General features: G+C 42.6%; 2 protein-coding genes across 3 annotated transcripts; one reads left to right on the top strand and one right to left on the bottom strand.

The window, feature by feature from the left end:
- The first annotated feature begins 37307 nt into the window (after positions 1 to 37307).
- On the top strand, positions 37308 to 210629 carry BRF1 (BRF1 RNA polymerase III transcription initiation factor subunit). Its single transcript, XM_066552916.1, has 18 exons — positions 37308 to 37494; positions 51087 to 51167; positions 80036 to 80209; positions 106492 to 106523; positions 115246 to 115318; positions 124338 to 124487; positions 126017 to 126110; positions 135915 to 136041; positions 137019 to 137058; positions 137148 to 137240; positions 137927 to 138205; positions 162222 to 162283; positions 164416 to 164497; positions 164596 to 164651; positions 166450 to 166706; positions 201506 to 201557; positions 204617 to 204785; positions 206957 to 210629. The coding sequence occupies exons 1-18, from the start codon at positions 37308 to 37310 to the stop codon at positions 206992 to 206994; spliced, it is 2046 nt and encodes a 681-aa protein (XP_066409013.1). The 3' UTR covers positions 206995 to 210629.
- On the bottom strand, positions 117182 to 120171 carry BTBD6 (BTB domain containing 6). Of its 2 annotated transcripts, XM_066552918.1 has the most exons (5): positions 120036 to 120168; positions 119489 to 119786; positions 119201 to 119291; positions 118804 to 118922; positions 117182 to 118572 (listed from the first exon to the last, which is right to left on the bottom strand). In XM_066552918.1, exons 2-5 carry the CDS (start codon positions 119695 to 119697, stop codon positions 117540 to 117542), a joined length of 1452 nt encoding a protein of 483 aa, XP_066409015.1. In that variant the 5' UTR covers positions 119698 to 119786; positions 120036 to 120168; the 3' UTR covers positions 117182 to 117539. The 2 variants fall into 2 exon arrangements, with proteins under 2 accessions (XP_066409015.1, XP_066409014.1); XM_066552917.1 differs by having other exon boundaries at positions 119489 to 120171.
- Positions 210630 to 248541: the final 37912 nt, after the last annotated feature.

Raw genomic sequence — 248541 nt, 5'->3', positions numbered from 1 at the left:
ACACAACTTCTGGTTCCCCTCCAGAAGTTACACTGCAGCTACCAAACTGCCCTTTGCTTTGTGTTATCCACTGTTCAAATTGCTGAAAACAGGGAATTAGGAGCTTCCATGTTGCACAAAACTGAAGTGAAAACCTGCACCAATGTTCCTGGTATCTTGCCCAAGGGACAGTATTTATTCCATTCACACAGCATGATCCTGTTTTTAATGAGCAGGCAGAGCACTTGGCAGGTAAATGGTGTAGTCATGGACAGTATTAGCTACTGTGAAATTGAAATCTGTGCTTGTGTGTCCAATACAAACAGTAATGCACACATGGAGTCCAGTGTTCCCAGAGAAACCAGGGCTGACATTTAACAGCCCCTGGGAAAAGAGGAGGAAATTAATACAGTGGGTATGGGAGACAGAGGCTTGACACAGCAAGAATAAAGAGGCAGAAAAGAGGTGGATGACTGGATGGTGAGTCAGTGATATTTTTGTTGAGTTTATGCATTTGTTTACTTTCTGGGTGTGATATCCAAATTAAACATTAGATATACCTAAAGAATGGGTACATATACATATTGTTGAGTGTTCTCAGCTACTGGGATGCTCATGGACACACAAACACCACAAGAAACACTAAAAGAAGCCTATTAAGGGTTCAAGGTCAGTTGTTCAGAATTATGACAATTGGAGCAAGCCTGTTGCTTGCTTTCTTTGGGCTTATGCCTCATAACCCAGTTTTTAATTATGCACTAACAGGTTTTTAAATTTTTTTTTCTTCTGCAGGGCACCTGCCTCAGCCAGTGCACACAATGGGCAGTGTAAGCTCTAAGAAGGTAGTAGTTTCTGATTCAACATACACCTTATTTAGCTCTGAAGAAGAATTGTTGCTTAGGACGCTGCCTGTGGAACTCATCACCATCACATCTTGATTGCTTCACATTATCTATTTAGTTTTTAACCCTCAGATGTGTATAATTCCCACAAGAAAGAAGGTGATAAATCAGCAAAATCCAAATGCCATGTGTCTATTATGGCATCTTCCACTGGAAATGCCAAGTTTTTTCAGCAAGCTTAGTGTTATGCTTTTTGTGGACTGTTCAAAGCAGATTTCCATTACAGAGGAAGGTTTCTCTCCCCTTCCTCCTGCACTTCAGACACTAACACAGGTAGCCCTGGGTCTCTGCAACACATCCTTTACTTTTGACAATGCTTTTAGCACAGCTTTTACTGAAGTCAAGATGAGCCAGTGGTCTCCTGAGGCTGATGACAGCCCTGCTCTCTAAAAATGAGCCAATGACCATCAGTTCCATCCATTCTCTTTTCCACTGAATGCTGCCTGGCCACCATGGATGAGATCTGAGGCTGTTCCCAAACCTGCTTCTCTCATCCTCTTAAATACGTAACTTGGCTGCCAAGTCATAGATATGCACTTGGCAGCCAGCAATAGCAACTGGAAACACAACATACACAATGCAATTAAATAAAAAACTGGAAAGAGATGGCTGCAGAGAGCAGAGCCAGAGAGCAATTTTCATTTTCAGGCTGTTTTGAGATCTTTGCTTACCTATCCATGGACTCATTCTGTTTGCATGGATATGCCTCCAAATAGTACCCACAAGAGAAAAGATGCAGTGTTTGGAAGGCTTTGGAAATAAGGAAGTTAGGGACAGGTTGCTTTATGGAAATTTTCTTTCCCCACATTGTGTTGTCCATTTGTTCTTCCACGTGGTTATGAACACCTGTGATACTTTCAGGACTATCTTCCCTAATTAGCAACTACTGCAAAAATTGTTGATGCCATTTTTAAGAGATGGAAGCACAGGAAATGTTCCTTCTGTCTTACTGACTTGACCTGTCCTAGGTTAAGTATTTTAGTCCTTCAAAGTATACAGTAGTGCAGCAAGGTTGTTTCTTAGGTTGTAGCTGACCTGGTCTGCTGCAAGGTGTGATCCTTCCCTTGTCCCCTTGTGTTTATCTGTATCTCCACTGGCCCCTGTCTGACTCCACCATGAACTGATAGAAAATGCTAACTAAACAGAAAGCTTCTCATTTATTTTTGCTGGATGACTACTTTTGACAGTTTAGGGAGCCGCCTTGCTGTGGGGTCAAAGATAAAGAATCATCACACAGGTAAATGATGGGAAAATTTTGATGGGATCAAGAATGCTTCTTCCATTAACAACTGGCTCTTAGGCTGATTTAGCTGTAATGTGAAACCTCACCCTTGATGGAGACTTGACTTCTATTGGCAAAAAGTGCTTTTGTCAGCATAACTTGTACCAATTTTGGGTGTGAACTAAGCAATACCAGTTATACACAACACTGACCCGCTGTGAATGATGTGTGAGAGATTCTCTGCTTGAAAAACCAAATGTTTCACAATATCCCAAAGATTCTAAACCTCAAAATCATGCCCTAAAGTGACCTGCCTTAGTATATGGGAATTATTTCCAGGTGCAGCTTCCAAATCTTGAGCTTATTGCTCACATAAGGACCTAGGTTGGGCCTCATATTTGTGACCTGATATAGTTTGAAATCTTGTAAAGCCCAAAGCTGAAGTGTGCTTAACATTTAGGACACTGTCACTACCCATAACAGAAGGACCAGGACCAGCTGCCCTCACTGCTGCCAGTCCTGGGAAAACCAGGAAAATCTCTGCAGCTCCTGACCAACAATGCCATAGTGAGCATAAATAAATGGCTATGGAGATGTTATCAAATGAAAAAAACTCCTTTCCCTGTTTGGACTAAAATGTTACCCAGGGAAGCTGCTTAGCAGAGCTGGGAGGAGCAAAGCATGTTGGCCATGAGTCCTGGTGGCCAGAGCAGGCTGCAGGGGAGGGTCTGTGCTGGGATCTGCAGTTCCTAGGGGACAGCAGATGGTCACCCCTTCTCTCCTGACAGTGTCCTGGCAGCACTGTGCCATCTGTGAGCCCTCCCAGCTCCATCCTGTTGGTGCTGTTTGTGTTTGCCTCTGCAGCAGATCCCAGGGGCCACAGGAGGCCCCACGGGTGGGCAGGACCTGTCCTGCTGCCCCAGCACAGTGGCTGGGACAGTCATTCAGCCATTTGCATCAGTGAGAAGTGGCTGGGATGCATTTTGAAGACACAGGGGTGGAATTTTCTCCTTCCTGTGGTGTGCTGGTAGGTCTTGCTGTACTGGATTACCACCTTTTCTATTTTTCTTTCATGGCTCATAATCTCTTCTGTGTAACATAAAGGTGCAGCGTTTGCGTGGGCCTTTTCATCCAAGAGTGGCAAAACACTATTAGAAAGCTGGAACTGAAGACTAGAAGAGGCAAGCTGAAATAACCACTTTTTGTCAAAGGATTAGAGCCATGATTTCCTCATATTCCTCTCTGTGGTCTAACCACCACATGGGCTGTGGGCTGCTGACTTGAAATTATTCTGTTGTCCCAGATCCAGCCTCTACTACCAAATTAGATTGAGTAAGAATCTCTGAGAGCCTTGTGGCTGCCTGGCTGAATAGTACCTGGCAAAAAGTCACAGGAAAGCATAAAGTTTCACTCAGTGTAAATTTGTAGGCAGAGGGATTTCAGCAATAAGAGTCATTTTGCTTTAAAGGTGACCTGCAAATAATAGTTAAGGGTTTGCAAGTCTCTTTTGTTAATTAAGAAAGGAGTAATAGACCTCATTTATTTCCAGGGGATATTTTTGTTTGGAATTCTTAGAAATACATAGATGCTGTAAAATGCTGTTACTAGTAGTTTTGTCCAGTGTTCCCTGAACAGTCTGTCTGGTGTTTATTTAAAGTTCTCAGAATATCAGGAGTATGCATAATATATTCCATCTTTTAGCAAAGTTTTCTTTTCTCCTGATACTTAGATTCTACAATTACATGAATATTATTAAAAACCCCCAAAGCAATGTGCTATTTAAAGTCTGGTGTCATTCGATTTCTCAGTCTTTTCAGATTCATTGGCAAAGAACAGATTCCTTCAGCAAATTTCCCATTAGTTATTCATAATCTGAAAGACAAAAGAACAAATACACATTTTTCTTTCTTACACTGGCAGCCTTTGAGATCTTCTATTGAAATAACTCACACACAAACAATATCTGGGGGAAAAGCAGGCTTAAGACTGATGGAAAGTGCCCAGTATGCACAGAATTTACATTACAGATACTTTGTTGGTCTGAGAACTTGAACATAGATTTATGACATGCACTCTATACACTGCTTCCTTGCAGAGGATAAAATTGTCTTGAGGTGTGTGGTACTGAAAGGCTGATACTAACACCCTTGAATCTGGAAGGTAAAATAATTGATGTTTGGTTTCAAATTATGCAGCTTTAGGTCTTGATAAATACAGAAGTTCCAAGTAAATTCAGTCCAGTATTTTTTTTTACCCAAGCATCAACTGCAGGACAAATTCTTACATCATGTTAATGGAGTAAAGGAGAAATACACATTTACTCCATATTTCTTTCAAGCTGAACTGCAGAGGGACAGCTAAAATTGTGTGTTGTGTGTCAGAAATGTGCCCCACACCCTGGGGCAGCCATGCTGGATGCGAGGGCCAAATGCCACCCCAGGTGTCCCCAGGTGGGGTCCATGGAGTGATGTCCCTGTGGTGTGTGTGACTCTGCCATGGTGGGCAGTGGAACACTGCAGACCTTTAGGGAAACCACAACTCTGCAGGGGAAAAAGTGCACCTGAATCTGCTTTGAATGTCTGTGGCAGGTGTGGATTAGGGCATTATTAGGCCATTTAAACCATTAGGGGGAAAAAAACCCCAAACCTAAGAGCACCCAAACCATCCCCCCCTGCTCTTTTCTCAGGGGCAAGGAGCCAGTGGAGTGTGGCAGCAGTGGGTCAGCCACGCTGCCTGCTGCTGCCTCCTGCCCTGCTGGGCATTTTCCAAGCTTTTGTCTGGCTGGAGCCAGGCTGCTCCCCTCTGTCCTGGTCACACAGCCATAGCAGACACCTTTCATGGCCTGTGCCTCAGCAGCTTCAGCCAACTTCTCCACTGGGGTTGGGATGCTGCTGACTCTGCCTGGCAGCTCTGCAGGGAGAGGTGCGGGTTCTGTGGTGACCTCTGCCCAACCTTCCCTCAGTGATCCCAAAGAAGAGCTCTAGAATGGGACAATTGGCATCTGAAATCTTCCTAAAGCCACTTGAGACACTGCTGAAAGGGTTTACCTGTCACAGGGCATATGGGGCAGGAGACAGAGCAAGAGAGCCTCAGAAGCCCCTTTGTTTTTTGGTTCTGTATTCTTGAAAATAACATCTCACAATGGCCTCACCACAACCCAAATATTTTCTTAGTGTCAGCTAGAGGTCGAAATAGATATATCTTCATGTTCTGGGATGTTGACCTCTCCCAGTACTGCTGCTAGTAATTTAAAATCATACTGCTGCATGCTCATACTCTGTACTTCAGCTCCAATCCAGCAGCTAAGGAAAACCTCAAGGAAGGAAAAAATTGCTCTCTTTCAGGAAATGCATGTTAAGACATTAAGGAGGTATTTCAATTCGACTAGCCTAGCTCAAAAAGAAACAAGATCATCTGGGTGGGAATATTTTCACCCATTGTCTGAGGATCATGTCTCAACAAAGCACATGAAGCAGGAAGCCAGCTGTCATTTCAACAGGGTGGATGAGTGGTCTGAACACAAAAACAGAGCCAGACATGCCTGGTGTTGAATGCTAGCTCAGGCTCAGCCTGGTCTGACTTTGGTAAAGTCATTCAGCATCTTTGTTGCTGTTTCCAAATCGCTCACAATGAGGTAATAATTCTCATCTACTCCAAAGAGTATTGTGAGGTAATTAATTCATCTGTGTAAGGCACTTCAAAGATTAAATTATTATTATTGTTATTAATTTTATAAATTCACAGCATGGTATAGCTGACTTTCATCCATTACTTAAAACCTCTTTGATCTATATAATACAGTTGCAACTTATTATATTAGCAACTAAAGGAGCAACTTCAGATGCAACCTTAGAGGTGAAATGTCCTGTTTCTCTCAACATCCCCAGCCTGATTTGTAGTTCTAACAGTTGAAAGTTGGTTCAGGATACCTGCCAAGCACATTTCACTGCTTGTCCCTTTGAAACTGAGTGCAATGAAGAGAACATGTGCCAGGCAGACAATATTCTCAGACTGGAATGAGCACTGTGTCCTTGAATGTTATATATTGGTCAACCACCAGCATCTTCCAAGAGGATTGCAGTGCCATGCTCCTTGAGAGAAGGCTGGCTGACAAAGGAGGAAAATTGCATAGGCTGTCCAAGTGGTACAACATGAATAGGTGACGTTGGATGATGTAAAATGTGAGTAATTGCTGGTATTTCACATCAGCAAGGCATTGCCTCTACAACTTAGAAAGCTGTTTCTGCTGACACTGGTAATTTTTTGAGGAAATACTGTTTTTCTCCTCTGTATGCTTTCAGATGCTGCTCTGTTTTTGAAAGAAGTGAATGACTCACATCAAATTGCCTTTTGTAGCTGGTGTGAGGTATGTCATGTAGAGTTCATTTTGAGAATTTTGTGTGTAGCTGGATGTGGAGGGACTGCTCTTCTGATTGAGAGAAATATCAGAGGTTAAAATCTCTCAGCTGTGCAGTTCAGTGGGAAACAATACTGAATTCATGTTGTGTTGAACACATGCAAAGAAATAATTCTATCACCTGTTTGACAGCTTTCTATCTTGCTACCTAAAGGAAGGTGAAGTCCAGAAAATAAATATGTTTCTTGGAAATAGCTCTGGTAATACCTAGTTCAATCCACTCTTCAGCATGTTAATTGAACTGTCAGTAGTTCTCTTAAAACCTTCAAAGTCCTAGTGTGGGGTGGAGTGCTTGCTACAAATAGGTCTCAGCCATTTTGCTCATATCTGGTATAATGCAGGCCTTGAGCAGAGACTTTGTTATTTCTCATAATGGGCTGGTGGTGTCTCTATCTGCAGATCTGGAAATTTCACAGTGACCATTCCACCTTCTACTTAGGAATGAGAAACTAGATGAGTTCCTCATGGCCCTGCTCTTCTGCCTACCTTTTCACCTGGGAAAAAATGCCCTGGAATTACCTGGAAAAGGAATGCAGATCCTTGATTTTGTGAGTACATTAGGGGTATAAGTACACAGAGCTTGCCTCAGCAAATCTGGAATCACAGATCAGCCTTTTGGGTCAGAATCTGTGGGACTCTGCTTGTGAGGAGCTGCTGGCTGTGTTGGGATATATGGGATACTACAGAAACCCCTTGTTCTCACCATTTATGTCTCCCATCTCCCTGTTCCCTGCTCTCCAGGACACAGGCTCTTCTGGCTGGGGAGAGCAGATTTTCTGGCAGGGTTTGAACCCTGCTTTGCCTCAGCCCTTCCCTGAGTGGTGAGCTCTGTTGTCCACGTGCCACAGCATCACCACAGTCTCCTGCTCAGGGTGGTGGCAGGGTCCAGTCCTGCTGCAATGGGGCCACCAAATAATCTGGGTCCACAAGGTGATTTGAATGAATAATTTCTACTACCACTGATGTTAAATCTGTGTCAGTCCTCTGGACCAAATGACCATCCCTTAATGCCCTTTCCCAGTATTAACATTAGCATCCAGACATATCTGCCTGCAAAACAGAGCAGCAAATAGTCACAACTGAGTCTGCTGTGAGTTAATTTGTGCTGTGGGTGACACTGCTTTAAGACTTCATTTCTAAATACTTTGCAAAGCAGGTTCTGATGACTCTTGGGTGCTAGAAACATGTTCCAGCATGAGGAATAAGTGCTAGGAAAGCAGTTCCCAAGTTAGGGTGTGTGACCACATTTGCTGCCTTGCAGAGTGGAAGTGGGGATGCCAGGGGAACAGATCAGGAGCTGCTGTGTTGGAGGGTTCTGTGCCTTGGGAGAAAGCACTGCACAATTACAAGCTGTGATTGTAACAAACTTCTGTGATTTTCTGGACTCTAATAGTTTCTGTAATTGGTTCAGCATTCTCCTAAATCACTTAATGATTACCTGCTTCACAGTTCATGAAGCCTTGATATAAAGACAGGCAGATTTATCTGGATTGAAGAATAGAGTGTGGGAGGATTGGTGTCCCTAAGGAATGGCTTTGTTCTACATCCATAGATTTATAGATGTTTCTTTCATTGCTCAAGGAACAATTTATAAATAAAGAAAACCATCAGCACAGTTCAGTACACAAAGGTCATAGACTCAGCTGAGGTGCTCTGGGCTGCAGTTCACAAAAAGATTTCCTTGCTCTTGGCTGGTAAAGGACAAGGAGGCCATGCCATGGGTCAGGACACCTCACTCTGTCATTGACTGGTGTGGCAAATGCAGCAAGAGACTGAAACAAAGGGGAGTTCAGACCTACTGCAATATATAGGGTTGTGTTTCCTGGATCAAGGGATCTCTGGTTAGCAGGGATCAGCTATAAGCTGCTGGATAAACCCTGTCAGATGAGACTTTTCAGTGCATTGTGCCATGCAGTGCTCTCAAAGTGAGTCCTGCATATTGGTGGGAAACATACTGAGTACTGTCCTTTTCTACAACAGGGCTTTATTTAGATTCACTACCATCCCTGAAGGGAAGTGCTTGCTTGTCAGGATTATCTGAATGGAGAGTTAAGAGAAGATTAAAGAACAGGCACTTACCATGCAGAAACAGGAATTCAGGATATTGATCTACTGAAGTATAAATACCAGTAAGGAAAATAAAATTACAAAAGGCAATTTTAGGTCCTATTTAATGTTGAAGTTCAACCTTAATTGTTTTAGTGTCCTAGCTGAATTGGAGAAGCAGGGGCATGTTAGTCATGCTGTGAAGAGCTTTCTGGTACTACATCTTCTTTCCCTATTCAAGACCTCCCATTTCTTCTTGTCCACACGGTCCAATTACAAACTTATATGTGCTGTATTTCAAATCAAATGTATCAAAGACTGTCTTTCCCCTCCTGTGGAGTAAAATTCCGGAATGATCTTCCACTGGAAAGTAGTGGAGGCAAGCAAGAAAACTACTGTGTAGTTCTGAAGGTGGAGTTCTGAGAGCTTGTGAAAGGGATTTCGTAACTACAGAATAGAACTGGAATGACATAAAATTACTCTTGTGATAAGAATCCTGGGGTTTGTGATATGCTGATGTATTTGGGCAAACGTGAACGAAGATTGCACAGTCATTTGTTTTCCTGTGTCTATCCCACATAAATCCCATGCTCAGGGCTGCTGCTAGTGACCTGCTCAGGGAGAAAACTCCTCCCCCTTCCTCCAAGATATAATTTAATTTCAGAGGCTCTTTTGCTTCCCTGCATAGTGCTGGCAATGTGCCACAAGGAGAGACAGGCTGGAGGCAAGACATGCCAGTGCCACTTCAAGTTTCTCCTTCGTGGTGCCTGTAATTTGCTCCCAGTTAAACCAACAGACAGATTACTTGGAGACAGGGCTTGGTGACCCACCCAGCCCTTTATCAGCCTCATGCTCACCCATGACAGGCACATCCAACGCTGTGCACTCCTCCAGCAGCTCTTCTTGCAGGCCCAGTGAGATAACCTAACAAGACAGAAAACAGAGCTGGCTATTCCTGCTCCTCCTTGGTGTGTTTGGGGGTTCCTGCCATCTGGGCTGCCTATTTGAGAGGCTTAACTCATCTGTTGGGTCTAATTTTGACCATAATGAGCCAGACTTGATGGTCTGAATAGCTCCTCAGCTGTCTTGAACCTAAACCACTGATACTTGTAGAAGTATCAGAGTCCACAGTCCCTCAAGGGAGCACCTAAGACCATCCAGGCTTCAGAATTCATTCCTTCTGTGCATTAAACTGTCTTTGGAAAATAAACTATTGGAAGGTGGTGCTGTCAGAGAAAGTCAGGATGAATCTGGACATCTTTTGCTTCTTGTGACTTTGTCCTTTGTTGATGCCCTGCTGATTCTTTGGAAATCCAAGCCTGAGGCTTTCACGATGTTTTTCTAGATTCAGGAAGATCTTATAAAATAACAATAAAAACAACTAACCAGTTTTCCAAAGCAGTGAGCATGAGGCATTTCCCCACTGGAGACAGCTTGGGAGGATTCATCTCTGAAATATGTGACTCTAAGAACAAAAACTCACCAGCAGTGGATGAGACATGAATGGAACAAGGGCTATTATTTCTGTCCTGCATTTTCTTTCTCCTTTAGTTTCTGGTTCTGCTTCCAACCCTTTCATGTATTTTGGGGGAAATCTGCTGAATTTTATTAGCAATTATCTTTGAGAAGCCCAGAGTAATTGTTTCAATTTATTAAGGAAGGGTTGGGTAGGAAGCTTTAGAGCTGGAGCCCATCAAGGAAGGGCAGATAAAACCAATTCTCCCGTGTGAGAAGAGGCTGGAAGCTTCTAGGCCAGCAGCACTCCCAAGAGCTGGCAGACAGTCGGGTGGATTACAGGGGAAGCAGAGGAAACAGAAAGCTCTTTGGTTTGGAATTTCCTTAGTGTTTGATGTGAATTGGTTTAAAATACAGGCTTGCAGTGTCAGCCTGTCCTGTTTGGAGGCGCTCCCGAGGGCTTCCTGGGCCTTTTTGAAGAGCAGTAAGTGGTGACTCCGGGAGAGCCAGACCCACAGCTCCGGGCTGACCGAGTGACAAAGGCAGCCCTGGGGATCCCTGCCCCAGGCTGCCTTCAGGAAGGGCTCACGGGCTGTGCAGGATCAAAGCAGCAGCCTGGCTGCACCTTGTGTGCTGTGTGGGTAAGAAAGGCAGTCTGGGCCCAGGCCCCAGCCCCTGTGGCCCCACCATCTGAACCATGCTTCAGAGGGATCCCTCATGGTGGTGTCAGCCAGAATGCTGGTTTGGGTGCCTAAAATCCACACCAACTTCTCAGGAACAGTCCCTCTTTCTGCCTCCCTATTGTCCAGAGCCCCTTCCCTGAAAACATTGTTGCCTTTTGTTTTAAAAAGGACTGTGATGTTTTAGAGAAGATGTGTTGGTGAAGTGAGGGGTGTCCAGGCCTACCTTGCCAAGGTGTACTGTATGTTCATCCCCAAGGAATGGCACAGCAGCACCACATGCCCAGTGCAAAGCAAGCCAGTCCCTTCTGAGGACTCTGTCAGGGGCCTCAGTAGCCCAGGGTCAAGGTCTCTGTTGCATGACACAAGTGAATGCCCAGGACAATAAATATCTTGTAAGCCAAGGGGTAACAGAGACCTATGGGATCACGAGACAGAGAAGTGTCCTGATCTTCCTGCAGCTCTGTCTCATCTCATAACCAATTCCAAAAGTGTTTCTGGTGAGCTGCTGACAACTGATTTGGCCACAATGAATTGCAGCAGAGCTCTGGATACCAGACTGGAGAGCTGTAGCCCTGGTATGCAGAAGTGTTGCTGAAGACATGGAGCAGAAAACTTTAATGGACTCAACATGAAAGTCAGCAGGGCAAAAATCAGTGCAGCCCTGAATCTTACCCCTGCCTCTTCCACTTAATCTTGAAAGCAAATCATTGGGTGCCTGTTGGTTGCCATTCATGCCTGCATAAATTTTCTCTTCCGCCAAGTCGAGATAGCATAAAGAGAAGTCTAGCAAGGGAGGGAGACAATGTACCTGAAGGGTAGCAAGTGCAGGGAGGAGAGGTAAGAAGGGGCTGTGCTTGGGCATTGGAAGTGTAGGATCCCCCCTCTGAGTGGGGGAGGTGGTGCTTGGCTATTTCAGAGTGTGGAGACCAACCAGGCTTCAGCAGTGATGGTCCCAGCCATGGGCTGAAAGGGAGACAAACTGATGGGGGATCTGAGAAAGAACCAGAAGGCAGGAGAGGATGAGAGGGTGTTTGAAAAGGGAGAGAAACTAAGGGAATGCTGAGGACAAGAAAAAGGGGATTTTTAACTGGTTATGAGGATGGTGTGGTTTAACCCTGACCAGCAAATAACAGCAGAAAAAAAAATCATTAATGGAAGGAAAATGACAGAGAGATCAAACACAGTACTAGTGTTAGGGACTCTTTCCTCAGCCATGCATATCCTCACACAATATTTCCTTTCCCTGGCAATACAAAGGAGCAGTCCCCACACAGCACTCCAGTCCCCTGGGATCCTCTCAGAGCAGCTTCATGAAAACTTTCAGTCAGCTGGTGTGAAACTGCTGCCAGTCCCCCAGAGGAGCCACAAACATGCACCTGTCTTCCTGCAGCACTGCTCCAGGCAGCCTTGCTCCTGGCTGGCTGGGGGAACCTGGGGTGCTTTGTAATCAAGAGGAGAAGGTAACCCACAAAATTATGGAGTCAAAGGGGGCTGAAATTGCTGTCCCAACAGGGCTCCCATCATAGCGTGTCCCATACCAAAAGGTGCTGGACACAGGATAAGAATGTGTTTCCCCTGGATCCTGACACATCAGCTCTTCACCAGGCACTGGGGGAGCAGCCTTCTCTGCCAAATTCTTGCTCCCAAAGCCTGATGAGCAGAGTCAACCTTCTCTCTGGTTGCACAGGGAGGGTCATGGCAGCATTTCATTGTCTGTGCGTGCTAATGTCTGTGCTTATCAGAATCAGTTGGAGGAACTTATTGCAATAACTTGGATTTAAGAGCTGGATGCAGCTGGATAAAACAGGGAGTTAGCTCTGCTGCCTTCTCAGCCACTCCTGCTGCCTGCTGAAAGGGAGGGATTGAGACAAGCAAGAGTTCTAGTGGTGAAAAACCACCAGCACGGGAGTGAAACCATGTTCTTGAGTATTTCCATCCCAGTGGGGGTTGGAGGCTGGGTTGGGATGTTGGTGTCCAGGCTGTGGAAAGAGCTGTGTTTTAAAGCCCTCATGATGTAAGGCAGGTGCTGTGTGAGGAGAGGGCTCACTGAGTTACTCATACAGGGTGGCTGACTACAGCTGCCTTCAGAGTTAGGCTAATGCTGAGCCTGTTATAATATAGGGCACTTCCCATACCATGCTGCAATTAAATAAACATAATCTTTTCCAGGCTGACTCATTCCAGTCTTAAATGTTATCTGGATCCTCCCAGACCATTATATGAACAGCCAAGTACAAGAGCTGAAGGACAGAACTGGTTAACACTCTTAATTATAAGATGGTTCGGAATTTTTTGAGCACACATGGGTTTGGATGAAATGGAAACTGTGGGGAAGTTTACTTTTGATGAGTTATTTTTTTTAGCATGAAAAATGTTTAGATTAAAAAGCTGAGACACTCTTGATGGTGTATCAGCCCCAGTTTTGCTGTATTTCCTTATAACCCAGCTGTGGGTTCATGGTGGTGTTGAAGCTGTTGCTTTTCATTCCAATACACCATAGCAACATTTTAATGAAATCTTATACTATGTTGGTAAAGTGCATTCTCTGCCAGATCTGCCAAATGTCTGTGTATTTACATGAAATTATTGATGTTTCACAGAAGTGTTTTCCCTGAAATTGTAAAAAGGGATGTTTAGGTGGAGATCAGCTTAAACACTTACATGATTTGTAAAATGCAGCATTAAAATCCTGTCTTGACACTATTCCAGACTGGAATTTGAGAGTTCCTGCAGATCTGTTATTTGTATATGCTAGCATTAGTCCTTTTGTGCCTCCAATGCTAAGGAAGGAATAGGTGTGTCTGGCTTTCTCCTTTTAAGTGATGAGGATTGTGCAACCTTTCTGTAGTGCCAGTTTCCTTATGGGCATTTGTCACGATGGGAACAATACAGAGTGTTCCCAAAGCTGCAGCAATGGGGCAAACAGGGCTGTGCTCCTCTTTCTTTTATGCATGAACTCACCTCATCCCCTTCACAGCTCTGAGAAATCAATATTGCTGTGTCAATTCTAGAATAAATATTGTTATGTTACTAGAAGCCAGGATGCTTTTTGCTCACTCTTTCAAACTTCTTACAAGTCCTGTGCTGAAGCTTGTTGCTCCAGGATGTTTTCTTGACCCCTTTTTTGAATTTTCCTAATTAGCAACTGTGCCCTAGACATGGGAGGTGCCTTCTAGTTCAATACTTATTTTAGGAAACTTTACTTCACTCAGGTCTTTTGGCTTAGTGCTTCACCTCAGGGAAGAAAGAACTGGGTAAAGAAGGGTGAAGACCCCTGGCCTTCTTTGTCTCTAATTATTAGTGTTATTTTGTGTTCCTGACTTTTACATAGGTTTCTCTGCTAAAATAGGATCTTAGCTCCCAGACACCACAAGAGCTGTATAATGTTAAAAGGAGAATCTGAGTTTCATTGTTAGGTTTAAGTACCTGGGGTCACTTTAGGTGTCTCTTCTCTGGTACTCTGAAGACAGAATGCTGTTCTTTACCAGAATCCATAAGGAACCCAAATCATTGGAGCTGTTTTGGGAGTTTTCTTTGGCAAAGGGCCATGCTGTACATGCACAATCAAGCCACTTTTCCCTTGTATATATGTGAAACATCAGCAGGATTGTGGCTGGTGGGAACTAGGTATAGAGATAAGTGGTTTTCTTGATCAAAAAATCAGTAAATATAAGTCCAGGGATAGTAAATAGAGCTAAAGGGCTGAAAGGTACAATCTTCATGGGCTGCTCTGCACTGATATTCTGGGGTGATGGCACCTGGAAATCAAGGTCTTGATGTTATCAGGAAGGTAAGGGACACATGAGGAGCTGGTGAGCTGATGTGGAGGCAGGCTTTCCTGTGCATTGGCAGGACCTGTGGGGATCCGTAGGTTAGCAGGGAAAATGTGCTTGCATTCCCATGAGGGTGAGTTGTGCCACCTCCAGGAGAGCAGAGTGGCTGCTGGGGTGTGTGTATCACCCTCTGCTGAATGGCCACTTCCATGAGGGATGGTCACTTGGCCCTGTGTGACCATCTTGGGCTCAAGAGGGCAGCGACAGCATCTCTTTGGCTCCACTGGGCAAATTGCTGCTTCTTTAACAAAGGCCCTTTGCTGTTCTTGGGCATGTTTTACATTTCTTCTTGGAGATGCATCAGGCACCTCCTTCCTGGTTTTCAAGGTTATTGTCTCAGTGTTGTCCTGGCTTTTTGCCCCCAATAACTCTGCTTGTTGCTCTTCCAGTGATGTCAGGAAGAGTTTTTTATTGACTTCAGTGGGAACTGGGTTAGATCAGTGCTGACCACTTTTGAGGGGCCCGTGCAGAGAGCTCAGTCTAGAGAGAATAGCAGGGGAGCCTTGCCTGCTCATCACAACCAGCTTTCTTCTCTGTCAGATTTCATTAACTCAGCCATACAATATTTTGCATTTTCTTCTTCAGAGGCAAGGCAGAAGTCCTGTCTTTCTCCTGGCCAGTGGGTCTCTGCGTGCTGCTAATGAGGATCTACCAGCAACAACTTTATTGCCCTGGTGGAATGCCAGCTTGGCATAGCCCCATGAGTCATATTCAATGCTCTGTTCTGAGAACTGAAAGGACGACTGCTGCTATTAATTTTGTGCTCTTGTTTGCTGCCTTAGGAGAAAAACATCATTGCACAAAGATTGGAGCTTCTTTGAGGTAAAGAAGTCACAAAGATAAACAGAGAGCGTGCCTGAGTGTCAGCCCAGAGCATGTCCCTGCCTTGCACATACACTCAAATGCTCCTTTCCTTTTTTATTCCCCCAGTAGTTTATTTGTAGGACAGTGTGCATAGAATAAAATTTGACCTCCAGGGCCTGGGTGTCCCTGTAAAATACCATCCCTTTGTCCTTCAGCCCAAACCTTTTCCCCTTGGAGCCCTAAGCTGGGGAGTTTCAGTCCCTTGGTGGCTCTTGGACTCCAGACAGTTCCCACCACAGCCTGAGGTCCCTCTGGGAAGTCTGCTCTACAGATTTCTTCTCATCATTGGCCTCGTTGTTTCATCTCTGTAGGTAAGAAATTTTCTTACCTACAGAGTCTTTCATTTCCATTGCCCTTGGTGACATTTCTAGATGCCAATAAGCTCCTCTGGCCTGCCACATACAACTCCAGCAGCCATTTGTGAGACTTGCCAGGTAGCAGGGCTTCAGCAGAATCAATACAGAATATCTGGGCCCAAATTATACTTTGTACTTCCTAAACTGGGAAGCTTTTCCTTGAAAGAGTGGAACTGTGGATTTAGTTCTAAGGATACCCAGCAGTCCCAGTGATGCCATCTTTTCAAGAACAGACTTGGTAGAGATCAGATTCATAGGGAGCTGATTCAGTTTATGCCAGGGATGACAAATGTTACATAGGAGTGAAAAGCCAGATTTTGTTTTTTTTAATCAGCAAGCAGACACTTGGAGGTGAGATGCAATGAGCTGGTATTTGGTAGTGATATTTTCTCTGATAATAATGCTGTCATTCAGGGTGGGGATCATCTTGTCTGCCTGCAGCTGCCTAAACACTCTCTGTCCAGTCAGACCATGCCTTCAGCTGCCTCAACAGCCACTGTGGAATAAAGAAGCTCAGCCAAAGGGTGAATTGTTGTCTCTTGAGAGAGATGTGTGTGATAGGAACCCCCACAGAGTGACTCATCTCATCAGTCTCTTTCCATTGATTATTGAGGGAAACTGGGTGGTGATCCCAGGTTAGACTAGTCAAGACTATGCCAAACTGGTCAGAGTTGAGCAAGGTGGAATCCATCTGAGCTCACTCTGTTTCTAGCTTCATCTGTCTGCACACCTTTAAAAAACCAGTGCTTTCAAATCTTCACTGGTCCATGCATGGATTTGGTAGTGCTTTAAGGAAGGATGAAACCTAAATCTTTCTCACTGGGAGAGGGGCCACTGGACTGAGGATTTGGTCTGCACAGGAGGAACAGGAGGGTGGGTTCTGAGAGGCCTGAGAGAGCCTGAAGCTTGCAGAGATAGTTCTCTTGGTTATCCCATGGCAAAGCACCTACCACCAATCATAGTGCTTGCTTAAAAATCATATGTTTTCTGTGGAAAGGAAATATGCCTTAATATAAGCTTAAGCAGAAATTAATCAAAACTTCTGAAAATCAAAATGGGGTTTGTTTCCTTGCTCATGATTCATTCCAACTTCTTCAGTCTTCTTAACTTTTAGTTTTTAATAATGTTCTGATTGGAAATTACTGATATACTTTATTCCAAAAAAGTAATTTTGTTACTACATTGTACTTTAGACCTACAATTTTGATGGTAATAGAAACAGAACCTTTTCTCCTGATTCATGATAAACACAAAATCTTTCAAGCCTGGATATGCCACAGGAGAGGAATTCCATTTCCCATCCATCTGTGGTTAACAGCAGTATCACTGCAGTACTTTTAAATGCAGTAAAACTCAGGACTACTGAGTTATCAGTAAATCAGTTTTGCTCTGTTGAAGTGTATGGAAAGCTCCCTTTAAGACTTAACTCTTCTTTTGCCTGAAATGAGAAATTAAGAATTGTCTTCATGAATGCTACAGCACTGCACATACAAAACCTTTGGACATGTCTCCAGCACATGACCAGTGAGTCTGGTATTTCTTGAGAGTGTGAAATTTGCTGCACACACTCCTGTAATTGTTCTGTGCATCCTCTGGGATCATCAGGTGCATCCTGAGCATCTTGGCTTTATACTTTACACACAGTCATTTAATTGGTATGCAGAGGAACCAAACTCTCAGGGAGCTTCAGTGGGATGTCTGCAATCCATGCTGTGTGCATGCTCACTCCAGACATGAACACAAGGGGTTTTCAAGGTGCTGAGGGTACAAGCATGGTTATTTGCTTTCCCCTGGGGCACAGCAGGCATTCTTTGCTAAAAAGGCAAGATTCTTTGCTGGTTTTCCTAGGAAACATTACAGACCTGTCCCACTCTCTCCTGTTTTTCTTTTCTTCATTGTATCAAGCAGATTAACATGATGTTTTCTAACAGGGCACACCACTGGAGCTCATTGTAGTGAGTTAAAATCCTGGATGCACACACCCCATGGGACAGTGGAGGAGAAGAAGAAGAGGAAGAACAAGAACAAAGATGAGTGGTTCCTCTACCCTGACAGATGACTTCAGTTTGCCCCCCTGAGAAGGCCCAGAGAAAGGCTGAGCAGTGGCAGCGCTGTGCTCCAGAGAGCAATGGCAGAAGGTGGCTGCAGTCAGAGCAGCTGGCAGCAGTGGTGTCTGTGGGACAGCACGGTTTCACTTTGCTCAGTAAATCACTTTGAAATTGCAGCTTAAGATGCCCAACTCATTTGTCAGAGCTGGGGAAGTCTGACACACAAGAGACTGGGCTGGGTGTCTGGAGATCTAGGCTGTAATTCCTGGTCCTTCATCTTAATGCCTTCATTGGGGCCATTTTTGAGAAGATTATGTTCCTGGCTGATTTTGACAACTGCTTTGACACCTGCAGATGAATATGATTATTGATTTCAATGTCAGCCCTGTTTTTCTAAAGAGTTAGCAAAACAACCAGAATACATAACTTAGTAGAGCCAAAAAGTTGGTGAAATTTTTCTTCTGAAGGAAGCTATTCTATTCCAGAATCTCTAATATATTGTGTTCACTTGTTGTTTTTTTTAAATTTTCTTTCCTATCTTTCTTTTTATTCCTTGGATAGAATTAACCTTAATTATGACTATTTTATCTATAAAACTATCTGTACATGCCAAATATTAAAATGTTAGCATGGAAATTTTAGCAAGGATGAAATCCTGACTTGGTAATAGCTGATGAAAATAAATGGAAAAATAATGGATTTTTAAACAGTCAAAAAAACCACAGGTGTAATATTTCATCATTGCTAAGAAGAGAAATTTGACACATTAGTGCCAGTTTGGAAGTTTTTCAGTAAAATATATGAATGCAGAATAAGAAGAATACAATTATTTTACCCTTGCAATATGTGGTTCAGTTTTTAAAAGGATGAAAATTTGCAGCACAATTATGATGACAAATGTACTTCTTCTGGAGTAACCAATAGCCCAGGGACTGGATCACTTCTGTGGGATGGCCCTGCACTGCCTGATTGAGACAGACACCTGGAGTGCAGGTTCACAGCTAATATTTAGTCTTCTCACTTAGACTGGCACATGTGGTATTAAATGCCTAGGTAGCATTGTGGCCTAGGCTTGTTTTCCATGTGTCAGGTGAGTCCTTTTACCATTGGAGGAGGCTGCTGTGGCCTGCAGCTTCTCTTTAAACTTTTCATTAGACATCCATTGTGGTACACAGCAAAAATATTTAAATATGACCTCCTAGAAATTTTAGGGGATGGAAACCTTCTTCCAGAGAAGAATAAGTATAAAAGATATATTTAGAACTGTGTGTGGCTTCTATATCTTCCTCAAATAAATGATGGTTCACTCTTTATTCTCCGAGCAACCTGGTGTAGTGCAAGGTGTCCTTGCCCTTGGCAGGGGAGTTGGAACTAGATGATCTTTAAGGTCCCTTCCAACCCAAACCATTCTGTGATTCTATTCCAAACCAACATTTCTAGGTTACACCTTCATTCCAGGCAGACAGGTTAGCAATCATATGATCTGAAAAATGGTGGTGAGATGCTGGTTTTTGGCTTCTTTTTTCTTCCTCTGTCAAGTCAGGATTGAAGCTCTTGAGACAATATTTCACATTCAGGCTTAGGTGTTTACTATTTCTTATCTATATTACAAGTGGTGAGTTTTACAGCATTCTACTAACAAGCTACAAAATGGCTAACAATCTCTTGTTACAAGGTCTTTTAAGGCTAAACTATCCAATTGAGAAATGACACCGAAATTATTTTCACTTTTAACCCAATAACTAATTACTCCAAGTCTGCAATGGGGACTTTTCTGTCCAATTACAAAATACCACCCATGAAGAAGGAAGAAGAAGGGAAAGAAGAACAACCAGCCACTGCCCTAAAACCTCCATCTTGCCCCATGTATATTGCTATATTCTAAAACCTTAAACTCTAAATCTTCCACCCAGTGATATTACACACTTCCAATCAAACTACACACCCATAATCCCAGTGCTGTTAATCAATTTTGGAAGCCTTCTCCACAGCCTCAGGTCAAATACAGTATTTTCTGGCGGGTCTGTTCCCTTCAGCACAGAAAGTTTAAAATTCTCAGCATCCAGGACTCCAACAGTGAGACCTTAAGATGGGGCTTCAGCTGCAGTTTTTCTGGGCCAAAGCACGGGTGAGTGGCTTTCCCAGCTGCATGGGTGACTCCTGGATGGTGCACACCTGGTGGGACACGCAGGAGGCAGCTGTGCTGTCACTGCCCTGTGGCAGCATGGTTTCCCTATGTGATGCAGAAAGATGTTGGCCAATACCTGGAGCTGAGAAAGGCTAGAGAACATCTTCCCCTCTTAGTCCTGGGAGAAACCTGTCAGCTCCTGCATTAGGGAGTCCTCTGTGTGCCACAGGACAGGTGCAGCTGTGTCCCTCTAGCTGCAGCACAGGGCCCTCTGGGACCTGCGGTCTGACATCCCAGCAGGCTTGTCCTTGCAGAAGCACCTTGCTGTGTCACAGCACGGCAACAGACAGTGCATGGAGCCTTCCAAAGGTTCAAGGGCAAGGTGTCCTTTGCCACCTGTCTGCAGGGCAATGCAGACTGTGGTATGTGCTAATAACTGGGATTTGTTATTAGTGCCTGGGGCAGAGATTTCACAGAGTTGCGCACTTGGCCGGTGGTGGGCCCGGGATGACAGGAGGAGACCAAAGGGTGGAGCACACACTCACGTAGGCAGCATAGCTCCTGGGTGCAAACAAGCTTTTTGTGCACTTACCTGCAAGGTCCTTGTCAGTGCAGAGAGGAGGGAGCGCTGAGCAGCTGCTGGTGCTGCTCAGGAACACTCAGTGAGTACTCACACCCAGAGACGATGTTCAACGTGCTTTGGTTGCCCCTCTGCAGATTCAAGGCAGGCTCCTCACAAGCTCCTTGAGGGAGTAGCCCCATGAAATAGTGAACAACAATGGACTGCTTTTTTCATGCCATTTTCCTTGGACAAAAGGCAGCTCTAGACCAGGCAGGGTCTCAGTTACTTCTGTCTGCACCTAGAACGTGCTGGCTGCCTCACTGCATAGGAGTTACCTGGGAAACCTTCATGGTCCTAGTAAGCCATGTTTTAAACACTGCTCTCACCAGCCAAGTCCTCAGCCATGGCTTTGCATCTAAGTTTTCTCTGGTAATCTAACAACAACCTTGAACTTTTCAGAAAGGGTTGAGAAATACCTTGAAGTTCAGGTCCTTTAGTCAGCAGAGTCCTTTCCAGGGCTGCCTTCTCAGCAGCAAGTGTCTGCTTTTTCTGAGGTTATGTGTGTCTAACACAGAACCCATGCTTGTTTCAGCATGTAAGGAGGACCTGGCAGCCTTTCACACATGACAGTGAGTCACCCTTGAGCAGGAGAGAGTGAGTCAGAAAGGGCACTTGACAAGCTTTATTTATCACTCTCCTGTTATTTGGCCCAGGAGAATTTTATCCTGAAAAACCCACCCTTGCTAATGATAGGCAGAGCTCAGACATATCATATGACTCCTGGCTTCTTTCCCCCATAGGTTTTACACGCAGTTTCATATCAGGAAATCACGACAGTTGGCTGCTTCTGAGAATTTTTATTTTTCAAGGAGTTCTGAACGTACCAGCTGTATTGGAATAACTCTCCTGAGTTAGGGTCACCCTAAAGAGAACGAACTGAAATGCCTCTGCGTGATGAAAAGAGCCTGGGGGCGTTTACAGAGTTCCCATTTACTTTCTTCTCTTAGGGCTGCCTTGCTCAGAGCCTAATTGAATGCTGCTAGCACGACCTGGTGTCTTGACTATCTTTTGATTATGGTTCTGCCACTCACAGGCTCCATGTAGGGTGTGTCAGGCTTTCCAGTGTAAGTATCTATTTTCAGAAGTTATATGGCTCTGTTGTAGAAATTCATTCCAAGCTGAACATTGGCAGGAGATGTTGCAACTCAGAAATGGAAAAAGAGACAGAGAAAAGAAAAAAAAAATCTGCCTGATGATTAATTACGGAAACTCTGTCCTTGGGAGTTTCAGACTTGCAGCTGTGAGAAAGGGGGCAGTGTAGCAAGGGAGGTCAGCTGGATTTGGGGTGGCCATCATGTGTAGTTGGGTGTCTTGAGGTATGAAAAAAAGTGAAGTGAGCTCACATCCATTTTACCTGTACTGCAGGTGGGTTTGGAGCAGCAGCCTATGAAGGCAGCACCCACTGTGCTCAGCAGGTTCTCTGTGAGCCAGCATGGCAAGACCTGGAAGTCCTGCAGGTTCCCTGTCTCCAGTCTGTCTGGTTCAGACTGTTCTTCTTGTCCTGTTAGGGGCCACTACCTAATATACATGGAATACCAAGGTAGTCTGAACAGCACATTTTTCTGTGCAAGCCAAAACCAGCATTTCATCAGCAAAATAACAGTATTTGTCTATTTTTGCTTGTAATCACAGAGACATTTTAGTAGTGCTAAGCTCTTGTGAGATCACTGAACTAACACTTCTATATGTGTTAAGGAATGTGGCTTTTGTCCCTAAAAATGGGGACTCACTGGGTGCTGCAGCAGTTAAAGATGCCATCGTGTTTCCTGATCCTGCCAGTGTTTCCTCTCTGCCTGGGGGAAAAATATTTTTTAGCTCATGCATTTAGTTCCCCTCACAGATAAGACAAAGCACTCTTTGACAGAGCTCTAAAGATGCTTCTTACTGCTCCTGTTTATTCTGTGGTTTGTCTCCCTTACCCTCTCAAAGCCAGAACTGCACCAACCAACCAACCAACCAGCCATCCTCCACTCAAGGAGGACCATTAGCAGCTCCTTTGTACAGACACAGCTGCACCATCACTTCACTTGCTCCTTACCTGGGAATGGGTGTGTTGCTTGTATTGCTTTTTTTCCAGCAGTCAAACTGGAAACTGGATCAGGCAGTGATTTGCTGCAGGAAGAGAGGTTGTCAGTCTGGATTTCCTTAAAATCTGGATTTCCTTTCTAGATTTTCCTGCTTCCAAATATTGGTGATATATGCTCCTGCGCTGGCTGGGACTAAGACCTTCATCCTTTAAAGAAACTGCACTGGAAGGATAAAACACAAACTAGTTACAGCTCCTGTGGCTCAAACTGAATTGTAAATATCTGCAGTGAGATTTTTACAGCTTGAAGGAAAGAAACCAAACTGCAATTTGAAGAATTTCAAGATGTTCTTTCCCTAATTGTTCTCCCATGTGAAAGAGATCATGCTATGGGTCAAGAAACAGGCTGTAAGTATGCTGTCACCTGTCACAGCCTTTCTATTTGTAAGAGACATTGATCATGTAAATGTAGTGTATTTCTCCCTGTGATTTTGTTATTTACAGAAGAATAAACAGTCTTTTCCCCTTTCCTTGAATACAGCAGAAACAAACACAAACAAGACACTTCTGGACACAAATTCCCAAGTCTGCTGGTCTCTGATGAGGTCTGACCTCAAATGGGCTCCCTTCTGTTGGCTCCTTCCTTTTTTCTCTCCTATCTGAAGCCAACAAAAGCACATAAACCATGACTGTATCTGGGCAAGCAGGGAAGTCCTTGACTTTGTGAAGGAAATGGAAACTGGATCTTTGAGAGGGCTTCCATTGTTCATCTACCTTGGAAAAGAATAATTATTCTTTCTACTGAACCTGACTGGGTATGCATGATGTGTTTGTAACTATAATGGGATGTGTGGGGAACGTGGATTAAAGCCTTGCCCCAAGGCTATTATTATCATTTTTCAGAGCAATAATCAAGAGATGAAGGTACACCATCTAATTTAGGTGTTCCAGCAAGTCACATTGAGGCAATGCCTGGATCTCCATATTGACTGCATTGGGAGACAGAGTATTCCCAGTGTTTCAGACCTGGGTAGGCAGGGTACTGACCCACTCATTGCTCCTTTGTACTTAGACACTGTGAGAGCTGAAGTGCTGTGATGGGATATGTGCATTTTAGGAGGAGGAGGGCTTCTACAGGTACATTAGTAATGAAAAGAAGACCAAGAAAATTCCACTGCTGAATTCCCTGGAAATGTGCCTTAAATTGTGCAATGTTGAATGCAGCATGTCCTAAATGCCACAGAGCCCCCAAATCACCATGTGACATGGGAATCTAAATGAGAGGGTGGTGGTAGTAGTGGTCCAGGAACCAGAGCAGCCAGGAAGGTCTCTAACCTGTGGTTGTGAGGATTACAGGGTTTAGCAGCACTCTCTGCTGCTCCACTCTAATCTGCCACCCTTCAGGTGTGCTGTAGGAGCTGCAGGACTTCCTGGCCTCAATATCCCAGTGCTCACTCAAGGTCCTGGTGAAGGACTTCATGAGTCCTGGGTGGGCTGAGACCTCTCTGAAACTGAATTTACATCAACATGATCAACTGTGGCTGCTGACAGTGGATCTGTTCTTGTCTCACTGAGCTGGCAGAGGTTACAATGGCAGCAGAGTGCACTGAAGGACTTGCTATTTAGGAGTTAGCAGCAGACAAGCTCTCTGAAACACACCCCAAGCAGATCTAGGATTTCTTGTTATGCTTTTACTTTGTCCATGAATGGCTGCTGCTTCAGATGTTGCACAGTTGCTGGTTCAGCAGGTTCATATGCACAGAAGGGCTGCCATAACAGCTTCAGGATTAATTTGGGTTTAATCAGTGTTTTGGACATGTTAACATTTTTTATTTCAACACTATTGCAGAAGAGTTTTGCTGGAGGCTACTTAATCCTCTGGAGACTTCTGGCTGGAAGCACGAACAGATTTTCCAGGCCTGAAGCAGCAGATGTGTATCTGGACAAGCAAGACACTGCATCCCCTGCTGACTAAGTACATGGAGCCATGAATGTCCTGGAGCAAAACTCACAGTATTTCTGACCCATCTCTGTGGATGATGAAATCTGGTGGAGCAAAACCCAATAAGAACTGAGCTTAATGTTGTAGTGAGGATGTAACTTTAAGCAAAGTTGCATGTGCCTATTAGAAATTAAATAGACAATTTAGATCATCTCTTTGAAGAGTAGTATTTCTTCTTAATGTTGAGTCTGAACTATTGGTTAATGACAGCCCAAATGTCCAGGTATAATTTTTCAGCAGAAGTTTTGTGACTACAGAAAGGTGAGAAACCTAGCTGAGAGCATATCTCCATTAAAATAATTGCTTTCTGTGCTATTCTAATTTCATTTCCAAACAGGGCTTGATTGCTGTGTTACTATCCTCTTGGCATGAGTAGAACTATATTATTTTTTGATTTTTGACCTTCCCTTCACAGTCTGTAATACCTGACTGTTGTGACTAGAATACCACTAAAGAGGGAACATTCTCTTCAAAGGGAAAGCTGATGTACTACACTGAGCAGAAGGTTGGTAGCAAAGCAGAGAAGTCAGGTAAAAATCCAGGAATCTAGCTTTAATATAATGAAGAATTTACTGCTTAAAAGGGCTTACATGTAATACAATAACTAATGCAGGATAAGAATTGTCTTTCATTATTTTGTAATTGGAAAAGATCATTAACAGATTCCTTTCAAAATAAACATCGCTGTACCAGGGTGAGCAAAACAGATGAATTGGCTTTGAGTTCTGGTTTTCTCCAGAATGTTCTACTTTAAAATAGAACAAACAAAGAAAAAATGAATCAGTGGAATAGTAACTACGTAGAGTAAAATAACATAATTCAAGTGCTAAGAAGACATTTACAATCACCAATATAAATGCCAAAACATTGTTTTAGCTTTCCAATGAGTTCTAAATATGAATCTTTGTCAGTTCCATTGTCCATGTATTGTATTTTGACAAAATACTTCTCTGTGGTTCTCATCCAAGCCAAGCTCATCCTTGATGAATTAATATCAATGGTGTCACATGCCAGGAGTGTGGCTCTTTCAACATCCATTAGTGTAGGATCAAATTGGTATTTAATTGGTCCAGTTTGCAGAACAGACCCCTGGCTCTCACTCAAGCCCCCCACTGCATCATAACATGGACATTGTGGACCTGTTGCATCCTTCTCTCTCCTCACAGCCTCAAGCACCCACCCTTCTCACTCAGATTGGTGAGATACATTGAGGGAACATACACAATTGACTTAGCCCAAATCTTTCTGTGATGCTTCTGCCTCTCAATGAGATCATTTGTATGTTTTAGCTCCCTTGTGCCATCCATAAGCCTCCTCTGGGGGTACAGAGCATGGGTGAAAGCCCCAGTCTGGACCCTGCCAGAGGGAGCTACTGAAGGGACCCTGTGAGTGCAAGGGAGGGAGAGAGAGAAGAGTCCATACAGGTGCCGGTAATTTACCTGGGATCTTCACAGCCCTCAGAATGTGGCAGAAGTTGGATATGCAGCACTGCTACTGGCAGTGTACTCATAAGTGGGTCCCAGGCTCTCAGTGTCACCATCTTGGAGGGACAGAGAGGAGCCCCATGGCTTCTGAAGCCACACATGCTTTTTGCCTTTCAGGAGAAGACAAGGGCCCTGGCTGGAAATAGCCAGTACATGACAGCCAGGGGAAGGTACTGTCAGTGAACAGCACGGAGTTATTTTGGTCTCACACAATGCACTACCTTTGCTATTTATCCTTGAGTGTCTTTTCCTAGCACTGTGTTTATTTATACTCACATAGCTAGAGCCCCCCTGGTGGCAATGTCAATAATTCTCAATGCAATGGCAATTGCAGAGGTGAGCAAAATGCAGGAACTGGTGCCTGTCAGTGGCAAAGTGTCCAGGGATGACATCAGAGAACCAGAGAACTCTGAATTCTTGACTTGCTCTTACCTGGAAAAGAAACAGAAGGAGCTCAAAAAGGCAAGCCACCAAGACATCCCCATAAAGGCTTAGTGGTTTTTCCAAGAGAATTAAAATGTTTTACAAGGAATCAGGTAAGTTTATAGGAAATTTGGAGATCTGTGTATGTTAAGGGCTCCTCACCCTTACAAGGCAAAGCTTGTTGATACTGCACTTTTTAAAGGTACTTCCTGAGCTATCCCAGATCAATTCACTCAGTGCTTTAGTGATGGTATTCCAGTTTGGCAAAAGGGAAATTCATTGTGTCTGACAACATATCATTTTACTCTCTTTGGGAAAGAATTGATTCTGTGAGAGAGCAGATTCAACAGCCTCAGTTAATATTTACGTCAAAGAAATGAGCTGGTCCTTTCACTGACCTCTGAAAAATGAAGCTGGATTTCTTTGAGCAGGGCATTTTAAAGATTTTAAAAAATCCCATTTGGTAATATTATACAATAATCAAGGCACACACAGCATCTGGACCTGTATGCTCTGCTGGTAAATGTGCCTGCCTGTTTAGAGTGGCAGAAATTTCCTGGCACCAGTGAGAGTGATACCTCAGGGCTTTTTGAGGATTAAGCCTTGGTTCCCTCTGCTGACATTCTCCATAAAGGTCAGTTAGCTTTTCCCATGTTCCCTGTCAAACTCTCTGACACTGAGCCCCTCTCCTTTGCTAAAGATGATTCAAGCCCTGGAATATGCCCTTGACTAAGGAGCTATTTTGGTTTCAGAACCAGCTGTTTTTCTAGTACAAATCATTGTAGCTCTGTTTAAGTAAAATGAGATTATTTTGGCTTTGATAGTAAAACCTACACCCTCCTCCCAGGTGGATCTGTCATCCCTACAGTGCTAATGTCCCTCAGCTCCAATTCCATGCCACCTGCATGGATGAAACCTCTCCTTCAGCCCCCAGGCTTGCCAGAGCTGTGATTTGCTTGTTTCTTGGATCAAATCACATTAAACTCTGAGAGGATTCTTACACCTCATCCCTTCCTTCCTTCATGGTCAAAGAAATCTCCCTCTTGGTCCATGTCGTCTGTGTAACAATATAGGAGAACCAACCAACATGGAGTGGGGGTCTTGAACTAAACATATCTTCAGTGTATAGCTGGGTAACCTGGGGTTGGCAGCATCTGGTGAGCAGCCCGAGGTCATAAAGAAAGTCTGTGTCAGAGCCTGCAATTTTATTCAGCTTTCCTGAATCTTAGACCCTTATCTTAGTCATTAGAGCCGCTCTAACAGCTCTTTTCTACACTTCTCCCTGCATGTACTAATGAATAGTGCATATTTAACAGTTTCAGTCATGAACTCTTTATTTTGTACTCAGATGCTGCCAGAAAAATTCATGTTTCCCCTTTTCTAGGGCAATGGAATCATATACATCTGATGAAATTTGGCTTCTTCAGCCAATGGATCAGCCAAGCTTTTTCAGTTGCTGCATTTTCCTTAGTTCTTCAAATCAGTGCTGAGACAAATCCATTTGTGTGACATTCACTTATAAACTGGGATCATGAATATAAAATCCAGACTTCTTAGATCAGTCTGAACATACCAGACATTCTCTAGGTCAGTATTTGGGAAAAGCTGTCATAGGCAGCTTATAGCACAGGAGTGGATTTCATACATATGACTTGTAATCTAGTTTTAGTGTAGGAATATCTCAAGCATGTATCAGTGACTCATTTGTTCAAATATTGAGACTTGAAGCAAGAAAGTGGTCTTGCTGATTGTGCTTCTGTGCTTTCTAGTGTGTGTCATGGAAAAATTTGATTGTTATGCCAAACTTTGCCTCCAAAAGGTCGTATTCCTTTAGCACCTGTTGATTAACAAAATAGCTGAAACACCCTTCCTTACTGTTAATTATTAAGCATGATTTAAACCTATCTGTTTATTTCTAATAGTTGCTGGAATGCTGAGATAGTAGATATTTACCTGTTCTGGCCTGCTGGGCTGGAAGAATCCAGAAGTAGTCATTTGTTTACATTAAGATTCCCATTCTGATGAAGTTTTCCCAGAAGACTCAACAGTGTTATATTGGTGAATGTCCTGATCAGGACTTTGCTGCTCTCTCAGACCTCCCCAGGGCTGGTTAGTTTTTGTCATTTTGGTCTCTCAGGACCTTTTCTAGTAGAAAACCTCTTACACCCAGGAGGAAATGTCACCTAGAGGGGATTATGTGGCAGTGACAGGCTGAAGTGGCAGCGTTGTGGATGGTGGAAAACTCTGATGGGTCATGATCCTGTGGCAAATTAGAGGCTGAAAACCATGCATGAGCTACCCAATGGAATTGCATGGAGTGAGATGGCGCCCTGGCTTTCCCTCCAAGACCCTGTAGTGCAGAGGTAGCTGTCCATGGATCGTGGGGCAGGAGGCCAGAGGTACAGAAGGAGAGAGGCCATGGCCTGGTACCTCAGAACGTGTGCTATGAGCTCATCTGCAGAGGAGTTTGGCTGGAAAAGTCTCACCTTCAATCCCAGAAGTTGCTGGATTGGATTGGGTCAATGAAGACATGCAGGGGACCCAGGGCAAGCTGTGCCCCATGGCAGCACAGCAGAGTAAAGCTCTGTTGATGTGGAGAATACATGTCTGGAGCCAGTTACATCAGCTCTGTCCAGGCTGCCAGGCCTGTTATGGCAGAAATGCAGGATTTCAGCAATGCTGCTCAAGGTTCATGGGCTTTTCAAGAGAATTCTCAATGCAGGCCAGTGCTGTTTTCACTGAGTGAAAAATGGTGTGGAGGGAACATAAATCAGCAGGTTAGGATTTATTTCCAGATGGGAAAATGAATATTTGCCTTGTGATTTCCAAGTTTATACTTTATGTGCACATAGCTCAATTTTTTTTTTTCATGATTGCTATAATTTTATTGTGGGATTTGCTTTTAGTCTTTGGAAAAAATCAAACCAAACCAAAATCAAAACACCACATCAACCTTTCTGTTCTGTTATTCAAAAGAAAATTTGTTAGCAGGATATGTGCACTTATTAAATTAGAATGTTTATTAGTTGCTAATTTACCCCTTAAATTATGAGAGGAAGTTTTCTTTCTCTCTTCTTTCCCAATCTGGTTCTGTCTGAGAGAGCTGATAAAATCTCACTTTTAAACTGCAATTTCTCCTCTTGTTTTTAGCAGACTTGGTGATTGCAAATGAAAGGTGACCACAGAGGGAGTGGCTAAAGTGTCATTGTTGTAGAGGCTGATGATCATTAGTCATGGTATATGTTGGGAAAGGCTCCTCATAATTTTATATGCCATAAAAATAATTTGGTTTTGCTCTGAGTCCACTAAATTGCTGTTTCAGCTGGATATTTGTTGCAGCTTGCTGCATTACAAAATCTTTGGTCATCTGGATAGTATTTCTGCAGCATGGGTGAGAAGTCATGGTAGTAGCTCTAAAGCTTTATTAGGAAGAAAGTTCCACAGTTACTGTTTAGAATGGGATAAACTAGGAAGGGAAGATAGTTTATTTGTTAGAAATGCCAGCACTATAATTTTATTCTTTTTTTGGACATCCTTTCTACTGACATCACATATAAAGGCCCTTTCAGTAGGGGCTTTCCATATGTAAAATATCATGAGTAGAAAATGTATGGGAATGTTCTTTTCTAGCTTTCCCTTCCAAAGGAAAACATATCGTAGTTAAGCTCTACATTTTCTGAAATGTTGCATGCATGTGGATGTGGAATTAAACATTCTAAGAGCTCTCTGAAATACTTCTCATGCTGCTATAGACACTTTACTAACAACTTGCATTATTGACAACATTGTTGTCTACTGTACTCGTTTCAAAAATAATGGTTTTGTGTAATTCTCAGCAATATGATACAAACATAACCCCTGCAATGAAAACTGGTGCAAAAAGGGACTGAAGATCTCATTGTCCGCTCGAATACATAATCGGCTGACTGCTCTGTTCAATTTGGGCTCCAGACTGTAAACTCCTGGGTCAGGTTTTTTATAATCTTGGTGTGAGCTGACTGATTGAAGCACAGACAATGGAAGGGCAAACCAAAGGCTCCAGATCTTACTGGCATATTGTTATATCAGATTCCCACTTTTAATTTACAGAAAAAAATACATTTTTAACTCATGAGATGGGGAAGAAGAACACAAAACTGTGATTTTAATGGGGACAGGTGGCAGTGTGAATCTGCAGCACCTGGAAACAGAGAGCCAAGAGATGTGAACCAACAGACCTGTCTCTCACTCACACTATCAGTTCTATGGCTCCCAATTCCCAACTAGTTAAGGTGAACTGTAAAATACAGAGGAGAGAGATGATTGCAGCTCTTTTTGAGATTGAGATTGGCATGGCTGTGGTGACAGCATTCCCCCTTTGTGCTACTGATGTGGTCTTTTTTTTCTGAAGAAATGGCAAGATTGCCTCTTTGGGGATGGATCCTGTTTAAGAAACTTCCCACCCTGGGGTAAGATTGAGGAAGGAAAAATGTGCTTGCACAGTACTAAAATTTTGCTCTTCAACTATTTTATAACTTAAACAAAATACACTCATGGAGACCTAAGCTGATGATAAATGTCTCATTTTGAAAATTGACTCAGATTTTCCCTTTGATAACTCCACACTTAAAGAAAATATAAGTGATTTTCTTTTCTTCTTTTTTTTTTTTTAATTTAAGCTGACTCAATTTACTGGTATGGAACAACTTGATTTACTCAAGACATTTTTATGTCTGCCCTCTGAAAAATGTTACTTGTCTAATTTATTCAACTAATTCAAACCAGGAAATCTGCCAAATTCTTGAAAATTCTCCAGTGACAGGAAATTATTACACTGTGACTTCTCTAAGTTGAATGGTGTTTTTATTTTGCCTGCTGATAGTTTTAGACAGTAGACAGCAACTTGCAGTTTTGACTGATGGTTTCTTTGGCACTTGGATAACTTTGGCATATTTGAGGCACTGGGATTCTCCTGTCAGAAAAGCAGGCAATGACACATGGCTCATTCAAAGGACAATTCTTTGATGCCCTCTATGACCCAAAGGGGCAAGAAGTGGCCTCACCCACAGGCCAGCCTGTACTCACCCAAGCTCCTTGCTCCACCATAACTTTCCCCAGTGCTAAGGGGTTGTGGGAAGGAGGACACTGTGACCTTATCCTGCTTCCAGCCTCTCCTCCATGCTGGCAGGAGAGGAGGCTTGAGTGTGGCTGCAGCAATGTTCTCTTATCACTGCAGATTTCAGTCTGAAGGGAGCCCCTGATGGCCAAAGGGCTCATGACATTAAAAAATACACACTTTTGAGACTATGTTGACACACAGGCATTTCATGGTCTTCCATAACACTTGACTGGCATGCTCTCCTTCGATGCCAGCACACTCATTCTGATCATGGCAGACTTCTGCCTAAGAAATGCCAATAAAGAGAGTTTAATTATTAATACTCCCTGGTGACAGCAGGGTTTATAATGTTCTGACTCAATGCTAGTGAGCTTCTGTTTAAGTGGCTGTCTTTTCTCCTAATCCTATTTGCAACTTGCCAGGTATAATTTAGAAATGGTCAGCACTATCTTAGGTACTTTACAGAGTTTATAGTATATATACTTTTTAATTGCACTGAATTTACTGCATTGAATTTACCTCAATGCTAAAGCAGATAATCAACCACCACACAGCTATTTTTTCAAACTTATTCTTCAGAACTAAAGGAGGCTCATATTTAGGTTTTGATGCTTCCAGATCATTTAGTCTGAATTTCTGGCTTTCTGTTCCAAATTTGGGAAAACAATAGGAACACTCTGTGAGATCTGTGGTTTGCTTCTGTGTTTGAGCATGCAGCACCATTCAGTGTCAAGTCTCTGTTTTTTGCCCTTGCACATGAATATCAATATTTAGTGAAGGCCTCATTTTAGCCTGTACAGAAGACATATCTGCATCGAAGTATCAAGTGTGCACACAAAAATGAGACCTGTAACCTGGAATTTCCTCATTTCAGTACCATTTCCTTATGCAGACAGTTGCTTAAACAGGCAGTTGGCTGACTGGAATGGTTCTCTGATGGTGAGTGATGAATCCCTTAGTGTTATAATAAATAATATTTTTCTTCAGAATACAAGAGCTGCAGACAATCAGAATTGCATTTTTACAAGACTATTTGCCTGTGTTTATAACCCCCAGTGATGGAGGCCTGCAGTTATTCAGTGCAGCATATAACCAATGTTTCACTAAAAGGGCTTCCTGTTAAATCACTCCTTGAACAGATTATTTTGTGTTAGGACTGTCTGATCAGCATCACATTATTTATCTGGAGAAAGAGATGCTCTTGTGAAGTGATCATGATTGAGGGAAGCTATAAACAGGAGTAAAAAGTCCCACGTGATGTGAAAGAAGTGTGATGGGAGCAACTTTTCACCACTGACTGTAGCACAAGAACAGGATTGCCAAGTAAAATGTTTTGGCCATTTTTAAACTTTTTCCCTTGCTACCCAGCTATATTGTGATACACCTCAAAGCACCAGATGTTGTAGTTCTTGAAAACATACACAGACAAAAAAATTGATTAAAGAGATAAAAAGTCTGCTAGTGTGTATAAGTCTTCAGCTGGTGAATCCTTAAGTTGCAGATTGCTAGAAACCAGGAGGACACATCTATTTTTACTTTGCTTACATCCTTCTTAAAAGCACCCACTGACAAGTCATGCATCTTCAAGTGGTGTGTTGGCAGGGGCAGATGTTCAGAGCAAAATAGCTGCTCACAGCTTCCAGCTTATGAGAGACTTCCTCAAGTGGTGGTAGCTGCTGGATCTTTGTGCTCAATACCTTTGGACTTTTCCTCTGCTAATTTCTCAGCAGATTTTCTAAGTGACAGAATTTGTGCTTTCTGCTATCCTCATGTACTATGAGTTGTACCAGGCACAGAACCTGGGAAAGAAACTGGGAAAGCCAGGGGGTCTCTGCAACACACTCAGGAATAAAGCTGAGCCATCAAGTGCTAGATCTGGTCAGCAGTGATGTGATTTAGTAGATGTCAAAATCTTTTCTTCTTGGAATGTTCCCCTCAAAGCTTTTTCAGTTATCATTCATTGATGAGTGTCATGAAAACAATGTGAGGAAATAATTACAAAATACACAAACCCAAAAAAAAAAAAAAAAAAAAGGAAAACAGATGGAAAACCAGCCTGAAACTTTGGGAGAACTGCAGCTCCTCGACGATTTCATTTCCTTGGGTGCCCCCTCGTGTCCATCAGCAGTGTAGCCGAATGCTACAGTTTGAACTGACACGGACAAAAAACCCCAAGTATCCACTTGCTATCACCATATAAGGTTAATTCATTTCAAAATCCTTTTTTCCACCCCTCTGTCTAGTAATCCTATGACTTCATCACCAAAGTGTAAACTTTCAGGTTGAGTGTGTAGCTTATGCCTTATCTTGGACTGTCCAAAACCAAAAAAGGCTTTCTCTGCTTGTCTTTTGCCTCAAATTTTGTGCATTTTCAAACTTCTTGAGTGACTTCATCAACACTCTTAGGCATGATTTTAAGAGGAACAATTCCAGCTGAAATGCCAGAAAGCTGAGGATGCTCACAGAAGCTGATCAAGTCAAGGGATTAAGTTTTGTACACATCAAATATGAAAATATTTCCGATGCAGGCTGGTGTGTTGGGAAACTCAGTGCCCAGAAAGGTGAGTTACAACCAAAAAGCCAGAAAGGCTTTTCTGTTTTCTCTGGCTTTTCTGTCATATGGCACTGAAGTATCTGCTTCCAATCTTAATGTTCACAGAGGAGGATCTGTCTCTTGAGGAAGTTCATCAGCTTGTCCTGGTGTATTTCCTGATGTGCTGCACAGCATTTGCAGGAGCGGAGCAGGATTCCCTCACACTCCAGGCTGGATTTGTACAGCCTATTTGCATTCTTCCTGATGCTGTAAGAGCAGATGGGGAAAATATATATATATAATTTTCAAGCAAATGAGAACAGTTCTTCTCTTTGAAACCTCAACAAGTGGATGTCAAAACCATACACCTACAGGTGGATTGTATTTGATGTTTTTGGAGGCACAGCAGAAAGGAAATTGGTTGGTCTTGGCTAACAGACATCCTGATCACCACTTTTTGGCACACTTAGGAGCCAAAATAAGAGATATCAAACATGAGTAGGTGAAATGGAAAACAGGTCCTTTCCTCCTCTTATCTAAAAGGACAAAATAAGGCAGGGAAAGGAGCTTTGTCAATACAAATTTTTAAATGACCAGCTCTTACTCTCAGGCTTAGGACAATTTACTAAAAGGTTATTTTTTTAGCCTACATAAACTGACCTAGGGGTTATTAATTCAGCAGGCTCAATGCTATAAGTCAAAAGAAGTTTAGTTAATCCTCTAACAAGCAGAACAGAAAAAGACCTTAAAGAGGTGAAAAATTACTTCTGTTTTGGCTGGTAGAAAACAGTCCTATGGAAATGTTTGAAATATTTAAGGGTATTGTACATGAAAGCTTTCATGAGTGGGAGGCAAAGACTGAAGTCTCCTGGACTGGGAACCCATTTTATTTCATCATCATTAACCTCACCTTATAAGATAAAAATTAGAACAGACATCCTTCTTCAGTATGACATTAAATGAGATTCTTTCTTTGGACAGCAGCTGTATCTTAGGCTTTCACAAGGGCCCTCTGCTGCCCACATTCAAAGTGAAACACTCTGAACTTGTTTGGGATTTAAAAAAAAAAAAAGTCTTGCAACACTTAATTGAAGCACCAGCAATTTTCAAAGGGATGTAAAACCTAAGTCCTCATGAGACAGGACTACATTAGTCTCTACCTAAGTGAGGTAAAAAGAAATTTTTAAATGGAAAGATATTTCAAAACTGCTCACTGCAGGATTTCTTGTGTTCGTGCTGGCCTTTGTCAGAGCCTATCAGGGATTACTTATCAGGAATATAATTTTCCCCTGATATTATCTACACAGTGTATAATTTTGTGAGATCATGCTTGGCTACTGTGGCACTCATTATCTCATCATCAGCAGGAGGAACTTCAGGAAGGAAATAACCTCCAGAAGCAGAAGGAATTTGGAGATACCCAACATTCTTATTTTAAAAAATACACCTCTGTGAATAGAATAAAAAGAAAGACCAGCTGTGTACATAGTGGCACAATCGGCATTATGATATTGCTGTTTTTCTTTTCCAAAGCACAGAACCTTAAGATTTTTAGGCAAATGACATAATTTGAGGACTATAAGATGCTCAGCTTTCTGGATGGAAAGATGTTGCTTTAGTGTGTGCCTCTAAATGAACAAGTAATTTTGTACTGGGTACAAATGGAGTTCATGGAGGTGCTGATTCTGATCCCTGGCTGCATCTGAGTCATTTGGTGGAAGACAGATACTGACAGTATTGAATTTTACAAGGTGAACATTTCTGCTTCTGCATTAATTGTTAATTAATTCTGCATTTCAAAAGCCGACAGATGGAAGTCTATACAAACATCCAGCTACAGCAGCTATTCTGCTCAGCTTCCTTCCCATCTGTGTTATGGTGCTGATTTGCTACATGTGGGCTGAGTGCTAAAGTGAGCAATAACTTGGATGAAAACTGAGTTCTTTGATTCAGTGATTCTGTGAATCATTGAGGACATCGACCCCTTGGAGCAAGTCCAGAGGAGGCCACCAAGACAATTAGAGGGGTAGAGTACTTCTACGTGGAAAGCCTGGGAGAATGGGGATTGTTCAGCCTGGAAAAGAGAAAGCTTTGGGGTGATCTAATTGTGGCCTTACAGTACCTGAAAGGACTCTACAAGAAAGATGGAGAGAGACTATTTACAAGGGCATGTAGTGACAGGACAAGGGGGAATGGATTCAAAGTGAGACACAGTAGGTTTAGATTAAATACTAGCAAAAATTCCTTTACTGTGGCCATGCTGAGGCCCTGACACAGGTTGCCCAGAGCAGCTGTGGCTGCTCCATTCCTGGGAGTGTTCAAGGCCAGGCTGGATGGGGCTCTGAGCAACCTGGGATAGTGGAAAGTGTCCAAGACAGACAGATTGGAACTTGATGATCTCTAAGGTTCCTTCTAACCCAAACCATTCTGTAATTCTACAATAATAAACAAGAGTTCCAAAACACCACACTTCAACTTTATGCTGCCTTTGTCAGGCAGGGCTCAAAGTGCTGTAACGAAATAAATTCATTAGGCCTCAGCAACTTTCATCTCAGCATTACATAACGATTGAATAGATTTAAGTGATGAATTTGATTGATGAATTTGACTGATGCCCAGAGGGTGCTGAGGCCCTGGCACAGGTTGCCCAGAGAAGCTGCGGATGCCGCATCCCTGGGAGTGTTCAGGGCCAGGTTGGATGGGGCTCTGAGCAGCCTGGCCCTGTGGAAGGCATCCCTGCCCGCGGCAGAGAGCTGGAACCAGGAGCCGGGGGCGAGCAGGAACCGATCCCCGAGGGACGGGCACCGCGCGGGCCGTGAGGGAGGAGCGCCGCGGAGGGGCGGGAGCGCCGCGGAGGGGCGGGAGCGCCGCGGAGGGGCGGGAGCGCCGCGGAGGGGCGGGAGCGCCGCGGAGGGGCGGGAGCGCCGCGGAGGGGCGGGAGCGCCGCGGAGGGGCGGGAGCGCCGCGGAGGGGCGGGAGCGCCGCGGAGGGGCGGGAGCGCCGCGGAGGGGCGGGAGCGGCGGGCGAAGCCTCGCGAGAGCGGGCGGGGTGGCGGCGGCTGCCGCGCTCCTCCCCGTGCCGGTGCCGGCGAGCGAGGCCTGCGCGGGCCCGGGCCGGGCTGTGCCGTGCCGGGCGGTGCCGAGCGGCGGGGGCGGCGGCCGGGCCCGTCCCGGTGCGGCGGGCAGGATGCCGGGCGGGCGGGTGTGCGGCGCCTGCGGGTGCGCGGAGATCGAGGTGGACGCGGCGCGCGGGGACGCGGTGTGCACGGGCTGCGGCTCCGTGCTGGAGGACAACATCATCGTGTCCGAGGTGCAGTTCGTGGAGAACAGCGGCGGCGGCTCCTCCGCCGTGGGGCAGTTCGTGTCGCTGGACGGTGAGTGCGGCCGGGCCGGGGCAGGGCGGGGCGGGGGCCCGGGGGCACAGGGAGCGGCGTGCGGGGAATAGCGGGCGGTGTATGAAGAGAGGGTGCTGCGGGGATGGGGCACATGGCAGGAGGGAAAGGGCGCTGGAAGAAGCGTGGGCAGGGACAGGGCGAAGGGGCTGCGGTGTGGGATCAGGGACCCAGCGGAAAAGGACCTGGAGGTGCTGATCGACAGCGGCGGAACATGAGCCCAAGGCGTGCCCAGGTGGGTAGGAAGGGCAGTGGCATCCTGGCCTCTGTCGGGAATAGTGTGGCCAGCAGGACCAGGGCAGTGATCGAACCCCTGTGCTGGGCACTGCTGAGACCGCACTTTGAGTGATGTGCCCAGTTCTGAGCCCCTCGATTCGGGAAGGACATTGAGGGGCTGGAGCACATCCAGGGAAGGGCAGCGGAGCTGGGGAAGGGTCCGGAGCACAAGTCTGCGGCTGTTTAGCCTGGAGGAGGAGAGGCTCAGGGGGGACCTTACCACTCCACAATCCTTGACAGGAGGGTGGAACCAGGTGGGGGTCGGGCTCTGCTCCCAGGGAATAAGTGACAGGACGAGGGGACATAGTCTTCTGCTGCACCAGGGGAGGTTTAGGTTGGACATAAGAAAGAATTTCCTTGTGGAACGGGTGATTAGACATTGGAATGGACTGGCCAGGGCAGCGGTGGAGTCGCTGTCCCTGGAGGTGTGTAAGGAAAGGCTGGCCGAGTGCTCAGTGCCATGGTCTGGGTGACAAGGTGATGTTCAGTCATAGGTTGCACTCAGCAATCTTAGAGGTCTTTTCCAACCTCATTGATTGTGAGATTCTGTGAGTTCAGAGACAGGGCATGGGAACACTGGGCAATGTGGGGAAAGGGATGGGGAGATGCTGTGCCAGAGGTTGGGGTTATGGCCATGCTACAGGGGAGTGAGAACAATGTATAGGGGAGATAAGGACACTGTGCTTATAGGGAGATGATAAGGACAATGTAGAGGGAAAAGGGTGTGAGGACAGACTGTGGAAAACCATGTGGTGCAAAGAAGGGATATGGATGGTGCATGTGGGAGCTGGTGCTGCACAGGGTGGAAATGGGAGAGGCAATGCATGGCGAGAAGGAGAGCGTGCTGTGCAGGGTGAGGCAGAAAGGGGTGGGGAGGCTACAATGAATAGAAAAGAGCTGTGCAGGATGAGAGAGATGCTCTGAGTGTGATGGAGTACATGTGTGAGGGACTGGGGCAGATGTGTGAGAAAGTTTGGGGCTCTGTGGAAGGGTTGGGTGCACAGGAAATGGGGAGGTAGATGAAATTACTTGGGATAGAGGACAGGAAAGGTTGAGTTGGGTGTTTAATTGAGAGAGGGAACACATAGGGGCACAAGGAGGAGAAACAGGCTGGACATGAAGGGTCAAGAGTCTCCTGTCTGTAGAAGGGTTGGGGTGATGGTGTGAGTGTTCTGGAGGATAAAACATGGAAAAAGGCCACATCAAGAAGACAACAGTGTTTAGAAAGGGAGAGAAGGAAAATGGATGTGGGGAGGATGTAGTGTTTGAAAGGGGAGAGATGGAAAATCTGTACGGGGAAGGTGGATAAGGAGAAAGAAACATCAGCAAAAGCATGGGAAAGAGCTTAGCAATGAAACAAGTGGCTCTGATGGATTGTATAGCTGTGGGGAAGAAAGAGGAATTCTTTCTGTGGTGGAGAATGCAGCTCTGCAAATTGGAGTTTGGGAGTTTACTGTAGGCTAGGAGTTGTCTGATGCCATTCCTGTCTTCCAACTCAGGCTGCTGGCATTACTTTTTTTACAGCTTATAAGCAGCTCTTGCATCCTTCACTTTTTCCTGTTTTGATGTGGAGACTACATTTTTAAGGGCTTGTTCTCCTTTTTCCCTCCCACCCAAAATTATGCAGGACAGATGGCATGCAAGCTAGAGCTCATTTTGGGATGCCTTTATCCTTAAAAAATAAATCTAAGGAAAAGAAAGAAATGCACCATACTGAGGCTTTTTAGTGGATGAATTGCACAGTACTTAATAAAATTTCTTTAAGGTATAGCCTTTCTTTTTGTCTAAATCTTGAGATGTGATTGTAAGTCTTGAGTCTGTGATTTTGTGAGTGCAGGCCCTGTTTCACACCAGAAATATTTTAAGGAAATTAGGATATGGATGACTTATGCTGGTGCAGTTCTTTACATTCCAAAACAGATGCTTCTGTTGTGAATTTTTTTTCCTCAACATAAACTGATTGATGTAAGCTAATCTGAAAAGATATATTTGTGCTGCAATAACAGTGTCTTCATCATGTGTGCTTGTCTATTAATGTGTTTATGACTGATTAAAATCCTCTGGAATGGGGAGAAAAGCAATTTACTGTGTAAGAAGGACTTTGTATCTTCCCCAAAGAGTGGCGAATTTACAAAGGAATATATATTTCTTTTAAGTCAGAAATCACGTACTTTCTGAAAGCAACATTTTCTGGTAAGTTACACCTTTCAGTGACTTCTGATTATGTTAGTAAATTTACACTAAATTGAATGAAATGCCTTAGTCTGAGGCTCCTTGGACTGTGGTCTGATGATCTCAGAGAGTGTTGCTTTGTGGAGCATTTGCAGTGTCAGAGGTGCCTGGGGTGCTGTTTTTGAGTCCCTGGCTCATGGTTAGTAGGGCTGGGTGTCTTGGAGAATGTTATCTGAGGTTTGCAAACGATGAGGGATGTCAGGTTCTTTATTGCAGGGCTGGGAATTGAATGAGGCTTTTGGTATTTGTGGAGTTCAGAGCTACTGGTTGTGCAAAAATAGTCCTCAAATCCTTTCAAGATCCACAGCAGCTTCTGTTGGTGAGTTATTACATCTTGCATACAGATGCATTTATTAATCATTTATTTTCACCTTCATCATAAAAAAGCAAAAGGGAGTGGAAAATCCTGAGACACTGATTTTTTCTTTTTTACATGTAGAAAAACCTTTTATTCAGCCAAGCTACATGTTAATATTTCAGAATCTTGAATCTGTTTACTGAAGGAGTGAGTCCTCTACTTCTCTATATTAAAATGAAATGGCCAAGTCGTTGCTAATAAGTCATGTAGAATCCCTATAAAACATTGGAAATCCCTTCTTTTTACTCTCTCAGGGTTGGAGGAAGGTGTGAGATCACAGTTAAGTTTTCTCTGGCAGTATTTACATTGATCTAATTATGTGCCTGGTGTAGGAAGCCTCAACACTGATGCCTTCCAAAGAGAAGTTTGGTGTAGCCAGTGTTTTCCAGTGCAGATGTGTGAGTCCTTTGGAAAGTTTCTTTCCATTTTTTTTTTTTTTTTAATGTTTTAGCAGCTGAGATTTTGGTGTGCTGAGAAAGCCTGGGCTTGTGCTTGGCTGTGAATGAGGGGGTTTGCTTTGCTCTCCATGAAGTGTTGGGAAAATGCAGCATAGTTAAGTGTGTTGGACAAGAGGGTAGAATCACAGAATCATTTAGGTTGTAGGAGAAGATTTTCTTAGGGTTTTTTTTAGATTTTTAAGTTTATCAAGTCCAACTGTTAACCCAACACTGCCAAGTCCACCACTGAGCCATGTTCCTGAGTGCCACATCTACATGCACAGGATGAGCCAAGAAGGTAGAAGTAGTGAAAGACAAAAATTATGTGTTCTGCACAGGTAAATATAGGGTGACAGTGCTTTTTGGCAGTGTCTTGCCTTGAAAATCCTTTGGAGCTTTCTGAGGAAGTTGCTAAGAGGGCAAAGCAGATGGTTGGATTTTCAAAGGAAGGTCAGCAAGTTCTTTCACCAAAAATCTTTTTGGTAAGTGGAAAAAGCAGAAAGTTGGATTTTCAAAGGAAAGTCAGCAGGATCCTTCACCAGAAGCTTTATAGAATCTGAGCTGTCATTGATAAGGAAAATTCTTTGCAGAGCGGAGTAGCTCTTCAAATGATAACAAATATACTGAAATTCCACAGAATCTGGACTGATGATCTGGAAAACAGGTGACTGGTGAGTTAATGGGGTTTGTGGGCAGTACTGAATTATTTGGGGTAGTAAAGACTGCAGAAGGACCTGTTGCTTTTAGTGGATGGGTGGTAGGATAGCAGATGGGATGAAGAGTTGCTGTTAGAGTTAGCATTTTTCCTTTTTTGCACATTTGGGATGGTTTCTTCTTCTACATCCAGACTGACTAGGATGACTTTAGAAGGAAATCCCTAGGTCATAATGGATAGCTTTATAAAAACAAATTGCTCAATGTTCATTCATGGTGCAAAAGACCCTGGGTGGGGAGGGGAATGTTAGAAGTTAAAAGAGCACATGCAGCATGTCTGTACACTGCATTACCTCCAACTGCTGTGTGCAGTTCTGGTGGGTTTCTCTTTTCTTGCCCCTCCCCAGGAAAAGCTCTAATAGAACTAGAAAAGATACAGAGAGGAATATGGAGTGATTAAGAGGAGAGCTTCCTGAAGAGCTTCTCAGACTGACTGAATAGACTCAGCCTCTTCAGACTGGAAAAGAGATGATTGAATGGGGCCATAGTAGAGATTTGTAAATGCAGTAAAATAACACAGCAAGGATGAGCAGCTGCTCAGGGTCACATAATGCAAAAGCTGGGGAATGCTAAGAAATCAAGCAGCTAACTGTTTGCAAAGGTAGTGGGTAGGAGGTTCAGAAGCATTAGGAGGTTTTGTCTGGTTGGTTTTGGTTTTTACAGAAACTCCATGTGAATCTGAAGTTGTGGATGTTAAAAGTTTACATGAGCTTAAAATGATTGGGCAGACAGAATAAAAACATATCATGGCCATTAATAAAATGCATTATTTCTGCTTCAGGAAATCCTTGTGCCACAGATCTCTAGAAACTGGGAGACTATATGAGAGAACTATCACAACAAACTTTCCTCCTGTATTTTGTGCTACCCTTGCAGGCATGTATATTGATGGGCTTTCTCATTCAGAGGTAGGATACTGGACTAGTCTTTCAGTCTGATTTGGCACAGGTGTTCTTTTGAGACTTCACAGGAAGATGATGTTCTTGGAGCTTTCCAGAGCTAATCCCACCATTCCTTTCAATGCTGTCTGTCTGAAACACTGGCAAGTCAGCTCTTCTTGCAAGGTACCTGTCACTTCCTGGGTTGTGAACTGGTAAGTTATTTCACTAGCAAGGGAATAACCCCTTCTAGAAGGAGCTGCTATGTATTGTTTTGTTGATCTTTTGAGAGGAAAGTCCTCTGAAAGCTTTGATATGCCCCATACTGGTCTAGCTGGTCGTAATTCTTAATTCTGTTGTGAGTGCTCAGTCAGGAATGAAGCCAGCTTCAACACTGCACCCTACCTGTGCTACTGTCTTGAAGCTTGTGAAGGCTGCCTTGAAATTTGGTTTCTGAGCTTGACTGATTTGACCCTGGATAAGTCAGCAATTAGTGGAAAAGCGTTACCATGCTTATTTTAGCTCCAAGGAACTCTGTTGCTTGCACAGAAAGTGTTTGAGGCATGAGCTTTTCCTAGCTGAGTCTAGTTTTGAACAATAACTATTCACTTTATAATTGATAGCCAGTTCAGACTAGCCAAATAGATTGCTTGCTCTGATTTCTTAACTTAAATTTGGAGAGCTTTTGAATCCTGCTAATTGGAATGAATGTGTCTTGCTTTTTATTTTTCTTCATACCCAAGTTCTTAACAGCCTATCAGTTGCTACATTTGAACACATCCCAGCAGGAAGTGCAGCAATACAGGGTCTGAGAGTGAGCTACATTTCTCCCTCTCCATTATGCTATAATTGCATTCTGGAGGATGGATTTACACCAGGCTCTTTGCCAGTTTGCACTGGTTTGATGGCTGCTGCTTTTGTAGAAAGGCAAGTTAAGAGTTGTGTGCCATGTCTGAAGGTCTGGAGTTCTCTGCTCTTTCACTGGGTCTGGGTGGGAGTCCCCTGTCCTGTGGTAATTGTTGGGAGGAACTGTTTTCACAAGTGGTTTTTTTTTTTAAGCTGACAGGATTAAAACTGAAGCTGAAGAGAGTGAGAGAAAGCTGAGCATGGAGCAAACCTGGCAGCCCAGATCTCTCTTCAGGTTTTTGTTTAAAGAAGCTGAGAAAGGTGAAGGCTGGGACTTCTGACGTTAATCAAGGGAGAAGAAAAGTCCCAGCTGGGAAGGTTGATGTGCAGGTAGCATAGCAGCAAGCTGGAAGATGTAACTGAGAAATACAGCACAAAGAAACAATGCTGCAAGGTGTACTGGGCTTGTGATCCCCAAGCTTACTGTCTGGGGAAACTCAGCTTCTTTTGTTCCAGAAATTCCCTTTAAATGCTTGGCAGTAAGTAGAGAAAAACAGATCTGATCAGCATCTTGGTCACAAACCAGGTACTGCTGGTTCTTGCTGTTCCTGACCACCTTCTCTCTGGGGTTCCCCCAAGGCTGCCCATGGCCCAGGAGCCCATCCCAGTCCTCAGGGATGTCAGCCCCTGTCCCAGGGACTGCACAGCAGGGCCAGTCTCCAGCTCCCCACTGCCTTGCCCTGCCCACCCATGGACCCTGTAGAGCCAGGCCCATGTGCTGTGTGGCCTCAGCCCATCCTTGTGGCCCCGTTTGGACATTCTGGGGCTGTGTCTGGCCTTGTTCCCCTTGCTGGGCCTGACCCTGACCCCCCTGTGCAGTCTGATGTCCTGCCTGGCCTCAGCCCATCCCTGGACCCATGGAGGTGCCTGATGCCCTCAGCTCTGCCTGTCCCTGCCCTGCTATAGAATTCAGAGTCACATCTCTAGTACAAATTTAAATAAGAATTATTAACAGATCTTTTAACTTACGTAATAACTAAGCCTGGAGGTTTTAGTCAGGCACAGTCACAGAAACAGGATTCTGCAGTGGGCACTGACAGCATCAGTTCTCCAGCACTGAGTCAGGCTCTCTGGCTCTGGTACAGCAAACATGCATTAACACTCTGCATCTCCAAATGTACATGAGTTTGCAGTGCACTAATTTGAGGCTGGTGGGAGGTTATCTTCTTGCTTTTGCTCATAGTGGGAAAGGGAAGTTGTGAACTTAACACACCAACAAGTGTTTGGTAAAGTTTTTGGTGTAGGAGGTTCTACAACATTTGTAAGTAGCCTGGTTCAAATTTTAGAACATCAAGGAAGAGTTTATTTCTATTATTACAGGGGTTTTTTTTGCAAGTGGTTTATAAGGAAGTTACTACAGAGACCCATTAGCACAGCCACAAATCCTGAATGTGTACTCACACTCTTCAGTATCCCATGACAGATTTACTGTATCTTTGGCTCTTTAGTAAAGCTGTGGTTTGCTCAGTGTTTTAGGTATACCTGTGGAAGCTTACTGAAGTATTTTCTGTACTATTTTATCCTTAAAATCTTTGTTTTTACATCAAGGCATGTGAGCTACATTGACCTCGTGTGCAGAACTTGACAAGAGTTTGCCTTGATCTAAATATTTGTCTTTTGGGGATTGTGGACATGAAGTGTTATGGTCAGCAAACTGGAAAGAAGAGATGGACTGACTAACAGAGAAAAAAACCTATGTAAAATTTAAGCTGAACTTACTAGTCATTCATCTTCTCTACCTTTTTTTCCTGTAGAACTTTTTAAGATGATCAATTCCTGTCACAGTGATGGCTAGTGAGACAGTTGGGAAAGGGGATGAACTCTGTATTTGTGTAGGATTCTGTGCTTTTGTCTACTTGGTTCTTATGTACAATAAAGGATTCTTGTGTATTTTCAAATATTATCAAATATTAAAAAAGTGAAAGGAGTAAGGATTTTGTTTTTAATTTGTAGTTGTTAATCGGTTTCCCTGTAAGGTATTGATAGACCAAGTCCTGATATTAAATGTTTCCTACAGTGCAGCCTCAAAGAGTCCTGAACTGGGCTCTGCCAATAATACACATGCTAAACTTGAAATGGAAACACTTGGAACTGAAAAGTTAAAATAATATTAATACCAACAAGTTTCCTTGTATTTGTGGCCCAGCTTTTTAGAGATGACACTAATTCATGGTTCATTTTAAGTTATGCACAGTGGTCAGGATCTCAATTGCAATACAGAGAAAGAAAATATAAGTATGCTGGATTTTCAGACCCTTTGATGGAAATCCTGGAGAGTATTTACCTGATTTATCCTGTGCCAGATTACAAAACTAATTCATAATCATGCTGTGTTGGGAAGGAAGAGGGGGAAAATCATCTGCTATATGTAGGAATCAAATCAGTTTTGCTTCTCTCCCCAATTCCTCCAGGTGGCAATCGTGCACCAGAGTTAATGTGAAGCTTTTTCTGGTATTGAGTCTTTTCCATACTGTCCCTGGGATGGCAGCAACAGAGGGTGCTGCTGTCAGCTGTGGCAGTGCAGAGTAGTGCACATAACTCGGATGCAGACTGATTTTGTAGATTCTGGCAGTCCTAAGTTGGGTTGTGGTGGATGCAGATATATTTAGCTCTACAGTTGGTAGTTAGGAAAATAAGCTATGGTGGAACAGATTTAAAGTTTGTAAGTTTGAGTGGCAATACTGTTTCAGCAAGCTCTGGTGCCTGCAGACCTGTTCATTTTCCTGGAAAATTAGTGAGAAAAGAACTGTTTCAGTTACAAACTTCAGAACTTGAGTCACATAATTTGACTTTTATAGGTAAGATTTGTAGTGGGAGGTTTACTTACCCTCCTTTTTACTTCTATGGTCTAACTTCAGTAGGAAGCTCATTAGTTTTTTTTTTATTAGGTTACCTTGTCTTCCCCAATTATGAAGCCATTGGTGTGATGCAGTTTGCATTCTTTACTAAACTTTACCAGATTTTATGCTGGATCTGTAAATGCATATATTTGAAATAAAAGGTTTGCCCCTACCTTGTCCTGAAGAAAAGACTGGTGGCTTTTGGGATTAATTTTACAGGGAAGGATTTTGGTAGGATTGGTCCTATCAGATAGCAGGCACACTTCAGTTCAGGTTACAAGCAGCTTCATTCCCTGTCTTCACTTGCTCATTTACGTAGAGGAAGCAAAATCTGTAATGCTGGGACTGAATCTGGAATCTGAAACTCATCATGTCACTACCTGACAGAAAAGTGCCCTTTAAGCTGCAGATGTCAGAGTGGCTGCTCTTTGCCTCCACTGTGTGGAGTGATTTGATAGGTGCTGTTCCTGTTACCTGTGGGGTTTTGTTGCTGTTCAAGATTACCCCAGACTGCAAGCTTTGCTTGCACCTTTTACAGCTTGAGGAGCATGTTTAGGGAGAAGCAGAGTGATGTGACTTAGTTGGGGAGTTGGTGGAGCAAAACAGAAGCTGCTGAGGTGCTTGTGCTGTGAACAGCAGTGGGAATGGCTGCTTTTGGCTGATGGAGGGATATTCACTGTAGAACCATGTAATTGTTTAGGTGGAAAAGACCTTTAAGATTGTAGAGTCCAGATGTTAACCCAGCTCTGACAAGTAGTTTAACACTTGAATGATGCAGGGTTATGGTCTGGGTCTGGACCTGTGTGAGCTTAGACTGAGTACCATCAAGTTTCCAGGCATGATCTCCTGCATCTTCAGGTCTGTTGTGTTAGGGCAGTGTAGCCCACTGAGAGGACCACACAAAAACTGGAGTAGCTGTGTTTCTGAGCTGCCTAACACCTCTCTCCACACCTTCTGTTGTCCAAAATTTCATGTAAATGTCCGAAGCAAACTTGAAAAGGAAGCTTCAGTTATGTGAAGCTGCAAATCTGAGTGAGTTTCTAAAAGTAATCATAGAGTCATAGAATATCCTGTGTTGGAAGGGGACCCACAAGGATCATGAAAATCCTGCACAGGACACCCTAAGAATCACAGCAAATGTCTGAGAGCATTGTCCAAATGCCCCTTAAATTCTGCCACTCTTGGTGCTGTGACCACTTCCTAGGGAGCCTGTTCCTGTTCCCCACCATCCTCTGGGTGAAAACCTTTTACCTGAAAGCCAACCTAAACCTCCCCTGACAGGCCTTCATGCCATTCCCTCAGGTCCTGGGCAGGTCAGCAGGGGGAACAGCTCAATGTGTGCCCCTCCTGTTCCCCCAGGAGGAAGCTGTACCTGCAGTGAGCTCTCCCCTCAATCTCCTCCAGGCTGAACAGACCAAGTGCCCTCAGCTGCTGCTTCACCTCCAGGCCCTTCACTGTCTTCATGGCCCTCCTTTGGACACTCTCATGGCTTTTTAACATTGTGGTGCCCAAAACTGCCCCCAGGACTGGAGGTGAGGCTGTCCCAGTGCAGAGCAGAGTGGGACAGTCCTGTCCCTCACCCGGCTGGTGATGTTGGACACAGCTGTCCCAGATGCTCTGGTGATGTCCCCAGGACACAGCTGGCCTTCCTCAGCAGGTGGCACGAGCAAGTAGATGACGATGGACCTTGGGAGGCAGCACCTCCTGAAGGAGTGCACTTGAGTTGCCTTAGGGAAATGGTAGTGTTAATGTTGAAGTTTTGGCAGGCAGTACTTGGAGACACCAAATACTTCTCAGATATATTTTTGTATGTCTTGAAAGCTGAATGTGAAAAACCAAAAGCCTGCTTAATTCACTTTTGAAGTTGTGGGGGAAGAATGGAAAAGGTCAAGAAATGTAAAAATTGCAGTTAAGCTGGGATGTTAATTTGGTTGTGCCTAGCAATTGCTGTTCCTTTCCTTTGTACTTTTTAAATTGCTAGCTTTGTAGGGATTTTTGTCTTTAAATGAATTTGATGATTTCAGTTTTCTTTTTTTAAGAGTTTATCTTTTTATTACCCAGCTGAACAGTTATGATAATGAGTTTGGTTTGCATTTTGGTTGTAAGATTAAAGCTGATGGTGAGACTTCATAGTCAATGGCAACATTAGTTTGCAGTTCTGAGAGTGTAAGTGCTCAACAGACTAGTTCTCTGTCAGTTTTCAAAGACAAATGCTAAGTAGAGCTGTTCAGCCTTTCCAGTTAACTTGCTGAAAAATGGGTACATCAATTCTGATAGCAGAATCTGTCTTTCAGAGAGCTCTGCTGATATCTGCTGCAGTCTCTATAGCTTGGAAAGAAATTACTTTATGTATGATGTTATAGCTTGATAGCTAATGAAAAAGAGTCTTAAAGAACAAAATCATTGAAATCTTGACTTAATTCCATTTTGTTTATGTTATTTTGGATTTTAACTCCCGAGTCAGTTAAATTATTTAGTTATTAGTATTGTTTATCACCACTGTAAGATTGCTTTGTGCAAGATTTTTAGTAGTAACAGGGAAACATATTAAAGTACTGTTTTGCCAATGATAGTCCAAAGCAGTTCAGTATTTTGGTATATTCAAGAATAGAGGGAACTGAGAAGTGGAGCTTTTGTGTTCAGGATGGGCCAACAGTGCCTTTGACACAGGTCCTGGGTGAGCCCTCTGCCTCCAGCTGCTTGCTCCTCCTGCTCCTGCCTTGTGGTTGGTGCCCTCCTCCCATCTACTGATGCTCTAGTGTGGGCTCTCCTGCTGCAAATCAGGCTAGTGAGGAAGCTTGTAGAAAAGCAAACCTTAAAACAATAAAAAAAAGGAAAATGGGAGGTGGAATTTCTGTTTAGATTTGCTACTGAAGAAAAGGAATGTAAAACTGTTTCCATAATTGATATATTTTCTGCCAGGTAAACCATTCTCACTAAATGTACACAAAAAATGTTATGCCTTCTTTTGTAGTGTGGTAACCTCTCTCTGGTTTGCTGCTTTAGCTTTTTTTAGTGTTTCAAGTGTTTGTGGAAATACAAGGCTGTACCTGTAAGAATGGCAAGAAGGTGTTGCTGCCTCTGGCAGTCAAACACAGAGTTGGGAGAGTTACCTCTGTACCCAGTGAGGAGATCACTATTGAATGTTTTTCACTTTTTATTAGGATTATTATTAGATTAAGATCACTTAATCTGTGGGGCATTTAGGTGAGAGCTTGTTACATGAGGGATGACACAAACTCACTGAGTGTCTTGGACAATGTGTTTTATTGTTCAAATCTTCTTTTTATAGGGAGTTTGAATTTCCCAGGCTCAGATAGCTGGGATCTCTCTCTGCCCAGATCTCTGGCCAGGGGTGTTTCTGTACCTAGGCTTGAACAGGGTTGGCTGAGGGTCTCCTGTATAGGTTTGAATCCAGCCTATCTGGGGACCATTATCTGTTTTTCTGGAAAGAACCAGGCTAGCCAAATTGGATTTGTGTTATGGCTAGATTTACCTTGTCCAGCTGCAGACCAGCTACAGTGTGACAGCACTGCCACAAGAGCTGATTATTGTTTGTTAAAGGATCTGTTAATGAAGTGAAGTTGGTTTCTGTTGTGGATAGCACTGGAAACCTAATTTAAAAGTTATATGGAAAAATAAGCTTTGAGGGCTGATAGTAATTCTGCAGGAATATTAGCTTATTAGCTTTTCTGGCTTTTGGTTTTGTTTTGTTTGTTTGTTTTTCTCAGTATTGATGTACATTAAGTGCAACTGAGAGGAGACTAGAGCTTAAAATGTCTAGTAAGAGTGAACAGTTTAGGTTACAGTTTTTCATCAGTTGTACCTGCCATGGAAATATCTTATTCAGGTTTGTACCAGAAATGCCCTGAACTGCTTTAAAGAGCGACTTCATTGCCCTCTCTGTGTCTATCCCAAAGCCTTTCTAGTTTGTTCTGAAGAGCTAGTCTGAGAGGAGGAAACAGCCACAAGAACTTGAGGAAAAGCTGTAGGCATCATAGACAACAAGATGGCTTTTTCCCTATCCTGAAGACTTGAATTAAGTAGAACTCCAAATTGAACTAACAAATTGCTTGTTTTCAATCCTGTGCAATTTAGCTTTTTGGTCTCACTTGCTGTTAAGCTGATAGATTCAGATATCCTGCTTGGGGTACCCTCATTGTTTTAAAAAAACCCTTCCTGCTCTAGTGGGAGACTATTTTTGTCCTTGGTAGTTTAATTCCCTGTTCTGCAAGATTGGTTTCCATGAGTAGCTCCACTGACTCCCAGCAATCTCTGCATTCAGGCTGCTTAGCATTGGCATGGATGGCCAAACCAGCCTCTAGTTTATGCTGATTTACAGCTCAGACTTCTTTTAAGTCTCCAGCCTTTCTGGGTGTGAAAGTAGCAGTTCCAGACTTGCAGTTTTTTGTAGCCTGAGTGTTGCTGTGTTTACCTAATGAAAAACTGAAGTTACTTTAAAATAAGTGTTAGGTCTGTAGTAGCCAACACAGTCATTATTGAATGCTAAACATGTTTTATATTCTGTAAAGCCAATAATTACCTATTAAAATTCTGTAAATTATTCATTGAATATTCTTCAGACAAAAATACTAACTAAGCAACTTTTTCCTCCGTTATTTTGAGAAATGTTTTACAGTACTGATTTTCATGTTCTGCTTAAAATAGACATTGGGAGATTTTTGTAGTTTCTTTGGAACTGAGATTGGGAGGGCTTATGGAGCCATGTAATTCTTATGGTATCTCAAGGAAGAAATAATTTGCACAGTATTGGTACTTGATGTCTTAAGTACTTTAAGGCCTTCTTAATGTAGTTTGGCATGTTGTAGATGATACAGATACTGACTATATTGGCAAAATAAGTTTTATTTTAATATTTTAATTAAATTATTCTCTTTGACATGTCTGGTGTTTGGTTTTTTTCCCCTAATAGGTGCAGGGAAAACACCGACTTTAGGAGGAGGATTCCACGCCAACCTGGGAAAGGAGTCACGAGCAAAAACTCTACAGAATGGTACTAGCAAATTTTAGTCTTGCTGATATGAATTCTTTTTATTAATATGGCTGATGCAATTAATTTTTAGTTTTGAATGTGACCTCAAAACCTTGGCAGGCCCCTCATTATTCAGTGGACAAGTCTGCTTAGTGCTGATTTTTCATTGTGCTCTCATTTGGCTGCTGCACCTGATTTATGAGTTCATGCAGCTGACTGACAAAGGGTAATGGCACCTGACAATATTACTGTGGTTTAAAAGGGCTTTTTCAAGCTTGACACGTCCATTGCACCTTTTTATTATCTGTTAAACCTATTGTGGCTTTTTATTTAGTCCATTTTCAGGGTTCTTGGAATACTTTATTCATGTTTATTTAAAAGTATAATTCTTCAAATATTTTTGGTCTTAAGCAATGCAAGTGTGAGATAATGCATATAAGTAATCATGTGCTTAATATGGGATCATTGAATAGAGAGAGGAAAAATGGAAAAAAGGTTTTAGCGTACAGATGACATTAAAATAAATATTCTCATTACATGCTTTACATTTTAATTGAGATCTTCATATTCTACACTCTTTAAAGAGGATGAATAAAACCAGCTTTTATTCCAGGAGCAGAATGGTCTTCCAGTTTGCTGTTGCTCATATCAAGGGACAGGAGTTGTCATTTTTTGGTTAATTAATACTCCTGTCTCATGACTCTTGGAGATGACAGCTGATGGACTGTCATAGCAAAGTCTCAGAAGTTGACATGTAATTAACCATGGATGTAAATGGATTTTACTGGTAAGATACTCATTTGGGGGAGATATTGTAGAGAAAGGTGTTTTCCTAAATCAGTCTTACATTTGCAACTCAACACGGAAAAGTCTTGCCTATATTATGCCTCTGTAGGTATATGAAGAGTAAGATTGATCTGATATTATAACTTCATAGGTATAGAGAGACTAGGATTGATCTGTGTCATTGAAGTATAGTCAGATTACTCTACTCAGCATTATTCAGCTGATATATATACAGGTTGTTTTATATACAGAATGTTTCATTCAGCTGTTTTTACTTAGGAGTATTGAGCCCTGTTTGTTTGGCAAAGTAAAGCTTGCACTTTAGGTGAGTTAGTGTCAGTGTCAGGTCTGAAGTTACTATCTTTGGAATTTAAATTTCCTGTCTAGCATGTAACCTATATAGGCAGTGGGATAAAGCCACTAAACTTAATGAAGTCTGGTTTTGGATTAAGGCACTTTAATCAAAACTGTAATTTTGAACAGGCATTTTAAAAATAAATTGGCTTTTTGTGCATAAGAACTTCACAGTTGTCTGTAATTGTAAAAAGTAAAATGCTGATGGAAGGAAATCTGTCTTGTTGCTTCGTGGAGTGTTTGAATCCTTCAAAAGCCCTTTTGGTTATGCCAAAAGGTAATCACAAGTAAAGAGAGCGTAGGCGTTTCTCTAGAATCTAAACACAGCTTTTTCTTGGATGAGTGTTTGCTGGGGAATATGTCTGAGCATCTTCCTTCCCCACAGCTTTTGTGTGGGGGGCCTCCCTGATCAACAACAATGATTGTGACTTGGCTAAAGAATATCAGCATTGTAGAGAAAAACATTTACTTGCTTTACATGAACTTATCTCCCAAACAGTCTTGAAACAGGAAAATAATTTGTCTTTTTAGTTGCACCTCTCTGAAGCTCTTTGCAGGTTTTCTTCTATTTTTTTTTCCTGTGTCTATCCTTTATATAAGGAGCAAGTGTTTGGTCTTTGATTTCTGTAGCCAACCTGCACTTGTCATGCTGCCAATCTATCTCTGGGAAAGTTCTTTTCAGTGAGCTAAGTGCTGTTCTTGCTCAGTCCCAGGCATGACAACAGCAGCTGATATTTCAGGTAGAGCAATTGGTGTTTGAAAGGCTTTTCTTTTCTGTCGCTGAATAATGAGCCGGTTGTCTGCTGCTTTTAATCACACTTCTGTCTTTACATAGTTTTTAATTGCAAATTGAGCTATGGCAATGAGCTTACAAAATCTCACCCTGTCACTGTGGGCCCATGATCATGGCTTTTTTTTGGGGTGAAATTATGTTAAATATCCATCATGGTTAGACTTGAAAATGTAGCAAGGTAAATTAAATTACTGGACGTATTTTAAAGGAGAGGTATGGAGTTGTTCATTGAATGAAACTGAAGTGCACTGGTAGTTGGCTGTATGAAAAATGCACAGTTATATAAAATGCTGAGCTACTTATTTATTTGCTGGTGCCACTCTGTTGGCATTTCCAAAGTTAGCTGTGCTGCAGGTGAAGTGCTGAACTCGCTCCCGCGGGGATGCTGGCGCAGGACAGCCTGTGAGGGCGGCCACTGGTGGCTCTTACGTCAAGGCTGCTGCTGCTTTCTTCTCTCCTGTACTATCAGTGCTCCTGCTGAAGGGGAGAGCCAGGCCCTGGGAAGCAGGGATGGGCTGTGGATGCAGTCCCCAGAGTGCTGGGGAGCAGCTGAGAGCCCGTGTGTGGTCTGAGAGCGCTGGCAGCTCTCGCTCTGCGCCTGCTCTGCTCGCCAGCAACCTGCGGGGAAGAGTCCGGCTGTGGAGCAGGGACTCGCTGGGTTTTAAACAACAACCACCTCCCCTGCTATCCCTCCTTCCCCCCACTCCTTCCCCATGTGCTTTGGGCCAAATTATTCTTTACTGTAAAGTCTGTCTTTCCAGGGGAGGTGGAAGGGAGGTGATCTGGACTCACTGTCTCTTACTTAATTACCAGGAAAGCAGCTGGGCTTGGCTGATTGTATGATGCTGCTGTTTTTTGAGGCTTTTAATGAAAGGATGTTTAGAATTAGATTAAGAACAGTTTTTGCATTAGAATGCTTAAGGTAATAACTTTTTTTCCATGCATTCTAAAGTGAAGAAATGCAAAAGTAAAATCTCCCAGCAACTGCTCATCAGTTCCGGACTCTTCTACAAAATCATGGTGTGCATTGGCGTTTTTATAAATATGTATATTTATGCTCTAAACAAAACCATGGGCAAACCCTGACCATTTTGTAGTTTTTCAGGTTTGTGTAAGAATGTCCATTACACAGAACTAGTCTCCATTACCACACATGTCTTTGCTGTACCTTTCCTCACTATTTATAATGCAGCAGGGCATGGCTGTTCAGTTTCTCCCTTTCTTTTCTGAACCAGCTGATGTTTGTGTGTGTTTGTTTGGGAATGGCTGCTTACAGAAACTGGAGTCTTGTTTACACTTGCTAAAATATTTATGCAGAGAAGATTTAATACTGTTGTATTTGTTCATAATCACTTTGATTTTCAGAGTGCAGTACTGTGCTAATTGAGTGTATGAAGCTCCACAAGTTCAACAGGCTCAGGCCCACAAAATGTTTTGCATCTGTACATACAGACCTCATTTTTGTAGTAAAAACCTAGACATCTGTGAGATGACGTGATGTTTCAGCTTCAACTTTGTTTAAATGGATATGGCAAAATAGCTAAATACTACTGCTTTTCTGAAAAAGAAGAATTATGAGTAAAATACCAGCTCAGAGGGGAGACTTTGACAAGACATCTTCCTCTGTTCCTGAGCCTCTTCAAATTTTTACAGTATTGGCCAACACTTACTTCCAGAGCTGAAATGCAGAGTGATGTCTCTTTAAATTCCATTTTACAGTTCTGTGCTGCATTACATAATCTCTCTAAATAGCCAGTTTATTCTTGTTTCCTTGCAGGCAATCTGCTCTCGCTGTATCAGTGTCAGAGTCGTTGTTACAAGGGAGTTGTTCTTGACTTGGAGCTCTGATACTTTCAGTAGTCTTCAGTGACCAAAAAGAAAAGGGACAGGGCAAGGAGGGTCAATGGCATGATTATATATATTATATGATTATTGAAAGTTTCAGTTGCAGATACTCAAATTTGGTCTAAAGTAAGTTTGAAGATTGCAGCTGCATCTAGCTTAATCCAATTTCTGAACTGTTGTGCTGTGTTTTTAGTTATTTCTTTAAACGAATGTGTGTTTTCCCTCAGTCCTCTTAAATACCAAAACATAAGTAACAGTATTTTAATGCTGAACGGGAAAGTGTTTCTGAGGATGATCTGTAATGCATTTTTTACTCTTTGCATTTAAACTATTTGTTTAATTCTTTAACATTTGTTGTCATCACTCATTTTTATAGCTGGTTACAAGTGATTATGGAGGGATCTGCTTCCTCCCAGAACCATACATTGTGAATTAGAAGAGACAATATATTACACATGTGAAGAACAGAAGTATCCAAAGGGGAGGAACAAAGAGCACTGTTTAACAAAACTAGAACAGCAAGGGAGGGGGAATAGTGGAATCCTAGAATAACTGAGATTGGAAGAGACCTCTGGAGGCTGACAAAACGGTGGCTTTGAAGTTGCATTAGGCTGCTGAGGGCCTAGGGCAGCTGAGCTCCAGTTTTTACCAAGGAAGGATATGACAGGATTTCCCTGGTCAACCTGTTTTCCAATGGTTGGCTACCCTCACTGTGAGGAATTTTTTCCTTGTGTCGAGTCAGAGCTTATTTTGATGAAACGCAACTCTTGCCTCTTGTCCTTTTGCTGTGCATCTCTGGTGATGCAGCTCTGGCTGCATCTTTATAACCTCCTCCTGCAAAGCTGAAGGCACCAAAGAGAATTCTCCCTCTCCAGCTTTCTTGAGACTCAGCAAATTCATCTGTCAGCCTCATCCACGTGCTGCAGTCTCCAAATCATCACAGAGATTCTCTGCTGGACTTGCTCCAATATGCCAATGCCTCTTCTGCAGAGGAGTCCTGAACTGGACAAAGTACTCTAAATATAGTCTCATAAGTGCTCAGCAGGGGATGATAATCACTTCTCTGGACCTGCTGGCTGCAGTTTTAATAATGTGGCTCTGGGATGAAATTAACCTTCACCACTGTGATTGGGTGCTGCTGAGCCATGTTCAGCTTTTTGTCCATGAGGAACCTAAACCCTTTTCTGCAAAAAAGTCAAGCAGTCCCCAGCCTGTGATTTTGCCCTGCCATTTTTCTGTCCCAGGTGCAGAAAAATTGCATTTGGCTCATGAGGCTTCTGTCAGCTCATTTCTGCAGCATCTTAAGATTCCTCTGAGTAGTGGCTCTGCCCATCAGCATAATGGCCACTGTTCTAATGGGATATGATCTGTAGGCTGGCAAAGGAAACCTCCTGGCCTGTTGTTCATGTTGTTAATGAAGGCATTAAACAGTATTGATCCCTGTGTAAGTCTGATGGTGAAAGTGCTGAGGACTATCTTTGAACCAGGCCAGTCTCTCACTCAGGTTGCTGTTCACTGGCCTAGTCCAGATCTCTGCAATTTGGCTACCAGGGAGAAAGATGAAATGGGATGAGGGAAGAGCTGTAGTTAGAATTTATCTTAACTGCATTCTGGCTGTTGCAGCTGGGCGTGACCTACCCTCATTGAATCTGTGCTGGCAATTCCTGATTACTTTCTTGGGTTTTGTGTGTCTGGAAATGGTTTCCAGGTAGATTTGTAGCCTTCCAAGAGGCTAAGAGGAGCCTGACTCACCTTTGGAGTCCTACTTCTTCCTCTGGAAGAGAAGCCTGGTACTTGCTGCCTTCAAGTCAGAGAGAACCTCTTTAAATTCCTACAACTTTTTAAGATGGCAGAGATTACTCTTTTTACTGTGTCCCTTTGCATTCTCAGATGTGTGCCACCAAGTCCAGTTAACTCGTGTGTGTAGATTGTGCTTAAGGGAGCCTTTGCTCAGTCTTTCTTTACCATGGAGAGTTGCCTACCTCTTCTGAACCAACTGAAGCCCTCTGAAATCCAGTGTTGTAATTATGCTACCCATCTTCCTCACACCCCTCAAGGTCTTGTTTATCTTGGGTTGCTGTAGCCAAGCCTGCCATCAGACTTCACATCCTCCGCCACTTCTTCCTTTCCAAAGAGTGCTAGGTCACAGCTTCTGCTTGACCTGTTCCTGATGTGCTCTGGAATTCCACTGGATTGCCTGTGACCCCCTGTGGTTCCTCACAGCAGCTGCTAGGGTGGATGCAGTTCACCTGGAGGTCTTCCTGCTTTCTAAAGAAAGCTTCATCTTTAGGATCAGATGGTCTATGGCAGGTGCTCGTGACTGTTTCTTTTGGCCTTGCCTCTCATCCAGACCTATTTACTTTTTATTGGCCTGTCAATCATTTTTCAGCAGAGCTTCCCACTTTCAGGCTGTTCCTCTGTATAGAATGAATCCCTGTCACCTTCCCTGTCTGTCCTTGTGCAGCCTGTCAGCATCCATCTCCTTACTCCAGGCACGTGAGCTGTTCCACAGTGTGTCTGTAACTCCCCAGTGAATTTGTAGTTTTGCAGCTGTGCATAGGCTTTGAAGTCTTCCAGATTGTTTCCTTCATTAGATGCAATCTTTTCTTTGACTCTTCCTCCTGTATCAATTCCTGTCCCTGGCTTTGATTTCAATAATGAAACTTCTGGTCTAGGCTCTCTGCCATCATCTTGTCCTTGCCTTCATTTCTCTTGTGATAGAAGCTAATCCTAATCCTCTCATCTCTGTGTTTATTAGCACCACATCGAGTTTTCTCTTGTTGTCTTTTAAACTTATAATTGCTTAAAGTTCTCTTTTTCTGGTTTTGCCTCATATCTTCCTAAATTTCTTTACTCACTAAGGCTTTGAAAGACTTCCTCTTCTAGCCAGATCATTGCATCAGTTTTACCCTTTGATCCGCTTACTGCCTTGTCCCTTACAAGTCCTTTCTTACCATTAGCAATTTCTCTCTCATCCATTTCCTTCATCTTCACATTTCATATGTTAACTTCCCCCATCTCTCTTTGAAGGAGGATGAGGGGGCATCTTCTCCTTTTCATTTGGGATGATATTACATGTTTTTCATGTACGAGTGTGTTTGGTTGGGTGGTGGATTTTTTGTTGTTTGTTTTGTTTGCTGGTTGATGTTTCAAGTGCAACATTTTCCCTTGGTAAACTTCTTCAACCTCAACATACCTCTTCCATCTAGTCCTATGTCATGGCTGGACATGGGTGGCAAAATTTGGATGTCTGTGTGAGCTCCTGTTTCTCATCTCCTTTCAGAGGCTCTGCATAGAGGCAGACAGATTTAGGGTGTGATTAATTTAATCCGAAAGGAAGTCAATGACTCATTCTCTGAAGCGTCTGTTTCTCTTCACTCACTGAAAGGAAGTCTATATTGACTAAGCCCAGTCACTCATCTCTGAAGATAAGGCTGATGAATTGTAGGCTTTGGTGTCTGCTGAATCTGTCTGTATTTGTGTATCTCCTTGTTGACATAGAGTTAACGTGGCCAGAACTGAACTACAAATTGCATCCAACTGTTCTGGCCTTTTGCATGTTAACAAGTTCAAACTTCTTCCCACTGAGGCCACTCACAGCTTTCTTTCCTCCTGTCTTGTAGATCCACCCTCTCCAGCGTCTGCTAAACCATGGATGTGTCCTAGCCATAACATTCACATATTTGTTTCTTGAATAAGTGTTTCTTGACTTTCATTACTCTTTCTCTCTCATCAGAACATGCTCCAGAGCCAGGAATGCAGAAAAGTTGTGACCTGGAATGTTAATTCTTTGGTCCTTAACTTCTTCATCAAACAATTTTTAAAGGAATGTTGTTTTCCCCACTTGTTTGCTCTTTTCACATTTGTGATTGCTGTTACTGATCACACAACAATTCAACAGGGAACTTCCCTGGTGTTACTGGGCTGTTGTGTTTGACCTCCAGCTTGCTGGACCTCTGTGCTTCTGAGGTTTGCTTGGATGTCAGTAAGTGTGGGCTTTCCTGGTCCTCTGCTTCAGTGCAGGCTCTGGTAAGTTCCACAGCTTGATGCTGGACTCCCTGGTGGCTGAATCTTCAGGGTATCTCAGTATCTTGCACACTTTTCTCAGAGCTTTGTGTTCCAGGGTTTGCAGACAACTGCACTAATCAGCAAAGACTTGAACAGATAGGAAAAAACACTTAAGGAAAACAAACAATAAATCTCAGGGGCAGAAAACCTACAGCCAGCAAGAGTTACTGCAAGAATTTGGGTAAAAGCAGAAAATTATATTTCCCTGCCTGTTTCCCTGTTACTCTAGAATTTGATTCAGAGGCCTCTGAGGAAGCTGGGATCCTTCTGGTTGGTACTCTGGCTTCTCTTTAGGCACATGGAGAATCTCTTCAATCTCATTTTGCTGATGAGATCCTGTCCTTCATCATCTCCAGTTTCTTTTGTTAAAAGACCAGTTGAATTCCTCAGCTGATCAGGGATGACCTTTTGGTTATACATTGATTAATTAGTTTCTACTTGAGTCGAAATTTGAAACTTTTTATTATCTTAAATCTTGGCCATTTTTGTGTTTTGCTGGGGAATGATGAATAAAGTACCTCTCTTGGAGATGCTTTTGATCTGCTCTTTATCCTTACAGGGACAGTTTAATGGAGAAGAGTCCTTGTGTCCTTTAATGAGTTCTGTTATTTTCTAAGAAGAAGATCTGGGATCCTTGAAGAGTAGAGGATCTGCTGGAGATAATGCCCAGATTTTGCCCAGAGGCTGATTGACAACTTAAAACTTTGAGCACAGCAGTCCACTGGGTTGAAATATGTGAGTCAAGCTTTGCTGGTCTTCCTAACTTTGTTCCTGTGTTTGCTTAGCCAGAAAAGGGAAAAATTAGAAAAGGCATTTCTGCAATTCCTTGGAGGTGTTGGTTCAGTCTGTATGTGACTGAGCAAACAGAGGGATTGTCCTGTGACTGAGAATGGTCTCTGTTGTTACTTTTTCTTTTAATTTTGAAGGTTGTCTTTGAAGTTGAAAAAAAATAAAATTGCAGTCTTAATCAAATGAGTTAACATGACTTGGGTTGACTTAACTAATAACTAGAAATATTTGCATGTTCAGCTGCTTTGAACTGGCCTGTTTGTGATTCTGGAGTTAAAAGCATCTTTCATGATTCCTTTGCTCTGTCTCCTCTCTGGTCTCTGCTCTGTCTCTTGGTTTATTAGCTGACTGTGGGCAAGAGAGCTCTTGTGGCAGGGAAGCACAAATCTCTCCTTCATTTTATCAAACAAGGGAAGAAATGCCCTCTAAAGTTCTGCACACTTGTGAAATTTTTGGCTTGGATATTAAAGTTTTGGCCTTTTTTTATTTCCAGATTTGTCTCTTAAATTTGACAGTTTCTCTTTGACACAGAGTAGCATGATACTGATCCCATTTGTGGAATTCACTGATGGAGATTTATCTCCCTGCAGCCTTGTGTAGGTAATTGAAACTTGTCATTTCTCTTGAGAGCAATTCTTTAGTTAAAGATAGTTTACCTAGTAGGCTAATGTTTTTTAAAACATTTGCTTTTTATAGTACTATTCACAAGGAAATGAACTTGGGTATTAATAGGTTTGTCTTCCTTCTTGTACAGTGTGGCAGAAAATAGGTGACTGCCTCTCTCCTTCCTCCCCCTCTAGTAATATCTTTAAATTTCAGAGCTAGATTTCTTCTAACAAGCATCTGAATCAAGCCATTTTAACTTTGCAATGTTGTCAGACAAGCAGGTAATACTCCAGGTAATATAACTTTGGTTTAAGTTCCTTGTAACTGCTGCTTTCTTTCTTGATAATGAAAGAATGTGTACGTCACTTTTGTGGCATAGGGCTGTCTTAATCATTGAAATGTGAGTTTTGAAGTATTTGTGTCATTTTATAGGCACTGTGGCTCAAAACCTGAGAGGAGGAAGGTTGTTGTTGCTTTTTAATGCTGTGATCTCTGATAGCGCTGAGTTCTTGTCATGTGTTGAAAGTGCTTTTTGTTTTGCTCTGTGGAATAAATTGGAGTGCTGGTGATGTGTCAGCACAGGAAAGCATTCCCTAAGCCTGAGGGTCTGCAAGTGTGATTTGCTTTTGGAGCTATTGCATTTTTTGGAAGATTGCTTTTCTGAAATAATGGCCACAGCATTAAACTTCTGGACCTCTGTAGAAATAACAACAGAAAAAATTCAAAAACTACTGGGTTTCTGTATCAGGTGTGAAATGTGTGTCAGTGGGAGCTTCCTGTATCCAGTACAGCACCACCAGCAAATTCATTAGCAGACTGACCTCTGTCAGCCCCCTGCTCAAAAGAAGAAACCACCAAAAACCTCCAAACCAAACTCTGGCCCCAGCCTGAACAGCAGCTCTGTGCACACGAGCAAGTTCTCTTTGAGCTGGGTGATTGCAGTGCTGGGCTTTGCTGCCCTCCCTGCAGGTTGTGCTGGTTTGGTGCAGGTTGTGGGTGGAAGGAGCTGCTGTGTAAAGGGTTGGGAGCTCCTCTGGGTGGTTTTGCCTTCAGAACCTGCAGCTCTGGAGTCCAGCCCACCTTGTAACAGCAAAGCCAGTTCAGTCCCAGCCCTTCCCATCCCTCAGCTGCCCCTTCCCCACCCCTTCATCCAAATGTGCTGGGCTGTAGCTTGGGCAATGCACCTCTTTATGGGGCAGTGAAAAGATCTGGGTTTCACAAGCAAAATAAAGGAAAAAAAACAGAACCAACCCTTGTTTTCCTTTTATCATTTCACTCCTCCACATGCCACCAGAGATTGGAGGAGGGAGTGGGTGACGCAGAGATGAGCAGGAGCCTCTGAAACCCGTTCTGCAGCACGAGAGGCTGAACGCAGAGCTGCACAGTGAGCTTCTCTCTCTCCTTTTTTCTCTTAGTGTTTTTTAAACATTTATTTAAAACTCGCTGTCTTGTTACGTTCAGTCCTGCACAGTCAGTGTGAAGGAAGGTGTTTTCTGTTCTTTTGGCTTGACTTAATATGAGTGGGAAGTCTTTTTAGCAATGTTCTGTTCATTGACTGCTGCTGGCAGATGGATGCTCTCCGCTTGAAGTGCCTCAGGCCTTGATATCTTCCGTTTTCTCCCCCTCCCTCCTCCCAGCACACACCCCGGAGTGTGCAGGCTGTGCTAATTTAGTCACAACTTAAAAGGAGTGATGAAGAAGAAATGCTCAGCTCTAATAGAATTCTTGTCGCTCATGACATCTTTGGGGAGCACATTTTCATTTCAGGATCCTTAAGGATTTTTTCCAGCAATGTGTATTAGATGTTCTGTGATGCTTCGATGGAGCAGCAGGAAAATTTGTGATGCATTTTAGGACCAAGATGCTAATCTATTTATATATTAATCAGTTTAGAAAATACAACATACATGACATCCAGTTTGATATTTTTCAAATATTTTATTAACCCAGGCTTGACTGTTTCTGGTTCTGAGGTGGCTTTTCTATCTGTCTGAACTACAAAGCAAACCTTTAAACAATCATTTGGTTAACCTAATGTGCTCAAACATTTGAACCAATTACTGTATTTTACTCAACTGAGTTTTCCTATGACAAGAGTTTTCCTAACTTACTATCAGAAGTCAGCTGATGTTAGGTCTGAGGAGTTTGATTAATATTTCAACAGAATCACAAAATTTTACCATTTTCTGGTAAAAATTGCATGTATTTTTAATGGGAAAAAAAGCCAAATTATACCCAACCAGACTTAAAAGCTGTTCTTCTGTGCTGATGATTTTGCCTTAACTTTGTGGATGTTTTCAAAATCCTGTACAGCCTCAATCACCAGATGGTGCTGTTACACACTGCTCAAAACATGCCTGGAAAATAAGTTTCAATTCTACCATTGCCATACTTACTCAAGTGTAATTTCATGGGAGGAGTGGTGAGAAAGAGAATTTCTTTCTTTAACCATGTCTTAAAAGTAGAGCCTTTCCTGAAAATTTTGGTTTTGCTCTTGTGAGAGCTGCTCAGAGCAGAATTTTCTCTCACATGGTTTATGACCATCTTTGATGTAAAAATGTTTTGTGGGATAATTTAGGAGGTTGGGTGCTGGCTGTGTGGGACCATGTCTGGACTGTAGCCAGTGTGATTCCTTCTTGGGTGCTGAGATTATGAAGGCTTGCAGTAAGGAATGAAGGAGTGTAATATGCAAATACTGAATGTTTTAGCAAAAGTGAAATGCTGAAAAGTGATGTCTCTTCATAAGCTGGACATAACCTGTTTAATGAATGAGATGTAATTTAACCTGGTGAGTTTGGAAGGGCAAGAACTCCAGTCTGGTGTGGAAAGAACTCTCTTAAAAAAAAAGAAATCCAGGCTCCTAATGCACAATTTCTTCTCAATATCTTCAGTGAATGTAATGCTTTTTCTCTTATTTAGAAAAAAACTTTGCAACATACATATAAAATGTAGTAATTTTTTCCCCCTCAGCAGTTGTGAAGTAATTAAGAGTTGTAAAGAAAGTTGCTTTTTTCCTAAGGCTTTGCAGAACTGTTTATGGTTAAATGTGGAATGGGGAATCATGAGTTTAAAATTGCAAACTCTTCCTTTAGATGAAGACGTTTTCCCCCTCTTTGTACTCAAATAATTGAATCATTTTGGAAAATAAAAGCAGCTAAATACTAGGCTGTCCTACTTAGACTAAACCTAAGTAGTGCTAAACATGTAGATAGAAATGAAAGAAGTTTAAGTAATTGCAGGAGGGGGGAAGAATTCTCAAATGCATACCCCTCCTGAAGGCGTTATTATTGATGTAATTTTAGATGTAATTTCCTACATTAAGAATGTAACACTTGAAAAATGAATGAAATTATTTTCCTACACAGTGATTTTTCTTTTAACTTTTTTTTCTAATAGACATTATAAGCAAATGACACAAAAAACAGAGAGAGAAGGTCTCCTCAAACCCAGGCTCCAGTATGGCAAGCTGGGTTTAGCATACTTAAGCCTGGTTTTGATCCATGCTGTGTAAACCTGCCCTGGCTGCCAGCAGGAGCTGTATTTGCTTGGCATTGCTGCTTGGGACACCAAGTATGTAGCTAGAAGATGGCTTTAATCACCAAGATTTAAAGCCTTCATGCTGTTACAACAAAGCTGTCCCAAACAAACACAGTGAAAATTAATTGGAAAGGCCATTGATTGCTTAGGTGTTTAATGTCAGTTCAGAGGATTCCTGCCTTTTCAACCCAAAGAGGCTTCTCTTATGTTTGAACAATAGAAAAATCAAACATGGATCTTTCTTCAAAGAAAGGTCATTAGCACTGAATGACACAAAACAAGTGGCTAATTATATCCAAATGTGTGACTCCCTATGAAGTTACATTATGTGAATGAGCATATAAATGCATTTTTAATAAAATCAATTAGAAATGGGGTTTTTAGAAGAAAGCTGTATACTCTTCCTTTATGTGCCCTAATGTCATTCAGTTGATTATTGGTACTTTTGGGTAGTATATTATTAAATGCATAATATTAAGAAAACAGATTAGGATCACAGTTCCAGTTTCTGGGTTTGTGGAATCACTTAGGATATACAGGAATTACACCCACACCTTCTCCTGTATGGCTGTCATTCCATAGAGAGAAAGTATTGATTGGTGTTTCCATTGTACCTTAGATATGCTATTTGATTGCTCTTATCAATCAGTAGTCAGGGAAAGCACTCTGTCCATTTTTACAGTAGGAATCATGAATTTGCTACTTTGCTTTGTAGTCCATCCACTTAGGGTGAATTTCTGAGAATGGGTTGCTCTACAGACACTGGTCATTAGGTCTGGTCTGAGGCTTGAGGGCTTTTTAGGTAACAGTATAGACCTATGGAACCTGAGGCTGCTTTTTTGTTTCCTGTCCTCACAAATTTGATGTATAAGACAAAGCCACCTTCAATGTCCTTCTTTTTTAGAAAGCATCACATTATCTTGTCTAAAAGAGGGACATAAATAATGTGGTTTCCAGCCACACTCTCATGGGTTTGCACAGGTGCTGAAGCATGAGTGATCATCCTTAGAAGTCATCCTGGTACTTATTTCCAGAGTTTGGCAGAGCCAGTTGATGCATTCCTGCTTCCATTGGGCACGTGTGCAGATGTGTGCAAGCTCAGATGCACAGAAATAGTTTTACATGGGAAAAGACAATTTGTAAATTAGATCAGGAGATGGATGTCTTTGCTCCTGGCATGTAGTGACAGGACAAGAGGGAATGGCTTTAAGCTGAAGGAGGTTAGGTCTAGATTAGATATTAGGAAGAAATTCTTCCATTTTAGGGTGATGAGACAGTGGCTGATGCTGCTTGGAGATGTTGTGGCTGCCCCCGCCCCTGGAAGTGTTCAAGGCCAGGTTGGAGCAACCTGGTCTGGTGTCCCTGCCCATGGGAGCGGGGATTGGAGCTTGATTATCTTTAAGGTCCCTTGCATCCCAAACCCTTCTGTGATCCCATGATGTTTCTGTAACCTTGGACAAAGCGTAGAAGTTGTGCGCTGCTGATGAGCTTCACTCAAGGCTTGTGGCTGCACTTCTTGCCAAGGCTTGTCTCACTTCTCTTTCTTGCTCTGGCTGATGCCTGTAGAAAATTGAACTTTGTCTTTTTTCCTTGGGTTGTGTCTCAGCACAAAATCTTCAGAGCACTGGGAGCTGGTGCCAGGGGTGGTGATGGGATGGATAGGGGGGGATGTTGGACTTCCCCTTTCAACTATCCCCAGCAGCTTCATCCTCTGCTATTTTACCTGATTTATTAGGAAAGAAAAAAGTAGATTTCTTCTAATCCAAGAAGGATAGGGAAAGTACTCTTACAAAAAAAATAAAATGATGCAAAGTACAGGCCTAGCTGGTCCAGTTGAATCTAGTCTTCAGGCTGAGGTTTTTGTGTGTCCTCTCCTGCTTTTTACTCTGCATTTGCTGTGGAGTGAAGAGAGGAAAACAGACTTTATTTGAAAATGCAGTAAATCACTAATAGCTCTTAATTTATCATTCACTCCTCTCTAATTACCAGCCTCCATTTTAAATGTGAGATGAATCCTCACAATTTGCTAATCCAAATTCATCCTCATTTTCAAAGGTGAGGATGAAGCTGTCCTCCTATTGTCAGCAAATCAGCATCTATAAATTAAGAGATTTTAGAGGGGTTGCCTTATTATCCTGAGCCCCATGCAACTTGCCAAATCCAAGCAGGTGTTTTGTTTGCTTGCTCCCTCATTGTGAAAGCTCAGGGAAAACAGCTAGAAATAAAATTATTGAATGTCAGCAGAAATCTTGTGATTTCACGGCAGTACTAATGTGGGTGACTAGCTTTGCAAATGCACTCCCTTTCCACCTTAAAAAAAATTCTATATCTAAAGGTTTCTTCTTTTTAGAAGGTAGGAGGTGGGGAAATAATCTGACATATTTAGCTACATGAAGTCTTGTTTTTAAAATTAAATACAAGGAAAATAATTTACAAGGTTGCTTAGTGATACTGTGGGAAAAATGTGTATCTTGAGACTATTCAAAGGCATCTCAAAGTAGATTTAGAAACTATGGTTCCTGACAAGCACTAGGAAAAAAAAATACTGCTTCTGGTGCAAGCTGAATCAGTCCTTGAGTGTGTCAAGAAAGAATACCACTTTTCAAGTGATTTTTGGAACAAATCCAGGGTGCTTGTGAGGTGACGTTTGTTGTCTGAGTGGTCTGTGTTATTCCAGCTGGCCCTATACTAAGAGTTAACTCTTGCTTGCTGCCAGCTTCTTTCTTGAGAGCAAATGGGTATCTGTAGCTTTGGCCAAAATAAAGTTGTTAGACATCCTGTGGATCATAAACATACTTCTGTCTCTTTGTGTTCTCTGTCCATGGTGAGTCCACCATGCATTGATGGCACATGGTCTCCTCAAGGGTAGTTTGCACTCTACTGTAGATCTGGGGGAACTGGGAATAGAAAAAAAAGTTCATTTTGCAGGATTACAGTGGTGCTCAGATGCTCTTTTTGCCATCAGGTACACAGTTTTCCTACTGCATGTGTGGGTAGTTTGTTACCCCCAACATTGCTCTTTGCTTTTCGATCTGGCATGTACGATAAATTTCATTCTGAGATCATTGCAGTGTTTGATTCCAGCTTTAAGAAGAAGAGGAAACTTGATGTTGATCAAGGTCTTTGACATAGAGGGGAAAAAAAGCTTTGAGGTTGTTTTGGATTTCTGAGAAACACTGATTTGTCATGCCAGCAAAGTCAAGCTGTGGGATTACAGTGACACTGAATATTGCATACCAAATTCAATATCCTAAGAAAACTTCAGCAGAAGAAAAAGGGGAGCATAAGGGAATGTAAGCAGTCACATGGAAATGAAAATCAAGTTCTTAGAAAAGTACATTTGGAATGAATTGTGTCCTCTGCATTTTGCAGCAGAAGTCAAGGGCTGTCACCTGCCTCCATGGCTCAGTGCAGGGGATCGTGTGTGGTTTTCCATCTCCTCCAGGAGCACTCGTTCCCTGCTAAGCCAAGAAGGATCCTTGTGTCACATATCCATTCCTGATTCAGTCTGTAGAAAGCATAAAAGGGAGATGACATAATAACAGCCACTTGCAAGAAGATGTTGTTAAAGTTTGAAAGCTCTGATTTCAAAATGATAACAGGCACTGTTACTAGAGGGTAAAACCACAGTTGATTTGAGGCCCTCAGAAATGTTTGGTTGTACCAAGTTCAGCTTCCCATGCATAGGGGCACGGCTTTCAGTAGGAATTGAGTGCTTAAGATAATAAAAGCTGGGTTAAACAAAGCAGCACCTATGCTTCTTGTAGGACAGTGCTGTAAGATGGCATTTGACCATAGAGAAATGTGAACTTGGGTGTGTCCTGTTGCTTTTGTAGCTGCCAGGGACACGGATACCTGGATGTAAGGTTATCTTGCACAAAGCCAGGCAGAATTTCATCAGCCTGTCTGCTTTTCATAACACTCAAGTAAAATTCAAAAGGTAGGAAGGGCCAGATTATAATTGTTCTGCAGAGGGAGAACATGGTCCTTGAGGCTGATTAATGTAGCAATAGAACTTCTGAGGCCTTCAGTGAGGAACTGCTTGTAGCATAAACAGGTCTGAGGCAGGCAGCTGATTGAAGTGTTTGTTTATTTTTGTGGATCTTGGAATAGGTCAGTAAATAGAATTTACTCTGTGGACTGCATTGAGGCAATATGTTAGTTAGGTACAAGATGATGCTGATGTTAAGCGATTCCTTAGGGCAGCTTCTTTGATTACAGCTCCACAAAGTCAAAGAAAAAGCTCATTTTGGTGTTCACAGCACCTGTCTGATTGAAATGCTGAGGCAGGTTCGTTTTATAGTCATCTCACTTAAAAAAAAATATTTCTAAACACGATTTCACCAATCAGAAAATGCTGTGAAATTTAGACCTGTCTGTAGTCAGACCCGGGCAATATTAAATTCAGATAGATCATTCTCTCAGCTGGTCTCAGAACTATTTTGGGGGTTTGCTGCAATCAATACTCTTTCTTGTGCTGAGCATCCTGTAGGAGCAGTGGCAGTATCAGGGGAGAAGAATCCATGTCTCCTTGAATGAGATCCGTTAGGATGCTACATAGCAATCATCACATAAATCCACTGATTTCTGTTTAAGTCTTTAGTAGTCAGTATGTTCTCTGGTAGCTATTTTTCACCATACCATATTACCTAGAGGAAAAAGAATTAATAATGCATCTAGTCTTGGATATGTATGTTTAATGGATGATCTCACATCCTATCTTGGAGTCAGGCTGCACAAAAAAAGCCCTTTTGTAATTGATCTTTGAGGTTCAGCACATAAAGAACAGAAAAATGTAATTGTGCTTACCTAAAATTTCCTTTAACTACTAAGGACTGGCACACAGGAGGTAAGTGGATTATCTAGAAGAGCAAAGTATCTGGGGTTTGGTATCTGAGGATTTGGTTATGGAGAAAATTTCTCAGATTTTGTTGCATGAGCAAATGTTGAGATTTTTTGGGTTCTTTTGGTGGCATGAGCTGTTAATACAATATTTAATAAATAATGAATGCCATTTAATACTTAATAAATATTTAATTTAGGAAAACTGGAATGGAATGGTGACTGGAAAAAGAATTTAAGAGGCAGAAACTTGAGTAGGTGGATCTTTGCTGTCCAGGTCAGGCTGTTCTGTGTGACTGACAGTGGCTCTGTGCTGTTCTGGGTCAAACTGAGCAGGCTGAAGGCTGTTGTAGAGTCAGCAGTGGTGGCCACTTGGGGAGGAAAGGGTGGAGGGATTTTTTCCCTTGTTCTGACCACTCAGAATACAGAATGATTCTGTCATGCAAAGCAGCCTCTCTCTGAAGGTTACAGTTTTGCAAAAGCATAAGAACTTCCTTTAACCAAGTAAATCATCTTAGCCTATTTCTCTTATATAGCATCACTCCATATCATGAATTTTTCTTGTGTTTTGCCCTTACTGGATTCATATGTTCCAAGCAGTGGGAGTTTCCACCAGTTCCCTTGGGAAACTATTATGAGGTCCAGTGAGTTTTGTTGTAAGGTCCTGTTAACATAGTGCTTATATTTTCCTTTAATTTCATGTTATTAGCCCGTAAGCATGAACTCATGCTTATATCTATTTATGGCTTAAACTTCCCTCATCTTCCAGAGATCTAGTGATCTTCTGCTTTTCTCTTAATAAATCATGTCTGATAATTAGGTGGAGGTTCTAAGTTCAAACTCTGGGTCTTTAAACTTCCACCCCCTATTTCCCAGCCATGCTCTTAATCTTTTATTCTAGGGTGATCAGGGCTCCAGAGGAGAAGAACAAAGTCTGGTGAGAATTTCCTCATCCCAAACAGTTGTTGATGTATGACATCCCATACATAAATTGTAGCCTCATATAAATGGAAGGCATCACAAACATACAGATAAATATTATTCAGATATGCCAAATACTTTCTAAGAGAGCCGTGTTGGCTCACTAGAAATATGTAAATGGCATCGTAGTTTTAATTCCTTACTGAAACAGTCTGTACATCTTAGTTATACAAATGTTATTGTTTAAAGAAATACAAGGCTGTTCCTGAAATATGTGCATTCTGTCTTTGAACATAAATCTCTTTCCAACTCCAGGCTGAAGTAGGTGCCACAAGAGACTGGCTTGATAAATGGCATCACGGATTCATGCATGGTTTAGCTGAGATGTGTGGCAACCTTCAGTTATGCTTAGTTTAAAAGGGAAGGAAATGCAAAATAGAGGCTGAAGCCCTATCCATAATGTCTTCTGTCATCTCTGGGCAGGACAGAGGTGCAATTACCAGGGGCAGCTGTAGCTTTGATCTAAATAGGCCGTTTGTGGTGCTAGAGGAGAGCAGCCCCTGCACAATCACTCTGCTTGCATGAATGCTGTAGCTGATGGACTCAGCTGCCAGGGACAAGCTAAGGGCAGAATTTAATTCTTCAGCTGCAGCCTGGATAAAGATTGATGCTGTCTTACCTAACTGCCAGGTTTCTTATCCCTTCTATATAAAGGAATAAGTATTTGACCACTCGTCAGCTTCATATAAAAATACCTTAAATAAGTATTAACCTAATACAGTCTTTCTTCCTTTGTAACAGCTCGGTGCCTTTCCCTGCTTGATTTCAGTTCTCTCTTTCTGCTTCCATTTTTAGATCATGTTTTATCTCTTATCCCTTTGATATCTTTAATAACTCCCTCTTTTTCTTCACCCCCTCAACTACTTCTCTCTGCATCCTTCTACCTTAATATCTTCTCATTGTATTTCCATGTGTTTTGATGATTTAAGAAATTTGCCAATTAGTTTATATTTATGAAATTTTTACTTAGGAAATGACTGTGTCATCTTCTTTGACTGCCAGCTGGGTAGGGTCTGGATGTGGAGAGAGTGCCCTTTGTTGGATGTGTATGTGAATTACAGGGGAAGAGAAAGGAAAGAAAACCTCAAAGCCCAAAAAACAAACCCCACAATGGAAATCAGAGCCTGAAAGTAGCTTTGGGCTCTCAGGCCTTTTTCAGTCCTGAGGAAGCAGCAGCAACCTTAAGTAGAGGCTGAGAGCAGAGTGGGTATTAGTGTCTGTCTGTTTGGTCCTTCCTGCCTGCACAGTTGGATGATGGAGAGTGGAAATAACTTAGCACTGACAGTTTTATTTTGACAGAACAACTGGTGTGCAGAGGAGCAGGGCTGAACTCTAGGAGAGGAGAATTGTTCTGCATGTGTCAGAGGACAAGTAAATTCTCAGACATGTTATAAAAGGTGAGTGTTAAAGGTGGACAAGGAAAGTAGGGAAGATTCACAGGGATATACAGGGGCCTCTTGGCAGGAAAAGGGAAAGGCTGGACTGGCTTTAATAGCAGGGAATATGGATTAAACAGGAAGGTTGGTTTTGTTGGTTTTTTTTAGACAATCTTAGTATGTGTGACCTTATCTAATGGCTGCTGCAGTGCAGCTGGGAAGTGGTAATTGTTCAGCTGTGGTAACTCAATTACTTCTGCTCCTGTCCCTGTCCCTTGGTCTCAGTGGCAGTTCTGGCAGGGGATGCCATCAGCCCCTGCATCCTCCTGCTCCCTGAGACTGCTCTGTGACTCCCGGGGCTCCTGTCGGCTCCGTGGCGTTGGCAGGGCTGAGAAATGGCTCCTGTCAGCTTTCACTCTGCAGGGAAGGCAGCAGAGCTGCCTGTCAGGGAGCAGATAACACTGCACTGATTTATATGCTGCTCGCCTCTGCAAAGTTTTCCACTGCAGCAATGGAGCCCTTTGTGTTCACTCTTCGTTTTGGTTTTGTTTTAAAGGTTTTGATAACTTTTGGGATTTTTCTCCTATATTGTGCTGTATTCATGGATTTTTCCAGCTGGGTAGATTGATGACAGTTTTTTGTTAGTTAAATGTTTTTTATGTTGTAAAAGGTACGTTGAAATAGGTTCTATCATTCTCAAAATGCTAGAATTGCAGGTTTTTAAAACTTTTGAAAATGATTTTTTTTAAAACTGTCAGATTATGTGATGAGAAAATATTTTTCTTTATTTTTCTTGCAGTGATGTAAAAATGATTTTGGGTGGTTGAAGGTAGTGTTTGGATCAGCAGTAATGCTGTGTGACAGCAGAAATGTTCAATTCCTTGTTGTGACAAGAGTAACAACTGGTAATTGATCAGTGGAAGGGAAAAGGTTTACATATATACATATATAGAAAAATCTCTAAGAAAAACTGTCCTTTAAAATGTAATCTAAAAAAAAAAAAAATCACTGGCCAAACAATACAGAGGAAGATAAAAGCAAGGCCTAACTGGTGGTGCTTTCAGAAGGAAATCTTGCATGTCCAAAAGCTACCACTGTCTGAAAGTTCCTGGTATTTAAATTTTTTCTTTCCAATTCCCTTAATGTGAGACAGGTAAGGGTTATGCTACATTAATCATACATGTGCTCACAGTTCTTGCCAGTAGTGCAGCTTTCCAGCTGTTTCAACTTTGAAACAGCTGCAAATCTTCTGTGAGTAAAAAAAGTTCAGTTAGCTAAACTTTTGGATATAAAAAAAGCCCATATTTGCTTTCTTCCAAAATGAATCTGAAATGACCTGAATCATTCTAATAGACAAATAACTAATGAGCTCGATAGCATTTGTTTAAACTGTGGTAATCAGACTTTGTGCAAGCTGCCTTGCACAGGAGGAGCAGGGAGGGCTGGCAGCAGTAGCAGGGAAGCAGGAGGAAGCGTAGGGATGGTGTGTACTTTTCTCTTTGACCCATTTAGGCTTCAGTCTCACATTTCTTTAAGTTGATCCACGTGTATGTGGCTGCTGACAGGATTCCTCCTCGCCCCTGCCACATTCTGCCGCCGTTAGGGCTTGCGAGGCTGCTGGTTGAGTTACGTGAGGGAGCTGGTCCAAATGAAAATTCAGCTTTTTTCGTTGTTTGGGTTGATTTTCAGCACAGCAAATTCCCTCATCTGTGTTAGTGTATGGCCATGTAAATGTCACATTGGAGGTGGGAACGCTGTCTGCAGGAACAGTTGGGCTTGAGCTTCTCTTAAAACAGTTGTGATCCAATTCTTTCAGTGCTGGTGACTCAACAGATAAGGGTTTTGTTGGGGTTTTCTTGCTTTTGTTTTCTTTTAATGTCAGCATTGACTGTGGTTTTCCAACATGACACCATAAATGAAGTTCAGTAAGGACTTTATGAGCAAGCAGTTCTTGAGCTGTGCTGAAAAGAATAATTAAGCAGGGTTAAGAAATGAGCAAGCTGCTGTCTTGAGGATGATGGGCAAGATTAGCAATAGGTTAAATGCAGCCCCTGCATCAGCTGAATGGCTTCTAGTCTGTTGTTGAAGCGTGGGTAGCAGTTAGATGGATAATGGGAATGAAATGGCAGTAGGAGAAGTGCCACCTGTGAGGGAAGCAGAATTCCAGGAACTGCATGCAGAAAATCAGAGGAACCACTTGTGATGCCAGATTTTTCAGAGTGGTTAAAACAAATTAATTCAAATGGACCGTTGCTGTATGTGCAAAGAGGGAGTGGTATCATAGGATCAGGGAATAGAAAATGTGCTTGAGGAGGAGGGGTGGGAGAAGTTGTGTGGGTGCTTTGCAGGCCTGTTTTGGCATTAATGGAATACAAGGGCCAATTTTGAGGGAATGAATACTTAAAGAAGTACAGGGAAGTGCTGAGAAAAGATGTTAACAGCAAATTTTCTGAGTGAAAGAAAAGTAGCTTGGTATCAAATATTTAAAAAGTGGTTGCAGCAGTGACCACCATCTGAATTTTTAAGACATTAATCTTAAAGATGCATGGTTGTTCTCTTTAGCTGAATGAGTGAATGAGCCTTTGATGTGCTCTGGAAGGGCTTTACCAGGACAGAAGGGACCTGCACCTGGTAGATGGGGCGCTCTCATGGGAGGCAGAATGGATGGGTTGGATTGTTGTCAGCAGGCAGAGAAATTGAATACAGGTCTCTGCACTCAGCTAGTCTGGGTCTGGTCATACAGAGATAAAGAGGAGGCATCAATCCTTCAGTAAACAGGTCTGGATTAAGTCTTTTTTATTTCACAAGGTTTTTTTTAACACAGGTCAGTTTACTGGTTTGGTTTTCTGTTCATTGCCACAAACAGTTTTGCTGGCACAGTTGGTGAAATATCTCAGGGAAAGGGCCAGGAGCCGTTTCATTCTGCTGAGATAACAGAACAGAGTGTACCCTTGGGCAGCCCTGGAGCAGCTCTGCCTGGTGACACGGGCACTGGGATGCATCCATCAGAGCAGGGCCAAGTGTTCCCGGGCTCCAGGTTGCTCAGCCTGGGGACTGACACATCCCATAGGGGAATGGGGAGCTCTTGTGTGGAAGAGCTGGGTTTGGGATGTGGGGTGCACCCCCACAAGCAGATGGCAGGATAAGGATTTGGAGCCAGGCAGAGCGTGGGCACAAGGCCAGCGTGGTCATCACTTTCCTCACGGGCAATTAGGTGTTACTGGGAATAACTCTTAGCTAACCTTGATAAAATTAAACTTGTTATTGTGCTGGGTCAGCACTGCTGCAGTGTCCTGCTGTGCTGCTACTTTTACTGCTCCCTGGCCTTTTTCCTTACAGGCTGCCAGGGATGAAGCTGTTCCTTGCTCCCAGTATTGCATGTGTGGCTGGAAATGCTCGGTTGAGCCCTGCAGCCTCACTTCCCTCCCTTTAAATGTGTTCTTGTCTTTGATCACAGGACTCTCCCCTTGATTAGGCTGCTGGGACCAGCCTTCATGAGTGTAGTCCCACTGATCTGCCCCTTTTGTGCCTTTGTTTGTTTGTTTTACTGATTTGTAATACAAATAACATAGAAGCCTGGCATAGAGCAAAGAGCAGGAAATTCATTCAGGCTTTGAGCTGGGAATTGCTGAAATTGAAGGATGTGACAAAGCATGCAGGGATGCTCACACATAAAAACTGCTCTTTTTCCCCTTTTTTTGGAGTCCTTTTGGGCAGCCTTTTCAAAGAAAGAAAAGGGATGAAACCCCAAATGCAGAACAAAATCTGCACATAAAATTCAGTTGGTAAAGCAATTCAAATGCTGGAAATGAATATCCAAGTGAAAACCATCTGAAATGTTTCTTTTAATAGAATCTAGTGTTTGTTACCATAACAATCCTTTTTGCAAAAGAAGGATTAGTGCTGTTAACATGACTCTGTTCCCTGCTTCAGGTAGCACTTGTTTTCAGGGCCCCTGGAGCAAATTGCAGAAAGGGGGGAAAATCCATGTGCCTGGATTTTGATGATGCACTTTAGTATCGTAATAACAATTCATTTAGGCTCTGGCTTTGTACTGCCTGTTATTTCCCTAGAAACTTATGATTCATCCTGGCAAATATATGAAATAGCAGTGTCACAGCCTCTGTCAGACTGAAGGGAGGGCTGCAGATGAGCAGGCAGAAGCCAGATAAGAGTAAGGTAGAGCTGTAGCTGCTTGACATTACTGACTTTTAAGGGGTCCAAAAAAAGGTATGATTCCTCTTCCATAGGGGAAGAGAACAAGATGTTTCTGTAGTAACGAGATCATAAAAGAAAGAAAATTGCTTGTAAAGAAAATGTCTGATTTTCCCTCCTTTTCTACTTAGCTTCTATTATAACTTAAGCTTCAGTTTTGCTTTCAACTGTCTCTTGTGTAAGCATTTAATAGAACCAAGATATTCTGCAAATCTATTTTTTTTTTGACAGTGATTTCTGGCCTACGCATTTTGTTTTGTAATAACCACAGTTTCCTCTGTCAAAAGAATGGAAATTATCTGAAATAAAAGGACAGTAGTGTTCTGTGGTCCTATGTGAACTTGTCACTTCAGGTCTGCTGTGCCAGTTCAAAGCATTGAGGTTGGCATGGGATGAGAAGATGATGGTGTTTCTTTCAGCATGCTGGGAGTAGATGGGTAGAAACACTTTTTTTTTTAGTAGGCTTGGAATTAAGAGCTGAAAAGAGCCTTTTGTTTTTTGCTGCAGATTCAGGAGCGTGATAAACTTTACTACTTGGTAGCCTGGGAACTTGATTTTGTGTGTTGATTACAGAAGTGCAAACTTCTCTCTTCCTCTCACTTCTCCCCCTGCCTCCCCCTCCACCCGATGGTATGATGAGCCTTTGAGAAATAAATGGGAATTGCGTGATGCGTGCTCTGTGCATTGCAAAATTTCTGTAGTTTCTAGACTTTTGTTCTTTTGCTCTGTAAAAGGAAATTTATTGCTTTATACTGGTGAGGGACAGGGGAGAATTTTTGAAACCTTGCTGTTGGGCTTGTCCTGCCTTTTTAAAAAGACACTGTTCCCTGCCCTTCTCCCAAAGGTACTTAGATACCAATTTTCTTGCCATCACTAAATTGCAAGGGCAGCATGAAGTGTAAGCTTTGACCTCAAAGGTGCTATTTCTTGTTTAAAAAAAGAATCCCAGCATCTGTCAGAAACCTGTAAGGCCCAAAAGAGACAATGCTTATTGCAAGTTACTAATAAAAGATGCATCTACTAAGAGACTTGTTTTACCCCTATATATTTTGTCTTATAATTTGTGCTTCTACATAGCAATTCAGAAAAAAAAAGCAATAATTAATTCTGGCTGTTCCACGTGATGATATTGCTTTATTGTACTGAGATAGTAGCTGCAGGTTTTTAGAGCAGGGTCACATTGAAACTTTTTTAAAAGCTGTCCTGCGGGATAAAATGGATAAGAGAGTCAGGAAGGTGTTGTTGTGAGTGTTCTGTAACCCAGATCATGATAGGGTTTAAAGGTGTATCAGTTCTTTTCCATCCAGTAGAGAATCTCAATTCATTGGAGTTTGTAACACTGTGATGGAATCAGGTGAACACTGAGTGGAGCAGATTGCTAATAAACTGCACTGTGTTGTTGGATATTCCCACTGTTTTGGCTGAGATGCTCAGATGCTCAGGCTTGCTGCATCCCTGCAGCTCACTGGGAGCACACGGTGAGAGTGGCAGTCACAGCAAAGGTGGGGACAGGAGGGAAACAGCAAATGCAAGGTTCTGAAATGCCACCCAGCTAGCAGGGAGCAGTGGGAGTGGGAGGATGCTCAAGGGCTGAGGGCCATAATGCAGTGCTGTAGGTCTGCTGGAGGGAATTGCTCATCTTCCCAGCCCTGGAGCTTGCAGCTGCTCAGCTGCTCCTCCCTGCACTGACCCTGCTGCTGGGGGAGCAGCATCCCAATGCTTAGCAGGGCTTGTGGCTGCCACTGCTCACTTCTGGGGACTTCTCATGTTGAGCACTGGCAGTATGAATGAGTATGTGGACTCTATTCTTGTTTGTAAGCAGTAACTGAAGCATTGGATAGAGAGTTTATTTTGATCAGTTGTTTTCTTAAAGCTCAGTTTCTCTATGTATGAACATCTGCTCTTCAGATACCAACAGATTAATCACTGTATTTATAGTTAAATAAAACATTACAGAGGCACATTTTTCAGCTCTGGAAATGTCAGGTTGGCCAGCTAGGCAGAAAAGGTTGAAAGTCACAAAATGACATACATTTGGTTGTCATCTGACTAGGGTGAGGGCACTCTACAATGGCTTGGTTGTGTACTGCAGTACTGGGTGACAGCCATCTAGCTGATACCTGCCTTTTCTTGGGCTTTGTGAAATGCATTCTTGAATCTGTGAAGGAACCAGAAGGAGTGAAGGGTATCTTGAAGTTTCCTGTGGAGAACGCTAGAAGCACAGTTGCTAATGCTAACTTTTCCAGGTATTTTTTTTTCTTAGTCTTACATAAGATACCAGAAAAATAGAATTTTGTTGTCATGTTAAATTCAAGGGGTGGAGGTGGTGATGGGGAAACAACAAAGCTTTTGATCTTTCTTTAGTAAATAGGAGACTGGTTGCAGAATGTAAATGTTTGTCTTAGATGATGCTGTAAGCAGTACATTTCTTTCTCTCTTTTCACAAATAAGGACAATACCAAGTTAGTCATCAAGATACACATAATTTCTAGGATGATTCTTGTCCTGAATTAAGTTGTTCATTTTGGAGATAAGCAGCAGTGTAACAGTTGTCTTGTTTTTCCACAGACTGTATGACTGATATAATACCACAGGGCAGCTTGAGGGAGTCCTAGAACACAGAATTAAAACCTTCTCTGGTCTGTAGAAGGCTGAGTAAAGCATTCAGTAGCATTTCCTAAGTAGACAAGTACCTTTCTCTTAGATCTCTTTGGTATTTTTTAAGTAGACAATTACCCCTAAAGTAATTCTACTTTAAAATATTGATGGTGGATGAAGAGTTCAGCTAAAAGAGCATGTATTACTCAAACCAGCATACTGTTTTCTTAGGATGGATTATGATGAATTAATTATATTTTAACATTTGAAATTAGGAAAAGGTTAAATACTCAGAATATTAATGGTAGCTTGGGGATGGGAACAGCTCAGTGCTGAAAATAGCTTATGAAAGAAATTAATTTCAAGTATCTTCCTCTATGTTATTCTTTTTTTCCTCTTTTGGTGTGTTCTTTGTTTTTGAAGGGAAGCTGGTTTGCTGCCACTGCAAAATGAGTTTTTAGTACTCAAGTGCATTTTTTTTCTCCCCCCAAATAAGTATAAACTGATTTTTTTCTTAGGGACAGAAGAAGCAGCATACAGACTGTAGAGAGTGACGTAAAATTCTGGAAAGACCAGGTGCTAGTTAGTACCTTAATTTTAGGAAGATGTGGTATTTGTATTCAAGGCTGGTGAGTGCCAGTCCAGGGCCTGCTGATGGCAGTGGAAAAGCTGCTCACCTGCTGGGCTTTGGATTACCCTTGAGGAGCTTATCATTCCCACACCTCCCTTGGAGGGTGATGGATCCTTCCTCTGCTCTTACTTCACTGTCCAAACATGTCACACCTGGTTGACCCATGTGCCTTAAAGGATATCTTGGTGGTGAGTGCAGCAATTGCCACGTGTGCAGGAAGGAGAAGCTGCTGCTTTGTGGCAGCTCCTGTTTGGCTGGAGTCCCACTGGCCCCAGCTGCCTGGCTGGAGCCACTTCTTGTTAAAACCAACATCTTTGGCAAAAGGGTGCTCAGAGGTGAAGCTTTTTTGCCGTGGCATTAGTGATGATGGTTAGGGGTTTGCGTTAAATTAAGGTGGGTTTGTGCAGGAGCTGGTGGTGTTCTGGGAAGCATTGTGTGGTTGCCATTGCCTCCTGTGAGCAGTGCTGGGCATGGCAGGCACCTTTGTGCCCCTCCACAAGCTGCTCCTGACATGTCTGAAGGGAGCAGATGAGGGTTTCCTGTAAATACATGTGCTGGAAACATCTGCCCGGCACATTGAATTAAAGGATTTTTCTTGATGTGCTGTCTGACCCCGTATGCTGAGGAACTTGAGTGCTCTGTTTTCCTCATGACTTCCCCCATCTTTTTCTTAAGCTGTCTTTTCAGCACATCCTTCTGAAGCTGGGGCTGTGGGGACGGGCTGGACCTGGCTTCCCGCATCTGTCCCAGCAGCTGGACCACTTCCTGCCATGAATCATCCCAAACACACTTTTTTTCTTTTTATTGTTTTATTTAAGGGTGAAGGCACATTTGTTTCCTGAAGCCACAGGCTAATCTAAGTAGTCTGGCAGACAAGCCTCAAATGAAGGCTGGGGTGTGAACGTGTTTGGAGGAAGGAAGTGCCTCCCTTCACTGGGATCATGGGCAAGGCAGGAGCAGAGCTCTGTCCTTGTGGACTTCATTTGTGGTCAGAGGAACAGCAAACTCCATCCCTTCTTGGAGAGCTGCAGCAAAAACGTCAGTGTCAAACACATCATGACCTCTGGTTTTTGGCTGCAGCTGATCAAGTGCTAATTGGCAAGTGATTCTAAGGGAGAGGGGCATAATCTTTTGTCTGAGAAGTCTTGGCTATGGCTTGGATCCTCTGTGGGACTGATGTTTGTGGCTTAGTTTTCCAGAGTTCATTGATTGCATGTGTTTCAATTTTAGCAGTCCAAAACAAAACAAGGCTTTTTTTTTTTTTTTTTTTTTTTTTTTGTTCTGAGCAGTTCAGGCTGAATAGTTCCTGAAACTTGAGAGGTCATTGTATTTCACAAAGAGATGAAATCCAAAATCTGCCTCCTTAATTTTGTCTTAAAAAAATCACCCCAACACTAAAAGACCCCAGCCTAAAAACACGTTAACAGCATAGTTGTTAAGCTGTTGTTTTCCTTGTTAATTTTCCTAGGGAAGCGTCAGATTCACCACTTGGGAAACCAGCTGCAACTCAATCAGCATTGTCTGGATACTGCCTTTAATTTTTTCAAGATGGCTGTGAGCAAACATCTGACGCGGGGCAGAAAGAGGACCCACGTCATCGCTGCCTGTCTCTACCTGGTGTGCAGGACAGAGGGAACTCCTCGTATCCTTTCACAGTTAGAAAATACCAATAAACAGAAGACTCTCTTTTAGCAAGTCAACTATCCCAGTCAGACCTTGTTTCAAAATGTGAAAAGGTAAGTGTTGAAGAGCTAGCTTGGTCATGGCTGGGTTTATACATGGAAGTGAATGGGAGTGTTTCCCATGGTTCAAGTAAATTTGTTCCCTGTCTAAATGTACAATACTTAGTATTTAATGCTATAAATGTCACTCTGCCTCTCATCACTAACTCTGAATTTCTCCTTTTGCAACATTTGCTTCAAGTATAAAATTGCACTTCCCCTGTGCATTGCTAGGGTTTATTATTTGTGGAGTATTTACTTTTTTTTTTGTTTATTTTTTTTTCTCTTTTAAAGTAAATGACAGTTATCCGCAAACCTTCTGCAGTGTCAGCATCAAAGAACAGATTAGAATTCCAGTGGGTTTTTGATCCACATATTTGGATTTCCTTCTTCTGATACTTGCAGGAAGGACAGTATCACTCCTCTTTTAGTTCTTGAAAAAAAAAAAGTTTCATAAATTCTGAAATTTGCTCAAAAATCATACAGGAAATCAGTGGCTGGAGGTGCACACAGGACAGATTTCCAAGTGAGTATTCCCTGCTTTACCATCCCTATTTTTGTCTTAGGGAACTTAATTAAAATCCACATAAGCTTTAAATACTCATGACCATCCAAATTAATTTTTGTTATATATTTTAATTTCTTTTATGTTGTGTTTTAGTTGCTGGAATTCAGAGTTTAGTATCAAACAATTACTTCTGTTGCTCTGGCTCTGAGCAACCTGGTCTAGTGAAAGGTGTCCCTGCCTATGCAGGGGTATTGGAACTGGATGTATTTTAAGGCCCCTTCCAACCCCCAAACCATTCTATCATTTTATCATTCTACAATTCTGTCTTTAGTTTTTTTCTACTTTAAAATAGTATGTTCACATCTTCAGTATTCTGATTTGATGCTTTTTCTAGATTGCTTCTCTCGTTCTATATTTTTGCAGTTGAACAGTTTAGCTTTCCTTTTAAGACTGAGATTTTTTTTTTGTCATTTCAGAAAATATATTCAGTATTCTAAAAGTAGTACTTTCTGATCTTGTAGTAGTGTTGTGGTAATTGTATTTGCATGTTTAAAAAAATATGGTTTTGCAGGAATAATGGAATTAAAAGGCAGGCTTGCCTAGTACATTGTTTTTTTTCCTACTGTAAAGTCTCCATGTGAACTTTGAACATTAGCACTCTTCATTGCCATAAAGATAGTGTTGATTTTAAGGTGTTACCAGTATTTTGATAATATATCTTCCAGGTAACTGCCTGCAAGAGGGTGGGATTAGATTAGCTATTAAAAAATTCTTAACAGTGAGGAAACTGAGGGCTTGGCACAGGGTGCCCAGAGCAGCTGTGGCTGCCCCATTCCTGGGAGTGTTCAAGGCCAGGCTGGATGGGGCTTAAACAACCTGGTCTGGTGGAAGGTGTCCCTGCCCACAGCAGGGATGTTGAAAATAAATTATCTCTAAGATCCCTTTTATGATTCTGTGTTATATTTATGCTCATGTCATGTTAAAAGTAATTTTTTTACAGTTGTTATTTGATACTTCTGAATGATAGCCCAGCTGTAATTTCCAAATCCATTTTTCCCCACTGATAGGGATAAAAGGCATTGAAGAAATGTGGGCTGTAAGAGGCAGGTAGGTGCACTGCAATGTACAGCCATCTCTGCAGCAAGTGCAGCTAACATAGCAAACAAATAAAGCAAAAATAATTTACTTGTTTTTTAACCTTCTTTAAAGTATTTCAGCATGTATCTCACTTATGTGCAAGATGTACTGATCTGGTTGACACTTAATAAATCCCTAAATGAATTTCCCAGCTTTCTTTGTTAAATGGAGATAACGTCCTGTGTGATACTTCACATAAAACACTAGGAGTAAAGTATGAATAAAACTGCAAAGATGAGTTCTGTCTTTCTACATCAATAATATCCACCCTCATTTGCACAGTTACTGTGCTGCCTGGGAATGAAAAGATTGTTGTGCATGTCCATAAAGCTCAATTTTTTTAGTGGTTTTCTTTGGTTTGGTGTTTTTTTTTTTTTTTGTTTTGGTTTTTTTTTGGTTTTTTTTTAGTCTATTTGATAAACCTCATTTTGTAGTTGATATTAAGAGTTTAACCTTTGTCACTTTGGGAGAGGGAGTTCATTCAGCTTCTACCTGTGTTCTGCTATGGCTTTGTTTGTTTGTTTGTTTTGTTTTGTATTACTATTTAAAATCCAGTGTAGTTTAAAAAACAAAGCCCAAATAAATTATGGATTCTCAACAGTGAAATACAAGTTCCTTTTCTGGTATCTTCTCCTTTCAGAAGAAACTTGAAAACCCGAGGGCCACGGGTGCAAATTGCTGACCTTTGAAATTCGAATATGTTCAAGGCTCCGTAGATTAATTATGATGATCATTATCAGCATGTTATAATTGTTCCCAGCTTAAATCTGGCACTACAGACCTGGGCCACAGGAGGCAGGGGTGTGCCCAGGGCCTTTGGAGCAGAGGGGCCAAGAGCAGGTGTAGAGGATGGCCAAGGGACAAAGTGCTTTGACAAGAATTAAAATCCATATTCAGGATAATAAACTTGCCATTGGTTTTGTTCTTCTGGAGAAGGTGATAAGGAGGGCTTGGAAAGAGGAGCAGTACACTGAATAATTCTGTACAAAGGAGAATTGCAGTATTTTTAGCACTTCAACATTTAAATACACTGCTCAGCCACGTTCCTGAGTTTAAAGTGTTCATTGTCATTGTGTTCATTCTAGAATTCTAACAAAAAATGTGGGAGAAATTTAGAAAAGGAAGTTAAAAACTGAAGATTGGTGAAATATTTTAGAGGAAAGAGGTGACGTGGAAGAAGTAGTGAAGGGCAGCAGCATCCTCAGAACTGAGGGACAGCTCACTAATTTTGGGTGGCCCAAATGAGTTATCCAAGTGACCTGGGAGTTGTGGAGGCAAGAGATGTTACCTGGGAACAGAAGAGTGTTAGCAGTAGAAGACATCATGTTTCTGAAAAAGTTGTGTGGTAGAAGGAACAAAAATGTCTAGGGAGGTACAGGGAGATGTAGTAAGGACTGAAGTGACAAGAAATGTTCTGTTCTTGTGGCACAACCAAAGGAGTGGGAAGCCTTTGGAGAGGGAAAAGAGAATGTAATTGTGTCTGCAAGTTCACTTTGAGGGAGTGGAATGTATTTATCTGACATGGTTATCTGCTTAGTCTTCTTTTTTTCATAATGTACATGTCACCAGCCAGCCTCTGTGAAAATGTGAAGAATACTTTGGCCCAAGTCTACTAGTGCAGTCTGAATGATGCCTGAATAAACCTCAGCCTGAAATAGGAAAACATTATGTTCTCCTTGGTTCTTATGTGTTATTTAATTAATGCAAAAATGCAAAATATTCTGGCAACTCAAATTTTTTTGATCTGAAAAAATAGTTCCACAACTTAAGGAGAAAATAAAAATTTATTAATCTGAAGAGCAGCTTTTATTTGTAATCCTTTGGAAAGTTTTGTATGTATTATTTGAGATGTGAATTGATTTTGCATCAGTTTATGGTTTTTATTAGGTTATGTGACACAAACCCTCCCAGTGCAGCCACTTTGGCATAGCTTTTCATTTGCCTTCCTTTATTGCTTGTAAGTGTTAATGTTTTCCAGGGAAAACAGCTTGCTAACTATTAGCTGGATCTAGGAGGTGTTTCATCCTTCTGATGAGTTGCCTATAAAAACTTCAGTTTATTATTCTCTTTATAAAATGTGTCAATGTGTTTTTATTATCAGTGTCAGAAGAGAAGATATAATGCAAAAATTCCATCTGAAGGAGACGGTGGTTTTTAAACCCTCAGGTGTGATGGAACCTGTTGTCCCTCTGCCAGGGACTGAGTGATGCTGAGCCTTTCCAGTGATGTCTGACTTTGTCTGGCACTGCCAGTGCTCTGGGCAGTTCAGACTCTGCCTTTTAATTGTTTCTTGGAATAGTAACAGCCCAGAGTTGTTTCTCTCTAATGTTTTGAGCAGCTTTTCCACCCCTGCACATGTCAGAATGGAAACAAAGGGTGCTGTAGCTGATGTCGCCGTTCCCGAGAGAGGGGATTTGGGAAGAGGCAGGCAGGGTGTCTGAGTGACTTATGGGCTCAGCTGTCACCTGTGCCTGCCCCAGGCTCACTCAGGAACAATGACAGCCTGGCCAGGATTTTCCAGGTGGGATATCAGTTTGTTTTAATCAAGGAACATGTCATTCTGTTTGTGATCCTGTTACTGTACACAGCAGTTAGAAAAACTGTACAACTGTCCACTCCTTTGTGTAATGTTTTCCAGTGCTACCACCTGGGGTCTTTTATAGCAACATTTTACATGGTAAATGTCTTTTATCCCACACACACATACACCTTTTTTATACTATTTATTTATTCTTTTCCTTTGAAGGTCTCTGAAAAATGCACCTTTAGTTCTTAACCAAATCCTGTCTTGTCAGAGCCTAGTAAATAAAACCTTTTCCACATGAGAAGAGTCCCTGCAAATTTCCCTCACTAGCTATCTTGTGTAAATATCCCTCTGCCTCTGAAGGTAAATTCAGGGCAGGTTTTTCTCCCTCCAGTAAAGCTGATCAGTCTCGATGATGGGGGCTCTGGGCTGGGCAGCCTCTGAGACTGAGGTTGAATTATTCAGGGGGTTTTTGGTAGCTTTTTTTGGTCAGAGAACAGAGGTGGGATCCTCCCGCGGTCAGACCAAGGCAACCAAGTGAGGCCTCTCTCCTGAGTTGTTGGCAAAAGAACATTTCTGAGAACTGTATAAGAAAAATGACCTCTTCAGTTTGGGTGTGGGGAGCAGAAGGCTGTCAGGAGAACCTTTGGTGCTTACAAGTCTTTGAGATGTAAACTTGAGCTGGGTGGGAAAGCACAAGGAGCTTTTCCTCCCTGGCTTCCTCTGCCCTGTGAACCTCCCTTTTGTTTGAGGGAAGATCACGAAGGCATTGCTGGATCCCAGCAGGCAAGAAGGGTTTGGGAAAAAGCTGGGCAGCTGAATGGGGCAGCACTTTGTTATTTCCTCTCTGTCTGCAGTACTTGTACTTTATTGCCAAGCTATTTGAAAGTCTCCTGCTTTAATGTGTTTATTTTCATGTCACAGAAAGGGAAGTTGGGAGTATTTATCTTCATTTCCAGGTGCAGAACTGAGGCTAAGTGACACATTCAGAGTTACCCAGAAAATCTGTGCTGGAATGAGGAACTGGCCTCTTTAATCCTTGCTTAGGCAGCAGCTCCTGGGCTTTTCTGCCATGTTGGTCTTTGCAAGAGGAGTTCAGCTAATTCTCTGCAAGCATTAGCTGCTCTGTCAGCTCCATGTGGTCTTGGGGAGCTTTGTACAGCCTCGCCATGAGAACCTTTGATGGATACAAATCTTTGTTTCTCTACTAACACTTCAAGGTCTGTCTTTGCAAGGAAAAGGGCAAGACTTCCTTTTTTATTAGAAATGAAAAATTATATCTCCAGCAATCTTTTGACCTCTACTAAAACTTCCTGGAGCCAGCAGGCCCTAGTGTTCCTGATTAAAAAGTTAACTTTTGAAATTAGGCTTTAATCACAAAAAATTTAAAGCTGTGGTTAGGGAGGTTAATAAAAGCAGTTTCTATTTCTTTCTGGTTAAGGACTTTCTTTTTAGTAACTGACCTTTTACTTTTTTTTTCTTAACTGGTGTTGCATTGAAAATGTGTTTTGTTCAAGTGTGGAGTGTCACAAGGACATGTGAGAATAAAAATGGATTTTAAATTGCACAGTTAAAATACATATAATATTTACTGAGGCAGATGACTTCATTTCACTGTGTGGAAAGAGATGCCAAGATCTTCATAGTAAGTTGAATAGAATATTTTCATTTGGAACTGACCTACAATGATTATCCAGTCCAACTGCTTGACCAATTCAGGGATGACCAAAAGTTACACCATGTTGTTAAGGGCATTTTACAAATGCTTCTTAAGCACTGACAGCCTGAGGGCTTTGACCACCTCTCTAGGAACCCTGTTCCAGTGTTTGACCACATTCTTGGTGAAGAAATGTTTCCTAATGAAGCATTTGCTTGAACTTGAAGGCTTGCAAAACCCTTGTTCACTTAATTTCAAAATGAAGTCTTAAAATTGCTGTGTTTTTGAGCAGATGGATTTTAGCTGGAAGAGCTTCATCTATTAAGAAAAAATTGCTGCCTTAAATAGGGTGTGGCTGTTGTTGCCCCATGTCATTTGCATAGATTTCCAAAGAGTTTGGTGTTTGGTAATGCTTAGCTTTTGAGATCATTCCTATTTAGTACCACACGAGAAAATGTTGGAGATGTAGGGAAGAGGGCAGCCAGGGACAGCAATAGAAATTGAATTTCTGCACCTTAATTTCTCCCCATCACCCTCTCCTCCAGCCAGGGCTGGATCTGTTGAATTTCAACAGCAGGGCTCATGACCTGAAGCCTGCATATCCAGTCTGCTTTTCCATGGAATAAAGGAGAATCATATCATCTTTCAATTGCATTGCTGCCTCACACATTTTTTCCCTATAAAGAAGGATGTATACAGCGAGTGTGGTGCTGAGAGAATCACGTGTTTTGTGTTTCCAGTTGCTGGGAAAGTAAAATTTTCCTTTCCATGTGCTCATTGACATTGTGTATTCCACTGTGTGGCTCTGTCCTCTTCCCTGCTGCATCCCCTTACTGCCAGGGCTGCTCATGGGTGGGCAGCAGTGGGGCAGAAGGAGCCTCTCAGATATCTCACCTGGCCTCCAGCTGTGTTGCAGAAGAGCCTGTGTTTCCTCTGGATGTCTTTGTAGCATCTGAAGTGGTGCTGGGTACTTGAATTGCTCCACTTGTGTCTGATGCTTTGCAGTGTTTTTAATTTTAAAGAGAATTCCTTCTTGAGGAGATGTTAACCTGAAGCCTTTCAAACTGGTTGTGTGGGTCTGCACCCTGGGGGACAGGGCTGGGGACATGATTAGTGGCCCTCAGGTTCTCCTCTCATCCCTTGGAGGGGAAAGCCATAAACCTGAGTCAGATGTGGCAGGAGAACAGTGAGTGTGATTGCTGACTGGAATTATCCTGCAGGGTGCCCTGCTCGGGAATCATTGCAGCTTTCTGCTGGGAGCCTGTAATTTTAATGTGGAGATTCTGTACTTGGGTGATTTCCTTTGTTCCTTTGAGATGCTGAAAATATAAAAGGGGAAGGGAACTTTACATTGTGGTTTGTGTCAACTCAACATCTGACTGTTTAAATCCTTGTGCTAAATGCCCATCACGGATGCTGCAGGGAGGGAGGGGAAAAGCTGCTGTAAGTGCAGTAGTGATAATTGACCCACTTAAGAGAGCTGCTCTAATTTTGCATGTTACAGCATCCTGGAAATTCAGATAAGAATGTTGATCTCTCCAGCTAATAGGATTTCTAAATATATCATCCAAGAGAAGCAGGAGGACTGCAATTTTGCACGCATATGTGTGTGCTCAGGCTAGTGTTTTGTTTAAGAACTGCACACTCTGAAAATTTGCTTTTCTGTTCACTTGTTACTAACTCTGGATAAAATAGAGCTTGACCTTTGGTCCTGCCAAGGGGAGACCTGATCATGCCCCATTAAATTCACTGATGAAATTCTCACTAGCTTTTGTGTAGAGGGGTGACCAACTTTTTTCCTTTCAGGATGTTGGTACACAGCAGGTGGCTCAAATTGTCAGCTTTTCCATAATGCAGCATTAAACAAACCATCTGCAGAGATGGAGAGGGGGACAGGGTCACAAGATGGCCTATCAAGATTACAGGTTTTGGCTGGTGTTGATAGCTTTGTTTTCCTCATTTAAGGGAAATTTTAAACAGTAGAGGTCAAAATAATACTCTTTTGAAATCTGTCTGCAGAAATACTTCATTGCTTTGCAGAGCAGAGTGTTTCAAGTCTCTCTCTGGGCAGTTTTTTCTTAAAGCACAGCACTGGAGTGGCCTCACATCCAGTCCTGGGTGCAGTTTTGGGCACCACAATATAAAACAGACATGAAGTTGTTAGTGTCCAAAGGAGGACCACGAGGATGGTGAGCAGCTGTGAGGGGAGGCCACACAAGGGGCAGCTCAGGTCTCGGGCCTTGTTCAGCCTGGAAAAGAGGAGGCTGAGGGGAGATCTCATTGCAGCCTAAAACCTCCTCATGGGGGAAGAGGAGGGGCAGGCACTGATGTCTTTTCTCTGGTGACAGCGACAGGAGCCAAGGGAGTGGCCTGAAGCTGTGGCAGGGGAGGTTTAGGTTGGATATCAGGATCTTCAGCCAGGGAGTCACTGGGCACTGGAACAGCTGCCCAAGGAAGCGATCACAGCACAAAGCCTGACAGAGCTCAAGGAACGCTTGGGCAATGCTCTTGCACGTATGCTGTGATTGTTGAGGGTTCTTTGCAGGCTCAGGAGGTGGACTTTGATGATTCTTGTGGGTCCTATTGAACTCAGGATGTTCTATGACTGCTGAAAACCTTGGGGTTTACAGTTGGTGGAGCTGCTGCACCTACGTTGTTTTAATTCTGGAGGTCCTTTGCCCTTGCCCATCATACCTTCCTGTGTTGGGACAAACAGGAATCACTGTTGCCTTTTGAAATGAAGGGAAGGGTTCTGGAGTAGATTCACTGCAGCCTTTGTGACTGTGGGCTTGAATTACATGATGGGTGGGTAGGAGAAGTGTTTGGCAACCCTGTGCTCCATCACCACGTCAGGCCTTGTGTAACTCATAAATACTTACAGCAGAAACATCCGAGCCAGATTTTTAATGTGTGCAATACTGGCCTGTTATTGCATGCATAGAAATAATAATTAATGAAATGAATTGCATGATCTGTCCTCTTAGTAATTAGCTTCCAGTTTGGGGTGTCTGAAGTGATGAGACATTCTCATGGTTAAGGTGAAACAAGGAGAGAAGCAGAAGCAGGGAGTGGGAGAGAGACAAACACATCAGTAATTCTGGGGTAGAAATAAGGGGACAGCCCTCACTGGCAGCACTGAGGGGGTGAAGCTGAAAGGTGGTGGCCAGGGCAGGGGGGATAACACAGGAACAACGCCAGGATGAGTTCTGGGTGATGGATGAGGGGAGGGAAGTGTGATGGCAGGGAGGCCTCCTTCCAGGGAAATAAATACAAAGGAGGGATGATAAGGAAGGGATCACACCTCTGATGTCTTTGACCTTCAGCGATCCTTGCATGCTTGGGAAAATAAATATTTAACAATCTTCTTAAAGCTTGTTTAAAAGAGGAAATAATTAAGTTGGCTTTCTGCTTAATACGGTTTATCTCTGCATCTGAATTTTGGGGCTTATGTCAGCAAAACCAGAATTATAACTGGGTGGTGTTTTGACCTGATGGGAGCTAATATGTTGCTAACACCAGCTGAATAAAAACAGTGGGGTACAGGCAGTCATTGTGCAGCACATTCTTGCTTTTGTCAGAGGATATGCTGGATGTGGTGTGGAATGAGGAGGAGACTCTTCCCCTTCCTTCCCTGCATGGCCACGCTCCTCTTAAAGGAAAAAAAAGAAAAAAAAAGAAAAAAAAAGAAAAAAAGAAGCTGATGCTTTGTTTAAATAAATCTTGGTAGCAAACATGATCAATTATGGTTGATGTTTTTGATTCAGTCATTGAAAAATATTCCTGGTTGTAGCCATCACTAATATTTTATGCATTTTAATACTTTAAAAGTCAATTAGAGAATTAAATGCTTTCTTTCATTAAAATATGAGATTGTGTATTTGAATTTTAATGCAGTAAGAATGCTGCCTCAGAACACAAATTCATTTTATTAGATTAATTAAGATCAGTTATGCAAAATAGGGTGAACAAAAGCCAGTGTGTTGAGACCTATAAGCCCTTCTGTGCTTGCTATCTGCAAATATTTTAGCTTGAGGTTTTCTCAAATTGTGTCCACTTTCATCCTATTCTTAAGTCTTATGCAGCTTTTTCTGGCTTGGCAGTTTTTGATGTCTTAAGAACAAAGTGAAGGTATATCAGAGAAACAATATTACCTGTCAAATTTGTTTTGTAAAAACAGGATTCATTCTCACACCTGACCCGGCCTTATATCTTGAAAGTGGTCTTGATAATGATTTCTCACATCCTAGTAAAGTATAAGCCTTTTAAAAACAGGTAAAGGTCCTTCTCAAGAGCTGCCTTCTTTCCTTCAGATGTTTGTCACTAGGATTTTGTTTGCATGATATAATTTTCTTAAAGCTCACACTGGAATTGCTTGTCAATGAGACATTTTTAGCATTTTGTAACTCATGCCAAGTGCAATGGGGAGCTGAGCCTTTTCTAACTTTCCCCTGTTCCTCTGCCTTTATGGCGAGTCCGTGTCCTTCCTCGAAGGCAAAGAAAATGTCTTTTCAGTTCAACTGCCAGACTGGCTCAGTATTGTTGTAAGTATGAATGATGTAATACTCAATCACATGGTGGTATGTCTGCTATTTTCCCCTCTTTGAGAGAGAGAATAATCTTTCCATCTCATCCAGTTTCAAGAGTCTGGGAAAACAGCAGCCTTAAATGAGGCCCAAAAGAACCAAAATCTTGATTTCTTCCAGAGCTTTTCTTTTGAAGCCAGATGTTCCCCATATCTTCTTTATTTTGACTTGCTAATTGGAAATAAGATGTTAAAGATAACGTGTGCTCCGAAGCTTGTGTATTGTGTATTTTATTTAGATTTAATCCTTTAAACATTTGACAATAAAACATAAATTGCAGAGCTCTCATCTTTAGATCAGCTGTAAGTGAATCATTTAAGTTTTCAACATCCTTCCAGTTTGGGAGAAACACAGTAGTCTCAGTGATGTTTTGGCTGATGTGTTAGTAAAGTGCTATAAGATTTGCTAATCAGTATTTTTTAAATGGAGATATATTGCTGTTTCTTCAATGAAGGAGCAGCTTGGCTCCCAAAAATAAAGTCTTAGCTTATGCCTAGGCAGGGAGTAGAAATCTGAGTGCTCTTCAGATTCCTTTTGTGTTGATATGCAAGGAGGAACAGTGGACAATATATTTTATGTTGTCATATATCATAATGGAAAGCAAATTTTGAAAAAGGGGAGATATACAGACTGATAAAAAGAAGGCTTTTAGTGTAGACAAAAAATAGCATGTAACTTCTACTGGGCTATAATATTTTTAATAGGGAGAGAAGAGTGTGCAGTGTAAATGCATATTCAGCAACATGACATGTACTAGCTGAAATGGGAAAATCCTTATTACATAAAAACCAGAACTTCAAACATTGCCTCTGTCTTATTGTCAGGAGAAATTCTCACCTTATCTGTTTTACAGTATTTTGCCTTCTGCAATTGGTCTTTTCAACTTTTTATTGTGCCTGTAGTTGCCTTGCAGCTTCCAAGGGAAAACAAAGTTGGTTTTGTCATTTCAGGGGCTGTAATGTGTGGCACAACTCTAGGGCAAACAAGGGGCTGGTGTTTTAAATTAGACTGCAGAAAATTTGAGAGGTTACCTGAACCTGCTTGTTTCTGAGAAAGCACCACTGTGCCCTTGCTTTGCAAGGTTTTTCCTCATTTTAGTTCACTTGCATTAAAAATACTTTTTTTCTTTCCTTAATGAATCCATGGCTTCAGAGTAATGCAGTTTTGCCTATCCATCTCTGAAGGCTGTGAGATTATAGATGCTTTTCTTGCTTTTGGACAAAAGAGCTGGGCTGTCTAAATTGAGACTATTTCTTTTGAAATTTGCCATTGAAATCACCAGTGGACCATCCTTGATCTCCAGGGACATGAGGAAAGAAGTGCAAAATAATTTTTAGTCATTACTGAGGAAGTCTTCTTTTAAAGAGACATTAGGAGGTTGCAGCTGCTGCCTCTCACTTGGTACCTGAGATCAGAGAACATTCAATTTGTATTTATCTGGAGTTCAAAGTTTGGTTTTCCCACGTGAGTGCTTTTAACTTCTGCAGAATCTAAGATGAATTTTCCTTTCCATTTGAAAACTTCTGGTCCTTAAAGGATCAGTCTTCTAGAGGATGCACCAGCTGGACTGCATCTGTGCTGCTGTCTCTGAGGGACTCCCAGATCACTGCATTCTTGTCACATCTGGAGGACCCAGTTCATTGCCAATAATTATTTCCAGTGCATATTCAGATTAGAGTTTTTCAGCGGAAAAATATTTTTTGTCAATGTCCAGTTTAATATTTATTATCATTCACCTTGACTCCAGACTCTCTCTCCTGTGGCAGAGGAAAGCAACTCAAGTGTCGAGTTCTGCTGCTCTTCTCATTCCTCAGGCTTTGAATGGGTGGCTTCAGTGTCTCAGCTGTTTCTCACAGTCATTCAATGGTGAAACAAGAGAATGCTCCAGTCCTTGATTTCTGCTGATAATGTTGGCAGCCCTCCCAGCAGAGCTGTGAATTGGTCACTTTTCCTCCTGTTTCAGCTGGAGAATTTGGGAGCACCATCAGGAGCAGAGAACATTGCCTGAGAGGTACTATCCACAACATGAGGGCAGCATCAAAAAAAGAAGCTTCAAAATGTAGCTTGACAAAAGTGTTTTATTACAACAGTCCTGCCTACTGACAGGCTCTAGGGCAGGATGAAGGACAATACAGTGTATTTTCCACTCCAGCAGTCAGAGGTGTGATACAAGGAAATGTTTGTATAGGTAATGTATCTGAAGGTGATGAAATATGTAGAAAAGCCTGTGCCCTATGCAGGATTGTAGAATAATTTAGATTAGAAGGGGCCTATGGAAGTAATTTCTCCATTCCTTGCTTACATCCTCAGTAGATTCCTGAAGCCCTGCTCTGGATGAATGTTGATTGTCTTTAGCAATGGACATGTCATGTTCTCTCTAGGCTTTACTACCATCATGCCAAAAGGTTTTTTTTTCCAAATATATAAACAGATTTTCTCTTGCTACAGTTTGCTTCTGAGAAGAATTTGGCTCCTCTGTACCCTCTCATTAGACAGGCAGTGTTAGGTGTCCCTAAAGCCAGGCTGACAAGCCAGGCTCTCTCAGCTTTTCCTTGCAAATCACATGTTCCAGCCCCTCAACCATGTCAGTGTCACTCTAATGTTGTACTGGAGAACCCAGATCTGACCAAGACTCTCCAGGTGCAGCCTCACTGGTAGTCAGTAGAGAGCAATATCCACTTCCCTGGACTGCTGGCTGCACTTTTGCTAACACAACTCAGTACCTGTTTGGCCTTTCTCAATGCAAGAGCCCACTGCTGGCTGCTGCTCAGCTTTTCTGTGGGACATGCAGCTCCTTTGTGCCAGCTCAGCTTTTCTGTGGGACATGCAGCTCCTTTGTGCCAGCTCTTCTTTCCCTGCTCAGCCCCCCCAGTACTGTAGCAAAGGGTTACTCTGTCTTTGTGTGAGGCTTTTTAGGAAGTTGGAAGACAGATGCAGCTCCTGTCAGCCCAGTTCCTCAGCCTCTAAGGTCCCTTGTCAGGACCCAGGACATCCCTCTGGCTGTCCTGAGCAGCCCAGACCCCTGCCAGGCGGCTCAGAGACCCTGGCACAGAGCCCAGGATGCCCCTGTGGTTTTGATTATGACCCATGGAGCAAGTTACCAACCTTAGATGAAGATCTGCAAGCCATGACAAATTAAGTAGAATGACAGTGAATTTATCACAAAGTAAAAAAAGTAGATTTTGGGGTTTTTTAGAATGGGGATTCAGAGGGCAAGATGGAGGGATCTGGGCATGTCCAGCCTTTCTTCCTTCTTCTTCTTGGCCTCCATCTTCTGCTGTGATGTTGGCACTTTTGGATTGGTTTAGAGTAGAAGCTCACTGTCTAACATAGGTGATAGGTATTGGAAAGTAATTGTAAACATTGTACATGTAGTTTTTGGTATAAAGACATAACACTGCCCCTGGGGCAGGCAGAGTGCCTGGAACTGTCCTGCTGGATGGACCTCGGCAGGGCAGGAGAAAGAATTTTATAGATAAGGAACAAGAAACAACCTTGAGACAGAGAAATGAAGAGCCCTGACTCTTTCTTCAAGCCCTGGGCTGGGAAAAGAGACTTTGCAGCTTTTCTTGGGGTCACTCTGAGCAGTGAGAGAGCCCACAGTCCCTCTGAGTGCAGCCCCACCCTGTGCTGCAGAACTGCTCCCAGCTCTGTGCCATCTGCATTCCTGCCTGGGGTGCCTCTGCCTCCCTGTCTCACTGCTGGTGGAGACACCATTGTCCCCAGGGGATGCCTGCAGCAGCTCTCTGCTAATTGCACTTTGTTCTATTAACCACAGCCCTTCAAACCTGGCAGTGCAGCCAATTTAATGCTTGCCCAGGCCAGCAAGCCAGGCCATGATGTCTCAGCACCTTGGCTTTAGGAGCACGGTGGCAGACCACGTGTTCAGCTTTGCTGAAGTCACAGTGAGCAGCTGCCATTGCAGTGCCAGTGTCCCTGAGCTGGTGTTGGCTGGGGCCATGTGGAACTCATGGGTAGGTGACACTTTGCACAGGGGTGCAGCTGAGCTGTGTCTCTGCACAGAGCAGGTTTTTTGGTTGGTGCTCTGCATGGAGAATTTCTCTTTGCTCAGAGTCTGGAGCTGTCTGTCTTCTGATGGGCAACACAGCAGGTGCTCATTGATATAATTTCAGGGTTTTTTAAAGTACCTGTGACTAAAAGCTGTTCCTGGCTTGCACTAACCCCAGATTCACATCTGTAAAGGGAGTTAAAAGCTGAGAGGGGAGTCAGGGCTGAACACTGCCCATTCTCCTTTTGAGGCTGTTGCTGCTGTGCAATCTGAAACATGGGAATTGTGAGGCCAGGAGAAAGTCAAACAAGTGGAATCTTTTGTAGGTGAATGGCCAAACTTAGAGAGGGGGTGGGTATACCTAGTTCAGCTTCTTTCTCTAAGGTTACTCCTGTGTGTTTCTTTTTTTACAAATGTATTAATTATATCTTATTCTCTTGACCTAATAAACAGTTGTGGCAGTAGGACTGTAATTCCAGTTTGCCTTCTCCCAGCTGAGGGTCCTGTTGGTGGAGGTGTAGAATTTATATTGTTTTATGGAGAAGGTCAGTATTCTCATTTTCTGATTGGAGAAACTGAGGCATAGAAGGGAAGCAAAATGACTTGTTCATCAAGATGTAGATATTTTTGTGTCCTGTGTCCATCTACACCTCTTACTGCTGCCTCCCATAATGTAGGAGCCCTGTTGTACATATTGCTTTGTGTTTAATTTTTCTAAGATGCTAGACTATACTTTTCCAAGTATATTGTCTAAATATGTTGGAATTTTTAGCTAAAATTTCCAAGAGGAGCAAATTCTGCACTGAGCTTGTTAGCTAAATTCTAGGCTGAATTTATAAATCTCACTGGTGAGAAAAAAGTTATCATTTTTTTTTCGAAAGCTTTGCAAATATGACACAATCAGTGAGCAGCTGTAAACATGAGACTCACAATAGCATTCTCAGTTGTTCAGAGCAGAGCTGTATTTTAGGAGCTTGCTGGATAATGTTATTTGAAATCACACTGCTGGGTTACAATAAAACTGCTGCAAGACGCCCTGAAAGGCGTCTAAGGAGATCTTTCCCAGCATATCACTGGCAGTTTTTATTTTCCCAGAGGCAGATGATATGTACATCATTACTGACTTTTTTTCTTTTTTTTTTGCTTTCTCTCATGGAGAATTCCAGACACTGAGATAAGTTTACAGCTTCTTAAAAACTGATAATGACAGAGCAGTCTCTGTGCTGTAAGAGAGATGTGAGATAAGTGCTTGCCATTGCTGCAGTGTTCAAAAGAAGATAATAAAAGGATAAAAGTTTAAAATGACACTTCAGGAAAACACCTTATTTTCCAGCTTGATTAAAACTATTTAATGAAAGTTGTTAACTTTTAAGAATATGGGAAATACCATTTGCAAGTAAATTAACTTCAGTATGTTCACTAACTGATGCTGTGCAACAATGTCTTGAGATGCTTTGAGAGTTCCTACCTAAGTGAGGGAAATATTGACAGTAATGCCAACAGAATTTCGATGTCTTTGACAAGTGAATTGTACCAGATTGCTTCGTGAATACCCAAGTTTTCAGTAGGATATGAGTGGGGGTATTCTGTCCCCTTCCTACCCTCCGTTCTCCCCACACACCTTGCCCCAGTGAAGAGTTTTCCTTTATCCTTAATGATTCCTTCTTAAAGATGTGTAGCCAATAACAAAGGAGTTGACACTCACTTAATCTTTTTTTTTTAACACTGAAAATTGACATGTGTGCTCACAAAGTGATTTTAGAGCAAATTGATGCAAAATCGAATTAAATATGAAACTGAATAAAGGATTTTAAAGTTATTGTAGGAGGTGCTTAGCTATGTGTGTTGGATAATAGAAGCATGAAAATTAGGACTGTCATACTTGAAAGGAGTGACTGAATCTGTGATATCTCTTTATTGTAAGAAGTCCAGGATGTCTCTTAGCTGTTCAACCCTTTTGCATGTTTTGCACAGGGGGACAGATTTCTTTGTTGATTTGCATAGAAAGGCTGTAGCTTGGGTCTTTCAAAGGCAGAGAGCTGGTCTGAAAAAGAATTCTTGCCCATAAAGTTAGTCGCCTGCTGGGGTATTATAGCTGAAATACATTTGAAAGCTTGTTTCTGTGACCTTTTGGGGAGACTTGGGGACCCCAGAGTCAAAATAGTCGACTATTATAGTAGATAGATAATCAGGATATTTCAGAGCATTTTACCAAGGAAGGGGAAGCTGTTATCTTCATTACAAAAACATTATAAAGGATGGAATGTTTTTTGTTGGGCAGTGGCAAAAATGGAAACAGAAATCCAGAGTCCTGAGGCACAGCCAAGAGTCCCTCTGGGTTGTGCCTTTCAATTTCTTGGGAAAGATAGATTCCCAAAGGGAAGCATTTGTTTCCCATCCTTTTGTGTAGATAAAATACGAAGTGTATCAAATGCCTGTGACTGTATTTTCCCTGCTTAATAGATCACCTCAAAGATTTATTCTTGTAATTTAACTCTCTGAAAAGTTAGCTGCCTTTAAAATCTCAGATATGCAAACTCCTCCCTCCACCTGCTCTATTATGCTGGTTCAAGGACCAAATTTAATCTTGTTCTAGAGAGGAGCTTTTGAGACATAAATTTGTTTTAACTTTAAAATCCAGTATATTAGGTCCTTGAAGAGAATGTGTCATGTTGAGAATTGTATTCATTTCCAAGTATGATGCATCACTTTTCCCTAGCCCTGAAAGGTGTTTTAAATTGCTATTTGGTATTTTGAAAGTTAGAAAAGCTGTTGCAGTTCTTTTTAGGTTTTTTATAGTTCTTACTGAGCTTTGCTCAGTTGGGCTGAACAGAAAGTATCAGTGAAAGTATCTTCTTACCCTGGCAGTGACAGCTAAAGGCAGTGTCTCACTTGTGCATTGCTGGGAAGTAGAAGTGAAGATGTGTTTGTGTATTGCATCTTGTCCATAGGTTGGTAACTTCAGACTGAGTGCTAACTCAGTGCTTCTGTCTGTTACCATTTCCCAAGATATGCTGGAGGTAATTTGAGTTTTCTCCTCTCCTGTTGCCCAATAAACCTCCCCTGAACACTCCTCGAGTGGTACTCTAAAGGGCAAGATACATTATGATATAATTTGGGGAAAAGCTTTATTAGTAACTCATTTGGGATATGCTGCTATTTATGAACCATAAGGCAGCTCTGTAATACAAACCAAATTCAGCAAACCTCAGTGCTGCCATGACTTACGTGGTTTGCTGCTACAGTGAGCGTGCAGGAATCTTTTTTTAGGTTTAGCGTAGGCATTTCTTAAGGTGAAAGCATGGGCTGAGGAATTTTCAACCCACCAATGCAGTGCATCAGTTCAGCCTCATGTATTTGTATTCATTTTATTGATAATGCCTAAACCAGGCTGCTTTGAGGAGTTCAGCCACTGTAAGAGTGGGGTGTTGTCCTGACTTCCAAGCACTGCTGGTGAGCTTGTCCTGAGAGCTGTTTCCATTTCCATGCTGAGTTCAAGTTCTGTAAGAAACACAGATGATTGGGGAAGTTGCTGTGAGTTACTGTAATGCCTCTAATCAAACTTTGATTACTGCAAGAATAGTAATTAACAGTTTGGCAGCATCTGAGGAAGCATTGCTCCACCCATGCCCCATGAGAGAGCCAGCCATGCATGGAGCCCTGACACCTGACATTTCCCAGTGGAGTGCTCTGGGTGTGAGGGAGGGTGAGGAGGCAGAGAGCTCTTCCACCTGCCCAGGTGAGATTTCCTGATCAGCAGGAATACACCATGGGGGGGAAAGGTATTCCTGTAGTGCCCACTTCCAGAACACAGGGGCTCCCTTTGGTGCAGTTCAGGTAATGAAAGGTTTCTGCAGGTGTGTGCCTCTGATGGAGAAGAATTTGTCATTGTGTTATGTGATATATGATGGTTCTCTAAAGGCCTTTGAGAGTGGGAAATTTAACACATCCCATTGTTGTACTTCCCACCAAAGGCCATTAAAGAGCCAGCAGCCTTGGAAGGGCAAGGATGCAATTAATTCCTTTTGAAGCTGTATTTTCTCTTAAAACAAAGGCTCTAGTGTCAGATTTTTTTTAAATTTTTTAAATTTTTTTGCCAAATGAGTGGCAGTGTTTTATGTGTATGATATTAGATCATGCCTATGCCTGGATAAATCAACTCCACTGATCCTGGCAGAAAAGCAGCATCTGAGTTTGTGTGTGTGTGTCCCAGTGCAGGGACAACAGCTGCCATGCTCCCATCCCAGCAAAGGTCTGCTGAGATAATTCACCCTGGAGCTCTTAATACCAGTGCATTTGCCTCAGTGTGGGTATGAAAGCTAAGATGTGACACTTGGCTTCTGGCGTGGGAAATGTAAAACATTCTGTGTCCACAGAATTTGGTTTTACTCTGATTTAATTGAGCACTGTAATGCTGCTTTTTAAAGAGGTATAGGTGAGGGCTTACTGGGGTAAAACCAGACTGGTACTGTGACAACTCTGACACAGGCACTGTGTTTGTACTTAAAAAACAAGGGAGGTTTTATCAATTTGTAACATTTTGGGTTGCTATAAAGCAGTTACCCTGCAGTAACTGCTTACTTGTTTTTCCTCCTTACTTGTTTTAAGGCTTCTCTTTCAGATAAGGTAGGTCTTTGTGTTTTGGAGCAAGCTGGGAAAAACTGTGCAAACTTTAAAGAGAAATTTGAGAAGGCAGGATGGGTGACAGAGGGATTGTCTCAGGCTCCAGTTTTGGAGAATGTGTTAAGCCACTGTGAGCTGGCACAGCCTCAGAAAGAAGTTATCTTGCTTTGGCCTTGCTTTCTCAGTCCTCCCTTCTATCCCCTGCCTTCTATCAGCCCAGGTGTTGATGAAGTTATGTGTGAGCTGGGGAGTTAATCCAGCTGAAAAGAGGCAAAAAGACAAGACTCTTAATTTCAGACAGTTGCTTTGGCTGGTTTGCCAGGTTGCTGCACAAATTGCAGCCATGGGGAGGGGGTGGTAATGAGCTGCAATCAAGCTAGTTATGGCAGATTTTTTTTTTTATTTTTTCATATTTTTACATCTTTCCAAACTTGCATTTGGAGTTTTCTGAAAAAGCAGAGTGTCAGGCTGATGACTTTGCTGGTTTTCCTGTGCCCCCTCTGAGCAGGCAGTGATTTTCCTCTGCTGCTTCTCTCGGCCAGCTGCTTCACGTTTCCAAATGTGTGCACTGCTGCTGTGCTGAATACTTGAGAGCCATCTCAGAATAGTTCTTCTAAGTCTGCACCTCTGACTTCTTTGGAACTTTTCTTTCACTGTTGGTACAAGAGTCATAACCTTTATAGACTTTGTACACACAGAAAAGAGAGAGAACTGAACTCCTTTACATTTACTTAAATCTTTACTATCAATGTCCTCCTTCCCAGCTTCTTTGTAAAAGCCCACTTTATTATCAAATTGTCACTCTGTGCAGATTTTTGGACTGTGCACTTTCATACCTGCTTGTGTTTTCTGCAGTGATTTTACAATTTATTCTGGTTTATTTTTCCCCTTGCAGCTTGAGCTTTGCTCCTTTCCTGCTGCCTCTCTCCCATTCTCATCTGCCAACCCTGCTCTTTCAAGTTCTTCCTTAAACCTTGCTTCTCCTAGCAACCTCTCTTGTTTTCCCTTGCCAGTGCTTGTTCAATTTACTGTTCAGGGGATGGGGTCTCTCTTTCTTGTTTGGAGACTTTTTGTTGTTTGAATATAGCCAACTGTTATTTATACATGGCCACATCATTCAAGTTGAAGATTAACCTCATGTCTCTCAGAACTTTTAAATTAATATTTACATTTTCATTCTATGCCTAAATTTTCTTTGCCCTAAGCAAATATACTAACTAGATTATCTTTCAGGAGCTTAGTATGGATATTCTTTGCATATTTTATCCCTTTGATACCCTGTATAATTGCAAGTGGACTGTACAAGCATTCTGAGACAAGAAATATATTTTTTACTTTCTTTTTTTCCGTTGTGTTGCACTGTGCTGTAAGTGTATATGTGACTATTAAAAATTTACATTTTACTGTGTAAATACTTGGCACTACCCCACAAAGCAGGTTTTTTCACTTGAAGTCAGTAACACTGGGAGCACAGCTTAGCCCCTGTCCTTTGGAGACCACGTTCTCCAAGGGCAGCATTATCAGAAGTGCTGAATGCTCCCTGCATATTCAGCCAGCCTGGGTGCTTTGGAAAACGTTCCTCTAAATGGCAATGACTCTGAAGACAATTATTGAGAAAGAAAAGCTGCAGCATTAATTTAAGAAAGAGTGAACTGTGCGTGTGTTGGAGGCTGATGTAGCTCTCAGGCTTGCATCCCTCCTGTCTGCAGCTGCTGGAGAGGCAGGTGGGGAGACCTGGTGTCAAAGGCTCTTCAGGTCTTAGGTGAGCCAGAAAGGCCCCCTTGTAACCCTCCTGTCAGTGCCACGGGGTCAGGCAGGCTGAATGCAGCCCCAGACGCCTTTGATGTGCCTGGTGCTGGCACGATGCTGAATTCCTGCTGCTGACTTTGCCTTGGCTCTGAAGGCAGTGAGGCTGCACGTGCTGGAAGAGAACTGCTGCAGAAACATCCTGGTAGACATGGGGAAGGAGTTTTTGTTTTCAAATTGGGGATTTTAGAGTGCAGAATTTGGAGCAATACACTTTTAGGAAGCACAGTCATACAGCTGTGTGCAAAGAAGAAAAAAAGCCCTCAGACCAAAAAGCAGTTCTTTTTTTATCGTGCATTAATCTACACATAAATAAAGATTGCTTTTTATAAAAACAGCATTTGTGCTTAGCAGTTTCATTTGTTAAGTGCTGTTTTTATTTGTGTACTCAAGTGCAGCCTGTGCTGTGTGGACTTCTTTGCACAGGCAAAATTGGAGACTGAAGAAATTTTGGAAGCTGGCTCTGTGGGAATTCAGCCTTGAGGCAAAACTTTCATTAGAGTTGTCAGAAATGAGTTTTCTACAAAAGAATTGAGTTTGGGTATTATTTTCTAATTGTTTTAGTTCGGTGTCATTGGAAAGAGAAATGTTTACTTTAAACAATTAGCATTGTCAGTCATTCTCAATTAATGGCTAATTAAAATGGTGAAAGTTTGTAAAGCAGCAGAGGTATAATCATGATAAGTCATAATCAGAAATCATATGGTGTATGAAATTATGGAAAGGGGAGGTTGTGAATTGGGTGTTGATCTGAAAGGTTGGAAACTGGGTTCTGGGCCAGACAAGTGCTGTCCCTAGATTTTCACCCTGGTATCACCCCACTTTTGTGTTCACACTCCCTTTTGTCTTTTCTCCGTGTGTTTGTTAAAGAAAGTGCTTCTGGGAAGTTCCCATTTGTTATGTAGTTTATCCAGAACCCTGACACTGAAATTGCAAATATTTCTTTTTGTTAAGAACTTGAGAAAATTTTGTTGTAATAGTCAGATTTTTTTTTTATTTTACTTTTCAGACATGGTTCCTATTAGGCTTTGCTTTTTTTATTTGCAACCAGCTGAATTGCTGCTGTTGAGTACAGAAAGTGAGATTATGTTTAAATATTTTATATGTTTAATGGATCTAGTTTTAGTTTTTGTGAGAAACAGAAAGCATTTTAGTTTAAGTTGAATAAAGGTGACACTTTATTACAGTCAGCAGGACTTTTATGGATGTCAGACAGATTTCTCCTGAGTGGCTTGCAGTCACAGTTCCTTGACACCAGTCCTCCTTCCATGGTATGGCTGCTTTTGTGGTAAGCTTGTAAAAATAAGTCAAAAATGGTCCAAGGGTAACTTACAAAAACTAACTGATTAACTAACTAACTAACTAACTAAAATAAATGCTAGACCCTTTGTCTTCTCCCTGATTCTTAATACTGGCCTGTGTCTCCCAGATCCAACATGCTACTCAGTGGAAGAACTTTGGAACAGTAGCATGAAATAATCTGAAGATTTCCTGATTATTGTAGATTGTCAGACACTAAAGATTTTAATTTTTTAAAGATTTCTTTAGGAGGGGTAACAACTGTATTGTAAATGATAGTTGTTATTTTAACAGTATCTTGCACAATTTATTCCTGCAAATGGCAGATTTGCCTCCTGCTAGATGTTATTATTGAAAATCAGGGGGATTTTGCTGCACAAGTACTTCAGGATTGCTGGAATATGTAAAATGCAGGTCTCTCTGAAGTACAAATGCATGCTTGTTTTGGTATTTCGGGTTTTAGGTTTCCGGTACTATTCATTTCTTCATGAAGTTTTGTTTCCTCTGGTGCTGAGAATGAGATCATTATTGCTGTGAATCATGGAGTTCTCATATTATCCACATTATAAAGGCAGAAAAGGAACATTTTGGCCACTCAGTCTGACCTTTTGCATCATGTTGGCCAAAGGATTCCCTTCAATTTAATTTTTTGAAATGATGTCTTTAGATTTATCTTGATTTAGACATTTCTAGTGATGGACAGACAGTTGCATACCTTGGTGAAACTTGCCTAAAGACTTAATAGCAAAGGAAAAGTAGTTTAAACTGTTAATGCTTTTTCTTTTCCATTTATTTGTTTTAACTTGGGCACATTTATAACCTAAGTCCCCTTGTGCCCTGTTTTTTGCATGGGTATATCCACAGTACCAGTAGCTTTCCATCCCTTCAGGAGCTTTTCCATGTGGGTAGCAGTCTCCATATGTAAAATGATCATTGTTTTCTTCCAGCCTCAAAGAAAACATTTGTATTACGATTGTATAATTTTTGAATACATATTAAGTATTATCTGCTGGTTTCAGCTGTTGTTGTATGTTCTCCTGCACTGTTCCAGCTCTGAAAAGGAGTTTGAAAACAACAGCCTGTTTTTACAACCACTTCCTGCTGATAATCGTGCCCACAATGTTCATAGTAAAGGCCAACCCAGTGCTACTGCATGACTCAAGTTTCCCCTTTTGCTTTGCTGTAGTAGCTGCACATCTAATCAGGGAGAGAGATTGCTGGGGGCTACCTTAAATGAAATCCAGAAGCACCACATTTTTATTGTGACCTTTGCTTACAATTTCGGTGGACATTTGAACTAACTTCTCTAAGTTGCAAGGGAACTGTAAGTTAAAGCATCTATAGTGTAGCTCTAAATTGATTCAGAATTGCCTGAATCCTGCTTGTGAATTTCCCAATCCTTAGCTCTGATCTTGTGTCATTATAAATGCATAGAAAGGTGGGTTTGTTTTCGTTGCAGTAATAAAGCCTCAGCATTTGTAATGCGTTAGTAAGTTTAGATTTTATACCAAAGTGTGTTCAACAGTTTGAGGAGGTTGAAGAATACTCTGGTATGCAGATTTCATGACTGTAACTGAAATGCCTGGGTTAGAAAAGCACCTCACTGGCTCACGTAAAATCTGAATTAGCATTTGGCACTGATGCTCCTTCCAACTCCTCTTCTGTCTCCAGTGACAGCAGCCAGGCTCTAGGACCACTCAGTTATTCACTTCAATAACCTATAAGCTGCCTCAATAACCTATGAGATGCATTTCTTTTGGTGTTTCAGGGTTTTCTTCCCTCCTTAAATGTGGTGAGATCTATCAGATATGAGTAATAATTTTGCTTTGTCTCATTGGGGCCAGTATCTCAGGGTGAGCATAGAATAATCAGGCACTTCAAGTCAATAATGAGCTGGGAACATTTTCAGACTTAGAATATTTCTTGAGCACAAAATTGGCATAGTGATTTCTTCCTAGATCTGTTTGATGAGCTGACAATTATTATGGTTCCTTGGCAATTGCATTGCTAACGTCTTTCCATTTTCTCTTTTTTCACTTTTACAAAAAATTTGCACTGAATTCAGTATTGCTCTGTGTAGATTTCTAAGCTGTGTATTTTACAGATGGTTTTTGTTAGCAGTTTCCTTACTGTGTTAAAATTTCAGATTAATGTAATGTCTTGCATAATACTACCTATAATGGATTTCTGATTTTTTTTTTTCAGAGCCATAGTGAATTTTCAGCTAATTAACTACCCAGCATTGCTGTGGTTTTTAATGTGGAAATTAATTTCCACCAAATAATATTAACATAATGTATTAAATTTTGTAACAAATTTGGAGTACATTCATACAATTTCAAATGCAAACTAAGGGTAGAAATGCTCAAGGATAAAAGTTCTTTGCAAGGAAAATGTTTATGTATAAACTGATTACGTTATCTGAATTACTCTCTTTACACAGCTGATAATGTTTAGGAGAAATGTATTACCCTGGATTACTTGAAGAACATTCACTAATACACTAATATTACCACAACATGCACCAAACTACACTGGCGTCCCTGCATTTTGTTTAATGCTGGATTTCTTAGCACATTGCTGCATGCAAAAACTCACACACAGCCCTGCATACATTTTTTCTTTGCATGTCTCACTCTTTCCCCTTCTCTCACGCTTTACCTTGACACTCCTTTTAATGATAAAACCCTTTTACAACATGTGAGCCACACCTGAGTAGCTGATAGGATATCCAGCATGTGCTCATTAACAGCAGCAAAAGGGCTACCTTTGCACCTTGGGCTTCATGGTGCTTTCTTTTATTTTTTCCTCCTCTGTTTTGGACAATGTTTAGACAATGCAGCCATAAGTGTGCTTGCTTTCAGTTAAATCTAATGGAAATTTGTAGTGGTTTGGCTTGTTTTTAACTATTATGTTTTCCAAGTGTGCCCATAATGAGTAGATGGTGACCTAATATTTTGCAGCAGCACAGGATATCATGAAGGGAGTGAAAACTGAAAGGTAACACTGGATTTGCTTGGGTGGAGAAGGGAGCAGCCAAAGCAGCTTTCCCTTCCCAGATCTTTGACCTCATAGAAACTTATATCAGTTTTCTTAGTTTGCTCTTCCATCTGTGTTTCTGGGCTCTTAAGCTGGCATAGGAGACTGATGATATGTTATATTCAGGTGTAATAAGGGTGTTCTATCTTGATGCTATTACTGTTTTTAGTTATCATAGAATAATAGAATGGCCTGAGTTGGAGTTAAAGGTCATCCAGTTCCACCCCCTGCCTTGTGCAGGGACACCTTCCACTAGTCCAGGTTGCTCCAAGCCCCATCCAGCCTGGCCTTGAAGACATCTAGGGATGGAGCATCCACAGCTTCTCTGGGTAACCTGTGCCAGGACCTCAGCACCCTCACACTAACAAATTCATTCCCAATATCCAGCCTAACCCTACTCTCAGTTTGAAGCCACTCCCCCTTGTCCTGTCACTACAAGCTCTTCTCCATCTTTCTTGTAGGCTCCTTTCAGGTATCAGAAGGCAGCAATTAGGTCATCCCAAAGCCTTCCCTTTTCCAAGTTGAATAATCCAAATTATCTCAGCCTTTCCTCATAGCAGAGCTGCTCCATCCCTCTGATCATCTTGGTGGCCTCCCCTGAACTCTGTCCAGCAGTTCAGTGTCCTTCCTGTGCTGGGATCCCAGGCTGGGGTGGGGTCTGAGCAGAGCAGAGGACTCCCTTACCCCTGGGTCTTTCTTGGGCTGCAGGATATGGTGAGTGTTGTAGGTCACACAAATTGATGGCTTGCTCTTTGAGACCATCTCACCACTGTGATCATTCTATTACTGTCAACTTGAGCAGTACATTCAGCAGGTGCTGGCAGGGTGTTGTAGGCAGCTGAACAATTAACTGGATGTTGGCTGTTAGCATAAGTGGTGAATTGACCTAACCCATATTTGGTTTCTTTAACAGTTAACCTGGGTTTATTTCTTCCCTTACTTTGGCTGGCTAATGAAATGAAATTAAGAAATACTGTCACATTCAAGAAGCATGTATGTTCCTTGACTTCTTTCACAGACATGTTACTTGACCTCAGTGACCTTCTTCAGGTATTGTACCCTTTTTTATTTTGACTTTTTTTATTAATTGTTAAAGTTTAATTTTTTAAACTTTAAATTTGTTTTAATTTTTCTTTAAAATATCTGAGTGGAAAATCACTGGGTTTGGAAATCTGAGTAATTTTCCAGTAATATTAAATGTCAGAAAAAATTTTTGCTCTTAATGCTGCAAACAATGTAGAAGGAGTTGGTATGATCCTTTCATCAGGATTCAGAGTCACTGCAGTGGCACAGGGTCAGATGCTGCATATTTTTAAAACAACAGTTGTTGACGACAGAAATAACCTTTTTGGTAGGTAATGCTGCATAAATGTATTCGTGCACTTCAGAACTGTGTTTTATAAAATGTATTTTGAGAGAAATACGAACTTGCTCTGTCTGTAGAAATAGAAATGGAAATAGAAATAGAGAGCTCTACTGACATATGTTGTCCTACTCTCATTCTCTCTGTTACAACTGTTTTACATACAATGAGAGTAGGTTACTTGCATCTATTTTTGTCCTCCCAGCTGTCTTGGTAAATGGCATCCCTCTGAAGACTATTTATTGCTTGAAGCAATCTGCTGGAATTGCAATAATCAAATGCATCTTTAATTCTGAAATTTAGTAACTTTCTTCTCTTTTCTAAACTCTGATTGAATTATTTTGATTGCTCACGACCAAACAGTGCATGTGTAGAATGAAGGTTTGTTTTCCTTCTAAACACAGGTAATTTTTCATGGTGATGGTTTTGAAATAGAATGATCACAGTAATATGAAGAACAGTCACAATGTGAACTAGAAGAAGAGATATTGTATCTGTAAGAAGAAAAAGAAAAATGTATTGTCAGCAGAAACAGACAAGAAAAATTGATTTGTCTTCTCCCCTCTGTGCATTCCAGCCAGAAAAGATTCTGAGATGGGACTTATGGGGGACCAAAAGGTTAAAGAGAGGTAACTGAGGAGATGGGAGAGACAGAAATATATGAGTAGTAGGGAAATAATCAACCCCTGAAAGAGAAAAATCCAAGATTTCAGTGTCTTGACTTGCATTTAACTGTCTTCTGATGAGCTCTACTTTATGGCTTCTTTAAGGTGAATCTGAGCAAACAGGAATGTTGAATGTTATTGTTAACTCTACCTATCCAGAAAGTCCTGTTTAAGAATACATAAATGAGTTTTTCAGGTTCTAGCTTGATGTTTTTTTCCTCCTCCACAAGTCTGTTTAAAAAAAAAAAATCAAACAAGCAAAGCCACAAACCACACAGAAAACCACAACTACAAATCGAGCCAAAAAAAACCAACAAAAAAACCCACCCAAGCCACCTTGGTAGCAAAACATTTGTGGCCCAGGCAGTAAATTTTAGTACATTCAGTACATTCTGCTTTAGATAAGTCTTTGCCCACAAAACCTAAAAAAGAATTATTTTTTCAAAAATAGTTCATTAGATGATACTATTTTACTTTGAAGAGCCTCTTTTTTTTCAAGGCCTACTCTGCTATCCTGAAGTTGGGATATAAATGTTCTTAAAGAAGAAGAGTTCAGAGCAGCAGTAGTAGTGGTGGTGGCAGCAAATTACTTTCCAAACTACTTAATTTGTTCATACTCATCTGTACAAGATTTGTCATAAGTGGTCCAGGTAACTGTTTTTCTTAGTGAGATGAGAAAGGTGTTGATTTTATATCACAAAAAAGTCACATCTGAAGTCTAAAAAATGAGCTACTGCTGACCTGCACCAACTCTGGCTTAGAAACTAATAGTGAATGCTGAGATATGCTGAGTTTTTTCTTCAGAATGTTCCTGATGGAGACAATCTGGAAGGATGTTTCTGCAGCTCAGTTGCAGTGGGAGGTGAGGGACCTGCAGGGCCCTTTGTCATCTGGCTGCAGGAATTTTGTTAAGAAAGTCACCACATGAAACATCCTTACAGATTGTCTCCATGGAGGCTGCTGACTGAATTATTGAGCACCCTGAATTAGGTTTCAGTGGATTTGAGGGTGAAATAATCATAGAATCAAAAGACCTCCAAGACCACCAGGTCCAGCCATCAACCACCACCATGTCCACCATTTAACCAAGTCCTGAATCTGCTGTTCCCTACAACTCAGTATTTGTTTAATGATATATATTATATTCTTTTTCTCTTGCTGCTCTTTAGAAAAAAAGTGGTAGAGGTAATTCTAAGAATGCCCTCTTAGGCTGTGGTTTGTACTTGTTGTACAAGCCCTCTTCCAGTCTTTCTTGAATTACTTTGGGACTTAAAAATATAAAAAAATAAAAATAAAATATAATTTAAAAAAATGTCCCCTACAGTGTAATGTGCTTTTAGGATAGTATTGTGCTGCTAAAACTTAGCAATAGAGGAGACTAATTTTTACTGTTAATGGCAGTCTGTTTAAAAAGTCATATCAGTTTTCCTCTTATGCTGATGACTGAGATGTGGGAGTTTGTCTTGTTCCACTGGGGAACTGCTGCATTTTCATAAGAATTTTTGGAGCTTCAAAATTGCTGCCATCTTGGGAAAAGACAAAAAGTCTTTTTTTTTTGTCTTTTTTTTTTTTAATTGGAAAGGCAATTTCCTTGGGTGTTTTATCTTCATGTAAAATACATCTTACATCTTGGAAATCTCCTGTTGAAAGTGTTGTTGGATCCAGAATGCCTCTGATACATTTGGACTTCAAAGCAGGATCTGAAATGATCTGAAAATGTCCAGAGCCCTGCTACAAATCAGGCGCCTTCCTTGTGCTGAGCAGTCGTGCTGCTTGTTGATTGAGTTGGAAGGACAGGGAAAGTACTTGCTTATATTTTCAGATCCTGCATTTTACTTGCAAATATAGTCCTTAGAGAGGTCTGCAATCAGGCCTTTTGTTTGCTTTTTTGTTAGTCCAATGTAAGCAACAGGCCTGGCTTGTTTAGGAGAGCTGCAAAGCCTGTCTAGCCTTGGCCAAGTTCTGAACAGTTTAGGTTTTCTCCCATCTTTCCAAGCATCCCATTCCTTGCACCTGGAGAACTGTTTGGCTGAAGTTTCATCTCAGTGTGGTGAAAGGCTGCCTTTCACATCCTCAGAAATGGCTGGGGGTTTTTTTAGTCTCTTGTCATCTCCAGTGTCATGGTCTTTGCAATGGGGTCGCAGAAGGCTTTGGGGAAGGGTTTGGCATTGCTCTGATCCCCAGTTTCAGCCTAGTAGAATATAATTTTTAGCATGCCTTATGGTGTGTCCTGTTATTAAACAAGGCTGGTGTTCACTGAAGAGATCTCAGACATCTGAAGAGCCAGGCTCTTTATAGGAGTGTGCAGCAGGAAAATTACCAGCAATGGATGTAATTAATTAAAATGGGAGGTTTCTACTTGATATCAAGAAAAGGTTTTTCACTGTGAGGACAGCCAAGTGTGGAAACAGGTCATTTAGAGCAGTTTTGAAGTTTTTATCCATCAAGGCTCTCAAGATCCAGGGCAACCTGGTCTGTTCTTGTGGCTGAGCCTGCTTGGAGCAGGAGGTTGGGCTGGAGACCTGATGAGATCCATTCCCACCTGAACTACACTGTGGTTCTAGGTAAGGGAAGAGGGATGCCCAAGAAGTGAAAATCAGTGACTAGTACTTGCTTGGTCTCTCTTCCACTTCAGAACAGAACTCTCACCCCTATTTCTTCATCTGCAGTTTGTCTGGTACTTGCTTGTCTAGAAGGATTTTTATTGTGGATTACTTTTGAACACTTATTTTCATTTATTTAATCTAAAGGCAGCATTGGGCTCCCTGACTCTTCTATGATTATTGCAAATTATTACTCTCTGACTTTCTTGCATAGATGGTTTGATAATGGCTTACTGTACTGCTGTGGTATTGGAGGAGGAACTCCAGGACTGCCATGGATGTGATTAGCAGAAGGAGAGTCTCCTTTGGAGTCCCCTGACTGAAGGCAGTGCTTTAAAGCCCAGTATGAGAGGGAAGCTGCTTAGTTTTGATTTGTGTCTCTTTTGAATGACAGCCTGACAAGCTGAGTTTGGTACTTGTTTGTATTTTTGTGTGCTACCTTTTGACTGCTCTAAATGCAGTATGGATCAAAAAAATTAGGATGTTTCAGTTTATTACATGGAGAAAGGTAAAATAGAGTATTCTTTTAAAGACTGTACTGGTTTGCTTCAGTTTTTGATACCCTTTGTTCATTTAAAGTTATTAACATGTTGACTGTATTTGCCTTTATTGCCCCTATGCAAATTGCTGTTGATTGAGTTAATTTAAACAACCTGTTTGGGACCTTCAGGCATTACTACACTAGAAATGTTAATAATGAATCAAATAACCACAGGTGCCTCTTTCCCCAGCAACAGACACTCTCCTTAAAAACTCATTTGCTTTTCGTGCTTGCTTAATTATTTAGGCAAGCAGCCACGGATGTTTCACAGTGTGAATTCTCATCGTGTTCCAACTGCCCGGTCTTTGTCTTTCCAGAGGAATATCTTAACCACTGTCACCATTTGTTGTACTCTGCCAGAATGCCACACTGTGGTCTTGAAAAGCCTTTTTGGAAATTGCTTGTAGAGGGGTTATTGTTTTATAACTTACAGTCCAACAGAAACTTCCATTCAATGGTAGCAGCTTTATTTTTTGCTACTCTCCAGAAGTTAACGTGACCTGGTAACCTGGTAACTGTATGAATGGGAGAGTCTCTGTTTCCCCAGGAGAGTTTAAAATTCTGGAAGGTGTTAGACTGATGAATTCCTGTGTTACTGGAAATGAGGTGTTTGTTGTTATTTCTGAAAGTGGAAGTATATTGGTATTTGTGAACAGATCAGGCATGATGTGAAAGCAAGAGGAAATGATGAAAGGATAAAGAGTCTCCCTGGAAGTGTCCCTTTGAAATCAGTGTCTGATGACTGACAGATGTGAAATGAAAAGACAGTCTCCAAAAAATACTGTGAAGGGCAAAGAGCATAACAAGTAGAAGGATCTTGTTGTGAAGATGTAACTGAATAATTGGAAGCCAATCCTTCACTAAATGCCCCTTTTAATTAACATAATGTGTTTGATAATGAGAGCAGAAATTAACTGTTGGTAAAGGACAACATCTTAGAGAATCTTAAGGTCTCCTCTAAAAAGAGGTTTTTGCAGTGCCTTGGTGAGCACATACTTTGTCTGAAAAATGTCTTCCTACTAAAGAAGCTACTTGGTTTTTTGTTTTGCCCTTTTTTTTAATTTTTAATCTGTGATGGATTCACATGCTTGTAAACTTACTCTGTTAAAAATGAGTTGAATGTAAGAGAATATGGTAAAAACTATCAGGGTATGCAGATATTTTAAAATCTCCCCTCTAGCAGAGGTTGACACCCCTCTTTTGCATTAGGTTGATGCTTAAACTTAGTGATTGCATCAAGTTTTAATTTTAAATTATATTTACATTTTAATATATGGTGAAAATCTGCAAAAAAAGAGCACAAGTCTTATGAAAGTGTATAAAGCAATTGTCTCACTTCAACAGTTTTGATTGGGGAGAGTTTGGAGAAATACTGTTTTTCAGTATGATCCTTTTAAATTAAGGGGAAAAGAGGCTGAAGTTGATGTGGTAAGCTTTAAAGCTGTACCAATCCAAGTTTAAGCCTGAGACATCCTTTTAGAAGGGCATTTTTGTTTATTCACCATTCTAAAAACTCATATAAAATTAGGTTTTATAAATGCAAATGTCATATGATTCTAAATTTGGAACGTTAAGCTTTTGATGGATTGGAGTATATGAATTTTTATAAGAAGTTCTTAATGAAGAAAGAACTAGAAATTAAAGTAGGCCTCTAAATTAATTCTCCTAATTTTCTAAGCTTAATGGAGTGCAGAAAAACCAAATGATGAGAGTAAAGAAAGACCTCTCTAAATGCCTATTTTATATCATATCTCTTCTGTCACGGGATCTGTGTGTGCATGTGAGTAATAGCTGAAATCAGTTATAGAGGAATAAAATTTTAGTGAAAGGGCCACCTTCCACTAAACCCAGGAGATCTTAAATATCATGTTTCAGGAGTTCAGTGGCATTCTAGATTTCTGAGTGAACTTTATGCCATCTTTAATTTTTCATTTATGAGAAGTGCCCCAGAACCCGTGAATATCTGTTAACTTTCAAAGTTGAGAAGCATATTGTTTGAGAGGGCCTGAAGTCATTTTTCCTACTGATTTGCCAGAAAAACTGGAAGCAATTAAATATTCCTGATTCTTTTTGTGACCCTGGCATTGAAAATATGTGAGCTTCATGAGGAAAACAATACAGAACATGGACTGTACTGTATATTTTGCTTTCTTTCTAAATAGGTAGTAACCAGAAACTACAAAGAAATGGGCTTGTGAGCAAAAGAAAGAAATTCCCTCATTTACCATTTCTATTTTAATTTATTATTTTGTGCAAATACATAGCCTGCACCTTGAAGTCAGTCATAAAACACTGATGATGTGGGTGAAGTGGAAAAGCAGGTTAGATTTAAGTGCATTACTTCTCAAATAAACCATAGATCAGGAGACTTTTAGTTAGTCCAAGGAAAGAAGGATAAATAGTATTTGAGCACATTTATTATTCATTTGTCTTTGCTTTAGATTTAATTTGGAAATCACTTTGATTGTTAGAACTTCACTAGAAAAAAATACATACTTCTTTATGCCTCTTCATATTTATTTGCTCTTTATTATTGGGTTTATGGAGAGTTTGCTTGGGAGGAGTTTTAGGGAGTGATGTGGTTTGATGGTGACAACCATCAAGTGTTTGGATGTCATGACAAGGAAAAAGGCTGGAAGGAAAAAATACTTGTTTGGATTAGAGTTTTATGTCGTTTTTTTCCCTAGACTAATATGAGAGAACTAGTTGAGTTTGTGAAGCCTCTAATAGAAACATCATATGTACTTGGCTCCACTGAAGTAGCTTTATTGATTTGTGCAGTGAAATCGTCCTTGCAGAACAAGATCTAAGTGATGAGGTTCAAGATTTATAGTAACTTGGTCTGCCAGCTTAGAAGGCTGAAATTACAGCCAAACACTCATTCTTTATGTTAATATTTTTTAGACAAAAGGTCAAAACAACCATTTTTGAGTTTGCAGTGAATCTAAAGCCAGCTGAAACGCTGCAGACATTTTGCTTTAGTGATACCTGTTCTGTCTCAGTGGCTCATGGAAAGTCACACACTCTCAGGCTCCAGTATCAATTGCCAGATTCTGTAGGTGTGGATTTTTTTCTGCATAAAATTTGGTAACTTATTTCCTAGAAAATAGACTTCTCATTCAGAGGGTATATTTTGCACTTTTCCTTCCCCTAGAATAGTGCTTCTATGTTGTCTGCTATTTCAGGAAGAAAAAGGGCAGTGAAACTTAAGGCTATATTTTTGCATCTTGTAGGCCACTCCAACCATTGGTCAGACACAGCATGAAATACACTCATTTCTCACTAAATATGGAATGAATTACCATCATCTCATGTATAATTGATAGCACAGTCACTTTCAGGATATATGATCATTCTGAGGATATCTTTGAAGTTCTAAGTTCTGATTTGCAAAATATATTTGAGAAAAATACACATTAAGAACATTTTCACGTAAACATTTTGAAGGGCTAGGTGAAAATATGTCAGTTGTTTGGGGGTTTGGTTGTTGTTGAGATAGATATATTTTAGCTAGGTTGGTAGAACCATCTATACACTTGGGAGGAAAGTCTGCTTTTAACCTGATGTTGGCAAAGCTCTTTGATGAAATGGAAAGAGCAATGTTTTTTTTAATTCCATTGGCTTGTGCCATAATCATCACTCAGTTGTGTAATTGGCTGCTAAGTAAACACTTCACTACCCAGGCATAGGAAAGAGAGGGGCAGTTTTGTTCCATAAAAGCAGCAGAGCATATACCATTGTTCAAAACAACCCCAAAACCTTGTAGGAGGATGGAGTTTTGTATACTCACCTTGACCTTTACATATGCCTTGGGGGAAGCAAGGTGTTCATGGAGCTCCATGGGAATGTTTGAGACTGATTGGGAACTGGAGTGCATCCTGCCTTTCTTGCTGACCACAAAAACACAACTTAAGATAGAGAAAGAAAACTTCCTCAGACTTGTAAAATACAAATATGGCTCTCTGTGCTATAAATTGCAAATCAGAGTATGAAGAGTAACTCCTACCCTCAATTTACATCCTCCTGGGTGCAGCAGTGAAGGAGGGGATAGGAGCAGAGCTCTGTCCCTGATGCCTGAGCAGGTTTGGTGTGGTTTAGGGCTTGGGGCACGTAGCACCACTCCTTGATTTGGTGAAAAGTTTGGTGTGTGCTTGTGCAATACTTAATTATGCCACTACAGATGATGCAGAACTGCAATTTGTACTGACTTGTACTTGCTCAGGTTTTGTAATGGTGCAAGATAAATGACACTTTATATATACTGATATTACATTGAAGTCTACTTAATGCCTTATGATGTAATGTGACAACTGAAAAAGTGTACTACAGAGGCAGCACTGAGCCCACTGAAGAGCATGATGAACAACTTTTTATAATTTTTTCAATATAAACTTATGCTTTGATTTACAATGCTAATTTGTGCAGATTTTGACAGGCACTGAGTATTATCCTGTACATATGAATATTGCTTGTATAACTTGAATTTTTTTTAAACAGGTTAAGATTTTGAAAGTTGAGGTTTTCTCCTTTCCATATAAATGTTCTATTAAAAACATTTGTGGTTTATGATCTACATAATGCTTTTTTTGTCTTTTAATAGGTGAATGTCTATGTGCTGGGAAAAACCTTCCTTGTGTTGGCCAGAGAACTCTGCATAAATGCTCCAGCCATAGGTATTTTTTTCAATGATATGACTTTTGACTATTTGAATCTTTTATTCCTATGGTTACTTGAAAAGAAATATGTATGTATGTATGTATATATACACAGTATTGTATGTTAATACTCAAGTAGAAACTTTATAGTGAAGCTGGAATCAATCCAGGCCGAGGAGCATTGCTGACTATAAGAGCCTGTTCTCCTTTATGGAAGAGCTTTTTTGGAACTAGATGTTGTTTTCTTTTGCAAATAGTTTTGTTGCTTTTTCCAAGAGTAATTTGGGCTATACTAAGACAATGGACTGACGTGTAACAAATTTGTGTGTGTCAGCAAGCTCCTGCAGGCCTGTCATGCTTCAATTCCACAGCTGCAACATTTGGTAAGTATTTGCCAAATTTACTATCTGTCGTTCACCTGTAGCTGGGCTGTTCAGTGCTTGAAATACGAGTGGCTTGGTGGAAAATGAGCAACTTTTTCCAAACATGTGAATAACTTCAAACAACACTGAAATTGTAACTGTGATAGGAAGGTGGGGTTTAACCTGTCAAAAGGGTATACAAGCCATTCTCTAGGTTGTGGGTTTAAGCCAAGGGGATTTGTGCCAATTCCAGTTAAAAGAGTGCATTTATAGCGAGGTCTTGTGACTGTTACCCACCACTGTGTAGGAATTATCTGCCTGCATCTTTACCCACTCTCACTCCCACTCTCTTTCATCTGTACCAAGAGAATCAGATGGCTGTGTTGCAGAAGGACAACACAGGCACACCCCTTGAGCTGTTCTGGGCTGGCACAGGGCTGCTGCTTCTGCAGCAAGGGGAGCAGCAGCTCCCACACAGAGCACCGCACAGCTCAGGTCTGCTGCAGAGGTCTTGTTCTCAGTAATCTACTCCCCTTCTTACTTTTCCTTACTTTTTTTGGTCCTTTTTTTAGAGAGAGAAAACATGCAGGATTTGCATTGCAGCTTAGTTTCAAGGTGAAAATTAATGCAGCTTGGGAAAAGGCAAACTTGTTAGATGTAGAGGTACTTGTTATACATGGAAAAAATACTGGTTTAGACTGCTGTTTGAGCACTCTCTTCCAAGCCCAGCCTAAGATTTACAAAATCCAGTAAATATTTCTAATTGGCTCAGCTATCATCATGAGACCTTTGAGAAAAAACTTTTATCACTTTCTGAGGAAAGTACTAGCAGAGAATGATTGCTGATAATGCCTGGGACTGTGTTTTCCAAAAAAGAGCAGGAGGAAAGATCCAACAGCTTTTTTTTTCTTTTTTTTTTTTTTAGGTGGCTTATTTCTAATTAGTAATCTTAAGTGAACCTTAACACCATCTTGCAAGTATTTTTCTAATGCCTGCTGCTCTGTATAAAGATGGGATGTAAATTCAGATAGTTTCTGCCAGTAATACAGCCCTGGGCAAAATTTGTGATGCAGCCCTGTCACTGAATTAATTAACTTCATCTGTGTGTCTTGACTCTGGCCTTTCGAGGGGGGATATAGTTTGACAGGTGCAGTGGCAGTGTTGCTGTTTGGTGGGCAGGCTGGAGGATAACAGAGATGCTGCATGTGAAGGGGCATTAGGAGTTTTCAAATATAACCACAGGATGATTTTCATCAGCTTTGATTATACTGATGGTTTGTCTATCTTCAGCTTGGGCAACACACAAAAAACCCTGAGCTTCCTCAAATGTCAGCTCCTTTTCTCCTGAAGGGAAGATAAAGGCTGCTGATGGATAGTTTCAGTTACCAAGAGAGGGAACCTTCCTATTTGCTGGGTGTGGATGCACACAGGGACCAGACTACAGTGTCATCACCCCTGTTAGCTGTACATGAATTAACACACACGAGCCATAAGGTCAGCAAAGATCAAGTACACAAGATTTAGGGCAAGTAAAAATGTTTTATATTTCACAGATCCGTAAACTGCTCTAGTTTAGAACATTCTGTTTGAGTCAGCTGCAGTCTGCAAGTTAGTTATCTATATACAAAATAAATGCACAGTACGTGCAAAATTTAACATTTTTCTGCATGTTGCAGTCTTAATAATTAAGTCAAATAGCTTATGAATAAATAAAATAAGATTAAATTCAAGAGCATTCCTTCACTTATTTGTATAGCCTGATGTAGCAGATAGGTAAGTAGCATAACATTCCATACTGCTGCAGAGTTCGTAGTAAAACCGAAAAATCCCTTAATGTGCATCATTGCAGCACTGGAATACAATCAAGGTGAAATGCATCATGCATAGAAAATGAGCTCAGGTATTTGTCCTCCTTGTACTCCGGTTCCATTAGTACTGTCCGAGGAGCACTGGAACTGGAACGTCACTTTCCCGCACTGCACTTCAGTCATTCCCTCTTGTCCAAAGTAACTGAGTTCGTTCCCATCCAGAATAGCACTTACATTGTAAAACGTGTCTTGCTCAACCTGCACGGGGTGTTCAAACCACACCGAGAAGGTGTTACTGGAGCCGTCGGAGGTAAACTTTGTCAGATTCTGAGCAAGGACAACGCCTAAGCGCTTCAGTTCGATTTTGACGCTGTATTCAGCTTTGCCACAGCTTGACCCGTACAATCCCAGTCCCGCTATAAATATCCGTTTGTCTACGGCAAACTGAATACTGTCACACCGGCCCCGGTACCTCCACTGATTGCTGCGATACGCAGACGACTGAAACCGGTGGCAGCGCTGAGGCACGAGTCCTTTTCTTTTCGTCAGGGGGAACTCTAGTTTGGGTTTATTTGCGGCTGTGTACCATAGGAATATGTTGTGAGTCTCCTCAAGGGTGAGGATGTCGGACTGGGCAGCTCCGTTGGCAAACTCTTCCAAAGTCATGGTTGGAATCCGCACCAAGTACAAAGCTTTCCCTAATACATTCCTCTTGTTGCGTGGCGTCACCGGCAGCCCTTGCCTTTTGCATTCAGCCTCTGCCCAGTTGAGAACGGCCTCGAAAACTACCACCTCCTTGGTGTTGAGTGCTTCCCGGGTTACAATGATCTCTAGTGTTTGTTGATCTATCTCACAGAAGCCCTCTGACTTCAGTGCCATTTCTGCCTGAGCATCAATCACTTCCCAGCAGCGCTGCGTCAGCTCTGGCTCCTCGAAGAGCCTGCTCTGAGACAGCAGGACACAAGCGTTCTTCGCTTCTAAGCTGGTCTCCAAAAAATTAACGCAAGCCTTTGCTAGGGCCGGCACGATGTACTTCTTGGCAGCATAGAGTGTAGCCAGAACTGTGTCAGCTTCCAGGTCTATTTCATCACTATACATGTATCTAGACGGAGGGGTGAAAAAAAAAAATTAGTTTCTCAGGGAAAAAAAAAAGTAGGCCATGAAAATAATCTATATTCGTCTTTGCTGGCAGTGAATCTGACATTCAGTATTTGTCAGCACATTAAGTAAACAGCAATAAGTGCATATTGCACAATGTCAATTAGGAGATGTATATTTTATAAGCTACTTTGATTCTGTCCATGTAATTAGCAGACTTGTAGTGGTCACTTACTTTAATAGGATTAGAAAGGCTGCAGGTTCCACATCTGGTATATGGATTTCAGATTTGACCTCTGCGAGATCGCCATAAAACATAGCATAGAAGACAGAGCTACCAACTGCCAAAACATACTGGAAAATAAAGAGAGAGAAGCCTCAGTAACATGGATCAGGAACAGCCGAGCGTGCTGGCTTTCCTAAAAGCTACATTTAGCGAAAGTTACAAGCTGCAGTGGAAAGAGAACACTGCCTTAGACTGCTCCCTTTAATTGCAGTGTATATGCGAATTACTTCTGGGATTAGACAAGAGCTATAATTAGGAAAAAAAAAAAAGGTGCCTAGTTGTAAGGCAGGGGGAAAAGGCGACCTGCACAGCAGCATTAAAAAAGCCAAAAATTATCTGCACAAACCTTATGGGCAGGAACTTTCTTGGATGCCCCTGGCGGGCCCACGATGAAGTGAACGTCAGCCATGAGTTCGTTATTGAACATCAGCGCGTTCCTGCAAGCAGGGGAGGGGGGAGAAGCCCCGTTAGCCGCGGGCTGCCCTCGCCCGGTGCCCCAGCCTCCCGCCGGCGGCCCCCGCGGCTCCAGCCCAGCCCTGCGCTCTCGCCTGGCCGGGGCGCAGGTGCACAGGGCGGGCGGGCGCCTCTCTCTCTCCCGCCCGCCCGGGGAGGGTCCGGCGGGCCTGGCCCTTACCTCTCCCGCAGCGTGGGATGGAAGGATTGCCAGTTGGCGCTCTCCAAGTTGTTGTTGTTGAGGTTTTGGAGCTGGGGCGGCGGGGGCGGCTGGGCGCTCTGCTGGAGCTGCAGGGCGTTCTTCTTGCTGTTGGCAGCGGTGGCGGCGGCGGCGGCGTTGCTGTTTGCAATGTTAGTGTTGGTGCTGGCAGGGTAAAGTTCTGCAGCCATCTTCTTCTTCAGGGACAGGGGCACTATCTCATAGCATCCTGGCACCTTGCCGTTTGACCTCACACTCTTTTTGGACTTCTTTAAGGTCTCTGGAAGCAGAAGAAAAAAAGTCAAACACTTCATGATCCTGCCATTGAGGCAACCAGGGGGCAGTGGCATGAGCAAGAGAACTAACAGATCCCAAATGCGAGTCCCACTATCAGGATATTTTGTACGCTTCTAGATGCAGGGTGGCCTTTGGTTTTTTTGGAGTGTGTGCCCGCTCTTTGGTTACCGGCCCGACGCACCTTTCCGGGGGGAAAGGGGTGATGCTGTGTCGGTTCAGTGCCAGCGCTCACCTTGGCTTGTGGGGGGGTCCCAGCCTCCACGGCACTGCCACGACTGCAGCGGGGAGCCCGAGCGGGGCCGGCAGGCAGTTCCTTCCCCAAGGAACGGGGAGAGAAAAATAAAAAAAAATGAAAAAAAAAAAAAGGAAAAACCAAAAAAAAAAAATAAATCCAAAATCCAGCAACAAAACCCCAGGAATCCGGCAGAGGCGGTGGGTCAGGAGCGAGAGTCAATCCACAAATCCTCCGAGTGCAGCAGCCCGGCGAGGGTGAAGCGCAGCCAGCCGCCCGATCCCCGCTGCCAGTGCTCCGCTCCGTCCTTCCCGGCCCGCCGGGGGCACATCCGCGGCGGCCGGGCCGAGCCGAGGCGGCGGCTCCCTGCAGTCCCGCTCCCGGGCGGCCCCGCCGCCGCTCGCACCAACTTTGCTCCGGTCCCCGCGGCGGCCGCCGCCGCTGCTGCTGCTGCTGCTCCTCCGCGCTCCTCCCGCCCGCGCCAGGGGCGCTGCTGGCCCGCGGGGCGCCCCGGCTCCTCCGCGGCGGGCGGGAGGGATGCGGCGCTGCCCTGGGCGCTCCCTTGGCGGTGGGATGCAGCGCTACGCGGCCGGGCTCGGCGCGGCTCTGCCGGGCCCTGCCTCCGCCTCCCGCACTAAGAGGCAGCGGCCGGGCCGCGCGTCACGGTCTCCCGCGCCAATGGCGAGCGCCGGGGCGCGGCGGGGAAAGGGCCGCCCCTTGCCCGCCCGTCATCCGCCCCCCCCGGCGCCTACGTGCGCAGCGCCGGGCGCCCGCCGGGAGCGAGCCCCGCGGTCCCCCGCGATCGGTCCCCCCGCACCGCCCGGTGTCCCCGCTCCGGCCGCAGCGGGACAGGCGCGGAGGGACGCGGGGCAGCGCTGGGGGACCGCGGCAGGGTGGAGGGGGCGGCCCCGAGCGCGCAGCGCCGTTCCCGGGCGGCCCGGGCGGGGGCGCCGCCGCTCCGCGCTGCGCTGGGGGAGGGCGGGGGGGGGCAGCGCTGCCCCGCGGGGCCGCCCACCGGGGCGCGGGGGGCACGGCCGCGGCGGGGCTGCTCCCCGTGAGGGACGCGCTGCTGGGCTTCCACCCCTCTCTGTGGCCGCCGTCCCCGCCCGGGCCGTCCCGCCCGTCCTCCGGGATCGCTGGGGAGGACTGTCCCCCTCTCTGTGCCCGTTCCCTGGGAGCGACCTGCAGAGGGATCGGCGCTCGCTTCGCTGCGGGCCCTGCCGCTTTCGGTGGGGAGCGCTCTTCGGAGCACAACTCGAAATTGTTCTTACATCCCTCTTAGTGACTATGTGGCACAAAGTTCTTCCAAAAGTCCAAGTTCCAAGTCAGAATTGGGATCAGGAGAGAAGGGAGTTTTCAGCAAAACACATGCTCCTTGCTTAAAACATGAAATAATGTTTTTCTTGTCTACTTCACGGCCCCCAACATCCCCTTTGAGGGAAACCGACAGGGTTTTGGCCGACTGTAACTTGCTCTCGTGTGTGGAGTTGCAGCCCCAGAGGTTACCCAAAGTCAAAGGGAACCCTCCTGTGAGCAGGTGCATCCTTGCTGGTTTGGTGCCCCTGGAACGAAGCAATGTGTTTGGGGTTTGCAGCTTTTAACAGTTCTTATATATTTATTTTCAAATGTTTACATCCATGCAGGACCTGTATATGCTAACCTGGGCTTGGCCTCTGATTTATATATTCACTGTCCTACTTTATTTGGTTTCTTTAAGGCTTGCTATTTAAAACCCACCCACGTATTCATTTTCTGACTGTTTGGTAGCTTCAGAATTCAAATTAACGATGTGCAATGTTTTGTCAAATGACCTGTGGGCATGAATGCCAGCACAAATGTCTGAACAGCTACAATGCAAATGTGTAAATGCTCCCGAAATTCAGCTCTGAAACTCAGCTCCAGAGACAGAGCTGAGAGTTGCTCCTTGCAATCTGGTGAGGTATGTGGTGAAAAGAATGGAGGTAGTTCTGGTCCAATTGCTAGTATTATTAAACTGGCCAAAGTTTGGTCCTGTGAAGTATGACTCCATATAAATAACGGATTGATGGAGGAATGAAAGCTGAAAAGGGGGTTTTCCTAAAGGTGAGCCTATTTCTTTGCATTGTGTATTACTATTATTAATTCAGTTCAATTTCTAGAGAGTACCTCTACCAATGGTAAGTGTAATTGTTGTACCTCTTCAAAGTGAGCTATTGAAGGTTACTTGATTTGTGCAAAAACCAATAACAGGGTTACAAAGAAAATTGCCAGGGGAGGGAGGTCTTGGGCTATACGTCCCTTCCAGAGATGCCAGGTGGATTTTACCAAAATACCCAAAGTGGCATGGTTCAAGTATTTTCTGGTAATAGTATGTTAGCCAACAGGGTGGCTAGGAGCATTTCCAACTGTTTCAGCAACTTCAGGATTAGTTATTAAAGTATTTTTGGAACAAATAATTCCAAGATACAAGATTATGGAAGCAATAGACTCAGATAGGGGAACTCATTTTACACGATCCTTCAAGGGGTTATGAGTGCTTTAGGAATACAATGGAACCTCCATATCCCCTGGCACCCCCAGAGCTCGGGCTGGGTTGAAAGAATGAATGGACATAAATGGAAATAAAGAAACACCTTTTGAAGCTGGTGATAGATACTAAGATGTCATGGGTACAACTCTTGCCACTGGCTTTGGCAAGAATAAGGGCCAGACCCAGAGGACATAGTCAGTTATCTCCCTTTGAATTGATGTTGGAATTCCTTCCCCTTGTAATTCTCAACCTAGTGTGGGGATGGAATAAGTGATGTATTTTTAAAGCAATATGTGGCCAGGATACTGTCTGCTCCATTCTGGCAGCTGCAGGAGCTGAAGCTGGGCACTCTTGGGATAAGAAGAGATGGAAAAGCAAACGAGGCATTGCTACATGTTCCTGTAGTACCAAGAGCAAAGTTTAGATGTATGTTGAACCCCAGGCTATGGCTTCTGAAAGGTTGGGTTTTTGTTGTTGAATTTGGAATATGTCATTTCTCTAGAGTAGAGCTTCATAAAGTCATACTTGGAAGTGCAGAACGCCTGCCCTTAGAATCATGGGGATTGATAAAGTTCTCCTAAACCTTTGATTTTTGAGGCATGTTTGGGTCATGTTTGCAGCCTGGAATTTCTTCAGTTTTGAGGGAATTTGAGGTTGGAAGTTCTTGCTTTATAAGTGCTTTCATTTAAATGCTTCTACAGGGCTGACAGGCACTATCACCTATGGTGTGATCTTGGTAATTATGGATAGCAACAGGGGCATCATTGTTAGGACTTGGTGCTAAATGAAACTGCTTTGATTAGTTGTAAATCCCTAAGATTTTTACAGTATTTTGAGCTGAATTTTCATCTTTATCGGTTTAAGTGCCCACGTAGGGGACCAGCAGAGGAAATTGAGTTGAGACTAATAGTTAACAATTTACCGTACATCATGGATTTTCGGTCAAGTGATAAAAGGCTGGCAGGAAATGAGAAATTGATATCTCAACTAAGAGTAAACATGTGTTAAGCGTAGCTTTTACAAGATTGTTTGATAAATTATAAATTGGTTTAGGCAGAGCACAGTCTGTACTGACATATTTTGGTTAGTTTGAAGCTCTTAACACCAACGCTTGAAGTAAGTTTATACATCTGGAGGCAGATCTGTGGCCGATGTAAATTGTCATAGTGCTAATGATGTTAATTGGGTTCCAGCACTTTATACTGATGGAAGTCTGCTTTAGTGTCTGTAATAAGCAGTGTTTTGTATTCTTGGAATGTGAGTCTGAGAAGCAGCTGGAATTATCTTGGAAAGTAACTAGATTTTTGTTAAGGAGGATTTTAAGCAAATGAATTTTTTTCAAGCTTAGTTGGTAGTTAGGTTTGAGATGAAACATGCAAGTTACCTTGTTACTTTTTGAGAGATGTTGGAAGTTTTGGGAGAGATGTTAGAAGTTTTGGGCCTAAATTGTATCCTCATTCTGCAAAAGCTTTTGTAAATGTTTCACTTTGGACATGGTTTCTCTGATACCAGTAACACTGCACGCATGTCACTGTCAGCATGTGCAGCCTTGGATGCTGAAAAGCATGTAGGAATATTTGTGCAGTGCTTTAAAGATCTCCTGTGTAGAGAGCAAGAAATTATTTTGTTTTAGGTTATCTAAAAAAGCTTCTAAAGCTTAGTGGTAGAGGATCTGCCCAGCAGCACGGTCTCTATTTGCTGAGGTGAAGCCAGACCAGCCCGGCAGCCTTGCTGCGCTGCATTTCCTAAATCCATGTTAGGGCTTGGCATAACTGTGTTTCTTTCTGTTGCAGATCCGTGTTTGTACATTCCCCGTTTTGCACACATGCTGGAGTTCGGGGATAAGAACCACGAGGTGTCCATGACGGCTCTGAGGCTGCTGCAGAGGATGAAGAGGGACTGGATGCACACGGGGCGCCGGCCCTCGGGGCTCTGCGGGGCGGGTACGTCCGAGCCTGGCCGTGCCCCTTCCCCCCTTCTCACTGGTGATATCCATCTTCTAGGAGTTTTGTTCTGTCAGGCATCTACAGATTATATAGGTCTTCATGGAAATAGTTTTTGGAACTATAACTTCATTTTTGCCCTTGCTCCTACAGTACTTGCTCAGACCCTTTGTAGCTTACAGTTTGAAATTTTTTTAAGCTCCTTTCTGGTGCTTTTCTTGCCCCTGCTCTGCAGGCTCTAGCTGCTAAAAGGTTTTTTTGTCAGCTAAAATGACACCATTAGTACAAGCACTTTGATTTGTGTCTTTACACAGAGTCTTATGCAAGAAGTGCCCTCTTTGACCTGTTTTGTGAGAAACTATTTTTCTCTCCTTCTTCATCTTTTTCCAAGATCCATCACTGTCATGATGCTTGCATAAAACCTGTGGGTTTGGGAGGGCCAGGTTAAAAGACAGTAGCCAGTGGGGTCAGAGTAATGAAGAGTGTAGGTAGTCACAGAGTTCGTGTATGTGCATTATTTTATTTGAAAGATCTTACATGTTTATGCATGAATGATGCTCAAACCTTTGAGAACCCAGGACTATGCAAAATTTTTTTGGCATTTCTAGCCCCTTTTTGTTAATGGTACAACTTGATGTTGCACATTGCTAAAAATTTGAATATAGGCTATAGGAGAGCAGTCTGCTCTTTGATGTGCTACATGGGCTGTATCCACACAAGCAAGTAATTTAATTCTACAGACATGGATCAATAGATGGGAGCAGGTGGTGCTGAGCCCCCTCCATCCATCCATGCAATATGCAGCTCATGTGTTGGACTGTGGACTGGGTTTAGTTTGGTTTCCTGGCTTAAAAGTCTGTGCCACACACAGCTCCAATGACCACTTGTTAGTTCAGCCCTGATGTTCCTGTTAGGAGCACTCTAAACACATACCAGAAGTAGAGCTCTGGTGTAGTTTCCTCTATAAAAAAGCATTTTTTTATGCTTAAAACTGCTCTGTGTACCGAGCTACTGTATGATGAGTGGGGTGGTACTTCAAAACAGAGCTGGTGCTCTGAATCAAGATACCATGTAAATGCAACTGGTTATCTGGCATTTAGAGGGTCCTGCAGGAGAGCACTTGGACACCAGCAAGACAAGGATAGTAGTGGCAGCAATGAGGAGACCAGCTTAGGCATATTCAGTGTTTCTCTGGAGATCTTTTTATTTGGGACAGAATTCAGTGAGTCCTGCTAAAAAAATGGTAGCTGAAAATAAGTGATCATTGAAATATTCTTGTGCTGTAGATAACCACTGTTTCCCAAATGTTAAAGCACAGAATTTTTCAGGGTACAACTTGCAGTCAGCTTAGTGGGTAGAAAGCAGAGTTTGTGAAGTCGGGTCCATCACCAATATTCAGGGACATAGCTGACCATGGGCATTTACAGCTCCTTAGCTGAAGGCAGGGACAAAGATAACCTGACTGTTTCCTGCTTTTCTTCAGGAAATTTCCCTCTTTTTGATATTAACTTTCCCTGCTTGTTCTCTAGCTCTGCTAGTGGCAGCAAGAATGCATGATTTCCGACGGACTGTTAAAGAGGTCATCAGGGTGGTGAAGGTTTGTGAGTCCACATTAAGGAAAAGGTCAGTGCAGTCTTACTGCTTTTATCTTTGGTTTACAGTACTGAACAGTGATATAGTCTAAAATAAATGTATATTAGAGAAAACCAGGTTGTTTTTGTAAGTGCCATGAATCAAATAAGTGTATGTTTTAGCTGGTCATTTTAAAGTACCAACACCTTGCCTCTTATGTAAGGCCTCAAATGCTCAGCAAAGATGGTAAGGACCACTGTGCCTATTTAACAGGTGAAGACTTGAGAGCAAAATAATGCTGTGTCAGTAATATTAACAGTATTGTCATGTCCTCAGAAAAAATAATTTATTGATTCTCAAAGCTGACAGTCTACTGTGAGTTTTTTTTTTCATTAATCTAGAAGCCAAGTGATGAAAAGTCTTGTCTTTAAGCTGTTATCGAACAGAACTTTCCAAAATATTTTGCTGAAGTGTTCATTTTTGGTAGTGTTGCGCTGCTAACAAATAGAAGACAGCACAGTGAATCTAATTATAAGTTCAGTGAAGGATCCCCTGAAAATGGGAATTTTTCAAGTACCTTTTGTGTGTTTATTTTTTTAAAGATCAAGTAGTATTTTCCATAGTTTAATGATGCAAGCAGATAGCCAGTTTCTGTCATTTTACTTTTGAAAGGTTGTAGCATACTCTTTCCCCATAGGTTGAGTTAAAAATGACCTGATAGAAATGCCATGATTTCTGTTGCCTACAGCTGGAAATTCTTCTATCACCAATATATTCTGATATTTGTTCCCCCAAGGTCTGTCTTTAGAAAGCTTCCTTAGTGTCTCTCTTCACCTTGCTGGGATCAGCTTAAGCACATCCAATTGAACATAATACTTGTTAAAAATATTCACTTATTAATTGTGGAAAATGTTTTCTGCCAGATCTTCATTGGTGGAACAGGAATGATGCTATTTTCCAGCTATGCATGGGTGGTATAAAGTGTTTTAAATGCTTCCAGGTACTACAACCATGAGGATGGAGCAGTACCAATGCCACCTTTTTTTCTCTGGCCAATAGGTCATGTGTTTCAGTTGTGCATTTTGTATGATTAATGAGTTATGCATCACAATCTGCTCCAAGATGCTTTGGTTAAATAGCTCAAGAGTTTGTACTTACTAAGAAAATAAGCATAATAAATTAGAGTTGGAAGGGAAATTAATTTGAACAATTGTTTCAAGCGAGAAAATCTTACTTCAAAATTCATGCTTTGAAATGTTTACTCAAGTCACACACATCAACTAAAATGACAGCCTTATTTACTTTGACAGGGTAAACGTGACAGCTGAATTATTTTCAGGCAGCTATAATTACAACTATTTATCACGAATCTATAAATTTGATTGATGTTTTTCAAATAAGAGCACGTTATATAGTACTTAAGGAAGGCAAATAAAAAAAAAACCTTTGAATAACTCTTTCTGCACTCTAGTTTTTTTCCTCTTCTTTCAAAAATTCCTTTCAAAATGCCATCAAATAGAATTTGTCTAAATGAATAAGAACTTATTTCACATTCTTAAAAATTCCTTTACTTCTCAGTTTGATGTGCAGTTTTATTTCCTTTTAATTATAGTTACTCTGGTTGGTAAAGAGTAGCTGCTGCTGTGTTTTATGAAGGTGTTGGATGCTGTGCTCACTGCTGATGGCTTTGCCCTGACAGCTCCAGAAGTGAAACCCGACATGAGTCCAGATAATGCTGACACTTCCAGCCTGCAGGTTCTGCTGTGTAGTTTGATTTAGTTCCCAGCTGCCTTCCTGGGGAAGCACAGACCATTGGAAGCTGGGTTTGCTTTGGTACCCATGGCAGAAATCTGCAAGGGCAGGTCCCACGTGGTGTGTGTTTTCCTGGGAGGGACAGGAATGTGTGGATGAGGATGCAGGAACGATGCTCTTTAAGAAATCCTGATTGGGAATTCCTGGGAATGTTTGGGAAAGACCCTCAGCAAGGGGTGGCAGCCCTCCCCTGGGAAGGGCCCTGTTTCTGGTTCTGGCAGTGCAGCTGGTGGGACTGGATTAATTCACCCCGTTGTCCATCAGCTGGAGAGCACCAAGCCCTCCTGCCCGGAGGCTGTGTCCTCTTTCTCTGCTCTCAGCTGGAGGAGTAGCTCTGGAGGAGGTTCACAAAAATGTGAGGTATCTTCAGGTCATAAAAATTCACAACCTGATCATAAGGGGAGTCTGTTTTGGAAGGAAAAAGTGACAGCCTGTGTGTGCTGTCACTCATCCTCCAGCCAAGAGTTCTTAATTTGGGCATTGGTTTGGTTAAAAAGCAGTTCTTGTTTATTTTTAATGTGAGTGGGTTTTTGGTAGTATTGGTAGAGAAGACTTTGAAGTCACTTTGCAGGGCCTTCTAGCTTTAGGTTTTGAAGCACACAATTAAAATGTAAAGCTTGTTGCTGTTGTTGAAAGCGAACTTATTAAATATTAATAAATGCACTGATAATTCTATCTCATTTCCAGTCTAATTGAAATTATATTAACTTATATATCACTTCATATATTCAAAGTACTGTACAAATATTAGCTAATTAGTCAAATTGTTATTTTCTATGTAATCATCCGTGGAGGTAGCAGAAATTAACTTTTAATAAACCCAGTCCTTTTATTTAGTTGAGTCCTCACATTTGTGCCTGTGTTCAATGCACCTGTCTTTCCCTCTGTATTTTTAACCTTTAAATATTTTGCCCCTTCATCTTTTTATTCACCTCTTGCATGCTTTCTCTGTGTTCTACATTTTGTGTTACCTTCAGTAAGAGTAATTTTTGTGATACTTGTCCATTGTGCATTATCTAATACAGTCCTTATGCCTGTTTGAAAATCTTAGGCACTTCTTCCATGGAATTAAAAAAAAATCAGCTTATCTTAACATTTGCATTTTGCTGCTTTGACTTGCTCACTTTATCTTTAAATTGAACTGCTTTTTGCATTAAAAAATACTTCTTCTCAGTTCCATAAAGTCCTGTCTGCTAAAAATCTTATTTTGTGATGAACTTCAGAAGCAGTAAAGCTTCATTTAGAAGAAACTGGAATGAAAGGCTGGAGTGGGTTTAAATCGCTTGGTTTTGGGGTGATTGTTTTTTCTCACAACCTCATAGTGTTTTGGGAGGGAAGACAAGACTTGTTACAAAGGAGCTTCACTTACCAGTTGTAGATGCTGCAGGGACTTTCATAAATGGGGTCCTTTGCTTAAATCCTGGGGACCCTGTAACAGCTCTTTCAATGACTGAGGTGATCATTTTCTGGAAAAATTAATGATTTATGTGTAGAGATAAGTGTTCTCAATGTACTGCCTGCAGATTTTTTTAATTTTTTTTTTTAATTTCTGTAATGTGTGGCTGGCATAAACCTTGTGTCTCTCAAGCTGGACAGATGGATGCCTGAGAGAGAAGGCAAAGAGAGGAGCCATACATGCGTCAGGATGAGAAGGGAAGGTAACAGGGACATGGGCAGCTGTGAGGTGGCTGTGAGGTTGTTACTCAAAACACCAAAGCCATGTCAAGGCCAGGACTGAAGGGAAAGGTGTGTAGGAGTCAGTGTGGGGCTGTGATCCAAGTACAGCCTTGCTAAGATTCTGTGGAGGGTATCCAGTGGGTCAGGGAGAGCTGGCCTCCTGAGATGTTTCAGCATGGAGGGGCTGAGGATGCTCAGAATGTCAGAGTCATGTAAGGGCTCTTGCTTGGAGTGTGATGTGGAGAGAAGCTTTTAGAACACCAGGAGATTTATTTCATGTAAAGGACCTGGTGGTGGTGTCTGCTCTGATCTCAGCAACTGAGCAGCTCCTTTGCTGGCTGCCATAAGTTAAATTGAGAAATATCTCATGTCTCCAGTTCAGTCAATTCAAGTGGCTTACAGATGATTTCAGAAACCTTTCTAGTATGGTGAGTAAAATACAACTTGATCCATGTGGGCTGATACTGCATACCTTTGTAAGTTGGATGTGGTCTGATTAAAAAAAAAAAGGTTTTATTTCTGAGGTATCCAATTTCACAGGCAATGTTCCTTTTTATAAATCTAGCTTCTATACAGTTAGCAAGTTAATACATTAGTTAGATTCCTAATATATTTTAATACATCATACTTAAAGATATAATTTCAAAATTATTTGGTGACTCTTACTTTTGAAACAATCAGTAACTTGTTTGCACTAACTCAGGCTTAGATCTTGTAAATAGTTTTCCTGTGTTTGACTTTCCTCATCTGAGTGGCTGTTGAGAAATTAAACAGCTCTATTTTTCTTTTCCAGGAGATCATAGAGTGCTTTTGACAGAACACAGTAAAGGAACATGCTAATGAAGCAGAATTTTAAGGAATGCTAACAAATTTTGTTTCATTAGCATGGTGTGAGCATTTGAATCAGAGGGGGAAAAAAGAACAAAAAATTTTGGGTGGTTTAGACTGACAGAATTCTGGGATGGCCAGGGAGGTGCTGGTGGGATTATCCAGGGCTGATTGTGGGTCACAAGTGTTAATGCAAGTTAACTCTGTGTGTAAGCATTTGTAGAATGAGGGCTTTAAAATTTATGCTTATGAATTTGTGACAGTTTTAAATCTCTGTGTTGGTGTGAGCAAGTAACAGGAACTAATTCTAAAGGGTGCTTTATTCAGTACAATCTTTAGAGGTACCTGTTCTTAATACTTAGAGAAACATCAGAGAGTTGCCAGCAAATGAGCTCCATAAATTACCAGTCATCTGTTAATTGGAAGTAGATGACCACGTCTATGCTCTTAGTCCATTGCAAAAAGAGGTGATGTGTATTAATGTTGGAAGTTGTGTAAAGGGAGAATATTTCTCTTTAACAGTTGCATTTGGCTGGGAACAGACAAAATAATTTAGCACAGCTCAGATGATAAGTTGTAAGTTGTAAAACCACGGCAACTGGATCACCTCTGATTTTCTCCTTACCTTTAGTAATGAGATACTCATTCATACAGGCTTAAAACTACCTTTTATATTACTGCAAATACAAGTAAAATTAATTATATGTACAATGTTCACATATCAGGAGATTTCTATTTATTTACTTAGTGGTGGCTGCTGGAAAACTTTTTGTTATGTCATGTAGGAAGCATTTAATAACTATTTCAGATATATGTTCTATATTAAGTATCACTTTTAGGGTATGTGTTTACAAACTTCCATAAATAGTTCATGTGTAAACATTGTATGGCTTGGAAAAAAATAAGAAGAGAAGGATGATGCAACAGACTCTTAGATTTTGTAGTATAGATGGTTTGAACACCAGTGTGAATTCTGAGCTTCTCTTGAGTGCACAGGTTTGGAGTAGCAGGAGGCACTGATGAGGGTTAAATTAAAACAGTGGGGGTGTTCTGCAGTATTTTGGTTCTTCGCTAAGACACAAAAGTAAATCCCTTACTTTTCCAGAGTCTGGAATTGTCTGAGGTGTCAAATCAGCTGATCTATTGCTAGAATGTTTGTAGTTGATACCACAGTTAAGATTCTATAGATATCATGTAAGGTATTACTTATGGTTTTAATTATATTGTTAATTTGGGAAAACTCAGGGGAGTTTAGTTGCTAGCACCAGTTTATCTTGCAATAAAGATTCTTTTTCATATATTTCTGCTAACAGTGTGGCATATTCAGTTTATTATTTTTCTAATCCACTGGTAAAATACTTGAAGTACTTTAAAAAGACATCTCACAACAGGTAACTTAAAGGCTGATGGCTCAGGCTAAACCTCATGTTCCCTCTTTAACAAAACAGCTCTCTCTGCAGCTGTAATTTGTTTGCCCTTCTGTATGCAGATAGTTCTGCTCATGCTGCCTGCTTTCTAGAGCTGGATGCTGATTGTGTATAGGCAGAAGGACACCGTGGCTGTTCCTGAATAGTCTCTGCTTAGAAGTCCCTCTTGGGCTTTGAACTTGGGCTCCTGAAGGATTTGTGAGTTGGAGTCCAGAAGTCCTTGTTCTTTTGTGTTCTTTGTCACACCCCACTGCTGCAGAATTAAACACTAAACCTGAGCCCTTAGCTGCACACACAAATCTTGTTTTTTCTATCACTGCAGACTGGATTCAAGAGTCTCCACTGGAGGGTATCCCTGGAACAAAACAAAGTAAAAAGGACATTGCATGTAACTTCAAAATGATTGACCCATTTTCCCTTATTGGGAGTTAAATTAAGTGTGAATAGAATCAGTTTACTGGTTTGTGCACAGAAGTGCAAAGTGCTTTATCAGAAGCAGAGGTGTGGTTTTGTCTGTAAATGGATGAAACAACAACTGTGGAAATTTTTCTTTTTAAAAATGGTTGGGGTTAGAGGCAGATGACACTAGGTTCTGGAAAAACTTTTCTCCCAAAGGAATTTTCTTGAAAGAGTTTGCTGTGAGAAACTGTAAGAGGACGGTTTATACTGGAAGTTGAATCTTAGCCTGAGCTTTAGTGGTTGCCTCTGCCTTGACTATAAATAGAAAATCCTTGTCTGCCAAATTTCAGTTTTTAAAGCCTTTTTGAATTTGTGCCAAGGAAATAATATTTTAATTTGTATATCTGTTTATTTTCCCTCTGTCTGTGCATAACTTAAAGTGGCAACTCTTATTAGATTTTTTTAGGTTAACAAAAGTGAAAAATGAACTTGGATAGAATTTTTATGTGGGACTTAAAAAATAGCCTGTAGCTATTTTTTTTTTTGATGAAGCCACTCCCTTGCCCCTGAAATTATTGTGTTTATAATTAAGGTTGTGTCAGTTTTTCTTAACTGCCAAACTAATGTTGCTTTGTTTCATGTGGTGCAGACTGCTGCAGCATCAGTTTGTTGCCTTGGTGGCATGTGTCCAAACAGTGGATAAAATTAAAGAATGTTTAAAAATATGTAGACAGGATATCAGCCAATGTAAAATGTTGAGGCAGGCGAGTGGTTGGCAAACACAGGTATTTATTTATATCAAGTTAAAGGAGAAAATGTTGAGTGTAAAGGAGAAAATGTTGAGTGTGCAGCTCGCTCTCCCACGGAGATGATGCTCAAGGAGAAAATGTTGAGTGTGCAGCTCGCTCTCCCACGGAGATGATGCTCAAGCTGGGATCCTGACCATCAGGAATGGTTCCTCATTTTGGGAGAAGGGTTAGAACCTTGGGGACAGGACTTGAGAGAAGTGAAAAAATAATATTCTGCTCTAAATTTGCATCACCACCAGCCTGTGCTTACACTGTGATGCTGGCAGCCATCCCCCTGGGGTTGTCAGCCCTGGCCTGCTTGGCTTGGATCAGGACTGAGGAAAGGAGGGAGGGCAGGGCTGTGGGGCTGGGTGCTGGTGGCCTGGTCAATGGCTGAACCATGCTGTGCTGTGGGTTTGAGCTCCTTGGCAGTAACCATGATGTAGCTCTGCCCTGTCCTAGGGCAGCCACACTGAAGGTGTTGGGAGGGACCCATCCTGCCTTGTGTGGAGCTGGGGATTGGGCTGGAGCTCGTGCCAGCTCCGGCTCGCTGCCTCACCGCAGGGCTGATGTCTGATGGGTGCAGGGTACGTGACATGAGTCAGGTGACACTGGGCAGGAGAGGGACAGACAGAGCCTGAGGTGTCTGCAGGCCTTAGGTGCTGACACCCAGCATGGTCATCTTGTCCCCAGCCTGGCTTCATGGGTTTTGCTCCTGCTGTTTTCCTGGCTGCTCGGCATGCGCAGAGGTGGTGCTGCTTCGGTGGGGCTCTGGCAGCTCATCTCAGGCTCAGAGCAAGTGTTGGATAAATAAACTGTGTGTTTTTGCCAAAGTGCACCTTGGCTTTTAACACTGGGAGGAGAGTATTTTAATAAGGTGAGGCTGGTTGGGAGGAAGAGTCATGCTGAAGTAGGGCTGCCATGATTCATTCGTGGAGAGATGGATGGCTGTTCTTTAATGATTGTGACTGGGAAGATCCATGCTCCTCAAATGATACATGGGTTTGGCATTAAGTGAATCCTGAATTTAAATAATAATAATAATAATAATAATAATAATAATAATAATAATAATAATAATAGAATACTGAATAACAACAACAACAACAACAACAACAACAACAATAATAATAGTGCCCTAGCCAGGTTTTCCCTCTAACCTGATAGATGTGGCTCCCTCCTGGAAGGTGGGTAATGTGTGCTGGAAGCCCGTTAACGCCAAGAAAGATTTCTAGTCTTTTAATTAAAAGCTGGGTGCTGCTGCTGCCAACAGCATCCTCCTCTCCTTTCCAATTTGATCTGAAAGAGAGGAGGAGGGAGCTGGTCCCTGGTACTCTGAGGGAAGGGTTTGGGCTGTCAGTCACTCTTAAGTACATGGCTAATTTGGGGCTTTGTGGAGATGCTTGAATTCCAAAAGCGAGTCTGGTTTTCAAGGGTTTCTTCTCCACAGCAGCACTAACTCTGGCTGGCGTAGCCATGCATGGGCTTAGTGTGCTGCTTGCTGTTGGAGTCACACAGAGGTGCCTGGCTCTCTCTGTGCATTTCATGACATGAGATGCTGCCTGTGGCCTCTGGCCCCTGCTCCAGGAGTGGGATGTCTCCAGGCAAAGTGTCCTGCAGTTGCAGCCTGCCTACACCCCTCCTTATGGGTGTCTTGTGTTGCTGCTCCTCGCTTTATAAAGGAAAAAACACAGAGACTGATGAGGATATAGTAGGAGAGTGTGGCCCTGTGCTCCTGGCTTTGACCCTGGTGTTGGCTAGAAATTGAATTTTTGTCCTAGAGAAAATTCCCTCTTCAGAGAGACTTTTATTGCAACCAAAGGTAGAGGAGAGAACTGAGGAGAAAACCACAACTGCTTTTAGGGGGAGAGAAATGCAGAAAGGTCCTGTGCTGAGAGCACTGAATCACCATTTTTAGTTCCCTATCTTTGCAGATGGAAGCTGTTGTCAGCTCTGCTTCCTCTGAAAGATGGGAATATTCCAGTGAAGCAGCTGCAGACCCATCATTGCCATTTTCCCATGGAAAATGTTGATATTATTAAAAGGGCACTTTCTGTCAGAGAAGCATTCTGCCAGACGTTTCCTGACCTGGCTTTGTACTTAACCTTTTGTCTCATTTTCTCCATCTGTAAAATGGATGTGCTTATTCTCAGCCACCTGCATAAAATGCTGGTATTTGTGGATTAAGTTATGACCACGTGGTCTTATTTAAGATTGAATTCCTGTGAAAGACTCATCTGCTTTCATGGCAATTCCCCATGGAGCCAGTCCGATCTCTCACATAGGTAGGAACTTAAAAATGCAAACATTAAACAAATCCAAAGTTTATTATTGTCAAATTATGTTCATCCATCTATTTAATCTGTGTGATGTGCAAATGATCAATTTATTTTACCACTACTTCTGTGTGTCCTGGGAAGATTATTTCTTGTCCCTCTTCCAGCCTGCTGAAGAGATGTTACTTTAACATTTGCTTTGTGTAAATTAATCATGATGACATATCAGCAAGATTTTTTGAGAAACTCCTAAACCAGGATGACAGATATTTTATTTGGTGAATCCATTTTGTTGTTGCTATTGATAACAAAAGCAACGAGAGGGGAGGAATGAGCTGTGTTTCTTGTCTTAGTTTTGTCTATACTTAATTGACTGTAGGGGCTGCAGTATTTCTGTTCTGTCTTTGTTCATCAAAAAAAAAGTATGTTACATACTCTAATAAATCAAAAGCTAATTTGGGATATGAAAAGATACTTTTTTTGCAGCAGATGAAACAATTAGTAGCACTTCAGTTTTAATGCAGTCTGTGTTTGAGCCAGAGCTGCTGAGGGTGACATGTTTATTCCATAGCTTGGCAGCTGGCAATTTTTGTTACTTTCAGAGGAGTTCTTATAGATGTTTTGGTCATGTGCTCTATGCTTTGGTAGGTTGACAGAGTTTCAAGATACACCAACCAGCCAGCTGACCATAGATGAGTTTATGAAGATTGACTTGGAGGAAGAATGTGATCCTCCTTCGTTTACAGCTGGTCAAAAAAAATTGAAGATACAGCAGGTAAATTCTGAATTGGATCCTCTCTGTGGTTCTTTCCACTCCCCTCCCTCTGTGCCTTTCCTTTTGAATTTAGTTAATGCTAAATCCTAACTGACCAACCCTTGGTGAGATTCAGTACATTTATTTTGAGGTTTTTGAGAGAGGGATGAGCATTAGTGTGTATGGTACCCATTAACTGAAGATATTTTTTTGTTTATTGGCAAAGAAATAGTTTCCCAATTAAAAATGAAAAATGTCATGGGATTAGAAACCATGCACTGTTTTTAAGGTGATACCTGTGGTTAGGAGAAGTGCCATTACAGAGAACTTTTTAAAATAAATATGAAAACAATAACCCATTTACTTTAATGAGACTGCTGGTGGGTTTGTGTGGTACAACACCCACTTCCACAGAGATTAGTTCTCATGTGGCCTAATTTCTTTACAAATCATGAACTAAAGCTGGCAGCAGAGGAGAAGATTTTACTGCTGCCCTAGTCAATTCTTATATTATTGGTTTGTTAGGGTTTTTGCTTGCTGTAATTGTGCTATCATTTAAGGTCTGTAGGGGTGTTAGTGATGTTCTCAAGAACCAGCCAGGTGCTGTAGGTCAGAGCTTCACTCTGCCATCACCAGTGTGCTCTGTCTGGTGTGGGCACTCCAGTCTCAGCCCTGTCCTTGCACTTCTCACATCTACAGGCACAGTCACAGGGTCTGACTGCTGGAGAATGAGGCCTTTTATTTACAGCTTGCCAGACTGGAGGCTCTTTTTGAAGTATAAAGATGGAGGAGATAACATTTTGAAATTGGTCAGTGTTTTGAGACCTGTCTGTCATGCCTGTCTGACACTACAAAGTAATTTCAGTGGTGATTCAAAACCTGCTTATGCTTTTGAAATACCCTGCCATTCTCTGTCTCTATGTACAGCACACAAACAGTTTAAAATTGTGCATATTTTTTTAGTAATTTCATGTTTATTTTGTCTATTGTCATTTCAGCTTGAAAAGGCATTATCAAAAAAGCTGGAGGATTTTGAAGGTATGAGTTGTGTTTAGTGTAACATATCACTCATTTCTTCAATATTGCATCGATGATCGCTGAGTTTTATTTTTATTTCAACACCACAGGAGAAATATCGAGCTACCAAGATGAAATAGAGAGTGAATTAGAAAACAGCAGACCGAAAGCAAAAGGCGTATTTGCAAATTTCACTAAAGATGGTAAGTCTATAAAGTCTTATGACTCCTTAAATAGTATTGAGCTCAGGTCTGGCAGTCTGGAGTGAATGAATGTTATGGTGATAAATGTGGTCATATATATCTTGCATAGTACAAGATCTCTTACGTTGCGGTTCTCTCTGCCAAATAGGTGGTTCATAAATCAGTCCTCAAAACAACCACATTGTTCATTGCAGGGATAGTTCATTAATGATTTCAGTTGTTTTTCTCTCCTGGTGCAGTATAAGCTTGGCACTGGCACCTGAGAATGTTTCTTTTTATCACTAAAAGGGCAGTGGACCAGTATCTAGACCCTTCTGTCACCAAATTCCCCAGTTGACTTCCCATATGGAAGGGCTTTGTGCTGGTTTTACTGGCTATTTTTAATTTGTAATTATACCAGGAAATAGCTGACTTCTCTCACAAAGCCCTTTTACCTAATATGATAAGATGATGCTTTCTATTTTAAATGGTGACTATAGTCACAAAAATACATTTTAATAGTCAAGGTAATGAATTTGAAGAGCATCTGGAAACTCCAGTGTATTCATACACTGAACTAAAATATTGTGTATTTCTTTTACAGATTTCCTCTAAAGATTTTTATTCTTTAAGTGAGCGTCTCCCTATTTATTTAGTTTCTGTAACAGATGGTATGCAATGATCTGTTGGGTTTCTTCCCCTTACAGATTCTATAGAAGATAATGCCTCTAGCATTTTTGGAGAGGAGGAGGCAGAAGATGAGGAGCTAGAGGCAGCTGCTAATCACTTAAACAAGAGCTTTTATGATGAACTTAATGAGAAGGATAGAGGTAAAAGAAATGAAGATGGGGAATGCAGAAATGGAAGTGAAACTCTTGTGAGACCCCCTGCACTGGAATCCTTGCTTGGCCCACTGCCCACCGCTGCTAGTCTTGGCATAACAGAGTCCATCAAAGAGTGCATATCCACAAAGGACCAAGAGCCTGGTGAGTAGGAGTTCAGCTCAGAGCAGAAACTGGACTCAGGCAGCCAGCTGTGGGTTTGTTGTGTCATTTCCATGTATCTTGTTGGTTACTGTGGTAGCAATTCCGTGAATCACTGAGATGTCCGGGTACAGGAGCTGCGAGGCTGGATGGGACCAGTGGTCTTGGTTGTTGATGTGATTGTTGACATCTGCTCTTCTGGAAGCTGCAGGAAAATCTGGGGTGACTAATTATTTTCTGAAGCCTGAGAATGTGTATCTCTTGGTTAAGCTGATAGTTGATTTGCAGTCATATGATAGCTGATGGGCATATTTCAAGCCATGCGCTCTCAGTTAGGAAATTGGAGGAAGCAGATTCCTGTAAATATGACTGGAAATTAAAACCCAAGTATGAGAATCTTAGATCAAGGCAGACTTTCTCAGGAGACATTTTACTGGAGTCAAACATGATGCAGTCTGTCTCTGATTGAGAATCTCTGCAAATGGCAAACATTTAAAATGTTTGCAAGAGAAAATAACTGGTGTTATGCTTTTTTCTTTGATATGAACTTCAATGTGTATTGTGCTGGTTTTGCTCCATTTTTCTTAAAACCCACAGATCTATTTGCATCATACAACTCTGTATAGCACAGTGGGAGCAGGACTGATCAACTACAGAAGCCAGTTTTGCCAGAGCCAGTATTGCAAACAGTCAGTCATCCAGGCAGGTTTGTTTGCTTTATCGTACATGTGCTTGAACTTTAGGGAGATGGCTTTTTTTTTTTTAAATTCCTTTTGCATCTTAATGACTGAAAACAACATATCTAAGGGGCATTTTATTCTTTATCATAGTTAATTTTTCCATCATAAGACACACCCATCTGAATCTGTTTTGTCAGCTTACTTGGAGGTCTGTGCAGCAGAACATTTTGTTATCCAAACTGTCGTGATGCTGATTTCTGTTCAACAGTAGATGAACTAAACACATTCAGATTCTTATTACTTTAGTGTTCAGTCTCCAGGAGCATAGCAGGATGATTGCACGTTTTTATTTTGTACAAACAAATTCATATAGAAACAGCTGAGTGGCTTTGGTTTTGTTTTAATTACGATTAAGAAAATGGATGGCTCATGGCTTGTCTCTCTCCTGGAAATCAGCGGTTCGTGTCGCAGAGAGGTCACTCATGGCTAGAAGCTGTTGTTGTCTGGTTGGCCAGTGACCTGTAAAAAGGAGTTCCCAGTGATGGACATTTCTCAGCTGGCATTGCTATTGACCATTTTAATGGGCAGGCTGAGGACTGAGTGTAAAGATGAAGCTAAGCTGGTGCAGCCAGGGAGGTTCCTCTGAGTTGGGCTGCAGGCAGGTGGGCAGGAGAGTGCAGGGCTGCTCATGCCATGGCTTGTCTGCCTTTGCTGTTTGTTTTCTTGCAAAAGTGGAGGATGTGCCAAATGAACTGAATTTCGAAACCCAGCAGGTTTCAGTATGTTCACTCTCTTCTCCTGCATCTGAGAAATCATTGCAGGTGTTTGAACAAGTACTTATTTTCTTAACATGTTATGAAGCACATATGCAAAATTACTGTTTTGTTTTTATTTTGATTATAGATCCTGCCCCAATCTTTGTTGGATTTGGAGTTTTTCTTTGGGTGGTGAGGAGGGTATTTGAGGGAGTTTTGGGTGGATTTCTTTGTTGTTGTGTTTTGGTTTGGTTTTGTGACTCTGGTGATTCATTTTAACATTTTAGAAGTTCTCTGTTAAGTGCAATTCACTTTGGTTATGCCTGTACTGCAGGGTAGTCAATCTGAGTGCAGTTCCCAGTCTCCAGGCCCTTGCCATGTGGTGCCTGTGTGGTGTGGGTGCATCCCAGTGATTTGTGCATCATCCCCCTGAGGACCTGGTTTCCTTTGGGAAGTCATCTGTGCTCAGGAGCAGTAATGGAACCTTGTGTTTTGGGTGAGTGGGAACCAGGTCTAGCAGACAGGTTGGGAGGTACACCTGGCTTGCAGTTGGCTTGTTATTATGCAGAACAAAGAAAACCTCTTGTTAAGATGCCTCATGTTGGTTACCTTTGTGTCATAGCTCTGAACCTGATGAAAACCAGCGTGGATGATTGTGGCACCTCAGGCAGTGTTGTTGAGTTCTGCCTCATAGCTCTGGGAAGTCTGGGAAGGTAGTATTTTCTTCTGTCAAACCAACTGCTACAGTTGTAAAACTTAGACATTTTCCAGGTTTGTGGGCCCTTTTTCAGGCCTGAAAAAGAAATGACAGTTTTCAAAACCAAGTACAGGATGAGAGCAGTTGCTCAGAGTATGAATTGAGATAGCACACACAGTTATAGATTGTCTTGAAACAAAAGTAGTTGTAAGTGTGGAGGGAGGAGGAAAAGCTCACAAAATTTCCTGCATTTATCCTGTGTATTTGAATTTGGTTTAGTGCAGTTTATATTGTGAATTGCAGCTGGCCATGGCTTTGCTGTGGTAGCTCATGTTCCAAGATCCAAGTCCACTGGAGGAGGGAGAGTGCTGTCATAGCACTGAACCCTGAAGGTGATGTTTTGGTCCTTCTCCACAGCTGTGTAAGTTGTAAATCAGGAACTTTTCCTTCCCTTAACCCTCTGCAGCCCTGAGTCATCTCTCACTGTGTGGGTCAGGCTGGCTGGAGCCCTTATGGAGATGATTTTGTATCTCCTGCTGGGCTCCCTGTGTTGTTGGATGGGTGAATCCTGTCCAGCCAGTTCAGCAGCTGGAAGCAGCATGCCTGGTGCTGCATGGTGTGGATGCCCAGCAAACTCTACAGGGCAGGTGGCTCCTAAATAGGAGCTCAGCAGGCAGGTGCAGTATGTGCAATGTTTGGCCTCCTTAAGTGCAGGGTATCTCTCCTCCTCCTCTCTGTAATGATCTCTTCCTCAAAAAACCTCTGCTGCAGGTACCTTCTACAAAGTCTTTTCATTTGGCTTTGGCATGTGGGTATTCAGTTTATAATTGCCTACATCAGCTGCTTGGGAAATCTTCCACCTTTGTGCTACAGTGGCAGCAGCAGCAGGTTTCTCACAAACTGCTTATGTGGATAAGACTTAGGTGCAGAGCTGAAATATTAGGAAAAAGTAAGTATTTTTGCTCCACTTAAAATTGGTATTTGTGCAGTGTGAGCTTGTCTGTATGAATGTTTTATGAAAAGCACAGTATTTTAACAAATTTGCATGACAAAGACAGCATGTAAGGTACTGGGTTAATGAGTCTGAGGCAGTAAAGTGCTTAGAATAAACACTGCATTTGACTGTTTTTTCCTACAAAGTGTATTAATTTGCAGAGACTTTAAGCTGAAAACTGTTTGAGTCTTTGCAAACTATTTCTCTCTTATTCTTCATGATAAAAGTGCTTTATGGTGAGATCTCAGTTTCAGAGATTGAGACCAGGTGCATCAGTCTGTCCATTTTCCTGGCCATGCAGCATCTCAGCATCCTCTCCACACTCTACATGCTCTTTCTGATTCTCAGTTCCTCCAAAAAAAGTAGACCATTTCTTTTAGGAGACTACCACAATCAATATCATGGAGTTTGTTCTCAAGAAATAACATCCTTTAGTGTGAAATTTCTCTCTGCAATTTATTTTATGTTTCTTTTATACCATTTCAAATATTTTATCATCTTTCTTGGTGTTTCTGTCATTTTGCTGTTTGCTGGCTGTCACCTTGTCCTTCCCACACTGGGCTGTACACTGCCAGTTCATCTCTTGCCACACGAATAAAAATGTGGGGAAGGTCTGATAATAGCAGAGATAAAGGTAAAATACAGGGTGTAAATTACCAAATGACTTTCTATAACTTCCCCTTCATAATCTAGGTAAGGTTTGAGACCTGATTTATGTTTTGTTTTGAGTCAAAATTCACATGCAGTCGTTCAGGGCAGTAATTTCAAGTAAAGTGTGTGCAGTGGGTGGTAACGTGCTCCTGCACGTCCCCATGAAAGCAAGCAGCTGGAGCAGTGAGCAATCCCTGTGCAAGTACCATCATGTGCCTGCTCAGGCACCCTGCACTCACTCCTGCTTCACAGACAAGACATGGGAAAGCTTCACAATTAGCAGTTTGCTCATTTATTGCTGCTCGTGTTTACGCCTCCGTTACTGCTGCAAGCCTGATCTGGCAGGGCTGAGGTTGAAAGATTTTCCATTGATTTCTGGGGGTGTTAAAGGCCCCGTGCAGGCAGTGCTCATTGATCGTGGTCCTTGTCCCTCTGTACCAGTCTGTTCAGCTGCTTACTCAAGGAGGATGTGAAAAATGGCTAAAGGTGATCTGATATGAGGTGGGGATGGGCTTCTCCTCCTGGGTCTTACTCTTGTCTTCTGCATTTCATCCCCTGCAGCTTCCAGCTCCCACCTCATACTTCATCCTGGCCTTGGGGTTTCACCAGTCCTTCTGTGAGCAGATTCAGCTCCCTTACCCAGCAAGAAGAACACATGTGTGTTCTGTCCTCCTCCTTTCTTTGACAGCAGCAGATGACCAGTGCCAGCAGCACTGTGGGCAGGGGAGATTGCAGAAATGTGACATTTCTGGCAGGGTCTGGGCTGCCATGGAAGGATGCTTGAGGGTCTGCAGGCCGGTGTCAAGGAGAGTTGTTGACCCCACCTGGGATCCCAGCATGGATTGCAGGGTGGTGAGCAGCAGGGTCACTGCTGCTGCTGTTGTTGCTCCATCAGTGGTTGGGTGTTGGATCCCTCTTTGTGCTGATTTCTTCTTCCAGCATCCTTTCTTCCTTGGATTTTGTCTGAACACATCTGTTTGGAAATGTATAGATGTATATGTTACATACAAAAAGTTGTTCAGTTGTTTCAGTTGTTCAATCTTGAGAACAAATGTGTTAGGGGAGGCTTATCACCATGTTCCAGTATTTAAAGGGTGGCTACAGAGAGCATGGAGATTCATTTTGTCCAAGGAGTCAAATGGAAAAGACAAGGGGTAATGGGCGAGATTTTGATTGGACAGAAGAGAACTTTTTTTCATGGTGAGATCATCCTTTGGATTAATCTCCCCAGGGAAATGCTGGATACTCCAAAATAGAACACTCATAAGATTTGCCTGGACAGAATGCTGGGCCATCTTGTGTAGACTATGAAAAGTTGGCCCAGATGATCCTTAATATCTCTTCCAACCTGTTATCCTTTGATTCTATGATCTAATCAGTAGAGAGAACATTAGGAAGCCCTACTACAAATAATGGCTGCATACATGAGAAATAAAGCTGCTGTGCTAATTGTGTTACATACTGAAGGGACACTTGGTCATCAGTGCAAGCGTGCGTGTCCCCATCCTGATTGCTCTTCTGGCCTCTGGCTTCAGCATCCCCATTGCTTCAGTGGTTTTATGCCCCACCTGTGGAAATGAGCCCTGTGCATGACCTGCTTGGTGCCACTTTCCTTGTGTGCAACCTTCCAAGCACTTTGAGGGCTTGATCTTTGTCTCCATGTTCCGTTTGCTCACTGGAAAATATTTTCTGTGGCAGGACTAGCTCTTTCCCAATTCCAAGATCTAAACAATAAAAACCTTGGTACGAGCTGATCTTTCTCCTCTGGCCTCTGTGTGCCTGTGCTTGGCAGGGTTGATAGGCTGTATCCCTGATTGAGCGTTCATTACACCGTTAATGAGATGTGAAGAGCTTGCTGCAGCCAGCACGGTAATACAAGACCACCAGCTGCTTTGAGTGCAGTTTTTTGATACCTGGAGTCTTGGGTGTGAATTACAGATGACAGGATTTTCTTACTTGGCTATGTATGTCACTCACACTGTACTCAAAAGTACTGTGTGTGCGTGTCTCACTGCAGAATCTATGTGCGTGCTTTTTCATGCAGGATCTTTGCATTTCATTAAGGGATAGGAATGCCATAAATTCATTCCATATTCATGCCTTGAGTAACTAGAAAGGTTAAGGGATGAAAACTAATCATAGAGTTTGGCTGAAGGATTTTTAAACAAATTTAGAGAGGGGTTTTGGAGAGAGACCTGCAGTTTGTTAGAGCCATCAAGGGGATAAATTTGAGTGAAAGCATAAGCTGGATCATGTGAATTCATTTTTATAGCATTTGTGGCTGTTTTATGAATTTTCCAAAGGATTGGTTGTCAATACAGACACTCCCTATAGGAAAATTTGCGTCATTTTTGTCAGAAGTTTTGGTCGAAAAGAAGTGCCCTGGAGTAATGGGTGCTGGGGTCAGGAAAAGATACTGGAAATTTGGGTTCAGGTTCCTGAGCCAAGTGAAGAAGACCCATCTGTTAAACCTTGTCTGTGTTCCCTGTGAATAAAGGCCCTTAGCACCTGGCTGACCAGCCTGGCTGTCCTGTTATCCCCCTCCTACCCCAACTGTTTTAGAGCAGAGGGTTCTCCTCTCCCTCTCCCTCTCCCTCTCCTCTCCTCTCCTCTCCTCTCTTTTTCCCTTCTTCCCCTTCCCTTTCCTTCTCTTTCTCTCTTTCTTTCCCTCATTCTCTTCTTTCTTGCCTTCCTGCTATCTGGTTTGTTGGTTTGATAAAATTCTGATCTGGAATGGAGGATATTAAAATCCTGAAATATTTTCCAGGCTAGGATTTTTTTTAATTTATTTTTATTTTTTGCCTGCTGTGTTGTGACTGCAGTGTCTTTTCTGTCTTGAATTTCTCTAATAAAAGCATGGTGGAAAATGAGCTTTATTTTCAGTTTGAGTAGCGTAAAAGCCTTGCATTGCTCTTTGATGAATCTAACCAGCCTCTCAATGCCTCATCCTCCCTTGCTTGAGGGAAAAAAGGGCAAAAAGCTGCTTTTTCCTCTGGCTGCTTCAGCTGGCTGCTGGCCACGGGCCCTTTGGAGGAGGAGGTGGCAGCAGGGCTATGTCTCTGGCTTGGAGAGGTTGGATGTGTGGAAAAGGGGCTCTGTGGTGTCATTCTGTGGCAGATAATTGACATGTGTGTGCTGTGGCACTGATCCTGCTTTAGTGGAGCAAGGAGAAGCAGCCAGCCCCAGCAGGTTTTTTATCCATTGTTTTCCATTGTGTTGATGGGAAGTCCAGCTTTGCTGTACCTGCTCTAGGCTTAGGATTAAGGAGCACAGAGCTGGGCAAGCAGGGAGGAGAAGCTCAGCTGGGGCTTTAGAAATAGACTTTTTTCTGTACCTAAAAAACAGAATTGCATAAACAATTGTCCCCCAAACACTGAGGGAGGGTTGTGTTCTGTGGTTCACTTACATTCCTCAGCATTTGTAGGTGCCAGTCTAAGCTTTTCCTTCTGTTGGGGCTTCTTTTCAAGGTTCTCTCATCACTGCACTCCCAAGCATCTGAAAAGATGCTGGTTCTCTGCATGGGAGATACTTTCAGGAGCATTTATAATTTCTCCTGTCTTTCTGGGGGTCAGTTTTCAAGTGTGGAAGTGTAACCATCTAGAGAATCACTACCCTGTTCTTAAACCTTGGCTAAAATAGAATCATAGAGTTACAGAATGGTTTGGGTTGGAGAGGACCTTCAAAGGTCATCTAGTCCAAGCCCCCTGCCATGAGCAGGGACATCTTGAACAAGTTCAGGTTGCTCAGAGTCCCATCCAACCTGACCTTGGATGTGTCCAAGCATGGGACATCCACCACCCTTTCCAGGGCAACCTGTTCCAGTGTTTTACCACCCTCAGCCCCATAGACTGCAGACTGAAACAAGACTGGGGAGGTGATGTTTGGTGGTGGTGACTCAGACACCTACAGGCACTCAGAAAACCTGGCTAAAAGAACTCCCTGCTGCTATGAGAATTATTTGATCCTTTTCTGCACCTGCCAGAGCTGGAGCCCATTAACACAATTATTTTGGTGGGTGGCCCCTTTGCAGAAGCAGCAGACATTCCTGCCCTTCTGCCTAAAAGGAAGAAAAGTCATCAAAAAACTCAAGTGATAACCAAAATTTTTCTTTAGAGAGCTGTGGAAAGTGAAATGTGTGGAGGCTACGGAAAGGACAGTGAGTTTGCAGGGAAAGCTGACTGCTGAGGGGGATGTTACCCAAGCAATTCATCACAGTATCTGAAATGTCAGGAGTGGAGGCCTGGGTTCAATTCAGGGAGTCTCCATGGTCCCAGTTGTTATTGAGAATAAAGACTTATTAACCCAGGTCAAGGAGCCACGAAACGTGGCCTTGGAGGGGGGGAATACAGCACGGGGAGATTTGCAAGGCTTAGCTACTCTGGGTTTAACACCGTGGGTAATAAATCTGTGTGCAGTGCTGTGGTGGATCCTGACCACTTGGGTTAGTCTGAAAAAACTAAAATAATCCTCCATTTAGAGCTTTATTTTCTCGTGGTACAGGTTCAGCTGGTGAAGGCGGTACCTGGAAACTGAAAATCCACCAAAGTAAACCCTTCAAATGGAGTGCTGCTTCTGCAAGGTTTTAATGGTTTTGTGCAGCAGTTGTGGTGTTTTGCTTTTGTTCAGTAGCTTTGAATTTAGTTTGAAAAACTAATTCCTCTATCCTCTTAAGGATTAACTTCATCACACCCTTAAACACTTCATCTGTTTTGTTTGTTGATCTTAAATCTGTGGGACTGTCACAGCAGGCAGGATGCATGGGCTGGACTGTGACTTGTGTAGATGACCCTTGTAATTAGGGATTTCAGCTGTGGCACTGTGGGCTCAGGATGAAAACAGCCCTGAGTTTAGCCTTGTATAATTGTAGTTTGACATTTTTAGTTTGCTAAATGCTTTCATAACTGAAAGGGATTTATTATCCAATAGGAAGAATATTAATGTTGACACTGTTAGCAATTAAAAACAATCCTGGAAACTGAATTTTACCTCTCCTGATTGATTTTGAAATAATTTGTTTTTCAGTGTTATTTTAGGATTGGTTCATTTATTAGGTCTTTTTTCCTTGTGTGACAATGAGATAATTGCTATTTATTTTTTATCCTGCAAGCAATTATAATCAAAGCAGCCAAATATAGAGTCTGCTTTGACCTGGAATCAGAGTGACCTGTCAGCATGAGGCTACTGTAGTCTTCAGCTTTTCAATTCAATTTTATTTCATAGGCACTCACCAGAATGCATTCTGCAGGGCTGAAAAAATTCTGGGTAGAGTTTTGGGTGTTCATTAATTACAGTGGTGCAGAGCTGAAGAAGTGGGCAGATAAGAACAACTTTGGGTTGGTTATTAATAGCAAAAATTGTGATCTTTTATCTCGGGTTGGGTGGACTGTGTTGGGCCAATGTCCCAAGCGGTCAGAGGAGGAGATGCTGGCAGGCTGCCAAGGGAGGGGTAGCTGCAAATTAAGGGAAAATTGCAAACAATTGCCTCTAGGGAGTTTCTGCAGCCAAGTTTTGCTGACAGGAAACAGAAGATACTTTATTTTTCAATTTAGCAGTTTTAAGGTAAAGCTCAGCTCTCCTATTGAAACACACATGAACATATAAGAGTGTAGAAGTTGTTTTCTGTTATGAAAGGCCTGGATATCTACAACTGTGTAGCAGGAATAAGGGAATGAATATGAAATAAGACTGAGTAAATAATGCTGTTAAGTAGTACCTGGAAAGAAATTGGGAGCAAGAAACAGGGCTCTTGAGACAGGTCTAAGCACAGAAGCCAGAAGTAAACAGCTGTGCAGGGGGCAGAGGGTACCATTTTCCTGCAAATTCACTACTTACATGCCAGGTTGGATTTAGTTATGGTGGGGAAGCCACTGTGTGCTCACAGATGGGAAGGAAGCAAGATGGGGCTCTGTGATCCTTAACACTAGCATGGGATCAGGGCACATGGCTGATTTGGGGAGTTATGCTTAATGGTTCTTAATAATTTCCAGCTAAAAGTGAAAAATGCAAATCCACACTACCATCAAAGTCACATATTGAAATGCAGCAGCATCTGAGCAACATGAAATGATGTCACTGGTGGCAGAATTATATTCTGGCAGTGGCTTCCATTAAATGAAACATACTTCAGTGAGAAGTTGCTTTTCCATGAAGTCTCTCTTTTCGCTTCAACCCAGAGTTTTTTGCTCTTAGTGGGAGCATTTCTTTTGTGTCTCATGGCTTGGTAGCTGCTGCAAGACTGCCTCAAAGCTCCTGTCCCAAGTTCTTTCCCTATTTTATAATGCACTGTTTGGATTTGGCCCCAGTCTAAGGCAGAGCCAATTTTTTGGGATGTTGTGGGTGCTGTTGGTTGGGGTTAAGAGGTTCCTTGCCCTAGTGGCTCATCCCCTCCTATCTGCTGGCATCAGTGCATGTGTGGTTGCCTCCCTCACCCAGCTCTGTCAGAAGTGTCACAGGTTTGTGCAGGTTTTTAATGGCAGGGCTGTTTTGATGGATGTGTGTCAGGGAATGACACCTTGGCAGGTGCAGTGGAAGGAAGGGGAACAGGGCTGAGTCAGGAGGGAATGAACCAGCTCCCCCAGTTCAGCTGGGGCTGGAAGAGCATTTTACAGCATGTCTCTGCAGCAGCAAAGAACGTGTATTTTGGGGGCTAAGAGTGGCATTTGTGCTTGTGCTGAGGTTCCAGTGCTGCAAAAATTTTGCAGTCTGTCAGTGACTTGGAATTGGCAATTTCAGGTATGCTCTTACCCAAGGTCACTTTACATGCAGGGTCTTTTTAGAGAGTAAGGTTGTTGCTGGGGAGTTCAGCTCCTGAAATGCAACATTTAGAAATCTGGGAGCAGTGAAGAAGTTTGGTTTAAGAAGGTGGGGAGGGAATTCAAAAAGGTACACCAAATTCTCTCCTGAAAAAGCCTCCTTTTAAATTCAAAGTTTATTGCTTTATCTTGACTTTTAGAAAACTTGCATGAAACTTCCTTGCCTTTGAAAGCTTGATAGAAACTCTTGAAGTACTTTGACTGAAACAGAAAATTTAATAGTGAGGCATTTTGAACACTGAACGATGTTTGTGGGCAGGTAATTTAAACAGGTACTAATATGGAACAGTGTTGTACTTGAAAGGCTGCAACTGGTGTACACACATAAATGGGGGAAATATCACTGGGAGCAATAAAATCTGGGGATGCTTCATACTTCTTTCATTGCAAACAATTTTTATGGTATGGCCTGTGAAGCAATTGAAATGCAGAGAGCTGGCACATCACTAGATTGATAATTCCTCTTGCTTCTTACAGCTTATTCTCAGTACAGATGTCCCCAATTCTTTCTTTCTATCACATTAAAGTTTCTTGTCTGCTTCAATTTCATGCCTGTCTCAAACGTAGCATTTTTCAAAATTGTCCCTCCAATTTATTTTTTTTCCCCTCTTTAAAAGTTTATATCAGATGAAACCTAACTGCTAGCTTCTATCCCAAGGTTTACACTTAAATTTTTAACAAGCTCGTTTTTAAGATTGGTCTTCCTTGAGAGAGCACTTGGCTGATCCATCAATAATTATGTAGTAATAAAGCAACTGTGTAAAAATGGCACCTTCGTGCTGAACAGATTGGTTTGCAGAGCCACTGACAAAGATGAATGTTTATTACAATTTACTACTTTTGGTTCTGCAGATGCAATAGAGCTATTTTCTTTTTGGCTTAAGTGTCACGAAAAGTAATTTCCAATTGTGGAATCTTTATGATAATAAGGATGTATAACTAGGAGAGCTCAGACTAACTTTCAAATACCAGCATGAGTTTGCAATGCTGGTAATTTAGGTAAAAAAAAAATAAACAGAACATTTTTTACTTCATTTTGTTGCTGAAAATATTTTTTAAGCAATCACTTGCATAGAACCCTACAATATCATGTAGTTACTCTTCTGAATTAATTGCTGTAATATTAATTGTTGATTCTTCAAAAATTGGCAAGTTTCCTCATTTTCTTTGCTGCATCCAAAGATTTCTAATGTTGATTTTACTACAATGTGAAGGAAAATGTAACATCTAAAATTAACACAAAAGCCTGAAATTGTTGTTCTTGTTTCTTTTCCTTTTTTTTTTTTAAGTGCCTGCACAATTAAGGCTGTGATTTATATGACTTGTATTGTTCAAATCTGTCCTCTCCTATTGGGCAAAATGCAGAATAACATATTCTGTAAGTTTTTATGGCCGGTAGATGTGTTATTTCTGTCAGCCCAGCTGGTTGATTGCAGTGTCACTGCAGTGATGAAATTGTCTCTGGGTAGCAGCTGAGAAACACCTTGAGCATTAAACTTTAGTGGCTGCAGGTGTTGGGATCCGTGCCTCTGGCACAGCCTCTGGCTGCTCCTTTGCTGGATTTCCCTGGTGATGCCGGGGTACCAAGGTCCTGGCACAGCCTCTGGCTGCTCCTTTGCTGGATTTCCCTGGTGATGCCGGGGTACCAAGGTCCTGGCACAGCCTCTGGCTGCTCCTTTGCTGGATTTCCCGGGTGATGCCGGGGTACCAAGGTCCTGGCACAGCCTCTGGCTGCTCCTTTGCTGGATTTCCCGGGTGATGCCGGGGTACCAAGGTCCTGGCACAGCCCCACCGGTGCCTGTCAGGGGGTCAGAGCTACAAGGTCAGAGCTGTCATTGACCTGCAAAGGCCACAGCTCCTGGGATCTCTCCTTTTGCTGCCTGAAATAGTGACTTGGCCTGATGTTGGGTCTCTTACTCCCAGTTTGGAGGGAGGGCTGCAGGTGGTCCTGCTCCCAAAAGGCACTTGAGTGGCAAAGCTGCAGCTTCATCCCCTGGGTCCCTGGTTGGAGCTGTTCCACAAACCAGTTTGCTGCCGCAGCCCTCAAGCCTTTGTGGCAACTTGCAGCTACGTCAGCAAAGGCTTTCAACCCAGGTCATTCATTTCAGTTGGCAGCTGCTGACAGAAATGTTCCTTTGCTTGGCTTTATTTTAGCATTTAATGATTTTTATGTTGGTTTTGATGGCGTGAAGGGAATTGCATGGGAGTGTTTTGTCTGGACTTCAGTATTCTCTGCTTTATCTTGCTAGCAAGATTTAAAATCTTACTCCTTCAGGAGACAGGGCTTTTGTCTGTGCATCTTGCAAGCTCTTCCCTCATTGGTCCCTTCTGTCAGCTCATTATCCTGGGCTTATTTCACTGCACAACTCATGATGCTAAAGTTTGCTGTGGAAATAATTTGCCTAGTTAAAACTAGCATAAGGAACAATCCATCCATTCTTACCAAAAGAAATAATATATAAATAAATGTCTATTCCATAGAAGAGGATGGTAGATCTGAATTTGAAATAATGATCTGTCAGGATTTTGTAATGAAATTATAAAATGTAATTCAGAACTTATTTTCAAAAGACAACTCTGGTTTCATTAATTCAAAATAAACTTTCCTGATTTCAGAGAGATTAGTTACCCGTGGTGCTGAATGTGTTTAAATGAATTCATACAAGGAAAGAACATCACTTTCTCCTAGTGGGCTGTGGACATGTAGTCATGTTCCTGAAAATGGGTGCTAAAATGCTGTGTATTATGGAGGACCTGGATTGTGCTCCAGAAAGTATCATTATTCAGTTAAAGAAGAACAACTCTGAGATACTATGCCATATGCTGTACAATCAAATGGCTGCATGGCAGAAAGAGCCACAAGTCTTTCAGAATGAGACATGATTTGTTACTTTCTGCCCTTGCAACACCGTGTTAAGTAGAGGCCTAATACATTTAAATAAAGAATTAATTACATGTGGATGTGGGACCTATCTTTTCCAATAAGCTCCTTGAAATGCTTACTGAGTTTTTGAGATTTAGTAAAATCTTTCCAAAATCTTTGCTTTGCTGTACATCTAATCAACATTTAAGCAGGGTTCTTTGTGTGCCTGTAACCTGCAGAGGATGGCCAGATTGAGGAGAAACTGTAATCAGCAATGCAGAATTTAGCTAAAATGGCATATGAAGTATAGCCCTGTTAGTATATAAAGTTTATATACAAGTCAGATGTTGAGATTAATCATAAGGACAGGTTGCACAAGCAGATGGCTGGCCTCTCTGATAGCCATTAGCTTGAAAGGCTGGCTTTGAAACCAGCTCCATGCTTTATAGGTGAATCATGCTGCTGGGCTTTGTTGGGAAAAGGTTCTTTCTGCAGCTCCACCAAAACCTCCTGTGCACAAAAGTGCCTTTTTCCACTATTCCTAGAGGATAAGACAAATTATTCTTCAGGAACTTCTCCAGAACTTTCTTCTTTTGGTGAGTTGCAGTGTCAGAGGGCATTGCAGCGCTGTGATGGATGGATCTCAAGCATATGGAGTACACATGCTAATTGTGCTGTGCTTGTGGATCAGTCTGTCCAAATGCCAAGGCCTCAGAGCTGCTGCAGGCAAAATGTTAAAATCCTTCTCCTCTGTCTACTGTGCACTGGGGAAAAGGTTCATTGCAGTCACTAAAATGTAGAGGAGGAGGAGGAGGAGGTGAGGGGCAGAGCCCATGCCCGTCCTCACCAGGAGCTCCTGCAGGAGCTGAGCTTCCTGCTGCAGCCTGTGCTGTGCCCAGGTGGCCAAGGGACCTTGCTGTGCTCCAGTGGCACCTGGAGCCATGCAGGCAATGCCTAAACTTTGGATTGCAGACATCCTTATATGCTTCATGTATATAGATAATTCCCTGAATGGACACAAAACTGCTTTGGTCCCTGGGGAGGGGCTCCTACAAGAGCTCTCTTTGGTCCAGAGCAAGACAGAGAAGTACTTTATCACCTTCATGTTTCTCAGCCATTAGGCATGGTCAGAGACAAAAAGAGAGCACTTCATCTGACAAGAGACAGTGCAACTGCTGTAATTCTTATTTTAAAATATGGTCTGTGCTGGCTGCAGGTTTCTGCTGCATAATGGCTGATGCTCTCACCACAGATCTGCATTTCTGTAGCTGCCACCTTTTGAGAATTCAAACCAAGTGTCTCCTACTTCCATGTTTGTCAACCCCAACTGGTGATCCTGATCACCAAACCAGTCAAGATCTTAAGTGTCCTTTCTCTCTGTTCCATGTCTCTGATGGTCCTGGCAACATGGAACTCTGCCTGGTACCTGCTCTGAGTCCAGCCCTCATCCACCTCAGAGGATTTCCTGTGGGCCAGGTTCCCACCTTGCTTTTGATAGGGGAGCTTCTGCTCTTGTCTGTTGCTCTATTTAATAATAAGAATATTTTTTTATCTTCTCTTTCCTCTCTCCATCTCTGTAATTCCCTGCTTGCTATTTCTCATTAGCAATGAAGGAAGGAAGAAGCTGGGTAACAAAATGAGAAATTTCTTACCTAATAATTTTCTTTCAGTTAACAGCTTCTCACCATTCAGCCCACCCGGACAGTGTGGTAAATGGCCAGGCCACAAATTGATTTTTTTCCTCTAAATAAGGACTTGGGTATATAATTTCATACTCTATGTTTTAATGTTGTCTTAATGCTAATAATTTTCTGCTGAAATATTTCTGTGGTCTGGGTGGCTTGTGGCTGGTGCTGAGGTTGTCACAAGATAGACCATAGATGAGCTCTGAACCTCAAAGGAGGGGGTAGAAATCATCCCACCTTTGCTAAGAGATGGTAAGGGTGACTAGATGCAAGTTAAAAGTGGAAAGTTTAACTCATTTCACCTTGTTGCTCAGCTGGGCAAGTTATTTTGGTAGGCTGTTTTTGACCTGGAGCAGCTCTTTGGTGCAGTTTGTGTTGGAAGGGACCTTAAAGATCATCTAGTTCAACCTCCCTGCCATGGGCTGGGTTGCCACCCACTAGATCAAGTTGTGTATGTTCTATTGCTATATGGCTGTATACATTTAAATTTTTTTCCTGGTGGAACAGAAATTGATTCACAATTAAAAAAGAAAAAAAAAAAAACAACTATACTAGTCCAAGCAAAATTCTAGGATTTGCTTTGAAGTTCTCTGTAGTGCAGAGCTCACCATTGTTTTTTATTTTGTGGGGGGGGTTACAGGAGGAGATTTACTTCTCACTAACACATGTGCTGGGGTGGCTGAGTGCTGGCCAGCCAAGGACCCTGGGCTTGCAGGGACGGGCAGCAGAGCGTTTAGCGCCCGCAGCAAGACCTGGCGAGTTACAGAAACGATGCTTCAGCACTTAAACACGAAGCCAGCTGTTCCCTCCGTGGCTGGCTCGGGTGTAAAGTGCTCTTGCTGTTGTACACAGTGCTCTGTCAGGATGGGGAAAGCGAGCTGGAGTGGGATGTGAGCCTGGCTGCTTTTGCTGTCAGCTCTCCAGGGTGTTGGGCTGCCCTTGCCCTCTGCCAGAGATAGCGGCAGCGCTCTGCCCTTGTGGGGTTTGCAGAGAAGAGCTGATTCACATGCTGATCAGTTCTCCTCCTTGCTCTCTCCCTTTGTATAAACTGTTACTCTTGGATCCCCCTGCATAGATTTTTTAAAAAATGCAGAAAATACAGGCCAGAAGGCACCAAAAAAAATGAAGGCTGGGGGAAGGGAAAGGGGAGAAAAGATGCCAAGAACAGCATAAAAGGCAAAGGAGGAAAATACAGCAGGGAATTTGTGATTGGCTGGAAAAGCACAATAAGCAGGGGAAATCTGTCTTTATAGTTTTCATTTTAAAAAGTTTAAAGCCCATAACTGTTCAGGCAGGAGGAGGTGGATATGTGAATGTAGGCTGAGGTGTGAGTGTCTGGCACTTTTGGCACTAGTGCCATGGTCAGTCTTGGCGCTGCTGGGTGCAGAAATCACAGGCTGGAGAAGACTTGTGTCTGTGCATGGAAGCTCTTACAGTTTCCAGGGTTTGGCCCTGAAAAATGTCATTTGTGGTAGTTAGGTAGTCTGTTTCCTGTTGAGTATTGGTCAGTTTGCCTATTGGTTATTGGTTCCATCAGCACAAGATAACTCTTTTGATACTGTTCAGAACAGCCGTTCTCTGAGCACTCAGTCATGGCAGCGGGGTTGTGAGATCAGAAGAGAACGACAGGTTGCAACAAGTAGGTTGCATAAACTGTGCTCTTTTTCATTGTTTTCCAAAGGTGTTGGGGGAACATGAACGTTATTCCAGAAGAAGAACATCTGCTGCTGGTTTTGAGGACAGTGTCAAGAGGTTCTTCTGTTCAAAAGCCTAATTTTCAGCTGTATTTATTTTTTGGGAGGTTGAAAGGGTTTTTTTTCTTAAGGGCTTTTTATGTTGCTATGTAGTTCAATGAACATGAGCTTACCTTTTCAAAGAAAATTCTTCAGAATCAGAAGGGTTTTGTTTATTGCTGGACTGGTTTTGTACTACCTGCTTTGAAGAAATATATATTGCAGGGAGGATTTCTGGAAAGAATGGAGAGATTAACTGTTTCTATGAAGCATTAAGTTTAGGTTAACAAGTTTCCATGTCTGTTAGATGAGTGGTATAACCTCTAAGTGGATATAAAATACGAGGATGTGGTTTGGTTCATCCTCCATGGACTATGAGGTGAAACAATAGCATTTGTTTCAGTATGGATGTGCTCTCAGGAAAGCGGCAGGGTTGGTGGTTAGGTGCTTTTTTTTTCAAAATTGAAATTTAATTTATAAAAAATATGTTCACTATGTAATGAAAGTTCTGTGAGAGTGATTGACTGCAGGAAAAAGCTTTTTCATAATTTATTCCCATATATCATTAAGCGCAGAAATCTGAAATTCCGTTCCTGTGACGGGGTAATGGTTCTGAGACCACCATAGGAAGGTGGCTGATGGGGGAAGGCTGCTGGGTGTCACTCAGCTGTGCAGGACAGACAGAGCACATCTGCAGCTCGAGTCTCAGTGTGGGGAAATGGAAGCAGGCACTTAATAAGGATGGGTTTCTAGTTCTGTGCTGCATTAAGGCCCAGTGTTGTAGGAAAATCTTCTGCCTACAGCAGATGAGCCCGATGCAGTGCCCTGGCCCTGGCTGTTACACTGCTTTGCTTTGTGAGAAAGTCCTATTTTGAGTAGACAGGAGTGAGGAAATAGCTGATGAGCTTGTACATCCCAGCTTTTATACAGGCTGACCTTGCACAGCTGCAATAGCAGAGTAGGTGGAATTTCTTTTGTTTTTAATTTTAATTATGCCTTTTTAAAATTGTGCCTTTTCCCTCTTTGCCCTTCATTTGCACCATTTTGGGCTTTGCCTGTACACTTCTCACGGTGCCAGGGTGAGGAGCTGGCCCGTGGGCACCTTGCAGAGGCAAGGCTGTGTGCCCTGGCAGTGCTGGGCAGCCGGGTGCCAGCCGAGAGCGCTTCCCACCATCCCTCGGCAGGAATGAATGTTTCTGGGAAGATGGGGCCTCACTCTGGGTGTGATGTGTTTGCTTTCTCTGAGGAACTAGCAGGCTGGAAACTTGGCTTTGGCTGGAGACGACCCCTTAACCTTGCCTTGGCAGAAGGAAATAATAAAGTGACAGACTTCATTTATCTTTATGCTGTGTGCGTGGCCTCGTGTGCTCTGTACACCACCAGACCTAAATCCTGGCACTGTGATTTGGCACTGTGAAGGAGTAGGCTGTAATTTTCAAGGTGGCTCCAGGTACAATAAAGTAAAAAACATTTTCTCCTAAATACAAGCATACACATCGTGTTTTGTGACCTTATTTCGTTAGCAAATGCAATGAATTTTGTTCTGCCCTTACGTTTTGTTTTTGTGGAATACTTCTGTGACAGCACATGATTGCACTGCCGAAGGTGAGCTGGGGGAACTGGAGCCCTTGGCAGCTGCAGGGTGCCTGCTGTGGGATGGGAGCACGGCAGGGCCGGCTGGGATTGCACAAAGAGGCTCCTTACCTGGAGCAATGGGGTTGGCAACAGCTTAAACCAGCCAGGATTACCTCCCAGCCTGCTCTGGAGGGAGGCTCCTGCCCTGTGTTAGTGAAACTCACAGTGTTCTCTGCTCTTGGCTTGATGTGTGGTGTGTTCGTTTGCACACCCATCGATCCTTGTACTTCATCCTGTGCTGCTGCTGCTGCTGCTGCTGCTGCAGCATTTTCACATCCATTTCTCTTCCCTGCCTGGTCCCTGCAGCGCCATCACCACGGCACTTTGTCTGCCCGGCGCTGCTCCCCTCCCAGGTACCCACCCTCAATGCCTGCTCTCTTCACTCCCCCTGGTAAATCAGTTATCTCCCCCTCCAGATGGGTTTGTGTCCCCTCTGATCAGCCAATCAATTATATCCTGGCGTGCTTGTGCAGTGCCTCTTTTGACTCCAAGCCATTGCCTTCCCTTCGCACTCCCTGCAGCTCCCCAAAGTGGCACCGGCATCGCTCATCAATTTGAGATGTTAAAGCATTTCTGCCCATTGGGTCTCTCTGATGGTCTGTGGGAGCTTTTTGTGGCTCCCATTGGATTTAATCCCTCCCTGGAGAGCAGCAATCATTCCCAGTGTTTCTGCTGCCCTGGGCTCAGGTTGTTTGGTTTGTTGCATAAGGATTTTTGTCACTGAAAATGCATCTCCCAAGTCCTTTTAGATTTTGTTGTGCTCTAGCCCCAAAGTATTTCTTGAATACTGGAGGTGCTTAGTGTCTGGTTTTGTGCCAAATAGGTGGAAAGGTTCTTTGTTTAAACTCCTTGCTGTGAAACGTTGTGGTGAAGGATGAATTTGCTCCATAGTACCAGAGGACCAAGTGCCTTTCTATTATATCTGCTCTAGAGGATTTCCTGGGAAGTGTTCAGCCTCCATTTCTGTCTGTAAGGAAATCCTCTTATCTGGGCAGAGCAATAAATAGTGCTACCTCCTGTAATAGAAACAGAAAAAACATATTCTTCACGTGGCTGTTTTTAAAAATGTGGGGTTTAAAATATATCGGGTGGAATGATTCTTCTGTAATAAATCCCCATAATAGTGCACTATGTATACATTTAACTGGCTGCACAGAGGCAGGGAGAGGGGCAGAGTGTATGTTAAAAGATGATTTAGTGGGTATTTAGTAATGACAAGAACAGTAAATAATCCTACAGGTTTACAAACCTAATCCCCAGTGTCTGATTGTAGCCCTCATGTCTACTGGAATTGGTTGGAAAGATGTTAGAAGGCTGGAAAGGGAGGGCTTTGGGGGGAGTTTATTTTTAAATTTTTGGGGAGCTCGCTGGATGATTGATGGTTTTAGGTGGTATGAATGTACTGATTCAGTACCTTGATAGAAAGCTCTTGAAGTGCCTGTCCTCCTCCACTTGCTACAGAGCTGTTGGGTGAGGATGGACTAGGCTGGTCCTTGCTCTAAGCTCTTCCTGGTGATCCTTTCATTTAACAACTGGATTTGGAGGGAAGGGGTGTTGTTCTTAATGCCCAACTTATTTTTTGCCTGTGCCCTGCAGTAAAGCGGTTGTTTTTCTTAACAGCAGAAATCCATGATGTCTCAGAGCTGTGCCACGTGATGCTTCTGCTTTTAAATAAGCTCTTAAGAGGCTGGACCAGATGTTGGCCACATCTGTGTTGTTATTTCGTCGAACATTTCATTTCGACCCTTTTATTAAAAGAGAAAATGATAATTTAGAAATCATTTTGAAAAGTTTACCAGCTAGGAAGATCTTTCTGGTTTATAAAAAAGCAATGGGTTTGATTTCCATGCTCTGCAGTGAGCTGTGTAGCATCAAGCAGACAGATATTTGTGGCTGGTAGGGTCTACTCCTGTTGGAAATGATTGCCATGGAAATTTTCATGCCGAAATGGATGTGTTTTATTTCAAATTGGCATTCTGTAATGAAACGTGCATTTTTTTTTTCTCAGTGAAAGCATTAAAGTAGGGATTTGAAGGCACCTTGGCTTCTGAAAAACCCATTTAATGAATGCCTATCGCCATGGCAGGAAAAAGGAAGATTTGCAGGCAGAGGGATATCCTGCAATTACTCCCTCTGCTGCTGTTACGGGGGTCTAAGAAATGCTTATTATGTGTAACTTGCTTCTGGATTCTTCTCTGCAATTTAACAGTTGGAGAATGAGTTTTCTGTCCCTGTTGCTAATTGATCCAATGAGAAAAACTGGCACCTAATTCAGTAACAAGTTATATTTAAAATGACAAGTGAAATTGTTCATGGTGCCTGAAATTGCATCGTTTTCAGTCTGGCATGTTAGGGCTGTGTAAGAAAACAGGCACCTACTGTACTGTGACATATTAAATTTTAAACCTCTCATCCAAAAATATAGCAGGGCATAGGAGGAGCAAGGTGTATAATGATGAAAAGCAGTGGCAGCTTGATTTCAGTGGGACACTTCAGTGGGATACTACTCTTTTATTGTTTTTAAGATGCTTTGGCAGTTTTTACTACAATAAATATTGGGATCGATTTATGTAAAGTTGAACAGTGAGTATGTTCATCACCACTTCCAAGTTTTGGTTTTGTAATTTGTGATTTTCAGAACTTACTGGTGATTTTCAAGATTGGCTCCATTTTTCTCTGTCGATAATTCCAAGCCTTTATAGATAGCGGCCAATTTAGTTTATCTGGTACAATGAATAGTGAAGAAAAATAAATCCTTTATTTGTGCAGGTAAACCAAATTGAAAATTTGAGGGTTTTTTGGGAGGAAAAAAGGGGTAGATAATGTAATGAAGGTGGAGGCCATCCCTCCTTCTGTCCTACAAATTGGTGGTTAAAGTGCTACCCAGAATATGGGAGACCCAGTTGAAGTCCCATTTTTGTATGAACTCCTTCGAACCTACGAGCCAGGTTATCCTGGTCTGGACTCCCCTTGCACTCTGCTGTTGAGCTGTTTTATTTTGTGTGATGGAGCATTTCTTTCACCCAAGTAGACCAGCTCCTGGGAATGTTTCTCAGACAGTGGACTACAGTATTTGCTCCTTTCCTTGGTGAAAATTCAGCCACTCCAGCTCACTGGAAGTTTCTGTCTCTGTTCCAGCAGGAGAGATGTACAGTCCTGTCTTGAAGAATACCCTGCCCTCCCTTGGGTGACTCCTCTCCACGCTTTGAATGATTATGCTTTGCTAAAAAAAAATGTCCGTCAGTTGCATTAAAAAGGCAGCAAACCACCAGGATGTGTTTTGTCACCTCGTTTTTCCTCCCCATCCTAAAGCCAGGGAGTGCTTGGCCATGTCCTGGGGTGCATCCCTGCCTGGCTGGGAGCAGGGTGCCTGCATGAGGAGCTGCTGGCACTGGTGCAGAAAGTTTCTGCTCTTACTGCACTGTGCAGAGATCAGAGCAGAAGAAAAGCATATGTACTGATCAATTATGTAGTTATTATAAAATCTTCTGCACTTCTAAAGTATTTTGGGGAAAAAGGGTTGTGAAGTAAATCTGGTGCCTGGGACTAATGTGGTAGATTTATAAATGTGACGACAGTGAGAAATGTTCTTTAAAGCTTTTTTGGTCAAATTAGCACCACATTATCTGAGCTGGTAAACTTGATATTACTTTTATGAGACAATATCAGGAAAAAAATCAAACCATAGTGTTACAGAGGGCTGGAGCACCTCTGCTTGAGGAAGGGCTGAGAAAACTGAAATTGCTGAGCTCAGTAGGAGAAGAGAAGGCTTCAGGATGACCCAGCCTTCAGGATGATCCAGCCTTTCAGTACCTTAAAGAGCTACAAAAGAGCTGGAGAGAGACCTTTTACGAGGGCATGGAGTGACTGGACAATGGGGAACGGCTTCAAACTGATAGAAGGTTTAGACTGGATATTAAAAAGAAGAAATTGTTTACTGTGAGGATGGTGAGACACTGGAATATGCTGCCTGGAGAAACTGTGGATGCCCCGTTCCTGGAAGTGTTCAAAGCCAGGTTGGATGGGGCTTTGAGCAACCTGCTCTGGTGTCCCTGCCCTGACAGAGAATTGGAACAGGATGATCTTTAAGGTCCCTTCCACCTCAAACCATTCTGTGGTTCTATGCTGTTCCTTGTGATGGGACATTTTTGGGGGGTTAAAACCCCTTTTGCTTGTGGCTTGGGGTGGAAAGTATAAAACTTTCTGTTGGTTGTTTAAGGTGGATTTTGAAAAGACATTTGTGAGTGCTCAGTGGCTGATCCCAGGGGATGTCTGTTGATTTGAGCAGCCATACCCTTTGTACCACCTCAGGAAGCTCAGAGTTCATTCCTAACCTGGTGTTTTGGTTGGATACCCAGCCCTGTTATTTCACATACTTCAGGCTACTGGTTTAAACCCCTGACTTTTGCCAAGCAGATCATTGTTTTATCTTCTGGGTATGCTTTTAATTCCAAGCTTTGCTTGACTTTATCATTTGGTTGCCATGATCTGCCATTGGATCCTGGCATCACCCTCTGCTGGTCCAGCGCTGTGCAGGAGCACCAGGCTGGGGAATCAATCCAGCAAAGGTCTTGGTTTGTGGGGAGGCACATCCCCAGTATTGGGGAGTGGGAGCTGTGAACAAGCCAAGCTGTTTTGCACCACTTTGGTTTTAATTTGTTATTGTTGATTGTTGAAACTTAATTTGTTTATATTTTTTTCTGCAAGTGAACTGGTGAGGTCATCTGTTGTTTGATCTTTATTAGATGTAATGGAGATGACCAAGAAGATTGCTTCATTCCCCAGCATAAGTCTTTGTTAAATAATTTGTTTTCTTCTTTACCTGGACTACCCTAATAGTGTATTGCTATAGTTCTTTAATGTGATGTGGAAAATCAGGTTTTGCAGCTGTACACTGTTCCAGTCCCAAATTAAGCCTCAGTTCTGTGCTGTTATGCTTTTTAATGGATGGAATATTTGAAAATTTGTTTTCAGAAGTCTTAATAACTACCAAACTAGCAAAATTGCAGTGAAATTGTAATTATAGAAAGTCAAGAAGAAAGCCGTGGTGTAACTGTCAGCAGTCGTCTGTGCTGCTTCCCTGAAAATAGAAAACATTTCCTAAGTCATAATATACAGATAAATTACTGACCTATATGCTCTAACAGAGAAATTTTTGTTATGATGAAAGAAAAGTGGTCATCTTTTTGAAATGGTTTCCCCAGCTTCCTGCTGAACATTTGTGGCTGTAAATTAAAGTGGGTGAAAAAAAGGTGACTGGAAGTCTCTGGCAGATTTTTAGTACTGATGAAGACTGTGCTGGTTCCTGAATTTTAAATTAATCCAATGTGGTGAATTTCTGTGCATGAAGTTCTGCAGTGAAAATACTCAGCAACACATTAAACCTCCCAGATGAAAGCAGAAGGATGCAAATCTCTGAAGGACAGTCCTGAAGTGTTACATTACTGCAGAACTTAAGTTGCAATAGGTGTTGGACAAACATATGGGCTGATTAAAATGTGTTCTTTTCTCCAGGTGAGAACACAGGGGATGGAGAATTAGATCTGAGTGGCATCGACGACAATGAAATAGATCGGGTAAGGTGCCCTGCTGTCCCTGGTGTCTCTTATCCTGGTTGTCTGGATAACTGGGAAAGACAAAATGGTCCTTAAGCTGGTTTACCCTCTCTGCAACTGCCTCTTCTCTCTGATCTATAGAGAGGTTTGAGCAATTTCAGTGATGTGAAATCTAATGTTCATGCAAACCTGTGAATTTGGTGTTCCTTGCTCAAGTTATATATATATATATATATTTATGAGGCTGCTGCTGCTGCTTGCTTTTAACATGCTGGAATAATTATGTTTTAGAATGTCTTTTATTCCAAAGGAGAACTTTAAAAAGTTTGGTGGAGCTCTACATTCATTATTTAATTAAGATAGATTCAACATAGGAGGCTGCCATGGAAACCAAACTGTAAAACCAGTATGTGCAGCTCTTACGTACTTCCAAAGATCTCTGTGATGTTTCCTGGATTTATTTTTATTTGTGTGGCAGCAAAAAATACCATTTAACATACAGACTGAGTGGGACAGACAGATGGCTGTGGAAAAGGGCTTGTTGGAGGCCCCAGAGCTGGTCAGCACATGGACAGGCCACAGTCCAGCTCTCTGAGCCTGATGCCCTCTCCAGCTGCCATACTGGTTTACAGAGTCATCTGAACAGATAATGCCAGTGCTAAAAACTCACTTTGGGGTACAAAATCACTGAGACTGATGAGGTTGCACAGGAATTACTGATCTCCAAAATGTAGCTGTGAGGTGGGATTTGCTAGGCTGGGCATTAAGGTCTCACGGTCTGAGCAGACATTGAATGGAGGGAGCACAAAGGCTGAGGTTTTTCACTACAGCCAGTCCATAATTAAAACAATCACAGGGGAAGAACACATTTTCTGCTCTTCCTAGGCTCTGTGATGAGGTCATAACTCTGCTTTTATGACTTCATGTTCATTTCTGTGGCAATAGACTGTAATATTGTAAGTCCAAGATTATGAAATCTCTGAAAGCCTAAGAGGGATGAATAACTGAGCTAAGGAAAAGTGTATTTTACTGTTATGGCCCACTTTTAATAGAAGCAGATGAAAGAGTGAAAATACTGGTCTGATAAACCAGGACTTGCACAGCCATTTGCTCTCCTGTTTAGCCCTTGGAGGAAGGACTGCATTAGTTTCATTTGACTGGAATTATTTTTCTTATGAAATCCTAAATGTACATCTTACTTTGGAGAAAATCTTGAATGCTCAGACCCAAAAGTGGAGAAACCTCAGATTGCTTTTCTTGCACTTAAACATAATTTTGCAAGTCTCAGGTGCACTGCTTAAAACTGAAGTGTCTTGTTCATGATGGATTACCTCATTTGTCTTCTCCATTCTGCTGTTCTTCACTCCCAAACAGCATCACCTGTAGAGAACTTCAGTTTCATTGCTAATTGTGCTAAATACTGGTTGAATTTTTACATTTAGGTCATCTACAATTAAGTAATTGCTACCTATCTGTCTATTTATTTCTGTGATTCATCTGAATAGTCCTAGATGTATTTTACAGCTCCATTCCCACTAAAGATGTTACTGAGACTAGGTGGAGTTAACTGCAAAATGTCTACATGTGGTTACTGAACCCAGCTGTCTGAAATCTACAGGGCTGAAGCTCCAGCAGTCTGAGCTGGTTCCCTTCACACAGATGTGGCCTTTGAATTAATAATCTCAGTGTAAAGCTTCACAGAAACCTACCCAGAGGACACATGTTTTTGTTTTGGTCGCACAGGGCAATGGTTCCCATCCTGTTTTGAATTACAGACCACCATCAACACACAGAATTACTTGCAGACAACCACGTTGTCATGATAACCTCTTGTATCATCTGAAAAAGATCATAAAACCAGGATCATTTTTGTTTAATTAACAGACCATGTATAATGAGTCCTGGGTGGTTTTTGGTCACATCATCATAATTTGGAAACCAAGCACTGTTTTTTGAAAACAGGTTGTTGCTGCTTGTGCCAGCTTCAGATGTTACTAGAAATACTCTCTGATTGTCTTATATCACTCGTGTTTTCTTTTAATGTATTTTTAAAAATGGTCATGGAGTGACTTTGCCAGTGTTTCTTCAGTTCAGTTTTTTCTGTGATTTTCAGTTTGATTTCTGAAAGTACATAAATTTGTTTTCTCTTTTAGTATATACTTAATGAAGCTGAAGCTCAGATAAAAGCAGAGCTATGGATGAAAGAAAATGCAGATTATTTGAAGGAACAAAAAGGTAAATATGTAGGACTGAAATTTGCCTTTTGGCTGGTGTTGCTGAAATATGCAGTCTTGTGTAATTTTCATGCTGGTTACCCTTTTGTCATCTTTCAGAAAAGGAAGCAAGAATAGCAAAAGAGAAAGAACTTGGGATTTATAAGGAACACAAGGTATTAAATTATGTGTTAATTGTGTCTGTTTGAAAATGTCTTGGAAATATCTGCTGATCAGCTCCATGTAGATGTGTGGGCATAGTGGTACAGGTCACCACTAAAGGAGCAAAAGCTACAGTACATCCAGCTGTTACTGAATTGCAAGGCTGTATTTTTTTAGGTGATGAGTAAAACACTTTCTTGCCCAAACTTTTATTTTAAATCGCTATTATGAGAAAATTCTGAGCATGTCAAAGTCAGAGCTAGCTCTTTGCATTTATGACTGCTGTTCTAATTGCTTGCTTATTAAAATACAGGTTTTAAAACGTCTGATTTTTTTTTAATGTGTGCATGGGGAATTTGTTTGTACTTGCCATAACTTCAGTGGCTTTCTTTGCTCTTACAATAATGATTTCTTTATGAAGAACTGAACAGATCCTTGTTACAGTCACTTGAAGGGGTATTTTGTTCTACCTTTCATAAAGAATGCAACGGTTATGTTAACAAATGGCATGTCCTGTCTCCATGTTTAGCAGTTTAAAGCAGCCTAATTGGCCGTATATTCACGATTTACAGCATTAGTATTTTGTGTAATTGAGCAAGTGACAACTCCAATCTTCCACATGCAGCTAAACCCATGTTAGTTTTTAGCGTGTATATCCTCTATCTTTTTTTCTGACTAATGTGAAAGGCAGAGTTTCCTGCTTCCCCTAGGTATTTCAACAATAAAAACAAAACCAGACAATGAAACACTGTTTTAGACTTCAGAGTTTCTCATTCATCCTGCGTTTATGCAGACGTGGCAGTCTACCAGCAATTTTCAAAATTGTATAACTCCTTGGCACTGCCAAGTAGCCCAAACACCCACTTTTTTGTTCGGACAACACAGGAGTTTTTCTCTAACCTTTTATTGTTTCTGACAGCTCGAGTAGAACTTGATTAATATGGTGCTTTCCAATTTCAAGGTAGCACTTGACCCATGTAGGTAAACAGAGGGGCTATTATCCATTAAAAAATAAATCTCCTGCAGAGCTTGGTGTTAAAACCTTCCTTTGAATAGGAAAATGCCAAATGAGAAACAGTGCTTCTGGGTTGTTTTCTTTTTCCTACCTACCCAGGCATGGGACACGGCTGGAAGGGTTCTCTGCTGTCATTCCTGCTTGCCTGGCTCTGCACAGCATCAGCCTGTGCCTGGGAGAGGCAGCTGCAGGTGACAGAGCTCCCGTGCCTGCAGCCTCCTGCTCCCTGTCCCATGGCATCCCAGCCTTGGGAAGCTGCTGCTGCTCCTGCTCTGGGCCCTTGGCAGCGAGGAGGAGGAGTTGGGCAGAGCCTGTCCCACGCTGCCTTCAGATTTGGTCCGAAACACGGCCGCGGTTCCGTGGTGCTGTCAGTGCTCTGGGGAGTTGTGACCCAGCTCCACTCTCACTTTAAAGGCAGTTTTAGCAGGGGAGGTTCTTTATTTCCATGATGAGTGATGCTGTGAGGTCTCTATTCCTGTAACAGGAGATCACTCCCCCTTTTTTTTTCCATACATGAAAAATGGCCCATCCTTCTTCTCTCTTTTTATTAAGTAAAGAATTTCTAATAAACTCTCTGGGCATTTGGCAAAAAAGCAAACATTCATCTCTTGGAGAAAAGAGACCCTTTGATCTCACTGAGTGGCAGGAGAGGGAGCACTGGCTTAGCCTGGGCACATCACCTGCACCCCCCATCACATCAGCAGCACCTGAGCCAGGACTGCTGCACTCCAGCTTGCCCCTCTGCTACATGGAAACTTTGTTTGTACCTACATCACTAATTTTATATTTTAATTAAGCCAAAGAAATCTGCAAAGAAGCGGGAGCCAATTCAAGCCAGCACAGCAGGAGAGGCAATTGAAAAGATGTTAGAACAGAAGAAAATCTCAAGTAAAATTAATTATAATGTGCTAAGGGACCTGAACAGCAAAGGAAGTAACACACCAAAGAAAGAGGATGACAGCACTGATGACAGCACCAACACCAAGAAGCTGTCAAGAAGAAAATCTATTGCCAGTAGGAATATAGCCAACCCTGTAAACAGTGTGGGAAAAAGGTACTGCAATTGTTCATTTATATCTCTGTCTGTGAGACTGTCTATGTATCTTTCTGAGCCAGACAATGTAGGGACTGAAATATTTGTTTGAGGCTAAAATAATGTTGAGGCTCTGTTTTTATTTATTTTGCCTGCACTGTCATGGCGACACCTTATTTATAGTTCACATTTCAGAGGTTTGCTTTGGTGTGGGTTAATCATCCCAAAGCCAAAAAACCCACAACATCAATGGAAATTCATAAATGTGAATATATCAGTCAGGGGCACCTTTTCTTGATAAAATCCTGACATTTGCTGTCCTTCCTTTAAGTTGTCTGTGTGAGCTGACATGACACTAAATGTTCGAAAGCTTTTCCTTTTTGCTTGATTTGAAAACTGTAGTTCCCATCTGTTTTGACAGCTAGCTGCTTTGATTAGCTTTTATTTTAGTTTTATTCCAAACTTTTGTTGTTAATTAATGACACAAATACAAAGCTTTACAGTAAATATGCTTGTTGGTTTTCTGGTCTGCATTTGAAAATGTTTTATAGTGTGATGAAAGCTCCTGTTTTAATGAGAGAAATGCTGAACTTGCTGGGCAGATTTGTAGTGTGCAGTAAAACATATAAGGAGATTGATGTGTCCAATCTGCAATATTCTACTGTTTTATCTGTCTGGGGTTTATGAAGTCACGTTGGATCATCATTTGAATCATTTTGACATATAGTAATTTCTTACTTAGATGTTATTTATTTATTACTGCCAGAATTATAGGCCAAATGCCACAAGGATATCTCGGTATTTAATTTTTAAATATAAAATGTTGTCTCTGCACAGTTGTTCAGATTTAGGCATGTGTTGGAACTGGATAAGGGACCTGGGAGGGCAGGAGAGCAGCCACCTACAAGGTGTGAGAAAACATCTGTTTGTGAAAGAACAGGATACGTGGGGTACCTGAAAACATGATGCTGGGGAGGATACTAAGTGCAAATCTCTCAGAAGCTGAGGAAAATAAGGATGGCAAAACCTAACCCCTTATTTTAACTTCATTTGACAGTGAGGGCAGAGGCACAGGCGTCAGTTTGAGCTGAGAAGCCAAATGCCAAAGTCACTGGCCCCACTGTCACCAGATACAGGTTTTTACAGTGTATCAGACATATTTTCTTCTTTATTTTGTATTTTTTAGCTTCCATTCAGCTTCTCATTCTCAGTATCAAAAGCTTTGCTTTCCAGCTGTTGACTCACTGGGGATTTTAGGCTCCTCTGTAAGTTGCACGTAAATTTTACACTGGTAAAGGACAGGGAAGATGCATTGAGGATTAACTTAAGAGCATTTAGCTTGTGCTTTATTTGCAGTTAACAGGTATTAATGAGTCATATTTCTGGTATTTCAAGTGAAGTAGGACCAATTCAGTTGTCTGAAATGCATTGCTGGGTGGGAAGTAGGGGCTGGGCAGGATCCTGGTTGCATTTTAGAGCTCAGCAATGTCATCCAAGCTGAAGCTCCATCCCAGCATTGTCACCGCTGAGATTTGTAGAAATGTTGAGCCCTTGGAACTCCTGTTGAATTCAGCATGTAAAACTCTTAACAGGTGTTAAACCCTTTGGAAAATCATGCCATAAATATTTAATTTAACAGTGGTGCAACTTGAAAAGGTTTCTAAATAAATACAAATCAGTATTTTGCAAAAGCAGCTAATAAAACGTATTTATTTTTCCTCTTGAGAGCCTAAAGTACATCCTTAAGATGCATAACAGAGTTTCCTGATGATGATTAGCAGATCTCAGATACAATGAATTTTGCAGCAGAACACTTCAGAGGAGGTTGAGGATACATGCAGATAAGTGAGCTAAGAAGATTTTGCACTCCTGAAGTAGGCAGTGCTCTTGCTTAAATATTATCAAGGACTTGACAAACATTAGTTGGGGTTTTTTTTTTTCCCTTATAATTAAAGATTTATGACATACTTTTGATTTTTTTAAATGCCATGCCTTTTAAATGGCATGCATAAATTTCTGTGTTCTGCATTGTTCTTATATGCCTTGCATTCATTGCCTTTGTTCAGCACTGTTCCTTTGAGAGGTGAATGGCTAAATACTTTCCCAGGGATACAAAAATCATGATAATTTATATGCAATTAATAATAATAAAACTCCTGAACATTGCTCATTAGAAAATGAATGAAGCAGATAATCTGTCTTTTTCCAGGAGGCATTTGCAGAAATAGGATCATATGGTTTGGGTTGGAAGGGACCTTAAAAATCATCTCTTGTTTTGGTTTGTAGTGATTTACAGGCCTGCATATTTATCTTTATGTATTTTAAATATTTAGTAAGCTGCATCTGAGTGCAATATTACTGTGGATAACCAGGCTTTGATCCAGTCCTTTAGTTCATTGGAGTTGTGGTCAGATTTTAAAGAGCTGTTTCTTTAGTCCTGATCCCAATTAAAAGATGCCAGTATAGGCAGTACCAAGTTACAGGATGGGAAATGAATCCTCATTCTTGGCGATTAAAGCAGTGCTCCTGTAATGGTATAAAAATGGAAATTTTTTTATATTTATAGATAAATATCTTTCTTGCTTTCCTTTTAAGCCATTTTACTTACCACACCAGATTTGGACAGATGATGTAGCCAAGTTTGTCATGTGTTTTAGAAATCATCTTCATATACAGTCTGAAGCACTCTGAAAATAGGAAGTTGATATTAATTTCCATCTTTCTAATTGCTTTTTGCTCTAAAATAGTCTGTGCTGTTATTTCCACACAGAGACTTTAGATTATCCCCAAAGAATGGGTACCCCAACCAGACAGGGTGCAATGTCTGTGTGTTTTGTGGTTTTTTTCCTGTTTTTAATATCACATGAAGTAGCAGTTACTGTGATAATCAGTTAAAATACAGAAAAGCTTTTGTTTCCTGATGTGATAATGATAGGCAAATTTTACAGTCTTGTAAAAAGTTGTTGATTTGGAAGACATTTATAAAGAGCTGAAATGCTAAGCAGGTCCCAGGAATATGCTTGAAGTGGATAGTCTTTCAGTTGGTGGCCCTTTATTAGAGCTTTGTTGATGCTATAATCACTTAATGGTTACTTGGATTTCAAAGGCAATATAGTTTTATCCTAGTTTTGAAATCTCAGAAATGTTTGGTAAATTCTGCAATTTTGGTAGGAAGGTAGTTCAAAGAATTCTTCCAAAGATCATACAGGTTTCCCTTTGTTAGGTGGGCAGATATTATATACATCTGTATTTTCAGAAGGAAGCTGATGTTTTGAACAGGTTTCTTTACTGTGAACTTTTCAAGCTTTAGAAAGAGCCTGACTTTCCTCAGACACATGTCCCAGAATTGGACTGGGGGTTTACTTAATTTATCTGTAAAGATGGTAGAACACTAGTAATGACAATGTAAGTAATTTTAGGGAACTTTATATTCTGTAAATGTATTTTATTCTGTTTCTTATTGCATTTTTGTTCCAGTGAGTATCACAACTGGTGCTTCATATGCAAAATCCTTTTCATTCCCAGTGTGTGGAAGATGTGGCACAGTGGATGTTACCATAATAGATGTTGCAGCTCTAATTTCAATTACCAGTTGCACAATTTATCTTCACTAATGTTTTCTGTGCATATGAAACATAAGAATAATACATTGAACTCCAAGAAAAGAACAATTGCAGCTTCAAGCTCCTTAAAATCTGAACTCTAGTTAGAGCTGTGCTGTGCATTGGAGCACTTCTAGTTCAGTAAAGAGGGTTTTAGGACTGGAAGTATTTGGCTAGAAGCTTAATAATTTATTTTATATTTACTTGAGCTGAATTTTACAACATTACACGTAAAGTGAAATGTGTTGTACCAAGAAAATGTGGAAACAAGAAAGCTTTCAAGTCACTACTTTTAAAAAATTTTATGCCTATTTCTTGCTATGTGCTTGAAATTGGTAATGATATCAGAAAAGACAGGATCCATTATCAGGGGAGTAAATGTGTCAGGTTAATCTCCTGAAGAATTTGCCTTGGAAGAAATGAAGCAGGACTGTGAAGCACAGTGGAATCCGTGGTAATGAAACAAGGTTGTTCTGAATGAAACCATATGAATATATAATAGCAAAGCAAATCATGCCTGCTAAGAGTATGACAAAAACCCTTGGTAGTGATCTCAGATCTGATTAGATTTGAAAATTCACCTCCAGATTGTCTCCTCAGTCTCACTGGTATTTGCTGGCTGTCCATATTGCCAGTACAGCTTGGTGCATGGCTCCACCTGTGCTTTAGAGCCATGGGATTTGGGTATTGGGAATTGTGCCCTCTCAGTACCAGGGGCTTGTTCTGCTGCTCAAGTTCCTGCTCTAGTTAAATTTTTAGCTCCAGCTAAATTTTTGTTAGGTTTTCAATGGGTGTCACAACTCCAGAAAAATCTTCTTTATTAGAGAGAATGTATGAGATGCTTTTCTGCAGCCTTGCATGCGACATCTTGTTTACCCTGATAAATTGCTTGGTGCTTTCTTGGTCTCTAATTGGAATCATATTTCCCTGGAGAGTAAAATATGGGCAGAAGCCTAATTTTGATGCTTTGGAGGAGCCTGCAAGGAGCCACACTGCCAGGGAGCCTGGGGAAACAATGAGAGGCCCTCAGCTGCCTCCCCCAGCTTCCACCCTTGTTTTTAGTTGTCCCTTTTTGGTGTCCAGGATGGGGTTTTTGCTCTGTAAGGTTGAGTCCTACAAACTCAGCTGCAAGTATGAATGTTGCCCAGAGGAGCTGTGGATGCCCCATCCCTGGAGGTGTTCTAGGCCAGGTTGGATGGGGCTCTGAACAACCTGGTCTGGTGAAAGCTGTCCAGCCTTGGGCTGGACTAGGTGACCTTTGAAAGTCCTTTCCAAGGCAAAATACTCTGTGATTCCATGATTCTATGAATGCTTATTCTCCATTGGCCATGTCTTGTCACTGCTTTTATAAAACCAAAGGAAATGGCTTTTTCCATGTACAATGTTTTTAGTTCTGCATTATGAGACTGATATTTGTGGAGGGGAGGAGCATCAGCTCATGTTTCCCAAATGACTGAGGCCAATCCAAAACAGCACGAAACAAAGCTCAGCTTGAATAATCAAAGGGATTCCTAAGCATCTTAAAACCTTTGTATTAGTTAAACCAGGTGATTACAAAAGTTAGAGCTCAAGAAGGGAGTTGTTGGTTCAGAACCTTCTTTGTTAAGAAAAATGACATTGCAGTAATAATTTAAAAGTTTGGGAATGGGTATTTTAAAAGTTCCTTCTCTGCAAGTGGTGTAGTGGAGTCTGGTGGGTGTCTGCAACCAGTCCTTGCAGGTTGGCATTTGGTGATGAAGCAGAGCTCCTGAAGAGAGACAGATCCTATGTTCGATAGAAATGAAACTTTTGAGAGTCTTTTCTGTGCTGGCTTTGGTGGTCATTCTCTCTACAAATGGGCCCTTTCAGATGAGATCTTAATATGCTCTAATTTTCTACCATATATTTTTATTTTTCAGAATTGCCTTTAGTTCTTTGTCTAATTTAATTTGATATCCTGTTTTTCTCCCTCTGCTTTGAATTCTGTTACAGGGTTTGGAATTCATGTGTATTTACTCAAAGTGAGATATTAAATTTTATTTCTTTTCTTGTGCTACTTTAGACCTTCTTTTTATATGTGACTAAAGGGGTAACAGTGATTTCCCACTTGGAATAAAATTCCTTACAGAAGATACTGTGATTCCTTGCTGAGATGGTAGTTAGGAGTTTATTCTACAGCTTAGTTGTTATTTAATATTATTTAGTGTTCTGTATGGAAGCAGTCTCATGCTGGCTGCAGGATTCTGGCTAGACTGGGATTCCTGGGCACACATGGTGGGAGTGTGAGGAGTCAGCTTTTGGTTTGAATATTGTGTACATGGGGAATAAATTCTCTTAACCACTTGGACATAACTGTTTTCTTATGTGATCTAAACTTTGAGAGTTTCTTTGGAGTGTATTTTCATGTGTGTTTCTGCTTTGGTGTGGTATATAATTATTTAAATCAAAGGTTAATCAAAATGATTACTCGTTTTGAACAGGAAAACGGTGACATTTAATAAGTACCTCCACTTTAAATAAATCCTACCAGTATTTTCCAATCTTGTAACTTTTAGAGGGGCAAGCTTATACCAATTATGTTTAGTATTTTATTTACAAAAAGCTAAGCCAAGGGAAAAAAAAAATGAGTTCAAGGCTTCCAAGGTTCTGCCTTTTAAGTCATGCATCTCCTTATTGAAGTCAGCTCTTCGGGGGAGAGCCTCCTGAGTGACCTTGAAAGGAGCTGACACTGGAGTTTGCTTGTTCACAGTTGATTTGAGGAGTGGATCTGCTCGAGCCTGTAGTGTTGTAACCTGGCTAATGCTGCAGGTTACTGCTGTTGCTGTGAGCTAAGCAGCCTTTTGTAATAAAGAGATAAAGCAGAGGCAGGAATGGGAGAGAAACAGATCTGACCCAACATGTTTTAAAGGAGAGTGTGTGGTTTCGGTGTCTGAACGCTGAAATGTGATGACCAGCAGTCTTTCCTCCTTCAATAAGTGAGGACACAGGAGGAAAAAGGCATCATCTGCATGTGACACCACTCTCTGAGAGGATGCAGAGTTGGGCAAATGCCACTGAGAGACTGGGAGGCAGGAGCCAGCTTGGGGTCCAGGCAGTGATGCAGCAGGTTGTTACTTTACCTGAAATTCACATCTCTTGGCACTGAGCCACGACAGAAAGTGGGGAAAGAATTTTTTTTTTCTTTAAAAAATTCCCAAAACAAAACCAAAAAATGCCTCAACAAAGCAACCCCCTCCCCAACTCTCCCCAAACCTGTCCTTAGAGAAGCTGTCAGGTGTTTGTCAGGAATTGATGTTTATTCTTATTATTCAGACTATTTTGAGGATCAATTCCCTTATTCCCCCAATACAATAGCATTTTTATTTTACATCTGTCAGGTTCAGTACCTCTCAAAATGCAGCTGCAATAAACTCTGAAACATGTATGGATAGTGCATCACTGGGAAGGGAGCTCCCTCCCAGCCATTGCCTGGCATGGCTTGTGTCCCCAGCCTGCTGCAGGAGCTGCTGCTGACAGTCATTCCCTGCTCATTTCAGCATCTCTGAACTTTTTGTCATGTTTCTTAGGGTGAGGTTAGCAAAAAACTCATTCCTTCATCCCTTAGTTCTTTCCTTCCTTCTGTAGGAGGTGAATCATTTCCCCTTTCTTGCCTGTTCTGCCAGTGAGTCAAGAGAAATCAACTTTTAAAATATTTTCTAGCCTGTTATATTAGTAAAATGAGTATTCTTGTTAAGAAATCCCAGTTTGGGGTTCATTAGTTTCTGAATACTGGAATGAAATGCCAGAATTTCAGTATGGCAATTAACCCACCTATATCCTCACTCTGTAAAATAAAGTTGGAGAAAAAATAGCTTAGTGATAGGGGAAATAATGTAAAGAAGCCTCCTTGACGTGACCTGTACCAATTTATTTAAGTTCAGTGATGCTGCAAATCATCCATCCCTAGTTGTACATCATTCATTAAGAGCTTTCAAATTTTATAGTACAGACTTCTAATGCTGTCAGAATGTGGTTTAGTGTAAGGATAAGGATAAGGGAGCATTGTCTGCTGGGACTGCAGAGGAGTGTTCCTGAGCTGTCATTTACTGGGAGTTAGGAGAACCTTTGAGAAATATACATATATAAACCCTTCAAGATTGGTTGAGGACACATCTTGACTTGTGTGAGTGCTTCAGGAATAACAAGAATCTGCCAAATCCAGTGCTCTGTGCCATTTATCCCAGATTATTAGAATGCCTTCAATTTAGAACTAAAAAGGCATTGATCCAGCTCGACCTTGTGGCCCAGACCCAGGTCAGTCTCCTTATTTTTACAGCAGCCTTTTTGTTTGCTTAATATAAATTGGATATTTCTTTTCTGCCTCCCACTCAAGAAAGTCATCCCTGTGTTGAATTCCAGGGGAGGGTGGCTGGGCAGCGCAAAGATGCAGAGGAGTTTTTGGTGACTGTCTGAAATAATTTCTTCTTGCATTTTAAAACCAAATAGGAGCAATTTGAGCCCAGAAGATAATTTTGTGTGACAGTTGGATTGTGAGTGCCTTGTTTATCTATGTTCTCATTTTCAGGTTGGTTATAAGAAAAGACTCTGCGAGCTTTTTTCTTCCAAATTACACTCAGTGGGTCTAATGGAAGACAATATAAATATGTATGTGCAGTCTCTTGAACTTTATACTGTGTTAGCAAAAATAGTTATATGGTTATATGTGGTGCAGGGATGAGGAGAGTGGGAAGAAACAAAAAACTGGAAGTGTTATGTGTCTTGTTATCAAACCCTGGAGGTGCATGTCCTGTGGCTGAGAGGGCTTCAGCACTGTGAAATGCTTGTTCTCAGTCTGTAGATTTTTCTGATTTATTTTTTCTTTCTTTTTTTCATGGGTGGAAAATGATTTGTTTCTGAATTGATTTTTCTTTGACCCCTTTTCTAGCAGGGTCTGCTTGTTGATCTTTACAGTGTGTGTCTGCTCATTTTTCCGGTTTAAACCACGGGAAGTGAATGTCTGATGTGTCAGTGAAGTTGAGTCTTCAGTGAGTATTTGTAAAATGTTGAAGGGAAAGGAGCCAACCAAACAAAATATTAACTTTCCCTCATTGCAATATGGAATACATTATTCTACCAAGGCCAATACCCAAGCCAGGGGAGCAGTCACACAAAGCTTCTTGTTCCTTGCTGTGTGCAGGCATTTCCAGATGGGATGGCTGGCACCATTCTGTGCTTAGGAGTGCAGTTCTTTCCCCATGGCAGGGTAAAGGCTTGGAAAATTGCAGCAGTTTGTTACAAAACTTGAAGAACTATTTGCTCACGTGATATTTAACAGCATCCACATAATTAGTTTTAAATCAGCCAGTGTGCTGTAACTCAGTCATGTATGTAAGTGCTGTTCCATTGCCCAGTGATGCTGCTGGTGCACTCACTGAGTTCTATTTTACCTTGGCTGCAGTTGTTGCTAAATATAGGTTGAAACATTCTGAGATAACTTTACATGTGGTCTTGGAAGATATATGCAGCAAATTTAACTTTTTCTTCTGTCGTTGGATTTCCAATTTATTGTGAGTCAGAAATCTCTGCCCAGCATTTTCCCTTTCCTTCAGTGCTGCAAGACCATGGATTGAACAAACCCATTGCTGTGTTTGGGATATTCAGAGCCGAGGACACTTCCTGACCTGCTCTGGAGCAGCTCCTCTCCTCTTCTCTCATACAGGCCCCTTCCTTGTCACCTACAAAGTATGATGGAGGGAAACCACCAACTTCTTATAGATCTTTTGCTCTCCCCCAAAGTTTTGCCCATGAACAGAACACTTTTGCCGCCACAGAGATCAGATGAGAAGACACAGAGTAGAGTACAGCATGTGTGGACCTCAGGACCTGCTGTCCATGTGCAGTGGAGAACCTCTGGCCCTGAGCACTCTTCCCAGGCATTGCTTGGCTCAACAGCTGTCAAAACCCAGGCAATTTAAAGGATGCAGCAAGGCTGTAACAGCCCACAGCATGGCATGGTGTGATAGATTTTAAATCTTTATTTATACTCAGAGTTGAGTGTAACCTTCCTGCTGAATTGGAGCACTGAAAGATGTTGGACATTGAGAGCCCTCTCAGGCCACATGCAGAATAGAAGTATTCAGATATGTATTAAGTAGTCTGTCACCTCTTTATTCTGAAATGGTTTTAGATGTGGTATTTATGTGAAAGAAATACATGCTGTTACAGCATAGTGTTCTTTTAAGAAGTTATCAACATATTTAATCTGAGTGGTTTGAGATATTTAATCTGAAGTATGAAGGACACGCATACAGATTTGGAAGTGGAATGAAGTGGCTGGCATATTTATTTTGTGAGGTTATCTTTGCCTGTCTAGAGGGGCAACACAGTAGTTTTAGGAGAAAAATGGCTTTGCACACTTCTGTATGGATTTTATCGTGGAGCAGTAAAGAAACAAAATAATTGGGAATCCTGACTAAAGCTGTTGCTGAAGTTGAGCGAGATAATCATCAGATTAAAGCTGTAGTTGAATCAATCAATCATCTGATGAATTAATAACAGAGATGAAAGTCAACAATGAATCAAATTATTAGATGAAGAGAAGCAAGACAGAAATCAGGGTAGTTTAAAACATTGCAGCAGGTTATTATGGGGCAGTGTCACTTGCTGCCCTGTTCTGGGAGGCACAAGTGGGACTATCCACTCTGGGCTTAGTAAGTCAATGGAAGGGTTAATTCTGTGCCTGTGAAGGTGCTACTTAACTGGAGGTGGTTTAGAAGCTTGTTCTTTTTCCTGCCAGATAAACTGTGTGCAAGCAATATTGGCTTAAAATTTGATATGCAAATACAGCACGTCTTAGACATGTTTGCACTTTATTCATACCTATTGAAATATTACAGAGAAATATGGTGGGAACAGAGCAGCAGAACAGTGAGCTCCTTTGTGTGGATTGTTTGTGGAACAAGATGTCTGGGTGAGCAGCTTGGGTTGCTCATATCACTGATGGTGCCTACTGTGGGCTTTGTCTGGGTGTTCTCATGTCAGGCTGTGCCTTCTGAGCTTTCTCCTCCACCTCTGGACAGTGTCCAGGAGATTAGGATCATCAATGGCTCTCAGTGATGTGGCAGTGCAGAAAAATTGCTGTTTGCCAACATGTTCATTTGTTGCCCCACCTCTAAAGCCATCTAAAGGCACTGGTGAGTTAAGAGCTTGCTTTGCCTACAACCAACCTGGTCTAGTCCAAATGTGATTTGGAGCCCTGGGAAGTCTGGAATATAAAATATTATTGGGCCTTACTATCAGATTACATGTAATTTATTTTTCAAGTCAGAGTATAAATACTCTGACAGTACAAGAGAGAAGCTTGCTGAGAAAGCTTTAGTCTCATCATGGGAAAACTCCAGAGTATATATACCTTAAATTTCCATAAATCCCTGTAGGAATAGAGATACTTTCTATCCATTCTTATTTTCATTTTCCTGTTATTTCTTGAAACATTCTTGTTCCTTTTCAAGAGCAAAGCAGTGGGGTAATGAAATCATTTGGTTTAACTGGATTTCATGCATTGATCTTGCATGGCTCAGATAGACCTTGTCATAGATTTCATGAAAATAAACCTAATGCTGTACCAATTTAGGTTTGCTGTAGCAAACCTAAAAGCATGAGATGACAATAGTTACTTGTGTTCTATTAAAAAAAAAAAAAAAGAGGGTGGGGAAGCCGTGAAGGGCAGAAAGACAAAGAAAAAGGACTAATTAAGGATTTAAAGCCACTGAGGTTTGGACATTTTTGCAACCAGTGAACTGAGTCGAATGTAAAGTGTGGTGTGTGTAAGCTGTAAGGAATCATAAATTCTGTATAATGCAAAATAACTACATAGCAAATGACTGAGTAGCTCGAGAGATCTTGGATGGAAGGGAAAGGTTTCTGTAAAAATAAACCTCATCTCGCTGACCTTTGCCGACCCTGGCTGCCTCTGTCTTAATCTAACCTGAAGAGATTAGAACAACTCCAAACATCAAAAGGAGCCGTAGCCACCGTTGTGTCCCGGAGCCCCATTGTGTTCAGGAGGGATTTCTCAGGAAGCAGCAGCCTGGCCCTGCTCCGGAGCCTTCCCCTGCTGGCACCAACAATGCAGCCCTGGCTGCAGGTCAGCCTGGCCATCCTTGGAAAAACAACCCACCGCTCCTGACATGATGGATGGGAAACCCGACTCCGGGATTCATTTGCCCAAACTTGTTTGGAAGATTTGCTGGGTTTATTGAGCCAACATTTTTCAGGTGCTTCCTGTGTTTTATCCAGGAGTGGATAAAGAACTCCTGTGTTCAGCGGCAGAAAAGCAGAAAAGACAAATATAATTGCATCACATTGAAAGTTTGCCTTTCAACATGGTAATCCCCAGAGTCTGGATTTTTACAGAAATTATATTTTTACACATGCAGTTATACACACACACACACACACACACACACACACACACACACACACACACACAGAGCTTTTACAGAAAAAAAATTTCAGATACTCATTGGAGGCAAATGCAGGTTTCATGCATTTATTTCTATCTCGTGGGGAGAACTGACAACGTTTCTGAGATCCAGTGATTACTAGGCTGTAGTTTTCTGTTAGCTTTGGGTCACAGTTTAACATTACTCCTTAAAGCTTAAGGAAGTCTTAAATTATGAAGCAGTAGGAAATCCTGAGATCCAAGGCACTGAGTGAGCTTGCAGTATAGTATATATTCATTATTTTGTTACTACTTCAGTAGCTCATAGGTATTAAGCACAGCATTATATTAACTTTTTGGTGAAGTCCAGACACTAGAAAACTCAAGTTTATGGTTCAGCATTTGCTGATAGGATTTGCAACTGAGGGAAGTCCAGACTTCAGATGGCTTTTGCAGAGTGCTTGTAAGAGGCCAACCACAGGAACCGATGCATTTTTGTCTAAATTACTTTCCCTCTCTTTTCAATTTCAGTATCTGCTGATTTCATTTTAAAACCCATTTTAAACCAAATGAAATAGCTAAGGGTTTTTCTAGCACAGTAATCAAGACCTTTAATACCCTACCTCTCTACAGACCACAGTTTTAGGAGCTGATGTTTGTGCTGTGGTTGCCTGTGCTGGGCAGGGTGTTGCCATATGCTGTGGGGGACACAGTGGAGCAGAGGTGACCCATTTCAGGCTCTACTTCCAAGTAATTTTCAAAGTTGAGGAAGATTTTCAGGCTTTTATTGGAAGACTTATCTTTTCCTAAAGCACTCTGAACAGCAGAGCTCCTCTTGCCTGTGCACTCTGCTCCACATCACTGCTCCAGAGATATCTGGCCAGCTTCCAGTTTAAATTCACTTAATAGGGTAAATTTGAAATGATTTAAACACTCTCAATTTACCACCATAACCAAAGGGTTGAAGCCAGGAGCTGCAGAAGCACTGATACTCAAGAGAATTTTTGAGGAGGTATTTAGATGTAGCTGCTTTTAAAATGTCATTAAGATGAGATAAGGAATGCTTTAGGTAAGTGATTTGTGATTCCAATCTCCCAAATCTTCTGTTAATGGATCACCTGCAGATTTTCTGTACTTACCTCGGCCTGGAGTTTGTCTCACTGACCTTGGATTTAGGTTCATGCCGTCACCCCTGAGCAATGTGTATTTTGGAGTATTTTGGTATGTATATGAGATTTTTTGGTATGTATACAGGCACCACACAAAATGGTGAGGCTCTGTCCCTTACAAGGCAACCCTTTGACTGAGTAGAGGTACTCAGGCATTGTGCATGCTTTTGGGACAAAATGGTGAAACAACCTACTTTAAAACATCTGAATTTTTGCCAGTTTATGCTACAGCTTTCTCAGATAATTAAGTTACTGTAAATGCTGTCTATTCAATTGATGCAAATATTTCCTTTCTTATTTTGTGAGACTTTTTAGGATGGACATCACCTTTGTTTTTAATGATCTTTCTTCAGCTCTTACCAAATATATCTCAGTGTGATTTATTATTTTTCTGTCTAACAGGCTCCTAAACATGGTTTTTTTGACTGCAGTTCTTTCAAAATCTAGAAAAAGAACCTTTCATTTTGCATGAAGAGGAGAAAATAGCTGTGTTTTTCTTTCCCTTAGAACTTCAAAGGCATAAAAAAAATTAAATAGAAAAAATAGAGAAAAATAATTCAGAGATGCTGAAAGGGGCTCACTGATTTAACTGTAGGGAACATTCACGTATCTGCCATTTTGGTCTCCTGAGAATCAATACTGTGAAACTAATCTATGATGCTGCAGGAGTCTATAATAACTCCAACATATTATCTTTCAGAGTATTATTACTGGAATAAAAATTGTTGGGTTTAAATTTTGGAGATATCAGGATACTCATCCTGGCATTCATTATTTCATAAAATGGATCCACGCTGTTCTCTGTGTGCAGACACAGTTCGATATTCCTTCAAAATTATACTGAAGGATGGTCGTGCTGTTCCAGTGATCCTGTCCAGCACAGTTACTCTTGGATGGGGATGTAAAAAAAACCAAGAAACCCAAGCAAACTGTGACTGCTTCATTTCTGCTGCTCATCATTGCAAAGATGTCATCTCTCAGTTGGCTGATGAAGGGAAGGCAAAGGAGTGTCTGTGTCAGCCTGGTTTTTCCCAGTGAGAGCTGCAAATCCACCTTCACATTTTTTTCTGTTGACTTATGGTCTTTGTTTGTTAGATACTGTGAGTTTGTAATTGGTTGAGGAGGGAGAAGCATCTTTAGTGATGTATTTATTGCTGTACTGATAGACAAGTTATGAAGTTTGGGCTAATTATAATTTCCTGTGTCTCTGTAAATGGATTTGAAATGACTTGTTTGCTCCTGTGCTATAGTAACTTTGGTCATTTATTATTTTTTCTTTCAAGCAACTGAATCCCACATTGCCTCTAATCTGGGAAAATATTAGATTTCCTTCACCTAATCGTAGAGTCTTGGTTTTGCAATTACATTTGGAAACAGTGATAGACAATTGTCAGTGAAAGCAAAAAGACACAATTCGTACTGAGGCTGAATCTGGAAGTCTCTGTTAAAAATATGTCTGAAAAACAAGCAGTCAGCAATGGAAGTAGCAAAGTCTAATTTTCTAGACTTGGTTGGCATCTTTTTTCCCTTGGTCATTCCCTTCCTTTCCTGAAGCAAGATCCCCAGTTCCACAGCTGGTGGCTGTGTGGGATGTGGTTGATTCCTTCCTCTTTGGTGGGGTGGGAGCTCTGTTGAATCTCCCCTTTGTACTTCCAGTTTTCACAATAGAACTTGTTTATCTTGGTGACTTCTGCCTTTATAGTTTTTTGTGGTCAGCAGATGTTTGGAGGGTTGGAGCAGAGTGTAAGCGACATAGATGGAGTGTCACGATATTGCATAGTTATCTTTTCATAATTATATTTTATATTTTCATAATTATATTTTATTATATTTTGCATAATTATATTTTCAAAACAGTGGAGAGTGCACCCTGTTTGTGTGGGCAAAGACTTGGAAATAAGGAATGCATTTCTTTTTAAGTAGTAGCTGATTTTGGGGGATTGGACTAGATGGCCTTAAAGGTCACTTCCAACCTAAATTGTTTTATGATTCTATAATTTAATGGGACTTTCTGAGCTTGTAGTGGTGTGAGGTTTGGTTTTGTTGGTTTTTGTTCATTTTTTTTCCCCCAACTGATTTACTATCTAAATATCTTCTAACATTTAGAAACTGTTGTTTTTTCAGGATGAATCCAAAATCACTGCATTGCTAGGGGAAGAATAATCTCAAAAATAACCTTTAACCCTTAAAAACATCTATGTTAGAGTTGCCCAATATTGGTAATGAATACATAGGTGTGATGCATTTCATCAACTTCACTTGTAGAGAACCTAAGGGAGTTTGTCATAACACGAGTCCCTTATTGATGACACGGTTGTCTGTGATTGATTAAAAGTGGCAGATTTATTTCAGCTTCAACTCTTTCCATTAGCATTCCTATCGACCATCTGGCAGTGGAAAACCTCACTTGTGAGATAGACTAGGATCTTGTTAAAAAAATTACGAGATTTCTTGGGGCCTTTTTTTTGCCAGTGTCCTGATGAGCCAGAAAGTTGTCACTTCTAGTGACAGTTCTCATTGCCTGAAAGGATTGAGACTGATGCTAGGTCAGACTGTGGCTTGTTTTTAATGGCTTTTAATTATTGCCTTGATTGCAGCAAACATCCAGTTAATGGTCATGCAAGTATCATTTTGTGGGCTTTGTAGCTCTTCAGTAGCCTTCAGTTGTTGGTTAGGATGAGAAAGATCAACTTGCTGTTTAAGTGGGAGGAACAGAGAGAACAGCTTCTTTCAAAATGGTGCCTGCATAAAACTGGAACTTTCCCTGAATTGTTCAATTATGAGAACATCATATCATAATCAAAATCATTTGACTGTGCTTAAGATGCCCTAATCAAAATAATTTACAGATGATGTGCAGGGAGGGATGCTTAAGGGGCAAAAAGTGAATTCTAAATGGATTGTGATGTTGCACAGTGTGGAGCTGCCTATATGTCCCTTACATGGTAGATACATGCACTGATAGGAGAGAAATATGGAGCTGGCATGAAGGGATGATGACTCCTGAGGGCATTCAGGGAGGCTTTGCAGCAATACAGTGAGTTACATCACAGCCTGAAATGCAGCAGCTGCTCTGGCCCCACTGCCCCCTGATGAGTAATAGAGTAACAGGGCAGTCTTTGGTAAACAGCTTTATGGGGCTTTTCTGCTGCTGTGTTTGGCACTTGGAGTGTAATGCTGGCCCTGGCTTCCCACCTGCAGCATCCCCTGCTCCCCAGAAATACAGCCATTCAAAATAAAGGCATGAAATCTTATGGTTAGGACTGCTTCCTTCTAAATTTTATAGGGGGCATTCTAAAGATTAATGTTACCTGTGTTTTGCAGAGAGGTGAGTTATGAGAAAGAATATGTGAGTTTCCTTGTGTCTGCTGGGTTTGCTTAAAACAATTCTTTGACATTGTTGTTAACCATGCTTTTTTCAGGGAGGGAGGTTTGGCAGAAATGTTTCCATTTCTCAGAGTGTGATAGATTTCTGTCCAGGCACTCCAGAGCTTGACCTTGGGGGCTGTAAATATTTTAAATGGTTCCATGGGTATTTCAAGGTTGTGGCTTGCTGAGGCATAATGCCCAAGGGACTGCTCCCTAAATGGGCTCTTCATTGCACTCAGACTCACACAAACATTGCAGCAAGTGAAGGTGTTAAAAAATATGCGTGAAGGTCAAAGTGACAGGTCTTATTAGGAGCTAACTGGCAATAGTTTTCTTGAAGAGTAATCTCCTAACAATTTATTCTCAATTTTGTATTCTATTTTGGATATTGTGTTGATGCAGCATTAAGATTACAAAGATGGTAGTTACTTGTGCAATATTTAGCATTAGAAAGGGGATGGATCCCTTCTGATTCTGTTTTGCATCATTAGAAATGTTTATGCTGGGGAAGTATGCAATTTCTGAAAATGAAATGTTTTTGGAGTTAGCAGGAATTATCTGAAACCCATACATAATGTATAGTGTAATTCTTTTGAAGGTCTCCTGTGTTATCCTTTTTTTGGTCTGAAGTAAGGTAATATTGGAGTAAAAAAGGGGAGGAAATTTATTCAGCCACTTGAAGGCATTTGGTGGAGCATTAAGATTTGTTTGGTTTTAAGTGTTTCTCAAAAAGTGCTTCTCTTGTCCGCTATTTTAATTGTGCCATCACATCTGTGGAAGATCATTATCATATTCTTTTATGCAGGCACGTGTCAAAGCATTACTCACTTCCAACCATCTGTAGACTATTTGATACAAATTCAAAAATTGAGCTAATAGCCAAGGCACCATCCTTGTATCAGAAAGTTTCTTAAATTTCGTCACCTACAGGGTTTTTTTGTCCTACTTAATACGTTTTCTTTCCAAAACAATGCCTTTTGGCAGCTCCTGTTGTATTCATACCGTTGTTTTGGATAATGGGCCAGACTTTCACACACCACCATCTCAGTGCACTCTTCTGGATCCTTTGCCAGTTGTCTGCTTGAACACCATCTGTTCCTGGCAAGGAGTTACCTTCAAATACCTAACAAAACAGGTCATGGGAAAAACCAGAGTCTTCCAGGAGCTAATGGTGATAACACACCCAGATCCTCTGTTAGCATTTTCCTCCTAGCACTTTAGGAAAGTTGCTCTGTTTAGGCAGATTCTCTTACCCCAAAATCTTTCCTTTTGAGGAGCAGTTCCACAACTGCCAAAGTGAACAGCAAGGAGGGTGCTAACTTGCAAGAAGATGTTTTGTGGAAAGCTTGAACAATGCATCAAATTCAGTCCTACCCCATAATGACTTGGAGAACTTCACTAATGAAATCTGCAGGAGACAATAAAGTGAGTCATACAGCAAAGTCGACTGAAAATGGCTGTGCAAAGTAGAGCTGCTAAGGAAAAAAATATAACCGAGAGTAGGAGATAAAAAAGAGCATCTTGGAAAACATCCAGGCTAATGCATCCAAAGAAATACAATCTGAAATGCAGAGGAACATGGGAGCAGAAGCTGTAAAAGCCATAAGGCTGAAAAAGATAAAGAGATAGTGGACTGCAAATTAGATATGAGGCTCTACAAAAAGACCAATTTGGGCCACGCTTTGGAGGAACAGCATGTGACAGATTAGGGAGGCATTAGGCCTGTCTTGGAGAACCATTTGCCTCTGCAGATGAGAGAATGGGAGTCATTACTGTGGTTTCAGCAGGAGAGAAAATAGTGGTGTTGATCTGGAGGAAATGCTGAAGCCCCATCCAGAGTGCGGAGTGAGCAGCCCACAGACAGGGAAGTGTGCAAGCTTTTGGGATGTAGATGATGGAAACAGCAGCACATGGCATGATAGAGCTGGGATACAGCTGAGGAAAAGGCTGATTTCAGTGGGACAGCAGGAGTCTCAGTGGTGGTAAGTGGGGTGCTGTGTTGGAAGACAGTGTCGTCAAAATACAAGATCAGAAATACTGAAGTGAATTAAGGTCTTTGTCTCCTTTTGGAGCTGTATCTGATTAGACAAAGTCCAAATTTCTTCCTTAGTGCACTCATGAACTGGAAGAAAGAGATGAGTGGTGATGGTGAAGCATTTATTCACTTCCAAGGATGTTTTGTAGCTGGGGGTGAACCATCACTGTGTCAGTCAAAGGGTGCTGCATGTCCCAGCCACTAAGGGTGAGAGGGCAGGATGAGGATGCCAGGCTGGGCCAGTTTCATCTCCCTTCATTGAAGTCAGCACCTGAAAAGTTTCTTTTTTTCTGGCTACTCACACAAGTAGAGGTGCAAAAGGGATTTGAAAACATCTTAAAAGGAGTTTGTAAATCGCCAGGGCTGGTTTGTTTCTCCTGCATGAGTGGGGCTGTCACATGCTCTTTGGAATGGGGGCAGCTGAAAGCTCCTGCCTGCAACCCTGGGCTGTGCTGGTGTGAAGTGGAGCTGTCTTGACCTCTGTCCACCATTGCTCCTGTTGACCCTGTTAAAGTGGGTTTAGTCCTAAAGAAACAAATCATCAGCTAATTATTTCCCCAGTCTGGTGGCCCTTCTCACAGATGATTTACCATTTCAAGTAGGAGCAGTTGTTTTAAGGTTTTTGTTTGTTTGTTTGGGTTTTTTAGTGTAGCAAACAGAAGGGGGAAACTAAAATCTGATGCTGGGTGCAGGTCAGTTTTCATGTTGAAAGGGTTGTATGAAAACAGGTTATGTGGTAGCTTTGAACGTGGTCCAGCTTGCTGCTTAGTAGGCCTGCATTTTGCAAAGCCTGATTATTCAGATGAGTTTTTCTAATATTGGCATTAATTCACTTAGAGCAGTGTATGAAGTTGCTTATTTCACAGTCCTCTCAAACGTGGGAGCCTGGCTGTGAGCAGAGCAGACTGCTTATCAGCTCAGCAGCCTCTGCAGCATCCTGTGTTCAGTAAATGCTGGGAGTCAACCTTGAGAGTTTACAGACACTGGCTCGTGTTTCCTTTGCTCTGGATTTCACTGCACTCTTGAAATCAGGAGTTTTAAACCCAGGCTAAATTTAGAGAGAAGAGGGAATTCCAGTTGCTGGAATTGCATGGCCAGCAAAGCATCTCCTGGCCAGAGAGAGCTGGAGCTGGCCAGGGGGTGAGGGGGATGGAGTTTGGGAGGGCTCTGCAGACAAAGCCCAGCAGCAGCTCTGTGGTGTGAAGTGAGCCCAAAGGTAGTTCATGACTTTGTCAGACAAGTGCAGATGGAGGAAAAGAGCCTCCAAAACAGCACTTTTACTCTCTCCGGGCAGGTTTTGGGTTTTTTTCTCCTTTCAAATGGTTTTATTTTACTATATCTGACACCAGTCAAGGACAGAGGAAGCTCTTTAACCTCAATGCAAATAAAAGAGTAGTGTTTTAGAAAAAAAATCTGCTTGCTTTCTACCTCTAGGCCAATGGTTGTGACAGACCAGAGAATTTAACTATAAAATTACTCATTAGTTGGGGTTTTTTTTCTTAATCTGTTTAGCTGTAACAATCCATTTGAAGCCTAATTTTTGCTTAGGAGGAATAAAAAAATTACCTGTAGCAATAAATTCATCTGTCTGTCATGCTGTTTATCTGTCTATCTATCTGTCCCCTAAAGACTAGAAAATGTTGGTTTTTATTTCTATACCTCCCTGAAAATCAATTTTGACATTTTCTGTTTAGGCTGCTAAAGGTTTTGGCAGATAGAACATGGATTTTGTCTTTTGATGGTGAATTCAATTCAACATTTATTGCAGAGACCTCAAGTGTTTAAACGTGTGGTGATAGACAACTAAACCTCCCACTGTGCTAAACTCCACCACGTCTCGTCAGTAGTTTTGCTATTCAAAAAGAATTGGGACTTGTTTCATCTGTTTTTAATAAATATGAGGCTTGCATGCTGTTCATGTCAGAACTAAAGCCAACTTGAGTTGCAGTTTGACATGTAGAGTCTTCACTTTTTAGCTCTTGCTGCTAAAGATACCTACTCAGGGTGTTGTTATCCTTTAAAAAATGTAAGGGGCTTTCACATCTTCTCATCTGAACTGTGCTGTTGAAATGTGTGAGGGAAAGGAAAGCAAAAGCCAAGCTGCAAAAATGCTGGTTGTGTAAGAGGGCATACACTTGGACTTGCTTGCTGGCCAAGGTGGATACCAGCATTTGGGAGCAGTTGGGTTTGGTTGGGTCTGAGATGCTGTTGCTGATGCTGGGGTGAGTCTGATGGAGACCTCTCCTGAAAACTGGGAAAGGAGAGGAGGGCAGAGCTGGGTTTGGTGGGTCAGGCATCGGCATCAGCATCAGCCTGGCCTCTCCTGCATCACCCTGGAGGATTTGTTGAGGTGATATCTACAGGAGAGCGATTGGTGATCCCAGAGCCTGTGCCCTGGGAGCTTCCCAGGTTCCTGGGAGCTGGAACACCGCATGGATTTTGTGAACTAAAGTGCATTAAACACCAACAGCTGTTACTAAGACATGGGAGGAGGGCAGAGCTGGGTTTGGTTGGGTCTGAGATGCTGTTGCTGATGCTGGGGTGGATCTGATGGAGACCTCTCCTGAAAACTGGGAAATGGGAGGAGGGCAGAGCTGGGTTTGGTGAGTCAGGCATCGGCATCAGCATCAGCCTGGCCTCTCCTGCATCATCCTGGAGGATTTGTTCAGGTGATGTCTACAGGAGAGCGATTGGTGATCCCAGAGCCTGTGCCCTGAGCTTCCTGGGAGCTGGAACACCCCATGGATTTTGTGAAGTGCATTAAACACCAGCTGGGGGTTACTGGGGGCTGCGGGGATCGCAGGGAGCGGCGCATGGCAGGCGAGGGGAGCTGCTCCTGGCTGGATTTGCCAAACACAAACACACTCCCTGTGCTGCCAGCAGGGCTGGTGGGCCAGGAGCCCAGGGCACAACTGCAGTGACAGCACCTCCCCAGACTGCTTTTGTTGGGAGATGAGAGAAATCTGCTCCCAGGCTCTCTGCGTGGTGCTGCCATTTGGTGCAAACACCACATCACTCGTATGCCGTGTCTGAAGTGTATTTTTTCATGTTTATCATTTATCCTGTGAGATGGATGGGGAATTTGAAGGTTAGGACTGCTTGCATGGGCATCAGAATTCAATGGGAGGACGTAGAGGCAGTAAATGAATTCAGGATTGGATTGATCAACTTCTGCCAGTGTTGGCAATTGGTTTTAGCACCCTTGTGTGAAATGTGTTTATGGTAGAAACATGTATTTTGTTTAAGAGGTTAGGCTGCTTTCTTGTGCTCTTGTATTAAGATTTTCAAATAATTATTAATACTCAGAAGCCCAGACGTAACAAGAACCTTAGAACTGTAATTTCCCCATTGAAGCCAGGCAAAACATAGCACTTCTGAATTTATACATTCTTGCTCTAAGAATGACTGTGAAAATTCACACCAAAGGATGATAAATTGCTACCAAATTAATTTCTAATGTAATTCTATTGTGCATGCGTTAAATCTGATTCAGTTTCTTTAAAGCAGTTTACTCAATAAAACTTTTTCTATAAAAACATGCACAATAAAAAGTGTTTATGTTGCAATATAGCACTTAAATTGCATTTTTAAAAAAACCCACATGACAAAAAATCCCCTCTTTTATATGACTATTTATTTGCTGTAACATTTTACTAACCAAGGGAGCAAAGTAACCCAGAGATCTGTGATGTCATGCTAAAAGCCCAAGTGTTGGCTTGCCAAGTATTGATGTTCTCACGATACTTTGCAGACACAAAAAACTAAGGCAGAGTGGAGCGATGCTGTGGTGCTGATAAAGGAAATCCAGTGTATGGAGATTAAACAGCTGAAAGGCGGGCGTGTGTTACAGTGAGTCTGTGCAGACTGTTGTCTCCCTGGGGCCAAGCACTTCTTAGGCATTTGCTGCATATTTTGACCAAGTACAGAATGTAGGAGATCTAAACTAACTTTATGCATTGAAGTTTCTTTAAAAAGCAGAGGAAGGTGTCACTGTTTTTTTTTTTTTTAATCAATTTTTTTCTGAAACGGATGCTTCAGAAATGCCTTTAGAGAGGAAAATGAGTGTGGTGATGAAAAAAAATAAAAAAAGAACATAAACAGCTTGCTCATTAGGCTCAGTTAAAGCTAAGTTGATCATTGATACAAATTTGCATTATTTTCCCAGCGTGGCATTTTGGTAACAACTTTTCCTCGGTGTGCTTTTGTTTCAGTTGACATTTGCTTGAATGGCCAAGGGAGTTGGCAAATTCTGTGCTGCTGGTCTTTGAAGTTGTGACTTCAGCCCAAACAGCCTGGTCTTTGTGTGCAGCAGGGAGCCCCTTGCCTTTGGACAGGGTGCATGCAGCACAAAGCCTGGGAAGGGGCTGTGCATACCCAGCCTCACAATGCTGCTCAGCACTTCACTGCAAGTAGCCCAGGTCCTGCAGGAGTATTGGTGCCTTTGCTGGGGTTTTTTATTGCAAGGAGTTGAAGTTCAAAATATTAAAGAAAAAAAAAAGAGGCAGAAGATTAACCTGAAAGTACTTTTTTTTTTTAATTGATCTTCAAACATAGGTTAGTATTTAGAGGGGTTTGAACTACAGTGGGAATTTGCTGTCTTCTCTGTTCAATGCAATTATTTCATGACGGGGTTGGAGAGTAAGCTCTGCTAAGTACAAAGGAAAAAGCAGGGATTTTACTTGAGATGGATAGAATTTGTTTAAGATTTTACACATTGTCACTTGTTCTAAAATCTGTTGTATGTCCAAAAGTGTCTGAAAAACTAGACACAATACAGTGACAAAATATGAATGCTTGGATGGGAAGGAGGAAATCTGTATAAATAAGACAGTGTATAAATATCTATTTATTGTATTATTTGCACATTTCATGGTCAGTTGAACTTCTTTTAGTGTTCACAGCCCATATCTTAGCAATTGTGGTAGGAGTGTAGCTTACACAGCATTTATGTGACTCCCTCTCAGATGGAGCAGCACAATGCTGAAGGACAACTCCAGCCCCTCAGTATTTCTGTGTACACAGAGCTGAGGATGTGCATGAGCAGTTTTTGAATGGAGCCTTGTAGCTGCAGTAATTTTCTTTTTAATGCATCTTCCATAGCTACAGTGAAGTGGAGGAGAGGATGTTCAGCAAGAGGAATTGCTTGCCTGGCTTTTACATTGGCCCTTCTCAGAAGCTGGATTTTTGTTGGCTGAAAAACTACACACAAGGGGCCACAATTTCTTGGAAGGGCTCAGTAAAAAATTGAGGTGGAGTAAGGTTTTTAAATAGATCTCGTCACGTGGATTTTGCCATGTTTGCTTTGATGGGGAGTGGCTGATTCCCAGTTACAGAAATTTTGGCCATCTGAGTGTTGGAGATTGGGGTCAGCTTTCCCCCTCTCCAGGTGAGGGCTCGGTGCAGAGGAGGAGTTGGGAGCCTTGGCTGTAAGCCAAGGTCAGGAAAACATCTTCCCAGCTGAACTCAGCTTCTCCGTGCTCAGATCTGCTGCCTGACCTGCTTGTGCAAGTGCTCTTCAACTGATTGTGAAAACTCCAGCAATTTCAAAGGTAATAGCTAGCAGAGCTCTCCTCAGGCTGACCTGGCTTGTTTTGACTGAGCCAGATTAGGGACTGGTGGCCCAGAGCTGCCCCCTGTTCACCAGCCACGTGCAGCTGACTGTGTCTTCACCTGGACAGGTTTTCCAATGGATCCAGTTAAACCAGTGTGAGCAGCTGTGAGAGGCATCTCCCCTGCAGTTAGAGTGAGCTTTCTATTGGATAATTCTATCTGTTAACACTAGTATTAAGCTGTATTAAAGCAAAACACTATCAAGTAAGTCTGCTTTACCCATGGGTTCCCCTGCGAAGCTCACTTAAGTTCACCACAGATGTGCAACCTTACACACACTGGAGAAGATGGTGCTATCTGCTCCCCACATCAGCAGCAGTGTTCTCATCTCTCAAAAGCAGTTGCATTTATTGTACATAGATTTTAAAACAGCAATTATTATTATTTTCCTTCATAACATTTCCATTTGGAATTTTCTTTCTGTAAAAAAAAATGTGGCTGCATTTTTATACTCATTTCTTTATCTGTACCAAATGCATTGTGAAGGAGACAGGACTTCTGGATCATGAAGGGCTTCTGTGACCCAGTTCAGCAATTCATTGGTTCATAACAGAGTGTATGAGCAAGCACCCACAGTGTGTAGCAATGCATATTTTAAGCTTGTGTCATATTCAATGGTAAATAGCCATTTTCCCAGTGCTTTGTATTGGTTTTGCACTTCATTATCCATGCATAGTTATACCCAAGTAGAGATTGCCAGGCAAGCAGTTTCTGAGGTTGGAATAAAGAACAGTTTGCTTTCTGGTCCTTTCTTATGCCAGTAAAGGTTGGATCCAAAATTGTGAGAGAGCTGTATGAACTTGCAGGAATTTTGTATGTTAGAGGTCTATTCTTCCTGTTGACTGTCCTGTTGGGTTTTTGGGATGGGATGTGGGATCAACCTCATATTAACTTTGAACAAAGCTATGCAGGTTAATGTGCATGTATTCACAGTGTATGCTGATACCTGACCAGTTCATGCACTGGGTGCAGGCTGTTCTTGCCTGATGCTGAAATGGTGCAGTCTCATCTCTCTCTGTCAGGTTCCTTTTGCACAGCATCTCCAGGTGAGGTGAGAGCAAGTATCCCACAGGATTCTTGTGAGGAGCAGGGAGGCCAGATGCAGGCACTCAGGACAGCTCAGCACTGCTGCCAGCAAAGCCTGGCTTAGCCTGTGTGCCAGAGCAGGGAGGGAGACCTGACAGACCGGTCCTGCTCACTTGACACAGGACACAAAGGACTCAGGTGCTTCCACGGCAATCACATGCTGGCCTGACCTCAGCCATCAGCAGAGCATGGCTGTGGTTATTAGCTAAGTATTTCCATAATGTGTGCCTCTCCAAGCTGTAATTAAAGCCAAGCCTGCCCCTAGCTAATTACAAGCTTGCTTAGAAGTGTAGTTTATATAAAGCTTTTCAAACTTTGTATGGGGAAGATACACATCCACAGGCATAATAAGAATGACGCCTTATTTTCAAAATGAAATTTATAGGCTTTGGTGTCTGTTTCTCCCTCCCTTCAGATTTCTACAGGCTGTTTTTTGCATCCTTGTTCAAAGTTTTTGCCAGAAATACTACCCAAGTTTCACCAACATCAAGCCAGTGATTTTTTAGTTTGCTTCAGAGTGTTTTTGTTCTCACTGCTGAGAGAGTAAACCAGATGTTAAAATGCCTTTGAGCTTTGTGTGTGGAGAAGACTAACAAATAATACTTAGATCTCTCATAAAAAGATAAGGAAGATAAGGAATCCTGAAAGTGGTGAAACCTTTTGTTGAACACATCACTGCAAGGTCTCTGTGAATAATGATCCATCTATGGAGAGTTGCTGTGTGTTGCTTAGGTGGTGCTGCACCTGTACATCCTCAGCTCAGTGTGTAGCAATAAAGCAGTGCTGGCAGTGTAACCCCCTGGAGCAGCAATACAGGCAGGGCTTGGTGACAAGGCGGGTTGTGACTCTGACATGTGGTTGTAGGATGGGCTGGTGTGGCCATGGCTCTAACAAAACATTCCCCAGTGGATGTTGCAGCACCTCATCAGCCAAGGCCACCCTCTGGGGTGACTCTGTGGCAAAGACACAGCCAGGTGGTACTGACATGGTCACCACTGCCCTTCCAAAGCATTCTCTTTGGATTTTCTTATTCACTTGCTCTTTTCCATTCCCCATTTCCAGGTGTGTCGTTTAGATCATATGCAGCCTGGCAGGAAGGAATGCACCACCACGTTCTCTCATGAGTGGATGGTATCTCAAAAGGAAAGGGAGCACAGTGGAGCCTGCAGCACTTGTGCATTTGTCTTTGACACCTTTGGAACAAGGGGATGCTCCCATAGCCTCCATCACCATGGCTGTTTGGGAAAAGTGGAGTGCCTAACCCAGTGTATGGCTGAGGAGAGCGTGAGATAACTTCTGCAGCTGAAGAATTCCCGCTCCTCTCTCTTGTCTAGCCATTTTTGAATTTGGTATTTAGTTTGATTATTCAGGTCAGATCAGATTTAGGTCAGTTGTGATGGATTTTTTCCAAATCCAGTTCCCTAGATTCCTACTGTAAACGCTTACCAGATGACACAATGTGAAGCTGGAACAGACTCGGGCTGTGTGATGACCGAATAAAATCTCAGTGGGAACCACTTCCACGTTCCTGAGATCAGTTTCTCATGTAATAAATTCTGTATCCAGAATTGTATCAAATACTTTTCTGACAAGAGTGAGTTTTTTTTCCTAACGGACAAATCCCAGCAGAGCTATTTATAAGAAGCCTCTCTCTTGTGTTTGCACTCACATGCCTGTTACTCAGACCTACACTGAAGAACAAATATAACTAAATTTTTTTCTGTGTCCTTGCCTGTGCTTTTGGACTGACCCTGTTTGGTCTTATCTGACATCCTCCACAACATTTCTTTGCTGGTGTTCTGTTGGTAAAGGTTGCCATAGCAAACCACCATTAAAGGCTTCTCCCCGAAGGAAGAATCTGGATTTATTTGGTGACACTTTTTCTCTGCCTACTGTTTCTTTCCTTTGTTCTGCCTGATTCTCTCCTGGCTGGGAGGGATGGGGAGAAGTGATCTGAGTGAGTGCCTTGCTCATACTCCATGTTAACACCTACAAAACCTGTGTAACAGGGAGTAGGTGTGATGTTGAGCACCTGGGCAGTGCATGGGGGAGTCCTTTGGCTTGGGGGGAGGAGGCCAGCCCATTTCAAACACAAATCCAGGCATGGGAAAAGCTACTTGAGTTGTTTTTCTAAAATATTAAATTTAGAGCTGTGTTCTCTCACTATTAGTTCCTAAAATGAAACTAGACATTGCCCAGAAGTTCTTACTTAACCAACCTACAGCTTCTTGTGCCACAGCCTCTTTATTCATTTCCGGACATGTAAAGGGAATCCTTGACACCAGCCTTCTCTGAGTTGTGTTCTGGCTCTCTTATTGCTGCATGTAGTTCTCCTCTACATCAAGTCAGGCAGATGAGGCCTGTGCTTTCAGTTTTGAAAAGTTCTGGTGTGTACAGGTCACAGGGGAGGGTGGATTCTTCCACTTGTGCCTTCTTGGTGGTTGCAAAACCCACATTAAATCATCATTCTACCATTTGGCCTGATTAGATGTTCTGTGCATACCTCAAAATATGTGATGTTTTACAGTGAGATTTGCTATTTAAATAAGAGGTTTGCCATAATTGGCTGTTATAAATTACAAGCAAAAAGGAATGATTTATTGCTTATAATTAGAAATGAGCTACGAAGGGGAATGTTGGTAATCATAAAATAAAGCTTGTAATACATTGGTTTCCAGATGGCTGCCAGTGAAGTTGTTCTTTAATGTATAATAGACTAGACACAAGGAAAGAAAAAATCAGTCATCCATCTTTATTCCTTGATGGACTACTTGTATGAATCTATAGTTGCCTGAATTCTGAAGTATTAGTTTTGCCTCCATAATTGGATGAGAGAAGCTGAGTTTGCCCCATGGTATAGACTGCTAGAGGTGTGGAAGAAGTGAGTTCCTCTTTTGTTTGGCATGATTTTTGTCCTTGTAATGTCAACAGGGAAGATGCAGCGATCGATCTCGCATCACCTCTGGGTATAACAACCTCAATGAATTGTTCCCAGAGACTGCAGGTTACTAAGGTGTTTTCTTTTTATCTTTTGCCTCATTTGAAGCTTTCATGAGGTTAAGATTGATCAAAACACTTGTCCAAAAGCAAATATCTGTAATCCTCCTTGCTTGAGTCTAGAAAAATACGTTTGCACCAGAAACAGACGGCAGTGCTACTGCTGAGACTTTTTCAATAGCATAATCCTTCTGTTGAGATGATAATGTGTTCATTTAACTTTTTAAATTTCACTTCTTGTTACTATAGTTTCAAGCACCGTTTGAAATTTATTTTTATTTGTCTTATCTGCTAATAATGGCTCTTTCTGCCCTAGCAGTTGCATTCTGCACTGTTGCCATTTGAAAGACTGCACTACACGATAGTTAAGGCATATGGATTGTCACCACATGAGTTGTCTCACGCCCATGTTTTAAAAGTGACACTGCCATTAGACTTGCTTAACTGAGACCATTATGATTACTCATTTACCTTCATTAAAATGCTTCATAGCTTCCTTATTTTAAGTAGCTTTTCTCAGCAAGGTGCAGATTTGCCTTGCTGCCATCATTTCATCTGGAAAAATTTACATGGTGAAAGGGATAACATATTTTCAACTAATATTTTCCTGACCTGTGGAGAGATGAGCTCATCAGTGTCTTTATTGACAAACCCAGGAAGAAGGTGTGTCAACCAGAAATATTAGATCAGTCAGCTTGTCTTGTCCTGAAGCAATTGTAATTTCCCATGGTCTGCAGCAATTTCCTTTAGAAGCAGATATGTGGAGATATTGTTTGGGATCTGCTGCAGGAGCATAATTTCATTTGGTCCCAGTGAGGTGGCCTTAGATGTTATTCTTTTCATTTTTGCTGTTGAAAGGCTGGTTGGTTTAGTCAGTGGGAAGAATAGCAAGTTGCTGTTTTCCAGCATCTAACTGAGGAAAAAGTGTTGCAGCTATGCAGAAAAATATTGCCCACTCAGAGCTGGGTTATTGAAGACAGATGTTACAACCCCTGCCCCTCTCTGAAAAGCCTGGAGTAGGTGTTTAACTCACGACACACTAGCAAAGTTCCTGCTTTTCAAAAGCCTGCTGGTGACTGATGTAGGTGCTTAGTTCCTCAGTGGAAAATCTATTCCTTAGTGAATGATAGAGGTTCTTACTGTTTTTCCATTTTCCTCCTGTGAGTTTTGGTCCCTCAGTGCTCAGTTCCAGGCATTTGCTGGGAGAGGCTGCTCTCATTAGCACTGAAGATGTTCTCAGTGCCGTGTTGTCTGGTGCTGCACTGATGAAAGCCAAGCTCCTCTGATCCAGCATGAAAGAGGACTGAGTGGGAATCAGAAGTGGGAACAATTCCTCATTTCACTTTAGTTTTTGGTGTCAACTTCAGTTTGTTTTTTTCCTGCTTGAAATGGCTCTTTACATGGTGTTGCTTGCTCGGAAAGAGGATGAAGGCACTGACTGTTGGTGGAGTTGGAGTTCACACAGGGATGTTGGAGCAGAGTTAACAGGGACTGGCTCAGCTGTCTGCTGGTATCCAGGAGGGTTCGCACCCTGCCTGCTGCCCATCAGTCACATCTGTACAGCTGGCAGCACTGAGCCATCTCCAAAGGGACCAGCTGTGTGGGAGCTGAGCTCATTGCAGTTTGGACATGCTCTTTCTGCCATTAGTTGGGGTCTCTGCAGTTCTGGCACTTGGGGGAACAATTTAGGGAAACTCCTTGGGGCTTTCACAGTGATGGTGAGCTGGACAGAGCCTGGTCTTGAGAAAGCCAAAACCACCTGCCTACCTCACATTCAGGCACACATTGTTTCAAGGTGTGAGCATCACAGGTGCTTTGTCATTCTGCAGAGCATGATGGTGTCTGTGGTTACATCTGAACTTCTGAGGTGGTGCAGTGCACCCTGACCCCCAGCCCCTGTCTTCAGGGCATCATGCTGCTGTCCATGGGTGTCACAGCCAGCCCTGGCCTTGGCTGGGTGCCTCCACTTCCTCTCGAGCAGAGGGAATGGCTCTTGTGAGCATCTGGCTCTCAGGCAGAAGCAGAGGTAGAAGATGGTGGGATCCACAGCTGGATGTGCAAACCCTGAAGTGCTCCAGGGTTATGGTTATCATTGCAGCCTTTGTTTTGCCCTCTGGAAAACAGCAGTCATCCAAGTATGGGAGGGTCACCCCTTTGTCCTGACCCAATGTCAGGACAGCAGGCAATGTCTCCTGATGCTGTTGTGTTTCCAAGAGGAGATTTAAATCCTTGCAGAGAGGTAATTCCCAGCTTTCCGGTAAGGATAACATTGATGGTACCTAATTAAAGGGCACTCTTAGCCTGTGTAAACATTTGTATTAATTTCCTTCTCACACAGATGTCTAGTAAACTGACCTCCTGAGGCAAAACCATCTGGCCTCAGGTGGGAGGAGGATCTCGGCCAGCGTGAAGAACCTGACCTGTCTCTTGTTGAGTCATTTCTCAATAGTTTTTTCTGTCCCTGCACATGAAAGGCCTGTGCATGGATATATAGGTTTCATGGGCAGTTGTCTTGGATGACCTGCATAATTACACTGCAGGCTTGTGGCTGTGGGCTCTGCTCGATCTCTGCTTCCCATTGTGTATTCTGGGACCATCCGTGTATAAAATTAGTATGGGTGGTAAGCAGCAATAAGATGTTCCCTACATGGGTGGATTAAATTAAAATTCAGTAAGAAAAGAGCTTTGGGTGAGTTTCCAAATTACTTGTAGGATTGCACTGAGGAGATTGTTATGGTATTGTCAAACTTTTTGGTGGATGAACAGTCTGATGCAAGTGAGGTGGGTTTATTACCTCTCGCTGCTCTTTCTCTTTTATGTACTATGCTGTGTAATCTTTTGTTATTAAATAAGAAGCAAAATAAAAACTGTTGTTTGTCACAGCCAGCTTGTTTTGCAGAGAAAAACACTTTGAAAGTTCAGTCTGTGTGATCTCCAGCCCTGTCAGGAGCTATTATATTGAATCTTCTTTTAAATTGTTAAGCTGGAGGACAAACCCAGACGTTATCGTGCACATCTCAGCTGAGAGCGGAGCAGATTCGGCAGGGAGCAGCCTCTGATGCCTTGTACCATGCCATTAGTTTTTGTCACAAACATGTCAAGATAATCTGCTTCCAGTGTTATGTGTGTTGGCTGACATGAGCATTAGTAGATCTGCATAATTTTTGAAGTAGTTTGAAGTGTGGATGTAACACACTTGGGGCTGTGTGAAATTTTTTTATCCCCTTTTACGCATCACATTGCTGTTCAGAAAGTTGCTTGTTCTGTTTTTCCCTCCCACAAGGTACTGTGTTAATTTGCAAAGTTCAAAAGGAAAATACCCCAAACTAAAAGTCATCATAAATAGTGAACGACAACTGACACACTTTGGAAGACCAGGAGCCCCATTATTTCCCAGTCACAACATTACATTTTAAATGGATGCTGTTGTCACTTCAGGATATATGGAATTGTACTTTAATGCAGGCTGTTATTATTTATTGAGCTATTTATTGAATTAGTGAACCTCTAATTCAGTCTGGACTTTGATGGACAGGATCTTTCTTCTGTGCATGTGTGTCCCTTGGTAGCCTTCTATAGAGGTTGAGTCATGCCCAGTGAAAGTTGGATAAGATACTTTAATTACTTATTTTTTCAAGGTGCTTTTTGATCATTAATACTCAGACCTGTCTCAGCCTCAAAAGGGGTCGTGCTTCTCCATGAAGACACTTTTTTCCACCCTCTGAGGTGCAGCCAGACAGCAGAAGGAGCCTGTATCTGTAGCCATGGCAGCCAGTAATTTATTGCTCCATATGGCTGGTGTGGCAGCAGCTGCTCTGGTTTAAGGAGGTCAGGACATTGGGGCATTTAAGAAACAAAACAACACCCCCGACTATAAAACCTTCTTAAATGGTTTTGTACAGTAATAGTAAGGCTCTCCCTAGGCATAAGGAGAGCCAAGGGGGTTATGTATTTATAACTTTTATAGCTGTAGTTTGAATCAAAGCCATTATTTCAGCAGGGAAATAAGTTTTTGTGATGGTTTTACCTTTTTCCAGTGTCGTGGTTAGTGTTTTAGGAAGCAGGTAGTATGGAGGGGCAGTGGGCTGAGCCATTCCACCCAGGTGATGAGATCCACCCTTGGATCTGGCCTGCAGCAGGTGCTGACCATCCATGGCAGGAGCAGGATCCACACCACTGCTTCTGGATGCATTTTACACTATGCTGAGAGAGAAACTGTATTGTCAAATCAGATGACAGTGCTGTATTTGTAGTAAGGAAGTGAAGATGTGCACGTTGTGAGTGGCTCTCGTGGAACAGAAATACAGCTTTAATTTCAGTTTGGGTGTGAGGATCCCTTGCTGCTGAGAAATGGTATAGAAGGGCTCTTGGATGTAGCACTAAAGTTCTTCCAAATAGGCTTTTCATAAACGTGAATCTTTTTATTTTCATTAGGGGACCATTTTAATTAAAATGAAACTGGAATGTTTACTCTGCTTCCTGTAGCTGTGATTGTTTTCTTCACTGTGTGAGCACATGTATAATTTGCTCTAAAAGAAATGTCAGCAGTTTCTGATTACCTTGTGAGTCTTACTCAACAGCTTGATTTTAATTGGGGGGAGGAAATATTTTCAGGGTGCTCCAGGGAGGTCTGATGTCTTTGGGTAGCAGGAGGGAAAAGGTGCTATCTTTGGTACAATGTTAATTGCAATAATCATGACTATGAATTTAAAATAAAAGTCTTTCATTTCTTACCAATGTTGGGTGTTTTTCAGTCATGTCAATGAAACACAACCTGTTTGATAATTAGAATCCTTCAGCTATGCAACCTTTTGGCTTTGCTGCATCCATGAGTTTATAAGCATCCAAACAGGGTGATTTTTTGGAAAACAGTGATTGAAAGTAGGTAGGTACTCTCAAATCTTGGGAATTAAGGAAGAAACTTTTTTGTTATGAGGGTGGTGAGGCAATGGCACAGGCCCAGAGAGGTGGTGGATTCCCTGTCCCTGGAAACATTCAGGGTCAGGTTGGACAGGCTCTGAGCAACCTGGTGAGGTTGAAGGTATCCCTGCTCCTTGCAGCAGGTTGGACTTGACAGCATTTAAAGGTGAAAACTCTACAACTGGGGCTAGATAATGGAAAGAGGAGGCTGAGCACATAGGGAGGAGTGTGTCCATGTCTTCAAATATAATCTCTTTGAGCCCAGAAGTCGACCAGGATTTGTAAGTAATAGATATTTATGTAGGTCAAGTGAATCTCTTTCTTGAAATTCTTTGTAATTATGTAATATGACAAGAAGTATCTGTAGCAGAATAATGTGTTCTGGATTCTTCAGTGGCACTGCTCCTGAAACATTCCCTTAGCTTCTTTTTGTTTTGATCTGCTGGAAGGAGGCACCTTCAGCTACTTGAGTTGTTGAAATGCCTTTTGGGTCCTGCAAAGCATTTCAGAGATGACCAGTTTTTGAACCTTTCTGGAGCTTAGCTAATATCTTGTATTTTAATATTATCTCCACCATCAGAGATAATGATCTGAGTCTCCCCTGCTCATTCTCTGGGGTTTTGTTTCCTCCTGCTGATTATTTGAAATAAATAAATAAGTAGGAAAACAACGAGTTTCTGTGTGTTAACAAGGAGGAATGACTAAGAGAAAAATGAGAGTAAAATACTGCTTCTCATACAAGACTGTATCTCTGGAGGCATAAATTGGTATTCATTAAGTTGTTTGCCTAGACTTGGTTAAAAGACGTGCTTGAGGAGCTGTCTGAGCAGTGTTTCTGTGGAAAGCAAGTCATCCTCTTCGTGACTAGATCCATCTAGATGAGCAGGAGAGACCAGAAAGTAACACTAAATGATGGATTGAGAACAGCCTCCTTGGCAGTGTGGAGACAACAGACTATGAAATGCTTTTCAGAAGTAATAATATTTAACACTTAGCTGTAAAGTTACACTGATTCAGCTCTTCTCCCCCAAACATACAGGTCTCTTTCACATCTGATGCAGAGTTTTTAAAAATGTTTATGTTCAATTTCTGTCATTTCTCATTCAAGGTGTTCAGGGTCCCCAGGGTTTTTTTTTATGATTTCTGTAGCTGGATGTTCACTTCTTGCCTGTGATGGTTATGGTATCCTCCATGCATAATCTTACTGGTATCCTCTATGTGTCATCAGATGCAGAGAAGCAGTTGCAGACCAGTAATCAGAGCATGGCCCACTCTTGCCATGTTTGCATTCTTCCAAAAATCAGTTTTCTTTTGATTTTTGTAAAATGTGACAAACACAGCTATTTCAAAGACCTTGGGGAGAAGCTGGGGCTGCACTTTGAGATAAGGTTTTGCTACTGTTCTGGCATCTTTTATTATTACCTTGATCTGGGACAGACTCTTCCAAGGGAATGCGTGTGTTAATTATCGTGGCATTTGTGGCTCTCTGCTCTTTATCTTAAATCATTAAAAAAGTAATTGCACAACATAACACTAGCAAAGTGCTTTCACTGTTTGGAGAATGAATACTCTGTGTTAAACTCTTGTGCAACTTTTCTGATGTTCAGCATTTTTTCTTTCTTTCTTTGCAGATTGAGACCCTTGATTTCAACCCAGTTTGCTAAGAAGGCTGCCACTGAAGAGGTAAGAAAAGTCCAGCACTTCTCTAACCTGGTGCAAGAGGTTGAGTTTGGAAGTTCCCACAAGCTATTTTCAGCCTGGCTCTGGTCATGTGGTAGATAAGGGTAAAAAAAATGAGTCTTGTTTGTCTGATCAGGCCAGAAATTGGTTACTGTGAACACTGCAAAGCTGAGATTGCCTGTTTTCTAACCCAGACTTGCCTTACTTATCCATCAAGAACATTAGCACAGCCTCATGATGCTTCATTGGACAGCAAAAAAGAGAAAACTCCCTGCAAGCATCTAAAAAGGTCCACGTCAAATCAATGGTCAGGAGGAGTAGGAGAGGGCAGAGCTCATGGAGTCAGAGCACCTGGACTGTCCTCACAGAGAAGGACTTTGCAAACTCCACTTTTGTGCAGCCAGAGCTGACCCCAGGGATGGGCTGGGCTTCTGTCAGAGACCAGTGTGGAAAGAGCTTGCCCTATACAGCCTGACTTACTCTTTGTTTGTCTAGTTTGAAAATGTAATAATGCCACAGAAAAGTTGATGCTGGTACCTGGCCGCTGCCAGAAGCCCTCCTTGTGTGCCTTTGTGCACCTCCCAAAGGGATCATGATTATTTTCAGATCATTACTATTTTCAGTGAAACCAGGTGACAATGATGGCTGCTTTCTTTCACTATTAATTTCACACTATACAGAGTGTTCACAGGCATTTTGTATACAACAAAATGTCTACTGCATATCTAAAAATTCAGTATATCAAAGGTATTTGTCCCTCTTGCCCATGAATGTGTGACTGACACCCTTCTGAAAGTGAACCAGGTCCCTTAGGTAGTTTAACACCTTTGACAATTGCCCATCCATACATAAAGCTAAGTGCCAAACTCCAGTCCAGGATGTCTGGAAGTGAATTCAGGAAGTTCTATTTAAAGGTGTTGTTTGACTGCCTTTTTTTTTAACATGACTAAAAGTCATTGATTTTCAGAAACAGTTTGATATCCTGCCTAGGGAAATACATTTTCACTTTTTATTCTATGCTCATTAGAAAACTCTGCACATTTTTAGAAGTACAGCAGTCTGGAAGTGGACATGATAATTAGAAGAAGGTCACATTTTAATTAGCATGGAGCAATTTTAAAAAATAATGACTCAATTGTAGCTCCTTTATATTCACCCACTTTTTCAGAGCAGATGGATACTTTTAAACATATAAATTGATGTATATTATGATGCTGATTTATTTCAAACTCTTGTGTCTATTTCTGCTTATACCAAGATAGACTCAATTTGATCACAGAGGTAAAAGCAGTGGTAAGAAATATAAACTGGAGGGAAGTTCCTCTAAATAATATGATTAATTTGAGCATTAAAAAATAATGAAAACCTGTCTTTGACTGATCCGAATATCTAAATACTTGATTTTCTGTTAAAATTAATGGGTGTCTTTTGCCCCATTAATGAGCTGTTGGAGCAAACCCTGAGGTGACTTTGAAAAACTCAGGCAGATTCTTTAGGTTGACTGTCATGGTGTATGACAAGTTCAGGAGCAGCTTTGATGTTTGAATAATTAGACTATCAACTTTCTGGTACAGGGATTTTCTCTTACGGTGTATCTCTGAAGTGCCTGCAGTTACAGGGATTCTGGGAGCTACTGCATCCCAAGTAAATACATTTGTAAATAAATAAATAAATAAAAATAAACTGCAGCATTTTATCAGAGCTTGCTGCCAGTGGAATTGGAGAACATGCAGCAGTACATAATTGTGTACTGTAATTTAAAACCTAGAGCACTGTGGCACTTTTCTCATGGTATGGACCAGAGGAGTTGAGGATTTTTGGTCTCCTTTGGACCATTCATTTTTAGAAGCACTTCACCACTGGTCCTTCCAAGGAAGAGGTCCCAGTCTTTTCCATCTTTCTTACTAGGGAAGATGACTTGGTGCTGGTAACAGCTGACTGGTGACAGGTACTGTCAATATTCCCTTCTCAGAATTCTTCACATGACAACACAGCATTCGTGGATAATCTTTAAGGTTCGTCCAGTTGCTAATTGGCTGGTTTTGTGTGCCATGGGCTCTAATGTATGAACCCCAACAGTCCCAAGTACAGAATGGGTGTGGAAAGTACCCTATTACAGAGCTGATGGAGGTAAAGCTCCTGTGATGTTTCTTCCCTGGATGAGAGAAGGAGGTGGAGCTCCAAACTGAGCACACCAGGAAAATGAGAAGAAAGCTTACACAGAAAGAGCAGAGCCTAAGCTGTGCTGGCACAGGCTTTGTTGCTGCTGCCTGCCCTGTTCCCATATCTCTCCTTAGTGAACCAAAGACAGCATTACCTACTCCAAATTCACCTCTATTCCCTTGTGGTGTTGCCCTTTCTCTCCCTCCATGCTGTGTCCTGCCTAACCTTGGAGCAGCTGGGGAGGACCACGTACAGAACAGGTCCCATCCATGATTGATGCCCAAGGTAGTGTTTGGAGATCATTATTCTGCTGAATTCCACAGGTAATGGCACAGGTGCCAGTGTGTATTATCAACTGAGTGCTCTGCCATCACATTAAGTGCTGTCTTCAGAGTGCTATTTGTTCCACAGCTCATTGCGCCGCCAAATAAATCCAACCAGAGCTGTCAAAACTAATACATGTTGGGCTTTTTTTGATTTGAAGGGTACATTTTTGCTACCATTAAATTGTCAATAACGTTGTTATTTTGTAATAGGCCTGATGTGAGTTGAGCACACCGTGGGAGAGGTTTAAGTTTTCCCACAGAGCTCTACTGTTTTCACACAAAACTCTACAGAGGAGCCTTCGCTCCCAAATTTCTCCTTCTCTTGGACTTGCCAGAGAATCCTTGTTCTGCTGTTACCATTACAGGATATTTCAGTTGCCTGGTTCTGGACTAAATGAAAACTGAGTGGTTTTGCCTGACTTTCATTCAGACTTCCATTAGAACAGCTGAAGCTGTAGCACTGGACATGAGCTTCCATCTCTCCTGTCCTTATTGTTTGGAAGCTGCTAAAGTTCTGTACAAATATTGGACCAAAGGAAGGGCTGCTCTACTGTTCTCTCTTCTTTTGTGCAGGTTACCTTTCCAAATGCACAGGCTGAAGCCTCTGATGTAGAAAAACCAGCAGCTGTGCTTGTGGAGAGTGGCCCAGTAGCTTACAACCCCGATGAAGAGGTGGAAGAGGAAGAGGTGGAAGAAGATGAAGATCACTGCATGAGCGCCTTGCAGTTAATGGGAGGAAATGGTGAGCTGGGGTTACCATCTCTGCTGCTGTGGGCTTTGTTCTTCCAGGGGTGGGGACACACAGGGTTCCCCTGCTTGTCCCTGTCCCAGAGCTCCTGCTGCCTTTTCAGCATTGCCTGTTCCTGTGGGAAGCCTGGAATCACCCTTGTCTGAAACCTGACCTTGGAGACTCCTCCTGAGCAACCTTTGCATCTCGAGCTTTAGGCTAAGAGATCTCAAGAGCAAACTGAAGTGTGGGGTGTTTTCCAGAGTTAGGTTTATTTAGGGGGATCTGAGGAGTTAGGAGGTCAGTAACCCCTCCATTAGCAGTGCCTGGGGCCCCCTGAGCCTCCCCTCCCTTCTCCTTGTGCCTCCTCAGTGGAGGCTGCAGTGATGTCCAGGTTGTCTGTGAGCCCTGGGGATGTGTCTGTCCAGCTCAAAACACAACAAATCATCACACTCTGTTTCTGGGGAAGGTGTTAGGAGGAAGCAGTTGTTCCCCAAGTGCAGGAATGGCATTGGTGGTGCATGTATGGTACACAGATGTGTGCTAATTTCTTTGGGTTACCCAGCAAAGCCACTGGTTTAATTAGATTTCTTTGCTGGCAGGAAAAGGCAGTCTCCTCTCCACTGTGGTTTTTCCTAGCTGGACACATCCACATTTATCCTTTATTAAAAATTTCCCTTTAGAAGTTAAGCTTTGAAAATACACAAAATTATTTTTAAAATGGGAGCTGCTAATTATGGGTTGTGAAGACTCAAGATGGGAATAAATTTCCTAGTGAAATGTTATTTACTGCAAAAATCTTTCCATCACTATTCATTTAGCTTTCATGGACAATTTGTATACATTTCACAAAAGTGTCTGTTGCTTTTAAATTTATTTCTCTGCTGGAAAATAATTGCTGAACTGTAGGAAAAACAGTTTGTTGCCTGCATTTATTATTAGAATAACGTTCCCAAGAAAAGGCATCCATGTGGGGGAGGGTGGGTCTATGTTTATTAATAAACCCCCCACAAAAATAGAATAAAGGTCACTGCGTTTTTTTTCTTTGTAAATGTTACTAATTTTGAACCATTCTGAGAACATTCCACTACTCCCTGTCTGGCCTGGACAACAGCTGAAAAATTAGAGTTAAAAAATAAAAATAAAAAGGAAAAGGAAAGGAGTATTCCCAGAATTCAGATGCAGGTGTACAGAGCTGCTCACCACAGCAAATAACTCTTTCCTGGTGCTTTCTCTGTGGATTTTAGACCTGCCTGCCTGGAATAACAACATGAATTACAGATGGTGAACTTCACCCATTCTACACAAATCATTATAGATTACACTTAATTCTGCTTCTGAGCATTTGCTTGTCTCTTTGGGTGAGATGTTGTCCTGTATTGGATTTGGAATATGAAGTTTAACTTTCCTCAGTGCTCATATGCAATAATTATCCATAGGTTCATCTACACAACAGAAAGTATCTGTGTCAGTGCATTCAGAAGCACACAGAAGAGAAAGAGGTGCATTAGAAGCATACAGACTTGCCTTCTGACACACAGCACACAGTCTTTGCACTCAGCATTGTTTAAGAAAACAAAACTGGATTGAGAAATCTGGGCAAAAATTTTAAGTCTAGAAGTTAGAAGATAAGGGAGATCTGAGTCAGATGCATTGGTCAGGATTCATTCCATGCCTCTTTTGATGTTGATGGGAACTCTGAGCTATCTCTGAACCCTTGCAATTTCAGCTCATAAATCCATGAATAATATAAACAAACCAGCTTTTTCCTTGGTGCCTATATCTAGTGAAAAATGTGCCTACTTGTAAATTAATGCTGCTGCTTATCAGCCACTGTGTGCCAAGTCACTTGTGACAATCAGGCTTGATCACCTTTGCCTCTAAATTAAACCAAGTATTTCACATATACATGTGCCAAGTATTCCTAAAGGAGAGTCTAGTGACAAGTGAGAGGAGATATTTACACATACATGCTTAAAAATAATTTTATTTCATTGAGGGAAGTACATGCAAGAACTTATTTAGGCCTAAGAAAATAGATGATTTTTAAAATGCTTGCCTAAGGCAAAACTTATCCTGTAGTTACATAGCAAGAAAACAACCTTAAAGAAGCAATACTTCTATTGTGTCTTCCATCTACCCAGAATATTTGCATTTTTATATGCCCTTGTCTTTGTGTGTTTCAGATTATGGCTGTGATATGGATGAAGATGATGGCTATTAGCTCCATTTACTTCCAGGGGACATGGACTGTGTCTTGTTCTCAGCAAATCTTCTGTCTTCAAGCTGTATGAATAGTGAAAGAAGCTGTCTATGGTCAGCAAATGTAATCGAACAATCCTTACTTTTGTAAAGTGAATTCAAGGTTGGCATTGGGTCTGGTCAGTTTACATTGACCCATAACCCAGCAATAACCAGTTTGGATTCCTACTTGAATTTATTTTTATTTTGGTGGATCACAGTTGGAGAATTAAATTAATGAGAGTAATGTTTCCAGAGAACAAAAGAGAAGAGACAAAACAGACTGTGCATGAAGCCTGTGTGGCTGAAAGCAGCACATCTCTTATTTATGTGACTGCTTTTAGGCATACTGCTGAAAGGGAGCAGGTTGAAGGACAGGGCCTGTTGATTATTTGAGTACAGGAAAATTAGTCAGTCTCATCATGCTACAACTGACAGAAAGAAATGTTTTCAACCTGGATTGTGAATGTGACCATGTTACTGTAAATGAGTTCCCTTACCCAACCCTGTCAAAAGTTAATGACAAGTTATATATTTGCAGAGCAGTACTGGTTTTCTGAAACAGAGTAAATACTTCTTTATATTAGTAAATTCATAGATTTCTTAAAATATCTGGCAGTAGAAGGCAATGAAGAATTGTCTTCCATTGTGAGTCCGGTGTGGTTTTTGTGGAAGGAGGCAGAACACCTGGGTTGGGTAGGAAGTGCAGGGAGCAAGGAGGCAAAGATGCTGTGCTCATGAGCTGTTGCTGGGCATCCTTAGGGAAAGCCAGGTCTTCTTTAGGCTGGTGTTGCTGCAGGAGAGTCACTCAGGCCATCTCTGTGGAGCTGCTCTTGCCTGACTTAGTTAGAGTGAGGGTCTGCTCCCAAGAGCTGCTGGTCTCTAAAACCAGTTGAAAGAAAGAGAAAGCTGAGCTTTTTAATAAATAAGCTAGCATCTGCTTTGACTGAATTTAATTTAATGTAATTTGCTTAGCATTCACTGGGTAAATTAAAGGTCACCATGCAGCAGCCTGACTTTCATGGCTCAAATCCCATCCTTGAACAGTCGTTGCTATGTGAATAAAGCTGGAGCTCCAGCCCTGTGTGCCCTGAAATGTCAGCAGGCAGGTCCTCTGTCACAGCTAGATCAGTTCTGGCAGTGCCATGAGAGCAGGGCTCAGGAGTGGAGCCCCTGTGGGCAGATCCCACCCTGGTGCCTCTGACCTGCCTTCCCCTGGCACTGCTGGGCCCGAGGCTCTCGGCTCCATGGGAAATGCACGGCACTCTGGATCACACTCTGGATGTTTCCATCTCTCTCCCTTATCTGGTGACAATCATGAAAACTGTAGTGCTGTAGGCTTCTCTTAACACCAGGGAAAGATGGATATTTATCTTACCAGCACAGTTTCTGTTCAGCTGTGTCTCCTGGTCCGGTCTTCCTTCCTACCTTTTTTCAGGAGCGCTGGTTACTAAAGCACCATCCATCCTCCTGCTACAGAGATTGGATTGTGACAGGAAGAGAAGCTGCTTCAGGATGCTCTGCCAGACAGGGTGATGATGGTGCTCACATCTGAGATCATCACTAAAGAGGGGAAGGGCCACACAGCCTTCCATACTTCCATTCTTCTCTGTCCCTCTTGGTGGCTTGGATCATGCAAGTTGAGCAAGAGTGAGTGATTTTTTAAGGAGCAGACTTGATACTATTTGGCTGGTAAATATGGCTTGGTGGGTTGTATCTGTGAGGGATTTTTGAGCCCTGTATAGGAGTATTTCTGTAATAACTTCTTAGAAGCAGAACTTGGTAACAAAATTGGTGTGGTAAGGCTACTGGAAAGAATAGCTCTTCTGAACCAGATTCCAGTTACTTAGTTTACAGCACTTAAGTGGAAAGAAGAGATTCCTTATAATTCTTAGGAGAAAAGCTGGCATTTTCACTGAAAAGCTATAGATTTTTTTTCTGACATTTTATAAATACTGCACAGAAACTGATACTGAGGAGATAAACCTTTCTACCTCTCTTTTATCTACACCATAAAATAGAAGTATGCTATAAGCAGACAGTTTTCTAAAAAGTGGTTTGTTTTATCAAAGTTTGTGCTCTGCAAGTCTTTGAGACTGTTGAGTTTGATTGTTTGGGTTTGAATTAATCTTCCATAGCACTGCTACAAATATACTCTCAGTATATTCTCAAGACTTGGGTTTTATTCCAAGGTACACAGTATTCTCTATGCAGGAAATAAACATACATAAATAAACATGTGTATGACTCATGTAGGTCGAGTGCTTTTCTCAAATGCAAGATGTTGGCTCTTAAAGAAACCTCTAGGATGGGCTAATTAGATGGATATTGCTGAGGGTCTTTCCTCCAGTCTCCTGCTTTGTTCTCCCAAAGGGTACCAAACCTGCTGCCAGGGTGGTGGTGGTGTGTGTGAGAGCTGAGAGCCCACCCCAATAACTGCAGCTAGGAAATCTGAATTTCAGTAGTACATTGTGTTGCTGAGAACATTGTTTTGTGCACTGCAAGTAGAGGGTTGCAGTTTTTGAATGCTCTCATATGATTTGATTAGGAAAGGCCATCAGGCAATCTGCTGGAAGAGCAAGGGGAAAAAAAAAAAGACCTACAATTCCATAGCATCTCAATATTGCTGGTGAAGTTAATGGCAGGGCTTCTGTACAGGATTCCTAAAGAAAGGATATTGGATAGGCAGACTTCACTCTGAGCTTCTTAAGCTGTAGTGTTTATGTACATTTTTAATTTATTGGTGACTTACCGGGATTTTTGTAACGTTCATTCCTTCTTCATTTAACTAAGCTCAGGAAATGTAAACAGATTTGAACATGCTAGTTTCTGGTTTTATAGCTAGTCATTAAAATGTAAAAGGATTAACACTGCATTAACTCTGTTTACTACTGTTGGTATATCTGGACAATTTTGTTGTGTGTAAGTAAGCCCGAATTCACTTGGAGTAATTTGGATCCTGCTTTTCTCAGGATTCTGATTATGATGTAAAGAGCTTATAAGGCTTCAACATTTGGTATTCTTAGATCTTCTTCCTTGAAGCCACACAAGCTGTGTATCATTGGGTTTGTTGCAGAAAGCACATCTCTTGCTGCAAGTCACTTTGCTTGACAGGCAAAATTCTCCAGCTGTTGCATCCAGCTTGTCTGCCATGCAGCCTTTTAACACTCTGGTACTGTGGGAGTAGAAAAAGAAATAAGGAAAATAATGGGCTTCTTCACTGTGCTGAGTGCATTTTCAGTGTCTTAATCATCTGTGACATTTCTTTAAAATCAGTGTGTTCAGTACAGCAGCTTTTAAATGGTGCCAGACAGCCTTGTCTTGAGGGTTCAACATGTTCATCAAAAAAGTTCATCTTTGCCATCCTGATGACTTGTTTGTGTTCTTTGGATTGCATTGAAACCCCAGTTGCAGATGTGTACAGTTAGAGTTTGCCTAATAAAAGTTCTGTTTCTTATTTTTGTGTTGAATCCTTGTATTCAGTTCAGTTAGTGCCAAGAAAATGAAACCTTTTTGATGTATGCATATGTACCATCCTTCCACAACCACGAGTCATGTTAACCTTTTTTACTGTAATATATTTGCTGTAAATAAAAAATAAAACCTTTACATAGCCCATCTGTTACTGTGATGCTCTCTTGATGATTTCTGATTTTTTCTGTCTTAGTTCTTAAAAATGTTCAGTTTTGATTGCTGCATGATTGGTTGGTCGTGGCCAAGATTTGTCATTTAGAGCTTTCTTTTGTCTCTAAAAGGGAAGACACAGCAATCAGGCAAGTGTTTTTTACAAGATACTGTTCCACTGATAGATGTAGATGCTTTCTGTAAAGTGCATAACATTAACGAGGCTTTTCCACTAAGCTGTGTAATTAACTGACTGTGGGAACAATATATGGTGTGTGTATTTAGTGGAACTGTTCCAGTGCTTGTTTCTCAAAGCTGTATCTTGATAAATAAGGTGTGTGCTGAGTTAAAAATCATGTTATTTTATCAACATCTGGCTGCCACAGTTTGGAGACAAAAATCCACATCTGCCCTTTGTACAGATGGGTGTTTGCTCCTTTTAGTTTTTGCTGGAAAAAGAGGTACTGCTGGATCCTCAGGAGTGTCTCCTGCAAAGTTTTAGCCTATAAAAGGATGATTAACAGTAGATTTGATAAGGCAGTATGTGTCATTCCAGCATTTCACTATGTTCCCATAGTGTGATCAAGGCACACTTCTGCTCTCTTTGACACTGTGATGTTTTTATCTGAATTTCTCTTCAGCTTTTCCAGCCATTTCCACTGGGAGCTGGGAACTTCTCCAGCAGTGTCCATCACAGCTGCCCTCTCCCTGCTAACATCTGAGCTGTTAATAAGTACTGACCACCTTGGCCCCATCTTTTCTGCTCTTCCAAGCTGTACAGCTCTTGGCTTTGTCCTCTCATTTTTCTCTTCTGTGCCACACCAGGCTTTCATAACCAAAACCATTCTGTCCCCAGAGCTGCATTCATCAAATATGCCTCCTTTAATGGTCTCAGAAGTTAAATAATGCTAATAAAGCTGAAATCTTACGAGGCTTTATATTACCTTCATTTGTCACCAGTAGGTCATAGCACATTTGTTCTTTTGTTCGTGTTTTGTAATACAGAAGAGGCTGTTGCTGTTTTCTACTCCTGTCTTGTCTATAAAAAGAGTTACAGCACATTATTCAGGGTTTTTTTGCCCACCCTGATACCTGGCAGTGATCTTGGTGAGTGGTAGTTGTTTAACAAAAGGAGTTAAGTACAGGAGAAAGGAGGCTCAGTGAGAATTCAGGACTTAGAGCATAACAAATTTACTTGGTGAGTTGCTTTGTTGTAATTATTTTTTTCTTACAAGACCTGTTGTGCATTCTCATGGAAATTAGGGAGGCACATACAGTTCATAAAAATGCAAAATGAAATTCCCTTCTTGCTGTGGGACTCCAGGAGCACAGGATTTAACAACTTGTAGCCTGAACTGTACATTTTTTATTGTGTGGGAGGGCAGTAAGTCACCCAGTACTGGGCACAGGGATGGCAATCACTGTGTTATCCATTTCTATTGCCAAATTGCAGCAAGAATGCTTTCTCAGTGCTCTCAGTGCTCCTAGTAAAGTTTCTCAATTCTTTAAAAGCAGAAAAATACAGCAAATTAAAGTAATTTGAACAGAGCAATGAAAAGAAACAGCACCAGCACTCTGATTTCCAGGTAATTTTTCTTCAGTACTCTTCTGTGGGAAAAGTAGAAGGGATTTGTACACAGAGACTAAGAGGGGCAAAAGCTGCATCTTGGCAGCAGCAGAGGTGAGGCAGTGTTGTTCCCTTTTCCACAAAAGAGTTCCAGACTCTTCTGTTTCATGGTGTATCCTGCGTGATATTCATCATTTATAGCCTGAGCAGTCCGCTGGAGGGTACTGAAAGAGGTAGGACACCAAGCCAGATGAGGAAGAAGAGATGGTGAGCTATCATTGTTTCTCAAGTGAAAAAAAAAAAGAATTAATTATTTAGAGTGAGTTTAAGGGTTGTAGTTTGATGTTAAGGAGAAAAGCTGCATTAAAACCAGAAAGATGAGGGAATATTCTTTGTTATGATGTGCACTGGGCTGTGCAATGAGCAGTGAGCAGGAGGCAGGAAGAGCTTTGCTCTTTTTGCTCCATCACTCCAGGATCTGTGCTGTTACCAGCAGTCTCTAGAAGTGGTAGCAGTAGTGAAGGAGGGGATAAAAGTGCTCTGGGGTAAAAGCAGAGTACTGTGGGTAAAACCAGTCCTGGTGTAAATCAGATACTGTGCTAAGTCTCCTTCTTACTCTGTCAAGCCATGCCTAAATAAACAGCAAAGAGAAGTTATCTGTTGTGCTGTTTTTAATATAAATGGGGATGGCTGAGGTCAGAACCTTCTAGGTGGTTCTGCCTTACTCTGAGGTGGATGTGCTGTAAATTGAACAAGAGTTCCTCAGCACAGCATCGTGGGAAAGAGATTAATCCTTGTTTTGGCTGTGATTCCTGCCACGCTCTGGGAGCTCAGCAGAGGAGAGTCCAACACACACCAGCACCATTCAGGTAAGATTCATGGCTTGGCATGGCATAAAATACAGCTAAAGCAAATGTTTTCAAAACTCTGCTCTCTGCTTTCAAACAAACTCTTACACAAGGCCACTGAGAAATTGTTAGTTACTGCTGCATGGTGCATTAAATCAGGAGGATCTCCCATAAGCTCTGAGGTCTCCAACAGCAAATCAGCGCAATGTGAATCACTGTGTTTCTTTCTGGGCCATCAGGCACCATGAGGAAGAGTCTGAGTGTGTTTTCTGCCTATGGTAAGATGAATGATCTTTCATCTTGTTCATCTTCCCCGTATAATTTATGTTGGTTCAGAGTTGCTGGCTGCATGAATAAGATGCCATCTGAAGAACTTTTGGCCAGGGCTCTTGGCACACGTGCAAGTGTGGACTTTGTGATCTCCCCTGGCCTCTTGGTGGGCAAATGGTCTCTGTCAGCAGGGGTAGTGCCAGCCCTGTAAAGCTGCCCAGCACAGCCCCAGGTATTGTCACTGCCTGTGGAGGTGGCACAGAGTGAAGGGGGCTGCACCAAAGGTGGGATGTGACAGTACCTCAGTTAGAAGATTACAAATTTTGTGTGAGTGGGGAGAACCATTGCACTACTCACTGTGTGGGGAGGTAGTTTGGGGGTCCCAAGGGCTGCATTCAGCCCATTGATCAGTTCCCATCTGTTAATCTACCACAGCAGGTATGAAGCTCAGAAGGAGATAAGCAATTAAGGCTATCTGTGACACTTCAAGTGAAGATCAGCAGTAGGCAGGATGAAGACTCAGCCATTACAGGACTTAGCAGAGCTTTGGGAGGCAGGCTGTAGCTCTGCCAGGTAATTTCAGGCCTACTTTCAGAGTCAGGCTTAGCTGTCATTAAATTCTTGGATATATTTTTGGTTGATAGGGCAATGGGGTAGCTTTCTATCCAAGAAAGTGCTTGGGGGGGTTTGGGGTGGGATGTATGTGTTTTTTTTAAGTTACTCCCTTTATTGCCATATTTTGCAAGGACCATGCTTAGGATTGCAACTTTCCTTCTGAGCAGAGTCCTTGGTGCTCAGCAGGAGTAAGCAATCACTGCTGAGGAGCAGAGATGTTAAAGGAGACAAAAAGCAGGGGAAAGCAGCACAGAGAATGATGGTGAGACATGAAGTGTGAAAGTATCAGTTGGTCCAGGTATCAGAGCCAGGGATGTCCCACACCAGAGGTGAAGAAGCGAGCAGCAAGTGGAGGAGACCTGGTCTGGTAGGCTGTGACCTGAAATTCCTCCTCATTTCAGCTCTGAGATGGGCTCTCTGTTCCCTAATATTGCTAAGGAGGGTGGTGGAACCATCTCAGATGGCTCCCCATGACTTCTCTTACTCCTTGCCATTAATTGCTCACAGGGCCATGAACCCAGTTTGTTCTCCTCCTACTGGTGATCACAGCCAGATCCTGGGAAGAGCAGTGCTGTCCCTTGGGTTTGGCCCAGCCTCTGCTCTGAGTCTGGCTGATCACTGTCCTTGATGATCTCACCAGGATTTCTCATCCCTCGTTCAGTTTCTGAGTAACTCAGGGAAGTGAATGGGAGGGCTGAGGGAATCCAGAAGCACCAAGGGATTTTGGCAAGGGCACGTAGACCCTGAGCAGAAATGTTGACTGCCCTTCTCTGTAATGTACCAGTCACTGGTATTTTTGGAAGAGAAGGATGCTGAGAAATAGTTCCTGGAAGTGCTGCTTTCAGTTGCTGTGTGTTAGGCAAGTATCCTGAGAATAGGAATTGCATTATTTGTTCAAGGAATATTCAAGGGGCTGAAGTGTTCAGTCACTTTAATTAGCCATGGGAGCGAACATCATCAGCTTTCTGTGGAAGAACAGCAGATTGTTGCCATTGTCTTTCTAAATACCTGTCCTGTTTTCCCCTTTGTATATTTCATTATAAAATAAAATATTAAAGCTTTAAAAACTCTTCATTAGCTAGCAGATGGTTTTGCAAGTCTCTTTAATGAGATGAAGAAAACTTTAATGGCAGGCATTTAAAGTTGTGTTTAGACAGACTATTGCCACTGGAAAAATCTAGTGAATGTTTTCTGTGTGTTTTTGACAGAACTTGGCACCAGATTATGTACTAGGAAATAGAAAGGGATGATTTACACGAACCAGTCCCCTCCCAAGTGTGGTTCTACATCAGTGTAACATTGCTGAGTCCCACAGTCACGTGCTGATTTACAGAGATGCAAGGGGGGAGGAAAATATCATTAACTTGATGCAATTCAGGAAAAACAGTACATTTCTTGTGTATTCACCTCATTCCCTTGCTGCAGTCAAGGCATTTTTTGGGAAGCTTAGAGGCAGCCCCCTGACAGGCAGTGCAGCAGTGTGCCAACTCCCTCTGGACATCTCTGGCTGTCAGCACCAGCAGCATGTGGGGATGAGATAAATGAGGCTGGAGAGCACTGAGACCCTGTCCATGAAAACCTGTCCTTCTTATCCCACTCTGGCTAAATTTCCTGAGGCATAAGATGCTTGTGCTGAAAGCAGGTAGGAACATGGCTGACAAAAAGCCCTTTCAAGGCCTTGATGGTTCTTCCAGTTCTGTATTTCCCTCTTGAGCAAGCAGGGCCACGTTCTTAGGATGTGCGAGCTGCCTCACAGGAATATGTTCACATCCACAACACCCAGTCCATGACAAGAGGGGTTTCTATCCCTTTAAACATGTGAATTCTTGTTTGTGGTGTTGTGAGCAGCTGCTGACTCTCAGACCTGCTTCTTCCCAGGGTTGGTTTGGGCTGTGCAGGGTCTCAGCCTCATGGGAGCAGGGAGAGGGGAGCGTGTGCTGATTCATTTGTGCAGCCAGAGGATCCACTGTCCATGCACATACTGAGAGATGAATCATGCTTCACAAAAGCAATTAAAAATGCCTCCTAAATGAGTAATTGCCTGGCTGCCTCCTTAGGCTGTCCAACCCTTTGTTCCTCCCCTGCACTGCTGACCGTGTCACATCTGGCCAAGCTTCAGTGTCAGCTTTTTGCACTGCTGGGGACCTTTGTCCTTCAGGTTTTTCTAGATCTGGCTGATCTGATCTCAAAGGCTTTATTTTCAGATTTGGAAGAGCCTCACAGTTAAGCACAGGTCCTCAAGGAAATCCTTCCACTTTCTCTCCAGATAGAGTGTGTAGGATCAACTATACACCAGCAAGAAATAACATCTCTAATGTTATTAGAGATGTTATTAATGTTATCTCTATGTGTGTAGGAGCTCTAGTGATAGACTTGTTAGATATGTCCTGACCAATGCATAGAAGGGAAAACAGGACAGTTTGCTGGGATATTAACACTCAGCAGAGGAGAATTTATCTACTTATGAGACCTGAGGAAAATAATAGTTGGTCTGAAAAGCCCTGTGATCTTCAAAGACTTGTCATGAAGTTTCCTTCCTCAAAAAGCAATGTTTCCCTGCCAGCTGCTCAGGAGGAGCTTGGGAAGTGGAGATCAGGGTGAGCTGCCCTTCAGGATCCCAGTAGTGAAGGGATGTATCAAGGGAAGCACCAGCTCTTCATCTTCTCCCCTGCTTTGTGATATTAATACCAAATAGGAAGCATCCTCTGTCATTTTGTCACCATCCCTGCAGTCATCCCCATTAGCTCCTGAGCAGCTCTTTGGTAACACAGACCAAAACTTGTCATGTTCTGCTGCTTTCTCTGTCCAACAGAGGGTGTTTCTGTGGAGCCCTGTCCTGAAAGAAGGGTCACTTGCCAAGAGAAACACAACCCCTCCCTTTGCCAGGGACAGGCAAGAAGCATCTCTGCCCCCTGCAGCAGAGGCCCTACATGATGAAGGCTTCTCTCAGCCCTGGCATACAGCCTTCAAGTGGCCACGGGGCTGATGAGCAGCAAATTGCCCCCCACAGCTCTGTGATTCCTGCAGAATTCCAGTCAACCCACTCCTGACAGCTCTGCCAGGCTTGGCACTGCAGAGGTTGCGGTTTCCAACTCTCAGATTGCAGTGCTGGCTTGTGTGGTGGGCAAGGGGACAAAGGGGCAGGAAGGAGCGCTGCATTCAGGTGAGTGAAGAAACACCTTTGCAGGTGGGAAGGCTTCCATGCCAGGGTGTTCTGGGAAGAAGCAGACCTGTGTCTCCATGGTCACACAAAAACATACAGGGACTCATGTTCTTGCTCTGTTTTGACTGTGCACCATTGATGTGGCCTTTTTATCTCACTGGCTTCCAAATTCACCATTCTGTGCTCTCAGGTGTGGCAGTGCCAGCCACACCCACAGATAGACATATGGCAGTCTACTCTCTAGGAACATTTTCCTTCATTTAAAGCCATCCATCTTAGCTTGGTGACTCCCTGCGCTGCCTGTTGCTCTCCACTGAATGTAAAGGAACTGCTGGTGAGTTGTTGGGACAGAGTGTCAATCTTGTAGGCACCAGGAATGAGGTGAGGAAATCCCATTCCCACCTGCCTCACCTTTCCGTTATGGTCCTAATAGTTCTGAGGAAAGGAAAGGCTGGAGTGCCTCCCTCCTGCTATTAACCAGCCACAAAACAAAACAAAAGAGCTTTTAATGTATAGCCAGGCTGACTAGTCATTGTAAAATGTTGCACCATAAATATCTCAGATTAATAATTTGTTTATTTTCCCCACCACAATAGGCAGGGGGAGCATTCACAAGGCTGCTAAGCAATGCTTATTGCAGCTAAATTTGGCATTTAGAACATGCTCATGAGACAGGCATCACAAAAACTTTGTGAGGAATGAAGACAATGTGAAATGTCTGAAGCACATGCAGAATAAATTGCAGCTGGCCCGTTTGCCCTGCACATTTATTGATGCTGCTGCTGGCTCCTTCCTCTGGCAGTTCCCACACTGAAGCTTTATTACTCAAGTTGTGTCACATCCTGGTGCCTGTGCTTGTTTAATGTGGGCTCCATCAGTGAAATCTGAAGTTCATGTGTGCCAAGTTAAGCCACATCCTGAATGCTGTGGGTCAGCATTCAGCCTGTCCCTTGGCTCTCTGCTGTGGTGCCTGGGTCCCTGTGCTGCAGCTTGGACTCATCAGGAGCCGTCCAGGGAGATCCCCAGGATGCTCTGATCCCTCCAGAAGCGACTGCTCCATCTGCCTCTGGAACTCTTTTTTTAAATGATGCTTCACCTGAAAGATCTCATTGTTTTCAGGCACACCAGAGTGATGGGGAAGGGAAAGGGGAGTCAGTGCCCTTCCCTGGGCCAGGGGGTCACTGAAGGGCGGGGCAGGTACCTGAGGCTCCAGGAAACACTTGATCCCACAGAGAACAAGCTGTCCTCATTTCAGTGGAGTAAAACAGCAGGATATCTCCTGGCAGCTGGAAGGGACTGAGTTTCTGAGTAAAAGACAAAGTTTTCAGGTCCCCTGGAAGGCTTCAAAGCTGTGCTATGGGCACATGTGGAGAGTTCTCCTTTCCACAGTGAGGTGTGTCATGGGGTCAGCTGGCAGGGGTGGCTTAAGGCACAGGGTAACCCCCAGGAATGAGGGAGATGGTTCCCATGGCAAGCTAGGGGTGCTAGATGGCAATATTTTTTTTAATTTAATTGCTCCCTGGATTTTACAAACAGATTTGTGATGGTGCTGCTTGAGTAAACAAGTGCTGTTATTGGCACTTGGTTTCACCCGGCTTGTGTGAGCCAAGCATGGTTGAAGGCACCTGTGTAACCCTACAGCTGATCTCTCCCTGGAGCTGGGCAAACCTGTGAGCAGGGCTCCAGGGCAGGAATCCCAGTGCAACACCTTCCCAGGGTGATGGGGAATTCCTGTGGCTTGTGGCACAGCTCCGACTGCAGGTTTGTGAGAGGCCATCAGCAAAGTCAAGGAAAACAAGAGAAGTTCATTTCCTCCCCAAGCAGCTCTCTGGAAGAGCTGTGCCTGTGATGGTGAGGATGAGTTCCCTGCCACGTTTGTGGCTGTGGAGAGCAGAGGAAGGCGTGAGCTGCCCTGGATGGAAAGTGGCAGGCAGGTGCAGGAGCCCTGGCTGGATGGGCAGCATCCAAGTTAACCAAAGGTGTGAAAATCTGTGGGGACACTCATCCCAGACCTTTGTGTCACATGGAAGCTCTCATCATCTTGTGCCTTCTTTTTACATGGCTGTTGGGATTTGAGACTTTTCCCTGTTTAGGACTATGGGGAAAACAGGACTCAGTTCTCTCAGGAAGGACAATTGGTCCCATTCAAGTTCTACAGTATGTTAATATTTCTTTTATAATTCATGCATGCATTTGTTTATGAAGCAAACACATTAGAGCCTTGTCAAGGCCATCATCTGGGTCTCCCTTGACACATAACCCCAAACTCTGCCCCTGCAGCCAATGACCCTCATTCCAATATCCCCTCTCCTCCTTCCTCTCCTCCCACATGGAGAACATTTTCTCCTTTGCTTCCCTCTGGGTATTTCAATTGCAGCATGCCTGGATTGACCCTGGGGTTCCTCACTGGTGCTGCAGAGCTGGGGCCTGGATGTGGGAGAGGAGTCCCAGTTTTCCAGCTCCTGTCCCAGGAGAGTTGGGCTGGGGAGGCTCCAGAGAGAGATGCAGAAGTCCCAGGATGTTTCCTGCTGCTGGAGTGTTCTCTTTTGTGCAGAAAGACAGCTGCTGTGTTTGCTGTCCCTAGCTAAAGCTGTTTGGAATAGATACAGGCTGCATTTCTAAACAGGCAGTTTTTATCCACTTTTTAACACTAAACTCAGGCCCAAGGCGAAGCTGCTGCAGAAATTCCCATGGGATTTCATGCAGAGTCAGAATGGGAGAGTCCTAAAGCTCCTTGCAGTGTTTTCTAGAGTAGCACTGGAAGGGGATGGCATGTCAGCCTTAAACTGAGATTTCCTGTAATTTGTTGGTTTTCACAATTATACAATTATTAAAATGACAATTTTCTCCATGTTTTTCCTTTGCATTTGCTGGATGCCATGAATCAGAAAGTGGCTGGAACAGTTATCTTGCTCCAATGTAATTTGATTCTCTTTCCCCAACCCCCTTAGTATTTGATGAGAAACCTTTGTATTTTCATGCTTTAATACAATCTGGCACATAATTACAAATGACTCATAGATAATCTTGGTCATGGAGCTCTCTGAAATTAGATGATAATTTAGACTGGAATTTCTGTAGAAAGAACGAAGGAAAAGACAATTATAATTATTCTAATCAAGATATCTTTTTCTTTGCCTGGGGTATTGCTCTATGAAGGGCCAGAAGCCTGAAAGTATTTAGACCATTTCTGCTGCTTGCTCTTTCCCAGGCAAACACTGCTGATCACCATGGAGCTGCCTCGCTGTGAAGTTCTCAAAAATGCTCCTGATAGAGAGAAGAAGATGAGATGCGTAGGGACTGGACCACAGAGCTGAGAGCTGCTGGGGTTTGAGTGGGGCAGCCACTAAAAGGTTCTGGGTGAGGAGTTTTGTGCAAACCCTGGGGCATCCTACTGGGAGGGACTGGATCCTGAGGGGCAGCAAGAGGGCATTTGGTGACATCCACCACTGATTGTCACAGCAGCTGGCAGAAAGGAGGGCTGGGTGTTCCTGGTTGCATCCCTGGATCTTCTGCATCTTCCCTTCCTCAGCTTTGGTGTTGGTTCAGGAGCTCCCAGTCACCTGCTGGGCTGTGGGCACAGTTCAACAAGGCCAAGTGCAAGGTCAGGAAAATCCCAGGGACAAATTCAGTCTGGGCAGAGAATGGACAGAGAGCAGCCCTGAGGAGAAGGATTTGGGGTCTTGGCTGACAAGAAGCTCACTGTGACCCAGCAATGTGTGCTCCCAGCCCAGAAGGGCAAACATGAACTGGGCTGGATCAAAAGCAGTGTGGGCAGCAGGTTGGGGGGGGTCTGCCCCTCTGCTCTGCCCACCTGCAGCACTGGGCCCAGCTCTGGAGTGCCCTGTCCTGGGTTGACTCTATGATGCTTTTAGCCCCAATTGTCTGTTCTGTTGATGCTGAATAATAAATTTTGCACCTTTAAGACTTGTTCCAGAGAGTGAAGGGGGGAGAGGAGAAGCTGCAGTTTGTTTTCAGACACTGCACTCACTCCTCCTCATTCCTGCTCCTGGACTGTGTTGTCTGTGGATGGACAGACAGTGGGACAGAGCTCTCCTTTGTTTTAGTTAGTTTAGCTAGCTGAGGCAAAGAAGTTCCCTGGACTGGGGTTTTTTTTCCCTTTTCTTTGGGCCTGTTCAAACCTGCTCTGGACTGAACACTCAGAGGAGCACCCACAGCTCCACCTGAGGCCCACTAGGCCAGGCCTGGGCCATGGCATTTCCATCATCAAGAGACTGAGTGAGCTCAGCTGCAACCTGGGGAGGGACTTTCTCAGTTTGTCACCTCTTTTGGAGCAGCAAGGGGTTTTATTGTTTAATATTGTTTAGGTTTTATTGTTTAATAAACAGGTTTTTTTCCACTTTTCTCCAAGGAGGTATTTTTCTCCCGGAGCAGCTGTGGAAAGGGGCCGATTGAATCTGCTTTCCTAGAGGAGCTCCTTTGGGGGGTTCTCTCCTAAATTTGCCCTGAACCAGGACAGTGCCCCAACACAGAAGGACATGGAGCTGTTGGAGCCAGTCTAGAGGAGGGCTGAGGCACCTCTGCTGATGGAGACAGGCTGGGAGAGCTGGGGCTGTCCAGCCTGCAGAAGAGAAGGCACTGAGCTGAGCTTACAGCACCCTAAAGGGGCTACAAGAGAACTGGAGAGGGACCTTCTACAAGGGCATCTTGATAGGACAAGAGGGAATGGATTTAAAATGAAAGAGGACAGATTTAAAGCAGATATTGGGAAGAAATTCCTTGCTGTGAGGGTGGTGAGGCCCTGGCACAGGGTGCCCACAGAAGCTGTGGGTGCCCCATCCCTGCAAGTGTTCTCAGCCAGGCTGGATGGGGCTTGGAGCAACCTGGACAAGTGGAAGGTGTCCTGTCCATGGCAGGGGGTTTGGAACTAAATGATCTTTATTGTCCCAGTCCAAACTATGCTGTGGCTCTGTGACAGGACCACATTGCAGAACAGAAATTGTGTCCTTATCCTCACTCCAGTGCCTGGGACCCTTTTGCAAAAGGAATGTCTGGCCCATGGGATGCTGAGCAAGGGAGAGTCACCATGAAGCGCAGCCCCAAAGGGGAAGGAGTTGGTTGTGTGAGACTGACCCTGGACTAGCAGATCTCATGTCCTGGTCACTCCTGAGATGTGGCTGTTAATGAGAGCAGACTGGTAGGAAAATAGAGCATTTATCTTAGGAGAGACTCAGAAGAATGTGTCTTGTCTTACCCAGCAAAGGCAAAGAGGGGATCTGAGTTCAGTCTAAAAATACTTCAAAGGGGCAGGCACCAGGGAAAATAGAAAGCAAAAAAACCCCAAGGTTGCATAAGAATAAATAAGAATAAATTAACCATGAAGTAATCTAGGCTGAAAACAGGAAGGTTTTTTGGTATTCTGGGGAGTTTCTCCTGGTTTTATGTTCTGTTTATTCAGGAGAGGGAGATAAAGGCTGCTCTCTCTGAATCCCAGAGAATGAGTCTGGAATGTAATGACCAACATGTTCATGCCAACATCTCTGACTGTCCTGCTGCTGATTGCTTCTGGCAGCAACATAAAATGAAAGTGCTTATGAACAATCCTGGGCCCTGCCCTGCACCCCTGATAGGCATCACCATCCCTCCATCCCACCTCCAGGGCTGCCTGGGGCTGGCTCCTGGAAGTGTCTTCAATAGGGTCAAGCACTGGTGATGCAAAACCTCTCCTGCCTAGAAGCCAAGATATGTTGGGCCAAGAGAAAAGCCAATTAAAGTGGATGCAGCAATGTCACAGGAAGAGGGACGTGATTGCACTGATTTTCATGATCACTCTTGGCATTAATTAGATCAAATACTGGTTTTGCTCTGTGGTGGGCACAGGTTTCTCAGCCAGCTGTCCTCCTGTGGAGCAGCATCCAGTCCCCACAGGGCCCATCCACCAGGGCAGTGGGACCCCAGATGGCTCCAGCCCCTGGGAGATGGAGGTCTCTGGCCTGCAGATCTCCTGCAGCACCCAATCCATGGGTTCTACATGGAGCTTTGCCTTGACTATACATGGAGTTTTGCCATGATTGTGGCCCCAGTGGAGGGGCAGGGCTGGTGGGGTGACCTGTGAAAGCAATGAGCACGACTCCCACCCCTCACACTGTGGGTGCCAAGTGCTGCTTGCACACATGAAACTGCGTGTTAACAGCTGAAATCTCACCTCCTTTTTTTCCCCCTGCACCTTTATAGCTCTTGGCTTTTTCCCTGCCAGCTCTTTTCCCACCTACCACTTGCTAGCACACATCATATTGCAGCCTCACACCAATCACTTGGTGAAGGAGCCACTGATGGGGCCTGAGCAAAAGCCTCCCTAAAAAGAACTTGACCTATTTTGCATTTATTTCTTTTTCAAGCAAAAACTTTTCCTTGCTTCCTCAGTTCTGATGGCATTTCCAGGTGTGTGCCAGGGTGCCATGGCAGCAGAGCTGGCAAACAAAGGCAAGGTGAGATGCTGTGGATGGGCAGGGATAAAACTCAGGAATGCTGATGTGCTGTGGAAGCCACTCTGAGGCCAGGAAGGTGATAACACTCAGTTAATTCTGTTTGCCAAGCCACCATCTGATTTTGCAGCTGTGTCCCCAGCTTTGGTTCAAACCCTGCCAGCAGTGATATCCCAGCCAGAACTCTCCCTCCCTGTGCTGCCACAGGCTCTGCAAGGGATGAGGGCAAAGGGACTTTGCTGGAATGAATGAAACAGGAGTTTCCCAACTTGCAATAAGATCCTCACACTAAATGAGGTTATCTTCCTTTTGTAGGAGCTCAGGTTCTTGGGGATAAGCCCTGCCACCTGCAGTCTTGATGCACTGGGGTAGCATCTTCCTGCTGTGCCAGCTCAGTTTGTGCCTGCAAAACAGTTAAGCCTGAATGTTTACTCCTGCTGTAGGATTATGCAGGCAGCACTGTTATTCTGATGGAGCTCATCCCTTTGCCCCCAGGAAAGCAGCCAGAGGAGCCTCAGATGGCTGGGGGAAGCATTTTATCCTTATTTTGCCATGATGCTGTTCTGCCAGCAAGTGGGACAGGACTGGCCTGGGGCTGGGCCAGCACAGAGGCTGGAGGAAACAAAACAGTGCTAGATTTCATGTTTCCTCCTGAATTTATGAACTGCACACTCAGGAAAGGCTGTGAAGATGGAGGGGCTATCAGCTCTGCCGTGAAGATGAGGTGTGGATGAGCTGGGATCCCCTCAGGACACTGCTCTGCTGCAGCACCATTCCTGTGAGGGAAGGCTGAGAGAGTTGGGATTGTTCAGCCTGGAGGAGAGAAGGGTTTGGAGAGACCTTACAGCACCTTCCAGTGCCTAAATAAGGGGAGCTGCAGAGGGACTTTTTACAAGGGCATGGAGTGACAGAACAAGGGGAAATGGCTTCAGTCTGAGAGAGGATAAGTTTAGATTGGCTAGCAGGAAGAAATTCTTTACTGTGAGGGTGGTGAGCCTGCAGAACAGGTTGCCCAGGAGAGCTGTGGATGCTGCATCTCTGGCAGTGCTGAAGGCCAGGCTGGATGTGACCCTGAGCAACCTGGTCTGGTGGAAGATGTCCCTGCACACAGCAGGAAGGTTGGCACTAGAAGAATCCTTAAGTTCCCTTCCAACACAAACCAATCTGTGATTCTCTGGTTCTGAGATGCACTGGTTTTTACATGCCTGCAAACCCTCATTAACTCAGCAACAGCACAAACAAACTGGAAAGCAGCTTGCAGGAGGAGGGCCTGCTCTGCCAGGGGTTTCTCAGGGCTGTCCTGCTTCCTGAAGCCTGTCAGAGCCAGGTTTAAGATCCTGTAGAAGTAGCAGGAGACTAAAGTCTCTGATAGAAGCAAAAATAGCAAGATCAGAGAAAAATGCAATTGGATTTGGAGCAGCTGCTGGGAAACAGATTCTTTGCAATAAACTGAAATGCTCTTAGCACTTGATGTTTGTGCACTACAGAGAAAACATCCCTGCTACAGAAGGTTTATTTTAACTACAGAGGACACAACCTGTCAAACGAATGCACAGCTCCTGATTTGATCTAGTTCATTTTCATGTGTGTGTTTTTTCTGCTCCTTGGCAGCTCTTGTGGGGCTTGTTGAGGCTGATTTACTTGTGCTTTTGGAAGGTGGGCTTTATGGGAAGCCACAGCTTCTGATCCCCATGTGGAGATGCATTATCAGACAGGACGGAAGAATAAGCAGGGCGATGATGGATGCTCAGATTTGCCAGCTGAGCTAAAACACTGAAGGGGAAAGAAAAAGAAAAGCTGTTCTAAACATTTCCTTTGATCTCAGTCCAGATATCTGATTTCACTTCAGAGAAACTGTGTAATTTTTAATATTTACTACACACACACACACCTGAAATGTAAGTTTCATTTAATGCACACTTGCTCTAGTATTTATAGTAAGGGATCATGTGTAAACTTTTAAAACACTGCTTCACAAAGAAAACTTAATTTAAAAAAATCGATTATACTGTAGTCAAACTCCCCTTTGTCAGCCAACCCTTCCAGCTCCCTTTTGCTTTAGCCAGCCTGACATGCATCTGTGAACTCTTTGGGTCTGTCTGAATCTGCATTTTCAATTGCATAAGCTCTGAACAAAGCATTTCCTTCCTGCACTGAGAAAGCTGCTCTGCATCCTCTGCCCCCAACACCACCAGATGCCCCTGCTCCTCTCCTGCCTTTTGTTCTTGTCTGGGAAGTTTTTGCTGCTCCTTTGGTGCAGCAGCAATATCAGAGTGTAAAATAAGAAATCACTGTTCTGTATCGAAGCTCTTGTGGTTTTGGGGTGCAGCTGGGGCCTTAAAGTGCTCTCTGCTCCTGGCTGAGCTCACATCTCTGCAGGGATAACTTCTGCCTGTCCTCCTGATTCAGAAATCTCCTGATTTCTGAAGGAGAAAATTAATAGGCAGGGAGCCAACAGTTTTATAGAGGTGGGACTTTGTGACAGAAAGGGACTTTGGCAGTGCTGTGAAAGGAGAATTATTTCTATACAATTTAACATGAATCAATGTCTTTATATCTTTTGAAGATGGAAAAAAAAAACCCACCACAACAAAACACCACCACCTGAGGACCCAAAAAAAAGAAAATGTGTTTGCTTTTAGCATGGTGGTGGTACTGCTGTTCAGCAGTGGATACTGGAGACTGATTTTGCTGCCCAGGCTGGAAGTGACCCACATCTTCTCTGGTGGAGGGATCTGAGCAGAAGCAGGGCTAGGGGGGTTCTGTAGACATGGCTGAGCTGGGTGTAAAGCCCACTTGGCCCCAGACTGGCTGCCCTGTGCTTTCATAGTTTGGTTTGAGATGCTTTCTAGAGGTGTGGGAAAGGGGGGTGGACAGATGATCATCTCTTTCCTCTTTGTCTGAAGGCAACACCACCTCTTCTTCAGGAAACCTCCTCCATGTGTAACTCTTCCCTCTGTGGGAAATGTAGGGGGATGTGCATGTGCTCAGCCCACCACACACAGATTTGGGAGTGAACTTCAGCAGCCTGGCAGCAGGGAATACATTTTGCCACTCTGTGGACCCAGCTCCATATTGTGCAGAAGACAAATCCACCTGGTGTGCATCTTGCTCAGCCCTTCTGTTACCCTCAAATTCCTGTGATTAATCAGCTTTTCTTATGAAAATCTTGCCCAGAACATGGAATGAGGAAGTGATTGCTCATAGATATGTATCTAAATTCCTGAACTGATACCAGGCCAATAACAAAAGTGATTTTGACTAATGCTCCTACCGCAGGCAGAAGCTCCAGCGCTTGGAGGAGCAGAACAGCTCAGCCAGCAGGTACCTGACTGCAAAATTAATGATTGATTCTCAGGTCTATATTTATTTTAAGGTGTCACCTTCATTTTGCTTTCCCTGTACCTACCAGCTCAGGGAAAACTGGGTGCAGAGGAGGTGACTCTCTCCTCTCACTCAGGGAACAAAACCATAAACAGCCTCTTGCAGCATCATCCATGGACCTTGGAAAGAACCATGGAGGCACCTGGTCCTCAGGCCCCAGGAGCAGATGCTGAGGGATGAATTTCAGAGGGAAGAGATGATGGCTGGGCAGATGCAGTATGTTCACAGGCAGAGAAAGATTTTCTTTTAAATTTGATTTATGATAAGTGGAGAAAGGGCGGGACTTCCCAAAGCAGCTAAGGGAATTAGGTGCCTGATTCCCATTGATTTCCCTCTGACAGAGATTAATGCACTGTTTTCCACTTTGCCATGTACCCAGATGTGTTGGCAGGGCAGGATAATATATCAATCAGTGAGTCATCTGTCTGTTGCTAACTCCCACGAATGGCAGGAGGATATTTTACATTAGGCTCTGGATAGGGCTTTTGTCTGCTAATCATATTTTGGGTCCTGTTGTGTTGGTTGTTTTTCTTTTTGGTGACTGCAAGGTGTGTTTGCAGGGGTTCCTGGGGCACTGCACCAACAGTGGGTAAGGCTGATCTGTGGAGTGGCTTTTTTCATGGGGTGAGGCAGCAGCAGGTTTCAGAGAAAGGAACATCTCGGGTTCATTTCATTTCCCCAAATTCACAAGAATTGCAGGAAGAATAATTGGACTAAACGGTATTTTCCAACCACCTTAGGCACTTTGCTGAGGCTGCATTTGCATGACAGAGCTTTTCATTTTCCACCTTCTGATACTCAGCTGGAGAGGGACATTATTGTCACTAGAATATTCCCAATTCAGTGAAATTTGAGTGGGCTAATTAAATAATGTAAAAACCTTGCCAAAGCCCAACACTTTTGTGTGAAAGGAAACGGCATGGCGTCCCCTCTCTTTATTTAAATGGGAGGAGAGGAAATATGGGAGTCTAATGAACTCTATAAGTTCCTGTGGCTTTTTCTGAGCAAAGCAACCTTTAGCACTATTTGCATTATTAATATTCCAGATGGGCAAACTGGCTGATACTTGACACCAAATAAAAATCACATGGAAAAACTTTATTAAATTCTTCCTGTTGTCTTTGTGAGATTTCTCCTCAATTTCAGGGAGTGAACACTGCTCTTTGAAAACATGCTGGAGATGGTGAGCACTTTCTGTCTGTATTTCATATTCTGTTTGCTTAAGGACTGGAACTTTTGGCCTTGGCAGTAAATACCCAGCTCCCATTCATGACAGTTGACTTTGGATGAGGCACACATTGCTCCAGGTCTTTCTGTAGAGGGATGTGAACTTCCATCTTGGCAGAAGGAAGCAACTAAACATATGTTCTCAGCAGGCTGAGCAGTGTTTTGATTTTTAGGGAAACCCAAAGTACTTTCATGCTCTTCAGTGTCTCTGCTAGCTCTGCAAACCGTTTCTGCTCACCAGGTGCCTTTGTGGGTTCTCCAGGGGGGAGCTCATCTGGCCAGGTCTAGATGGGGCAGAAACAGGGACATGTCAGGGTCAGATCACAATGCCCTGCTCTGCCCTGACAATGACTGAGCACTGAATCTCTGACCTGATCCAGGTTAAAGATATCCTTTTTGGATACATGTACTTTTAATCCTAAATTAAAACCAGATCAAACCTGGGGTAATTTCAGTGCCCTGTTTGCAGCTGGAGCTGTGGGGTCCGATGGGAAGGAGGAACTTTGGAAACTGGATTTCAAAACTGGGGGGTTAATCTTCACTCAGTCCTCACTTCTGCAATTTTCCTCACCCCTCCTTCATTGTCTGGGTGATGGAGACTGTAAATCCAGGGGACTGGATGAGATATCATAGGAGGGGCCTGTGGACTTGTGTGGAGCATTTAGAAACCCTGCTATGTCCAGGCAGGAACAATAAGAGAAAGCTCAGGCATGGATTTACAAATATCTAATGGGGATCCCAAGATTTCCCAGAGGATACATGTGGGATCATCCCACCCCCTGGTGTATTAGGTAACCCTATGGAGAAATTATGTCCCTGGCTGTCCAGAGCTCTGGATTAGAGGCTTGGCAAGTTAGATTTGCACTAAGAAGATGTCTCATGGTTTGGTGGTTTATTTTTTTTTCCCTGTACAACATGTGAGATGTGGTGAGAAGAAATGCTTGAATTGTTCAGTGCCCAGATTGCTATTACAAGTGAGTGCCTGAGGCTGAATGTTTCTGAGTGATTTCACTGTCCAGTCAGGACTGTTGATTCTGCTCCATCAGGTGCTGGCAGCTTGCTGGATGTGCTAAGAATTGCTGGGCTTTTAAAAGGCCTTTAATATATAGTCTGTCCTTGCCAGTGCTCTGAGAAACTTTGTGAGGTTCCCAGAAGGTCAGACAAAGCTTGGAAATGTCATGAAATATTTGTCCCAAAATCTTTGCTGGAATTAGAGCTGCTCCTCTGGTTCCAGGCCCTGTCCAAGAAGGCTCTGTAGCTGCCTGCCAGCCCCTCTGAGGTCCTTGGCTGGAAAGTGTGTGTGTGCTTGCTTTTAAATGAATGAATAACATTGTTAAAGCCAATAAGGACATCCATGTGCCTGGCACTCCGTTTGTTTTACGCTCTGCTTTCAGTTAGGGTTTGATGTTTTATCAGCCTCCCTTTGTGCTTCTGCAGACTCATCCCTGCTCCTGTGTCTGCACCAAGCCCTGATGTCCATGTGGGCATCCCTGGAGGGCTCTGCATCCCTCCCTGCCTCCCCCTCTCCATCAGCAGCAGGTCCCCCTCTGCCTTCCTTGCTGCAGGACATTTTGTGCAGTGCAAGGGAAGAGTGAGCATCACCCCTGCTGCTCCCCAGCTCCACTCAGTGACCACATTGCTGAGTTTGCTGGGGTGCCAAGGATGAAGGAGGAATTGAGAATCTGACTCCATGTTCTCAGAAGGCTGATATATTATATTATATTATATTATATTATATTATATTATATTATATTATATTATATTATATTATATTATATTATATTATATTATATTATATTATATTATATTATATTATATTATATTATATTATACTATATTGTTATATTTTAAAATGCTATACTAAAACTGTACTGAAGAAAGAGAAAGGATACATCAGAAGGTTTAACAAGAATGATAATGAAAGCTGTGACTGACTCCTCAGAGTCTGACACAGCTGATGGTGATTAGTCATTAAGCTAAAACAATTCACATGGAACCAATCAAACATGCACCTGTTGGTAAACAATCTCCAGACCACATTCCAAAGCAGCCAAACACAGGAGAAGCAAATCAGATACTTATTATTTACATTTTTCTCTGAGGCTTCTCAGCTTCCCAGGAGAAGAAATCCTGGAGAAGGGATTTTTCAAAAAATATGACAGTGACAACCACATCACTCAGAGAGCAGAGAAAGGATGATGGTGCAAACATGATCAGACAGGAGGTGATGAACTGAGGAGAAGCATTACGAAAACTGCAGCAGCTGCAGATTGAGCTGTGCATAAAAGTTTGCAGGGATCCTGCATCTGGCCTCTTCCTGAACCAGGCAGTCACCTTGAGGAGCCACATAATACCCTGCCATAGGTTACAGAAACTTCTTGACACCCTCCAGGACCCAGGACTTTTTTTTTTTAAAGAAGAGTAAATGCATCAGAAAAGGTGCAGAAGAGGTTGAGCAAATCAGCAATGCTGAAGTCCCTGCAACAGCAATTTCTTGTGTAACTCACCCTAGGAAGCTACCTGTGCTACAGAGGGAGCAACAAAGTCCTTGCAGTCCCTGCCAGTCTGGGCTCTGCAGACAAGTTGAACTCCAACAGACTTGGGGGCTGAAGGAAAACTTTGTGTCCTAAAGCTGCCTTCTCTGGGCCCTTTCTCATCCTCCCCTTTTATGTGCTTTCTGCTATTTTTATCTGGCACACAGGTTTGCTGAGTAAGAGTGCCCTCAGTCACTACTAATCAGCAGCCTCCCCAATCATGTCTGGATAAATAGAAGTGTAACATATGCCCCAAATGGCAGAAGAACTGGAAAACTTTGGTGACTAATCACTGTGAGAGGTGCAGCACAGCCACCAGAGCCATTTCTGCTAAGCTCAGGCAAAAATCCCAGGGCAGATGCTATTTATGTTGTACAGCACTTCAGAGGCAGCCCTGCAAGAAAGCAGATAGAGATGAAGGTCAGAGCAGGCCTTTTAAACACGACATTACTGAAATGGCTTTTCCTGCCTCAGCTGTCCTGCTCTGAGATTAGCCCAACTCCAAATGAGAAGGGTTTTTTTCCCTGTCACAGTAAATCCCATGCATATTTCTGTGCTGGTTCTGAGGCTGGGAGATGCAGAGCTATCCTGTACATTTCCAAACAATTCCTCAAGCTGAGCACTTGGCTGGGAGATCCCTTCTGAAATAGTAAACGATTACAACATCTCCCCAAATTGCATCAGTCCTTTGATCTGCTTGGGGTTTGAAAAAACCCAGCAACTCATTTTCTAAATTGCTGTCAAGTCTTTAATTTTTTAGATACCTAAAGCTGACATGTGAACACACCCATGTCTATAGCATAACCTTGGCTTCTCTGAATTTATGAGGAGCTTGGCGAAATTTGAATGATTGAGTTACTAAAATAACTTTCAGTGTAATTACCATGCATTGCCTTTCCAGGTACCAGGGAAATTGGATAATTGAAGTTCAGGTGATGAAGGTTGCACAGCTCTTTGTAAAAGTACAGTGTCCACTGCAGCTCTTTGAAGAAATCTCATTAAAATCAACCCAGCAGCAAATGAAAACACTGAGTGGTTCATGGTTTGGGAATACTTCTGCTCTTCTGTGGCCATTTTTTTCTGATAGGCTGGTTGGAAAATGGGCTGGGTGCTCATGAATGAGGATTGAGTTGCAGAGGATGCTGCATTCAGTGCAGTCCAGGGATGCTGCAGTGACTGTCTGAGTGTTTGCACCTCCTGACGCTCTGCAGGGGCAGAGACCAGACTCTGCATTTTCAAAGCAAGTGTAAACCCAGATTTAGCACCCTATGGGTTACAGATTTAATCCAGTCTAACAGAGAGCAGCATGTGGCCCATACTTCAGAGCTATCACTGGTTCTCATGTAATAAAGCAGTGGCACAGACCTGAATGCCTCAGAAACCATCTTTTCCTGACTTTGACCCCACCCTGACAACTGTGTGCCACAAGAATGCCTGCACCCTGGCTTAAAATTGCACTTACCAGCAGATAGGTTAACTCAGCACTTTCACAGCATTCAGAACTTGAGTGCCTTGTAAAGGCCTCCTTGTACCAAAACGAGCATGTCCTTGACCTACTGCTATTTACAGGGATTGCCAGATTATACATTTAGTTATTTTTTCCTATGCTGCCTTGATGAGCTGGAGAAAGAACCATCTCTCCATCAGCTGAGAGAGGCACCCCACAGATCTTTGTTCCAGCCTCTCAGCACACTCAAGGAAATATTTCTGCATCACCTGTGTTTGTTCCACACTTTAAACTTTTCTTTGGAAACAGAATTTCTAGAGGCTTTTTAAGACATTTGAGACACTTGCCTGTGCCCAGTTCCATATCCTGAGCAGAGCAAGGTGGGAGGCACAGGTGCTCCCTTTCACCAAGTATCAGAGGACTGAAAGATCTTTTTTGGGTCAGAACAAAATAGAACACCCACATGAACACAAGGGAACTGTACAAATACTGGATTTCTATTTTTTGTTCTTTGCCCAAAATGTGAAGGAAGCTCACGTTAGATCAGTTCAAAGTAGATTTTTAAAAGTATTTTTGCAAGGTGAAATATTAAGCAAAATATTTTGTTTTACTGAGAACATAAAGTCTGACTGCTCTGGTACTTGACTTTGTTATTTTTTCATTATGAAGCTTGAAACAAAGCCATGTATTTCATGCTTGAATTTCCAAGAATTCCACTCCCCTCATTTTTTTTTTTTTTAATTTGGAACATACCCAAGAAGTTCAGTCCAAGCTAATAAAATCTGGCCATCTTAAGAACTTCATTAAAAAAAAAAAAAATTTTTTTGCACCTTAATATTTCTGGCCGGTTTTCCTGTGTGGAGCTCCCAATCTTACGCCCCAAAGTCTTGCCCCTGGCACCATGCCCCATGTGAAAGCTGTGGGTGAGCTGACATTTGTGCTGTCAAGTGTGACTTTGGCTTGAAAAGCATCAGGTCCTTCAGGATGGTCTCCTGTGACAGCTCAGGGCTGCTTCCCAGAGACCAGGAATTTTCTGAACAACAGAAGGACTAAAAAAATGTTGGGAGGGACAAACTTTGAGGCTCTGATCTACATAACCATCAGAGTGACAAGCCTGTGTGTTGCTGTAGTACTGCATCTTATTTTGCCAGCCAAGCGTGATATCAGATCCAATTGGAAAAAAATAAAAATAAAAATAGAAGAGCTCAAGTCCCAGCTCAGATAACAGTCGTGAAGTTGAAAGAACTCAGCCCAAGCTAGGACAGCACTTAAATGTGTTCCCAGCCTTAGGAATGCACTTAAACTGGATCTAAGCATGGCCCTAAAAATGCCCATGTGTTTTCCAGAGCTCAGTTTGTTGCTATCCCAAAGGCTCCCATGAAAGCTGTTGCCTCCCTGGGTAAAGAGAATGAGCCTAGTGCACAGTTCCCAGAAATGTAAAAACTACAGTTAAATAAAATGGCAATAATTGGATTTATGTCATCTAAATACTCTTTGGTGTGAAATCTCCTGTCTGTATGTGGGTGAAACAATTTCTTTCATCTTTGCATAAAACCAAGAAGTTATAAAAATGAGAAGGTATAAACATATCCTTCAGCAGCAAGTGTTGTACTGAATTGGCAATCCTTCTGCAGCTGAAGGGAAAAAGATGTTGAATATTACTATATTGTAGTGTACACATTAGTAGAATATTATCCAAAAACAGCATTCACTGTTGTGCATTAAACAGAGGTATATATGCATTTAAATAGGCACATCATGGCTCGGGTTTATTGCACCAATATTTTATTTATCCATCACAAGCTTATTTTTACTGCTGACAAATATTTTCTGTGTAGTTTGGAATTCAAAAGAAATAGTCACACACAGTCATTAATGTTTAAAGTCAGAGGATATTATTTAGTGTAGTGCTAGTTGTATTATATTATACATTATGCATTAAATACTTTTTGGTGGTACACTTATTAAATACAAATTGAGGCAAACCAATCCCTCAGTGGAAACAGACCTGCCAAATAACTATTTTCTTTTTACTTTCAATCTCACATACAAATGAAGATCTTTTGGATTTCAAAGCTGATGCTGTTTTTACCCCCCTCTCTCAGTTTTCAGTGTGGATTTCCAGGGCTATAGGGACTTGTTAAGGAAAGATCAAACATAATATATATATGTATTAATGCATGAAACAGATATATTTACCTCACTGGGGCATTGAGAATTAATTAGTCACTGATTAAAAAGTGGTGGAACGTGAAAAGCACTATCTAAGCACTCGATGCTGTTTTTCCTTTGAGTGTGCAGCTGGAGATGGAGCCAGCCAGAGGTGGTGCCATGGGATGTGTCTGGGTGTGGGGGCAGCCCCAGCCCAGCCTGGCAGCCCTGGCTGTGCCCTGCTCAGTCCATCTGATGGATCTGTGCCTTTCCTGCTTCCTGTGGACACTCCTGAAGAACCAGCCCGTGCCTGCAGCCTCTGGTGCTGCGGTGTCTCAGAGCCTGCTCTGGAGGGGCTGCTCCAGCTCAGCCCGTGGAATGGCTGGGTCTGACACAGCAGCAGCCCCAGGGTCCCTCAGGGATGCCTGGATCCTGGTCACACCAGCAGAAGGGTAAGAGCAGAGCAAACGTGAGAGAGGGGCTCCCCTCAACAACCCCCAGCCCCTACCAGGCACTTCCCAAGCCTGATTACCCACCCCCAGATTTATTTGCTGTGGATGTGTTCATTCTTTCATTCTCTCCTTGAAGCCAGGTAAATCCTCAGCATCCCCAGGGCAGTGCTGCAAGGAACTCCCAGAGCTGGTTTAATTTTTTTGTTGTTGTTGTTTTTTTAAGCCCTCTTTTTTGTTTGTTTTTAACCTGCCATCCACTGGTTTGATGCCATCCTGTTCCTGTGCTGTGGAAGGCAATGAGACATCAGTCCCTGCTCAGCCTCTCCAGACTCCTGAGCTTTCAGAGCCTTATCACATCTCCCCTGTCATTCAACTCCCAACAAGAGCTGTGAGAGGCAAGACAAATCCTGCTTAGCTGTTTCCTGTGTGGGTTAATTTCCCTGAACTTTCCTCTAAGGACAAGGCCCATTGAGCCAGTGCTGAGGGATGAAGAGCTTGGTAAAAATGAATTTACAAACCGTGAGGTTTTCTGCAAAGCCTCTGGGAAGGTGAGAGCTCCCATCCCGCTGGGAGGGGAAGGGGAGGCACCAGGAGATGAGTGTGGAAAGGAGATTTTTGTAGCTAGCTCAGTGTCTTGAATTACTGCTCCTGGGTGAATTTTTGTTTCTGAATGCTGTGGCAGGTATTAGGATATTGGGATTGTAATTAGGAGGCAGGACAACCAGGGGTTTTATGTATGTGTCTTTTGTTATTTAAATCTTCTACATACAGTCATAGCAAGCTCTGGAACTGCCCGTGCTGGCTTTGCAGCTCTTGTCTGATCAGTGAAACCCATTTAAACCATGGAGACTCTTGGGTCTCCCAGCTGCCACAGCCCCCTGCTACCCCAGAGAACCAGAAAAGTCTCTCTACCACCTCTGGCTCAGTTCAGCTAATGTGATTTGGGTTTTTATATGGGCTGGAGGATGGGGTTGTGTTGGGTGGGGTCACAGATATCCAGTGCATCCCCAGGCATACAAGCAGCAAGTCTCAGACCATCTCTAGAGAGAAAAGAATGCTGCAAAACCTGGGGGGGAAAAAATCAAAGAAATTAAGTAAAACATTAAACTGAAGAAAAATAATAGCTTGTGATGGCTTTGTGGGATTAGAAATACACTTCTTAGGCAGCCTTTAACCCCTTAATTCACTACCAGTGAATTAATTTACTCAGAACTTGCACATGAGCAGAAAGAAGGACATGGACAAACATGGCACAAGGGGGTGAAATGCTGGGGTGTTGCCATCACCCCTCAGAGCAGCTGTAGCTGAGCAGGGGTGGTTTCAGCCCTTGCAGAAGCAGCTGAGCCCTGAGGTGATGGCCAGCCCTGGCCACAACCTGGCTTCTTCCTGCCTGTGTTATAGATGGATAATGAGATTATTGGCTCTTTCAATTAAAAGATAACTATTGTGTGAATATTAATAAAAGCTTTAGTGATATACAGTTATGTTATTGTAGTTTAGATGTCCTCTGTTCTCCCCATAGTTCCTTTCCCCCCCTGTGACCATCAGACAGCTGGGGCTGTCTAGGACAGGTACAAAGAAGCTGCACATGTGTCCCTGGCATGGGGCAGTGGGGAATGGAAAAGCTTGGGGGTGCTTAGGGGGTGCAGCATGGCAACACCTGACCTCCAACCCAGTTCCAAGAAAGCAGTCTCCACTGATAAATGGCACAGAAGAGCTGACTGACAGACTTTGGGAGGGGTCAGGCCTGGCTGATGCAACCCCCAGGGGTATAAAAGACTGAGCATCCATCTTGAAGATGAACCAGCCACTGTGGTATGCACGTGGGCAGTTCTCAGTGCTGCAGCTTTTTCCTTATGCAGTCCTTTGTTGTACTTTTGTTAAAATTTAACAAACCTTTTTAAATTTTCAAAGTGAGTGGTTGTTTCTCACACCTGTGTGAGGAAAACAGCACAGTAAAAGGCCACTCCACAGAGCCATGCTGAGGCCTGCCCTGAATTCCACTGGAGTTCCTTGACAGGATGTTTTCCCTTGGGGAACATATAGAATGATATATGGCATATGTCCCCCTTCCCTTGGGGACATGCAGAATCATTTATCCACCCAATCCACGAGGGCTGAGGGTTGCTGTGGGACAGTGTGTCCCTGTGTGTGGCTCCAGGCAGGGCTGTCAGGGACTCACAGGCAGTCACTGGCACAGGGCTCCACACATTTCAGTGCATTTCGGCTAGAACCCCTTGGACACACATCTTGAGCACACAAACAGCATTTTCTCAATATTGGTCTTTCTGCTTCAGCAGCAGACGGATTGAGCAGCGACTAATTCCTCTTTTCTTGAAAGCAGACCAAGCCTCAGCACCCGAATCTCTCATTAAACAAGCAGATTTACTGCCTTCTAATTTCCTATAGATTTTGCATTAGCCTCTTATCTGCTGTGCCTCCCACAGCAGGCTGGATGAGTCTGGTCCCCATCCGAGTGGCAAACAGTGTCAGGACTTTGAGCACATTTGCAGGGCGTGGTGGCTGCGGGCTGGCACTGACCTTAGGTGAGGGGACAAGCTGTAGCTGCCATAAAGGAAAACCTCCAGGCTTAGGCTCATTTTATCCAAATCTGTCAGAGATTTAACATCTTTGTCTGCATGTAATTAAAAAGAGGACATGAGAGGACAGGGAAGTAAGTGGATGGGCTGCAGCACAGACCGATGGGGTGACTGCTGAGACAACCAAGAGGAATATGAGAAAACCAGGAAGAAACATCAAAAATAGCTCCAGCTTTTAGGGCCACATAAGGCAAACTCTATAGAAATTGAAGGGAAGGTCATAAATCCATTAAAACTATTTACAACACTATGAGAACAGGGGCAGTGTAATATTTTCCCCTGCCACTTCAAAGGCCCTGTCATGAGAAAAAGCGATGGATGGTGGATGGGGTCTGCCAGACAGTGGGATGAGGTGTTGGGAGGGGACTCAGGAGAGAGGGTTTGCTGTGCTCTTGTATTTGTGGGGTTCCCAGACGAAGGAAGGAATGATGCATCTGACTCCATATTCATAGAAGGGTAATTTATTATTTTATGATACTATATTATATTAAAGAATACTAAACCAAACTCTACTAAAGAATACAGAAAGGATACTTACAGAAGGCTAAAAAGCTAATAATGAAAACTCCTGACTCCTTCCAGAGCCCCGACACAGCTTGGCCCCAATTGGCCAATGAGTGAAAACACTCACACCAGAATGCAATGAAACAATCACCTGTGGGTAAACGATCTCCAAACACATTCCACACAAGCAAAACAGAGGAGAAGCAATGAGATAATATTGTTTTCCTTTTTCTCTGAGGCTTCTCAGCTTCCCAGGAGAGAAATTCTGGGAAAGGGGATTTTTTCCAGAAAATATGATGGTGACACTGTGCTGACTGCAGCACTGCTGGGAGCAGAGCTCACACAGACCCTGCCATGGGCTGGGAGCTGGAGCAGTGCAGGCATTTTGGGCTGGCTCCACTTCTTTCCTGGGGATGGGGATGCACAGGGCAGTGGCTCCTCTCATCTGCCTGCTCTGCCTTCAGCCCCGTCTGACCCTGCCAGAGAGAGCTGAAATTCAGTGTCCTGCTGTCCACTGGGAAGAAACCATGAGAAAACAGCAGTGCTGCGAGTCAGAAAGGAGTCTGTTTACATCTTGGTAGAGTGGATGAAAGCACCCAACCAGGGCTGTTTATTTTAGCAAATGTTTTATGGATCGTCCGGAATTTTCATTAAAGTGTTATTTAAAAATTTGCTTCTCCTCTTTCTGAATCAGGAGATAGTGGAAAGCCAAGGAGACCCTCCTGAGACCTGGTGTGGAGTGTCTAACAGGGTAATTAACCCATGTTCTCTAAGAAACTCTACTTAAGTCTCACAACTTCAAAGAAAAACCCCACAGTATCCCTGGCTGCAGGGTGTCCGTGTCTTGTTGTCCGACATTTGATGCAAAGGGGATTCATTCTCCCACATCCAAGCTGAAATTCCCCAGATACTAATCAGTGATCTCACATTTTCAGCTTGAAATGATCTGTGTGAAGGCCATTAGACGGTAGGAAGTGGGGTGTATGAGAGAGTTCTCACTCAGCCTTTCCAAAGAGGAAGTAATTTTTTATTTGCATTCCTTGCCTGGTGACATATAGGATTTTTGCCCCCAAATTTTAAGCAGTAGAGGGAACTGCACCAGCCTGTGCTTCAGCAGTGTTAGAAACAAAATCTGGCTGTTGAGTGTTTGTGTGTTGTCTTAGACCTGAGGTTCCATGCTGAGATATGTTCTTTAGTGGAAATTAAATAACATACAGTTGCCCCTGTCTACAAGGCTCATTACTGTCTGTCAGTTCTGACCATTATATCCACTTAAAGTACCACAGGGAGAGCATATTGGGATTCTTCTGATATACTATTCCTCCAAAAGTCAATCAAAAACCAATCTAGTGCACTTAAGGCTTTTACTGCTTTGCTGAAGACAATCTCCCAGTATCGGCTGATCTGCACAGCCTGCTCCGATAGCACAAAGATTTTTGAAGCCGTGTGAGAAGTGATTACCTACCTGTTTGTAAATGAGAATAATGGCTCACTTTCCCCGGGCTCTGGGTGTGCCCTCAGAGGTGACAAACACAATTACTCCTCCTTCTGCAGCCGCAAGAGGGGAAAAACCCAAGTGCAACATGTTTGGAGTGTGCCATAAATTCAGCAGAAAGGGAACCACCAGTGGGATCAGCTGGTCAGGGAGGTGAGCAGCAGGCACTGGAGCTGAGTTATTTCCCCGAGGTGCTGGGATGTGAGGCAGACTCCAGCGTGGGAGGGGAAGGGTTTGTTTCCAGAGCAGCTCATAGTCCCAAAGGGAATCCTTTGCTCTGCAGTCAGGGCAGGGAAACAGGGAATTGGAAGTAGCAGAGGCACGGTAGGGTGCATGGAGAGAGACAGCCTGCCAGAGCAAGGGGACAGACCTGAGTGATGCCTCCTGCAGATGGAGGGATGGATGGACAGATGGACAGGCACAGCACTGTCTGGTTAGAGTGCCAGAAGAGTTCAGAAAACATCGTGTCCCTATTGAGGGTCTGTGAACTTCTAGGACACTTCTCAGGGGTGGAGGGGAAACCAAGGCACAAAACAATTCAGCAATTAGCACAGATGGTTTAGAGGAAACCAAAGAAGAGAGCAGAGGAATCCTTGCTCCCTGTCCTGCTCTAGTGAAAACAGCATCCCTTTGCTCCCTCAATTTTAAAGTCAGTTTCACATCTACATTTTCCAAGACATAAGTGTCCCTGAGGGTTGTGTACTGGAAGTTAGCATCAGTCTGGCTTCCAGATGACACAGAATGCCTCCATGGATCCTCTCACCACCAGGTATTCCAGGTATTCCAGCACTACTGGTGCTCTCACTCACCCTGAGAGGCCCAATGCCTTTGAGGAGAGACAGCCCATGCTCTGTTCCCTTGCTGGTCTAGCCCTCTCATAAAGCCAGGGCTCTCCTTCTGTGCCAAAACTCCCAACTGAAGCATCAATTTATGCACATTTCATGCATAACTGAGGTATCCTCTGCACAGCTGTTCAGAGCTGTACACAGTTGTACAGTTGTACCTCTGGACAAAGGCAGATTTCTCCAAGGAGAGCTGATACAGAGACAGAGGAGTGCAGTGCTGGGGCTCAGTACAGCCCAAACCCCAGCATTCTATGGGTGTACCAGCAGTGGGTGGTCTTTTGGTTGTTAGAAATGACTGGTGTCCTTCACAAACTCCTTGGGGTTCAGGTGTGCTCCTCCCTGCCAGAGAAAGACATTTCTTCCTTCCCTGAGCTCTGTTCTGACCATTTTCATGCCTAGGTGTGCATGTACTCTGTTAGTGGTGTTTGAATGTGTAAGGGAGCTGGACACTTGCTGTGATGTTCCAGGGCCCCATTTTTAATATCCAGGGCTTAATCTCCTAGTTTCTTTTTCTCTTTCCCTCAGGTGAACCTGGAAACCTCTATTAACTCAAGGTGGAGTTTCCTTGCCATAGGGATTTTTCTAGGGGACAGAATGGCACAGAACAAATGCAGTGTCACCTGAGGTTGAACTGCTCCAGACCTGCCTTCAGAGTCCTTCCCTCATTGCTGGCAGGGATGGGCTGCATGAGACTATGGAATACTTTGGGATCAGAGAGGGATGGACTCATCTCACCTGCTCCTTGCTTTCCTAAGAGATTTGTTGAGTAATAGTTCCTTTTTTCATGATTTAACTATCAGTCTGAACATTAGGCTACTTATTTCTCTAATTCCATTCTGGCCATACTCTTGTAAAACCTCACACTCTGCAATACAAAATACTAAACAAACAGACTTGTGACACTTCTGTGCAATGCTACTGTGGAAGCACAATAAAGAGATCAATGTATTCCAGGTGGTTCAATGATAAATGTGGCTCCTAATTTGAGTAACACCTCTCAGCCCCTGCAGAGGTTTTCCCTTCCAGCTGTGTGCCCTGGAAGCACCGGGGCAGCAGCAGCCCTGGCAGAGAGAGCAGGTGAACAGATGCAGCCCAGCCTGCACTCACAGTTCATCGCTGGGGCTCTGCTGCCTTCAGCAGAGGAAACAGAGCAACCAAGGTTCCTCCCTTCCTCCCCAGCCTGGAGGGAAGTGTCTGTGTCTGCAGCTAGCAGAGGGGGAGACTAATCACTCCTGTCCTGCTGATTACTCAAAAGCAGAGGCTGACTTTCTAAGCTGGTGATTTTGGATGTCCCCGCACAGACACCGCGCCTGACAGCACGGCAGAGTTTGATGTGTTTATCCACAGCTCCCTGGGACGTACAGGAGTGTGCTCCTCTCTTCTCCTTCTGTTTTATGGATGAGGAGTGGAGCAGAGATGCTAAAGCTCAGCCTGACTGTCTTGACAGCAGCCATCAAAGAATTCCACAGTGGAGGAAGGAGCCTGTCACTGAGCATTTCTGCTCCATGCAGAGAAGCCCTGCAGCACTGGCCAAAGGGCCTCAGTGAGCACCAGGAAAGGCTCCATCTGGCTCTGGGCAAGCATCTCCCTGCTCAGAGGTCACCCACTTGGAGTTCATGTCCCAGCTGTGTGACTATGTTCACAGGGGTCTCAGGTTGAGGGAAGAGATGAGGATCTGACTCCATTTTTCAGAACGCTTGATTTATTATTTTATGATATATATTACATTAAAACTATACTAAAAGAATAGAAGAAAGGATTTCATCAGAAAGCTGGCTTAGAATAGGAAAGAATGAGAACAAAGGCAGCAGTCTCGGACTCTCTGTCTGAGCCAGCTGGGCTGTGATTGGCCATTCATTAGAAACATCCAACATGGACCAATCAAAGATCTACGTGTTGCATTCCACAGCAGCAGATAATCATTGTTTATATTTTGTTCCTGAGGCCTCTCAGCTTCTCAGGAGGAAAAATCCTAAGGAAAGGATTTTTCATAAAAGATGTCTATGACACAGGGGATCCCATCCTGGTCCCTCCACCTGGGGTAGGCAATGACCTCCTTGGCTCCTTTCTACCACCTTCAGCACGTTCTGCAGGGGAGAGTGATGCCCCTGCTCTGTGCAGGATGCAGGTTCAGTGTGGTAAATGCTTAACAAGGCTGAACTGGGTGCTCACATGTTGGGTTTGAACTGCTAAAGCCTGCATTTGCAGTTGAAAACTCAAATAGTGTAAAAATTGTAAAGTGACTCATAGAATGACTAACATGACATCTGTGTAGACTTCAGGAGACATTTTCTACCCTTTTCATACCCAATCACAGATTAATTCATCAGTTTGATAAAATAAAAAGTAATTAATATATTTCTGTCATGTAATCCTTCCAGTCAGGATGATAAAATATTCACAAGAGAGGTGGCTTGGAAACATGAATTTGATGAAGATGATTTAAAAAGAAAGAAACTTTAATTAAAGTCTAGAAAGGTCATTGAGTCCTACCATCAGATAATGGTGAAATTATAGAACAGATGGCAAATGTCCCCAAGAAGAAGAGAAGCAGTGGTCTGGAAAAAAAGAAAGAGCTACTGCTAACAAAGTAAAACTCAACTCAGCACAGGCATTGCTTTAACAGCCTGGAGAACAGGAAGAGGTGGCCAGACAATCTGGACTTGCACTAGACTTTTTGACTGCTATTAAAAATATTTAACTTATGGAGAAGGATGCTGTATTTAGATTTGTCTCAGCCATTTCACTGATCTCTTTTTTCCTGATGCACTGTGGCAGAGGAGGGTCCTCTGGTGTCTGCAGAGAGAGCAAACCTGAGCTGATTTGAAACCTCATTCCAGAGGAAGGGTAAAGGTGAGGACTCACAGACCCAGATAGTCTTAGACAACTGTTCAGAGCTGAAGCTTGGAGTTGAAAGGTCCTATTGGCCACAGATACCTCTGGGTTTTAATCCCACTGCTGGATGAGCTGGGTGTGCTTGGGAAGGGCTGTGGACTGGGCCATGGCAGGGTTATCCCAGGGGGCACTAAGACCAGGGCATGACACCTCAAACTAACCTTCTCCTCTAAGCAGAAACCTTTACTTTTCTGGAAGACTATGGGCTGAGACAAGAATAGGAAAGTCAAGCAGATGAAGAAGCCCTAGGACAACAGTGAATGCATATTTTTTGGCTGAAAAAGCAGAGATATCCAGCTTGCCCCATGCCTTAGATGTTATCTGGCATGTTGTAGGACTATGTGACCTGGTGTAATGCAATATTTTTTGGGAGGAATTGTGTAATATATGTGGCAACATGGTGCTATGAAAGTCCTATATCCCTTCTGTCTTTGAGGAAAATAAGGAGGTTTCAAAAACCAGAAAATTTGGGTATTTTATTCACCATGTGATTACTCTTACACTAAGTGTGGGCTGCTGCTTCCCCAGAAATCCCACTGCTGCTCCCAGAGCCTTGCTCAGGTCTCAGAATTAGGGAGAGCCAGGTTCAGGGTTGCTCATGCAACCCTAATTGCCCATGATATCATCTCCACTTGCTCTGTCACAACCTATTTCTTCCACTGAAGCCTGTCTCAGCTGAGGAGAGGTGGTGCTCACTTACTGAGCAGCTATTGCAGACACTTGGCTCCTTATTGCTCCACACAGAGCCCCAGGCATGAGCTCCTGCTGGCTTTGACTCTCTTGGGTTTTTCTTGGGCCTGTTGCTGCCAGGTGAGCGATGGAGGGATGGAGAGATGTTGAGAGGTTTGCAAGGAGCCTCAGTTCCTCCCTGCAGGGCACCTGAACTGTCACAGGACTTCACCTGCCGCAGCTCCCGCTGTCCTGTGGTACCCAAGAGAGTTCAGCCCTCATCCCCAGCAGACCTCTGGGGACTGGGCTGTGCTGAGCACATCCCCAGTGGTGATCACACCACAATCCCAGCTAGAATAAATGGGTTTCTCTTCTCCTCCCAGCTTTCTAACCTTAGATAGACCTCTGGGGACTGGACTGTGCTGAGCACATCCCCAGTGGTGATCACACCACAATCCCAGCTGGAACAAATAGATTTCTCTTCTCCTCCCAGCTTTCTAACCTTGCAGACAGAGGAGGCAGTAAATGCTCTTCTTGGCTGGCTGGCATTGACTCAGTGCTCAGACACCTTTGTTCTGGTGAGCAATGCTGCTCTGGAGGAAATGTCAAGTGGCTACATAATGAAACATGCCAACAAAATATATATACCCCACAGTATTCCCAGGGTCTCATGCTTCACAAACAGAACTGTAGGGCACTTTGCAAAGGCATCTCATTGATTTCAGCAGAGGACAGGTTTCTCTCATCATCTGAGTCAGCCTTGATGTTGCTGACTATCAAACAGCATCCTTGGCACCTGTCTCAGGCTCTCAGCAGGGGTAAGTGCGATTTGAATGGTCTCAGACATTTAAATCACAAATCCTTCTCCCACATTGTAGATAAAAGCAGGTGAAGACAGGCAAAACCAAGCTGTGATACATGCAACCTGTCAGGGTGGGCTGAGGCAGGCAAACCAGGTTCTACCCACAGTTATCCACACAGCTCCTCTGCCTGGTGTGACCCTTCTGAATCAGGGCTAGCTGAACAGGTTGTTAATCCCTGAGCTACCATATTTCTCAGGGATTTCTTCAATAATGAAGACATTAACAAAGAGGAACAACAATTTTCTGGGATATCATGGGCTGTAACCTGGCAGACACAGAAACCTACACCCCACACAGGAGTTCTGCTAATTGTGGCTCAGTGGGCAGTACTGCAGTAAAATTGGTCTATGAAGTTCAGCTGTAGCCTGGTTCATAAAATGGTCTTTAAATCTCTCCAGGCGAGCTCTGCGTCCTCTGACCCAGCACCCTCTCTCCTTTCAGCCATCTCTGTGCTTCAGCATTGCCTCTCCATCACAGAAAATGGAAAGACCAAGCCAGTTTTAATGTGCAGTGTTTTATTTGTGTAAGTCACATATGAAAGATCAAAGGTGGGCCAGCAGGGCTGCTCTTTTCCCTGACATCCTCAGCATCCCCTTGGCTAGTCGAGATGCTAAAGATGGATGACAGCACAGACCAAACTCTCTTGGTTATCTTTTGGGCACACATTGGATGAACTGAGGCAGACAGAAACCAGATCTACATGCCTCTTTATTTTCTCTTTTTGAAGGAAAATCGTGCTCCCAGGGAACAGGGATCTAACACAACAGAGTTTGAATGTACTTTTTTTTGTTTTCTATAGCAATTAGTTGAGTTTCTTTTGGTTTGTCTTTTATCTGTTATCTCATGTCTACTACATTTTCCAGAAAGTTTCTTTGATTTACAGTGCATTACCGTTTCTAAGGGAAATAACTTCCCTTCCTTTTGCCTATTTAAATTGGTTAATGTGTTTAAACATTTTCTCCCCCTGCCAAAGGCAGTATAAAATAAGGGCTTTTGCAGTGCTGTCCTTGGGGCAACTCACTGCTTTCATGTACATACCCAAGTGTGCATTTTCCCTCCATCATTTATAATATTCCACTATCTGAAATGGGTTGGTTAGTTATACTTGCAAAAAAAGGAAATTTGAAAGCTGTTGCTTAAGGGATCTTTTTGTCATTTTAACCCCTGGCTAATGCTCTTAAAAGAAAACAAAACTTACTGTTATTGAATTCTAAACCAGAACACTTATTTCAGAATTACACCTAAGGAGAACGTGCCAGGAGTTTTGAGATTTTGAGGAAAGAAAGTTGAAAATGAGCACAGTTTTGCAAATTCCCCTTCATCCCCTTTGCAGATCCCCTTCTTGTGCCAGGAGGAATAAAACCACGATTTGCAGGAAATTTCGAGCGGACTTCAATTAAAAAAAAAAAAAGAAATCGTTTTTTCATTGTAAATGAATGATAAATGCTGTTTGAGATAGACTTCAGAGGAAAATACAGGCGGGCACCCTTCTGCAGGTGTTCACACCTGCAACACATTTCCCAGCACAAGCGATTCATCTCCAACAGAGCAGGAGAATTTGTCCCAGATAAGAATGGGGGTATCAGCCCCCTCCAAGGACCATTTGCATCCCAAAGGGACAGGTTCCCGGTGGGTCCAGCCCGGAGGAGAAGCATTTGGGAGCATTAGCATATGTGCATGCCCGGGGACAGAGCTGAGCCCGAGTTTGCTGTCCCGGGACAAAGGGCGGGGAAGGCTTCCCGCCGGATGGGAATGAGCAGCTTCTCCTCCAGCGCTTAAATCACCTGCTAAAGGCTTCCCAGCACAGGAGATGGCTGCACCTGGCCACCCAAGGGCGTATTTGCATTTCCAAAGAGAGCAGAGCACTCCCCAGCCCCGCGGGAAAATTGGCGGAATTGGCTCCTCTTGGTGGGGCATCACTGGTGCTGGGACCAAAGGGAGCTGGAGTTTAAGGAGGGGGAGCATCAGGCTGCACCAATTCTTGATTGTTCCCCTCACCCTTACTGTGTGAATGCACTTCTGCATTCTCAGTTTGCATCTTGTGACTATAAGAAGTGACTATTTATTTATTTATTTATTTAATTACTTTTAGGGGTGGTGGATGTTTCTATGGACTTCTGAAATGTTATGGTTAATTTTGGAACACGTTGTTTGTTTGCTTAATTTAACCTGGCTTGTGCTAAGTGTGATTGGAAAATGATGAGCTTAAATCAGGGTATTCATTTCCCTGATGTGGTGAACCCAGTCTGGCAGTGCTCTGAACCCAGCGTTTTTGGTGAGGTGTGCAGGTGAAATTTCCAGCAGTGGGAGCAGGGCATGTTTGAATCCTGAAGGTTTGAATAAGTCTGCAGTAGGGGTACAAGTACATGCATGCAAACAGAGAGAAATGGATGAAATGTGATCGTTGTCGCACACACACACGCGGTGAATGCCAAATAAATACCAAGTAAATGATAAATAAATAGTAAATAGAAAGTAAATTTATGTCCAGAAAGAGTACAGTGTGTTGCTAAAAGAAGCAATGCCTTTTAATCTGGTTATATGGGATGTAGAGTTTAGCCATCACAATGTACTTATCACCACCTGGACGTGAGAGATAGCCATATAAGCACATCTTGTTTATTAACTCATCCTTATGGTGTAAGGCCATATAAACACAACGCATTCATAGCCACGTGAAATCTCTCCTACTTATCAGCTCATCATCTCTCTTCCTATCTCAGCAGAAAACATCCTCTCTCTTACTTGAAACTTCTTGGCTTGCACTTCTTATTTAGGTGAATGATTTGGCCCTTTACTTATCAGATGTGATGTGGGGATGGAGCCTGTGTGAAAATGCCTGGCCCAAAACAGACCCGAGAAAACGAGTCTGGGAGGGTCTTTATGAAGTTTTGGTGTTGATTCCCAGGCTGTGAGCCAGGACTGGCAATTTCTGTGCCATGCCTGTGGAAATTTCATTACAACCCTGATAACTCTTCGGTAAGAGAAGAGGGACAGACCAAAGCCAAGCTTTGGATCCATCCCAACACCCTCAGAGAGGGATTAAGGCAGGCTGGGAATGATGCCCAGGGCATCAGGCACCTTCAAGTCTCCTACTGCAAGACAGCAGAGTTAAAGGAGGGGGTAGCAGCCCATTTTTGCTCTTTATTTTGATCTCTTCTTGCTTCTGGAAGTGCCCAGGGTGCCTAAAGGACAGGTTGTCAACACCTGTGTGTGGAGATGTACTGAATTGCTGTTTTTTTCATTGCAATAGCAAATTGTGGAACAATGAAGGCTATGTGACAGCAGGAGATTTGTCATGGTCACCTTTTAATATCAGCGTCTGTTTTCAAGCCCTCTCTGAAACTGTGTTGATGCTAATATCCCCATTTTATAGTGAGGAAACTGAGGCACAGGAGATTGGGCCAGGTCCAGTAACAGAATAGGAATTAAGCTTTCTGAGTCACAGAGGTATCAAATAAACAGAGCACACAGAGTAGCTGATTCAGATGAAAGATGCTTGTCTACTTTATAGATTTACACAATCATCTGTGACCCTGATGCTGCAGGACAGATGATGCTATTACTACCTCATAGTAGGGAGAAATTACAAAGGCTTTGTCAGGCTCATTTTGGTCTGATCCCTTACTCAGGAGCATCTGAGCCAGAAGTAATTCATAATTTGTTCCTCCGAGGCAAATTACCATTAAAATCTTTTCATCTTGCTCTTTGCTGTTAGGAGTTGTGGATATGCAGTATATTTCTTAGAAAAGCATGTTCTGAAGCATTTTCAGAGAATTTAATCCCTTCTACTCCATCTTTAACCTGCTTTCCTAAGGGAACAAGGCACACACAATTGCAGGAGTTATCTACCTACAGTCTTTCTTCTTGACCTTTAATGAGGGTGAGCCTCTCAGTTGATTCCAACTGCAGCTGACAGAGGCATGGAGGT

Source organism: Molothrus aeneus, chromosome 6 (genome assembly GCF_037042795.1).
Source record: "Molothrus aeneus isolate 106 chromosome 6, BPBGC_Maene_1.0, whole genome shotgun sequence".
Classification (NCBI taxonomy): Eukaryota; Metazoa; Chordata; class Aves; order Passeriformes; family Icteridae; genus Molothrus; species Molothrus aeneus.
Note: the sequence above shows the minus strand (reverse complement) of the source record. Positions and strands in the feature narration are given on the sequence as shown.

Excerpts from the sequence above, each read along its gene's own strand:
- BRF1 (XM_066552916.1), top strand. The coding sequence starts at position 37,308 with ATGCCGGGCGGGCGGGTGTGCGGCGCCTGCGGGTGCGCGGAGATCGAG. Across the intron at positions 124,488-126,016 it reads CTCGGGGCTCTGCGGGGCGG|CTCTGCTAGTGGCAGCAAGA; the intron begins GTACGTCCGAGC and ends CTTGTTCTCTAG. Across the intron at positions 137,241-137,926 it reads TGCAAATTTCACTAAAGATG|ATTCTATAGAAGATAATGCC; the intron begins GTAAGTCTATAA and ends TTCCCCTTACAG.
- BTBD6 (XM_066552917.1), bottom strand. The coding sequence starts at position 119,856 with ATGCCACTGCCCCCTGGTTGCCTCAATGGCAGGATCATGAAGTGTTTG. Across the intron at positions 119,292-119,488 it reads CATCCCACGCTGCGGGAGAG|GAACGCGCTGATGTTCAATA; the intron begins GTAAGGGCCAGG and ends CCCTGCTTGCAG. Across the intron at positions 118,573-118,803 it reads GCCTTTCTAATCCTATTAAA|ATACATGTATAGTGATGAAA; the intron begins GTAAGTGACCAC and ends CCCTCCGTCTAG.